Source organism: Lagenorhynchus albirostris, chromosome 5 (genome assembly GCF_949774975.1).
Source record: "Lagenorhynchus albirostris chromosome 5, mLagAlb1.1, whole genome shotgun sequence".
In the NCBI taxonomy this organism is placed as follows: domain Eukaryota; kingdom Metazoa; phylum Chordata; class Mammalia; order Artiodactyla; family Delphinidae; genus Lagenorhynchus; species Lagenorhynchus albirostris.
The window spans coordinates 31,732,911-31,952,684 of NC_083099.1; the positions used below are offsets into that span (position 1 = coordinate 31,732,911).

Sequence of the window (219,774 nt, forward strand, 5' to 3'; positions counted from 1 at the left end):
AACGTAAGGGGAAAAAAGACAACCAGCCATTGGCAGTTTCTGGTGACCAAGGCACGGGCAGTTTCCCTTGAGTGGGGGGATGGAAGCTGGATTGGAATGAATTGGCAAGGAAATGAAGACAATGAATTTGACAATGCATTTGAGAAATTCTTCAGGGATGAAGGATAAGAGACGGCTGGGAAGAATCAAGTTGGGGCATAATCCTCAGCCCGCACCTCTACTATCTACCTGCAGCATTTTGTACTGAGTACAACTCTGGTTCAGGAAGCTGTGGAGGTTTCATGGTTTCTTTACTTTGTGTGAAGATTACAAAGAGGAAGGAAAATAAATGTAAATTGTTTTACATTTTGCATACTTCTTTTTTTTTTTGGCCACACCGTGAGCATTCAGGATTTTAGTTCCCCAACCAGGGATCAAACCCGTGCCCCCTGCAGTGGAAGCATGGAGTCTTAACCACTGGACTCCCAGGGAAGTCCCCTGCATATGTTTTTAATATGTTATCTTTTAACCAGCTATGACAGTAGCAGCAGAAGACATTAGCTAAAAATGTTAAGTCTAAATCAGGGCGTGAGTATTTTTAAAGCAAGAATCATCTCTTAAGGCAGGGGACCGAGAGTGTAGGCAAGTGAGGGGTGTGGAGCCCCATCCTTGGGCAGAGGTCTGACAGTGGAGACGGGGGGTCTGCCTAGCAGCACCCACGTGTGAATGCCCTACTGAGCGGCCAAACCCTTGGAGCAGACTGCCCTGAGATGAGCAGCCTCGGGAATACTCTCCACCTTATAATTTTGTGAGCAGTGCCCTGTTGTCCCCTCACCTTCCCACAAGAGCAAAGCCAGGACTGTCCCTGACACTCCAAGCACCCATGGGGGTTGAGGTGCTCCTTCCGTCACCAACAGATGGAAACTGAGAAGCAGCAGAGATGGCATCTCTTCCCTCCCCACCCCCATTCCCCCTGTTCTCCAGTAGAGACAGGAGAGAGAGGAGGAAACAATAAACATCCATTTGAAAAGCCACCAACCCCATCTTTCTTTTTTTTTTTTTTTTTTTACATCTTTATTGGGGTATAATTGCTTTACAATGGTGTGTTAGTTTCTGCTTTATAACAAAGTGAATCAGTCATACATAAACATATGTTCCCATACAACCCCATCTTTCTTCTCCATGTATTTTGAACTAGTCTTCAAGGGGGAAATTGCTGCTCTGAGAGGTAAGGAAACATATTTTGGGTTTTGAATCCTAAACCCAAGGCACCAAGCATGACGTTCCTTGATATTCGTTGGTTTGAAGGATTCTAGATAACGCTGCTCCTCGTTTCAAGCAAACTGACCTGTAAACATGCCCCCTTCTCAGAGCCCTGCTTGTTCTGCTCCTATGGCTTTTAAAATTTCCTCCTTGGACTTGGGCAAGAACTGCTCAGACAGGCCTAAGTTTCTGCCTTTAGACAAGGAAAAGAGACATTCATTTAATCAGCAACTTTGGCTGCTCTGTGGCCACACTTCACCCAGAGGTGTATCCAGAGCACACACAAATCCACCTCCAAAAGCCTGTAGAATGAGACAGCTTTTACTGAATGCTTTTCCAAAAGGGGCAACGAGGGGGGATCATGCCACCCACCATGGCATGATTCTGGTCCCTCCTCTTGGGAAGAGGGCAAGTCATCTCTTTCACAAAATGCCCTCTACCCAGTCCACTGGCCCCTCGCTCCTCATTTCCCTGCCCCCCACCTCTTTCTCAGCCAGAGAGTCTGGCCTGCTCTCAGCTTCTGTCACTTTCCTCTCCAGCCCTCACCCCAGCAGTCCTGACCGGTCCTGACAAGATATTTCCTGCTCTTGTTATGTTTTCGGTCAAAGAGGTGTGCAGGCCCACTGTCCCCAGTGATGGGACTCCCATTTTAATCACTGAGGTCCTTTGAGTTTGTTTCCTATTGCTGCTGTAGCAACTTGCCGCAGGCTTAGTGGCTTTAAACAACGCAGATTTACTATCTTACTGTTCTCTAGTTCAGAAGTCGAAAATGGGTCTCAGTGGGCTAAAATCAAGGTGTCATCTGGGCTGTGCCCCTTTCTGGAGGCTCTGGAGGGGAATCTGTTTTTTGCCTTTTCCAGCTTCTGGAGGCTGCCACATTCCTTGTTCCGTGGCCCCCTGCCCTCTTCAAAGCCAGCAATCACATTATACCGATCTCTGTTTCATCACCTATCTCCTTATCTGATTCTGCCTCCATCTTCCACATGTATGGGCCTTTTGATTACGCTGGGCCTGCCCAATAACCCAGGGAATTCTCCCTATCTTAAATTCAGCCTATTAGCAACATTAATGCCATCTGCAAACTGAATTCCCCTTTGCCACGTAGCATAACATCGTCACTGTTTCTAGGGATTAGGGCATGGACACTTCGCGGGGGGACATCATTCAGTCTACCAGAGTTCAAAGGCCGAAGTGGCTGGGGGTAGATGGTGGGGAACAGTCCCCTCCTCCTTTAGCCAAAGGCCTAAACTCAACTCAAATGGGCGCTAAGAGGCTGAGCCACTCAGGATAAGCTCAAGCCTTCCTCCAAGTTTAGCCTCATGCAACCCCTCCCCGTTTCAGCTCTGCTCCATCCTTGTCCTTAACCCCCATGTTAGGTGGGCAAGGGTGGGTGGGCAGTGACTTTCAGAAGAAACACAGATGAACAGACACTTTATCCCCAATGCCCCAGAGACATTTGCTTTCTACGGTTTCTTCTATCCTCTCCTGGCACCTCCTTGGCTCACAGCACTGAGCCATCCAGATTTTGGTGGACAGTTTGGCATTTGAATGGCTCTCCCATCCCCAGGTTAACGCCAGAATCACGTCAAGTTCTTCTCATTGACTCAGGGAGGAGGGGAAGCATCGTCACCCTGGGGCTCTGATTTGTAGGTGAGGAAATACAGGATGGTCACTTGTTTTGATTTGGCAGTAACCATCACTCCATATCCCACAATTACATGGTGTGAGACAGTCACCATAGATGGCTGTCATTAATTCCTCATCTCCCTGATGCACATCAAGATGTAGAGTCGAATTCCCCTGCCCAGGCTGGCCATAGTGACTTGCTTGGCAGATAGAATGTGGGGGAAGTGATACGCTGGGCCTTTTGAGGCTAAGTCACAAGGCTTTTGCACGATCCTCTTGGGCATTGATTCTTGGAATCCAGCTATAATTATGTGAGAGCCCAAGTCACACAGAGAGGCCAAATGTAGGCTCTCTGGTTACTAGGACCTGCTGAGCTCCCAGCCAACAGCAGCATCAATTTCTAGCTACATGAGTGAGCCATCCTGACCAACACGCCCAGACAAGCCTTCAGCTGACTCCAGCCCCAGTTGCTATCTGAACATAATAGTGTGCAAGGCCCTAAGTGAGAACCATCCTGTTGAGCCCAGTCAACCCCCAGAACTGTGAGCAATAAAAATATATTATTATTTTAATCCACTAAATTTTCCTCATCTCTGGACCCTGGCACTGAGCCTGCTGCCTGACCCGGAGGAGTGTGTTTGGTCCATGCCTGCTGAATGGTGAAGCTGTTGCCATGGCCTAGGCTGGACGTGATGAAGGTGTAAGCCACTGCGGGGAGCCGAGAAAGAGAGAGGACAGATGTGGAAGAATTTAACAGGGAAAGGCATGGGGCTTGATGAATCTTGCCAGAACAGAGAGTTTTTTATGTTATGATCTTTCGTGATCTAAGTTGACAGCTCTTTGGCACGAGTTGAAAGAACATGAACTAAATACCTCACTTAATAGAAATTTATTGAACGTCTTCCAAAGTTAAGAAATTCCTCAATTGTTTCAAAATCACCAGGACAAAGGATGCCTCGAGCTTGAAGACTTTCAGGCTTCTTGTTCTATGCTTGCCTCTGCTACTGTTAACAGGTTAGAGCACCAAACCGCACGTCAGGGCTTTCACCTGGCAGCCCTTCCGCACCACTGACAACACCTTTCTGTGCCGACCGGCCCCCAGAAGTAGATGTGTGCACTCACTCACTAATGTCCAGACACCAGCTGCTTTCTAGAAACCAGGCTCTGTGGCCATAAGCACAATTTGCTCACGTCATTCTTCAGTGTCAGCTCAGGTTTTGGAATCAGCGCAGACTGAGTCTGAATTCAGTAAAGGGCTCTGCCATTTACTACTGACTTTGGTCAAGTTATACCACCTGTGTAACTCCCAGCTCCTTTACCTGTAAAATGGGGATTGTAATGGGGCTACACAAATGGGTGTATGAGGATTAAATGAGGTTCTGGGTGTAAAGCACTTGGCCTTTAGTATGCACTCAGTATACAGTAGCTCTTAAACTGTTAGGATAAGTAGGTTTTCAGGCCCCTGTGGCCTCTTGAGTCAAAGGATATTAACAGTGTAATGAAAATAATAGCCAGTTATGGCCATTCACAAAATTCAAGTGTGTAAAATAGAAACTTATTAATTTCTCGCACTGGCCTTATTTTCTGATCCTGTGACTCTGTCCTGGCCTTTGAAGGATGAGCTGATCCTGGTACATGCAGTCCTAGCCCATGACTTCACAGCCACATTTGGGATTAGTATTCAGTTGGAGCTCAGCACATCCTCTTTTCTTCCTCTGCACTGCTGCCTGGTCCAACATAAGCTGAGAACTTTGCTCTTCAGCACAGTCACCATGCAAAGGGAGAAATGGATCCCTTTTTTGGTCTCCTAGGCTCTGGGACCCAGGCTGTTGTCAGTTCCTGATGTCCTCTGGTCTATGGTGCTCTCTCAGAGATGACAGTGGGGCAGCTCTGGTCAGTGGCACATCCTGTTCCATCCCATGGAGCCCAGCCTCACCTTTCCCTCACTGCTAAGGATCAGGCCTGTCCCTCTCTTACCTCCTGGCACAGGCCCCCATGGGTAGGTGTCTCTTCCCAACCAAGCCAGCACGTCTCACCCTCCCAACTAACCTGTGACTCACTACAAGCTCCTAGAAGTCTCTAAGCCACTCTAGGACCTGCAAACCCGGGGGGCCCACTCACATCTCTATGCTGTCATCCTACTCGCTTCCCCTTATCAGAAGGTAGAAGACCCATCTGAGCAACTGCAACTTGGACACTAAGCCCACAAGCCTCCCCTTCTCGGAGGTGCCCCTGCACCTCCAGGGCAATGCTCCTCTCCTGCTTTCTCCCCACGTCAGAGTCATGTTAGCGGGAGGACTGTTCTACCTCTTATCACCCTTGTTCTCCCTCTATTGCCCTGTCTCCCGTCTCTGTCCTCCTCCAGCACAAATCTCTTTTTATAAACACATACACACACCACAGACACAGTGGAAACCAGTTCTCCGAGTTTATGCAGACTTTCCAGACTGTTTTGTATCGTGTCCACCGGAGAACAGAACCTCTTTGAAGTGATAAGCTAAGGCGTCTGCCATTCTTGTTGCTAGAGGGCTTCTTGTGGTGGCTGAGGGGAGTGAACCTGCTAGTTGATGTCTCAGCTATTAGTCCGCCACAGATTAAGATTTCATGTTTCATCCTGTCTCGTGAGTTACATGGGTTTTTACTACGTAGTTGGAATGAGATCTAACAGACAGCTCAGTTCACGGGGTGGGAAGAACCCCTTCATCATGCTCCAATCAACCCTTCTTTATCCCATTTCAATCTTTTAATTTCTTATCAAAGTTCTGCATACATATAATTTAAAAAGTCAAGTAATTCTCTAAAACATTAGAAAAACAGTAGTCTTCTGGTCCTCTCTCCTGTCCTCTACTCCCATTCTCACTTTACACCTTTAACTGGTTTTTAAAAATATTTTCCTCCATATTGCTAAAGAGTGAAGTTATATCGCTACCTCTTGACTTTTGGACATTATTTACTGATTTCCAAGCATGGGAGATAAAAGATTTAGCTTTTATGAAGACTCCCACACACGCTAACTTACTATAGTATACTCTAATTGCCTTTCCTTTCTTGAACAATTTTTGTTTTCCTTGGATTTAATAATTGCCCTTTTTCCCCTTTGCTTAGTTTTCTATGTACTTACCTCTAAGTCAATGTCCTTTTCTTGCAGACTTTGCTCCCAGATCCTTCTGTCTCACCCCCTCTTGCCCCCTTGGTTGATAGATGTGTTGGGCATGCTTCGTTCTTGGCTTCCCTGGCAGCGTTCAGCAGACGGGACACACAACTTTTACTGGACTGCACTGCTACTCTGCCGGCTCTCCTCACTCTCTGGTCACTCCTCTCCTGTAGTTTCTCTTCCTCTCCTGTCCCTTGCATTGAAATGCCCAGCGTTCATCTCATCTCTCTTTGCCCCTCTCTCTACATAGGCTTCCCTGACTCATCCCATGCTAATCGCCCTGGCCTCTCCTGCCACCTCTGTATGGATGGCTGTGACTCTTGCTCAGTTTTTCTGCTGAGCTCAGACCTACATTTCCATCTTCTGGTGGGACATTTCTGCCAGGATATTCCACAGGAACCTCAAACTCAGCATGTCCCGAACCAAAATCGCTATTTCAGAACCTAAACGTGTTCAAAGTGCACTTTGTTATCTGTGAAACTTTGGGAAAGTTACTGTATTCTCACCTGGAAAACTGGATGATACTGCATTCCTTAGAGGATCAAATGGTCTCATATATCATGTGTGTTAAGCACTCGTCAGAGTGTCTGACCTCCTGTCCATGCTCAATAAATGGCCATGATCATTAGTAGTAGCAGAAGGAGGAAAGGATGGTGAGGAAGGAGAGCATTAATACTGCTGTTGTCCTCTCTCCATCATAATGGCACCATCATCACTTGTTCCCAGTCCAAACACGTAGGATTCGTCCTTGGCCTCTGCTTCCTCCCCACAACCTAACTCACTCTATCATCAAGCCTATTGACCATATCCCATAAATATCTCTCACATCAGGTCCCCAGTTCCCATCCTCACTGCCCTGCCCTGTTTAGGCCCAATCCTCTCTCACCTACTCTATCAGGAAGGCCCTGCTGCCTGGTTCCCCGACTTCTGATCTTACATTTCACTTCTAGTCTATCCTCTAAATTTCACCAAAATGATCCATCTACATGCTAGTCTGACTGTCCCGTCTCTCCTAGGCATAGTTCAGTAATAATTATAATCGTAGCAGAGAGGGCGGAAAGCTAATATTTAAAATCATAACACACTGCAGCTGTGTCTTCCCCCCAGGCGTGCATTCCTGTTGTGCACAACGATCTTTGTTTGACAAAACACCTGGCTGGAGACAGAAGGTGAACAGTTGAGAAAAGAAAACAGAGAGATAGTTAAACTCCTCTGCAGAGGAAATAAGCCTGAATTGGGGAGTTAAAGGCATCTCGAGTGGGAAGGGAACTGAGGACAGACTTGGGGAGCGGGGGGAGGAGGGGGGGAGATATCTCACCAACTCAGTGGGTGGCTGGAGAGAACTGGGCCTCGGTGGGAGTGACTGTCATGTAAAGATCAGCAGTGTCTCAAGAGTTGGACCATTCTGTGCTGGTCTAGAACCCTTCCCATTCTACTCGCAACCCCACTTCCCTTTACTCCACATCTGTAACAAAGTTTATTACAGTAACACTGCCCCCCACGATCCTGCAAATGGGGGAAAGAGGTTGGTGCTGTCTGGATCTGCTCGGAACAGAGAGCTGAGAGCAGGGGTGGGGGGTGAACTTTGAGCCTGTGGATCCTAGGAACACAAGGGCATTTTTTGGCGGGGGTGCATGAACCTAAGTAGAAGCAAAGGTGGGGTTTCAAATCAATTCTACTTAAATCTCAGAGAGTGCCGCAGCTCTAATTCTGTGGTATCATCACTAGGACGATTTCACAGCTCTGCTTCCTATGGGCCAGGCCATTGACTGGGTGCTTTGCATGCACAGCCTCACGCCCTCCTCTCCTCATCCCTGCTGCAGAATTGCTATTATTGACTCCATTTACAACCAAGGACCTACAACTTGCCTGGGGTCACAGAGCTGGTGGGGGTCAGAGCCCCGATCTACCTCACCATCATTCAGTGCTCTCTCCTTTTTCTTGGATAAACTCTCAGCTCCTTCTGTATGCCCCAATTTTCTAATAGTGGTCAGATAAAAAGGTAGGTTCAATTTCAGGTCTGAATAAAAAATCAAGTCTATCCATCTCATTTTGCAAATTGGAAGAGGTTGTTCCAAGGAAGCATGGTGACCCCGTCGAGGGGGTCCCATGGATTAGGACAAAGTTCCTTTCATTCCAAGCCTCGTGGTCCTTCCACTGCTCCAGTTTCCCAAACACGGTCTGCAGAACTGATGATGCCAATAAGTGTACCATGAGAAAGTGGCGATTTAATATGTCTAGAAATCATTGAGTTAAGTAAAGCTTACCAGGACTTCTCACAATCTTTATTATATTAACGTACATTTAAAAATTTTATTTTTTTATTGAAGTATAGTTGATTTACAATGTTGTGTTAATTTCTGCTGTACAGCAAAGTGACTCAGTTATACATATATATATCTACATACATACATTTATATATATATATATATACAATTTTTTAAATATTCTTTTTCATTATGGTTTATCACAGGATATTGAATATAGTTCCCTGTGCTATACAGTAGGACCTTGTTGTTTATCCATTCTATATGTAATAGTTTGCATCTGCTAACCCCAAACTCCCACTCCATCTCTCCCCCACACCCATTAATGTACATTTGATTCTCCAAAAGCAGGCATTGATATGCAACGTTTCTCAAACTTACTGGATAAAGTTTGGTGGAACTATAAACCACTTACCAAGCCGGTATATCATAGGACAGAGTTTGGGAACTCTGGCTTTCCTTGCAGAAAAGCATTTACTTGGAGGAAATGCAGGCATTGCATAAAGCAGGGGTTTTAGGTAGTGCAAACTGATTACCCATAAAGATAATATTTTCTACAGAAAGAATGAGGAACCCCCAGAATCCTGCAGGGTCTCATATATTTCTTGATATAATTGGATGGAGACAGATGCCAAAGAGAAGGGTTATTCTGAGTAAGGGAAGGAACTTTGCTTTGAGAGAAAGGACAGAATCTAGCAGAAAGAATCTGAGTAGAATGAGGCTGGATCTAAAAATCACATACCTGTCAGGTAAAGACTACTCCTAGGTACTCAAATTGCAAGGATGACATATACCTTTATTTTTCTCAGTCAAACCTGGCCCACTCATAATGGTCAGCAAAAAGTACCAGTCATTTTCAGTGACTCTTTCCCCTTCCCTCAAGTCACATCAGAAGCCTAGGCTTGTCTAGTCCAGAACAGTGGGGAAAGAGGAGCCTCTCCTGCTGTGTAGATTCAGACTTCGGCTTTTTGGACCAGCACTGCCTCTCCAGGCAGGACTCGGAAATGGCCCTCCCAGGGCCTTCCTCACAGAAGGGCTCAGTTACAGGGGCCCCTGTGGCAACCAGGGTCACCACTCAGTGTCCACAGACTTCCAGCCTCCTCACAAACCCTGAGACACTCCCCCTCCCCAGCCCCAGTAAGGTTTACTTGGCAACTGACCCCTCCTTCCCTGGAAGTTCTAACCTAGCCCTCACATCCACTTCCAATTCATCCAATTTAGTTTCTTTCACCAAGCTCCTGAGAACACAGGTCTGGTAACTCTTTGGGGTTCAGGAGAGCCAGGCTGACCTTCAGCATTTAAAGCTACCGTGACCTAAGATCCTGTTGAACAGGGAAGAAAAAGTGCCTTTTCTTTCTTTGGCTGATGAATCCATAGCAGGTACCCCTAACAGCATCATTAAAAGAAGGAGAAGGAGAAGAAATTCTTCAAGAGTGCATTGTGTCACAAATATAATGTTTATTTGTTATGATTATATTTGTAGTAAAATAGAGGAAAAGATTAGAGACAGCTTCAGTAAGTCAATGAAGCCACGGAAGGGAAATGTGGTCCAGAGAAATCTTAGCCCTGGTGGAGCTTCCCTCTGTGTGAGGCTGGGAGAACCATGGAGTGATTCCGACACTTGAGTGAAAATGACACCCTATGACCTCTGTGGCGGCATGGGTGCCTGGAGAGCACCGCGTGGCTGAGCACAGGAGTCAACATGCTGTGAACACATTGCTCGACCTCAACAACAACAAGTAATCAGAGAGCCGTGGGCAGTGAAGAGGACAAAAACAGGAAGACTGGCTGCAGTAGCTAATTTTATGTGCTAACTTGGCTCAGCAGTGGTGCCGGATATTTCGTCAGACTCCAGTCTAGATGCTGCTGTGAAAGTACTTTTTAGATGTGATTAACATTTGACTCCATAGATTTCTATAAAAGCAGATGACCTTCCATCATGTGGATGGACTTCAATCTAATCAGTTGAAGGCCTTAAGACCCAGGCTTCCATGAAGAAGGAATTTGGCCTCCAGAAGGCAACATAGAACTTCTGCCTGAGTTTCTATCCTGCACATTTTGGGCTCAGGATTTCAATATCAACTCTTCCCTGAATTTCCAGCCTGTGGGTCTGCCCTACAAACTTTGGACTTGCCAGCTCCCACGATCACAGGACCAATTCCTTAAAATCAGGCTTTTTTTTTCTCTCTCTCTCTCAATCATAACACACTAGCTTATGCTATTTTGAACTTGATACTATACATTAGAGATTAATAATGAGGGATGAGAATGGAAACAGGTAGCAAACTAGGTGCACATATCTGCTGTCCCTGCCCACATTCCCAAATCTCATAAAGTCATGGAGCAAGAAGAAGAGGAAGAGGAGGAAGAGGAGAAGTAGGGGGAGGAGGAGGGGAGGAGGGGAGGAGGAGGGGAGGAGGAGGGGGGAGGGGAGGAGGAGGGGAGGAGGGGAGGAGGAGGGGAGGAGGGGAGGAGGAGGGGAGGAGGGGAGGAGGAGGGGGGGAGGAGGGGAGGAGGGGAGGAGGAGGGGAGGAGGGGGGAAGGGGGAGGAGTGGGAGAGAGGGGGAGGAGGAGGGGAGGAGGAGGGGAGAAGGGGGGAGGAGGGGAGGAGGGGGGAAGGGGGAGGAGTGGGAGAGAGGGGAGGAGGGGAGGAGGAGGGGAGGAGGGGGCGAAGGGGGAGGAGTGGGAGAGAGGGGAGGAGGGGGAGGGGGAGGGGGAGGGGAGGAGGGGAGGAGGAGGGGAGGGGGAGGAGGGGAGGGGGAGGGGAGGGGGAGGGGCGGGGAGGGGAGGGGGAGGGGAGGGGGAGGGGGGAGAAAGGGGGAGGAGGGGAGGAGGAGGGGAGGAGGGGGCGAAGGGGGAGGAGTGGGAGAGAGGGGAGGAGGGGAGGAGGAGGGGAGGAGGGGGCGAAGGGGGAGGAGTGGGAGAGAGGGGAGGAGGGGGAGGGGGAGGAGGAGGGGGAGGGGAGGAGGAGGGGGAGGAGGAGGGGGGAGAAGGAGGGAGGAGGGGAGGAGGGGGTGAGGAGGGGAGGAGGGGAGGAGGGGAGGAGGAGGGGAGGAGGGGAGGAGGAGGAAGAGAATCCACAGTAGCACCAGAGAATAAGACTAATCATTGAACCACATTGTTTTTTGAGAAGAATTATAAAACAAATTGTTGAGGGAAAGGAGAGCATGTTCACCTAGTTCAAAATTCTAAAAAGTATCAAAGGATGTACAATAAGTTTTCCTCCCATCGCTGCCCCAGGCAATCAATATCAGCGTGTTGTGGTGGATGGTGATGGTGGTGTGTGTGTAACCTCCCATATCTATATTAGGCACGTACAAGCATATAAATTATATTCCATTGCCCCTTTTTTGTACAAATACTAGCATGCTCCACATACTGCTTTGCACCTGGTCTTACTCATACACACACATAAAGAGCCTTCTCATCTTTCTTTATACCCACATAACCATGGGGACCCACCATAGGTTACTGAACCACTGCACTATCCACGAGCACGTTTCCCATTGTTTGCTATTATGAAATAATGCAGGGAATAACTTTGTCCACATATCACTTCCTAAGTATGCAAATATATCCTTAGGATAAAGTACTAGAAGTGAAACTGCTGGTCAGAGAATATCTGCATTTGCAGACTTGATAGACAATTGTCAAAATGCCTTCCTTGGAGACTTGTAATTTTCATTCCCGTCAGCTATGACATGTTATCAAACTGTTAGAGACTGGTCAATCTAACAGGTTAAAATACAGTATCTCAGTGTAGTTTTAACTCGCATTTTTCTTATTTATGACTGAGCTTAAGCATTTTAATATATTTCCAAACTATGTGTATTTTTCTGCGAATTGTCCATTTCTTTACCTGCTTTTGTTGTTGTTGAATTGTAGATACGTGTGTGTGTGTTTACATCAGCTGGCAAAAGTTCTTCATACAGCACAGTTTTTTGACTAGGATAAAAATTGTAAAGATTTTTCCTCAACTTATCTTTTGCTTTTTAATTTTGCTTATGGTAGTTTTGTCATGCAGAAATACTGATTTCTTTTGCACGGATCAGAAAAATTGAGAAACCCCCTGGAAAACAGAAACTGGATGGTATCAAATTAGGAGAAACAAAATCAGAGAAAACCACAGTGAAAAACCAGAAAAGTCCTGCTTTGGAGGTGGGAATGGTTCTTCAACGGATCCAAGCTCAGAGTCAATGGACCTGAGGAATGGCGGGGTGGTCCTTGGGTCAACCATGAGGATATTTAATTTGAAGCAACAGGGCTGGTGGAATCCTCTCTCAGCTCCTCTTGTGCTGAGCAGGGGTTACCAGTGGCATTGTCCCCAGGATAAAGCAGTGCCTGGGCACTGGGGCCGCAGGGGCAGATTGATGTCTAGGCAGCAAGTGACACCCAGGACAGACATGAAGACCTCATAGCAAAAGATATGCATGCAGAGGCCCCCCCCCACCCCGCACTCCGGGCGTGGGGAGAGGCAGGGGCACACTCTCATCCCCAGAACCTGCACCTCAAAGACCAACATGGTTCACAAGCCCGAGGAGGAGAAGGCAGTCAAGAGTCAGGAGGTACCTGAGGAAAACCAGTACTCTAAAAGAGAGTAGCAAACTCAACAACAAGAAAGACTGATGTCTGGGGAAAGAGTGAGCACAAAGAGAAGAGTTTAAATGCATATGAGTAATTGCTCCAGAATGGCTAAGCACATGGGCTCAGGAATCAAACTACCTGAAATCAATTCCTAGATCTACCACTTTCTAGATGTGTGGATGGCATTGGGCAAGGTAATTAATTTATGCCTCGATTTCCTAATCTATAAAATGGGGATTTAAATAATACCAATATCATAGGATTATTGTGAAAATTAAATGAGATAATCCATGTAAAAACACTCGGTTCAGCAGGTAATAATAAGTGCTCAATAAATATTAGATATTCTTTTATTATTATTATTTAGAAAAAAAACCAAGAACCGGCTATGGTAGAAAAGCAACCATTTGCGAATTTGTAAATTAAAATCAGATTCATGGCAATTTTTTTTTTTTTTTCTGCGGTACGTGGGCCTCTCACTGTTGTGGCCTCTCCCGTTGCGGAGCACAGGCTCCGGACGCGCAGGCTCAGCGGCCATGGTTCACAGGCCCAGCTGCTCCACGGCACATGGGATCTTCCCGGACCGGGGCACGAACCCGCGTCCCCTGCATCAGCAGGCGGACTCAACCACTGCGCCACCAGGGAAGCCCAATTTACGGCAATTTTTTAAATGAAAACGATGAACTGAAAAATACAATGGACACAGATAAAAAGGGAATCAGTGACTGACATTCTGGCCAGTGTACCCAAGACGTAAGGGATGGCATATCAAGGGCCCAGTCTTTAACTGGCCTCCCTTCCTTCCCCTTCATGGCGGCAGAGCTTTGGCTGGCATACCTGGAGTGGGGAGTGGGGGTGGAGACTGGTGTTTCTGGGGCTAAGCTTTTAGAAAGCAAGGCCAAGAGTTTGCTTAACTATGGAAGGACTGAACAAATAAGCAGATACAGCAAGGATAATGGAGCCAGGTTTCTTACTGTCATAGAAGGGATTTACAAATAGGGGATAAGGAAGGAACGGTGTGAGAATGGAATCGGAGGTGTTGATGCAAACTCATTGATTTTACAGATCCATGTGTGTATGCATGCATATACACACACAGGCATATACATACATAAATGCATTTATTTCCTTGCTCTGTCTCCTCAGAGGGCCAATTATAGAACCAATTATACCCCAGTAGCAGTAAGCATACCTAGCTCCTCAATCTTGGTTTCTGAATACTATTCTCCACTAAAAGGAACTGGGGCTCCTAAGAAAAATGGGTTGATTCCAGGGTTGGGACAGAAAAGTACAAGAGGAGACAAGAATATTTCATTGTTCCATAAAGTAAGAAAATGTTCAACCAATGCCAAAGACATACCAAAGGACATAGGAACCAACTGAAGTGGCAAAATCTCAAATATCATCAAATATGTCTTGAGACTGAAAAATATATAATGATAGTAATAGACTATAATCCACTGGATAAAACAAGAATTCACAAATCCACACTGATATAAGTAAATTTTAAATATAAATAGGAGAAAAGGAAAAGGTCTCCCTTATGGTTGAATGCCAACTAAATATGGAAGGAATAATAAAGTTAAAAAATCATCAATGGATGATTAAATTAGTGCATAAAAGTTTGATGAAGAACCAGAGATTTAAAGAATCTCAAAGTATCTCCCCCACCACCCCTAATTTTTTATTGATTCCAAAGGGAAAAAGAGTAACTTTACTAAAAGGAAATGTATCAGAAAACATATTAACCAAGTGATCAAAGTTAACATATATATTTACATATTTATTTATATTTATTTCCTATTTGTTCTGTTTCTCTGGAGAACCCTGACTAATATAATTGGTTACAACCCTTAAGAATGGAATATTCAGAGGTCTTCCCTGGTGGCGCAGTGGTTAATACTCCACAGTCCCAATGCAGGGGGCCAGGGTTTGATCCCTGGTCAAGGAGCTAGATCCCACATGCATGCCACAACTAGGAGTTCACATGCCACAACTAAGGAGCCCATGTGCCCCGACTAAGGAGCTGGCGAGCCACATCTAAGGAGCCTGCCTGCCGCAATAAGACCCAGCACAACCAAATAAAGAAACAAATATTTAAAAAAGAATGGAATATTCAATAAACCAACATCCTGTGTCTTCTGATACCGTGCACTGAGAAGAATACATCATTTCAGTGATATTCCTGCCAAAAACATGTAACCTGAATCTAGTCATGAGGAAATGTCAGGCAACACCAATTGAAGAATGTTCTACAAAATACAAGAAATTCAGGCAAAAGAAAGGTTGAGGAATCTTTCAGATTAAGGAGACCAAAAAGACATGACAAGTGAACTCAATGTGTGATTCTGGTTGGATCCTGGATCAGGAAAAAACAGTTATAAAGATTTTGTTGAGACAATTGACAAAATTTAAATATGGACTGTGGATTAGAAAATAGTATTGTATCAATGTTAAGTGTCTATATTTTGAAAATTGTACTATGGTTATGAAAGAGAATGTGTTTGTTGGGAAATGTACAATGAAGTACTCATGATGTCTCCCACCCATTCTCAAACGGTTCAGAAAAAAAAAAGCATTTCAATCTATCCATCTAGGAGTGATAAAGGAAATGGAGCTGAGAATTTCCTGGAATTTTTTTTTAAAGACACCAGATCCAGGAATCTCAATAAATTTCAAGCAAGGTAAATGGAAAGATATACACATTTACATATAACCTACTGGAACACCGCTAAAAAAGATCTCTTAAACAACCGTAAAGAAAAGACAAATAATGTGTCAAACTGGCAGCTAGAATTACAACTGACTTTTCAAAAGCAATAATGGATACCAGAGATAAGTAAGGAAGAGTATGTTAGGAATACAGGAGACCCTTGAGGATGTCCTTAGTTTACCTTGCCCTCTGATTAGGTTCAATGGAAAACTATGACAACCCAAACCAGGCAGGCTTAGTAATGGCCAGACCCTTTAGGAATGAAGTCTTGGGTCACCCTACCACATAAAGAACCATGACCAGCTGAGGTGCTTGCCGAAGGCAAAAGGAATACAAAGAATGAGTAGTAAAAGAAGGTAATTATAAATACCAGCTACAGGGGCTTCCCTTCCCTGGTGGTGCAGTGGTTGAGAGTCCGCCTGCTGATGCAGGGGACACGGGTTGGTGCCCCGGTTCGGGAAGATCCCACATGCCGCGGAGTGGCTAGGCCCGTGGGCCATGGCCGCTGAGCCTGCGCGTCCGGAGCCTGTGCTCTGCAACGGGAGAGGCCACAACAGTGAGAGGCCCGCATACAGCAAAAAAAAAAAAAAAAAGTAAATACCACCTACAGTCATGGGACCAGCTACAGAAATGATGCCTGTAATTATCATGAATTTTGTTACATTCCTTTTTTCCATATGGGAACCATTTGTCCGCAAAGCTTATTTTATTATGAAAAAAACTAATTTTGTGATGAATACATTTGTGTGTATACACACATACATTACACAAATATCTTTGTCTTCTTTCCACTCTTATTTCCTTTTATCATGAAACATAAGATGTATTGACTTTATATCGGTATTATTAATTTCACATCATAGTATTTGAGTTGTAGGATATCAAGAGAAGAATAAACATCACTCAAGTATTTTACCTCCACTTCTGGGGAAGAAATTAGCATGTTTTCAGTTGTACATAGGGGAGTTGTATCATGTCGGCAGAGTTATGATCTCATTATTGTTTTTATTTAGAGATTAAATATAGTTTAAGGAGATGTATATGGGTGCCAAGTTCACAAGGGGTGGACTTGTGATGGTCAATTTTATGTGTCAACTTGACTGGGATAAGGGATACTCAGATAGCTGGCAACATATTATTTCGGATAAGTCTGTGAGGGTGTCTCTGGAGGAGATTAGCATTCGAATCTGTAGACTGAGTAAGGAAGATCACCCTCACCAATGAGAGTGCCATCATCCAGTCCAATGAGAGCTTGTAAAGAACAAAAAGGTGGAGGAAGGGCTAACTCCCTCTCTGCTGCCCTCTGACTTACTCCTGGTTCTCAGGCCTCAGACTGGGATTTAAATTACACCATTGTCCCCACCCCCTTCTCAGGCCTTTGGATTCAGACTGAATTATACTGCAGGCTTTCCTGGGTCTCCAGCTTGCAGATGACAGATCCTGGGACTTCTCAGGCTCCGTAATCATGACAGCCAATTCCCATAATCAATCTCCTCTTATCTCTCCTCTCTCTCTCTCTCTCCCTCCCTCTCTCTCTCTCTATATATATATATATGTATATATATATATATACACCCACATATATTTATATCCCATTGGTTCTGTTTTTCTGGAGAACCCTAATACAGTTACTTACAACAACTAAGAGTGGAATATTCAATAAATACAAAAAATAGCATTTGGGAAAAATGGCTCCCCATATGGAAAAATAAAATTGTGTCATATGCCATATATAAACATAAATTCCAGATGGATGAAGGGGCTAATTGTTTTAAAGGTACAAAAGCATTATAAAAACACAAAAAATATTAATTGTGGAGTTTTTCTTAAGCAAGACACAAAATGCAGAAGCCGTAAAGGAACAGATTGTGAGATTTATCTAAAATGAAAATCCAAAATTTAAATTAAGTAAAGGACATCATAAGCAAAGTTAAATGACAAGGGATACAGTAAAAGAAAATATCTACAAATCAAGAAAAAAGGCGAACCATTCACTAGAAAAACAGGCAAAAGCTGTACATTGAATGGGCAATAAATACCTACAAGAAGTTGCTCAACCTCACTGGTAATGAGGGAAACCCAGATTAAAGAGTTATTTTTTCTTTCACGAGACTGTCAAAAGCAAAATGAAAAAACCCTGATATATTACCTTGTCTCTTTCATTTATGCCACTGGTGGAAGGGTACATTGATAACGTCTTTCGGAGGGCGATTCAGTGGAATCCATCAACATTAAAAGTTAACTCCCTTTAACTCAGCACTTCACTTCTGAGAATCTGCCCTTCTGAATATCTACGTACGTGCACAGAGATGCACATAAAAGGATGTGTGGTTCATCACCAGAACTGTGAAATCTAGCACTGTCCATCCCAACCAAAATGCCTCTGTGTGTCCTGTCATGCAAGCATCCTCAAGACCTCAATTCATTTTGATCAGGGAAAAAACAAATCGTGTCAACAATTACCCATTTCTGTAAAACTGAAAGAAACCACACACATACAGTTGCATGTATGTGATATGTGTAGGTAAATGTCTAGAGAAAGGGCTATAAGAACATACGTGAATCTGGGAGGTGGTGGAGAGAGATGATGACTTGTGTCAAAGAGGATGTTCATATTTTCTTCCAGGACTTTGGTGCTGCTTGACTCATTCACACTGCAAGTGGAGGGAGAAGGTTTACAAAGTAAACTGCTCCATAGTACACAGAGCAGTGTTCCCAACCGCCACTTGCAAAGGAAGGGGGTGTTTTCAGAACTTAGAGCCACCCCTTTCTAGATCCCTCCCCTAGCTGAGTGAGTGCAGTCTGGGTTGGGAGTTGTGCTCAGGGCTCTGTGAACTGGGCATCTATCCTTGTGGACACGAGTGAGCCAGGCTCTGAGTGGGCATAAGACTCCACTCATGAACACCCCAGTCATTTCCCTTAACCAGGATGTCTCACCCCTTCCCCGCTGGACCCCGACGGCCCAGTGCTTCCACCCACCCACCCTGCTGCATCTCAATTCCAAGGCTGGCCTTTTTTTTTTTTTTGCGGTATGCGGGCCTCTCACTGTTGTGGCCTCTCCTGTTGCGGAGCACAGGCTCCGGACGCCCAGGCTCAGCGGCCATGGCTCACGGGCCCACCCACTCCGTGGCATGTGGGATCCTCCCAGACTGGGGCACGAACCCATGTCCCCTGCATCAGCAGGCGGACTCTCAACCACTGCGCCACCAGGGAAGCCCAAGGCTGGCCTTTTTTAGGAGCAGTGAAACAAGTCCTGATGATGTTAGTTTCTGGGCCTAAAATTTGTCTCCTGGAGGAGAGTAAGGTCAACCACAGTGACAAGCAAAACCAAGAGCAGGGGCAGTGGGTGGAGCAGGATGACGACTGTGGCCTTCATTTCCTCCAGGCAAAGAAACCTCAGAAGGCTGAAGTCAGGGCTTCCCAGCATTTTCACACTGAGGCTTATTGGGAAATTTCAAAAGTTGCCACCCACACCCTGACCCAGGAGGGAGAGGGGACTCCTTCTTCAGAGATTGGTTGGGTGTTGTGTGAGACCAAGTACCCTGCAGAGATCGGAGAGACTGGGAACTGGTTCCCCCTCTGGGGAGTTAAAAGTGTTGGGAAGTCAAAATTTTAATCTTCTTCAGAAGTTAACATTTGAGTGTAGATTTGAACAGGTGAAGGATGAAGCCATGTGGATGTCAGAAGGAAGAGCATTCCAGGTACAGGGAACAGCAGTGCAAAGGCCCTGAGGTAGGATCGTGTCTGATGCATTGGAAGTACAGCAAGGAAGCCACTGTGGCTGGAGCTAAGTGAGTAGGGGAAGAGTAGAAGAAGACTAGATTGGACACAAAGGGAGGAAGGTGAAGAATGAGAACTACCTTGACATCTTGTAAGGACTTTGCCTTTTATTCTAGATGAATTAGAGAGCCATTGGCAGCCTAAGAGGCAGGGAGTGACTTGATCCAGCTAAGGTTTAACAGGATGGCTCTGGCTGCTGTGTTGAGAACAGACTAAAGGAATAAGGGGAAAGCAGGGGGTCAGGGAAGCAGCAACTGAGTCCAAAAGAGAGATGGTAGAGCTGAGATTTTCTTGACAGAGTGGCCGGCATCACTTGGAGGGCCTGTGATACTCTTTGGGGGACAGGGACTCCTTAGAACAAGGGATGCAATGTGCATACCACTTCTCTGTGTGCTGCTACCCCTTGAAGTTGTTACTGCTGTTAGTCTGGGGCGGGGCCTAGGAATTAGCAGTTTTGAATGTTCCCAGGTGATACTACTGCTGGTCTGGGAACATTGACAACCACTAGCTTTTTCTTCCTAGCACTGATGAAAATGTGCAATTGATGTTTATCATACCTCCTCAAGGAAGCTCTTTAGTCACCCCTGCATCCCTGGGCCAACCATGATGCCTGGCATTAATGTCTTGAGCTTGGCTCTGGGCCAGGCATGGTGCTACCTGGAATGAAGGTCTTGAGGATCCCTGGTCTGAATGGTTGGAGATAACTGGTGATGAAATTTCCAGGAAGTGGTCATTAGAGGGAAGAGGTTAATTATAATAACAACAACAATGGATGTGACACCCACCCATTCCTGTGTCTGCCTAGGTGTTTTACTGACATCTTCTCCAATTAAATCCTGTAAAAGCCCTGTGAATCTGGCATTATCCCCCTTATTTTATAAATGAGGAAACCAGAGGCTCAGAGAGTTTAAGTAATTTTCCCAAGGTCACACCACTAACAAGTACCAGAGCCCAGCCAGGCCTGACTGCCAGACAGTTCCGTGCTCTGCTGACACCACACTCTCCCTCAAGAAGTCACTGATAAGAGGAGATTGCCTTGAAGACAGGGGCTTCCTTACAAGGGGACTGTGAGTCATTTTAAAAAATGCCGGGAAGATGCCATCCTTTAAAAAAACTCCTACTGTCTGAATTGAGAGCCTGTTCACACAGCACATTACTAGCCCCAAGCCCTTTTTTTTTTTTTTTTTTTTTTTTTGCGGTACGCGGGCCTCTCACTGTTGTGGCCTCTCCCGTTGCGGAGCACAGTCTCCGGACGCGCAGGCTCAGTGGCCATGGCTCACGGGCCCAGCCGCTCCGCGGCATGTGGGATCCTCCCAGACCGGGGCACGAACCCGCGTCCCCTGCATCAGCAGGAGGACTCTCAACCACTGCGCCACCAGGGAAGCCCCCAAGCCCTTCTTGACAGAGCCCTGGTCCCCTAATAAGTAGCAGTGGCTGCCCCAAGAGAAGTATTTTTGCTGACATTTGTGGCTTTATCGTTCTCAGGTGGAGCACTTTTCCTCAGCCCTCACCCTCTTCTCAGCCTCCTCCTGTAGAATGATGGGCACAGTATTCTGTGCTGGGGAGTTGAGGCTTGACAAATCAAGACTGGTTTATCTCTAAACTCAATCCATCCCTCTCAGTAGAGAAGGAGAAATCAAGTTCCAGGACTTCCCGCCTCATCAGCCCGGCTCTTCCGCCACCCACCCCAGAGGATAAAAATAGCAGCCTCCCAGGGCCTCACTGCTCTTGCAGCAACTGTGCACTGAAGCTGGGTCTGGCCCGGGAGCAGCTGTTCCCAGAGGCACAGGCCTGGTGGGAGGCATAGGGTCAGGGCAGGGGCTAGGCTGCCCACAGGGGCTAGGTGACCCAGGCCTGGCCGGGATGCTTGGAAACCTCACGAAGAGAGGCGGCACCTGGAGCAGGTTTGACCGCGACTCATCAATAAATACGTCACAAGGTGCACCAGCTCGCTGGTCGGCCTTTAAAAGAGACGAGGTGTATCCGTGATTCTTAACGTCTTTCAGGGACAAGGACTCCCTGGAACAAATGAGGAGATGTACATATCACTTCTCTGTGTGTGCTCAAGCCCACACACAGCACACACTGAGAGGCAGACACACACTTTTGCACACAACTTCATATGCGGGGGGGAGCTGTCAAAGTCCAGCATGGACCACGGGTTGACAGCCCCAAATTCAGGTTGATTATAGAGACGCAAAACGATTATAAAAAATAAAAATTTGTAATGTGTAGGAGGAATAAGGTTAAAGTTTGCAGTTTGCTCAACAAGATCTTCTTGGAAAGTAAAAGTATACAGTATATACCCATCTAAACAGACACAGAAATGTTAATGTTGACCTCCGTTGGTAGGATAAAAGGTATTTTCTCTTTTTCTCTCCAAATAAAAAGCATGTTTCTCTTTTGCCATCAGAGCGGCCGCATCCAGGCATTTCCCTGAATCTGGAAGCCTACTCGGCTGCAGGCGCTGCCCGGGCCTGCCTGCCTGGACCCTCCATCCCGGGCGGGGGTGTGTGTGGTACAGACAATAGACAAGCAAACATCAGGTTGGTGACAACGTGGGGCGGGGACGGGCTCCTTTACAGGGTGACCGGGGAGCCCCTCGCCTTCAGAGAACCTGGAAACCCAAAGCGCTACTCGCCGGGCTCGGGCCCGCACGGAGGAGGCGGTGCGTGCGTGCGCGCTCTCGAGGCGGCGGCGGCGCGCGCACGCGCGCCACCGCGGCCCGCCTCCCGCAGCGGAAGATGCGGCCGAGGAGGCGGCGGCGGCGGCGGCGCGCTCCGGCGGTCTGAAGCGGCGGCAGGGTGCCACGGGCCGGCGGCGCGATGAGCTGGGCGGCCGCCCCCGGCTCGGGGCTGTGAGGGGCTCGGGGCCGGGGGTGGGCGGCGGCGGCGCGGCGGGCGGCCCACGCTTCTCCTCGGCGGCGGCGGCGGTGGCCATGCGCAGGACGGCGCGGCCGGGGCCGCCGGGCCGGGGCCGCCTCCCGTGGACCCGCGGCCTGAGGGCCCCGCCGCCGCCGCTGCTGCTCCTGCTCGCGCTGCTGCCGCTGCTGCTCGCACCAGGCGCCGCCGCCGCCCCTGCCCCGAGGCCGCCGGCGCTGCCTCCCGCGTCCGCCGGGCCCAGCGTAAGCCTCTACCTGAGCGAGGATGAGGTGCGCCGGCTTATCGGTGAGTGGGGCCGCCTGCGCCGGGGTGGGCAGGTAGGGTCGGGCCCCGGTGCTTCCGGCCGCCGGCGGCCCAGTCCGCGCGACCTGGACCGCGGGCGGGCAGGCCCCAGCGCCCCGGGTCGCCTCTGGGCCCCGGCCTTTGCCTGCCTTGCTGGCCGGGAGGTGTGGTCCCTGCCCGGCCCCCGCCCTGGGCCAGCCTTCCGGCCTACCCCGCACGTCGCGGAAAGACCCGGGGACCCCACGGCCCCCGGCGATCTACCCCATTCCAGCCTGCTTACAGCCTCTTTAGCCTTTCACCTTATTCCCTAGAGGCAGACTCTTCTTCCCTGCCGCTCCAAGTTTCTTTGACCTTTCCTCAACGTGTCACTCTAGGGCCCTGGATTTTGGATACTCGAAATCCATGTTTTATTTAGGTTAAATCTGCTGTGGTTTTGATGCCCCAGTAGAGGCCACACTACGGTGCTCATACTTTCTGGTTATCGTAGTTTTTTGTTTTGTTTTGTTTTTAAATGAGAGACAGAGATTGGTTATAAGGGCACTACATGTTCGTGACAGTCTCCAAATCTTGGGACCGATAAGCGTATTTTACAACAGTGAATGAATCTCCAGGTAGCCGACCTTTTAGCTTTTTCAGTACCTTTTTGGTTCTTGTGTTGGAGTTTGGACTGATTCTGAATTTCTGGGCCACTCTTCTACTTAGAATACCTTGTAAGAAAAGGAGAACTTGGCTTTGGGTCAGTTGGTGGTTCTGTGCTACCTAATTAGCTTTGTCATTGGGGAATTAATTAGAAAAATGTGACTTTGTGGATTCTGGAAATGACCCCTTAGAGGAAGTTCTGATAGAAATGGCCCCAAATGGGAAGTCTTTGGTAGTTGCAGATAGCTATACATTCACTTTCTTTTGTGTATTATGGGCCAGAAAACCACATTTTTTTTTCATTTTTATTTCATCTCAGATTTGTGGTGCGTCTAAGTGTTTGAGGGGGAAAATTATTCTTTTAAGCATCCATTAGCTGTCATTTTATTCAATTTTTTTTGTTATAAGACTTTCTTGAGGTCTGCTGAAGTCCACTCAGTGTTAAAATGGAACTGCTTTTAAGCAGGCTGTTTAGACATTGTTAGATATACGGGTTTGTCCCCTTTAACCAAAGAATGCTGTGTTTTTGTAATGTCCTGCCAGTCTATAATCCTCTTTTTAGTCTGGTGGAATTAGCTGAATTTAATTTAGCTAAGTTAAAACAGCAAATTGGATTAGTACTTGAAACAAGACTAAGGTTTAGGAAAAATAATGAATGCTTATAAATTGACTCATAACATTAATTTTAAAAATATTAATGTATTATGCATGGTTTTGTAAAGGTTTTTTGGTTAAAAGCGTGTATATAATTTGTGACTTTGTTTACATATAAGAAACCAATTGAGGTAGGGGACATGGCACAACCAGAGGCTGACATTGATTGAGGCCTGCCATATACTTCCTCCTACATGTTTTATACACATTATTTCCTCTAATTTTCTTGTGACCCAGTGAGATGGATATCATTATTCCTCTTTTAGAGATGAGGAAAGTGAGACTTTAACTTGCTCAAGGTCACACATTTAATAATCTTTTTTTAAAAATAATCAAACATAGTGTTGACATAGGCCACAACAAGTTTCAAATTTCATTGAATGAAATAAAGATATTTATATAGGAGTTTGATTATGGCATAGTGGAAAAGGAGTCATTGCTAATTAATACTTGAAATGATGTATTTGTTACCTGATTGATGAGCATCCAGTTTGTGCCCAGGAGTGAGCTGTTGGGAAGAGGGGAGGGAGGATTTCCTCACTGATCAACCTTGGTCCACCTCTGGGACAAGGGGAACCTTCAGTAGTATTTTCTCTAATGCAAACAGAGTTGACCTGTTACAGTGGGTCTCTTGACTCTCCATCCTGCCAGATCCAGGTCCTCTCCTTCCTTCCATCTTCCTCATCTATTCTGACTTTATTTTTTAGCTGCCCCTGGCTGGGGAAGAACAATTGGGTGGGGCTGAGATGTATACCAGGCATACTGATTTCTCAGAATGCAGTTTCCCACAGGAACTCTTATGCTTATGGTGTTTAAGACTACTTGAAATACTTTGTACCATGTTTTGTATCATTATGGGTTAAATGCCTTCTGAAAGCTGACTTGGGAAACTAACCATCACTTTATAATATTTGTAAGACAATTAATTTGCAATTCCAAGTATGAAACTTATAAATAAAGTTGGTAGTGACATCTTTATAAATTGAACTGATTGTTCTTGACATGAGAATAAGTTGTTTTAATCCAATTCATATATGCTCATAGTTAAAAAAAGAAATCAAATAGTGCTAAAAGACCTCAAATGAAAAAACAGCAGTCTTCTGCCTTTGGCCTTTTTATCCTCCGGGCCCTACTTTCTAGTGGAAGCTACTATCCCAAGCTAGCTCTTTTTTTTTTTCCCCTGTTTTTTTTACTTTTCATATTTTGAAATCAATGTAGAATAAGCATTTCACTTCCTAGTATCATAACTGAGCAGTTGTCCTCTTCTCTTGCCCAAACCCCCCAATATAGTTACATCATTTTTAGTAAAAGCAGCAGTCTGTATTTAGATTATTGTGTATATATTTATATTGTAAATTTTTATTATACATTATTATATGTATACATGTACATATACGTACACACACACACACACACATATATAAACTCACTTGTGAGTTAAATAGTGACCCATGGTTATGTTTTCTTCTCCTGTATGTTATTGTTTTTCCTGGAGCAAATAAACTATAAACTTTTTGAGTCTTTTCTGTATCTATGGCTACAATCTCTCATACACTCCAAGAAATATGTTAAATGCCTTTTGATATTTTTTTTCCAGGTAACACATCAAATCATCTATCACTTTCACTTGGTTTCCTCTTAGAGACTCCCTGCTTTGGAGCATTCCATCCCCTTCTTCCAATCTGGACAGTGGGATTATTTTTCCTGCACATACTGTACCCTTCTCTCCTGTCTTGGAGCCTCTGTTTCCTGGATCTTCTGTCTTCCTTTTTCTTTGTTTGCTTCATTTTGCTAAAGTATATCCTCAGTAGCTTACTGAGAAGGGTTGCATGGGAGGTAAATAATTTGAAGCCTTATATGTCTGAAGGTGTCTATCCTATCCTCATGCTTTATAGGTGATTTGGCTGAATTTAGAATATTAGACAGAAAAAAAAATATTTTCCCGATTTTTGGTGGCATTTTTACAGATTTCTGGCTTTAAGGGTTTCTGATGAAAAATCCAAAATCATTCTGATTCCTTTTTTTCCTTGTGTGTTTTTTTCTTTTTTTTTTTGTTTGGTTGTTGTTGTTTGTTTGTTTTCTGTTTTTTGAGCTTAGGGTCTTTGTCTTTAAAAAAATTCTGTAATTTTATCAGCTTCAGGTGTGGGTCCTTCCTTCTGTTTGTGGTCCTTCTAGTCTTAGTGAGCCCTTTCAATCTAGAGACTCATATCCTTCAGTTTTCAAAAATGTCTGTTACTTCTGATAATTTCCTACCCATCACTTGTTTTGTTTGTTTCTGAGATATCTATTGGTTTGGTTATTGAATCTTCTGGAATTGATCTTCAGATACTCAACGTATGTTGCCTCTTATTTATATCTCTATGTTTGGAGGTGGGAAGAGGGGGAAATTTTCTTAATTTTGTCTTCCAAGCTCTTTTATTTTTAAAATTTTAATGATGATTTTAAATTTTAGAACTCTTTGTTTTCTGTTTCCATTTCCATTTCATTTTATTCTAATTTTATGGATGTATTATCTTCACTTATCTTTGAGGCATGTGTTTGTTGTTTTTAATTTTTTCTGTATGTTTAACATTTTTAAAATATTTCTTCTTCCTCCAATGTGCCTGTTCATTTCAGAGTTCTTTTTCTGTTCATTTAGATAGTATCTGTTGATCCTTGGCTGTCTGTAATTAAGAGTGAGATGCTGAAAAGTTGATTAGGGGAGGGCAAGCTTGTGGGTGGGTAGGTGGGTGGTCTATTGGCCTCCCTTGGAATGTGGGTGAACATTTCATTGGGAGCCCCCCCGCACACACACATATCAGCACCTTCACAGCTTCTTTGGGACTGATCAGTGTCTGCAGAGAAGACACCTGCAGTCTGCTGCCTCTGGTGTGCTTGGTGGTACACCAGCCTCTGTGGTTCAGTTTTTTCAGAAAAACTTTGGGTCTCTTGCTGGACCTGGGGGCCCAACTGCTTTGAATGCCCCTCATCAGAGGCTCCCCCTTTGACAGGCCAGAGCCTCAAGCCAGCCTTTGGTGGCCCTTGTTGCATCCAGGGCTGAGTCCCTCCAGAGGTTCTGAGAGGCAGTGACCACTCCTTCAACTGCTTTCCATCTTGCAAAAGTTTGTTGAAATATATGTTGCATTGTTTTCTTTCCCTTTCTGTGTTTGTGGTTTAATGTCTTTGTGATTTCATTACTGTCATTTTAGAGGATTCCTAGGAGGATGGGGGTAAAGGCAAGTGGTCATTCTACAGTGTGTAAATGGTTGGGCTTTGACTATTGAAGAGCTGGTGATGTGTAGTTTTTTGGTACTAACAGTATTAGGAAGAGTAGTGGTGGTGGTCACAGAAATGGTTGACACTTGAATTTAGAGTGCTGCTGACGTGTGGCAATCTTGCCTGTGTCAGGTACAAAGGTAATCCCTGTTTTGGGTGTGTATTGTTACTTCCATAACATAGATGAGGAAACAGATGTGCAGGAAGTATGTAACTAGCTCATTCCTTGGTAGTAGGGCATGCAGTCTTGATAGAAGTCCATCGGTATAGAGACTCCAAAAGCCTCAGACGTTTTATGTGGCATCCCTGTGTCCCCAGGCCCTGCTTAGGCTGCAGTGTAGGCATCCATTTCTCCATTTTACTGATGAAGACTGATCTGGGGCCCTTTGGGCAGTGAATAGAGGGCCAGGTCTTGACTCAGTCTGGAATCCATATTGCCTCTTTGTCAGCTCTGGAGGAGCTGTGATTAACCAAAATGCTTAAGGACTAGAATCGGCAAGCCTGCTGCCACATGTGCTCATCTGTGGTCTTGATTATTATCTGCATTCTCTCCTGTTCTCTATCTACTTGATAATTCTAATAGCTGAGTTCCCTGGAAGTCCAGAGCTGGTGAAATCAGTCTGTGGCTGGGGCAGTTCTAGGGGGTGTGGGAATAAGATGCTGATGGGTGGGGGGTATGATATAAACTGGTCATGGCAGCGGTGATGGTGGTGATAGGGAATCTGTAGGAGTCAGGGGGACTTCTGAGAATAGACTCCGCCTCATACCAATTAGAAATTCACTTTGGATAACTTGCCTCTCCGTTAAAATAAATATCCTCTGAAAGAGTTAAGCGTTGTTCACATCTTTTTTAAAATCAGTTCAATACTAGTTGAGATCATTGCTCCCCAAATCAGTCCAGTAAAAATTTTTGAAGCCCAACCAAGTACCATATATTGTGGTAGAAAATGGCAATTCAAAATTACTGAATTCCTTTTCTTGAAGAACTCAAAATTTCGTAGGGGAGACTAACAGTTGTATCTACAACTATAACACTGAGATAAGAGTTATACTGCTGATTGATACAAGTTTTTGTGGGAATGATTACTTTTGACTGTAGAAGGAGGGGGAGTGGAGAGGCTTAGGGGCTTTCAGGAATGTGTTCCAGGAAAGGAGACATTTGAGCCTCATCTTGAAGGATGAACTTGAAAGACAGAAAAGAGGAGCATTTCATGTCAGGCAGAGAAAATAGCACGAACAAATCCATAGCTGTATGGAAGCAAATTTGTGTGAATTCAAGGAGTAGGCTAAGGTGAGAAAATTTGGCAAAACCAGGGAGTGGCAGAATATAAAGCTGGGAGGTAGGTTGCAGTTAGGTTAGGAATTTGAAGTTTATTTTATAGGTAATGAGGAACTGTTGAACTTAGGAAAGGAGAGTATACAGATAGGACTGGGTTCTAGAAAAGACAGCTTCGGCCCCAGTGAAAAGGGTGGCTTGAAGACTGAAAAGCTGGATCTGGGAAATGGGACAGAGTCAGCCTTGTGCTGGTAAGAGGAATCAGCTAGGACAGTTGAGGGGCAGTGGGATGGATTTGTGAGGAATTTTCTGGGAGTTTGGCGAAGACTTAGTGGAGGACACCTCAGGGCTAAAGAAGAGGGAGGAGTCACAGAGGAATCTGAGTTTCACATTTGGGCAGCTGAACTGAAGGACTCTTTTTGGGAAATGGTTGAGGAAAAAGAAAGATGAGATGAGCCACTTGTTCCTCTCCTCCCAGCACCTCTCTTCCTCTTCAACCTCAGGCCCAGTGTTTCGGGGAGGGCAGTGAGGGTGTCCTCTCTGCTGGTGTCTGGCATATCCTGCCACTGCCCAGACTTTGAGGAGGTGGGTGCTGGTGGAGGTGGGTTAGCACCTTGCAGCACACTCTTAATCCTGGGCATTTGGGTAGGTTTGGTGGCATTGATGCAGCATTAATTTGAATCCATGTGTTCTTCACTGGGAGAACAAGACTGAGACATTGTGCAATTGTGGGTTTTGAGGTTTTTTTTTCCTTCTTCGTGCTACACATGTGGGAGAACTCTGTCCAGTTATGGCTAACCTGTCCCCTATGAGTCATATCCTGAGTTGACTAGTCAGTTCTGAAGGTGCTGCCTGGAACACTGTTTGGATTTTAAGGATCATTTTAGAAACAAATGAAACATGTGGGTATTTTTTTGAGCATCACAAATTGAGAAGTTCCACAGCATTACTTGTGGGGTTTTAACACAGTTAAATTGAGAAGTTCCACAGCATTACTTGTGGGGTTTTAACACAGTTATGCCAGTGTTCTGAAAAAACTTGCCAGCTATACATACTAAAACAAAACAAAACAAAAACTTGACATGAAGTAGAGCCATTAGCTACTCTGAAATTATATTATGCTTAAAAGTGTGCTTTTTTGTGTTATTGTACATCAAGTACAATGTTTTCTAATCAAGATATTATTAAACAGCTTTCATTTATGTAGGACCTCTAAAAATGTGGTGTGCCAGAACAAAAGTGTGTATTGCTGAATTAAGTAATAAACACTCATTAATTGATTCTACTTAACTATGCCCAGCAAGTGACAGTGCTGAATGGTAGAATATTTCTGAAAAGTAATTTAATAGGTCCCATTCTTGTTCATAAGACAGATATGTTGTGTCTTGTTCATAAATAATGAACATGTTCTTATATAAATGTCTTGCTCTGTGTCAACTATTTCACATATTTTCTTTTATTTTATCAACCACTGGAAGTAGATGGCATTGGCATTTATCTATAGATAAAGCTGAGGCTCTGGGAAATTACAGAATTTGCTGGAGGTCACAGAGATGTCTAGGGCTATATGACTCTAAAGTGCATGCCTTCTCTACTCTGCTGCCTCTGAAAGTTAACAGTTCAGTCTTTATCTAACTAGATCATCTGAGGGGCTTAAACAAAGTACAGATTCCTATACCTACTCTGAGCAATTTGTTTAGGAGATCTGAGATGGGGCCCAGCCAGTGAGATTTTTGAATGGCATGTTGCATGAATTGTAAGATGTACGGCTTTTTCACATTTGAACATCTCTGAAATTGGAACCATTTCACAATCAATGGTGAATCATCAGTTAATTGACAGCTCTTTTTCTTTCTTAGTGGCATCTTAGTGGCACAAAAAATAATGGTGCATTTTAGATTAAATGAAATATAGTATTTTAACAAGGTGATTTTAAAAAAATAATAAATTTATTTATTTATTTTTGGCCATGTTGGGTCTTTGTTGCTGAACGCGGGCTTTCTCTAGTTGTGGCGAGCGGGGGCTACTCTTCATTATGGTGCGCAGGCTTCTCATTGCGGTGGCTTCTCTTGTTGCAGAGCATGGGCTTTAGGTGCGCAGGCTTCAGTAGTTGTGGCACGTGGGCTCAGTAGTTGTGGCTCACGTGCTGTAGAGAGCAGGCTCAGTAGTTTGGCGCACGGGCTTAGTTGCTTCGTGGCATGTGGGATCTTCCCGGCCCAGGGCTCAAACCCGTGTCCCCTGCATTGGCAGGAGGATTCTTAACCACTGCGCCACTAGGGAAGTCCCAATAAGGTGATACTTTGAAGGAGACAGACATAATTTGCCACCTTTCCTTTTTTTTGGGTACCTGTCACGACTTTCTTTCAGAGTTGTAAAATTCACTGGTGGTAAATTATTTACTTGTGGTAATGGCTGTGTAGTAATGTCCTTGCAGGGTAGGCAAATGATGGCAGTGAGATATTACCATTAGGTTTAAGAGCAATGGCAACTCACTTTTCAGCTAGGAAGTTGCTGGCAAGAGAAATATCAGTGGTTCTCAACCTTATTTTGTGAAAGCCTTAGGACCTTTTGCTAGACAAGGGTGTGGATCCCACACATATTAAGTTTTGCACACTGTGATGGGGGTTCTTAGACTTTGAGGACCTTACAGGGCCCCCTGATGAAAGCTTATGGGTACACCTGAATCCCTCAAAAGCTGGTTCTGGAAGGGGGCATCTATTAACATTCTATATTTCATCCTAGGATTCTTTGACCTCCTACGTGATTTTCTTTCCTTCTAGTTTTATTGAGATTTAATTGACATAAAGCACTGTGTAAGTTTAAGGTGTCCAGCATAATGATTTGACTTACATACATCATGAAATAATTAACCACAGTAGGTTTAGTGAACACCATCATCTCATATAGATAAAATATTAAAGAGAAAAAAAATTTCATTCCTTGTGATGAGAACTCTTAGATTTCCTCTCTTAACAGTGTTCATATATAACATACAGCAGTGTTAATTATCTTTATCATGTACATTATATCCCTAGTACTTATTTATCTTATAACTGAAAGTTTGTACTCTTTGATTACCTTCATCCAACTCCCCCTGCCGCCTGAATTAAAAAAAAAATTTTGCATACATTAAGGTTTATTCTGTTGTAGTTATATGGGTTTTGACAAATGCATCCAGTATAGTATCATATAGAATAATTTTGCAGCCCTAATAAGTCCCCTGTGAAGGGGGGCATTTATATTTATTAATACCTTTCCTTATATTTTAAATGTTTGCTTTTAAAAATGTATTTATTATGTAAAATTTCAAACATTCAAAAGTAGACAGAATAGTATAATGAACCTCTGTGTATCCATCATCCTGCTTCAACAATTATCAGCTCATGGCCAGTTCTGTTTGGTCTATACTTCTCCACTCCCCAATCTGCTCCCTTGTCCTACTCCCCCTCATCTTCTGCTTGGATTATTTTGAAGCAAACTCAGACATAAAATTTTGTAAAAAATTTTTTGATATGTATCTCTAAAAGATAGGAATTCTTTAAAATTTTGAAATAACTATTATCACACCTAAGAAATTAATAGTAATTCATAAATACCAAATATCTAGGCTTAGATCTTCCTGATTTCTAAATGAATGTTTATGTAGAGACTCTTGCCTGCCACCTGTTTCTTCCCTTGTCCCTGCTCCCCACCGTACCACCGTTTAGTTCCTTTGGTGCCAAGCTTTTTTCACCCTAGGGTCTGCATTCGATGGTTGCTCTGCCTTATGTACTTTTCCTAGATCTTTACATGGCTAGAGCCTTCTAGATCTTAGCTTAATGTTACTTCCTCAGAGAGCCTTGCCTTCCTAGGGTTGACCCTCAGTGCCACTCTGTTCTGTCACCCTGTTTTCTTTTCCTTTTTTTTTTTTAATTAATTAATTTGTGGCTACATTGGTCTTCGTTGTTGCATGCGGCCTTTCTCTAGTTGCGGTGAGCAGGGGCTACTCTTCGTTGCGGTGCGCAGGCTTATCATTGAGGTGGCTTCTCTTGTTTCAGAGCACGGGCTCTAGGCACACGGGCTTCAGTAGTTGTGGCACACAGGCTCAGTAGTTATGGCTCGCGGGCTCTAGAGTGCAGGCTCAGTAGTCGCGGTGCATGGGCTTAGTTGCTCCGCGGCATGTGAGATCTTCCCGGACCAGGCCTTGAACCCATGTCCCCTGCATTGGCAGGCGGATTCTTAACCACTGTGCCACCAGGGAAGCCCCCATCCTGTTTTCTTTTAAGTACCTGATACTTTTGTTGTTTCCATCTCGCTCTGTAGGAAGGCTAATTCTGTTTGAGTAGAGACCTTTTATATTGTTCCACTCTGTATGCCCAGCACCTAAATCAGTACCTGGCATATAGTAGGATATTCAGTAAAAGTTCAGTGAATGAATAAATGAATGAATCATATTTTCTTTTTGTTTTTTTGGATTCACTATCTTGTGCCTTACTGGGGTCATCATTCTCTTGATCATTTCCCATTGCCCGCTAAGTTATTATCCAAAAGGGGATTGGCCTGAACTTATGAATGTAAGTTTAAATAAATTAGTTTTAATAGCTTATTTCCTTTGAAGTTGCCTGATTTTCCCAAGTCTCTGTCCCCTGAACCCCCCCTTTGGGTAAGGTGCCCCCCATCTTGGCTTCCATAGCTCTATACCATGTACAAACACATCTGTATCACTGTACCCATCATGTTCTATAGTTTCCCTACTGATTAAGGCTACCTCATGGCTTGGCACATAGCTGTCTCTCAGCAGACTGCTGGTCCACACTACAGTTGAAGGATGTAAAATATTCAAGAGAGATTCCGGAAAAATAATTAAAAACCAGAAAACAATTTCTAATCTTTCCTTCTGAAATGCTAACCTGCTGTTAATCCTAGCCAGTGTATTTTTTCATCTCGTACATTGTAGTTTTCATCTCTAGAAATTTGATTTGGGTCTTTTTATATCTTCCATGTCTCTACTTAACTTTTTGTGGGGTACAGTTACAATAGTTGTTTTAATGTCTGCTGATTCTAACATCTGCCAGTTCTGGGTTGGTTTCAGTTGATCTGTCATCTGTCTGTCTATCTACTTATTTTGCTTTTTTACATGCCTGGTAGTTTTTGACTAGATGGCAGACATTATGAATTTTACCCTGTTGGGTGCTGGATATTTTTGTATTCCTGTAATTATTCTTACATTTTGTTCTGGGACCAGTTAAGTTACTTGGAAGCAGTTTGATCTTTTCAGGTCTTGCTTTTAAGACTTGTTAGATAAGACAGGAGCAGTGCTCAGTGTAGGTCCAATTATTCCCCACTACTGAGTCAAGACCCTTCCGTGTACTTTCTCCATTGACCTGTGACTCATGAGGTTTTCCAGTCTGGCTGGTGGGAATAGGTGATATTCCAAAATGTATGAAGTGCTATGCACTGTTAACCTTTTATTTTTTCTCTGCCCTTGTGTAACTTCCTTATGCATGGTCAGTACTCAGCTGAAGGCTCGAGGGGCAACCCTCTGCAGATCTTGGAAATTCTCTCTCTGTGTAGCTCTCTGTTCTCTGGTACTTTGTCCTACATACTCTAGCTGTCTTTGTCTTTCTGAACTCTCATATATTTTGTCTGTTTTTTGATAATTTCAGACGAGAGGGTTAATCTTGTCCTGTTACTCTATCTTGTCCATAAGTGGAAATGACCAAGGATTATCTTTTTGATTGTTTGCATCTTTTCTAAAGTTGTTTAACTCCTTAGATTATTTGTTAAAGGAGAGAATTTAGTCTAATTTCAAGAAAAAGCACTAAGGTTGTATACCTACGCATACGTGCACATGTGCACAAATGTGGGTTTATACTAGCTAACATGGTGTGAGAAAATATTGGATTTGGAATCTGCATATTTGAGTTTTAAGTCCATCTCCTCCTTCTGTTATATGTGGGTAGGCAAGTAATTAATGTTTCTGAGTGTTGGTTTCCTCATATATGAGATGTATAGCAGGATGTCTGTTATCATATTGCCATAATGTATATGAAAATGCTACATAATCCTCAAAATAATTTATTTTAGTTATTGGTGGGGGATTTGTATGTTTTTGGATAAAAACTCAAATCATAGAATGTTAGAAAGAGAGGTCACTTAGACATCACCTGGTTGATTGCCTTGGGTAGCAACATTTATCACTCGCTGAGCAATTACTTATTGAATGTACAATAGGCCTTATTTTAGGGGCTTGACATGTTTTGGTGAATAAAGCAGATATAGATCCCTGGTCTCATGGCACTAACTTCTTGCGGAGAGCTAAGTGACTTGCCTTAGAAAAGAATTCAGGTAGCTTTGGAACTTGACTCCAAGTTAGCACTTGGAGTTGCTGGGAGGGAGAAACGATGTTTGTGAGTTCTCCATTGTGCTTTGAGCCCCTGGCCATAATAGCCAACTCTAAGTTACTAATGGCCTCTACGGCTGACTGAGAGTGTGTGCTCCTATTAGGAGTTGGCTATGAAAGAAATTGAATGGTGGTTATGTCAAACTGTGAGTAAATTACTCCATGTCTACTCTAGAGCTGTACTTGCAATGTATGCATGAGCTTGGTGAGATCATTTTCTTCTTTAAATAGTGCAGGAACCAATAATAAATTAGTTTCCAGAGTATCATTTTACCAGATACTAGAACATTCTCACGCTATGGCAGGGCATGCTTCATATTTTATGTTATAGTGCTAGAGATTATGGGTTACGTTTTTGTTACTATTCTTACATAGGAATTGGGGAGCACCTTTAACATCTCTGCAGTTGTGGTACAAATCACATCTTTGGGGGAGTTCTTTTATGGATTTTTTTTTTTAAGATGACAGCTATATTAATTGGATGTGAAATCTTGTTCCCTGATCCTGTGTTTTAGTGTCAGCCCTCTATAATTTCTTATCCATCTGCTGTAGTATTTTCAGATGGGGAAGGTGACGGTATTATTTGAGTCATCCATTTGAAATGAAAAGTGACAACACTCGTGAAGAGAAAAAAAAGTGACCACACTCTCCCTTTGATTCCACACAACTTCTCTCAAAGGTCATATCATCACAGGTACTAGAGAGGCAAACCTGAGCACAGCATTTGTGATGGAGAGCTTTGGGTTTCCATTTTCAGGGATCACTGAATTACAGTCAAAGTTATGTACTGAAATGGAAGACACGGGAGGGGAGATGCTTGGTGCTGGAATAGTTGTATCCTGGAGCCTGATCTGTTAAAGCAGTGGCAACTAATAGCCATTCCAGTGGATTGTTTTAAGTGAGCTGTTGATTTTGATCACACATCATGTACTCTTCCTAAAGTGGCAGAGTGAGGAAAGGTGCTCAGTGATTGCAGATGCTGGCTTTTCTTTGAGAGGATCAGGAGGTTCCCTTTCTTGGTGCTGACCCCCTAGCCACTTCTTAGGGACCAAAGGATGGACCGCTTGCCTTTCCTTTGAGGAGGCCAGTTTTAGGCATGGGATGAGGAGGCAGCCTGTAGGAAGGGGGTGGAGGGAAGGGGCATGTTTACTTTGTCTTCCATTGTTGATGTCTTCTTTCTCTTAAAAGCTCACTTTAATTCTTTTTATACTCTCTGTGTGTACATGTGTACTCTCAGCCCACTTCTATCCAGACATTTATGGTTGCAGGAGAAATGTAGGAGGAAAATCTGAATGGGCAGAGATCACATGAAACATCTCATTTAATCTACAAGAATATCGTTTAAACAGCTATGGGGATTGAAGATTTATGTGCTTTTTCATTTTTAATTATGAAGATAGGATGCCCCTTTCCTATAGTCTAACATTTGTAAATTCCCTTCTTATGATGTAGTTAAATATTAGGTCTCAGCTAATTTTCTAGGTATAATTCGACTATAGCTAGGTTTATGAGATTTTGATGGACAAATTGTTACTTTATTGTATTTATTTCAGTTTGTTAGTTTCCATAAACCAGGAAAATTTGAAGTAAGAGCTCTGTATTTATTTAATTTCAGCATTGATTAAAATACAGAGTATTTACTGGTTTCATACGTAGTAAGTGATTTTGGCTTTTTTCCTCTGGCTTGTATACCACACTGTCCTCAGAACCTAGAAGATTATTTTGACTAAGTAAATTTTTAACTTAAGCTTTGACTAGCATTTGGAAACCATTGATGATATCATAGAATAATAGAGTTTTGGCTGACATTTGGAAACCATGGATGATATCATAGAATAATAGAATTTTGGGGCTGAGGAGGGACTTTAACTTTATCTGGTTTAACTCCCTTGTTTTATAGTTGAGAAAATTGATGCCTGGAGAAGGTGGTTAAATAATTGATTGCCAAAGGTCACTCAGCTGCTCATTAGCAAAAACTCTGCTATAGTTCTGTTTCTACATCACTTGTTTTTCTACCTTAACTGATTCCTGATGTTTTCTTTAAAACATCATTTCCCTTAAAATTTATCTTTGATGTAGTTGATTTTTATCTACAGCCAGCCATTCATGCATCTAACATTTGAGTACCTACAAATAACCTAAGACCCCAGCCTTGCTTGTGAGGTGCAAGGTAGTGGGGAAGACAGACGTGTGAACAGCTCCTGGAATGTATTTTGTTTTGTGCTGTAAGGTGGCTCTTTTTTAAAGGGAGGTGGTTTGGTCATTGACACTAATTGACCATTGTTGTGGCCTTAGGAATCCAATAGTTAACTTTTAAAATCGTTTAGAATAATTTTTAAACTATTGTGTTATTTGAACTTGAGCTACACAGGCCAGGTCATATAGAACACAGGCCTTGAATTAGGCTTGAGCTTTTTTAAATATTGTTTAGAGGAAAATGAATATTCCTTGATGGCTGTTGAGAGTTTTGCAGAAATAACTTTGGATTTTCAGCTTGGAATTTGAGTTGTTTAAAAATAACTTATGAATAAATGTCATATTTTCTAACAATAGAGTAACATTCCTACTTTGCTGGAATTGGCAGTGAGAAATTTAAGTCTGATTATTATAGGCGAAGAACTGAAATGTTTTTCATCTTAGGTTCGAAGAGAAAACCTCTATACATTCTAATAACAAAAGGCTACCTCTTTAATCCAGGGCTGTTCGCCCTTGTTCCTGCCTGCTTTCCCGCAGAGCCCCTTTCTACCTTCCACCCACTCTAGTTCCCCAGCTCTGTCCTCTGTTCTGCTGGGCCTTTCAGTTTTATCTTGTAGAGCTCCAGTTTTGTTTTGAGGTCTCCTCTGACTCTTTCATACTGCTGCTTTATCTCTTCAGCTTAACTGAAACCTGCTTTCTTCTTGTGAGTGATATTTTCCTCATAATACTTTCTAGTCACTGGAAGTCAGTTTTAGTACACTCCCTCTCCATTCATTGGGCAGGGGTCAGCTTTTTTTCTTTTCTTCTTTAAAAATAATAACTTATTGGGTGAAATTCACATGACATAAAATTAACCATTGTAAAGTGAACAAATTATTCAGTGACATTGAGTACATATACCATGTTGTGCGACCACCAACCCTGTCTAGTTCCAAAATATTTCCATTGCTCCAGAGTAAAACTCCTCACCCGTTAAGCAGTTTTTTCTCACCTCCCTCTTCCCCCAGCCTCTGGCAACCACCAATTTGTTTTCTATTTCTGTGGATTTATCTATCCTGGATATTTTATATAAATGGACTAATACAATATGAGACCTTTTCTATCGGCTTCTTTTATTTAGCATAATGTTTTGGGGGTTCATTCACATTGTAGCATGTATCAATACTTCACTCCTTTTTGTGACTGAATAGTATTCCATTTCTATGTATATACCACAGTTTGTTTCTTCATTCATCTGTTGATGGACATTTGGGCTGTTTTCACATCTTTACTATTGTGAATAATGCTTCTATGAACATGTGTGTTAAGTACTTGAGTACCTGTTTTCAGTTTTGGATATATACCTAGGAGTGGAATTGTGGGTCATGTGGTAATTCCATGTTTAACTTTTTGAGGAACCACCAAACTTTTTTATAGTGGCTGAGCCGTTTTGCAGTCCCACCAGCAATGTACAGAAGTTCCAATTTTTCCATGTCCTTGCTAACCCTTGCTGTTTTCTGCTTGTTTGTTTGTTTTTTAATTAATGCTATCCTAGTAAGTATAAAGTTTTACCTCATTGTGGTTTTGATTTGTATTTCCCTTATGACTGCTGGTGTTCATGTGTTTGTTGGCTATTTGTGTGTCTTCTTTGGAGAAATGTCTTTTCAAGTCCCTTGCCCATTTTTAAATTGTCTTTCTGTTGTTGAGTTGTAAGAGTTCTTTATATATTGTGGATACTAGACCCTTATCAAATACATAACTTGCAATATTTTCCTCCATTTTCTAGGTTGTCTTCACCTTGATAATGACTTTCAATATGCAGGGTTTTTTAAAATTTTTTAACATCTTTATTGGAGTATAATTGCTTTACAATGGTGTGTTAGTTTCTGCTTTAAAACAAAGTGAATCATCTATACATATACATATATCACCATCTCTCTTCCCTCTTGCGTCTCCCTCCCTCCCACCCTCCCTATCCCACCCCTCTAGGTGGTCAAAAAGCACCAAGCTGATCTCCCTGTGCTATGTGGCTGCTTCCCAGTAGCTATCTGTTTTACATTTGGTAGTGTATATATGTCCATGCCACGCTCTCACTTTGTCCCAGCTTACCCTTCCCCCTCCCCATGTCCTCAAGTCCATTCTCTAGTAGGTCTGCGTCTTTATTCCTGTCCAGCCCCTAGGTTCTTCATAACCATTTTCTTTTTTGTTTTTTAGATTCCATATATGTGTGTTAGCATGTGGTATTTGTTTTTCTCTTTCTGACTTACTTCACTCTGTATGACAGACTCTAGGTCCATCCACCTCACTACAAATAACTCAATTTCGTTTCTTTTTATGGCTGAGTAATATTCCATTGTATATATGTGCCACATGTTCTTTATCCATTCATCTGTCGATGGATACTGAGGTTGCTTCCATGTCCTGGCTATTGTAAATAGAGCTGCAATGAACATTGTTGTACATGACTCTTTGAATTATGGTTTTCTCAGGGTATATGCCGAGTAGTGGGATTGCTGGGGCATATGGTAGTTCTATTTTTAGTTTTTTAAGGAACCTCCATACTGTTCTCTATAGTGGCTATATCAATTTACATTCCCACCAACAGTGTAAGAGGGTTCCCTTTTCTCCATACCCTCTTCAGCATTTATTGTTTGTAGATTTTTTGATGATGGCCATTCTGACTGGTGTGAGGTGATACCTCATTGTAGATTTGCATTTCTCTAATGATTTATGATGTTGAGCATCCTTTCATGTGTTTGTTGGCGATCTGTATATCTTCTGTGGAGAAATGTCTGTTTAGTTCTTCTGCCCATTTTTGGATTGGGTTGTTTGTTTTTTTGATATTGAGCTGCATGAGCTGCTTGTAAATTTTGGAGATTAAGCCCTTGTCAGTTGCTTTGTTTGCAAATATTTTCTCCCATTCTGAAGGTTGTCTTTTCGTCTTGTTTATGTTTTCCTTTGTTGTGCAAAAGCTTTTAAGTTTCATTAGGTCCCATTTGTTTACTTTTGTTTTCATTTCCATTTCTCTAGGAGGTGGGTCAAAAAGGATCTTGCTGTGATTTATGTCACAGAGTGTTCTTCCTATGCTTTCCTTTAAGAGTTTTACAGTGTCTGGTCTTACATTTAGGTCTTTAATCCATTTTGAGTTTATTTTTGTGTATGGTGTTAGGGAGTGTTCTAATTTTATGAAGTCCAGTTTATCTAGTTTTCTTCTGTTGCTCTTGCTTTTAGTCACATATCTAAGGATCCATTGCTAAATCCAAGGTCATGAAAATTTATCCCTGTTTTCTTCTAAGAGTTTTATAGTTTTAGGTCTTATATTTGTGTTGTTGATATATTTTGAATTAGTTTTTGTATATGGTGTGAGGTAGGGGTCTAATTTTCATTCTTTTTGCATGTGGATATCCAGTTGTCCCAGCACTATTTGTTGAAGAGGCTGTTCTTTCCCTATTAAGTGGTCTTGGCGCTCTTGTCAGAAATCAGTCGGCTAGGGACTTGCCTGGTGGTCCAGTGGTTAAGGCTCCATGCTCCCAATGCAGGGGTTCAATCCCTGGTCAGGGAGCTAGATCCTTCATGCCGCAACTAGAGTCCACATGCCGCAACTAAAAAAAAAAAAAAAAAAGATCCCACACGGCTCAACTAAAGATGCCGCAACTGAAGATCCTGTGTGCCACAACTGAAACCCAGCGCAGCCAAATAAATAATTATTTTTAAAAAATCAGTTGGCTAGGAATATATAGGCTTATTTGTGCACTCTCAGTTCTATTTCATCAATTTAGCTGTCTATCACTATGCCAGTACCACACTGTTTTGGTTTCTGTGGCTTTGTGGTAAGTTTTGAAATTGGAAAGTGTGACTCAACTATGTTCTGTTTCAAGACTGTTGAGGCTGTTGGAGGCCACTTGCAATTCCATATTAATTTGAGAATCTGCCTTTCCATTTCTGCAAAAAAAGGGGTTAGAATTTTGATAGGGATTGCACTGATATATCCATTTGGGTAGTATTTTGACCTTAACATTAGTAATAGTGAGTCTTCCAATCCATGAAGATGGGATGTCTTTCCATTTATTTAGGTCTTCCTTAATTTTAGCAATGTTTTGTAGTTTTCAGCGGATAAACCTTTTATCTCCTTGTTTAAAGTTATCGTTAGGTATTTTATTCTTTTGCGTGCTATTATAAATGGAGTTGTTTTCTTAATTTCCTTTTTGGATTGTTTATTAAGGGACCAGCTTTTATCATGCATTATATCCTTTCTTTCTTACTTTGATTTTTGATTGTTTTGCCCCAGGACACTGACTCAGCATCCTCGTCTGTTGAGGTTTATTGATACTTGTATGACCTTTGACCCATTAGAGTTGTTGCAGCCACTCAGTTGCAAGATGATCCTCAGTGACTATACCCTGACTTGCTTTCATTATTTCCCTCCCTTTATCCCAAAGGATATTAAAATCTACTGTGATTTTTTTTTTTTTTCCTCAGCTGTTACTCCTTTGACCATGCTGGTGTCCTGGTTCTCAGGTCTCTTTTCTAAATAAGGCACTCATTGAAATGGACACTTTGGACTTGGTCCTGTTCTCAGCCCTTGGAACTTCCTTGTTCTGATCAGGACACCCCAACCTACTTTCTCAGTCACTCCCCTCTACCAGGCTCTGTTTCCTGGTCTCTTAAAGAGTTACCCTTTTCCTGTCTTGTGCCCAGCTGGCTCAATATAGCATTGCTGAATAAACTGTTTCCCTCATTGCCTCTCTAACCATTCCTCGCTGCCCGCTTCTCTGTGGAGGCTACCACACCACTCCCAGACAATGATAAGCCTTGCTGTCTACTACCCCTGCTTTGAGATTGCATTTAATTGTTATTGTCATATTTGAAACACTAATAATTAGAAGCAATTAGAAAGAAGTAGATTATCTAGATTCTGTCTTCATTGTCTTTCACTTTTACTTAAAAATTGTTTTGAGCGTCATGGGGAAGGAAAGAAAAAAGATTACATTCAGAAATAAATGTATGATAGTCTCTACAGATTTCATCTTTTTCTAAAAATCAATTTGTTTAAAATTCTTTTTATTTTATTAATTTTATTTCCTGATTATCAGAGTAAAAACATACTGATGGGCCATTTGGAAAGTGTACAGGACCATAAAGAAGAAGAAAAGTATATGTTATTTAACCGTGCATTGGCAGTCTTTGGTAAATATCTTTCCAGTATTTTTTTCCATGTTCTCATTTTTCTTTATGTAGTTGAAATCTTAGAACATGGGTAACTCTTTGATATAGATGGTACTTCACAATCTATTATGTTATGTTTTCCCTCACTCTCTGTCTTCTTACCTGTGGTCAGATTGTGACCTATACATTTTCTACTTTATGAAATTGACTGTGCTTTTCATTATAGCTGATCACTTTTTCTAAATCTCTTATTGATGCTTTGAAAGAATTGAATTTCCTTTAGAGTATGGTCTTGGTGTGTCTGCATGTCCACTCATCCGTATTAATTATGGATGGAGATACACGTATCAACATGCTAAGATCAGACTGATAGTTTTGTACCATGATTATACTTACATTGGGTTCTCTTCATATTTCTATTATTTTGGGAAGATTTTACTTACATTGGGTTCTCTTTGCATTTCTAATATTTGGGGAATTTTTTGGACTCCTTACATTTCATTTAGAGTTATATTCATGATGATTATACTTGAATTATTATGTATTATGTAAACCTCAGTGTAAAATGATTACCTCACGTTAGAAATAAAAGTGTTATTAACCTTTCAGTATGTTTTGGAGTAGCTTTTTTGGGGAAGGATATATAATTGGTGTATTTTTTGAGAATCTGTTGTCTTCACATATGATGAGAATTTGTCTGGGAATGTAATTCTTGGCCCGCTTCTGATTTCCCTGAAACCTATAGCTTTACTGCCTTCTCTGTCGTCTTCAGGATTTCCCATGTTATCCTTATTCAGACAGTGAGCATGCGTAGTCCAGGGATTTTCTTCTCCTTTCAGCCCCATTGTCACTGTTTCATGGTGAAGTTCTTTCCGAGCTTTGAACTTTTCACTATGAGCTTTTCAGTTCGTAGTACTTTGCCAGATTTTACCTTTTGGTTGGGTATTTTAAGGGAAAGTTGAAGGAAGATGTTTTAGTCATTAGTAAATTATTATTACTAGTGTTAATCTTGATATATCAAAGATATTATCTTTACCAATGTGATTTTTTAAAACTGAAATTTGTTGTTTGAGGGCTTTCTCTCTAGCTTTTACTGGCCTTCATGGATTACTCTAGGCAGTAATTGGGTTTTTGCTCAGTGCATTGCTGTAGCTGTATGCATATTTCTTTAAACATGTTTTTGAAAACTAATTTTTATTTTTCCCAGTTTAACTTAACTTTCATAGGAAATTTAAGAAAAGAATAAAAGCATAACCCATAAGCCACCATTTATAATCAATCACTTCATATTTTTTGGTATTTCCTTTCTTTTTTGAGAAATGGAACACACACATTGTACGTATACATGTACAGGGTTTTTTTAAATGCAGGTCCTCTTTTTTTTTAACCTTTTTATAAATTGAAGTATAGTTAATTTACAATGTTGTGTTGGTTTCAGGTGTATAGCAAAGTGATTCAGTTATATATATAACTGAATATATATTCTGAATGTATATGTATTCTTTTTCAGATTCTTTTTCCATTATAGGTTATTACAAGATACTGAATGTAGTTTGCTATGCTATACAATAGGTCCTTGTTGTTTATTTATCTTATATATAGTAGTGTGTATATGTTAATCCCAAATTCTTAATTTATCTCCACCCCCATCCCCTTTGGTAACCATAAGTTTGTTTTCTATGTCTGAGTCTATTTGTTTTGTAAATAAGTTCATTTGTATCACATATGAGTGATATCATATAATATTTGTCTTTGTCTGGCTTACTTCACTTAATATGATAATCTCTGGGTCCATCCATGTTGCTGCAAATGGCATTATTTCATTCTTTTTTATGGCTGGGTAATATTCCATTGTATATATATACCACATCTTCTTTATCCATTCATCTGTTGATGAACATTTAGGTTGCTTCCATGTCTTGGCTGTTGTAAATAGTGCTGCTGTAAACACTGAGGGTTGCATATACATTTAATTCACCAGACAAATATTTATTGAACACCTGTTTTATGCAAGGGAACTATTATAGATGCCAGACATTATTAAAATTTTGCTGTATATAGTTTGTATCTTGCCTGTTCTTATTTAATGTAACATTCTAAGCAAAACTCAATTCATTAAAATTTATTTGTAACAGTCCTGTTCATGACTTCATAGTCGTTTTCAGTGTTTTTTTAGCCATTAAAACCTGTCTTCAAAGGGGAAGCTCAATATGTCACATGGATGAACAGGAGAGATTTGACTGAAGGGGTGTAATGGCTTAGAGTACCACCTCTCTCCTTCTCCAAAGAAAGAGAAGTTGTTGAAAACTATTGTTCTCTGTTATGGATATATTATAGTTTATTGATTACTGCTCTGTTGCTGGTAGTTTATATTGTTACTTTTCTTCAATTTAAACTTTTATTTTGATTAATATCTTTATACATAAACATTTGGATCTATATTTGGTTTCCTTAGGATGAATTTTTCAAATTGGACTTAGTGGGTCAGAGTATAAATATTTATAAAATACTGATATATGTTCACAAATTGCTTGCTTGCCGCACACTGCCTAACATTCAGTATTGTATTTAAAGAACATAAGCATTTCTGTTACAACATCAAATACATTAAAAAAAAAAAACCTTTAAGGTTTCCAAGTCACTGAAAATAACAGGACTTATGGGAAGAATAAGGTTAAGGGCAAACCATTCAAGACCTCTGCAGTTTTCAAACCAATTACTAACAAAAGCATAATTGGTACCTTATGAGATAACTTGGACAGCCTGGTCAAACTACTTAGGGTGGCTGAGGCTGCTTCAGAGGAGAATTAAAGATGTTAAAACATAATAGGGTGGAAATCGCTGGCTTGCATGTTTTTGAGATAGTGCAGATGAGAGCAGCTTTCTAAGCCATTGGGGCTGCCATAGAGTTGGACACAAGAGAAAGTGCATCTTCCTAGGTCCAGGAACCATGCAGAGACTGGTGGTGCTCCTCTGAGGAGAGAGCCCTGCGTGCAGGTGCTTATTTTTAGTTTTCTTAAAATAGGGCTGAGAGGGCTCCTGCCTGGTGGTAGCTAAGTTGAGTAAGGGTCTTTTCCTTTTCCACTGAAAGTTATAATTCTTTACCTGCTATTCCAGTCCCCCTTGCCTGGGAAAATTCAAATGTAAACTGACACAATTTCTGTGTTGTACTGGTATTGTTATTTTGTTTACTAACCACTTATAAGCTAATTGGTGTTCAGGAACCTGTCTTATGACAGAACAGACTGTATTTGCTAATTTGATAGGTCAAAATTTGAACCTAATTTGAACCATTAAATTTGAACCATTAAAATGGCTTCTTTGAAGAAATTCAAACCCTTCCAAACTAGGAATAACTACCCGAGTTAATAAAGAATAGCTATTTCAGGGCTTTCGTGGTGGCGCAGTGGTGAGAGGCCCGCGTACCGCAAGAGAAAAAAAAAAAAGAATGGCTATTTCAAAATAAATTGCTTTCAAAATCTAAAACAGCAACTCTGTTTAACAGTTGTATTACTGTTTCAATACCTCAATCTAGGGTAGTGAATTTAAAATTTTCAGTTTATTTTGGTGGTCATTAAGATATGGATCACAGGGCTCCAAACTTTCAACAGCTTATGTATATTACTTTATTTGTTGAGCATAGAAGTCATGGTTTTGTAGTGACTCATTTGTGGGAATGACTTCATTCAGGATTATGCAGCATTCAGTTATAGCACCAGAGAAGACAAGGAGTAGGGGTGTCAAGTCAAGTTCAAGATTGGCTGTTTTCAGGATAGGGTATGCATGTCTTGATATAGGCTGTGGGAGAAAGTTGAGGGTACTGGTAAGAAAGTAATTGCAGTAATTGGCGTTGAGGCCAGTAAGAAGAAAATAAGGAAATAACTGCTATAATCAAATGGGAGAAACAAGAGGATTATGGACATTGGCGATATTATGAGCCCACAGAACAGCTGTTGTAACAATAAAGGGAAGGAGCTGAGGAGCTACTAACTATTGAGATAATTACAGTGTAAGATTTTGGAGGTAGAGCAATTTATATATTGTCACTGTCCATAGAAATGTGTTGCTTTGGTATGGATGAAGGTTGTTGGTTGTTGATCTTCAAGGATCATTGAAGGTTGGGTTGAGAGTGGGTTGGTCTCAGGTACCTTGGGAGTCTGCCATAATAAGTCACAGGATAAGGGTGTGTAGAAATTTCATAAACTGGTTCCAGGATCCTCAGTGAATGAGGTAGCTAAGATACTGGGAAGGAGTTTTATGTGGAGTTGAATTTACAGAACTCCTAGATGTTCTTGACACTTTGAACTGTGTCTGGAAAATTTAAATATTTACACATCGTTGTTAGTACCAGTAACAACCTTATAACTGTTATTTATTAGGAACAATTCATTTCCCTGTGAATGATGCTTGAAATTTAAATTTGGAAGTTGTTGATCACTTAAGATTAATTCTTTTTTTCTGAAACTTTTTATGTTGGTGATAGTAACATTCTGTGGTATGCAAGCTTTTTAAGACTGGAAAAGAGAGGTAAAAACTTGTTGACTCTTTAAAAAAAATTTAGGTAAACTTTACATACAATGAAACGTGCAGATACAGTTGGTCGAGTTTTGAAAAATGCATACACCTATGTAACCACCGCCCCCATTAGATGCAGAACATTTCCATCACCCCAGGAGGTTCCCTTTGTAATCAGTTCACCAATCTCCCTCCCAACCCCCTCCCAAGCAACCACACTAATCTGATTTCTGTCACCACAGATTAATTTTGCCTGCTCTAGAACGTTATATAAATGGAATCATATAGGATGTACTCTGTGTACAGCTTCTTTGACTCATATTGTCTGTGAGATTCATCCCTTTTGTTACAGAGTCTCAACAGTTTATTTTCATTGCTGAGTAGTATTCCATTGTATGAATATACTCAATTGGTTTTTCATTCATCTGCTGATGGACATTTGTGTTGTTTCCAGTTTTGGCTATTCTGAATAAAAGTGTTATCAATGTTCACATACGAGTTTTTTTGTGGAATCATATGTTTTTATTTCTTTTGGATAATTACCTAGGAGTGGAATTACTGGGTCTGAGTAGGCATATGCTTAACTTTATAAGAAACTGCCCGTTTTCCAAAGTAGTTGAACATTTTTACCTTCCCAGCAATGTATGAGAGTTGCAGTTGCTCCACATCCTTGCCAACATTTAGTCATTCTTGTGAGTGGAAATGGTATCTCATTGTGGTTTTAGTTTGTATTTCGCTGATAACTAATAATGTTTAGCACCTTTTCATATGCTCATTGTCTATTTACATATCTTTTCTTACAAAATGTATGTTCACATCTTTTGCCTATTTTATTTAATTGGGTTGTCTTTTTAGTTTTGGTTCATAAGAGATCTTTATTCTAGAAACAAGTCCTTTTAGGTGTATGAGTTGTGAATATTTTCTCCCAGTTTGTGACTTGAATTTCATTTTCTTAATATCTTTTAAGGAGCAGAAGTTTTAAATTTTAATAATGACCAATTCATCAATTTTTTCTCTTTGGGTTCGTGGTTTATGTGGCCAGTCCAAGAAATCTTTGCTTAACCCAGGTTGTGAAAACAATCATTTTCTTCTAGAAGCTTTATAGTTTTAGCCTTTACATTTAGGTCTGTAATCAATTTCAGATCAGGTTTTGTAATATGTGATATGTAAGATAGGGCTCAAGATTTTTCCCCCCATACCTTTATCCATTTGGTTTAGCATCACTTTAATTGAATTGCCATTGTGCCTTTGTTGAAATTCCATTGACCCTTGTGCGTTTAGTTTTGGATTCTGTTTTGTTCCATTGATATATCTATCCTTATACCAATACCACACTGTCTTGATTACTCTAGTTCTTCATCCTGTTGTGAAATAGGAAGATAACTGGAATCCTTACATTACCTATGAGGTAGTGTGAGTCTTCCAACGTTGTCTTTTTCTTTTTTCTTCAAGATTATTTTGGCATTTAAATTTCATTTTAGAGTTAATTTGTTTCTTCAGAAAATCTGTTAGGATTTTGATTAGGATTACTTTAAAGCTATAGATCAATTTAAGAAACTTGACATCTTAACAGTGTTGAGGCTTATCTAAGAGAATGGTATCTCTCCACTTACTTAGGTCATCTCTAATTTTTCTGTCATGTTCTGTAGTTTCAAGATAAGAGGTCTTATCTTTAGTTAGAATTATTTCTAGATACTGTTTTCTTTTATGTTATGGTATTGATTTTTAAATTTTATTTTCCAGTTATTGCTAGTATATAGAGATACAAGTAATTTTTTGAATATTGGCCTTGTATTCTGAGGCTTTGCTAAATTCATGAATTGGTTTTAGTAGTATTTTATTAATAATAGATTTCATAGTGTTTTCTCTGCACATGTAATCCTATCATCTGTGAATAATGAGCTATAGTTCATCCTCTCTAACTTTTATAATTTTTGTCTTATAAATTGGCTATGACCTCCAGCGCAAGGTTGAATAGAAGTGTTGGAAGTGGACATCCTTGTCTTGTTTCTGATCTTAGAAATAAGAATTTAAATTCACCATTGAGTATGATGTTAGCTATAGTGTTTTTGTAGATACTCTTTACCAGACTGAGAAGATTTACTTCTCTTCCTAGTTTGCCCAGTTTTTTTTTAATCATTATTAGGCTTTGAATTTTACCAAATGCATTTTCTGCATCTGTTGAGATGATCTGGGTTTTTGCCTTTTATTCATTAATGTGTTTAATTATATTGATTTTTAAAGGTTTACCTTTTATAAACACTTGGTCATGATGTATTAACCTTTTTCTATATTGCTGGACTCAGTTTGCTAATGTTTGATAGAGAATGTGTCTGTGTTCACGAGGGAAGTCAGTCTAATTTTCTTAACGATGTTTTAGTCAGGTTTTAATATCAGTGTAACATAAAATGAGTTAGGAAGTTCTTTGACTGTTTTCTGAAAGAGTTTGTGCAAGATTGGTAGTATATCTTCCTTAAATGTTTTGGTAGAATTCATCTGGACCTGGAGCTTTGAGGGAAGATTTTTAATTTCTTCTTGTCAGTTTTGGTAAATTCAAGGATTTTTTTTATCTTATCTAAATTACTGAAATTGTCATTAGGTTGTTCATAATATTCTTTTTTTAACATGTATAGGACTTGTAGTAACGTTGCCTCTTCCTAAATATTGTTAGTCTGTGTCTCCTTTTTTTCTTATTTATTTATCTATTTATTTATTTATTTATTTATGGCTGCGTCAGGTCTCAGTTGTGGCATGCGGGATCCTTTGTTGCGGTGCGCAGCCTCTTCGTTGCGGTGTGCCAGCTTCTCTCTAGTTGTGGCTCATGGGCTCCAGAGCACGTGGGCTCTGCAGTTGGGGAACACGGGCTCTGTAGTTGTTGGGCGCGGGCTTAGTTACCGTGCAGTGTGTGGGATCTTAGTTCCCCAGCCAGGGATCAAACCCGAGTCTCCTGCATTGGAAGTCCGCGTCGTACTCTTAACCACTGGACCACCAGGGAAGTCCCTACTAATCTTTTCAAGTAATCATCTTTTGACTTTATCCTTATGGTTAATTTCTATATTGTGGTATTTGATCAGAGAAGGTAGCCTGCATTATTTCAAGTTAGAATCCATTTTGTAAAATGTGTAATGGGGGCTTCCCTGGTGGCGCAGTGGTTGAGAGTCCGCCTGCCGATGCAAGGGACTCGGGTTCGTGCCCTGGTCCGGGAGGATCCCACATGCCGCGGAGCGGCTGGGCCCGTGAGCCATGGCGGCTGGGCCTGCGCGTCCGGAGCCTGTGCTCCGCAACGGGAGAGGCCACAACAGTGAGAGGCCCGCATACCGCAAAAAAAAAAAAAAAAAGTGTAATGGGTCTAATTCATGATTAACCTCCCTTGTTTCATGTCCCATAATTACATTGTTCAAATTATATGTCCACACTAAATTTTTATCTGTTTTGATCTTTTGTTTTCTGAAGGATGTTAGTTTCCAACTATGATTGTGGATTTATTTCTTATTGATTTTTTTTTTGGCTTTCTATATTTGAAGCTCGTTTGTTAGTTGTACTACTGTATCTTATGTTTTTATGAATATGAACTTTTTCTTACTAATAAATTCATATTAATTAATGAATTTATTAATATAAAGTCTTTCTACCTTAAGTTCTAATTTGTCTCATGTCAGTATTGCCATATTTACTTCTTTGTTTTTCTCCCCCTTTTAACCTGGCATATATTTTAAAATTTTGTTCTAGGTATTGTATATCTCTTATGAACAGCATCAATCTAGACTAGAGTAAAAAAAATTTTTAAAAACAAGCAAAATTTAAGCTATTTACAGTTATTGTGTTTGCTGATGGCCTTCTTTGTACCTAGCTTTCTTGTTGCATTTCCCTCCTACCTCTCTCCCACCTTCTTACTTTCTTTCCCCTACCCTCCTTTCTCCAGCCCCACCAGTCCTCCCTCCCCAATTGTTTGCTAGCACTTCCTGTTCTGCTGGCAGGGAGAGCCTTTTGCAGAAGACCTCTAACTTTCTCTCATTGCATTTGGTTTCCTCTATAGGATCAATAAAGCAGCGCTGCTCAACCAGTGCAGCAACTTTCCCCTATGTAAGCCTCAAATCTCATTTCTGAATTAATGATTGTATTAGATTCAGTTCAGAAATGAGAAAACTAATTTTACAGGAGAAATGCCTATAGCAGAGTTATTCATTTCTCTATCTGTATCTCAGGAGGTGTGAGAGCCTCACCTTGACCTCTTTGTATACCACAAGGTGTTTTAGACTCATGGTATAAGGCTCAGTAAGTATGAAATTTGCATTTCAGTTGGCCTCCCCTGTACCTTTTTCCCTCCTGTGTGTGGAATATGTGTCATGCATTACTAGAGGGACACCTGGTCACAACTTTTAATAACAGTAAATCAATTGAGAGAACTTACTCCCTGCTTTCATTCTTAAAGTTCTTTTGGGTTATCATAGAGAAAACCTCTGATTCTTTACCTCTCTCAAACACTTGCTATTATCCCCTTCCTCCCTTTTTGTAAACAATGAGCTGGGCTCAGGCTCACTGCCTTGGTGTAGGCCACAGTATTTAGCATTTAGTAATGTTTTGTTTTCCTTTTAATTGATTTATTATTTCTTTTTTTTGGTTACCTTGTATTTTTTCACAATAATTACTGGTTTTCCACTCAAGATGGTGATTAAATTTTGCCTTTAAAATTTTTATTTTAAGAAGGGGTATCACAAAATTGAGAAATGTGATGTGTGTTTGAGGTTGGATGTGACCTTGGGCAAGAAAGTGATATGGCAATGAGTGAGATTTGAAATCTCCAACATTTCTCAGGCATCTCGATTATTTCTCTTTTTATCTGCAGTTCTAACTTGTCTAACAAGTGTTTACTGAGCATCTGCTTTGTGCAGAGGACTGTCCCAAGAATACGAGAAGTATGGTGTTCTCCACCTTGTAGTTCAGATTGGGAAGAGGACGTGTGTCTGTGTGGCAGTGGTGTGAGTGTACCTTGGTAACATGCCGTCCAAGCAGCCAGTGCGTCGTACTGACAGAAGCCGAGGTCATCTCTGGCTGGGGTCTTGAGGCCTTGGTTCACATTAATATTTTCACCCAGGTGCCCATCTCTCTTCCTAAATCCTCATCAGTTTTGTGGGGTTAAGGGGCTTTTGTTTGTAGGCATTTCTCTGAGAAGGTCTGTTTCCAAAAGGAAGTGTATCACATTGGTGGTTCTCGGAAGACAGCGTGGCTCCCAGAGTTGTGGCTCCAGCACCCCTGTGCTTAGCTGGAGGACCACTTAATTGTCCTGAGTCTCAGTTTCTTAATCCTTGTTGGCGATGATGAAATCCTGTGTTCTTCCTACTTTGTAAGGCAGCACATGTGGGATATGTTTGTGATGTGCATTTGTACATCAGTGTTATTTTTATAATAATCAGTATTTGAAATACTGATGGTTAATGCTTTTGAGGGTATTATGGGCGTTTAATTTTTTTCCCTATTTTTTTTCTAGGTCTTGATGCAGAACTTTATTATGTGAGAAATGATCTTATTAGTCACTACGCCCTATCCTTTAACCTGTTAGTACCCAGCGAGACAAATTTCCTGCACTTCACTTGGCATGCAAAGTCCAAGGTAAGAGAGCGGTCAACCAAAGATGCCAAGACAGGACCACCCAGGCCCAGAGGCTGAGGCAAGGACTGTATCTGAGGAATGGGCTGCCAACCACACAAGGGGGTCAGTGGGTGGTGGGCTGTAGCAGTACTGGATCTTTTCAGATTTCTATTTTAAATCTTGAGCCTAGTCCTCTAGACTTTCTCAAATCCTTGAAAATGAAGGTAGTCATCATTTATGTGACTAGCTTATGGCAGAACACTTACATCTTTTCAAGCTTTTCAAATAGGGATGTAGCTCTAGCTTGAAGAGGGGACAGCTGGACCTGTTAATGACTATGCTGTTACTGTTATGATGAAGTGATATGAGTGAGGGCTGGGGGAATTTGTAAGTTAGGTGTTTCAGACATGTTTGAGGTATTGGATATAGTTCTCCCATTTATGGAGAAGTGGTAAAAGTCAGGTACAGCAGACGTAAGCACCTGTGTGTAACTATGACGAACCTCTTGCCTGGTTTGCTTGTTGCTGAATTCTTCACATTTCTTCTGACTGTCTGGGCTTCTCTAACATGATAAGTTTTCTCTTAGGTCAGAGAGTGAGAGGCTGAATGTAGAGCCCACCTCCCCCGATCAACTTCAGTTTCTTTTGGCACCATTATATATAAGCTTCTGAGTAGGGTTTTATTTGGGAAATAAAAATAGTTTTTGCTACTAAATAAGAATACCTACTGTACAGTTTATTTTAAAATTATTATAAAGTGGTATTTGTCCTTATATTTGTTGCAGGTCATTTAAGTTTGATCACTTTAATATAGATCTTTTTTTGTCTACTTAGAAAACAATAATAGTTATTGGGAAAATTCAAATATTATAGAATTGTTTTAAGAACTGTTAAGACTTTGTACCTCTGTACCAAGAAGTAATCATTGTTTATAATTTGGTATACTTCAAAGCTCATTTCTTTTTCCTTTTTAAACAAAAAGGGGATTTTCTAACACATGTGTTGTACAGTGTTTCCCCCCTACCTAATACTATGTCTTGGCATCTTTCCATTTCTCTACTTTCAGATTTAACACAGTCTCTTTAATGGCTTTATAATATGATATCATATGGATGTACGATGTATTGTTATTTGTTAAGTGCCTCATTGATGCATGGATTTTTTTTTTTTTTTTTTTTTTTTTTTTTTTTTTTTTGCGGTACGCGGGCCTCTCACTGTTGTGGCCTCTCCCGTTGCGGAGCACAGGCTCCGGACGCACAGGCTCAGCGGCCATGGCTCACGGGCCCAGCTGCTCCGCAGCATGTGGGATCTTCCCGGACCGGGGCACAAACCCATGTCCCCTGCATCGGCAGGCAGACTCTCAACCACTGCGCCACCAGGGAAGCCCGATGCATGGATTTTTAATAGCATTTTACTGTTTCAAACAATGTTTCCTTTCACTATTACAAATAGTTTCTTCACTTCATTTGGCAGGCAAAATCCATGGTAAAAACAATTGGTAGTTCATCTTTTGTTGCTGTTTCTAACTTTATTATTGATGAATATAGAAACAAAAAATATGTATGCGTGTGAATGTTTATGAGTATGTATGTATACATTAAGAACATCTTAATTTGTTAAGAAATTTTTGTGTACTTTTGGCATTATTTCTGAGTAGTACGTTGTGACCAGGAAGTGAAATGACTGGGTCAGAGACTGTGCATGATTAAAATTTTGATTTATATCGCCAAATTCGTTCTCCCTTCCCTCTCTTAAGATGGTACCAATAAGCCAACATTCCTTACAAAGTGAATAAGAGTGCTTCTTTCAGTTCACCATTTAATGCTAAATATTTAAGTATATTTGTTTGCCAGTCAGATAAGTAAAAATGATTATATAAATATGCATATATCCACATTATTATATATACTCACATGTACATTAGAGAAACGTACACACATACACGCATTAAAACGTAGCTGCAGGAATGCTGTGATTAAAGTTGAATTAGCTTGGATCCTGGGTAAAGCATATGTGCCTTGCTGTCTAGAGCACCTCAACTGTCCAACATTATTGCCTTGGGGTATCCAAATAGGGGGGTGTTCTTTTAGGAGTGGATAGATCTCTTTAGGGCGAAATCTGCAAAAACAGAGAGAGAAATTTCATGTGAACTAAGAACATATGGTAGATGGTAACTTGGATATACTGAAGTGCCAGCGTAAATCATATAGGTAATTCAGAAAAGGTTCACCTGAGACATTTTAATCTAAGGTCTGTTAGTTTGAATGGGTAGACACCTGGACTCTTCAATGAAACAGCTATCACATTTTTCAGTATTCTTATATAACATTGTGTGACATTATTATTTGGGGCGGGTAACTTTTAATTTTGATATAATTTCAAACATAGAGAAAATTATAAGAACAGTACAAAGAATTCTCAAAGAGTATCCTTTACCCAGGTTCACTAATTGTTACTGGTTTGCTCCATTTACTTACTTTATCATTCATTCGCTCATTCTCCCCACACTCATGCACACATACTTTTTTCCATTGAACTGTGTGCAAGTGAATTGCATGCATTGTGTCCCTTTACTCCTAAATATATCAGTGTATATTTTCTAAGAACAGGGTTAGGAACATAATATTAAAACAATACTATTATCTAATCTACAGAACTCATATTTCATCAGTTATCCCAATCATGTTCTTTATAGCCCTTTTTTCACCTTTCTTTGTGTTTCTTGACTTTGACATTTAGGAACATACAGGCCAGTGGACTGTCCCTCATTTTGAGTTGTCTGAGGTTTCCTTATGGTTAGATTCCGGAATGTCTCCTTGGTAGTAGCACTACAGCATTGCTGTCCTCCACAGTGCACACGATGTCAATTTGTCCCCTTACTGTTGATGTTAACTGTGATCACACAGTTCACCAGGTTTCTCCACTGTAAAGTTCTCTCCTTTATAATGAACAGGTAATCGTGGGGAAATAATTTGAAATTATATATTAAAATCCCATAACGCAACACCCTTTCAACCACTAATTTTTGCACCTGTGTTTAGAACTAGGTTTCACTTTTAGCCAGTGTGATTGTTTCCTCTCACTGGAAGAGGTGATCTGCACTGGGTAGCCATTTGGTGGTATGCTGTAGAAGGAATTTAAACATTGTGGAGTGGCAGTCTTAAAATTTAAGTTCCTTTGCAACTCTGAGATCCATCGTTTCTGTGAATCTTTCAGGCAGAGAAGCTTTTTATATTCTTCAAAAAATTGATGGTTAGTCCTTTGTTACTTTTCCTATCTTTAATGTTGATGAATACGAAAACAAAAAATACATATATTTTAAAATAGTGAAAAATCTAATGAAATAGTAGAGATTCTATTCTGAGTAAGCTGCTGACTTTGAATAGGATGTGATTGTTTCTGGGCCCACTTGGGGAAAAAAATGCTGATATACCATGGGAATATTTTCTGGGCAACTGTATGAGTAGTGACTTACGAATAAAAAGGCAGTGTGGGATGTGGCAGTTAGAATTGAACAGAATTAAACATTCTATTTTCATTCATTTTTAAAAATATACACTAATTTTTTTTTTTTTTTTTCATTTGGAGTGGGTTTCAGGGGTCTGACTGCTGATAGTGGGTGCCTGAGGAGTTTTAGGAGCCTGTCACAAGGAGGAAATTGGAGTGGAGGAGAGCAGATAGAAGAAGGGGCTCAGATGAATATATATATTTGAACGGGAAGCAGTGTTGGCGTGGGTACGTTTTGGATTAGCAGGAGCCTTGGTATAGCTCTTTTGTACTTTCATGTTCTTCATATTATCTTGTAGAGCATCATTTCTAAACTACTTCTGTGGCGGGTATTAAATACCATCATTAATGCACATTTGGACTGCTCTTGCTGGTATGATAGTCCTCGTAAGGCAGAAGCTCCCTGACTTGTTGGAGGCCATCACATTTATTTACATGTCGAGGCCAGAAGCCTAGAAGGGATCCTAGACTCCTCCTTCACCTTCCCAGTCCAGATTATTCTCGCTCATAATTACACCTTAAATTCGTTTCCTATCTCTCTCGAGACTAATGCCTCATCCTTAGTTTGGGCTTTCATTGTTTCTTAACTAGATACAGAAATAGTCTTCTAACTGGTCTTGCCTCTGGACTGACCTCTTGCTGTACCCCCCGCAAAGCTGTCCTAGGGCTCTCGGTTGCCATCAGAATAAAGTTCTATTTCTTAGGGAGCCTTCATGATCTCATCCCTGCCTTTTCTTTTTCTGCCTGCCCTCCTGCTAATTGTTTACTGCCATTTTTTTGGGGGGGGGGTCTGGCAATTTCTGGAATGCCCTGTACCCTGTCACATTGCTGCTGTTTGCTCTGCTAGAAATGCCCTTTCCTCATTCTTTACCTCATTAACTCTTTTTATCTCAAAACTTACACTTGGTGTCACCTCTATTTCATCTATGTCAGGTGCCCTTTTCTGTACCCACAGTGACCTTCTCTTTCCTCCCTCATAGCCCTTATCATACTCTAAGAATATTTTAGTAGTTGATTTTCTTGTCTGTCTCCTTCCAAGGTGCTGAGCATGTTAAGGGTAGGCACCTCTTTTGTCGTTTTCTGAGTCCCTTGTGCCTGGTGTAGCACCTGGTAGTTAGTTACAGGTATTCCTTAACTGACTATGGAAGAGATGCACAGGTAGAAGCCACAGGGCACAGCTCAACAAATGGGGAACTTCTGAACAGTTAGAGCTTTTCAAAGTTAGAATGTGCTGCTTTAGGAGTGGTGGATTCCTGTATCTAGAAATGTGAAAACATAGGTTGGGTACACTTGACAAGCTAGTTGACAAACTAGTTGCACACCTGGGATTTTCCAGATATTTCACTCTGAATAAAGTTATAAATTTGGAAAAATGAATGGAATTCATAGTTTGAATATATAGCTGAACTTATCTCACAGTTCATCTGTAGCAGGTGTAAGAATTTAGAGGAAAGTGCTAATCATGTTATATCTTAAAATGTTTTATAGTAAAAAACTAAGGAACGTGTGTACGTTAAATCTAATTTCAGGTTCGGCTTCCGTTGCAGCTCCTAATTCCAGTTTTAGGTCATAATCTCTTCGGTGATTTTAGCACAGTTGTTTAATTGAAGTTTGTCTATTTTAAAAGTTAATCTTTTTTTTTGTTTTTGTTTTTGCCGTACGCGGGCCTCTCACTGTTGTGGCCTCTCCCGTTGTGGAGCACAGGCTCCGGATGTGCAGTCTCAGCGGCCATGGCTCATGGGCGCAGCCGCTCGCGGCATGTGGGATCTTCCTGGACCGGGGCACTAACCCGTGTCCCCTGCATCGGCAGGCGGACTCAACCACTGCGCCACCAGGGAAGCCCTAAAAGTTAATCTTTTGAGTATTTCATTTATGCATATGGTACAAAATGCAAAAGGCATAGGGGTATACAGTGAAAAATAAATCCCCTACACCTTCCTAGTACCATCCCCAAGCAATCTAGCCACCTAGTTCCCCTTCCATTGTCAACCACTGTTACCTGATTCTAGTCTCCCCTTCTAAAGATAGTCTGTGCATAGATAAGCATCTGGGTGTGTGTGTGTGTGTATTTTTTTGAAATGGGAAAATCATGCAAGGGGCTAGGAGAGACATGTTGGAGAGTTCTTCACCTGATCATGTTGGCTCTGGGATGCAATCAGGAACTTTCAGAAGGAGGGCCATGGCTCCCAGGCTCCAGCACTTTGTAGTTCTTGCTTTTTAAGAATTGCCAGAAGATGAGGTATTTGCTTCCAGAGATCTCCAGGCTTCTTGGTATTTCACTTCACATTGTAGATATTTTAACATTAGTTTTAACACATCAGAGCTTTTGATAATAGTGTTCTCCAGTGTATACGTGATTCTGTTTTATCTTGCCAAACAGGTTGTGGTCTTCTCAGAAGCTGGAGCTGTGTCTTATTCATGACATTGTGTCACACTGCCTTAGTGAGTGGTTGGTAAATGTGATGGGTTAATTGCATTTCCAGATGGGATGAGAACTCTGGTGTTGCTTGTCTTTCACAAGGCCACACACTCAAAAAGAAAAAAAAAAAAGACTACTGGTGGCTTTAAGAAATAATTAGTTTCTTCTGTATTCCAGAACATTCTCCAATATCCAGAAAAAAACATGCAACTGCATCTGTTAAGTGTCAGTAGATATTTTAGATAGCTGAAAGGCAAAAATATACCAAAATGTAGCAGAATACAATCCCCACTCACTCCCATCCCATAGCTGATATCTGGTTTCAGGAATTCATCATTGTCAGGAGGGTCTGCAGGGAACTTGTCCAGAGTTCTACAGCAGCCCTGGGGCTCAGCCTGCTGTATCGCCTGCAGAGTGGGGTTTCTATGAGAAATGCAGCACTTCTGGTAATTTCAGAGGAATTAAAAGCCTATTTGGCTGTAGGCAAGTGTATTCACTTTAAATCTGTACTGTGTTCCAAAAGGAAGTGGCTTTACTCAGCAGCTGCCTCTTTGCAATTGCCATTTGTTTCCAAGTAAGGGAAGATTACCAAAAATGTTTATTTCTTAGCTTATTCAAATATTTATATTTTCTCTAGTTTCTTTTCTGAAGTATTTTGGCTCATTCTTTTTTCTGATAAACAACTGCTGTTCAGATTTCCTTTGTTCCAGTAGATTATAAATGTTAGCTTTAGAGCAGATCTGTTTCTTCAAAGGATCATTGGCAAGTGAGATTCGCTATAGAGCGATACATGCCAAAATAGGAAAAAACTGGCCTTTAATAATGGGCAGTTTCTAACCCCAGAAACTGCAATTTAAAATTTTATATTCTGAAGGTTCCAGAGGGAGAAGAGAACTGCTTTGGAATGCCTTCCACGTTTAGGCAGAGAGCATCAAAAAGGGAGGAAGCAAAGGACAGGCATGGTGCTTTCACACTTCTTAGTGTTCCAGGCTGCTCTTGGCCAAAGGTTTGGGCTTTTCAGAAATCTTACTCAGCCCGTTCACCACCTCTCTCCATGCCCTGACTCTACCCAGCTCCACTCACAAGCTTACTTCTCTCCCTCCTGCCCTTCTCCGCCCCCAACCCCTGGCTGCACTGAGACTCTCCAGAGCTAGTCTTGTTCCCGCCCTTAGCACTGCAGATAAGGCCTTTGACCCTGTTTGCCGCTGGCTTTATCTGCTGCCCCAGGGGTTCTGGTCCCTGACTAGCTGTGCCTCTGCTTGCAATAACTGAGACCTAGAATAAAGGAGACAGCAAGTGTGGGGAAGCATAATAAGTTTGGTTTTGAATCTGCCACATTTGAGAGCTGTAAGATTATTAGGTAGATATGTCTAGTAGGTAATTGGGCATATGGGAGAAAATGAAGATATAGGAGAGTGAGAGAGATGAGTTGATGATACAAAATCCCATCAGTGGTGAAGTGGGCTAGAACTAGTATACTAGGAGAGAAGGGTTTATCATTTGGAGAGGAGAACAGATCTCTCCTTGGGACTGGTGCGCAAAGGTTGAGTGTTCTAAACAGATCTGCCTGGAGCTGAAAAGAAAGGCAGAAAGGGGGTTCCTGTGTGCCAGCCGCAGGGGACAAGAGCATTGTCCGAGAGAAGGGAAGTGGGGAGGGCAGCAGGTGGTGAAGCTGTGGATCCTGTGAGATTTGGAGTGAGAAGACTAGGGAGAGAGGGGTGAGTGGGGAAGGGATTGCTGAGCAGAATTAATGGCCTACCCTGAAGCTGGGGATCATCTTTGTGTCATAGCAACTTTCTCTTCCAGGTGTGATTTCCCCCAGCAGTGCTGGGCAGCAGAAGTAGAGTGAGAGGTGGTCAGAGTCCTGATGGCAATACGACTGTGTCGGTAACTAGTCTTCTTTGGGGCACAGTCTGTGGGAAAGTGAAACCAGGTCACTAGCTAGGCTGGAGAGGATGGAAATAGCTTTACTGGCTATTGCATCCCAACTATGAGCATAGCCCTTGGCTTACAAATGTGCTTCATAAATGTTGGTTGAATCAGAGTGTTGTAGACAAAGAACCGGTTTTATAGGAATCAGATGTTATGATGGGATCTTTGATAGAGTGGGATTTTTGCATTTGTTTTGGTTATGGGGCAATTCTTCAGTACATAGGAATACTGAATGTTAATATTGAAGCCATCAGGAAGATGGCAGGAGACAGAGTGAGCCAAGCGCCCAGGCCTCTGCAGAGTCCCTGTGTGTCACTGATGATGTTGACGTGAGAAATATCCGTTATGAGTAGAAGTTGGGAGCTTCAGAGTATAGGGGGTTTTGCATGAGGAAGGGGTGTGTAGGACCTAATGATTCTGAAAGAATGCTGACCCTACTGTCTAGGCCCTGAGGGTTGAGGGTTAGGAAAGCCAGTCTGGGGGAGAAGGTGGGGAAGACACTTGTGAAGAGGCTGAGAGTATGGGAGGCTGTTTAGAATAGTGGCGTTCCCAAGATGGGGGACAAAACAGAAGGGCAGCAGTATTGTTCTTGGCAGGGCATAGGAAAGCTTGTGTTAGAATCTCTGGGGTCAGTAGGCTGGTGCTTACGGGGAAGTGCAGCAGGGCCTAGGGTAGCTACTCTGGAATGATTGCTGATGCCACTGGGGTCTGCGTTTATTAAAGGGGGCCTGTGCCAGACTGACAGGTGTGTCATCTTAATTATTTTATTTGATCTTCATAACATGGTTATACTAGCCTCATTTTATAAAAACTGAAACTCGGAAAAGTTAGTAATTTACCTAATGGTCACACAGTCTCATGGTTCTAATCCAGTTCTTGCTGACTGTGCTTAATTTTTTTTTCATGCACTTGCCCTTCATGTATTGCCCTGTTTAGAGGTAGCATGGGTATAGGGATATAGTCAATGCATTCTCTTAATGTTAGTCAATGAGTGTTGCTGGGAAAGCCTGCCCATTCTGGGCCCAGACTTTCTGGGCTGCAGCTCTCTCTCACCCCCTAGTGGCAGTGATGGTATTTTGGCCTGCTAAGATGAGAGGGAACACTTCTAGCCAAGGTGCCACTAAGTCACTGATGTGCAGCAGCAAGAACATTCCCTTTGTTGTGAACGTGGCACTTACCGAATACAGCCTTCAACAATTGTTTGTATACCTATCTTAACTGTAAAGCAATACTTTAATATTTGCATACTCCCTACAGCGTTCTGGGACTTTCAAGTAGCGTGTGAAAAGAGAAACCCAGAGGGGGAGTTACAGTCATTGGATTGAGCCCTTCTTATCCATGGTTTAAACACCTCCTGACCCAGTTAATACTCAGGTGTCCATCCTTTCTTTTATAATCTGGAAGATTACTCTTTCCCTGTTTCCTCTTTGTTAAGTCTTTTTTTGTTGGCTTTTTTCATTAGCATATAAACATATTTGAGTATCTTCCATTGAAAAAAGAAGAAAGAAGGGCTTTGAAATCTACCCCACCACCCATCCCCAGCCCTGCTCCCCACCATTACCTGATTACATTCTTCCTAGTTAAGTTTCTTGAAGCACGGTTTCTTGGACCTCTTTTCTACTACTGTTTTCCTAACCCACTGCCCTTTGGCTTCTGCCAGTCCCAGCCTCCACCAAAAAGCCCTTGTGACCACTGAATGGGAGAGGGGTACCATTCTTATTGAGTCCCCAAGGGCAGGACAAAGAGTAGTGTGAAATATAAGGCCTCACTGAAGGTCTTGAAGGTGGCAGCCATTCTGAATTTCACCTGTTGCTTTGCACTTTGAACTCTTTCTTTCATGAACATCTCTCTAGCAACAGGATATATTTATTGATTGATGCTGATTGGTTCTATTGAGCCACCTGTGTAGGCCAGGTATTGATAGAGAATATCGGTGTTCCCAGGACATCTTCCTAGTCACCCCTCTTCCTTTCCTGATTCTGAATCACTTGACAAATAGATCCAGAGGTTAGATGGGCATCCAAACATAAACTTTCTCAGTGGTGAAAGCTGGACTAGAGAATGTGGCTTAGATATTCTATGAGAAATTTGTACCTTGGAATCTGCTTGTGAGGTGAGTGGGTCTGTAGAATAGACCTTCGTCCCAGTCACATGCAGGCCCTCAGAGCTTGGCTTTTTATCAAATAGAGAAGACATTGGTGACTAGTCATGGTCTGTAAATTATACATCTCAGCCCCTTGGCTCTTCATATCTATCTGCCTCTCCAGGGCTTCTCTGTCAGTGGCTGTAGTCCTCAGCAGAATTTCTGAATCCTAGATGGCAGATTGTACAGGAGAGTGGGGGTACTGTTCTGAGCATGAAATAGAGGGTGGCTTACTGGATTGAATTTTTATCCAATTGAAAATTCCTAGGAACAAATGCACAAACATAACAAGACAGAAACCGAGTCATAAATACAGAGAACAAGCAGATGGTTACCAGAGGAGTTAGGGTAGAGGGGGACGAAAGAGATAGATGAGGGAGATTAAGAGGTGCAGACTTCCAGTTGCAAAATAAAAGAGTCAAGGATATGAAATTTACAGTGTGGGCAGTATAGTCAATAACTAAACAATATCTTTGTGGTGATGTATTGTAACTAGACTTATTTTGGTGATCATTTTGAAATGTATAGAAAAATCACTGTTGCATAAATGGAACTAATATAGCGTTGTAGGTCACTTATACTTCAAAAACAAACAAACATACAAAGAAACACATAGAAAAAGAGATCAGATTTGTGGTTACCAGAGGAGGTGGGCAGGGGGAATTGGATGAAGGCAATGAAAAGGTACTACAAACTTCCAGTTATAAGATAAATAAGTGCTAGGGATATAATGTACAACCTTATAAATAGAATTAACAATGCTGTATGTTATATATGAACATTGTTAAGAGAGTAAATTCTAAGAGTTCTTATCACAAGGAAAAATTTTTTTCTATTTCTTTAATTTTGTATCTATATGAGATGATAGATGTTCCCTAAACTTATGGTGATAAGCATTTCATTATGTATGTAAGTCAAATCATTATGCTGTAACCGTTTTAAACTTATATAGTGATATATGTCAATTATATCTCAATAAAACTGGAAGAAAAAAATAAACACACCCCCAAGACAGTAATCTAATGGGTCATGTAAGAGGCAATGCAGTCTGGTGGGGAAAAGTCTTAGAATCAGACGCAGCTGAGCTGGATTCCCACTCTAGCTACTTTGCATATATTCAACTTCCCTGGCTTGGTTTCTTCCAACTGTTTAAAACAAAAGGAACATTCCTAGCACTGTTTCTGACAATTTGGACTTTTTAAAAAATAGCTAGATTATTTGTTCTTATGAAAGGCTCATGCATTCATTAGTTAATGACCTAAATCAGTGAGGTCAAGCTGTTGGTGCCTTTTCTGTTATGATGGATCCAGTTTGTTTATTTCTCCATTTTACAGGTTGAATATAAGCTGGGATTCCAAGTAGACAATTTTGTGGCTATGGACATGCCCCAGGTCAACATTTCTGCTCAGGGGGAAGTTCCACGCACTTTATCAGGTGAGTCTCAGTGACAGAGTTTAACATACTGTTTTTAACTGTGTCCCATGTACTCTCAAAGAACAGTTAAACTACTGATAATGTAGTATTCTACGCACACACGTAGGTATCAGACGCATAAGTACTTTGAAAAGTAATTTTTTTAAATAGGGGTTATTTGGACTGTTTAAACCATTTCCTCTTTTCCAACCCTTCCAGAACTGTCTGCACTCAGCTCTTCTCTATCTCCTTATATGCATTGTTGGCCCCCAGCTGGGTCCCTTTGTCTGGTCTTGTTTCTCTTCCGTTAGTTCCCACACTGCAGCCCTGATAACTGCCGAACACTCACTTCCGACCATGTGATATCAAGCCCCTCAGTGCCCCCACCCCAGTCAGCTGAGTACATTGCACACTCCCCAGCCAGTGTGCTGTGTTTACATCTGCCCCTGCCTGCCTGTCTAAACCTTACTGCTGCATTTGCTCCAGTGTTCCAGCAGTGCCATGCTACATGTAGTTCTCAGAGCCATGCCTTTGCACAAGCTGGTCTCTGTATTTGGAACCATTTTTTCATCTTTCCTGCTTGTGAATTTCTATTCATACTAAATATTCTGCAAGACTCAAAATCTGTACTCTCCTTTTCCTGCCTCCTCTCCCTCCATTTGTTAACTCTTCTGTATTTAACTGTTTTGAACTGATCACATTATCTTGTAATTCTTTCTTTCTCCCTCTAGCCTGTGCCACCCTGAGGGCAGGAGCTGTCTTTTTCAGCTATCTACCCTGGGTGCCTAGCATAACATCTGGAACAGGATAAGCACTCAGGACATGTCTGAGTAAATCATTTAAGTGTCATATTTACACCAATTTAACTACTTTTGAGCCAGCCTTTTGAGAAAGGCTTCTGAAGATGTGCGATTTAAAGAAAACGAAAAATTTTTAAACTTGACAGTATAAGCCCCAGTGTTATGGAACTTTTTTGACAGTCTTACTCACTGTTATTAGTGACATTCATTAATCCAAGCTTTAAGAAAACATGGGAAGGCTGGCTAATTTTTATAGGCAAGTAAAGAAATTTAAAAATGCCCATATTGTTCATATGCTGATGTAGATGGTAGAATGATGTATTCTAAATTTGTAGAAAAAGAGTCTTAAACTGAAAGATTGAAAAAAAAAAAAGTGCACCAAAGTCTGTTATCCCTTTGCTTACATTAATTGATTAAAAGCCAGTTTCTGTTTAGAAAGGTTTTTTTTTTCTTTTTAATTCATAGTTGAGAATTTATCAGTTTCATTTACAGGTTTATTTTTAATCTCTTCATTAAGAATAATACATAATTGCATTTTGGTGGTGAATTGTCTTTCCTTTTTTATCAAGTAATTTTTGTTATTACTGTTGATTGTGACTGATGAGGTAGTAGGGTTTGCCTTATGATTCTGTAGCTTTATTATAATAAGAGAACTTATGAGACAAATTGATATATTAAAAATCATGAGCAAATTTGAAAATAATTCTCTTCCTTTATGTCTTGGTTTGTTCTTTAATGCTAACTTTTATATCTGTAATGAATGAAGTACTTAATGTCCAAAGCTGTGTAGTCTAAAGATAAGTTCTCTGAAAGTTTCTGCTTAGTATGTTATGTAAATGTATTATTTGCAGTTTTATTGAAAAAAAAATAAATTCTAAATTATTCAATGGGCATTAATGTTGATTTTTAGAAAATTAAAATATTTTTTCTTTTTTAAACAGTGTTTCGGGTCGAGCTTTCCTGTACTGGCAAAGTAGATTCTGAGGTTATGATACTAATGCAGCTCAACTTGACAGTAAATTCTTCAAAAAACTTTACAGTCTTAAATTTTAAACGAAGGAAAATGTGCTACAAAAGTAAGGAATTTATTTACCAAAGTATGTGTTTTATATAGATGTGAGAAGGTCAAAAATAGATTTTGTCATCTTTTTACAGATTTGTGATCAAATCTTGATTATAGTTGCAAGTGAGAAAACAGAGCACTGACTGATGAAATTCCAAAATAATCACCTAGATAGCTTGTAGCCAGGAATCTCATTCAGGCCCCACTTACTTCCTGCTTTCTCAAAATTTTGATCAGAATTGCTAAGGACGTTTTCCTTTAGGAATGTGAAATAGCACTAGTGGCTGAAGAGGTAAAGAAATCAGGTAATTTTGATAGGGACCCCTGAGTAATGGGGTGTTAACTATGTTTCCTTTATGAATTACCATTATGTAGAAGAATTGCCCTGGGGCCAGAAAGACCTGCATTAAAATTACAGCTCTGCTCTTGACAGGATAATTGGAACAGGTTTCTTAACCTAAGTCTCAGTTTTTTTCATCTGTAAAATGGCATAATAACCTGTTTCAAGAGATTGGTTGGTTGGTTGATTTTAGATTAATTGAAGCTAATCACCTGAAACTTAGAATACCATATGTGGGTACTTAATACATGTTGGTAGTTTTTGGTTTTGAATAATCTGTTGCTCAAGAAATTACAGTGGATATGAAAGAGCTTCAGCATGCTAGGTCATAGATCAAAGAATTTTAGAATTCTCCTTAAAGGTTATCTAGTCCAACCCACTCACTTTAAGTTCCAGAGAGATTAAAGTGACCTGAATTTACAAAGTCACATTGGTAGAGCTGGTTAGTATCTAAGATAGGGGAAAAAAAAAGCTAAAGAAAACCCCTCTAAACTTGCTGAGTGCTTACTGTGTTCCAAGTGCTTTACACACATTAAACCCATTTAATGCTTATAGCAGCCCTAGGCAGTAGGTTCTCTCATTATCTCCATTTTCTGAGGAGCAAGCTGAGGCTCAGAGAATCCAACCAACTTGCCAAGGCCGGACAGCTAAGTTGTGGAGCTGGGTTGCAAACCCGTGCTCTTGCTTCTTTGGCTTCTTTGGCAAACTGTCTCTTAACACATTTTCTAGTCAAAGTTAGTGCTGAGTGTTATGAGAACGCCTGAGGCCAGCACATGAGTTATAATGGCTAATGTCCAGATAACATGCCAGTAAAAAAGCTGTACTGCATTAGAATGGGCATTTTTTAAGCTCTAATTTAATCTTTTAATTAGAGTAAATATAAAGCAAACAGTTACTCTCCATGTATATTTTTCCCAGTTTTATTGAGATATAATTAACATACATCACTGTATAAGTTTAAGGTGTACAGCATAATGGTTTGATTTACATACATTGTGAAATGATTATCACAGTAAATTTACTTAGCATCCATCATTTCATATGGATACAATAGAAAGAGAGAGCAAAAAAATAAAAAAATTTTTTCCTTGTGATGAGACCTCTTAGGATTTACTTTCTTAACAACTCTCACATATATCATACAGTTAACATATTGTGTTAAATAACATATAAAGTACACCGTGCTGTACGTTATATCCCTAGTGTTTATCTTATAACTGGAAGTTTGTACCTTTTGACTACCTCCTCCAGTTCCTCCTCCCTCCTGCCTCTGATAATAACAAATCTGATCTCTTTTCTTACGATTAAAAAAAAAATTGATTCTTTAGATTCTATATACATATAAGTGAGATCATAGAATATCTCATAGTCTTTCTCTGTCTGACTTATTTCACTTAGTATAAGACCCTCAAAGTCTATCCATGTTGTTGCAAATGGCAGGATTTCCTTATTTTTTATGGCTAAATGGTGTTCCATTATGTGTGTGGTGTGTGTGTGCGTGTGTGTGTGTGTGTGTGTGTGCATGCACATGTATTTTCAGCACTTCTTTATGCAGAACGGACATTTTTAGTCTATGGCCACACCACCCTGAATGCGTGATCTCGTCAGAATGGACATTTTTAAAATGAAAAGTTAGTCCCATGTTAGCTTTGGTGTTTTGATACATTTGTCAGTTCTTACATATCCAGTTATACCTTCATGTAATTTTAAAGCCAAAGAAGACTTCAGAGACACTAGTTCAACCTAGTCGTTATATAATATGAGGAGACTGGGACCTGGAGTGGTCACCTCAGCGTGCATAGGCAGTCAGTGAGGAATGCAGAATAGGTGGTTCCTGGCCCCTAGGGAGGTGGCGCTGCCTGTACCACGGCGCTTCACCTGTTAGTGCTTAAAGACAGAATGTTGGTCAAGTGTGATGGGGTCTGTGGAGCCCACTAAGGTTAATGATTAGCCGATATTCAGAATAATCCCATACCTTCTCCATTTTCTTTAATATGTACATGAAAATTAACAGTTGATGTAATTTTCTATTCTGTTTTAGACTTAACGTTAATATAGTACCACCCTTTTTATTTGGTGGTCATACTTCTGGCCACCCTAATCATCCAGTTTACATTCATGACTCTTTAATATGTGATCCTAATATATTTATATGATTTTCCAGCTTACTACATTTTGAAAACTGTCTGCCACAGAAAACATACATGTACTGTATATGTTAATGGGTGTTACTGGGAAGAAAATGTTCCTTTATGAGGGTGTAAATTATTGGATCAGACAGGTTTTGTTACTCTCAAACTCCTCAGAGCCTTTGCACTCTGCTAATGTGCACTGTGAACCTACACAGAGGTTATAGTATGTAGCTTTCCCCAGACTTCTTGACCACAAAAACCCTTTTTCATTGAGCATCTATCTGTAATACCCATTGGCTAATATAGGCATAGACTATTGATTGATGAATATAGTGATGATTATCAGAATAGTAATGTAGCATTTATTATATATATATTTTTTAACATCTTTATTGGAGTATAATTGCTTTACAATGTTGTGTTAGTTTCTGATGTATAACAAGCTGAATCAGCTGTATGTATACATATATCCCCATATCCCCTCCCTCTTGCATCTCCCTCCCACCCTCCCTATCCCACCTCTCTAGGTGGTCACAAAGCACTGATCTGGTCTCCCTGCGCTATGCAGCTTCTTCCTACTAGCTATCTGTATGTTTATTATCTTGCAACAAATACCTTGTTACTTAGTTCAGGGACTTCTGTTAGAACATAAAGCTATGTGAGAAAAAATTCAGAAAATATAATTTGGTATTTAAGGATTTTCATGGAAAAGAAAGAATTTCTAAAGCATCTTTTATCTCCTTTTTAATTCAGAACTTGAAGAAGTAAAAACTTCATCCTTGGACAAAAACACTAGCAGAACTATTTGTAAGTGTTACTGTATTATCTTTTTCCATCATTAGGGGTGAAAAATGATGGATTGCAAATGAACATGGTTTTGTGTAGCTTGGATGTTTTGTGGTTTCCAGTTTGTCAAAAGATTAAATGACGCCATGCTGCTTATTTCAGTGATGTTTTGTAGATTGGTATGTTCAGATGAAACTATTAGAATATTGAAAATTTTGTAAAGCAAAATTCATACATATTTCATGTGATCTAAAAAACTTTTATAAGCAAGAATTTATATCATCATTTCAAATGGTCATAATTAAAGTATGAACGTGAAATATGTGTAAGATCTTCATCTGTTTAACAGAAGGATAGAAAATCTAATTCATGGCCTGGGTAACCCTCAGCTAGTTTCATCCAGGTGAAAATACAGGCTTAAATATCCACATTGTTTAAACCTACAGAGCAGAAACTTGAAGGAGATTTTTATTTTTTGATAATGGTTGTGTAAGGTAGTATAACTTAGACTTCTTTTTCCTTTTCTGACATAAATACATTATTAACTCTTACTCTTCCTGAATTTAATAGCAGTATCTTAAAATGTTACTAGATTTCTTTTTATGGAAGTAAACTAAAACAAAATCGGGGGAGGGAATTTCAAGTATGCAGAAGTCAAGAGAATGTTTTGATGAACCCCCATGTGACCATCACCCTGCTTCAGTAATGATCAACATTTGCCAGTCCTGTACCGTTGATTCCTTCCTCCTTTTTCAGTTGGGTGCGTGGGTGGGGAAGGATAGAGTAGTACTTTAAAGCACATCCTAGGCATCATATCATTTCACCCCATAAATGTTTCAGGGTAGGTAACTTTTAAAAGGCCATCAAAAAAGCCACAATCACCCAACACCTATTTACTTGTATTTGATTTATCACATGTAACAAAATTAACTCCTTAATATCTTCTGATAGCTAGTCCATGTTCAAATTAACCTGATTGTCTCAAAATTGTCTTTGTATAGTTTCTTCCCTGAATCAGGATCCAAATGAAGCCTACACACACTGTATTTGGTTGACATGTATTTTATATTAATCAGAAACCACCCCCTTCCCTTCAATGTCATTTATTTGTTGAAGAAATTGAGTCATTTGTCTCATAGAATTTTCCACATCTGCATTTTTGTGGTCATTTGTCTCATAGAATTTTCCACATCTGCATTTTGTCATTTAACATGTTTTTCTCTCTTCTAAACTGGTAGTTAGATTTTGTACTTCGTTAGGTTGAGAACCAACTCTTTTGGCTAGAATAATTCATAGATGGTAGTATGTGCTTCCTATTTTATCTTTTTTATCGCCTCAAGAGACACAAAGCATCTGGTTGTCTCAAAGTAGACCATTTTTGAAGGTAAAATAATATGAGATTTGTCTGCCTTTTAGAAATATTTCATTTGGATTTGTCTTTGAGAAGAAAATAAAACTTTTTTAAAATATTGCTGCTCTCCAACTTTACTTGTAAAATTCTGGTGATTTTATCTGTTTCTTTTATCTAGTAGGGTTATTATTTCTGACAAGCAGAATACAGTATTGCGTATCCTTGGTCTCTGTCTGCCTCTTCATTGCTCCCTCTCTCCTCCGCTCCCTTTCTGTGTATTCATCCATCTAACGTTTACTGAGAGGCTATGATGTGCCAGGTGGTATGATTGAGGCAGAGGATTAAACTGAACAAAGCAGACTCTGTAAGCCCCCATGGGTTTCTAATGTAGCAGAGGAAATGGAGTTGCAGTACCAGTGACAACAGTATCTTGTGGCAGGCTGTGACGAGGCCAGCACAAGGGGCTTTGGAAATCCTGAGGAGAGGGGCAAGCAACCTCCTCTGTGAATGAGGGTGAGCTTCCTGAGGAGGGTGGCATCTCGTCTGAGACCTGAAGGGTGACTAGGTGGTGGCAGGTGAAATGTCAAAGTGAGGGAATGGGAACCGTGCATACACAAGCCTTGGAATTTGGAGGTAGTCAGGCGGGGCGCATTTGGGGACCTGCCCAGCAGAGCGGTACCCTCTCCTCTGCCTTGGAGTGTGCTGAGATGGATACTGCCAACATCAGCCTTTGGGACCTTCCTTTCCCACCCCTTCAAGGTTGAACGGCCTGTGGCATTCTTAAGGAAAGTCATACCTTCATTCAGGCTGCTGTCAAGTCTAGCTGCCCTAGAAGCCATTCGGTCTCTCTGCATTGATCTGTTCTGGTTTATTATTTGTTGATTCAAAGTTTAACTTTTAGAAAGCAATCTTATTTTTAAGTTTTTGAAAGCTATGACTTTTATCTTTTGTCCTGACCTATCCCCGTAACTCCACATTTGTATTTCTGTCAATTTGACATCTCCATGTAGATGTGTACTAGGTACTCTTGGACAAAACAAAACTCTTGATTCTCTGTTTCCCCAACCTGCTTCTTTTTTCTGCTTGTAAAGGTACCTTATCCACCTCATTCTTTAAGCCAAAGCTTTGCTTCCTCTTTTTCTTTCTACCCCAGTTCAGTCCATTAGCAAACTCTGTTGACTCTGCTTCCCAATCCATGAACTTCTCACCTTCACCATAACACTCTTGTCCAAGCCACTGCTCTCTCTTTCTTGGACTGCTGTAGTAACCTGATTTGTTCCTGCTTCTGCTTTTGCTCCTCCCCACAGTATTCTTTATACAGCATGCAGAGTCATCTTTGTTTCTTTTATTTTCAAGTATGATCATGTGTATCATTCCTTTGGTTGAAGCCTTGCAGTGACTTCCTATATCATTTAGGATAAAATCCAAATTCTTCACTAGAATTCTGATGTGAGTACTCATCAAAACTTACATGAATCTCCAGTTACACCAGTTCTGTTTCTATTTCTCTGTCTTCCATTCTGCTTGCTCTTATCATGCAGATCTTTGTTTCTGTGTCTCTTTCTCAGTTGTTTCTGTGTGTATGTATATACATGTGTCTCTGTGTCTTTGAATTATTTCCCCTATTGCTGAGGATTTCTTTCTTTTTGCATAGTATTAAGGTGACTGTTATTTTATTTCATGAGTATAGTCTTGTTTTCCTGCTTTTATCTTTAAAAACAGATAAGCAAAATAATTTCTGTTACTCTCAAAAGTGAAAAAGATGAAAGGTTTGTTTGTTTGTTTTACCTGTGGGTCGCTCTACTGTATATCCCTCCCCTTGTGAGTTAGTGGTCATCGGCAATAAAGATGTCTGATCTCTCCATACCAGGTGTCACTGTTGAGGAAGGGTCTGTAGAGCTTGCTGTCCAGTATGGTAATTACTAGCCACGTGTGGCTGTTTAACATTAAATTAATTGAAATGAAATAAAATTAAAACTTCAGTTCCTCCATTGTACTAGCTACATTTCAAGTGCTTAATAGCCACAGGTGGCCAGTGGCTGCTGTATTGGAATGCACCCCATAGAGCATTCCCCTATTGGACAGCACTGCTATAGATGTTTTATTATATGTATACCACTTGTAAATTTTACTCATTAACCAAAAGTTCTATTTAAAATCCCTCTTTTACTACAACAAAAACACTTTTTAAATTGTGTGAATTTACATCAACATGCTACTGGTAACTGATCTTATCAAAGAATGGACACATGAAATGAAAATCTTTTACAAAGAACAGGGTACTCATTGTGTATATTAGGTCACAAAGCAATTGATGATATTTGTTTAAAAAGCTTAATGTGCTGTTCATTTTTATTTCAGATGATCCTGTACATGCAGCTCCAACCACTTCTACACGTGTATTTTATATCAGCGTAGGGGTTTGCTGTGCAGTAATATTTCTTGTAGCAATAATATTAGCTGTTTTGCACCTTCATAGTATGAAAAGGATTGAACTGGATGACAGGTATCGTATATATTTTGGGAAAGGAAAAAAATAAAAGCAGTTGTTTGCATTTACATGGGAGCCCACACACACCCATGCCCACTGGTGCACAGTGGTGCAGGGGAAGAAGGATGGGAGGCTTTCCCTAGCCAAGAGAAAAAATACTTGAAAAAATACTGTCTTTGTGTTTCTCTAATTTTATTTTTAAAAATCTGTGAAGTCAGAAATTAGTTTATTAGTTGGTGGAGAAGTAGTAGAGATCAATTTTTTCCCTATCCCCTTTGACATGAAGGGGATGTCTTAGTACCTTTTTGAAATAGCCCTGTTTCTTCCTCCTAGTTTGTCCCTCCATCACTATCCATCCTTCTATCCATCCATCCATCCATCCATCCATCCAATTTATTAACATTTATTGAGAACCTGCTATGATTTAAATCATTAGTTCTCAACCTGGTCACACATTAGAGTCATGGGTAAGCTTTTAAAATACATCAGAACTTAGGTACCCCCTTCCAGAAATTCTGATGTCATTGGTCTAGGGTGGTGTTTGAGCGTCAGTATTTTTCTTAGAGCTTTCTGGATGAGTCTAATATGTAGGCTTTGAGATACGCTGGATTAGATGTTATGCTAAGTGCTAGGAATAAAAAAAAGTAATGATATACTTCATGGCTTCAAGTATTTAATCTTTGACATTAACCCATATTATAAAAGTTTGTAAATTTGATGATTGTGGTATGTGTATTATAGTGTGGGAATAAAACAAGTGCCCGTCCCAGCCTGGGTGAGTCAAGATGACCAGGAGGATGTTATAGCCAGGATAGGGTGAGAGGTAAAGATGGAATCATAGGTTTATTTTCCTAGTGCACAGTTCTCGTTTCCCTCCTCAGTGATTCCCAGTTGCTGACTGAAGACATTCTCAGCTTCGTGACTTGGCTTTCAAGGCACCCTCCTTTACGGTCTGGAGATGAGCCTGCCTTGTCTCTCATCCTTAACTTCACGCTCCAGTTAAATGATTATTTTTTCCTCACTTTTGCCCTACACTTTGCCCTCCAGGACTTTTGTTCATGCTTTCTTTGCCCACAGGGCTCCCTGCATTTTCCACTGGTTCAAACCATTCTTAACATTTCAACTCCATTGCCGTCTCTTCTATGAACTCTTTTTTAAGCCTCCCAACCATCAATTTCTCCCTCCTCTCTTTGTCTCTCTCTCCTTCCCTCTCTGTTTCTCTGTCTCTCTCTCTTTTTGGTAGCAATTATTTTACTTTTTCCTTCTAAAATCAGTTTTTGTGTACTTGTCTCTCCTGCTGGAATGTAAGCTTTTCCCAGTTAGGGAGCAGTGCATCTTACTGCTGACTTCCCAGTCCCACATGGTGCCATTCATACAGCGGGTAAGCATATGTGTGGCAGAAACAAAAGCACAAGGGGATGGGGATCCTGGTTGGATTAATTCCTGCCCCTAACTACTCTCTGTCCCCTCTGTTACCCTTTCTTTATCTGAGTAGAGAAAGAAGAGGGAGGAGGTCAGAGTGAGAAGGGAAATTCACGGGTGGGGTGTTTCAGAGTATGTTTTGTATATATGGTTGTGTTACTTACAATCAGGTTTTGTAGAGAAAGTACTGAGGGGGGAGTGAAGTAACAGGAACATTTTGATGGGACTCAGAGAGGATATGGCAGAGTTAGAGGTCACTGGAAGGCATGGCATTTAGTGGTCTGTCTTGATAAACACATTCTCCTTGAATGCTTGCTTGTGGGCGGGGGGGGGGGGGCTCTGAACCCACAGAGATCAGAGTTGTGCAAGAACTTCAGAATCCATGGGGCTTATACCTTTGCTGCTGAAATAATTTGTTACCACCCATGAATTGGTGTTCCAGTTCTCTAGTTTTCAGGCAGATGTTCCCAGACATTGCCTGAATAGAAGCAGCTTTCATCATCACTTGTTTTCAGAGTACAGCCTAGTGGTTAAGAGCATGGACTGGAGCCAGCACGTCTCTGAATTCTGTCTGTGCTACAGGCCCAGATAGAGGAAGTTTTGTAGCTGCTTTATGTCTCAGTTTTCCTCATCTCTAAAGCAGAGATGATCATGGCACATACTTTGTAGGCATGTTGGGAAGTTTTAGTGAAATAAAAGTGTAAACTCTTAGAACAAGCCTGGCATATAGTAATTGCCATTATTATGATTTTTCTTTTCAGAAAGTTGCAGTGTGTTGGTAGTGATGGACTAATTTCTTCTTCATCTCTTTCCTATTCTACTAGCTGTTATTTATTACATGCCAGGCAAGCTAATGGTGGTGACTAGAAAGTTCCCATCCAGTGATCTAATAGCATTTAAGAGACACTGCTTCTTCCCTCTGTGCTGGGGCCACTGCGTTAACAATGGCTACCATTTCATTGAGTGCTATTTACCAGTACTGTACCAAGCACTTTACATGTATTATCTTATTTGACTCTCACAGCCACTTATGGGTATGGTACTGTCCTTGTTTTAAAGATAAAGAAACAGGCTTGAAGAGATTAAATAACTTTTTCAGGGTTGCACTTCTAGGACCAGGGCCGAGCAACAGAAGGGACTCATTATTGTTGTAATAGCTGTATTGTAATAACTCAGTACTGTAATTGTATAAATCACTTGTTATATGCCAGGCACTGTTCCATGTGCTTTTACATCCATTAATCCTCTTAATCCTCACAGCAGCCCTGTGAGGTTTGATGGGACCCATGGCTCCATGGAATTGCTTGCACAGGGATGGTACAGAGTTCTTCCATTCCTGACACTCAGGAGCCAGAGTCCTCTTATACACAGAGCTTATTTAGAGGCAGAGAATAAAACTGCCTGAGGTGTGCTCATGCCAGGGGCAGTTGGAGCCCAAGTGTGTGACTTTCCCTCTCCTGACACTATAAGCTCATCTTCTCAGTCTCTGTGTTGTGCCAGATGAGTGTATTCTGGAGATGCAGAGCTTTTGTAAAGTCCTTCCACAGAGGGATTGATCTGTACCCTGTCTATACTGTAGTCTTTCCCTGTTAGCTTGCAACTATAGGAGAGTTCACTCCTTTGTGGGATACATGAACTTGTTATTTGGCAATATCTTCATTTTCCATTATCTGCATTGCCCCATCACCCTTGCCATTACTGGTGACAGGGTCCCTTTTATTTCCCCCTATTCATTTCTGTATTCCCCTTATTCAGTGTCTAACAGGTATCACTGAATGAATGTTGCATGAAGAATTTGTTGAATGAGGAATGAGTAGAGAGAGACAGGAAACCATTCTGTTAGAGCAATAATTCTTTCCCTCTTTCAGTATATATCAATAGCTCATGTCAGCAGCAACTCTTCTGTGTGGTTTATAGCTTTCTATTCCAAGGAAGGGTGTTTTTCTCTGTTTATGGATTGATTGATTCAGTAAGTGTTAATTGCGCTCTCACTAAGAGTTGGGCCCACTTGAGGCCTCTTGTGCCAGGCCCTGGCTTAAGTGCTGGGAAGGGAGGAGTGAACAAATAGGTACTTTTCCTGCCCTCGTGGAGTTTACAGTCTGCTTGGGCAAGATAGATATTAAACCAAAAATCCCTGCTAGAATGTAGGCTTCATGAGGGTAGGGATCTTTGTTTCTTATGTTCACTGCTGTATCCCCAGCACCTGGCACAGTATCTAGCATCTAGTATACACTTAGTAGATAGTTTTTGAATGAATAATTACATAAATGAATTACACAGAAAAATAGAGAAATATAAATCATAATAAGCGCTCTGAAGGAAAATGATGATCTTTGCCCTAAGTTCTAACTTCAACGCTAAAGCAAGGTTAATGTCTTCATAACTAAGCTTACTTGCTTATGAAAGTCAAATGAGATAATTTATTTAGACTGGTGTTAAACTATTAAGTGCTAGCAAGTGTACATTTTTATTTCATTTTTTACCTCATGTGATGTAGCTATGTAGATATTGAATTTAATAGGTATCAGGGGTCGATCCCCAACTGCTCCGTGCTTCTCTCATAACAGTAAGTCTGGGCTTTCAAAGGTGTGTTCTGATCGCTTAATATTAGTGCTGTGCTTATTGTAGGGACCACTAAATATGGATGAGCGCATAACATCTTTGTATGCCCAGGCTTTTCAGGAATTCTGAGGTGGTACAAGAGTGCCACCTACTGTTGAGCTGCTGAAGAGAAACACAATAGTAAATAATTTGGGGTCTGTGCATATTTATTCACCCTGTACATTGGTTGCAGGTAATATTTGAATTATACTTTCACATACATTATACAACTTGAGCCTCACAAAAATCCTGGGAGGTAGGTTTTCTTAGTCCCATTTTATGGGTAAGTAAATTGTATTCTATTACTTCCCCCCTCTTTGGGGATGATGATGCTTCTCTCCTCTCCCCATTATTGAATCCTGGACTTTTAACAGATTTGATTTCCGACGTGGTCTTTGAGTAGTATGTACTCAGAACTCCAAAAACAGGTGCCTGGTGGTTCCAGGAATTAAGGATGTATAATATTGGTAATAATATGCATAATTAGTAATAATAACTTGTAAGTGTATGTTTGAGGGCAGGGCATTGCCCTAAAAGGATTATATTTTTCATGTAATCCTTTTAGCAACCTTTTCAGGAGGTAGTATTATGGTTATTTTGTCCACGAGGAATTTGAGGCTCCAGAAGCATTTTGCCTAAGGTCATACAGCTAGTTAATAAATGGTGGTGCTGGCAGTTTTGATTTCAAGGTTATGCTCTACATCTCTTCACTGTACTGTCCCATACCCACTATATGTGTAGACCTATATAGATCAATTTTTGAGTAGCCGCTTTTTATCATTATGTGTTTTTTTAATCATTAGGTTATGAAAATACAGAACTATTTTGTGGGGTGTGGTGATTTAAACAATTTTCATATTTAGGAAATTTGGGAGCCTCTTATGGGACTCTGCCGATTCTATAGCTAAGGGAGGCATGGAAAGTAGACCTTCCTCCTGAGGGGATGACATCCTGCCTGTGATTTCACTCTTCATGCTGAATTTCTATGCTTCACTTCTCCACTGCTGCAAAAATACAAGGGCTGAGGCGGTGAAATTGGAATGTGTGCAAGGGTGACCCTGGGATAAGGTCGTCGTCCACTGACAAGACAAAAGAACATTATCTGTAGTAATCTTGAGTATGGGGTTCACATTTATTTGAACCTACCATTTTCTGGGTCTCCTCATTACTTAAAGAATATGGCATAATAGAATGCTTCACGTGCTAGAGATTTCTAATAAGTTCTGTAAATTCTAAAAAGGTGGGATTGGGGAAGTAGAAGCAGCAAAATGTATATGATTAAACAGATTTGAACCAGGTAGGAAGTCCCTTCCCAAGCTTTGAGCACGTTGGCACGTTTGATTTGCTTTCATACTCCATCATCTGTAGGCCATTTGATTTTGGACCATCATTAAAAGAGGCCTGTCTTTATGCTCCTTTTCTTAAAAGCAATCTAATTGAGCGGCATGAGCTCTTTTCCTAAGAGATGGTTCCCTAGCATAACATTTTGTGAGGTTCAGGACTGCTATCTATGGTGTCTGAGGAATACCACGTTTGTGAATGACTATGATATGATGAACTTGCCTGGTGGTTGTGGAGATAGAAAGGAAGGAAAAAATAGAGCTCTACGTTATGAGGCAGATTAAAATTTCAATATGGAACATTTGTGATAGAGATCCATGCATTATTGTGATCTCCGTTAGGGTTTTAAGCTGGTTATAATGGCTACATGCATTTTGTATGTATGGAAAAAGGAAATTTCTCATTGAAGCTGACTTGCCAAGTATTTCTCTCTTAAAAATTGTTTGCAGCATCAGTGCCAGCAGTAGTTCCCAAGGGCTGTCTCAGCCATCTACCCAGACGACTCAGTATCTGAGAGCCGACACACCCAACAATGCAACTCCTATCACCAGTAAGAGTTAATTTAATTCTAAAGATGGTTTACTAAAATTGTCTATGTTCTGTCTTTCCTTGGTCCTGTGTGGTTAGTTACGTGTGCCATGCTGTGTACATAGTATCTAACATGTACAGAATTAGGCTTTAACTTTTGCTTTCTAGAGCATTGAATGAAACATTCCAAAATTGGAGTATTAAAATTTTAGGTTTAACGGCTAGAATTAGTTTTGGGGAGGTTTCTATAGATTATATTAAGAGGGCTGCTGAACCATCTCTATACAAATTCAGAAGGAGGATTTTCAGGTAGTTAGATAGAATAAGCCACTGATCTCTATGAAGGCAGAGACTTGGATTTTAATGAATTATTTGATGGTCTCATGGGCTGTGGTTAGGACGTTACATTGTCTTCTGATCATGATGGGAAACTAGTTGCCATTAGAGTTGAGAATGGGGTCTGATTTCCTTTTTTTGAACAGGATTTTGATGAAAGTTTTTATACTGTAACATGTAGATGTTTGGGGGAAAATAATCATTCTTAGAGTATAATTTAGACATAATGAGGACTCAGTCACCATACAAATAAGAAACTACACAATCATCAGGATAGGCAGTGGACTACAAGTCAGGGCTCAACTCACTGGTGCCATTGATTAATGAGGTTCTTGTAGGCAATTAACTATTATCTCCCCTGGGCTGACATTTACTCTCTAGCAAACTAAAATTAAGGAGTATCTGTTCTTCACCCAGTGCCCTCTTGTGGTCTTTCAGTACTGTTTCTCATTAAGAAGTACCAGGATTCTTTGGAGAAACGGATGATTCCAGGACTGGGTCGGGAATGTGTAAGATAAACCTGGGACATTTGCTGAGCCAAAAATCCAGGAAGCTACTAAAGACAAGAGCTCCCCAAAATGGGACCATTGAGCATCAGAAAGAATAATGACTGCAGTGGATTGGTGAAGTGATGTAAATGTGAAATGTAAAAATGTGTAAAAATCCACAAGTTCGTAATGATACTTTTTAGAAAAATCAGTCATTATGGGAGTTAACTAAGGCACCAAGTTAACTAAGACATTATTATGCCTTACTCTGACAACTGGCTACCTGAACTATTTCACAGTAACCAGATAGTGCTGGTTTATGAAGGAAAATGTTTTTTTACAGAAAAATCCCAGCTAATAAATGTGGAAGGAATGGTAGAATTAGAAAATCATACTTGCATCCCCTAATAAAATATTTGATTCAGGAAAAGTTTGTTAGTGTTTTAAACTATACAAACAAAGGGAAGTAGGGAACTTTACCATTTGAGGGATCAGAGTTTCACTGCCTGAATCCACTACTGAAACTTAGCATCATTAAAAGTAGGACAGCTAGTATTTTGTGCTCCCAGATGGAGTATTCTTGTCTCCCCTCCCCCTCCAAGAGTTAACCTGGATCTAATCAAGGCTGTGAAACTGACTTGCAGTTTACAAGAAATACAGGGATAGGGAAACAAGTTAGATGACACTAGAAGAGGCAGATGCTGGACATTCTCCAGGATAATTGACGCAGTTTCTTTAATAAGATGTGGCAAGAAAAACGAAAGGGAAGGAGGGGGCACTCTAGCTTAAAAGAAATCTAAGAGAAATCATAACAGCAGTTAACATCTCCACCAAGGAAAGAAAGACATAAGTTCCTCAGGAAATATAATGATAGATGTGAGAGTAGTCCAAGCTATTTATAAGAAACACATCATTGCTTTTAATGTCTAGCTGTCAAGATTTGCTCATTAGAGTCAATTCTTGATGGTGCATATAACCTTAAAGAGGTAGGTAGTAATTTATTATATATGCTAAAAGCAAAATGCACTTTAAAAAGTCAGTGGAAATACATTTATTTGTTGACAAATTTTTTTATTTACCACCAATAAGAAGTTTATTTGTTTTGTAGACATTACCTTAAGGAGATAGATACTTCATTTCTTACGTATGATAAAAACAAATAGTGCTTTTAAGAAAACCCAATGGAAATATATTTGTCTATAAATAAAAGAAGAAAGGAGTGGAAAAATTACTTGAAGACAAAATAGCCAAGAGTTTTCCAAAATAACAAAACACAACAGTCCACAGATGCAAGAAACTCAGAGAACTCCAGGAAGGATTAAACACTCATAAATGCATTCATAAATGCTCACATATGCACACACACCTAGACATATCATGGTCAAAGTGCTGATCAGTGGAATCAGGTTTTGTCAGCCTAATCCATCCATTATAAAGGTTTCCAAAGCCTTTCATGTAGTTCTTCTAGCAGCCACTGATGACCGTTGTCCAAGTCCACCCATTCTTTACGGATTTTTCTTCCCCAAAATACTATTCCAATGGGGATACCGTTCCAATTTCTGCTTGCTAACACTAACTTTTATTCTGACTTTTTTTTTGTGCAATGAGAATTTTAATTGATGGCCAGAAATTTTGTTTTGCCGTCATCATATTAAGAATGAATGGGAATTAGGGAACTGAAAAACAAATATGAATCTCACAGTGGTATGACTAGGCTGTATGGATGCCAGAATGATTAAATCAATTATATGTTTTTTTAGAAAAGATATTTTTACAAACATGTCTTCATTTGAAAAGGTTTTTTTTTGTTAGGAGACTGTATTAGAAAATCTTTGGAGAGAAAAGCAGTCCATATGAGGGATTACATTAAATTCCATGAATCAAAGCTTGTTTCATTTGGCTGAAAAGCAGTTGAAGTGGTGGCAATATAATATTATTTTAGTGTTTCTTGTTTTAATTCTGCATTTTAAGATTTTGGGATAGGTGGGAAAGTGTTTCTTTAAAATTTAGTATGACCTTCATAAGTAATTCTCCCTGTTCGTGTGTGTGCCTTTTTCCATTTATGATTCTTACATTCATTCATTCCTGTGACTTGAGTCCTGAGGTTCTAACTGAACTAGTTGATCCTGATGCCATAATAAGGGTATTTATATTTCTTGGTTTGGCTTTGTTGGCTCCTCAGGTTATCCTACCTTGCGGATAGAGAAGAATGACCTGAGAAGTGTCACTCTTTTGGAGGCCAAAGCTAAGGTGAAGGATATCGCAATATCCAGGGAGAGGATAACTCTAAAAGATGTACTCCAAGAAGGTATCTATTATCTCAAAATCAGGTTTTCAAGGAAGAAATGTTAGTAGTATAAAAATTTTTTTGTTTCAGAATTTAAGAATTTCATTTCATTTTGAGTTTAAGGCTAGAAAGCAGTGCACAATTTGTTTCCTCTATAACACTGATTTTTATTTTCCCTTTCTTTAGATTTTCAATTTGCCTTAATATGGACAGCTTTGGTGCAATTGTTGATTTTCAAGTATATTAAGGCATGATTATTAGTGTTTGTCACCTTTAAAGTATATTTTCTGTTTAGTTCTTGTCTGAAGGTGATCACTACCTAGCAGGACTCTTTGAAGCATTCTAAGTAATTCTCTCTGTGATGGAAAGTGTATGGGTTCTAGCAGAAGGCACATGCATGGGGATTGGAGTTATGCCCAACTTCCAATCCCAGTCCCACAATTTATTACCTATGTGACCTTGGGGAAATCATTTCCTGTTTTCCATGTCCAGTTTCCTCTTCTCTAAATTTGGACTCCGTTGTCTACTCTTAGACAGTTATGAAGATTAGATGAACTGATGTTCATTAAATGAACTAACACATGATAGGTGTTTGAGAGATAGGACCCTGCCCTTCCCCCTCTTGCTGGTCCTTGCTTTCTTTTTTGAGTTTCAAGGTATTGATTGGGGAGAATGCTGAAAGAAGAAGACAGAAATTAATAATAAAATACTTTATTGAGCTCTTCAAGTTGTTAAATAGAGAATTACTTTTTCCCCCCTTCCATAACTCAGTTTGGAATGTTTTGGATGCATGTGAGTCATTCTGAATTCATCTGTTTGGTTGAGATACTTGTAGGTCAGTCACAGCCAAGGGAGGGGCTTGAACTGTCTCCAGTGGCAAATAGTAATTAATGGAAGCAGATTTTTTTGGTGTTTTTGAATGTATGAGGAGAGTCCATTTTTCTCCTTTGTCGTTGCTCTGAGGCTAAGCCTAGAAACTCATAAATATCTCTACGGATACCCCATTACTGAGCTCCAGTGCTCCTGTCTATATCATTGGTTTATTTAGGATATTTCAGAATGAATTCTCATATATAGTTTAAATTTGGTATTTCAAAAGGCAAGTTAAGATATTTTGTAGTTAAAAAGAGCCTTTAACAGTCATTAAAAAACAAAGATTTGAGTCTTTTTATGCTAGGGCTGGAGTAATGTTGATCACATTTTCCCTTGTTATGTTTAAGTTGTATTGTGCCAGAAAGTTTTGTACTTATAGTTTTATGAACGTTATCATATGATCTCAATAATTATTATTTTTCCTTTTAGGTACTTTTGGGCGTATTTTCCATGGGATTTTAGTAGATGAAAAAGATCCAAATAAGGAAAAACAAGCATTTGTAAAAACAGTTAAAGGTAGGATTTTATTTCCCATTCCGTTTCCATACTGCTTTTCTGTCTAAGGTGGCTTATGTCAGCAAAATTGTTTCAGATTTTCAGTGTGTGCCAGACCTTAATCATTAATCAGTCCATGTTAATTTAGCTCATACAATCTAAACTTTTAGGAGATTTATGTTGTTTTCATTAAGGTATAGAACATAGAAGCTAATAAATTAAGACATTATATATTTATTAGATATTACTCAGGCTTCTAAATAAACTGCATCCACTTGACTTCATTTTTGCTATATCTAATATTATGTTTTTCCTAGGTTAAAATTCTTTGGTTTTTCCTTCTTAAAAAACATTGATAGTAGTTTTCCCTCCATCTCAGCACCCCTCCACCCCCAATACTGAGGACTTATAAAGAAAAAAAATGACCCCCAGACCCACTGAACCTTATGTGAATAGGTGCTATTTGCCTTTCTCTCACTCCCTCTCCTCCCTTTTTTTTGCTGTGTGTGTGTGTGTGTGTGTGTGTGTGTGTGTGTGTGTGTGTGTGTGTGTGTGTGTGTTATTTCTTGGTAGAGTTTTGCAGGTATAGCTGTAGTTGGAATTGCTGCCCCACGAGGTGTTTACATTTAAAATATTGATAGTTGTTGCCAGATTGTTTTCTAAAAGGTAGTGATAGTTTATATTTTCATGAACAGAATACCTATTTTCACATATTCTCCTTTTGGAGAAATGTGATGCTTAATTTTTCACTTACTGATTTCACTTACTGATTTATATAAAATTTTCAGTTAGAGATTCCCTATCAACATACACTAGAATGTTTTTATATGGCTTATTGCCTAATACTGGTAAATTAGCAAGTCCTTTTATAATATTAGAATTTTAATGATTTATAACTGATTTGTATATTTAAGCTTTGTAAAAGCTTCAATAATTCTTAGGTAAGTCTATTTGCTCATTTTAAGAGAGAAAATGTAATTTAAAGAGTGCTTAATGTCTGACAGTGTCTGATGTAAGTTGAAATAACTAGTTATTAATTTTGGAAAAACAAATTTAGCATTCCAAATGCAGAAATTGAGGGCAAAATTAAATTCAGTTTTATGAGTAGGAGGTGACAATTTTGTGAAGCTCACAAAGTTAATTTATAAGAACTTATGTTTCTAAATTTAGTTAAAGGAATTCTTAGGAAGCATGAAAGGTTTGTGTTTATTGTTTCTAAAAAGTTGGGTTGTACTAATCTAACAAAAAAACTTTGGAATTTGATTTCTTTTAATTTAGCAAAATTGCTTGTTTAAGGATGCTATAAACACACACTTTCTTCTTTCTAAACAGATGGTTTAACTTACTGTTAAGTAAGTTAACAGTTAATAAAATGAATTTATTCATTCACTTCTCCTAACCCCAAAACACTTCTAAAGATTGAATTTTAGGTTTGGTCCCACTAGGTTTTCTGACTAGTTTTGAAGGATACTTTACATAGTACTCTTGGTAGATGTAAAATTTGAGCCCTAAGTTTAATAATGTCTGCCTTTTGTTACAGTTTCTCCATTTTTTATAGGAAACATTCCCCCTTAATTCTAATATTTCTTCTGGGGTTTGTAAATAGTCTATGGATAATTTAGAACTGGGATATTATTAATTTGTTCTGAAGGAATGTTGAATTAACAAAAGAGGTTTCTGTATAGAATTGGGTTGATTTAGGATTGGAAATGGGGGGAAAGGAAATAATAGTGATAAGAAAACACAATGCAGATACTGGGACTGTTTCACAAGATAAGATTTCTCTTTCCATGTACCTTTGAATTGTAGTCACTTGCTTGTTTCTCTGTCTTACCACTGTAATTATAATGTTCTCTCTGAGCTAGACGGAAACAAGAGAAAGCATAGTGAGTCCTTAGCCAAGATGTGGTCATGATTTGCGTGGGAAACACAGAGGAAGTGTACTGACCACGGTATTTGCTTTAAAATTGTTAGATAACTCCACATGATTGAGTGTCTTTGAGATTTATTCTTTTGGAATGTTATTTTTTAATTGAAGCTACGTAGAGTTGACAAAGTTCTTTCACAAATATGTATGCTTTGTTACATGCTATACAATTAGAAGTACAGCTAAAAATGCAAAAATAATTTTTTAAAAGATCAGTTACTATACCTTTATTTTTTAACTTATTTATTTTTATATTTATTTTATTTATTTATTTGGTTGCACCAGGTCTTAGTTGCAGCAGGTGGGCTCCTTAGTTGCGGCTCACCTGCTCCTTAGTTGCAGCTTGCCAACTCCTCAGTTGCGGCATGCGAACTCTAAGTTACAGCATGTGAACTCTTAGTTGTGGCATGCATGTGGGATCTAGTTCCCTGATGGGAATCGAACCCGGGCCCCCTGCATTGGGAGCGTGGAGTCTTAACCACTGCACCACTAGGGAAGTCCCTACCTTTGCCTTTAGGCATAAGCAAGAAATTGGAGTTTGGCTTCTTAAAAGTTATCATTTTTCACAGAGACTTAACGGATATCCCAATATAAATTTCCAGAGATTGAAATTAGGAATCTGAATTTCACACAGTGAATATTGTGAAATTGAATTCCATGAAATAAATTAATTAATTTGAGGTTATTTGTATTAAGTTCTTGTTTTCTTTTATAGCTTCTAATTTTTTACAAATTAGAAATAAGTAGGGTTTTGTAAAAATCATTTTGTTCTTGTAACTTTTAGAATGTAAATTATTGTATAGTATTCTTTTCAAATGTATACATCTTAAAGATAGACCTTTCAGTATTTAAAATTATAAGACTAGGACCAGACTGGGTAAGGTATCCAGGAAAATGATTTTTTCTTACTAAATGTATAAAATTATTTTTTCTCCAAAGTTTCCTTAGCTCATTATCCAGCTCAAGTGTCCCTGGCTTAATAGAACATGCTTATCAAAGTTAAAAACTTAAAAAATTATGCAAAAAATGACACATCCTGAAATTACCTTTCATTTTACTTGGATCTCTGTACCAGTTGACAAGAAGGTAAACTCTTACCAAATGGGTACAGACCTCCAACTATTACTAGTTTTCAGTTCTAAAAAGATCCTTCCAGGGCTTCCCTGGTGGCGCAGGGGTTGAGAGTCCGCCTGCCGATGCAGGGGACGCGGGTTCGTGCCCCGGTCCGGGAAGATCCCACGTGCCGTGGAGCAGCTGGGCCCGTGAGCCATGGCCACTGAGCCTGTGCGTCCAGAGCCTGTGCTCTGCAACGGGAGAGGCCACAGCAGTGAGAGGCCTGCGTACCGCAAAAAAAAAAAAAAAAAAAAAAAAAGATCCTTCCAGTCCCCAAATAGTTCTGGCCATAATTTTATTAACACTTATTTAGATTACAGAAAGAGTAAAAAGGCATATTCTGCCATTTACTAAATGTTCCTAAATTTTAAGCAGTTTTTAAACAACTAGAGTTTATTTCAGCAGACATTGAGGTAAAGTGCTTTTTCAAAGAAGTAGCAAGTATTCCAAGTCCTTGGCTTTTTGTCTACCCATTTTGTATTCCTACAAAAGTTTTAACTAAGTGAAGCGGTCTGAAAAGGGAACACTAATATCACGTAATGAGAGAGGGAGTGATTCCACGGGTTGGTCTTGGAAGTAAATGAAATTTACTATTTCTCAGCTTTGACAGCTCCACTTTTAAGGATTGAGTGTATAATCATGGTGCCTGAGTTTAGAGGTCTGGATTTTACTGTTGGTTTAGCATTTTACTAGGTAGGGCTGGGAGGTGGATCTTGGCTTTGCCTATCTTTCTATCTTCTTCTCCCTCGTACTGCATTGATCAGAAGATCTATAAATTATTATTACTATTTTTTAAATTGTTGGCATACAAATCTATTATTGGCTTCTTTGAAAGTATTTTTAAGGGTATACTGTTAATTTTGTTTTTGATATTTAAAAACCATTTAAAAAAATTAAAACTCATTTTCAATTTTATAATGAAAATATACTATTCACTTAATGGAAATGTTCTTTTCAGACAGGGGAGAAAATCTTCTATACTTATTAAAATAATGGTCTGTATAAGAGAAGGCATCCTTGTAGATTTGTGCAAATATTTAATGGCTTCAAATTCTTTTGAAGGTGCAGACTAAAGATATTGGTAAATTGCATTATCATGTTTTATTTCAAAAACATTGAACTAAAAGCCAATTTTAGTTCTGTTTGTTACCTGGACCAAAAACCATGAGTTCAGAAGCTAAAAATAAAATGGAATAATCATGCTAATTTGGGCTATTATATGAAAATTAAATCTTTTTCTACCAATATAATAGTAGTTCTTTTTGTTTGTTTAACCACATAGAGGTAAGAAGAAGAAAACAATAAAATGCACCACAATCTCCAGTCAGAACTCCTGTGGTCATTTTTTTCTAATTCTATGTTTGTAAGGTTAGAAAATTTAAACAGGACAGAAAGGTGCAAAATGTAAATTCTCGCATCTCTAAAAGTAACCACCGTAAACAATTTCCTATGATTCACTCTGTGAGTAAGAAGAAAAACGCAGCCAAATATATCTAATTTTCCAAATAAATTTGATTTTGAAATATAACTGATCGCACAAACACAGTTTTTCATCTTGCTTTTAAAATTTAATATGTCTTGCAGATTTTCCTCTGTCAGTACATGTAAATCTGACTTTTTTTTCTTAAGGTAGCTGCATATTATTCTTACGTGCTAATTTAACTAGTTCTCTGTGATGGGCACTTTGGTCTTTGGTTGTTTTGAGTTTTTTTGTTGTTATAATTGAACAGTATTCTTGTTATGTTATATATAGACGAGCTTTTATGAGTAGACTCTTAGCAGTGGGATTGATGATGGTAAAAGGTATTAAAAATTTTGTTAGATGTTGTTTCCCCCACCTACCCAAGATACTGTGGATGAGCCTGTTTCCTCACACTCTTGCCCAAACTGACAGGTAGCTGACTTTTTTGTCTCTTCCAATCTGATGAGGAAAATGGCATCTCCTCGTTTAATTTGCATTTCTTTACTGAGGAATGAAGCAGAAAGTCGTTTTTTTAATTTTGCTGGTCATTTGTGTTGTTTTTTTAGTAAACTATATGTTTATATCCTTTGCCTCTTTTTCAGATTTTTTCTTATCGTATGAGTTCTTTAAAGAAGGGGGGAAAAGACGAAATCAGCCCTTTATATGCCTTATGTGTTACAGATATTTTTCCAGTCTGTTATTACTTTGTCTGCTTTGTTTCTGGAACCTTACTTAGTTTCTGATTTTTACGTAGTCAAACTTATCCTTAATGGCATCTGTAAATGTTGACCTTGTCAATGAGACTCTACCTACTACAATAGAATTTTAGGCTAGACCTATTTAGATTTGCCTGTAACTTTTGATGAAATTTACCATACAGTTAGAGATAGTTACTTACTAATACCAGAAAATATTGATGTCATATGTATAATATTATCATACTGTATATGACAGTGTCTTTTTCTTTATGTAGATCAAGCTTCTGAAATTCAGGTGACAATGATGCTCACTGAAAGTTGTAAGCTACGAGGTCTTCATCACAGGTGAGAGGAGAAGCCACCCAGCATTGTGTTAAGCATGGTAGCATTGTATGCTACATTTTTAAGAATGTTGTAATGTGCTGTTAATAGAAAGCATTTCTGGAATAGCTTAATCTGTTTTTTTCCTGAATATAAAAGTGAAATGCATGCTCATTGCACAAAATTTTAAAACACAGTAAAATATAAAGAAGAGTATGTAAGCCCACATCTGGATAATTATAGCTGAGCTTTCAGGAAAGAGTTTATATTTATGTGCATCTTTCCCTTTAAAAAGTAGGATAATGATATACATATGCTAAAAAATATTTGTTATGAACTGTTGAACATGTAGAGTACCAAAGAAAAGAATAATAAACACCAGTAAGCCCACCTCCTGAATACATTGGTGGTTAACATTTGCCATTTTTGCTGTGCATGTTTATGTATCTATCATCTATTTAGTTAGATATAGATAGATATTTGCAAGTGTGGAAATATTTTAAACTAAATTGGATATCTTAGCACTTTCAATGCATTTCCAGCATGCATTTTCCAAAAAGTTGAGGACATTTTTCTATATAATCACAATACCATTATCTTTAACAAGGTTAACACACTTCTTGATATATGGCAAAACAATGTATCTAACTTTTCATGTAAGTAACTATAAATTCACATCCACATTTAAAAAGACTACATAATAGTTCATTGAATGGATGCACCACGTTTTATTTAACCAGTCTCATCATTAGTTTGCAGTATGATTTTTAAAAAATACTTACAGTTCTGTATATGAAGAACTTTTTTTAAAAGCTTTATATCAGTCCTTTTCACAGAGCTATAATAAGAGATTCTATCTTCTGAGCCAAAAGGGGCATAATTATAGTATCACAATGTGCAGTATCAATATTTGGGCAAGGTTTTTGTTGTTGTTGTTTTAAAGCACTATACAGAGTCAGCTTAATTTGTGTGCCTACTGAAAATTTGATCACATATGTTTAAAAAATGGAATGGTGACCATCATGGTTGGAAGATATTTATGGACTTCTGGAAAACAAAGAAAGTGATGTGTGCAAAAGGCATTATGCATTGTAATTTCTGTGTACTTTGAGCAGGTACTTGAGTTCTGCCAAAAAATAAGATGACTGTGCAGAGTTTTATTTTTGAATTTTATTTATACTTTGGTTCATAGTCAAAAGAATTTGAGAACCTAAAAAGAAGGCAGCTATAGTAAGATCAATAAAATGGTAATGAAAATGAACTTGAGTTTTTTGGCATTGTGATGGTGGAAAAGAAGACAAATAAGCCAACATTAAGGAGACAATTATTTTTACTGTGATTGAACATAAAACAACTCTTAGCTTCTGGGCAAGCAAGGCTGAAGGAAACAAAGTTTGATACATCTCAGTATTAGAAGGGAAGGAAATGTACATGTTTCTTGGGGAGAAAACTTTTTCTGGTTTCACATTCTGGGACAGATGTCATTAACTTTATCATATACTTGGGACATCGATTAAGATAATGAACAGATATACTTTTTAGTTTCATTGAAAATAAAAAAGCCAGAGACCTTTGAAAAAAATTGACCACACAGTAATGAGGGACTAAAGATGTCCTTTTGAAGGGTTAAAGTCATGTGATTTAAGAATGTTACCTTCCATTGGCCTGATTCACTGATTCATTCCAAGAATAGAAGTCATTTGCAGAGGAATGGATAGATAACTGACCCTTTAGACTATATTTTCTAAAAAAAAAAAACACACACACATTTTGTTTCCTCTGAGTAACAAAGCAAGAACTGGGTAATGATCAATTGGGAATGTCCTTTTTGACAATGTTCGGAGTACTTGATTTATTATGCTGACCCTAGCAGGAAGAACCAGAGTGTTTAATACTAGTATGTAATGTTAACCTAGTACTTACGTACTTAGCTAGTATTCTTATCTTGATGAAAGGTCTGTACCACATCAGCACAGAAGTGGGTGGCAGGGATATAGACAAAGCCAGGATTTTCTCAAGAAGCAGTTTTATATCCACAGTAGCCCAAAGGTGCTTTGGCTGAAAAATGTTCAGAGCAAGTATTTGCAGCATTTTCTCAGGCAGCTTTAAGCTATAGGATTTTCCAGCATCAACTAGGATGAATTAGTAGCCCCAGGATACACTTAGGTGGTGGAATGGGATGACTTATACTGAATTAGGGTTATTTGTTACTGTACGTTCAGTGATTAGGGAATGTCTTCTAAAGGCAAGTTATGGTTTGATCCTGGTTAATTGTTCTTCCTCATCATAAAGTGATACCAGGACTCCTGGTTTTTAATGAGCAAAACACATTGTCAATGTGTAGAAAGTATATGGTTCTTTCTACTCACTGTAGCAATTTATTTCATTTTTAAGGGGACTAGGGCCTATAACACATTTCTTTTGACCCCTGATGTCTAGACTGTTCATGGCTCTGTGTATGCATACGTTCTCATTCATTAAGTGCCCATTTTGCACTTGGAACACTGCTAGGCATGAGGGTTAAAAATGAAATAATGGGCTTACCTGGTGGCGCAGTGGTTGGGAGTCCGCCTGCCGATGCAGGGGACACAGGTTTGTGCCCCGGTCTGGGAAGATCCCACATGCCACGGAGCGGCTCGTCCCGTGACCCATGGCCATTGAGCCTGAGCGTCCGGAGCCTGTGCTCCGCAACGGGAGAGGCCACAACAGTGAGAGGCGCGCGTACCACAAAAAAAATTAAAAAAGAAATAATGATCTTCAGTGATCATATTATAGAATTTATCAAGCAAACTCAATACACTCAGCAAGAAATGACACCTAGTTTCTGATTTTACCTTTTTTAAAAGACTAGTTTTGGTATGTAATTCATCATGTTTACTTCCTGTTTTAACATTCCGTGATTAAGAGTTTTAAAGTGTTGAAATATTTTAAAGCATCTTGAAATTCTTTCTTTTCATTCCTTTTTCCACTGGAATTTTTGAGAATAATTTTTATTATAAGTTAAAATAGCTGTATAAATAAAAGATAGCTGTTGATCTATTTAAATTCCATCAGACATGCTTTATAAAAAGTACTCAAGCTATTTCTGCTTGTAGTTTGACTCTCCATTGGCCCAAGGGTGCCTGATGATGGGCACTTTGCTGAATGCCTCATGGCTCTCACTCTGCAGGCACGCTCGGCAAGACTGAGAACTGGACCAGTTCTTGCCTCAAGTCCCTGCAGAACCTGCCTTTCCTCTATAGCACCTGCTTCTGCCTCATCCGCTCTTCTTATGGATCCCATATCTTCCTCTTTATCTTCCTTTCCTTTATAAACTGGGCAGAATGAAGAGCAGCCATTTATTCTTTGAAATATTTTCATGCAGCTTGTTACTTCTCCCGGAGGGCTTTTAATCCTCTGGTGATAGAATAAGTGATTTGATCTCATCCAGCAAACTTCCTGTGTTTGGGTCAGATTCCCTTAACTTTGCTCAGTGAATTTCAGTCATGAGTAAAGGTGCAGAGAAATAATTTTGGGAGGGTTAAAGAGATTGGGCAGCTCTTCATATTACTCCTGAAATCATGGTAGGCAGTTAAACCTGAGTGCACACCTGCTGTAGTCATTTTTTCCCACTTTTATTGAGAAATAATTGACATACCTCAGTGTATAAGTTTAAAACATACAGCATGATGATTTGATTTACATATATTGTGAAATGATTACCATAGTAGGTTCAGCTAACATCCATGTTCTCATATAGATACAATAAAAGGGAAAGAAAGAAGAAAGAAAATTTTCTCCTTGTGATGAGAGCTCTTAGGATTTACTCTCTTACCCACTGTCCTGTATATCACACAGCAGTGTTAGCTATAGTCATCAGGTTGTTCAGTACATCCCTAGTACTTATTTATAATTGGAAGTTTGTACCTTTGACTGCCTTCCTCCAGTTCCCCCTCCCTCCATCCTCCTGCTGTAGTCATTTTAGTATGTGTGGGTCTCGGTGTGAAAAGAGGCTCTGTCTTGCTGCCCTGGGAGGGAATGTCCAGTGATCCAGTGGAAAACACAAGGTTTTTAGAATCAGATGAAGATTTGAATTTTTTCCACTATGTGCTGGCTGTTTGTCCTTGGCAAATTACCTCACCCCTTACCACCTTCATGGATTCCCTCGCCTGTAAAGTGGGACTAATCATCACTGCCACTCTTGGGCTGTAAGGCAAGCAGAAGCCTTACAGAGAAGTTGCCGCATACAGGTTTACTGATCTCTGAGTCCTCATTTTCCCGGCTCCTCAGGGTCAGTGCTTTCCCTGTTAGTAACTCCTGCACAGCAGGAGGGGGGCCCCACAGCTTTCACTTCTGCACTGTTAGGCCAGAATCGTTTGACTGTGGTTTTAAAAGAGATACATACTCAATTGAGACAATTTAGGAAATACAGAAAAGCAAGGTAGAAATGATCTAAAGTCTCGCAACTCAAAAACAACAACTCTTGGCATACTTCTGTGCAGAGCTGTATTTGCCCCCATACTTGTAATTATCCTGCAAGCATATGTGAATTTTGTATCTTGCTTTCCTATAAGTAAGCTTTTACTCATATTCTTGTAACATCCCTTTGTGACTATTTAATTGTTATATACTATCCTATTATTTGGCTGTACTTCCTTACTTTTGGACAGTCTTGTTGTTTGCAGCTTTTACTATTAATACTGCATTAACTATCCTTGTTCATATAGCTTTCATATGTTTAATAATATTTCCTTATTAATATCCTTAGAGGCAGAATTTTCCAAGTTAAGGAGGAGGAATGTTTTTCAGCTTGTTGTTTGGTGTTACTTACCAAATATTTATTAAATGCTTATTTCTGTGGCACAGAAGACAAAGCATTGGGTGTAAAAAAGGAGTTCACTTTAGTTTTTGCCATCTAGGAATTTTCAGCTTAGTGGGGGAAATGAGGTAATTATGTAAAAAGTTACATAGCCTTGGGAAAAATTAACAGTTATTTCCAGGTACCAATGGAAGAGGTGTCATTAGGCAATAGGATGAAAGTATGTGTGCCATGGAGATTTTAAAAGGAACAAGATTTTTTTTTTACTGCATGCTTGGCCTTATTTGTATATCACCGCAACATTGTATGGCTGGTGGGATCCCCATGTTAGAGGTATGGAAACTAAGGCCAAGAGAGATGGTCACACAGACAGTAAATGGTAAATTTAGGATTTAGAAATCCCATGTGACCTGCTAAGAACTTCTTGGCTTTTTGTGACAGTTTCAAGCTCTTGATTATCATATTCTTTTCTGCAGACTTGCGTTGGGGCCCCTTTTTTTTTTTTTCTTTTTTAAGCGTGATAATGAACCAAATGGGCTGTTATCATATGCTCATGGTCAACTCATTTTTTAGGTCCCTTTGATTACCCTTTAGAGTAGAGATTTAGTGTGGCTAGAGTGTGTCTTAAGAGAATCTAGTCCACAGGAAACAACTTCTGAGTTTATAATTTTTCCCTATCAAGAAAGTGGGTATGTGGAAAACATTAAAGTCCAGTCTAAAAGAGCATTTATAATTTTACATTTTTAATGGTTATATGTTTTTAAGTAAGTTTGAGATTTTCTTGTTTTGTTTTAGGTTATCTTTATTTTATTACTTTTTGTTAAAAATAACCCCCTGAAGTTTCAGATTTCACTTGTGTTTCTCCTGATTTTTTATTATTTTATAGAAATCTTCTTCCTATTACCCATGTCTGTATAGAAGAAGGAGAAAAGCCCATGGTGATATTGCCTTACATGAATTGGGGGAATCTTAAATTGTTTTTACGGCAGTGCAAATTAGTAGAGGCCAATAATCCACAGGTGAGAAATATTTGCCCACATACCAATTATTTACCAGTAGCTTCTAATATCTTTGAAGGTAGATGTTAACATTCCTGTATAAAAACTGTTTAGAAGTCTGTAAAAAGAAACTCAAGGTTGAACCAGGAGATATTGCTAACCTATTGATTTAGAGAGAGATGGTTTGTGATTCCTGTCTTGAGGCTTACACTCTGCTGATGCTGAAGGTTTTCCATGTATAACCACTGTGTATTATTCATAATCACCTCAAACCCTCTGTGACACCATCTCAGTCATTTTCCTCATAACTCTTTGAAGGTACTTGTACCAGATCTCCCTTCTAGGAATGGATATAGACCTTACAGAGCCATTTGGTCCATGTTGTACAAAAAAAAAAAAAAAAAAAAAAAAAGCTGGTGGTAGCTGGAGGTGTAGATTGTCGGTGATAATTTGGTAGCCAGGGTTTCCAGCAAGTGGTTGGCAGCCATAGCCCACCAGCATCACCTGGAGAAGAATTTCATTCCTCAACCTACAGTCCTGGCACATTAGCTCTAGAGGAGCACATCAGAGAGAGCTGTAAACTAGCATTAGTTTGAAAATGGTCTCCGGGGGATAACCTCCTAATAAAAGCTTAATATTGTAAAAGAAAAGAACAAGTTATTGAATAATAAACATTTGAAATATTACCCTTAGAATTCAGCATTCATTGAACAGATGTTTATTTAGCTGCTACTGTATATGCTGGATGTTGGGGAGATACACCTAACAGATGAGAGTGAAGTAAATGGTAAATTACAGTACAGAATGATAAGGACTGTAGTAGGTATAAGTATAGGAAGCTATGGGAACATGTTCTTGGTCAAGAAGTAGCTTTTTAAAACTTAGTGTGTAGGTGTATTTTGGGATGGAGTAAGATTGTGGAATAAAATAACTACCATCAAAGTTTTTGTGCTAACTGCAGACATTGTCATTTTCTGTTACCACAGGCAATTTCTCAACAAGACCTGGTCCACATGGCTATTCAGATTGCCTGTGGAATGAGCTATCTGGCCAGAAGGGAAGTCATCCACAAAGACCTGGCTGCTAGGAACTGTGTGTAGGTGCCATGAGCTTGTCACTGTCATTTGATATTTAGTGTTCCCTGAATTTGGGTTCTCTCCAGGAGTCACAGTGGGAACTGTGTTGTATTTATGAGTGATTGTGGTCCATATTTTTTCAGTATTCAATTGTATTTGATGTTCATATCTACTTTTCAGCATTGATGACACACTTCAAGTTAAGATCACAGACAATGCCCTCTCCAGAGACTTGTTCCCTATGGACTATCATTGTCTGGGAGACAACGAAAACAGGCCGGTTCGGTGGATGGCTCTTGAAAGTCTGGTTAATAACGAATTCTCCAGTGCTAGTGATGTGGTAAGTACTGGGACCCCCAGATATCAGCAGAATGGAGGAGGCTCCAAATGCTTTTAAAACGTTTTTCAATTTTTTTAATCTGATAACTGTTCCCCGAAGTTTTTTATTCAGAAAGCAAGTATAGTTAGCTTTCTAACTGTCAGCTAGTTTGTGGAGATAAGCTGTGACCCAAACCATGGCCCATCACTGTGTGTAATGAGATAGGTAGACACTATCCCAGTTTTAAAGGTGATGATATTGAAGTTAGGTTTTTTTTTTTTTTTTTTTCTGCAGTACACGGGCCTCTCACTGTTGTGGCCTCTCCCGTTGCGGAGCACAGGCTCCGGATGCGCAGGCTCAGCAACCATGGGTCACGGGCCCAGCCGCTCCGCGGCATGTGGGATCTTCCCGGACCGGGGCACGAACCCGTGTCCCCTGCATAGGCAGGCGGACTCTCAACCACTGCGCTGCCAGGGAAGCCCTGAATTAGGTTTTTTAAGTCTCAGAATGACCAGGTGGCTGTCAGATAGTAAAGATTTATTGTTTTCTTTTTTTCAAATGACCTCTTCCAAGTTTTATGGCCTGTGTAACTTACAGTTCCCCAGATGTCACTCTCTTCCTTTTTGTCAGTTTCTGGGTGGTTCTGTCTATTCAAGCAGATCATATAGTGGGATCCTTTCAACTTAGTGATGTATAGTTTCAGAAGCCACAGTTACTCGTGTGTATTTTGTAGGCATTTTAATTGTTTTTAATTTCTGCCACTTTTTAGTTTGATTTGGAAAATTAATTTATTTCCCTATCTCTTGCTTAATGCACTTTATTATTATAGCTGAATATTTAGAGATTAGGTAAAACTTCTGCTTATAAGGTCCCCTTGTATCACTCAATATCTGTTAGTGTTACATGTAAAATTTTATAGAGTAATTTGCTTCAAAGTTTCAGCTATAAAAATTGGGCTTACCATATCATTATATCTTGTGTCTCAGTGATATATTTTATTTATAATATAGGGTTTCCCTTTTACTAACTTTGTGTGGGTTAAGGACTACTCTTTTAATACCAATTTCCCTCAGTGTATTAGTGTCCTGTGGCTGCTGTAACAGATTGCAGCAACCTTGGTGGTAAAACAGCAGAGGCTCATTCTCTCACAGTTGAATTCTGGAAGCCACATGTTTGAAGTCAGGGTGTAGGCAGGGCCGTGCTCCCTCCAGAGACCTTAAGGGAGAAACCATCCTTGCCTCTCCCAGCTTCTGGTGGCTCTTGGCACTCCTTGGCTTGTGGCTGCATCTCTCTGCTCCATGTTCATACCACCTTATCCTCCATGTGTCTGTCTCTCGAAACTCCCTCTACCTCTCTCTTACAGTGATACATATGATTGCATTTAGGATTTATCTCATAATCCAGGATATGTTTCTACTCTCAAGGTCCTTAACTTAATCACATCTTTTGTCATATAAGGTAATATCTATAGGTTTCGGGGATTAGAATGTAGACATATCTTTGGGGCCACCATTCAATCCACTATACTCAGTAATTGAAATTACCTAAGATTTCCTTATTGAAAAACTAATCTTCCAATTTAAAATCCTTGAAATGATTTGTTAAGGGAGGAACCCTCTCTTGTTATTATAGTCTTTTTTTTTTTTTTTTTTGCGGTACGCGGGCCTCTCACTGTTGTGGGCTCTCCCGTTGTGGAGCAACAGGCTCCGGACGTGCAGGGTTAGTGGCCATGGCCCACGGGCGCAGCCGCTCTGCGGCATGTGGGATCCTCCCGGACTGGGGCACGAACCCGTGTCCCCTGCATTGGCAGGCGGACTCTCAACCACTGCGCCACCAGGGAAGCCCTATAGTCTTTTAATTTAATTTTTTTTTTCTTTTTCAGGAGCTAGGTTAGCTATTTGATATATTGTGCCTTTCTGCATACCACGTGTTTTGATGAAATGTGCTCACTTGATGTGAATGAGCAAGTTACATATATAGTTTTTAACCTTTTTTCATGTAAGTGAAGGTCTTTCATTATGCATATCTTCAAAATACTTTGTTTTAACTTAATTTAAAATCAACTACTCTCTGAAAAGAAAAAAGAAAAGCTTATCTGACACTTGTGAGATGGGCAGAATAGATATGAGTGATGATGCGAAGGATGTTTTCTGCTTCATGGAGCAGCTGCAAAAGTTAATAGTGGATGGAAACTTGTTGCCACAGTCTTTCCCAGCCAGAGTCATGGGGCCTTTTGGAGAATGGGTGGAGGTGGGAGGAATAAATCCTGATTCTTAGACACAGAGCCCTGAGGGTTCAGCTTGTATAGCAGTGGGAAACTAGGCCTAGTCTGTTCTTTCAGAGCTGTGATAATAAAATAAAATTTCTCTAACATTAATGTCAAGAAGTTAAAATTCCAAGTAAAGCAATACAAATATGCCAAGCAACTTACATAGTTCTCATAGTTATTTAAAGAGAACCTGGACTTCTTTTTGGGGGAAGGAGGGGTTGCTTTTTTTGTTTTTGATGTTTATTTTTCTCAAATGATGTTTAAAAAAAAGGAAAACAGAGCTTGATTTAGGCTAGCAAACAGCTGCTGTATTGAATGACAGTAAGGACCAGTTATACTCAGATGCTTGTTTTTCAGGTTGCCAAATCTTTATTCAGAAGTTCTGAATTGTAGGTGGGATTCTTTACCAGTTTCTACATTAAGCAAAGCCATTTTCATGGGGAAAAAAATTGAGTTTAACTTTGGTTTTAGAACATAGTTCAAAAACATAATATCAGTTGAATTAGAGCTACATGGTTTTCAAATCCACCCCTTTAGTAGAAAAGCCTGCATCTGAACATTTTTGAATGCAGAAAAGTAGAAGAAATTTTCCTCACATCTTCTTTGAAAATATCATTCCATATTTGATTTAAAAGATTAATTCACTCATCTCTTTGGGATGTTAATATTCTTTTTAATGGTTGATTTTAAAATTTTATGGTTTTATTACTCATTGAAATATAGCATAGTTGCCTTAACAGAAATGAGGTGGCAGTTGTGGTGAACCCAAAACTAGTCTAATGGGCAGGAAATAGAAGATGTTTCTTAGATGGCAGTCTATAATACAAAGATGCCATGTAAATTCAAGGAGATTGGGAATTGTTTGATTATTCTCTTAGAAAAAGGAATATTGATAAGTAATATTTCAGAGGGGTATGCAAGATGGCCAGTAGTACTGTTAGCTTGCACAGTGGAAGCCCCCAAAATATGCATGCTTAACCTAATGTATTTGCTTATTTCTATATAAGTATTCCATTGTATATTTAAGCAGTAATAGGAAATTTTTTTTAGGAATTATTTTTTATAACACTTATGATCACATATTTCACAGGAACTCCAGAGTGAAAATTAGATGATACACTTCAACTAATGAGACTATAGTTAATAATACATTTCTAAGCAATGTGATCTGCATCTCTTCAGCTGGGTACACTGTGCTGTATTAGCTGGTAAATTCCATATAGAGGATATATGGCTTGGTTAAGCAAATATTTCAAAATCATACTTAGAATTAGTTATTCTTACAATTACGATATTTTACAAATTTTGCAACAGTTCACATATTTTGTGTAAGAACTTGCCTTAACAGGAGAATTACTTTAAAATCATCACCACTTTTAGCATGTCTCGGCATAAACTTACTTGAAGTGTCTGTGTGACCCAAGTTCTTCTGAGCTGTACTTAGAATGTGATGGTGAGAATACCCACATTGATTTACGTTTAACATGGTCAACTCCTAAAATGTTCAGATTTTTCTTCTTTAGATTCTTATAAATTCATTTCCTTTAAAATGTATTTTTCCCCTAAATATCTTTTGCCTTGGATAATTGAGATTGAAAGGAATGGGAATACTGTTCTGTTTCCTATGACTGTGATGGGGCTATTTAGTGTAAAAATCCTGCCTTTCTGTTTTGTGGGATTGAGTATTTTTTGAATTCTTGTGTTGAAGCACACGTTAAATTGCTTTTTAACATTTGTATTGAATTGTGTATACATAATCGTTATGCTGTGCTTCTACTTTTCCTTTATGGATTAAATTGGGGTTTTAAAAAGTTACATTTAATATTGTACTTTCGGGCTGTAAAACTTCATTCAGAGTCAAATGCAAAATAAGTAATGTAACCCCATTCCCCCCAGAATATCTACACATGTAAAATACATATTTTAGCTATTAATGTAGCATCTAACAAATGATATTACTGCCTTGGAGGGAAATTTTCTCTGCCCTTAAAAGACCCTTAACATTTTTGCATTCCTTTATAGTTAAAAATTCTCCCTGATTTATTTGGAAATACATTAATGTTTTCTGTCTTAAAAATAATACATTGCATTTCTGGGTTGTGTTTTAACAGTTTTTACTGGAAGGATTCAATATTTTACTATGTCAAGATTGTTATAATGTTAATATCAGCTTTTAACTGTTGAACTTAGGAAATATGCACAACCAGATTTGACTAGTTATAAATCTCTAATATTATTCTAAGATATGACATCATCATAGCCATTATTAAGAATTTCTGGATATTGTTTTTACTCTGCTTTCATCAGATGTGGTACTGCCATAGATCTTTTTTGGTGACTTTCTTTTCCTTTACTTGAAAATAGATTTCTTGATTTATGTCTTCTTTGAACTATTTAGCTAGTTATAGTAGCTAACATAATTCTGTAAGAGGCTACCTTCTATTAAGAGACTGAATGCAATCAGGAATACACAATTAAGAGTTTTTTCTTGGTGGTTTTCTTGCCTTTATGGTATTACATTGTGTTTACAAAGCATTTTCTTGGGACAGAAACAAGTCAAGGAAATGATTTCCATGTTAGTCTTATCAGTGTGGTTTATGGCAATGAGGAGATCCTTTAAGGTATTCAAACAGTTTTTAGGGTGCATGGCATATGAAAGTGTGTTCCTTGACATTTCTTTTGTGAACATTAGAGATTATCTCCAGAAGGAGAGAAATCCGTAGTTATGCAGATACTCTGTTTGCTGCAGAGTGCTTCTTATTGCTCCTCTTTGCCCAGTGCCATGGAAAGTCACTGCCACAACCCTGAAAAGACTTGTGCAGGAGAAACTGACATTCATAATATGCCCATGAAGAGTGGTCTTCTGAACTACTGTGGTATCAGAGAGAGCTATAGTTTTCAGAGAATGCTTATTACTTTTAAAAGAATAGAAAACTTTCTATTTTATTCCATTTCTTCATTATTAATTTTAGAATAATACTTAGAGTCCCATTATTTAATTTGTTTCCATTATGGTTGCACATTTTACACATCAACAATCTTAGACTTACTATTTAAATATTCATGTTAAGATGAATTGATTAAAAGACATTAGAAAAAAGCTGGAGAGGTGAAAAAATCATTCAGACATTACTTTAGGAAATAAAGATTTAAAGTTTAATTTTATTAACATTAAGAAAATATTGTTTAGTTTTATGAAATAGTCCTAATATTTCCTGGGAATGCGGAATAAATGGATTTACTTTAGGAACAGTTAATATATTTTCAGAGTGAACAGTTCCTGTCTTGTGATCAAGTAGTTGCACTCAATTTATTTTCTGTATTTGGCTCTCCTTGAGAATAGATATTTTCCTTAAGAGATCTTGTGAACATACCCTTCCTTTCCTTTCCTGCCTTGTCCTTATCATTCTATTTAATATCCCCTTCAAATAGCCCCAGTGTTCTGATAGAGCAATGTCTAAGCATCTGATACAGTGGAGGAAAGTACCATATATAGCAGATATGTGTGATGGCTTGGTAGGCATCCAGTATTAGATCCTAGGACAGATTTGGTCTCTTTTCAGTCACGTAGGACACTCTGTGCCTAAAGTTTGCAGATTTTTGAAGTTGAGTTAGCAGGCATGTACTAAATTTGATACCTGATGCAGTCAAAATGCACTTTCTATATAGTCATTGTACACTTGGGTACATTTGTTTAGCTGGAATAGAAAAGTATTAGCCACAGTGATAAGTATAAAGGATTATTAAGATTTTTAGGTGATAGTTTACACTGAAGAATTGTTAAAAAGAACCCTTTAAAGGTCACTTGTGTGAATTTATTAATTGGATCCTGGCCCCTGGCCCTTGACTCCACTCAGTGTGCCAGGGGCTTGGCCCACCACTGTGCATCCAGTAAAGCTTTTTTAAAGTAGCATAATTCTATAGATACATTTTTCCACTGTTATTGGAAAGGCCTGGAAAATACGTGTCTGAAAAATGAAAATTCGTAGAATAGTATAGCTTCAAAAATTGGATATTCAGAAAGGGGTATATACTAATAAAGCTTGTACCTCGAGTACGGCATAGTGTTAGTTTTGGAAACTTGTGAAAATTGTTTAGTTAATGAAAGTCGATTAAACTCAAGCTTCCACTGCTTGGAATGTTACTCTATGATATTTTGATCTTCAGAGTGAACTCTTAATTAAAGGAATTGGTAAAGAGAAATCCAAACTCCTTCGCCTTGGTTTTCAGAACTTCTGTTCCTTATCTTCATGTTTCAGTTTTATATTTTCTACTGTACGTTTCTTTATATTCTGCATTTAAGCCAATCCGAAATTCCTGCTGAGTCCAAACTCGCCAGGTGCTTCTGTGCCATTTAATTTGATCATCTTTGGATCCCAGAGAATTGTATCTACTTAATGACACCCATAAAGAATTCTTTATCTACCTAATAATGGCACCTATCACACGCTGCCTTATATTTTCTGGCACAAGTCATTTTTCCCAGAACAGGCAGTGGGGAACTCTGACTTAATTATTTTCCTTTAGAAGGTTTTCCATATTTACAGAATTAAAGTTGTGTGTGTGTGTGTGTGTGTGCACATAGCAGTGTTAATCTTATCCTTAGAGAGCTGTGTACGTGACTGTGTAAAAGAATCTTGGAGGGCCTCACACTGTCCTCTTCTACCCTCTGTTTCCATGTTGAATCCTCATTTTTCTCCTTGTCTCACTCCTACAGACTTCAATTCAGAGATCCCATGTGTTCTTTTGACTACAGTTGTTATTTATGAGTAAATGATTTATTAATTGACATTTGTGGCCTAAGGTCTCCCTCTTAAGTATTAGATATATTGCATAGATGCCTACTCTGCTTTTGTGCCCAGGGCCCATGTTTCTGAAAACATAAGTGCAATCTTTGCACTGTAAAGATGCAACACAATTGAGGACAACAGGTAGACTGTCTGGTTTGAGGGGAAAACATGATTGATTTGCTATGGGGCATGTTAAGTTCAGGATACTGATGGGTGGAATGTAGGTCTGGAATTCTGGACAGACATAGAAGCAGGATATTAGAAATTGTACATCAGCTTCGTAAAAGCGTGTGATAGAATAAACAAGAGAGTTTGTTGAGCTCAGAGGTGGCGAATATAAAGAGAGAAGAAAGCCAAGAGAAAATGTAGGGAATATTTACTTTAGTTAGTGAGAAAGGAAAGATGAACAATGAATCAAACAGAAAGGTAAGAAGAGAATCCAGAGAATGCTGTGTCTTAGAAACCAAGGAAGGAAATAGTTTCAAGGAGAGTCTAGTCTCTAAACATATCTGCAGTAGTCAGAAAGGATGAGGAAATCTTTGAGGGCTTTTGAACAGGCAGGTTTAGTAAATCATTAAAGATGGATATGGTTGTTAAGGGCTCTGTGGGAGGTGAGAAAGTGGAGACAATAAATAGATTACACTTTGAAGAAGTTTAGCTATGAAAAGGAGTGGAAGGATTGTAGCTTGATGGGTTGGCAGGATCAAGAGAGGTTTTATTGTGTTAATGTTGTGTTTTATTTTACTGGGTTTGTTTGGTGTGGCTTTTAGGCAGGGAAGCAATGGGGAGAAAGAGATGGACTTGTGATTATTGGAGGGGAGGTCCAAGAGATGATAGGTGAACGGGCTCAGAAGCCCATGTAAAGGTATAGTTTGGCATAGGAGGAGGTATACCTCTTGTCTGAGATGGGAATAAAGCAAGAGATGGGAGAGAGAAGGTACAGAAAATTCTTGAAGAAGGATCTCTCATTCACCTATGGGACAACTTCAGTTGCTGAATATAGTTGTAATCGGGGTCCACAAAAGCATGCATTGAGATGCGGGGCAGTGGGGGACTAAAAGAATAATGAAGAAATAACTGAAATGTTTCCAAATTTGATTAAAACTATAAATCCACAGATCTAAGAGCTCAACAAACCCCAAACAAAATAAGCACGAAGAAACTAATGCGTTACACATTATAATCAAATTGCGCAAAACTAGCGATAAAGAGAAAATCTTAAAAGCAGCCATAAAAAAAAGAATGTTAATATACAGAGGAACCAGGAAAATTTCTCACTGGAAGCCATGCAAGGGAGAAGACGGTGAAGCAACATCTTTAAACATCTTGAACATCTACTGTAAGAAAAAACTTATGTAGAATTTTATATCCAGATAAAAAATATCTTTCAAAAACTGAAGGGGAAATAAAGACTTTTCCAGAAATAGAAAAGCTGAAAGAATTCATAACTAGCAGATGCTCACTATAAGAAATGTTAAAGGAAGTCCTTTAGGAACCAGCCAGATGGAAATACGGGTCTGACGAAGGAACAGAGAATACCAGAAATGGTAACTGCATGGGTAAATGTATACAGGTTTTTTTTCTCATTACTTAAATCGTTTAAAAAGATAATTGAACATATTTTTATGTGCCTTGTGTAGTAATTGGTAAAATAGACAGCAAATCAGTAAGGATATAGATTTCAATGACAGTACCAACCAACTTGATCTAGTTAACAGTTATAGAACACACCATTCAACAACAGCAGAATGCATATCTGCAGGTTCACATGGAATATTTACTAAGGTAGACCACATTCTGGATCATGATCAAGTCAGTAAATTTAAAAGGATTTAATTCACACAAAGTAGGGTTTTGTGAACACAGTGGAATTAAATTAGAAATCAAAAATAGGAATCTAGGACTTCCCTGCTGGCATAGTGGTTAAGAATCTGCCTGCCAATGCAGGGGACACAGGTTCAATCCCTGGTCCGGGAAGATCACACATGCCACGGAGCAACTAAGCCCGTGTGCCACAACTACTGAGCCTGTGCTCTAGAGCCCATGAGCCACAACTACTGAAGCCCGTGCTCTGCAACAAGAGAAGCCACCACAGCGAGAAGTCTGCGCACCGCAATGAAGAGTAGCCCCCACTCACCACAACTAGAGAAAGCCCGCGAGCAGCAGCAAAGACCCAATGCACTCAAAAATAAAAATAAATTAAAACAACAACAACAAAAAGGAATCTAGAAAATCCTCAAATATTTAGAAACTAAATAATACACATTCAAGTAACCCATGTGTCAAGGAAGTAATCAAAAGGGAAATTATAAAGTACTTAGAATTGAATGAAAGTAAAGACACATTTCAAAATTTGGGGGATGCTGCTCAAGGGCGACATGTATACTATTAAACATCAATATTAGAAAAGAAGAAAAGTCTCAAATTAGTGACCTTAGTTTTCACCTTAACAAACTAGAAGAAGAGCAGTTTAACTCCCAAGTAAGTAGGTGAAAGGAAATAATAAAGATTAGATGGAAGTCCGTGAAATATGAAACAGAAAAACAGTGGAGAAAAATCAAGTGAAACCAGTGCTTAACTCTGAGAATATCATTAATGATGAATCTTTTGCCAGACTAATCAGGAAAAAAAGAAGTTGCAAATTAACGATATAATGAATGAGAGAGGTGATATCATTAAAGATTCTCACAGGTATTAATAGTAAGAGAATATTATGAACTTTTTCCCAATAAATTTAGACACAGGTGAAATGGACAAATTCTTTGGAAGATAAGAATTTTCAAAGCTCACTCAAGGAGTAGATAATCTGAATAGCCATATAAAAATTGAATTTTTGGTTTTTTTTGGCCTTGCTGCGTGGCTTGTGGGATCTTAGTTCCCCAACCAGGGATTAAAGCCAGGCACTCAGCAGTGAGAGTGTGGAGTCCTAACCACTGGACTGCCAGGTAATTCCCCCAAAATTTAATATTTAGTTAAAAACCTGCCCCAAAAGAAAATTTTAGGTCTAGATTAAACTCTAGGGCACTGCCGAATGCCTTCAAACATTTAAGGAAGAAATAATAAAAATTCTATACAGTTTCAGAAAGTTGAGGAGAGAATACTTTCTAACTCATTCTGTGAAGTCAACATTACCTTGAAACTGATCTACAGATCATTATCACTCATGATCACAGATGCAAAAATTAAACAGAAGTTTAGAACCCATGAATATATTTAAAAATAATATTATGACCACATAGGCTTTATCCCAAGAATACAAGCTTTTTCAGTCATTTGAAAAGTCAAGCAGTGCAGTTTACTGTATTACATATTAAAAAATAAAAACCATATGGTCATCTCAGTAGATGCAGAAAAAGTATTAGAAAAAAATCCAAAATTCATTTCTAGTAAAAATTCCTAGCAGTCTGATAAAGGGCATCTACAAAAACAAAAACAAAACCCTATAGCTGTTATCATACTTAATGCTAAAAGGCTGAATTCTTTTTACCTAATAACAGTAATAACAAGGGCACCCACTCTCATCAGTATTGTTCTCAAGGTTCTAGCCAGTGCACTAAGGCAAGAAAAGGAAATAAAAGGTAAGAAAATATTGCATAGGAAAAAGTAACTCTTTATTTGTGGGCAACTTGATCGTCTATGAAGAAAATCCAATGTGATATACAAAATAGCTACTAGAACTAATAAATGAGTTTAGAAAGATTACAGGATATAAGATCAATGTACAAAAGTAAGTTGTATTTCTACATACTAATAAAAATCAGAAATTAAAAGTTTTTTAAAAACATAAAAGCATCATAAAATATGAAATTCTTAGGAATAAATATGACAAAAATTGTGAAAGACCTATATGATGAAAACACTGTGAAACACTGTTGAGAGAAATTGAAGTCCTACATAAGTGGAGTGGTGTACCTTGTTTGTTGGCCAGAAAACTCAATATTGAGATGTTAGTTCTCTCCAAGTTGACCTATAGATTCAACACATTTCCGAAGAAAATCTTTGCAGGCTTTTAATTTTAATTTTTATTTTTTTGTAGAAGTTGACAGATTGATAAAATTGATATGGAAAGGCAAAGAACCATAGCCAAAACAGCTTTGAAAAAAGAAAGTTATGGGTCTGATTTCAAATTACAGTAATCAAGATAGTTGTGGTATTGGGATTAAGGTAGATAGGTAGATCAGTGGAACAGAATAGAGTATGTAAAATTTGACCCACATATATATGGACAACTAATTTGCAACAAAAGTGCAAAGGCAAGTCAATGGAGAAAGGATTCTCTTTTAAACAAATGGTCCTGGAGCAACTGGATATCCAGCTACAAAACAAATGAACTTCAATTTATACCTTGCTCCATGTACAAAAATTAACTCAAAATAAGTCACAGACCTAAGTGCATGACCTAAAACTATAAAACTTCTGGAAGACAATAATAGAAGAAAATCTTTGGAGCTTTGCCATAAGCAAAGATTTCTTAGACAAGACACCAACTCAAGATCTGTAAAAGAACAAATTAGACTTTATCAAAATTTGAAGCTTGTACTTTTTGAAATAGTGTTAAGAGAATGAGAAGACAAGTCACACTCAGAGGATATATTTGCAAGTCATATATCTGGTAAAGGACATATTTGCAGAATATGTGAAGAACTCTAAAAATTCAGTACAGGTATTCCCCACTTTTCAAAAGTTTGCTTTATGCCACTTCGCTTTTACGAAAGACGTATGTTAGTACCTGTTTTCACAAACCAAGAGAAATCGAAAGAAGATTTTTGGTTTTACAAAAAAAAAGGTGAAAAGCAAAAACAGCATTCAAGTGTTTGTTTTGTAGCAGCCATTATAGAGGCATCTTGCACCCCAGGCAGTGAGAGTGGCCCCACCAAGCTCCTTCCCCAGACACTACACTCAGCATCTCAGTATCAAGCCACCATGGCTTTGAACTGTGCTTGTGAGCATCTGTGATTTATCTCGATTTATATTGTGCATGTGTTAGTAAGATGTGTTCTAAAGTAATTGCTGCCTCACTTTATGGCATTTCTGTTTACAAAAGGTTTCATAGGAATGCTCTACTTTCAGATAGCAGGGTAAATAAAAAAGCTGTAATAAAAAAGCAACCCAATATAAAAATGGGCAAAATATTTCAACAGACACTTCACCAGTGAAGATATATAAATGGAAAATAAGCACATGAAAATATGATTAACATCATTAATCATTAGGAAAACGCAAACTAAAACCACAACAAAATACCATTCCCCACCCATTACTAAAATTGAAGACTGAAGTCTTTGCAAGGATATGGAAGAACGGTAGCTCTCTTATATCGCTGATGGTAATGTAATATGGTACATACACTTCGGAAAACAGTTTTGCAGTTTCTTTCTTTCTTTTTTTTTTTTAAGTATGAGATATTTTATCCTTAATAAATTTTTTTAAATTTATTTATTTTTGGCTGCATTGGGTCTTAGTTGTGGCACGCAGGATCTTCATTGTGGCCCATGGGCCTCTCTCTAGTTGTGGCACGAGGGCTCTTCACTGCAGCACGTGGGCTCTGAAGTTGTGGTGTGTGGGCTGTCTAGTTGAGGCCTGTGGGCTCAGCAGTTGGGGCATGTGGGCTTATTTCCCCCATGGCCTGTGTTCCCTGACCAGGAATCGAACCTGCATCCCCTGCATTGGAAAGCAGATTCCTAACCACTGGACCACCAGGGACAATTCCCAGTGTGGCAGTTTCTTAAAACGTTAAACATGTACATACCATATCCAGTCATTTTGCTCCTAGGTAAATGAAAGCATATGTCCTTACCAATACTTGGGCATAGATGTTCATAGCAGCCTTATTTTTAGTAGCTAAACCTGGAAATAATTCAATGTCCATCAACAGGTAAGTGGGTAAACTGCTGTATTCATACAATGAACTACTGTTCAGCAGTGAAAAGGGATGAACTGTCAATATATCATGGATGAATCTCAGAATCGTTATTCTGAGTGAAAGAAGCTAAACAAAATGTACAGTTTTAATAATTCCATTTATGTGAAATTCTAGAAAATGCAAACTAATGTTAGTGGCAGAGAGCAGATTAATGGTTATTTGGAGATAGTGGGGACTGGGAGGAAGGGATTAGAGCTGTAAGAATCTTTGGGAAGTGATGGATATGTGATATGTTCATTATCTTGATTGTGGCAGTTGTTTCAGAGGTGTGTACATATGTGAGAATATATCAAATCGAACAGTTTATTGTATGTTGGCCATACTACAATAAAAATACATAAAAACTGTCTTCTGTCTTTGCTGTCTGACCACCACTGCTAACACATCTAAGACTAGTTCCTAAGTTTGCAGGATCTTAGGACCCAGCTAGGACTCTTAAAAATATTGAGTTCCAGGCCTCAGAATTACTAGGATGGGGCTAAGGAATCTGTAATTTTAACAAACACTCCAGGTGATTTTTCTTACTACTCAAGCTTGGAAAGCACTTGTCCCACATTAAGTTAATTCCACTTTGGTCATCTGAACCTATTTCCATATATGAGAAAGGGATGTTAGGTTTCCAGTGTTAACAGAAAGGCCTAGCCATAAAACACTTGATTATGCTTTTGCTATGGTCAGATGAGATCATTTAGAATTGAACAAAATTTTTTTTCATCATATGTAATATATTGAGGTCAGCCTGAAGTAACAGAATGGAAATCTCTGAATAGTCCCAACATTAGTGAATATTACATCAAAGAGTAAAAAAGAATTATTATATACTTTTTTTTCTCTTTCCCTTTTTTTATTTCTTTTTTTTAACATCTTTATTGAGGTATAATTGCTTTACAATAGTGTGTTAGTTTCTGCTTTATAACAAAGTGAATCAGTTATACATATACATATGTTCCCATATGTCTTCCCTCTTGCGTCTCCCTCCCTCCCACCCTCCCTATCCCACCCCTCCAGGCTGTCACAAAGCACCGAGCCAATATCCCTGTGCCATGCGGCTGCTTCCCACTAGCTATCTACCTTACTACGTTTGTTAGTGTGTATATGTCCATGACTCTCTCTCGCCCTGTCACAGCTCACCCTTCCCCCTCCCCATAACCTCAAGTCCGTTCTCCAGTAGGTCTGCGTCTTTATTCCTGTCTTACCCCTAGGTTCTTCATGACATTTTTTTCCCTTAAATTCCATATATATGTGTTAGCATACGGTATTTGTCTTTTTCTTTCTGACTTACTTCACTCTGTATGACAGACTCTAGGTCTATCCACCTCATTACAAATAGCTCAATTTCGTTTCTTTTTATGGCTGAGTAATATTCCATTGTATATATGTACCACATCTTCTTTATCCATTCATCCAATGATGGGCACTTAGGTTGTTTCCATCTCCGGGCTATTGTAAATAGAGCTGCAATGAACATTTTGGTACGTGACTCTTTTTGAATTTTGGTTTTCTCAGGGTATATGCCCAGTAGTGGGATTGCTGGGTCATATGGTAGTTCTATTTGTAGTTTTTTAAGGAACCTCCATACTGTTCTCCATAGTGGCTGAACCAATTCACATTCCCACCAGCAGTGCAAGAGTGTTCCCTTTTCTCCACACCCTCTCCAACATTTATTGTTTCTAGATTTTTTGATCATGGACATTCTGACAGGTATGAGATGATATCTCATTGTAGTTTTGATTTGCATTTCTCTAATGATTAATGATGTTGAACATTCTTTCATGTGTTTGTTGGCAGTCTGTATATCTTCTTTGGAGAAATGTCTATTTAGGTCTTCTGCCCATTTTTGGATTGGGTTGTTTGTTTTTTTGTTATTGAGCTGCATGAGCTGCTTGTAAATTTTGGAGATTTAATCCTTTGTCGGTTGCTTCATTTGCAAATATTTTCTCCCATTCTGAGGGTTGTCTTTTGGTCTTGTTTATGGTACCTTTGCTGTGCAAAAGCTTTGAAGTTTCATTAGGTCCCATTTGTTTATTTTTGTTTTTATTTCCATTACTCTGGGGGTGGGTCAGAAAGGATCTTTCTGTGATTTATGTCATAGAGTGTTCTGCCTATGTTTTCCTCTAAGAGTTTGATAGTTTCTGGCCTTACATTTAGGTCTTTAATCCATTTTGAGCTTATTTTTGTGTATGGTGTTAGGGAGTAATCTAATCTCATACTTTTACATGTACCTGTTCAGTTTTCCCAGCACCACTTATTGAAGAGGCTGTCCTTTCTCCACTGTACATTCCTGCCACCTTTATCAAAGATAAGGTGTCCATATGTGCGTGGGTTTATCTCTGGGCTTTCTATCCTGTTCCATTGATCTATCTTTCTGTTTTTGTGTCAGTACCATACTGTCTTGATTACTGTAGCTTTGTAGTATAGTCTGAAGTCAGGGAGCCTGATTCCTCCAGCTCCTTTTTTCATTCTCAAGATTGCTTTGGCTATTCGGGGTCTTTTGTGTTTCCATACAAATTGCGAAATTTTTTGTTCTAGTTCTGTGAAAAATGCCAGTGGTAGTTTGATAGGGATTGCATTGAATCTATAGATTGCTTTGGGTAGTAGAGTCATTTTCACAATGTTGATTCTTCCTATCCAAGAACATGGTATATCTCTCCATCTATTTGTATCATCTTTAATTTTTTTCATCAGTGTCTTATAATTTTCTGCATACAGGTCTTTTGTCTCCTTAGGTAGGTTTATTCCTAGATATTTTATTCTTTTGGTTGCAGTGGTAAATGGGAGTGTTTTCTTGATTTCACTTTCAGATTTTTCATCATTAGTATATAGGAATGCCAGAGATTTCTGTGCATTAATTTTGTATACTGCTACTTTACCAAATTCATTGATTAGCTCTAGTAGTTTTCTGGTAGCATCTTTAGGATTCTCTATGTATAGTATCATGTCATCTGCAAACAGTGACAGCTTTACTTCTTCTTTTCCGATTTGGATTCCTTTTATTTCCTTTTCTTCTCTGATTGCTGTGGCTAAAACTTCCAAAACTATGTTGAATAAGAGTGGTGAGAGTGGGCAACCTTGTCTTGTTCCTGATCTTAGTGGAAATGCTTTCAGTTTTTCACCATTGAGGATGATGTTTGCTGTGGGCTTGTCCTATATGGCCTTTATTATGTTGAGGAAAGTTCCCTCTATGCCTACTTTCTGCAGGGTTTTTATCATAAATGGGTGTTGAATTTTGTCAAAAGCTTTCTCTGCATCTATTGAGATGATCATATGGTTTTTCTCCTTCAATTTGTTAATATGGTTTATCACATTGATAGATTTGCGTATATTGAAGAATCCTTGCATTCCTGGAGTAAACCCCACTTGGTCATGGTGTATGATCCTTTTAATGTGCTGCTGGATTCTGTTTGCTAGTATTTTGTTGAGGATTTTTGCTTCTATGTTCATCAGTGATATTGGCCTGTAGTTTTCTTTCTTTGTGCCATCCTTGTCTGGTTTTGGTATCAAGGTGATGGTGGCCTCGTAGAAGGAATTTGGGAATGTCCTCCCTCTGCTATATTTTGGAAGAGTTTGAGAAGGATAGGTGTTAGCTCTTCTCTAAATGTTTGATAGAATTCGCCTGTGAAGCCATCTGGTCCTGGGCTTTTGTTTGTTGGAAGATTTTTAATCACAGTTTCAATTTCAGTGCTTGTGATTGGTCTGTTCATATTTTCTATTTCTTCCTGCTTCAGTCTTGGCAGGTTGTGCATTTCTAAGAATTTGTCCATTTCTTCCAGATTGTCCATTTTATTGGCATAGAGTTGCTTGTAGTAATCTCTCATGATCTTTTTTATTTCTGCAGTGTCAGTTGTTACTTCTCCTTTTTCATTTCTAATTCTATTGATTTGAGTCTTCTCTCTTTTTTTCTTGATGAGTCTGGCTAGTGGTTTATCTATTTTGTTTATCTTCTCAAAGAACCAGCTTTTAGTTTTATTGATCTTTGCTATTGTTTCCTTCATTTCTTTTTCATTTATTTCTGATCTGATTTTTATGATTTCTTTCCTTCTGCTAACTTTGGGGTTTTTTGTTGTTCTTTCTCTAATTGCTTGAGGTGCAAGGTTAGGTTGTTTATTCGAGATGTTTCCTGCTTCTTAAGGTGGGCTTGTATTGCTATAAACTTCCCCCTTATAACTGCTTTTGCTGCATCCCATAGGTTTTGGGTCATTGTGTCTCCATTGTCATTTGTTTCTAGGTATTTTTTGATTTCCTCTTTGATTTCTTCAGTGATCACTTCATTATTAAGTAGTGTTGTTTAGCCTCCATGTATTTGTATTTTTTACAGATCTTTTCCTGTAATTGATATCTAGTCTCATGGTGTTGTGGTCAGAAAAGATACTTGATACAATTTCAATTTTCTTAAATTTACCAAGGCTTGATTTGTGACCCAAGATATGATCTATCCTGGAGAATGTTCCATGAGCACTTGAGAAAAATGTGTATTCTGTTGTTTTTGGATGGAGTGTCCTATAAATATCAATTAAGTCCATCTTTTTTAATGTATCATTTAAAGCTTGAGTTTCCTTATTTATTTTCATTTTGGATGATCTGTCCATGGGTGAAAGTGGGGTGTTTAAGTCCCCTACTATGAATGTGTTACTGTCGATTTCCCCTTTTATGGCTGTTAGTATTTGCCTTATGTATTGAGGTGCTCCTAGGTTGGGTGCATAAATATTTACAGTTGTTATATCTTCTTCTTGGATCGATCCCTTGATCATTATGTAGTGTCCTTCTTTGTCTCTTTTAATAGTCCTTATTTTAAAGTCTATTTTGTCTGATACGAGAATTGCTACTCCAGCTTTCTTTTGGTTTCCATTTGCATGGAATATCTTTTTCCATCCCCTTACTTTCAGTCTGTATATGTCTCTAGGTCTGAAGTGGGTCTCTTGTAGACAGCATATATGAGGGTCTTGTTTTTGTATCCATTCAGCCAATCTGTGTCTTTTGGTGGGAGCATTTAGTCCATTTGCATTTAAGGTAATTATCGATATGTATGTTCCTATTCCCATTTTCTAAATTGTTTTGGGTTCGTTATTATAGTTCTTTTCCTTCTCTCGTGTTTCTTGTCTAGAGAAGTTCCTTTAGCATTTGTTGTAAAGCTGGTTTGGTGGTGCTGAACTCTCTCAGCTTTTGCTTGTCTGTAAAGGTTTTAACTTCTCCATCAAATCTGAATGAGATCCTTGCTGGGTACAGTAGTCTTGGCTGCAGGTTTTTCTCCTTCATGACTTTCACTATGTCCTGTCACTCCCTTCTGGATTGTAGGGTTTCTGCTGAGAGATCAGCTGTTAACCTTATGGGGATTCACTTGTGTGTTATTCATTGTTTTTCCCTTGCTGCTTTTAATATGCTTTCTTTGTATTTAATTTTTGACAGTTTGATTAATATGTGTCTTGGTGTATTTCTCCTTGTATTTCTCCTGTATGGGACTCTCTGTGCTTCCTGGACTTGATTAACTATTTCCTTTCCCATATTAGGGAAGTTTTCAACTATAATCTCTTCAAATATTTTCTCAGTCCCTTTCTTTTTCTCTTCTTCTTCTGGAACCCCTATAATTCGAATGTTGGTGCGTTTAATGTTGTCCCAGAGGTCTCTGAGACTGTCCTCAGTTCTTTTCATTCTTTTTTCTTTATTCTGCTCTGCAGTAGTTATTTCCACTATTTTATCTTCCAGGTCACTTATCCGTTCTTCTGCCTCAGTTATTGTGCTATTGATCCCATCTAGAGTACTTTTAATTTCATTTATTGTGTTGTTCATTGTTGCTTGTTTCATCTTTATTTCTTCTAGGTCCTTGTTAACTGTTTCTTGCATTTTGTCCATTCTATTTCCAAGATTTCGGATCATCCTTACTATCATTATTCTGAATTCTTTTTCAGGTAGACTGCCTATTTCCTCTTCATTTGTTAGGTCTGGTACATTTTTATCTTGCTCCTTTATCTGCTGTGTGTTTTTCTGTCTTCTCATTTTGCTTATCTTACTGTGTTTGGGGTCTCCTTTTTGCAGGCTGCAGGTTCGTAGTTCCCGCTGTTTTTGATGTCTGTCTCCAGTGGCTAAGGTTGGTTCAGTGTGTTGTGTAGGCTTCCTGCTGTAGGGGACTAGTGCCTGTGTTGTGGTGGATGAGGCTGGATCGTGTCTCTGTAGTGGGCAGGTTCACGTCTGGTGGTGTGTTTTGGGGTGTCTGTGGCCTTATTATGATTTTAGGCAGCCTCTCTGCTAATGGGTGGGGTTGTGTTCCTCTTTTGCTAGTTGTTTGGCATAGGGTGTCCAGCACTGTGGCTTGCTGGTCGTTGAGTGAAGCTGGGTGCTGGTGTTAAGATGGAGGTCTCTGGGAGATTTTCGCCGTTTGATATTATGTGGAGCTGGGAGGTCTCTTGTTGACCAGTGTCCTGAAGTTGGCTCTCCTACCTCAGAGGCAGAGCCCTGACTCCTGGCTGGAGCACCAAGAGACTTTCATCCACATGGCTTTCTGTAGCTTGGACTTTTCCTGGGCTAAATCCAAGGTACTAGCAGGGCTATGTTCCTTTCTGGAGATTCTAGGGGAGAGACCTTTTAGGGTTGGTGGAGTTCTCACCTCACATCACTCTGATCTATATACTTTTTAAAAAATAAATAAATTTTTCATTCATTTATTTTTGGCTGCGTTGAGTCTTTCATTGCCGTGCACGGGCTTTCTGTAGTTGTGGCGAGTGGGGGGCTACTCTTGGTTGTGGTGTGCGGGCTTCTCATTGTGGTGGCTTCTCTTGCTGCAGAGCAGGGTGGCTCTAGGTGCACAGGCTCAGTAGTTGTGGCATGCAGGCTCTAGAGCACAGGCTCAGTAATTGTACACAGGCTTAGCTGCTCCGCAGCATGTGGGATCTTCCCAGACCAGGGATCGAACCCGTGTCCCCTGCATTGGCAGGTGGGTTCTTAACCACTGCACCACCAGGGTAGTCCCGAGTATTATATACTTTTTGACAAGTCACATCTGTATATGTTGTTAGTGAAGAAAAAATTTTGTATCCTATATATTAAGAAGCTGTAAAATAACACAAGCTGGGAGAAGAGAAATAAGATGAATAGAAGAACACTGTTATTCTCTACATGTTCTTTAAATGGATGTAGCAAGAGCCTTTTATAAAAGTTTTATAAAACTCTGGAAAAAATAGGCTGACCTTCTCATTGCCCCCTTTCCAAAGATGTCAAACAAGAGGAAATTATAGAATAAGTCTGTCTAAATTTTAAATGGTTCAGTTATCAGAAGACTTTAGAGAGCAAGTTTTCCACAAATTATCCTTGTGCTGTTTGGTCTTGATTTTTTTTAGAGGGTTGGTGAGCCAACATGTAATTAATCACTTTTTTTGGTTGTTGGCTTGTAAGGAAATGAAACTGGAACTTTCCCTTTGGGTTTATTGTTCTTTTTTTGGTGTTTCTTAGTGCTGCAATATGTAACATAAGGAACTTAGATGGGTGCTTAGTGGTAATGTGGATACAACAATGTGAAAGAAGTATTTTTTTTAAGTCATCTTATATATTTTGTACTGTTATGGTCCCTGTGTACACTCCAGGTCTCAGATACCACCAGCATTACTATGAAAGTCTTACAGTCAGAAGTTGTTAGAACATCCCTTGTCAGTGGATGGGGTTACTCATCAAGTGGCAGTATCCACTTCTTACCAGTTCTTATTGTTTCTTCCTCCAAAATCTAGTTTGGATTGATTATTCCTTCCCCAAAGCTGCTACCGCAATCAGTGAATAAGAACAGACCCATCTTATCTTGTAAATAAGGGGTAGGAACACCCTTCCAACTAGCTTCACTTCTTTGGGCTCTGTTCCATCTGTGTAGTGAACTACCTTCCCTGTGGCAATTGGACACTATTTTATTTATTTATTTTTTAAAATTTTTAATTTAATTAATTAATTTTTTTGGTGCTTTATAAATAAATAAAGATTTTATTTATTCTTCGTTGCTGCACGCGGGCTTTCTCTAGTTGCGGCCAGCGGGGCTACTCTTTATTGAGGTGCGCAGCCTCCTCATTGCAGTGTCTGCTCTTGTTGCGGAGAATGGGCTCTAGGCAGGCGGGCTTCAGTAGTTGTGGCTCGCAGGCTCTAGAGCGCAGGCTCAGTAGTTGTGGCGCACAGGCTTAGTTGCTCTGCGTCATGTGGGATCTTCCTGGACCAGGGCTCGAACCCGTGTCCCCTGCATTGGCAGGCGGATTCTTAACCTCTGCACCACCAGGGAAGCCCTGAACACTATTTTAAAAATTAAGCATTACAATGACTAATTACTGTCATTATTAAAAGTTCATATAAAGTTTAAAGACAAACACCTGTATGTCAGCAGGCACCTTCCTTTAACTTTTATTAATTTGAAATCGTTTTTCCATTTTTAAGCAGAACAGAAGATTCCCCTTAAACCAATAGGTTTAGGGAAATTCCTGTAGACTCTGTCTCTATGAAGATTTTAAAAATATACATCCGTCTGAGCCCTGTCTCTTCCCTCCTCCCAAAGCACAGACCTCAAGGATGGCCGTTGTTCTACCTTAATGGTAACAATTAATAAAAGAGATATTAAGTTCCAAAAAGCTAAACGCTTTGGTTTTGGTATTTAGGATAATGCTGGCCTAAAAATGAGTCGAGAAGTGTTCCATCCTCCCCTGTTTTCTGAAAGAGTTTGTGTAGGATTGTACTGTGGTTTGAATTGTGTTCCCCCAAAAGATAGGTTGAAGTTCTAACCCCTATACCTCAGAATGTGACCTTTGGAAACAGGGTCATTAGAGATATAATGTTAAGATGAAGTCATAATTAAGGTAGACCGTAATCCAGTATGACTGATATCATTATAAGAAGAGACACTGGCATGCAAGGGGAGAATGTTGTGTGAAAACAGAGGCAGAGATTGAAGTACTACAGCTGCAAACCAAGGAACACCAAGGATTGCTGGCAAAGCACCAGAAGGTAGGATTAGGCAAGGAAGGATTCTCCCCTGTGGGTTTCAGAGTGAGTGTAGCCCTGCCAACACCCTGATTTTGGACTTCTAGCCTCCAGAGCTGTGAGGCAAATTCTGTTGTTCAAACAGTCACCTAGTTTGTGGTACTTTGTTATGGCAGCCCTAGGAAACTAACATTGTATTAGGAAACTAATATTGTATTTTTTTCTTTCAAGTTTGATAGAATTCATCCAGTGAAATTGGATGCAGAGTTTTCTTTGTGGGAAGATTTTAAATTTTGAATTCAATTTCTCTAAGAAATATTGGGCTGTATAGATTTTCTGTTTGTTCTTGTATCTATTTTGGTAACATATATATCAAGGAATTTGTTCATTTCATCTAAGTTATTGAATTTATTGGCATAAAGTTGAGTTGCTTATAATATTTTTTGATGTCTGTAGGATCTGTAATTATGTTTCCTCTTTTCTTCCTCGTGTTGGTTATTTGTGTCTTTTTATTTTCTTTCATCAGTCTGGCTTAGGGTTTCTCAACTGGGGGCAGTTTTGCACCCTCCCTCCTGGGGGTGTGGGGCATTTGGCAATATCTGGAGACATTTTCAATTATTACAACTTGGGGCATCCAGTGGGTGGAGGCCAGGGATGCTGCTGAACTAAATATCCTGCCATGCACAAGACAGCCTCTCACAACAGAGACTCATCAAGTCCACAGTGTCACTAGTGCTGAAGTTGGGAAACCTGTTCTAGGGCTTACAGTGTACACCTTCTACTTGCGAATATTATGCCACTTCATGTTTAATATAAGCAGCTGCCAATACAGTATTTCCACTCATCCCCTTCCATCCTTTATGCTATTATGGGCATACATTTTACTTCCATTTATATTATAAACCCCACAGTGCATGGGATTTTGCTTTAAACAGTCTATTAAGGAAAATTTTTTTTTAATTAATTAATTTATATTTTATTTTTGGCTGTGTTGGGTCTTTGTTTCTGTGTGAGGGCTTTCTCCAGTTGCGGTGAGCGGGGGCCACTCTTCATCGCGGTGCGCGGGCCTCTCACTATCGTGGCCTCTCTTGTTGCGGAGCACAGGCTCCGGACGCGCAGGCTCAGTACTTGTGGCTCACGGGCCTAGTTGTTCCGCGGCATGTGGGATCTTCCCAGACCAGGGCTCGAACCCGCGTCCCCTGCATTGGCAGGCAGATTCTCAACCACTGTGCCACCAGGGAAGCCCTAAGGAAATTTTTAAATGAGGAAAAAATACCTAGTTGTTGTTCATATATTTTTAGCACTCTTCATTTTTTGTATAGATCCAAATTCCCATTGGTGTTTTTTCTTTCCACATGAAGAACTGCTCTAACGTGTCTTGAAGTGTATGTCTGCCAGTGACATAGTCTCTCAGCTTTTGTTTGAAAAACTGTATTTTGTCTTCATTTTTCAAGTACGTTTTGGCTTAGTATAGAATTCTCTATTGACAGTTTTAAAAAATATTCTAAGATATCATTCCACTGTTTCCTTATTTGCCTAGATTATAATAAGAAATAAAACTATTGTTCACAAATATAAGGCTTTAAAAAATATGTATACTTTAGAATAGTATTTCATTATTATTGAACAAAATAACTTAAAATTTGATGCACTGTGCTTAGATTTTATAAACAGACCTGTTGTGTTTTTTTCCTCTTTTTCCCTTTCCTTTTTCCCCCCTTCACTTATAAAAAGTGTTTTTTGGGGCAGGTTATTTCTCTGTTTCCTCATCTGTAAAATTGGGCTACCAGTGATTCTCATAGGTTCGTTGTGAAAGTTAAAAGAGAAAAAGAAAGAAAAATGAAAACAAAATGTCTACAACTTGAAGGTATTCATAAACATGATAGCATGGTACACAGGTATCTTCCTCCTCATCCACCTTCAGCTCTCCTGACCTCAAGGCCCACGCGTGGCAGATCAGTGGGAGCCCCCAGTCTGAGTCTTGTCCTGCCTCATGGCAGCAGCTTTGTGGAGTCATATTCCTGCCGTCCACACACTGTCCAGAAGCCACAGGCAAACTGAGGAGCCCTGGCTGGACCATGACTGAGCACTGTTGCCACTGCTTATGATTTCTGCTCCTACCAATAGTTTACATGTTGATTTTAAATAAATCTCATATTTTACCCAAGCAAGGTTGGAAGATATTCTTCCAGTATACTTTCTTCTGTTAATTTAAATTATCTGAACATAGTAAAAATCCATGACATTATATTTTACATGATTTGCATTTTCCACTTTTCAGCTCTGCTGACTAGCTATGGTATTTAACACATTTACATATTAGGAAAATTTTAGACATAATTAACAGTTTTGGGTGGTGGGGCTTGTAATCAACAGTAAAAATAATTCTTTCCCATGGCTCTAATTACCTTAGAATATACAATAATGATATTCACATTAAAGAATGCTTTCATTAAAATGTTCCTTTCTGTCCAACAAGAGAATCTAACTGGGTATGGTAGACTTCTTTTTATAAATAACATTTTGCTTTCATTAAGAGTTAATAGATCTGCTGGGACTTCCCTGGTGGTCCAGTGGTTAGGACTCCACGCTTCCAATGCAGGGGGTGCAGGTTCGATCCCTGGTCAGGGAACTAAGATCCCACATGCCACGCCTAAGATCCCACATGCCACACACACAAAAAAAGTTGATCAATCTGCTATTTTTGGTCCCTACCTGGCCACAGGCAGCAGCACTCTGACAGCTGTTTTAAATATCCCCTCCTGGCCACAGGCAGCAGCACTCTGACAGCTGTTTTAAATATCCCCTCACGGTGTTGCCGTTCTTCTTCTCAGTGGGCCTTTGGAGTGACGCTGTGGGAGCTCATGACTCTGGGCCAAACACCCTATGTGGACATCGACCCGTTTGAGATGGCCGCGTACCTGAAAGACGGTTACCGAATAGCCCAGCCGATCAACTGTCCTGATGAACTGTAAGTTTTTTCTGAGCTTGAAGACATGGATTTCACTCCATTTACGACGTTTGGATAAAAGAAAAAGAACAGGTGTCCATACTCGTACAGAGACTTCCCTTTTGAGAATAATGCCTCCTTGGACTTGAATTATACTCCTGTAGAGAAACTACAAAGTCAGCCAGACTCATTCATTCTTTTTAAAGCATTTGACATTAGGACTTTTTGCATCTCATATTTGTAGTGATTAATCTAATCCAAGAGACTTATGTACATAGTGAGAAAACACTGAACACTGTCAGTTTTCCTGTGTAGAGTGAGGACCTGCACAGGAGCCTTAAGCCTTTCTTAAGGATGAGCCTTAAGGACATCCTTAGTTATAAAGAGCCTTTCTCATTGCTGTTGTGCCTTGCCAGCTGGTGTGAACTGATATACGTATAAGGAAGATGTTCTGGTCTGGTGAGTGGGATAGTTCCTGTTTCCTGCTTTTATCACATAGCTAGTCTTCCCATATAATGGGATCGGAGTGGGCAGGAGGCTGTTCAGGGGTGATTGAGTCTCAGTTCCAGTATCCCCTGAAGGTTTTTTTTTTTTTTTTTTTGCGGTATGCGGGCCTCTCACTGTTGTGGCCTCTCCCGTTGTGGAGCACAGGCTCCGGACGCGCAGGCTCAGCGGCCATGGCTCACGGGCCCAGCCGCTCCGCGGCATGTGGGATCTTCCCGGACCGGGGCACAAACCCGTGTCCCCTGCATTGGCAGGCGGACTCTCAACCACTGCGCCACCAGGGAAGCCCCCCTGAAGGTTTTTATACTGTGGCAAGGTGGCAGCTTTTGCACAGATTTTACTGTAGATCCAGGATTCTTACAGTTTAGTTAAAGGTTCCTCTTCTTCCAAGTTCTTTCTTTCAGAACTCAAATACAGTTGACCCTTGAACAATGTGGGTCCACTTACGTGTGGATTTTTTTCAGTGATAAATACTACAGTACTACATGGTTCATGGTTGGTTGAATATGCGGATGAGGGGGAACTGGGGATACGGAGGGCTAAACTATAAGTTATGCACAGATTTTTATGCAGAGAGTCGGCACCCCTCACCCCTGTGTTGCTTAAGAGTCAACTGTACAGGATAACACAGGTTATTATTTTGACTATGTTTTAGGTAGTTATATACAATCTCTATTTGCTGATATATTTTGACATGTTGCAGAATTGAAATCCACAGATATCATCCAGATAATTCATTTTAGCTCTGCCAACAGATAGTAATATTGATTGATTTTTTTAATATATCGTCCTCTCCACGCCCACATTTAGATAGACAACATAACTGGTATCATATTGACCAAAAGGTTAGGAGTACTATATCATCACTAGCCAAATTTTCTGGTCTTGTCACTCTGCAGATTTGCTGTGATGGCTTGTTGCTGGGCCTTAGATCCGGAGGAGAGGCCCAAGTTCCAGCAGCTGGTCCAGTGTCTCACAGAGTTCCATGCAGCCCTGGGGGCCTACGTCTGACTCCTCTCACAGTCCCCCAGCGTCAGGAGGAAGGAGCCTGCCAGGGCTCACTTGCAGCCGGTCACGGATGCCGCATACGCCACGCAACGCCGCAGAAGCACATTTGTCTTCCAGAGCACCGTGCCTTAGGAATGCTTTAGAATCGGAACTATCTAAGGCAGACTTAATGATGTCAAATATTTTCTAGATATCACTTTCATTAGGTTGAACTGAAAATGTTTTTGTAAATTTTTTGGCCAAAAATTTTTTTAAACATAGTTAACTTTGGACTAGGGGTACATTCTTACAAAATAAATAAACAGTTTTTAAAATTGTTTAAACACAGGTATTTGGAATAGCTACCTTAGTGCAACTGCTTTTTATTTTTTTTACTTCATCAAGGTAATGTAGGTGATTCACCTTTAAAGTTTTTTGTTTGTTTGTTTTAATATTTATCCATAGTCTTGGGAATGGTTTGTCTTCAAGATGCAGTACTTTTTCTTAGGAAAAGAAAAACAGAAAAAGATGTCGGTTTGCCTTGTACAGGAAAAGGCAATATTGGAGGAGGAACACTGAAAGAAAAGCTAGAGGGGAAAAAAAGAGAAAAATACTTATTAGAAACTGCCCTTCCGTGGAGAATTGTTCTTTATTTTTTTAATGAAAAGGAGTTCTCCTTTCTTATTTTGGGGGAAGTAGGAGCTGAGTTCATTGAAACATCTTAATTTTGGCAGAACCTAGCATTTCTGTGAGCCAGAAGTGGGTTTGGGACAGGTCAGTAGTGAACAGTGGCGATCTTATTTATTTTTACTCTCTGGAAAAGGAGATAACACAATTCCAGAAAGTGAAATCTTGTTTCTAAGGTTAGGAATTCCTTTTATTGCACCTAGAATAGTGCCATGCACAGAATGGGTGCTTGAGTTGTTTTGAGTAAAAAAATGTAAACAGGTAGATTTTGTACCTATCTTCAAGGCTGGCTTAAGTATAAAATGGTTTTTTAAAAACACCTGAGAAATTAAAGGATTTGTTTTATATTATGACAGTATTGAAAATATTGTTCATAATGAATGATTGGTTGTGTCTGGTAAGTCTTTGAACACACAACAGCTAGATAGCCCTGTTTCATTTCATGGGTGTCTCACTCAGACTCCCAAGCCCTAACACGAGTGCAGCTGACTCTGCTCAGCCTCCAGGTTCTAATAAAAAGTTGAGATTATTATTACAAGGAAGTATTACAGCACTGAAACTTTTCTCCAGAGCCGTTAAATTCAGGGTATGTATATATTTATACTTGGCTAGAGTTGGCCTAAGGCAGAGTTGAATGGACCTCTTAAATAGCTAGGCATGCATGTGCCTGCCTCTGCTCCCATTCTCACAGGTACATAGGAGAGAATGCATAGCAGTTGGAGGCTTTTGCTGTTCTTAAAGGAGCTTTATGAATCAGCAGCACATCTGGGAAAATAGCTCACATGATACGTGCTCTGTCACAAGCAGGCCAAGAGCATGATCTTTCTGTATGCCATTTATTAACTGGTTCTTTGGTTTTATGGTTTTTGGTTTTTTGGTTTGGTTCTTTGGTTTTATGAAATACTCAGCCCCCTAAGGGGCCAGCTTTTTCAAAGCTCTTTGAACTTTGTAAGTTAGAGAAGTTTTGGTTGACAACCTGCAATCTTAGAAGGCATTCAGTCAACAAATATTTATTTATAGCGTTTATTATGTATTATTATGCACATGAAGTGAGTGGTTCCGCTCTAGCATCCCTTCCAACATTCAGTGCATTTTTTTAATATGTTCAGGTTAGTGCATTTTTTATATATCACAGTTCTGTGCACAAGATCGGTTCAAAGAAAAAAGTGCTGTCATTGACTTCTGTCCCAAATTACCATGTAGTAAGAGGTGCTCTCAGTTTGCTTGGATGTGTGGTGCCTTTAACCATATCTCTGTTTGTAAGCTGTTTTATTTTATGTATGTATATTTGTTTTAGAGGTGGTTTAAGACTTTAAATAGATTTTTCTTGCAGAACTACTTGGAGTCACTGACTTCAGTGAAAAGAGCAGTTACAAGATTTCCATGGCTGGGCTTTTTCCAGTGGTTTGTGAATATTACTGAATAGATTTTGTAGAAAATGTAATTTTTATAGTAAAGAAGCAAATTAGCAAAGCACTGATGTGGTATAAGCTGGCCCTAGTGACCAAGAGCTCTATTATATTCTCTCCTTTCTCGTAACACCCCCATTGTAAGAAAATTTTATTTATAGAAGTAAGGAGGATTGGGTTATTCATTCATTATGTATTTATTGAGTGCCAACTGTATATCTGGCCTTCAAGGTATGCAGGGAACAAGACATGATGTTCCTCCCTTTCTAGGTCTCACATTCTGGTTAGAAGAAGCAGATAATAAACATAAGTAAGATTTTGATAAGTGCTATAAAAGTACAGAGTGGTATCAGAGAATAACTTTACATGTCTTTAGTCAGGCTTCTCTGAGCAGGTGGCATTTGAGCTGAGATCTGAGTAACAAAAAGCCACCTATGAGAAAATCCAGGCAGAAGGGACATAATTGCAGAAGCATTAAAGCAGGAATGAGCTGGCCTCCAGTGTCAGCCCTTCCTGTTCATCCTCCAGCTGCTGCCACTGGAAGAAGAGAACAGAGGCCAATGTGGCTAGAATGTAGTTAGGGAAGAGGTCTGGGAGATGTAGGAACAGACATTGGAGCATGGTTGGGGGTGGTTGTAAGCCATGGGACACATTTATATTCTAAGTACAGTGGGATTTCATTCAAGGAGTTTTAAAAATTTTTTTAATTTAATTTTATTTTTTAACATCTTTATTGGAGTATAATTGCTTTACAATGGTGTATTAGTTTCTTAGTTACAATGGTTAGTTTCTTAGTTACAATGGTGTGTTAGAATCAGTTATAAATATACATATATCCCCATATCTCCTCCCTCTTGTGTCTCCCTCCCACCCTCCCTATCCCACCCCTCTAGGTGGACACAAAGCACCGAGCTGATCTCCTTGTGCTATGCGGCTGTCAAGGAGTTTTTAAATAAGGGAGTGACGTGATCTGATTTGCAGTTTACAGATTATGCCAACATCTTTGTGAAGATTAGACTGTAGGGAGGCAAGGGTGGAGGCAATGAGACTATAAGAAACTGTTGCATAGTTTAGGAGAGCAAAGATAGTGGTTTTGGACTAATTAGAGTAGTGCAGGAGATTGGGAGGGGCAGATTGGACCTGGATCCATTGGATGTTGGAGGGTGGGGTGGAGAAGGAAAGAGAGTGATCAGGAATAACTAGTTGGTTTGGAGCTTGAACATATAGTCTGGCTGTATGGCCAAACTGTATAGTGAGACGGAAAAAAAAAAACTAGGAGGAACAGGATTTTGCTTTAGCAGGGGGAATTAGTAATTTGTTGTAAGCCATGTTTGAGATGCCAATTGGTCATCTAAGTGGAGATTTTGAGTAGATAGATGAGAACCTGCAGCTCAGGGAGGAGGTCTCATTGAACAAATAAATGTAGGAGTGTAACATACAGACCATATTTAAAGCCATGATATTGGATGAACTTGCTTCGGGAGCCAGTGTAGATGGAGAGGAGGTCTTGGGATGGGGTCCTGGTAACTCCAACTTTTAATGATCTAGTGAAGGAAGAATAAATAACAGAAAAAGAGAAGAAACCACTACAGTTGGAAAAAGCAACAACAAAAAAACAGGAAAAAAGGAAAGAAAGCATTTCAAAGTGGAAGGAGAAGCCTGTATGGGATTTGGCATTATGCAATTATTGACAGAAGCAGTAGGGATTGGAGCAAGTGGAAGTGTAAATACTAGGTGGGACAGTAGAGACCTTACTTGAAAGTTTTGCTGTGAAGGGAAATGGAACAGAACTAGAGGAGATCAAAGAAGTATTGGGGTGGGGGGTTGTGGGGGCAGGCACGGGACATGTTTGTTTTCCAGGAAATGTTTCACTGGTGATGGGAATGAGCGAGCAGAGGGAGAAAAATCCCTTTGGGTGTGGAATACTCTTCGTTCTTGTCATTTGATCTGCAAGCATGAAAGCCTCTCCTCTCTAGCCACCAGCCTCTCGTTTTGGTAAAGGTTATGTTTTTTTTGTTTGTTTTTTTTTTTAATAGGAGACTGCTACAGCTCTACGATAGGGAATTGTTACTGCTATAGTACAGACTGCAAGAGACTGAGTGATTTATTTATTTATTTTTTTTTAAATTTATTTATTTAGGGCGGTGTTGGGTCTTCGTTTCTGTGCGAGGGCTTTCTCTAGTTGCGGCGAGCGGGGGCCCCTCTTCATCGCGGTGCGCGGGCCTCTCACTATCGCGGCCTCTCTTGTTGCAGAGCACAGGCTCCAGACGCGCAGGCTCAGTAGTTGTGGCACACGGGCCTAGTTGCTCCGCGGCATGTGGGATCTTCCCAGACCAGGGCTCGAACCCGTGTCCCCTCCATTGGCAGGCAGATTCTCAACCACTGCGCCACCAGGGAAGCCCAAGGTTATGTTTTTATTGGGGGAAAATGCGAGGGTGAAGGGAGGTGGTACACAGAACTTTAAACGTTTCCATTATATGAAAACCTGCCTTTGTTGAGGTTGCTTCCTTAGGACCTGAGACCTGCCATGGTCTTGCTTACCATCATCATCTTTTGGCCTCTTGCCCTGAAACTGCTGGACTGGCCTTGGTCTGTATCCCACCCAACCAGCCTCTGCCAGAGTAATGCTTCCTAAAACTGAGCTGTCCCTGCTCAGAACCGTTCAGCCCCTTACCAGAGCCTGCAGAGTGGAGTTCAGAGCACCTAGGTGTACACAGCCTCCACTCATCTCTGCTGTGTCCCCTCCTGCTTCACCAGCTTACCACTTTCCTGCCTGAGCGTGGTGCTATTTCATGTGTCCTTTCCTATGCCTGTGCCACACTCTACTCCAGACTGCCCAGTGCCCAAGAGACTCCCCTGACACCTCACCCCGCTCCTCCAGGCTCTGCCATAGTTGCTTTTCAGCCTTGTTCCCTGGGTTTACATTCTGACAAAGCTAAGATGGGGGCTTATTTTTACCACTTGGCTGTTCATATTTCTTGAGGATAGGAACTTGTGCTTCACTCAGGTTGAATCTCCACTGCCTACTTAGTGCTTGACATATTTTAGGGCTGAATATTTAGTGAATTGGTAAGTAAAAACACCTAAATTTGCACATGAGAGCAGTTAGGCTTTAAAAAAAATGGTAACTCTGTAAAACATCTCATTTAAAGTACTGTGTTCTATTATAATGTGGTATTTATATTCAAATTTAAAGGGTTTAAGTTTTATGTAATATAAACCAATAAAGCATGAAATAAAAGGAGACAGATTGGTAGGGAAGACCATATCCCACCCCATTGCTGGCTTAAGCAACCCCCAGCCCCACCCCCAGCCACCCTTTCATTGATACTTCATTTTCCCTTCTTTTTCTTTGGTCGCAGAAACAATTAGCCTGATTGCAAATTCTGTTTCATACTTCTATAAGGTCAACTTTATTTGGAGTTGTACATGAAATAATCATCTCAAATGAAGTAATTCATTGACTTGAGTGGAAGATTCTTTTCCAGGTGTTACTCTCCCATGCCCTGCACCCCCACCCATACGATAAAAAGGAGGTGATATAATTTATGGGGCTAGAAAAGAAAAACATAAACAGTTGCTTGTTAATAATTTTTGTTTCTACGTTCATTTTTGCCCTTAATAGTTCAGAATAACATTGAACTTAATCCTCTGGGACACATGAACATCATGCATAAGTGTACTGAGAACATACATTTTATATATAAGTAAACTGAAACTCTGGGCCTTTGTTTTCTCTCTCAGAGTGCTGTTCTTTAAAGATTAAGGCTGACCAGGCCTAAAGGGTTTAATGGGAGATGTCTTCTAACCCTTCAGAGAACAGATGTTAGAAACGTATTTAAAAAAAAAATGGGGAATCGGTTATAGTTTAAAGGATTCCTCTTTGAGCAAATAATAATATGCCATTGGCGGAGAAGCGACCGCAGCTCCGGGCAGAGGAGGCAGGAACCCGAAGGTGAGCAGGGGCCGGGCGGCACCATGGCCGGGATCACCACCACCAAGGTGGTGAAGCGCAAGACCCCGCTTCTGCAGCAAGCAGGCCAGGGACACGGGGGAGAGGGCCGAGCACCCCCTGCGGAAGTGTAGGAGAAAGGCGGCCCGGGAACAGGCTGAGGCGGCCTCCTTGAACCATAGGGTCCAGCTGGTTGAAGAGCTGGACTGCGCTCAAGAGCGCCTGGCCGCTGCCCTGAAATTGCTGGAGGAAGCCGAGAAAGCTGCTGATGACAGCGAGAGAGACATGAAGGTTACTGAAAACCGAGGCTTAAAAGAGGAAATAAAAATGAAGCTCCAGGAAATCCAGCTCAAAGAAGCTAAGCACATTGCAGAAGAGTATGAAGAGGTGGCTCTTAGGTTGGTGATTATTGAGGGAGACTTGGAAGGCACAGAGGAGCGAGCTGAGCTGGCAGAGTCCGGTTGCTGAGAGACGGATGAGCAGGTCAGACTGATGGACCAGAAGCTGAAGTGTCTGAGTGCTGCTGAAGAAAAGTACTCTCAAAAAGAAGACATATGAGGAAGAGAGAAAGATTCTTACTGATAAACTCAAGGAGGCAGAGACCCATGCTGAGTGTGCTGAGAGATCGGTAGCCAAGCTGGAAAAGACGGTGATTTGGAAGATGAACTGATATGCACCAAAGAGGAGCACCTCTGTACACAAAGGATGCTGGACCAGACTCTGCTTGACCTGGATGAGTTGTAGAGCGCCCTAGTCCCGCCCTGCGCTGCCCCTCCCTCTGACCCCGACCGCTGAGGCCAGCCTGCCTGAAGCTGACCTTTAAGCTGAGGGCTGAGCTTTAACTGGAAGGCTGCTTTCTCCTTTTGCCACGTCTCCCACCCCCACCCCTGTGTCCTTTTCGCCAAACTGTCTCTGCCTCTCCCCAGAGATTCCATTTGGGCTAGAGGCTGAGCACCTTTGGGAACAACGTTTAAGGGAACGGAGCACAATGCTAAGTGTCTTCAAAAGCATGCTGTGATGTATGCATTTTGTAATTATCTTTTTTGTTGTTGGTGTAGCAGCCATTTGTAAAACATTCCAGATACTTCCATAGTTCTGAAGCAGCAGTCTAATCCCTTTCTCACTTTTGGAAGGTAACTTTTCAGCTTAATACATATCGCCCTCTCCATAGAGGAGGGAAAAAGGTATGGGCCTGCCTTCCTGAGAGCCAAACAGCCCAGAGAAGGACTCCATTTTGGGAAGCCTCATTGCTCTGCAAAAAGTCCCCGCCAAACCAGAAAGGTGATTCCAGAAGGAGTTAGCCAAAACAAAACAAAACCAAAAAAAACCACTGTTCAGATTTTCAGCTTTACAGTATTTTGGGGCAACTTTTTTTTTTTTCCCATCAGAAGTAACCAAACGAAATTAAGATGGTGAGACCTCTGAGACGAAATCCTTGTCCCAGCTCTACCCCTTTCCTCACCACCCACAGAATGGATCATGTGCCCCTTATTTTGAGGTGACCACTTATTTGCTCTCCCGCCTCCTTGAAAGAAAGAAAAGAAAATTATGTTTTACCACTGATTTAGCCGTATGAAACTCATCACCCTTTTCTGGGTCTGAAGCTGCTGTCTCTAAAAGTGCCATCTCATTGTACATTGTGTCAGTGCTGGAGAAATCTTGAATAGCTTATGTACAAGTGTTTTTAAATTTTATGTTATTTTGAAACTTTGCTTCTTTGGGGTTGGGGCACACTCATCACCCCATCTGGCTATGAGAGCTCTCTACAGTCTGGGCTGGCAGTGTGCTGGTCTTTTAAAGTTTCTTTCCCTACCCGATCCCCCCTTTTTGGTGAGGTTTCGGTGAGGTCAGTTAGGTGTGCATCCTTCAGCAAAATTGGCTTAAAATGTACTCTCCTTTGGTGTCGTCTCTTTGGGGGCCGACTGGGAGAAAGAAAAACCAATAGTGTAACTGTTTTGATACTGAATATTGATAAATGTCTTTTTGAAATAAAGAACCAGGCCCTCCAATAATAATAATAATAATAATATGCATTTGCTCCTATTTGGTTCATCAGTGTTTTAAAACTAAAGCATTTTTTAGCGATTTGTTTTTAGAGAGGGGTAAGCACTCCCTTGGGGGTATACAAAAATTGGGAAAAACATGTATAGTTTGAAAATAAAATAACTATTTACCCTTTAAACAAAAAAAATGACGCTGACTCCATGGTGTCTGAATGTTACATTTGGAATCAACTTTTTGTGTCTTTCTGAGTCTACTTTTTTTTTCCTTTTCCTTCTTGGCTCCAGGAATCAGCCCAGGCTGATGTTAGATAGGCGTGCATCATTAGGGATAGCCTTTGGCTGCAAGTGATAGAAATATCACTATAATCACTTAATGAAATACAGGTTTATTTCTCTCGCATAACAATTCCAGAGAGAGACAAACCAGGGCTCGTGCTGTGATCCCAGGATATCATCCATCACCCGCTACTTCCATTTTTGCTGCCCTGTCATCTTTAACATGTTTTTGTTCTAAGGGGACCCCCAGGGCCTAGATTTCTAGTAGGCAAGAAGATGAGAAAAAGATGAAAGGCAAAAGACACGAGTTACTTGAGTCTGTTTTGAGGAGACAACTTTCTCATAGTATACTTCCACCAACACCTTACTGGACAGAACTGTAGCACATGGGTACCCCAAGCAGTCCAGCATCTTGGGAAATCGATTTTGTTGGATTTTTTTAAACAGCTTTATTGAGATTTGATTCATGTGTCACCCATTTAAAGTGTACAGCTCTGATTTTCAGTGTATTCATAGAGTTGTGCAATCATCACCACGATTGGATTCATTTTTACCAACACAAAAAGAAAGCAACCCCATGCCCATTAGCAGTCACTCCTAATTCCATCCCCACCCCTGCCCTCGGCAACCACAAATCCATTTTCTGTCTCTCTAGATTTGCCTATCCTAGACCTTTCATGTAAATGGTATCATACAATATGTGACTTTTTATGTCTAGCTGCTTTCGCTTAGCGTAACATTTTAGAGGTTCATTCATATTGTAGCATGTATCAGGGTTTCATTCCTTTTTATTGCCAAATTTTCCGTTGTAATGGATATATATATATATATATATATATATATATATATATATATATACTATTCATTCATCAGTTTGTGCACATTTGAGGAAACTTTTTAGTTGAGCACATTCTTACCTTGAACAAAATTTGGCTTCCATTGGTAGGAAAATAGGGATGGCTGTTGGTGGGCAACTAGCAATGTCTGCCCCTGTGCAGAAATGGGGTAAGGGACTGGTATCTGGCCTCCTTTAGCAGTATATCACTACTTCAGAGTATTGTCAGTATGAGAGGAAGTGCAGTGGTTATGAAGTCTTTGCCAATGTAGAGAGTGCCCAGTCAGCTAGTTTTCAGGTTGGTAAGTACTGCCATTATTTGAGGAGAAATCCTGGTAGGGATTACTAGGTAACATTTTAGCCTCTATGTCCAGAAAACCCTACTATTCCATCCTGATCGCTGGTACTTTGGCCTCGGCCCTACTATTTTCCATGAGTCCATAGTTCTGCCACCACTTTATAGATTTGGCCTTGCAGGGATATTTTTGTTCTCCTCGGTGTTTGGCCTGCGGTATCTCCCACCAGGTGCCTTTCCTCTAGCTTCATGGTCTGACTACCTAGGGCCTTTGGAAGTAAGCTAGAGATTAGCTATCTGTCTCCATAAAAATTCTTATTAAAAGATCTTAAACATTTGTTTATTTAATATCACATGAATCTATTGGACTATATTTTATATGCCTTTTTAAAGACTATTTGCATTCATGTAAGGTTTGTTAATTTTGAATTGGAACTATTTGGTGATAGCATTACTTACTATATATCTAAAGAACACCTTAGATGTTGTCTCCATAACTCAGAGAACAGGACATTCTGGACACTCTGGTAGACTTGAGGAGGAATTGGTCATAGGCCCTGGCCCCAGAAAAGTACTAGAGTTCATATTCTGAATGAAGTTCCTCTAACTCTGACTCGCTCAGGCCAGAATGAGTTTGACTTGACCGTAATCTCTTCGTCAGGAAGTGCAATGTCCTGATAAACCTGTGTTTTAAGTTTTGTGTTGGGATCTCTAGGCAGCGTCCCTCTGGCCTTTGCTCTTTTTTTCCCCTTAGAAAGACCCACACGTGACCTGACTGAAAGGAGGGCAGCTTTATTTGACCTGACAGGCATTCTTGGTCAGCTAAGCAGACTCTTGTCTCGTGGAAAGTACTCCCTAGGGTCCTTCTTGCCTGTTCTGGGAAGGCAGGAAGAGGAAGAGACAGGAGACTGCAGCCAGGTGCTACGCGCTTTGTGAAAATCTGGGACTGGCTCTGCCCTGAGGGCCTGCCCCCATCTCCACTGTCCTTGCTGGTCACCTTGGCCGTCTTCCTACTCTTCAACATCCTGTTGCCAGCCTCACCATCTGGCTCATGTGTCAAATGTCCCTCTGAAAGGAACCTCCTTCCCTTTCCATGGGATACAATATTTCACGTGCATTAAACAATAAGATTTAAAAGTAGATATAAAGATTGCTTTTTTCCCCATAACCATCTTAGCATAGCATCGCATTTTAAAGCTGAAAGAAGGGTAACCTAACTTTTGTTTTAGGAAACTGAATTCAGTATCACTTCCCAGACACAGGATGAAAAATAGGCTTTTTCTCATGATGATTTTTAGGGAGGTGGGTGGTTTTTTCCAGGAAGGGGAATTAATTTATTGGAGTAGTCACTAATGCTCCAAAAGTGGGCACTTTAATATATATCTGTCTAATCAGTGAATGGGTTTTTGTTTTGTTTTTTAGATCTGTGGGCAGTTTGGTATTAGAACATAGTGTTCAAGGCAGAGAGTAGCAAGAGAGAACATGCCGGGGGTAAACGGCAGATGTGTCACGAAGGGCCTAACATACTGAGAGGTTTAGACTATGTTCTGTAGGTGACGGAGATTCAGTGGAAGGCCTCCATCAGGTAGTGATGTGGTCACATTTGTTTCAGTGATGTTAGTGGCAGGTGCCCATTGCTGACTATGTGTCAGGCATTGTGCTAGTTGCTTTTCATGCATTATCTCATTTAGTCCTCACAATCCTGTTAAGTAGTATTGTCACCTCCATTTTGCAGTTGAGGAAAGGAAAGCTGAGGTGGGTTGCACAGGTAGTATGTAGTGGAGCTGTGAATTTAATCCAAGGAGTCTAATCAGAGCACAGAGAAAAGGACACCAACCATTGAGTTAAGGGGAGAGGACCACAGTGGTGTGTAGAACATGGTGGGAGACCCTGCTTGGTGGTCTCCACATTTGTTGTGCCATAAGACAGGATTGTTGAGAGTGAGAGGTTGGATGGGGGCCTGATAAACATGAGAGTTGGAAGCTTTGACTAGGGGAAATTTGCAAGGGAGCTGATTAGGATCAAGTGCAAGTGGACCTCAGCTGAGGCCTGGAGACGGGACTGCCCTGATGGGTTATGGCATTTTTCTCCACACATTTGACAGTAGTAGAATCTGCTGTAACAAGGAGTGGGTTAAATATGATAAATGTTTATTTCTCTCTCATGTTACAGTGCAAAGGGAGGAGGGTGGAGTGCCTCATTTTTCAGGACCGCTCAGGGTCCTCGGGCCCTTCCATCTTGTTCCACCATCCACAGACTGTGGCTGCATGGCCAGAGCTGGGCTCTACATATCAGTGTTCCAGCTCCTGAAAGGCAGTAGGAGCAGAAGTGGAAAGCAAATAATTTCCTCTTAGGTAAGAGAGAGGGAAGTTGTACACATCACTTCTGCTCACATTCCATTGGTGGGAACTTAGGCACCCACCCGGCTGCAAAGAAGTCTGGGAAATGGGTCTAGCTGGGCAGCCATGTCACCAACTAAAACTCTAGTGTTGTGGAAGAAGAGGAGAATAGATCTGGGGCCCAGCTAGGAGCCCGCCACAGGAGAGAAGTCTGACTGGGGGGTTGATGGAGGATTGTGGGTTTTCTGGACAGGTGTGAGGACAGCAGTGCAAGAGATTTTAGGGTGTTGGTAAGATGTAGTTCAGATGGTCAGCTGTGAGCTCCAGCTGGGCAAGGTAGTTAGACCAGAATATTGAAGGCCTGGAGCCTTGTGTCTAAGAGGTTGCAGCATAGATGTGAGATGAAAGGGGTCAGTAGTTTGTAAGTAGAGTGTGATATGGCTTTGGGTCTAGAGGTGGCCTAGTCCTGGGAGATGGTGGAGCCGTGGGTTTGGGAGGGCGACACGGTGAGACGGAGGTGTCCAGAGGTGAGGTCTTCCTGGAGCGTATTCAACGTTCCCTGCAGGGGCCAGACTTGCCACCGTAGCACACAGTTCCCTCCACCATCTGGCCCTGCTGTCCCCCTCACACACACCTTCTTCCCCTCCCTTGCTCTCTACTCAGTCACGAAGCCAGAGGTTCTTAGACACACATCCCTTTTGTGCCTTCACACGTAATCTCCCTTCCTGTAAATGCTGCACCATACCCCCACTTCCCATCCATCCAGGTAACCCCTCACCTGCAGAAACCACCATGCATGTCGTCTCTCCCGAGAGACTGTCCTTTTAAAATTTAATTTTTAAACTCTTTTTGCAGCTTTATTGAGGTGTAATTGACAAAAGTTGTATATATTTAAGGTGTACAACGTGATGGTTTCATATAAATATGCATTTTGAAATGATCACTACAGTTAAGCTAATTAGCATTCATCACCTCACATAGTTACCTTTTTTTTCCCCACTATCCCCCCTCCCCCTCCCTTCTGGCAACCACCTGTTTGTTCTCTGTAGTCTGTTTCTGTTTTGTTTGTTCTTTTGTTTTTTAGATTCCACATATAAGTGAAATTATACAGCATTTATCTTTGTCTGAATTATTTCACTTAATATAATCTATATTGTTGCAAATGGCAAGATTTCATTCTTTTTTATGGCTGAGTAATATTCATGTGTTTGTGTGTGTGTGTGTGTGTGTGTGTGTGTGTGTGTGTGTGTATACACCACATCTTCTTTATCTGTCCATCTATGGATGGACATTTCAATTGTTTCCATATTGTGGCTATTGTGAATAATGCTGCAGTGAACATAGGGATGCGTATATGTTTTCAGATTAGTGTTTTCCTTTTCTTTGGAAAAATACCAGAAGTGGAATTGCTGGTTTGGATGGTAGTTCTATTTTTAATTTTTTTGAGGAAACTTCATACTCTTTTACATAGTGACTGCTACACCAATTTACATTCCCACCAATAGTGCATGACAGTTTCCCTTTTCTCCACATCCTTGCCAAAACTTATTTGTGGTCTTTATAATAGCCATTCTGACAGGTGTGAGGTGATATCTCATTGTGGTTTTGATTTACATTTCCCTGATGATTAGTGATGTTGAGCATCTTTTCATGTGTACGTTGGCCATCTATATGCCTTTGGAAAATGTCAACTCTATTCAGGTCCTCTGCCCATTTTGTAATTGGGTCATTTTTTTTTAATGTTGACTTGTATGAGTTATTTATATATTTGGGATATTAACCCCTTATCATATATATGGTTTGCAAATATCCTTTCCCGTTCATAGGCTGCCTTTTTGTTTTGTTAATAGTTTCCTTTGCTGTGCAAACGCTTTTTAGTTTGATGTAGTCCCATTTGTTTATTTGTGCTTTTGTTTCCCTTGTCCAAGAGGCCGTCCTTGATCCCTAGCCTTATAAAGCCTCCTCTTGGCTTCTCTCTGGGTACCAGCTAGCGTCTTCCTCTGCTTATTTATAGTTTGTAACTGAAGCTTACATACGGCCAGTTTGGCCTTCCTAATCCTCTATGTACACACTACGTATCTGCAACTAACCGGCCGTTTCTTTGCTTGTATTCATATCAAATTTCTGAGACAGGCCATCTCACTGGCCCAGCTCATCTCATCCTTTCATACCAGAGCATAGCTAACCTGTGTATTACCTACTATCAGCGGATCAGTCATGTGCAGGAAAGCAGAATGAGCAGATCTAGAGCTTGCCCAGCTGCTTCCCATGCTGCATTCAGTGCTGTGGCTGTGACGTGTGGGCACGAGGCACCCCATCATGGCTTTATCTTCCTGCCAGGCCTTGGGTATAGGAGGGGTTTTTAGGGAGCTACAATTTGGCTGTTTGTCCTCACCACTCAGGAATAAATTTATGTTGTACCAAAGGGATTCGATCAGCTGGTTGACTATTTGGTCGTTGGTCTGTTTATTCAACTAGAACACTGAGAAGCTCTGCCAGGCCCTGGGAATGGAGCAGGCTAGGAAGCCACCCTGTTCTCACAGTCTAGTGGGGGTAGAAGGGGAGGACAGAAGAGGGGGCTTAGGGTGTATAACCAGCCACTTATGGTACAGTGAGTATGGGAGAAAAGGCTCTGAAACTGTGGGCACCCCCAGGGTTCCAGCCCCAGAGAGCCTTCCTCGAGGGCCTGGTAAAAACCTGCGAAGCCTAAACACTTGGAGAGGGCATCTCGAGAGACATGGGGTGGCCCCTGGAGGGGCAGTGGCCCCCGTTCTAAGGGGGAGCGGCTCGAGCCACTGTCTGTGGGATCAGAATGCTGCTAGGGTTTGTGTGTGGATTACGTGCACAAGCGCGGCCCTTGTTCATCTGAGTGGCCATCACTTCTGTCCTGGAGTTTGGTTTTCTAATTGGTGTGAGGAGAGCCTGTGTCTGTGAACTTCTGCTCCCCACCGCCCCGGCCCCCCCAAACCCAATGGCTCAGACCACTTTGGTCCCCGGGTATGACTGCAGCTTTGCACACACCCTGAGGCTGGGCCTCAACCTGACGGTAAGGAAATCGTTTGTGGCATCAGCTGGAAGCCATCTGGCTGCCCTTCTCCCCTGCTCCCCCCATTTTTATTAAAACTTTTCTTTGCAAATCCAGTTCTTTCTATCCAAGAATTTGTTTGTTGGAAAACACATACTCCATTTCCCAGAGATAAAAACCAAAACTGTCCATCTTGTGGAAAGCTGCATCACATTGGGTCAAGGGGGACTTCTCAGGATGGTGAGAGCAGTCTGGCCTGGCCTCCTGGCCCACACTACCGTGGTTGCACCCAGGGCAGGAGCTGGGGAGAAGTTGGGGGGTCGGGCCTGAGGTGGTCCCACGAGGCTGGACCTCCCCCAGGAGCTTCAGGTTTGACCCTGAACCTTTCGGGGAAGTCCCTGCAGATGCTGGGCAGGAGAAGCGGCCCCTCTCACGCTCCCATCCGGAGGCCCTGCCCACCCTCTGCCCCGTCTCAGGAAAACAGACACCTGCTGTCTTTGCGGAGATTTCCCAGGCTTGGAGAAAACCCTCTGGGCCATCACACGCTCACTGAGTACATGGCTTACTGGGAAGTCTGCTGTTCAGGTGACAGCGTTCAGTGTCCCTTGGTCTGAGAGACCAGCCTTAGTTCCCCTCTTTCTCTCAGCCCCTTGCTCAATCCCCTACTTCTAAAACGCATCCCTGCACCTCCACTTCTCTTCACCGCGTCACCAGCACTCTGGTCCAGGCCTCCATCGCTCCTGCCCGGACACCTCAAGCCCTTCCTAACCAAGCTACCCTCCAGCCTCCCTGACTCCAGGCCACTCTCCTCACAGCTGCCTGAGCCATCCTGTGACGGGGGACCCTCCTGACCAAAGGCCCGTCTGAACCATCACAGTGGATGAGTGTGGCACAGCTGCACAGATTCTCCAGAACAGCTGCAGACCTCAGAAGCCTGGGCAGGAATTCCAGAAGGAATTGCACAGGAAGTATCACCTCCCTCCCCTGGAAGCTGCGGGTGAAGGGAGGAAACCACAGGAAACAGAGCAAGGCCAGGGTGGTGATACTAGACAGAGGACTTCTTGGGCTGGGGAGTGTTCCCAGAAAAGAAGCCACCACTGTCTGGGTGGTCACCTGGAGGCCTCGAGGTCCCTGGGGCTCAGGAAGAAGGAAGGCTGGCCCCAGCATGACCTCGGGCTCCTTTGCTAAGCTGCAGGCCAGGCCAGGGGCCCTCTCAGAAGCCCAGCTGTTCTTTGTCGCGAGTCACTTTGTGCTGTGGTCTGTCCAGCTGGTATTCCACAGACTGTCGTCACTGTCCTGTCCCTCACTCTGGCCCTTCCTGTCCCCCTCGTCCTCACCTTAGCCCTCTCCCCCATGCTGGTCCCTCCCTCCCCTACCCCCTCTCTGACTCGGCCCCAGTCAGTGGCTCCTCTTTCTTTCTTGAAAAAGTCCATCTCGTGTTCCTGGGACACCCCTCCCCTCTCTCAAAAGACCCTTCTCATCTCTCCCTCTTGCCAACACTAATGTCCCCTCCCACCCTGGATCCCCTCCCAGGGTGGTCTTCATTCCCTGTGATTTTCCTGTCTCTGGTGGTCCCTCCTCGATCCAGGACTTCCCTCCACTCTCCATTCAGTATCCCCTGCCATCGCACTGCCTGGAAGAGGAGGGCTCAAGCACCCCTGGGGCATCTCTTGGCTTCCTCGGGTGTCAGCACCCTGACCTGGGACTAGTGTCCTTACTCTCTGGGATGCCTTCCTCTGCAGGTCCCAAGACTCCCAAGGCGACCAGATTCAGTGTCCTCAGTCCTCCTCCTCCTGGCCCTACCAACCACATCCCCCTGCTTGAGACCCTCTCTTCCCTCAGTGCTTCTCTCCTGGGTTTTTTCTTCCTCTTACCTTCTACACAGACTTCTTTCTCCCCCATCTCCCCAAATGTGAGGGCTTCCTGAGGCTCCTACCCCAGTCTTCGTTCTCCATCATGTCCCTAAGGTGTTCCATCTATGCTCAGATTCCTGCTCTGTGCCCAGCACCTCCACACCTGGGGCTCTGGTCCAGGCCTTTTTGAATATCTCTTCCTGGACATCCCCACCTGGATGTTACACAGCTACCTCAAACCCAACACAGACAACACAAAACTCATCCTCTCCATTTTCAGTCCTCCATCAGGGCCTCCCCAGGGAGCTACCTTCACTCCTTCTGCTGTGGTTCTTACTGAGTCATCCAGGAGCAGAATTTTGGGTCTCTCTAACAAGCTCTCTCCAGCCCCCCATCCTCCTGAGAGTCTTGCCTGTAGGCCAACCTCTCCTACGCCCTCTGCTCCCTCCCCCAGTGTTTGGCAATAACAACTTGTTTGGGTCTCCTGTTCCCATTTTCTTCCCAGTGCTACCCTGGTTACCAGAGTTACCTTCTTTTTCCTTTTTTGAAAATCACTCAAGCATTCTGAAAAACTGGTATGAGAAATGTTTTCCTTCAACAAGTATGGATGCATAGCTTCACGTGCACATCAAAGACGTGTATTTTGGAGTCTGTTAACATTGTAAGCTCCCTAAGCAATGAAGGACCAGTCCACCCTCTCCTCTGCAACTTCTTCCAGCACTTAGGACTTATGAAATATTATGATTTCTTGGAGCAAAGAGTAATTTTACTGACCAAATAAAGGTAATCATCCCACTTCCCACTGAGAAATATACACATATGGAATTCATTATTCCAAGAGTTCCTACTGGCAGAAAAAAAATCTAAATGTATTCAAAAACCCTGGAGAAAGGTATGCCAGAGACAAGGTTGTTTTCTAAAACACACACTCCTGAAAAAAAAGAGAAGGATGGACTTAATCCTTAATGCTGATCTACAGGGTGAGATGTCCGTGTGTAGGAAGTTTTTACATGAGACCAACTGATGGGGTGCCTTTCCCACAGCATAGCATAGTGCTGGCTCATATGTTTATGCATTCACTCAACCTGTATTTAAGCATGTACATGATCCAGCTAGAGTTCCTGGAGTTGCTTTTCTAGTAGTGATAACAACTTCAGCCCAACAACCCTGACCTCTGGACCCAGACCTGAGACCACAAGGCGCCTACTGGGGTTGGGCTGCTGCCTGTGGCCGTGAGCCACTAAGGAAATGACCCATGACCTAGACATCATCGACTCCCTGCTCTAATTCGCCAGCACAAACATCACTTAGAATGTCATTCTGAAGAGCTGACACTGTTGGCTGACCTACCATGGAAGGGAGGCATCAGGAACTGCCATGGTGACTTCATGACAAATGTCTTCCCTCACTCCTTCTTGCCCCAAGAATTAGGTTCCTTGATTTATTTTCAAAAAATTTTATGCAGCAAAGTTAGAAAGTGCACAGTACCTTTGTTACAAATATACTTTCTCATCTAAGCACAGAATACCAGGAAGCAGCCTTGAAATTATTTTCCAAGATCTAAGGAAAATATATTTTTGTGCAAGTGTACTTGCTACATTAAGCATTTGATTAACTTCCTGTTGTCTGGGAGGAAATGCCAAGTGTGTATATAGGAGTAGAGTATAGTGTGGGGTTAATTAATCTTTAACAGTAAGAGGGAGAAACAAATATTTTGAAGTCTAATGTTGCCTCTTCCTACCTTCCATGTCTCTTAACCTCTCTTTAATATTTTTCTTCATTTTAACTTTCTGTACTGCATTCTGGGTAGCTTTTTGTAACCTAGCTTCTGATTCACCAATTCTTTATTTTTTTTTTCCAGTTGTGGTTCTTCTGCTCTTTAATGGAATTTGGGTTTTAAAGTTCAGTGTCTGTATTTTTCATTTCTAAAAGCTCTCTTTTATTCTTGTAAAAATATATCTCCTTTTACCTAAGTAGTTGCTTATGTTTTTCATTGCACCTTTTGTTTCTTTAATTATTTGCGATACGCGGGCCTCTCACTGTTGTGGCCTCTCCCGTTGAGGAGCACAGACTCCGGATGCACAGGCTCAGCGGCCATGGCTCATGGGCCCAGCCACTCCGAGGCATGTGGGATCTTCCTGGACCGGGGCACGAACCCGTGTCCCCTGCATCGGCAGGCGGACTCTCAACCACTGCGCCACCAGGGAAGCCCCACATTCCTTTTTAATAATCTGGATCTATTAATTCCATTTCTTGAAGTTCTTAGAAATTTGAAGCTGTTCATGCTTTTGCTGACTTTCATTTGCAGTGGAATCTTTTCGCATGTGGTCCATAAATTTGGATTGTGACTGCATGTTCTGCCTGGCCTTATTTGTCAAAATCTCATGGGAGAGTAAGACATGAATAAGAAATAATACAGGGCGGGGGGGCAGGTGGTGGCGCAGGAAGGATGACAAAAATTGTAATTATTTCCAGATTATTTCATTATGTACCTAGAAAATGCAGGAGACTCAACTGACAATTAAAACTAATAAAGCTATCAGACAAACTATTGGAACTAATAAAAAAGCAAAAGCAACAAAAAACAAAGGAAAGAGGCCTAGTAAAGAATAACTTACTAAAACCATTAGCATTCCAAGAAGCCAACAATACCCAATAAGGTTACCTGATTTTTTTAAAGGATTTTATAAAAAATAACTTTAAAAACAGCTATATAATATGCTTAGGAATAAACAGGTCAAAAAATGTGCAAGACTTATAAAAACCTATCAAACATTACTGAAGTTATTGAACTTTTTAAAAAGGAACCCTGAATTAATGGAGATGTCAAACATGTTCCTGGATATAGAGATGCGAAATTATAAACATGTCAGTTCTTCCCCAATTAGCTAATAGGTTCAATACAGGTATAAATGAGCACTTTTTGAATGAACGTGGGAGGAATTCCAGTGGGACAGAATGGCTAGAGGGGGCTAGAGTTGGGAATTTCCCTTCTGCCAGGTGGAAGGCTAGAGCTGACTAGAGTGGGGTATTTCAAGAGAAAAATTACAAGGTATACTAAAAGGCAAAAAACAATTTGAAAAGACAGCAAACATCAGAACTGGACGTGGGAGGGATATTCGAATTATCAGACGACAAATTTAAAACAACTGTGATTAATGTGCTAAGGGCACTAATGGATAGAGTAGTCAGCATGCAGAGACAGATGAGCAGGGGCTTCCCTGGTGGTGCAGTGGTTGAGAGTCCGCCTGCCGATGCAGGCGACACAGGTTCATGCCCCGGTCTGGGAGGATCCCACATGCCGTGGAGCAGCTGGGCCCGTGAGCCATGGCCACTGAGCCTGCGCGTCCGGAGACTGTGCTCCGCAACGGGAGAGGCCACAGCAGTGAGAGGCCCGCGTACCGCAAAAAACAAAAAACAAGAAAAACAAAAAACAGATGAGCAGTGTAAGCAGAGGAAGAAATGCTAGAGATCAGAAGCATGACAGAAATGAAGAATTCCTTTGATGAGCTTATTAGTAGACAGGAACAACTGAGGAAAGAATCTGAGCTAGAAGATATCTCAATACAAACCTCCAAAACTGAAAAGCAAATAGAACAAAGACTAAAAGACAAAACAAACAATCAAAAAAGAGCAGAATATTCAAGGTCTGTGAGACAACACAAAATGTGTAGCATACATGTAATGGGAGTACCAGAAGGAGAAGAAAGAAAGGAACATAGATATGCTTGAGACAGTAATTACTGGAAAATTTTCTAAGTTAGTGTCAGACAAGCCACAGATCTAGGAAGGAGCTCAGAGAACATCAAGCAGGATGAATGCCAAAAAAGAAAGAAGGAAATAAAGGAAGGAAGGGAGGGAGGAAGGAAGGAGGGAGGGAAGGAAGAGAGGAAGGGAGGGAGGGAGGAAGGGAAGGAAAGCAGGAAGGAAGGAGGGAAGAAAGACTAGGCATATCATTTTCAATCTACAGCAAATCAAAAATAAAAGAATTCTGAAAGAAGCCAGAGGGAAAAAACACCTTACCTACAGAGGAACAAAGGTAAGAATTAACATCTGACTTCACCTGACAAAACATGCAAACAAGAAGACTGTGGAGTGAAATTAAGATGTAGGGAGAAAAAATACTCACCAACCTAGAATTCTTTACCCTGCAAAATTTCCTTCATAAGTGAAAGCGAAATAAAGACTTTCTCTGACAAACAAAAATTGAGGGAATTTGTTGCCAGTAGACTTTTTTTTTTTAACAGGAAATGTTAAAGGAAGTTCTCTAGAGGGAAGGAAAATAATATAAGTTGGGAACTTGGATCTATACAAAGGAAGAATGTTGAAAAAGTAGTAAGTGAATGTAAAATAAAATGAACTTAGCAGGCTTATTCTAAAATTTATCTGGAAGAAAAAATGTTCAAGAATAGATAAGAATATTTTGAAAAACATAGACAATGATGATGATTGGTAGTAGTGATGATGGTTGGGGGGGGTGTAGATTATTAAGGATTTGAAAAATGTATCACTGGAACAGAATAGAGAGGCCAGAATTGGGCACATTTACATGTGAATATGGGGGAATGATTTTTATTTTTATGAATTTTTTTTTTTAAATTTTTGGCTGTGTTGGGTCTTCGTTGTTATACGTGGGCTTTCTCTAGTTGCGGCTAGCGGGGGCTACTCTTCGTTGTGGTGCACAGGCTTCTCATTGCGATGGCTTCTCTTGTTGAGGAGCATGGGCTCTAGGTGTGAAGGCTTCAGTAGTTGTGGCACATGGGCTCAGTAGTTATGGCTCATGCGCTCTAGAGCGCAGCCTCAGTAGTTGTGGCACACAGACTTAGTTGCTCCGTGGCACGTGGGATCTTCCTGGGCCACGGCTTGAACCTGTGTACCCTGCACTGGCAGGTGGATTCTTAACCACTGCACCACTAGGGAAGTCCCTGGGGGAATGATTTAAACCATATTTTCTTAAGATAAGGAAACTATTCAAATGCTGGTTTTGAAAAATTATCTATTTGGAGAAAAATTAAATTAGAAAGTCATCTTACAACCTTCTCAAAAATTAATATTAAACAACCTTATGCTACAAATTTAAATGTGTTAAAAATACAATAGAAAAAAATTAATTTTCAGACTATATAAAACAATAAATAAAAGATAAACAACCTGATATGAAAAAACTAGACAAAGGATATGAATGTAAAATTTACAGAGGCGAACATAAATATGTTCAACAAACACAAGAAAGAGGTCACCTCCTCTGAAGTCAGGGAGATGCAGTGCAATGCAGCAAGAGGATCTTTTCTTTTTTTTTTTTTTTTTTGCGGTACCCGGGCCTCTCACTGTTGTGGCCTCTCCCGTTGCGGAGCACAGGCTCCGGACGCGCAGGCCCAGCGGCCATGGCTCACGCTCCGCAGCACGTGGGATCTTCCCGGACCGGGGCATGAACCCGCGTCCCCTGCATCGGCAGGCGGACTCTCAACCACTGTGCCACCAGGGAAGCCCGGATCTTTTCTTTTTAGTAACATGTATCAAGAATTAAACTCACTTTTAATATCAAGTGTTGATGGTGAAGGAATTTGGTACCTTCACATACTGTTGGTAGACCTGAAACTTAGTAGGGCATTATTTATAACTAGCAAAAATAGACACAAACTTATCAACAAGAGGCAGGTGAAGTATGGATACTGCCTAGTAATTAAAGTAAATCTGGAGGAACTGACCTGGGAGAACATCTTGTTTGTTAAATGCAAAAAACGAAGTTGCAAAACACTATGTACAGTAAGATGAACTTTATGAAAAAAATAAACTACAAGCAGGACTCTATAAAGGTGTAGAGAGAAGTCTGGAAGGGTACATGCCAAGCACCCAAGGAGTGAGAAGGGAGTAACAGTTACTGAGTGTTTGCTTTGTGGCATGAGATTCTTTACATGATTCTTTACAGATTCTTTACATGTACTAGCTCTAAACTTCCCAGCAATTCTGAGGGTATAAAACCCTGGAGACTCTTAAATCTAAAGATTTGTATCTTTCTGTAGTTCAAGGACATTTTCTGAAATTATGTATTTGATTGTGTACTCCCCAGAAGTCTGTTTTCCCTTTCTATAACTCTTCCTGCATTGATTCTCTAGATCTTTTAATTTTTCTCTCATGTTTCTCACCTCTTCGTCTTTTTGTTCTATGTTTTAGGTCTCAGTGGTTATCAAACTTGAGGTGCACCCCAATCTCCTGGAAGGCTTGTGAAAATACAGATTGCTGGGCCCCACCCCCAGTTTCTGATTTAGTAAGTCTGGACTGGAACCCAGAAACTTTCATGTTAAAAAGTTCCCTGGTGATACTGATGTTGGTGGCTGGTTATCACATTTTGAGAACTACTGTTCTCAGGTATTTCTTTCACTTTGCATTTTTTTAGTTTGACAATTACATTTTTAATTTTCATGGACATTTTTATTGTTTTCAATTTTTGGATGATTTTTTTCCTTTGTCTATGGAAGAAAAACCTCCTAAAACCTCACTGAGGATACTAAGTAGATTTTTTTAAATGTTATTTCCTATTCCCCACACTATCCCCGTTTCTCCTGGGTTCATAGCTCTGTTTGTTTATCTTGGTTCTTTTTTATGGGTCGTTGGTTTTACTCAAAGGTCTGGGGATCCTTGGCTATCCATTTATATCTGTGAATGAAGGATTTGTGTTTTAATATAGGTGGCTCTTACTGGTCTTCTCTACCAGCATAGGATCTAGTTTTTCAACAGCCCTCTCCTCCAAGTTGGAGCCTTGAGCATGTTGACTGGCAAGATTCCATTTAGAGGTCATGACCAGGACTACTTCTCTCCCAGCCCCCCCCAAAATGGGGAAGTCTTTTCTTGGGATGGCAGCACTGGCACGAGGAAGCCCAGGCTTCCCCCCAAATCCTGTTTCTTTTATAGGGCACCCTCTGGTTAGGCCTGGGTGGGTGCCATCTTGGCCTACTGTTGTGCTGACTCAAGACAGAGGCAAGCATAGGGTGGATGTTCTCTCGGACACAATTCTTTCCAGGTGGGCCTAAGACTCGCCATGATTTCTCCTCCCCACTGTCTCCTGCCCTCTGTGCCTGTACCTTCTGACAACAGAGTCTTCCCAGGCCCCCGTGAGCAGTGGTTCTTACTTTCTAGGCATCTACCTCTGTGGCTGCTTCCTCTGCTCTGCCCATCAGGATGGTCCCATCTGATTTTCTTCAAACTCTTTTGGTGGCCCCCTCTCCCGTTCTTAGTGCTGTACTTTTTATTTCCTTTTGCCATTTTTTAAACTAGTGTAAGCAATGTTAAAATGGGACTCTTCAGTTTGTCTGAGTCACCGATGTGATAGACAATCAGATTCCACCAAGTCTGAGACAGACCACCACATGCAGAAATAGCTAGTGGGAAGCAGCCGCATAGCACAGGGAGATCAGCTCGGTGCTTTGTGACCGCCTGGAGGGGTGGGATAGGGAGGGTGGGAGGGAGGGAGACGCAAGCGGGAAGAGATATGGGAATATATGTATGTATATGACTGATTCATTTTGTTGTGAAGCTGAAGCTGACATACCATTGTGAAGCAATTATACTCCAATAAAGATGTTAAAAAAAAAAAAAAAAAAAGAAAATGTCCAAGGAATGTTCCATTTCAAGAATACAAGGGAAGAGCAAGGAAAAAGAAATTGAGAGAAGTTCTTTGGAGACAGTCTTATTCTGAATCCCCCCCCACCACCTGCCTATAGGCCACCCACAGAAGGGCTGGGCCACAGTGAACAAGAGGGAGAGCAGGGAGCAGGGAGAGAGAAGCTGACCAGCCTCCTAACCCTGCTCCCTCCTCTTTCCTCCAGCTGCTCTGTAGGAGATTGGGAAGAGCTGGCCTCACTCCCTTTGCCCCCTACACTCTCACAAGAAGCCTGTGAGTCTGGGTAGCTGCTCTGTCTCTGGTCCTCACTCTCCTTTTTCTCCTACCCTGCCTTTTCCCTCTTCCTGCTTTCATTCCTCACATGCCTCTCCCCTCTCTCATTTATTGCCAATAATACCAACCTCACATTGCTAAGTTCTTATCGCCACTTATCAAGGACTATTACACTCCTCCCTTCTGCTCTCTTTCTGTTTATTCAACAAACACCACTGCAGACTGTGGTGGTGGATCTTAGAGGACAATAAGAACACACAAGCACAAACAGTGCTATCAATCTCCAAGAGAGGGCAATGTGAGGGAGGGGCCCCAAATTCAGCCGAAGGTGTCAGGAAGGCTTCCCAGGAGCCAAGTCTTGAGGAAGAGTAGAGCTGGTCAGGAGAAGCGGATTTGGGAGGAGTCTTCCTGGTCAGAAAGAGCATCGTATGCAGAGTTCTAGAGACACACCAGAGGGTCACACATTCAGAAAGTGACATGCTCTGCCACTTGATTGCCCTTATTGTACACCTCAACCCTGAGAGGTAAGCAGTGCAGTGTAAAATACCTCTATTTTACAGATCAGGAAACTGAGGCTCAGAGAATCCATTCCACAAGCACTTCCAGACCAGCAATGTTTGCCAGGCAGTGCAGGAGAGGCTGACAGTGAAGAGAGAAGGATTTGATTGTTGCACTGGACTAGTCATATTAACTATAGGATTCTTGAGACTGGAAGATTTTTATTATTCAAGAGTGATCAGAAAGCCATGGAACCTGCTGGAAATTTTACTAGGGGCAGGAATAAATGTATTTTCTGCTTATACTCCCTGTAGTCCCACTTGTTCAAAGTACCCATGTTTCTACATGCTGTCCATTTTTTTTCCCATTAAAGCCCCCAGTGTATGAATCATAGTTATTTTAAATTCCTAGTCTGATAATTCCAAAATCTCTGCCATATTTGAGTCTGGCTCTGATACTTTGTCTCTTCAGATTGGATGTTTTGATGTTTGTTTGTTGTTGTTTTTTGCCTTTTAGCATGCCTTGGAATTTTTTGTTGAAAGCTGGACGTGATATATTGAGTAAAATGAACGAATAGGGCATTAGTGTGAGGTTTTATATTTATCCGTCTAGGAATTAGGATGTGTTTACTACTTGCTGTAGCTGTGGTGTTGGAGGCTAAAATTTCTTTTAGTGTTCTTGTTTTTGTCTGCCCTGTTGTCATTAAGTTTCCTGAGAGACTCCTTCTTAAATAGGACCTGAGGTTTGCAACCTTTTAGCTATAAGTAATCCCCTGTTGTTGTACAGGAGTTCTGTAGACGTGGAGGTGAGGTGTGGGGAAGGGGACGCACTCTATGGTACTATGATTGGATCTCAGTCTTTTAGTAGGCCTGTGTCCCTGAGTATCATAAGTGCTTCTCAGCTCCCTCACCCCTTAAGTGAGACAGGAAGGCTATAGGGGACTGGAGTTGAATATTTTCCTTTCCTCAGATTGGTTAGTCTTGGGCAAAACTCAAGTCAGTCAGGCTATGGTAAAATAGTTTCTCTTGAGGGCAGGCAATGTTAAGGAGAACAGAGAGCTCTGGGCATATTCTAAATTGGTTACTCTCTCCCTCCTCTGCCAGAAGCAAAAGGGGAACCTTCTCCAATCTTCACATGAGACGCAGAGGGGCTCCTGGAAGTAAAAAGGTGTTGGGAATCCCCACGACTGTCCCCTCCAGAGTTTTTTGCTCTCAAGCTTGTCTATGCTGAGCTTCCAGCAATTTGTCAATTATAGTTTGTGTTCCTATCAGTACTGGCTCCAGCTGCAAGCTTCTGGTCCTGGGATTCTCCTGGTAAGATATGGTTCTGTGTATTCATCTGTTTCTCTAGTTTTCAGGGAAACAGGTTGCCCTATGATGTCAGTTCTCTGTGGATCTAAAAAAAGTTGTTGATTTCCAGTTCGTTTAGCTTTTTTCTTGTGCGAGAATGAGGGTGATGACTTCTAAACTCTCTACATAATATTCCAAAGTGCAAATAACCCAAATGTCCATCATATGATGACTGGATAGACAAAATGTGGTATATCCATACAACAAAATATTATTCAGCTATAAAAAGGAATGCAATACTGATATATGCTACAACAAGTATGAACCATGAAAACATTGTGCTAAGTGACAGAAGCCAGTCACAGAAGACCACATGTTATATGATTTCATTTATATGAAATGTCCAGAATAGGTAAATATGTAGAGACTATAAATGTTAGGGTTTATTTCGGACTCTCAAGTCTATTCCATTGTTCAATATGCCTATCCTTATGCCAACACCACACTGTCTTGATTACTGTAGCTTTGTAGTAAGTTTTGGAATCAGAAAGTTTAAGTCCTCCCACTTTGTTCTTCTTTTTTGAGATTGTTTTGGATATTCTGGGTCCCTTATATTTCCACATGAATTTTAGGACCAGCTTGTCATTTCTGAAAAAAAAAGAAAGAAAAAAGCCCAACTAGGATTTTGATTAGGATTGCATTGAATCTGTAGGTCAATTTAGGGAGTATTGCCATCTGAACAATAAGTCTTCCAATCCATGAACATGGGATGACTTTCCAAAGCTTCTTTAATTTCTTTCAACAATGTTTTGTAGTTTTCTGTGTACAAGTCTTGCACTTATTTTGTCAAATTTATTCTTAAGTATCTTTATTCCTAAGTATTTATTCTTTCTGATGGTATTGTATATTGAATTGTTTTCTTAATTTCATTTTCAGATTGTTTATTGCAAGTATATAGAAATACAGTTGATTCTTGTATGTTGACATTGTATCCAGTAACCTTGCTGAAGGACTATAATTGATTTTTTATATTGAATTTGTACCCAGCAAATGCACTAAACTCTCTTATTAATTCTAATACTTTATATTGTTGTGCAACCATCACAACAACACAATACAAAATGTATTGATGGACCTCACAGTCTTTAATCTGTTATGTGGCAAACTAATTGATTGATTGATTTTCTAATAATATACCAGTCTTGTATTACTTGAATGATGCAACTTGATGATGATGTAGCATTCTTTTTGTATCTTTCTGTACAATATCTGATATAATAGCATTTTTTAAAATGATTTTTAAAATCTATGTTCATGAGTGATAATAGTTTCTAATTTTCTGGTCTTATATTTTCTTTGTCAGATTATGGGATCAGGGTTTTGATGCCAACCCCCAAAAGGAAAAATGGATTGGGGATATTCCTTCTTTTCTATTCCCTGGGAGAGTTCACGTATGGTTGCAATTATTTATTTCTTGATTAATTGTGGACACTGTTGAAGTGACTTGGATCTGGAATTCTCTTTGTGACCAGATCTTTGACTACTGATTCAATTTCTTTGGAAGCCTATGAATATTTAGTTTTCTATCATCCTTGAGTTATATTTTCCCTAGCAACTTCCCTATAAATTTCAAATGTATACATAATATTTACAAAATTATTTTGTTATACTTTTAATGTCCATAGTGTTGGTAGTTATTTCACTTTTTTAATTCATGATATTGGATACTGTGCCTTCTTCTTTTAATGATGGGTCTTATCAGAGTTCAATTTTCAAAATCTTTTCAAATAATAAACTTCTAACTTTGCTGATCCTCTCTATTGCATCTCTATTTCATAAATTCCTTTATTCCTCTGCATTTATTTGGATTTGTTTTGCACTTTCTCTACATTCAAATATTTATTTTAAGTGTTTTTTCTTTTCTAATATATGCATTACAGCCACTACCTTTTCTTCTAAATATTGCTTCAGCTGTATCACATGAGTTTTTTAAAAATATGTTTTTGGCTGTGTTGGTTTTTCATTGCTGTGTGTGGGCTTTCTCTAGTTGCAGCGAGCGGGAGCTACTCTTCATTGTGGTGTGTGGGCTTCTCATTGCAGTGACTTCTCTTGTGGAGCATGGGCTGTAGATGTGTGGGCTTCAGTAGCTGTGGCTCGTGGGCTCTAGAGTGCAGACTCAGTAGTTGTGGCACATGGGCTTAGTTGATCTGCGGCATGTGGGATCTTCCTGGACCAGGGATCGAACTGGTGTCCCCTGCATTGGCAGGCAGATTCCCAACCACTGTGCCACTAGGGAAGTCCCTGGATCACATGAGTTTTGTTATTTACCATTTTCATTATTATTCAGTTCACAATACCTTCTGATTTCCATTACGATTCCTTAACCCACTGGTTATTTAAGAGTGTATTCACTAATATCAAAATATACAAAAATTTTCTAGTTATCTTTTTTGTTGTTGCCAATTTCTAGAGTAATGGCATAGTGGTCACAGAACATGCTCTATGTGTTTTCATTCTTTTCAAATTTGTTTTATAGCTTTATGGTAAATTTTTCTAAATGTTCCACATGTGCTTGCAATGGACATGTATCCATAAGTTGTCCGGTACAACAATGTATCCGTAGGTCAAGTTTCTTAACAGCATTGCTCAAATGAGCTCAAAAATATTGCTGATTTTAGTATACTTTTTCTATCAGTTACAGGTAGAGATATGTTAAATTGGCTAAGCCAGCTTTCTTTTAGTTAATATTTACATGATATATTTCCTTCCTCCTTTTTACTTTAAACCTTCCTGCTTCTTTATAACATATAGCTTATAAATAACATCACTTTTGTTTTGATTTTATGTAGTTAGATAATTAATTACTAGTATATTTCAACTTAATTCAAATCCATGTACTTACTGTTTGTCTCATAGGTCTCATACTTTTCTCTCCTTTCTTTTCTTATTTTTGAGTAGGTATATATTTTAATAATTTCATTTCCCCTCAATTAGCTTCTAAGTATACTAAGTATACACTCTATTTTCATTCTTTTAGTATTTACTCAGAAAATTATAACATTCATCTCTGATTTACCAAAGATCAGTATTAGTCAATACCTTTACTTACCTCTTTGGCAAAAATGACCTTAGAACACTTTAATTTCGTGTAATATTTTCCCATTGTTATCAAATGCAGTCTGTTCCATTACAATGTTTCTTTAATGATTAGCTCACACATGATTGATAAATAATGATGTCAGCATAACTCAGAAACTCTGCTAGTTTGCATGTGATTTTCTCCAGCATGTTAGTGTTTTGAAGCCATGAGAGGCAAGCTTTCTTATAATTAAAGACAAAGCCTTAGTGTGATGTGAAGACCTTAAAAAAAAAAGCTAAAAATTCTGCAGAAGTGCCTAACTGTAGTGCAAGCAGAGGCTGTTTTAGTGGCTTTAAGAACATCTAACATACTTGGTAACTTTAACCATCTGGGTAGCTGAGAGTGCAAATGAAGAAGCTGCAAAGAAACTACTTCTGTGTAGAAGTAAGCTTTAATTGATGAAGTCTACTCCTGAATTGTAATTTTTTTTTGCAACTTGTTTTTGTTGTTTAACATATGAAAATTTGACTGTTTTTAGTATATAGTTCTATGAGTTTTGAAACAGGTATAGATTTTTATAACCACTACCATAATCAGAACACTTTTTTTTTTTTTCCCAGCACTTTCAAACTGTTGTTCCACTTCCTTCTGGCCTCTTTGGTTTCTGATAAGAAATCCATAGTCATTTGACTCTTTGTTCTTCTAGAAGAAACGATTCATCATTGTTTTTTTTATTCTTCCTGCTTTCAAGATTTTTTCCCTTCTCTTTATTTTTTCAGCAGTTTAATTATGAAGGGTCTAGCATGAATTTCTCTGGGTTTATTATCTTTGGGGTTAATTTAACTTCTTGACTCTATAAGCTTATATTTTTCACCAAATTTGGGAAGTTTTTTAGCCTTTTTTCTTCATGTATTTTTTTTTCTACACTACACTTTTTCTCTTCTCCTTCTGCAACCGTGTTGACAAAAAAGTTTGACAGTTTCATATTGTCCCACAGGCTTCTCAGGCCCTGTCCATTTTCCCCCCCCAATCTTTTTCTCTCTGTTGTTTAGATTGGATAATTTCTTCTGATCTATCTTCAGATTCACAACTTTTTCCTCTGTCATCTCCATTCTATTACTAAAAGTCCATCCAATGAGGTTTTTGTTTCAGTTATTGTATTAGTTTTAAAATTTCCACGTGGTTCTTCTTTATAGCTTCTATTTCTTTGTTAAGACTTTCTTTCTATTCATTTTAACAGTTTCATCCTTATTTTATAATAGCTGCTTTAAAGTCTTTATCAGATAATCTCAATATTTATGTCATGTTGATGTTTGCATCTGTTGATTGTCTTTTCCCATGAGAGTTGAGGTTTTCCTAGTTTTTTGTATGCCAGGTAATTTTGGATTGCATCCTGGCCATTGTGATTATTATGTTATGGGATACTGGGTCTTGTTTAAATTCTATATAAAATGTTGAAATTTTGTTTCTAGAGGCAATCAACTCACTTCAGTTCTGGCTGCAAACTCCAATCAGCCTTCTGTCATTTGTGGTTTTAAATAAGTTCCATTTTCAAGCCTTTGCAGTGCTATTCGGATCTGTCCTGCATGTATGCCACCTAGTGGTCAGTCTGGGTCCTGGAAAGCAGTCTATCTCTTAGTTTAGTTCTCAAACCTTTGGTATGCTGTATAGAATTAGATCTATGCATGCACAATTCAGAGGTGAGACCAGGATTTCATAAACAAGTTCATGGGTTTGTTCTCCCAAGCTCCCTCTTCTCTGCAAACTTCCGCATACTTTTTATTTCCCTGTGGCTCCCTATTGTGGTCCTCTGGCTAGAAAACTAAAGCTGGAGCTCTAGTTTTCCCACTTCCCACAACTGCAGCCATGTCTTGGGCCAAGTGGCAGAACGATAGAGGAAAAAAAAGAGCAATGCGGGTTTGCCTCACTCTCTTGGGGTGCTCTTTTGACTACAGATAACTCTGACAAAAGCGTAAGGGTCCCTCCCTTAAAGTTTTAGGCCCATCTGTATATCCTTTCCTGGAAATTGTCAATTTATAGCCTTTGCCCTTTTTCTAGGCAGGTGGCTTGTCTCTTCTGTCTCTTCTTTTCACTGTAGTTCACTATAATATTCTGGATATTATTTATTAGCTGATATGTTTTGTGTAAACATTTTCCTCCAGTCTATCACTAATTTTTTCTCCTTTGTTTTTATATAATCAAATTCATTTGTTTTTTTCCATTTGCAATTAAAAAAATATGTCTTAAGAACTCTTTCTTATCTGCTAATTATAATAAACATATTAGCCTAAATTTTCTCCTAGTAATTTTACAGATGAGTTCATATTTGTGAAGGGATAAGGCAACTTTGTTTCCACTTCCACATTATATAGTTCATTGTTCCCAAATCGTTGATTGAATATTCTATACTTTCAAACACTCTTTTGCAATGCAACTTTCAATATATTTAATTCCTATGCATCCATAGTTTTCATTCTGTATTCTCTATTCTGTTTAATTATCTACTTGTTTATACCTGAATCAACACCATACAGTTATAATTATTATAGCTTTTCAGTATGCTTTGTTATATTAAAGGCCATATTCCTCACTTATCACTTTTTTCTTGTCTTTTCAAATCATCTTCTATATTCTTGAAATTCTCTCTTTCAGATGAATTTTGGAATCTCTCATAAAATCCCTTTAAATGTTTCTATTGTAATTTCAGTTAATAATTACATCTTAGTGAATTGACATGTTAACAGTCATCCCATCCACTATCACAGTATATTTTCCAACTATAATCTATTATTTGTATGTCTTCCAAAATTTTGTAATTTGCTTCATATATGTCTTTCACAATTCAAAGTTATTATTATTACACATTAGAAAAGTAGAAATAGAAGTTTTATAGACTTTTGAAAAAATGAATGGGAATTTTTCAATTATAGTTTTAAAATGTTTTTTGCTGGTAAAAGAAAGTTACTTGCTATACTCTCTTACTTGTTCTGGCAATTTATCAATTGGTATGTTATAAAATTTTCTATGTATTTGAGTATATTACCAAGAGTTAGACAATTTTGTCTGTTTATATTTTTTCTGGGTTTATATGTTATTTGTTTTTTCTCCCTTGGAAAAAGCCTTTAGGACAATCTTCAATATTTGCAGTTGCCTTGTTATTTTACATTAATGAAAATACTTCCAGTGTTTCATCACTTACTCTGATGTCTTCTGTAGCTTTCTGAGAGATACTTTAAAAGAATGCTTTTATAGCATCAATTAAGAAGGTCATTTTCCCTTTCTTCTTAATCTGTTAATATAGTAATTTTATTTTTAAATTATCTAATGTTGAACCAACTATACGTTTCTGAGGTAACTCTATTTGGTTATAACATATTGTTCTTTTGATATGATCCAGATTTGATTTTCTTATAATTATAAAAGTTAAATGTAACTTTATAAGTGCAGCTACTCTACTCTCTACTCTCATTTCATTGTACTACACTTGCCACTTTTTGGTTTCAGAGTTATATTGAGAAATTGTCTACAAGTTTTTAGGCTCATAGCTATTGTCATCTGTTCTTTGAAAGTCTGATAGATTTCCTGTGCACAGTATATGATCCTAGTGCTTTATGTAGAGGGAAATCATTGAAGGATAAACAATTTTTATTATTTATGTTTTAAAATTAAGTTATAATTTATATGCAACAAAATGCACAAGTCTTAAGTGTTTATTTTAATGAATATTGACAATTATATATGTTGTGTAATCCTCACTCAAATATTTTCCAAGAAACTCATCCATAAATTCAGGTTTCCCCCAGAAATAAACCCATGCATCTATCTATGGTCAATTAATCTATGACAAAGAAGGCAAGAGTATACAATAGAGAAAAGACAGTCTCTTCAATAAGTGGTGCTGGGAAAACTGGACAGCTACATGTAAAAGAATGAAATTAGAACACTCCCTAACACCGTACAGAAAAATAAACTCAAAATGGATTAAAGACCTAAATGGAAGACCAGATACTATATACCTCCTAGAAGAAAACATAGGCAGAACATTTTTTGACATAAATCGTGACAGTATCTTTTGGATCCATCTTCTAGAGTAATGAAAATAAAAACAAAATTAAACAAATGGGGCCTAATTAAACTTAAAAGCTTTTGCACAGCAAAGGAAACCATAAACAAAATGAAAAGATAACATACAGAATGGGAGAAAATATTTGCAAACGGTGAGACCGATGAGGAATTAAACTCCAAAGTGTACAAACAACTCATACAGCTCAATATTAAAAAAAAAATCTAATAAAAAATGGGCAGAAGATCTAAATAGACATTTCTCCAAAGAAGACATATAGATGGCCAAGAGACACATGAAAATATGCTCAATATCGCTAATTATTAGAGAAATGCAAATCAAAACTACAGTGGCCACACTGGTCAGAATGGCCCTCATCAAAAGGTCTACAAATAATAAATACTGGAGAGGATGTAGAGAAAAAGGAACCCTCCTATACTGTTGGTGGCAATGCAAATCGGTACAGCCACTATGGAGAACAGTATGGAGGTTCCTTAAAAAACTAAAATAGAGCTACCATATGATCCTGCAATCCCACACCTGGGCGTTTATCTGGAGAAAACCGCAATTCTAAAATATACATGCACCCAATGTTCATAGCAGCACTATTTACAATAGCCAAGACATGGAAGCAACGTAAATGTCTATCGACAGAGGAATGAATAAAGAAGATGTGGTATACAGTGGAATATTACTCAGCTATAAAAAAGAATGAAATAATGCCATTGCAGCAACACGTACCGCAAAAAAAAAAAAAAAAAAAAAAGACACACTTAATGTAAAATTTGCCCTCTTAACTAATATATATATATATTTTTGCAGTACGCGGGCCTCTCACTGCTGTGGCCTCTCCCGCTGCGGAGCACAGGCTCCGGACGCGCAGGCTCAGCGGCCATGGCTCACGGGCCCAGCCGCTCCACGGCATGTGGGATCCTCCCGGGCCGGGGCACGAACCCATGTCCCCTGCATCGGCAGGAGGACTCTCAACCACTTGCGCCACCAGAGAAGCCCCCTCTTAGCCATTTTTAAGTGTACATTTCAGTACTATTAAGTATATTAACATATTGTGAAATAGATCTCCAGAATTTTATCATCTTGCAAATCTGAAACTCTATACCCATTAAACAACTCCTCTTTCCCTCTCTCTTCAGCCTCTAGTAACCACCACTCTACTTCTTGTTTCTATGAATTTGACTAATTTAGATACCTCATATAAGTGGAATCATACAGTATTTGTCATTTTGTGATGACTTATTTCACTTAGCATAATGTCCTCAAGATTCATCCATGTTGTACATGTTGACAGGACTTTCTCCCTTTTTAAGGCTGAATAACATTGTATGTATGCATGCACCACACTTTGTTTTCCCATTCATCCATCAATGGACATGTGGATTGCTTCCACTTCTTGACTATTGTGAACAGTGCTTCTATAAACATGGGTGTGAAAAAATCTCTTCAACACCCTGGTTTCAATTATTTTGGATATATACCCAGAAGAGGGATTGCTAGATCGTATGGCAGTTCTATTTTTAATATTTTGAAGAAACTTCATACTGTTTTCCATATGTTATACCACTTTACAAATCCACTAATGGTGCACAAGAGTGCCAATTTCTATGCATCCTTGCTAATACTTGTTATTTTCTACTTCTTTCTTTTTGTTTTTAGTAATTGTCATCCTAGTGGCTCTGAGGTGGTATTTCACTGTGGTGTTGCTTTGCATTTTTATGATGATTAGTGATGTTGAGCATCTTTTCATATGCTTTTTGGCCATGATATATCATCTTTGGAGAAATGTCTATTCAAATTCTTTGCCCGTTTTTATTTTTTTTAAATTTTATTTATTTATTATTATTATTGTTTTTTTGCGGTACACAGGCCTCTCACTGCTGTGGCCTCTCCCGTTGTGGAGCACAGGCTCCGGATGTGCAGGCTCAGCGGCCATGGCTCATGGGCCCAGCCGCTCCGCAGCATGTGGGATCTTCCCAGACTGGGGCATGAACCCATGTCCCCTGGATCGGCAGGCGGACTCTCAACCACTGCGCCACCAGGGACGCCCTCTTTGCCCGTTTTTAATTGGGTCATTATATTTTTTTCTTGTTGAGTTGTAGGACTTCTTTTTATATTCTGAACACTAGACCCTCATCACATATATAACTTGCAAATGTTTTCTTCCATTCTTTATGTTCTCTTTTTACTCTGTTGATGATGTCCTTTGATGCACCAAAGTTTTAAACCTTGAGGTAATCCCATATGTCTATTTTTGCTTTTGTTGCCTATGCTTTTGGTGTCATAGCTAAGAAAACATTCAGCCCAATATCATAAAGATTTTCCCTAATGTTTTCTTCTGAGACTTTTATAGTTTTAAGTCTTACACTTAGGTCTTTCATCCACTTTGAGTAAATTTTTGTATATGGTGTAAAGTGAGGGTTCAATTTCATTCTTTTGCATGGGGATATTCAGTTTTCCTACTACTATCTGTTGAAAAGACTATAATTTCCTTACTCACTGGTCTTGACATTCTTGTTGAAGATCACTTGACCATATATGTGCGTATTTATTTCTGGGATCTCTATTCTATTCATTGATTTATGTGTTGGTTTTTTTGCCAGTATCACACTGTTTTGATTACTGTACCTTTGTTATATGTTTTGAAATCAGGAAATATGAGACCTCCAAATTTGTTTCTCTTTTTCAAAATTGTTTGGCTATTCAGGGTCTCTTGGAGTACCATATGAATTTTAGGATGTATTTTTCTAAGTCTACAAAGAATGTCACTGAGATTTTGATAGTGATCACGTTGAATCTGTAGATCACTTTAAGTAGTACAAACCCATGAACAAGGGATGCCTTTCCATTTATTTGTATCTTCTTTAATTTTTTTCACAATGTTTTGTATTTTACAGTGTACAAATCTTTCATCTCTCTGGTTAGGTTTATTACTAGATATGATTCTTTTTGATGCCATTGTAAATGGATTTGTTTTCTTAATTTTCTTTTTTTATTGAAGTATAGTTGATTTACAGTACTATATTATTTTCAGGTGTATAGCATAGTGATTCAGTATTTTTATAGATTAAACTCCATTTAATGGTTTTATATAATATTGGCTATATTCCCTGTGTTGTACAATATATCCTTGTAGCTTATTTATTTTATACATAGTAGTTTATACCTCATATTTCCTTTCCTCTATCTTGTCTCTCCCCACTTTCCTCTCCCACTGGGAACCATTAATTTGTTCGCTGTATCTGTAAATCTATTTCTGTTTCAGTGTATTTATTTATTTGTTTATTTTTTATATTACATATATAAGTTAAATTGTATGGTATTTGTCTTTCTCCACCTGACATTTCACTAAGCATAATAGCCTCCATGTTGCAAAAAGCAAAACTTTCTTTATTATGGCTGAGTAGTATTCTGATAAATACATATATATATACGGAATACATATATATGTATATATTGGAATATTTATATCTTCTTCTGTATCCATTCATCTGTTGATGGACACTTAGGTTTCTTCCTTATCTTGGCTATGGTAAATAAGCTGCTATAAACATTGGGGTGCATGTGTCTCTTTGAATTAGTGTTTTCATTTTCTTCGGATATATATCCCTGAGTGGAATTGATTGGTCATATGGTAGTTCTATTTTTAATTTTTTTTTTCTATTTTTCATTTTTTGAGGAATCTGCATATTGTTTTCCATAGCAGCTACACCATTAACCTTCCCACCAACAGTGTACTAGGGTTCCTTTGCCTCCACATCCTTGCCAACATTTGTTATCTGTGGTCTTTTTGATTACAGCCATCAAATAAACAGGTGTGAGGTGATATCACATTGTGGTTTTGATTTTCATTTCTATGGTGATTAGCCATGTTGAGCATCTTTTCATGTGCCTGTTGACCATCTGTCTGTCTTCTCTGGAAAAATGTCTATTCAGGTCTTCTGCCCAATTTTTTATTGGGTTTTTTGGTGTTTTTTTGATATTGAGTTATACGAGCTGTTCATATATTTTGGATTAACCCCTATCAGACATATCATTTTCAAATATTTTCTCCCCTTCAGTAGATTGCCTTTTCATTTTGTTGATGGTTTCCTTTGCTGTACAAAAGCTTTTAAGTTTAACTAGAATCCATTTGTTCATTTTTTCTTTTGTTTCCTTTGCCTGAGGAGACAGATCCAAAAATATATTGCTACAATCTATGTCAAAGAGTGTTCTGCCTATGTTTTCTTCTAGGATTTTTATGGTTTCTGGTCTTACATTTAGATCTTTAATCCATTTTGAGTTTATTTTTATATGTGTTATGAGAAAATTTTCTAATTTCATTCTTTTACATTTAGCTGTCCAGTTTTCCCAGCACCACTTATTGAAGAGACTGTCTTTTCTCTATTGTATATTCTTTCCTCCTTTGTCATAGATTAATTGACCATTAAGTGCTTGGATTTATTTATGGGCTCTCTATTCTGTTCCATTGTTTTATAGCTTTGTGTCTGAAGTCAAAAAGTGTGATGGCGGGAGGTGGGGCTGGAGATGGAGGGGCTAAAGCCAGAGCCAGATATGAATCAGTGTCTAGTTCTCCTATTCTCAGTGTCTGTCACTGCCCTGTTGGGTCAGTGTCAGATCCCAAGATGCTGGAGGAGGAGCCCTGAGAGTCAGGTCTGAGCTGGTTTTATTACATATAGTTACACCCTCTCCCTCTTCTCAGCAATGGCAGCTTTTTGATTACTTATTCAATCTCCTTACTCATTATTAGTCTGCTCATATTTTCTGCTTCTTCATGATTCAGACTTGGTATGTTGTGTGTTTCAAGAAATAAATCCATTTCTTCCAATTTATGTATACAATTGTTCATGGTATTCTTTTTTATATAAAAAATGAACTGTTTTTATTTCTGTGGCACCATTTGTAATATCTCCTCTTTCATTTCTGATTTTAGTTATTTGAGTATTCTCTTTTATTATTAATCTAGCTAAGATTTTGTCAATTTTATCAATCTTTCAAAAATTTATCTCAATTTTATTGATTTTTTTTCTATTGTTTTTCTATTCTCTATTTCATTTTTCTCTTCTCTCATCTTTATATTTCCTTGCTTCTGCTAGTTTTGGGTTTAGTTTTTTACCCCTAGTTTCTGTAGGTGTAAATTTAAAATGTTAAATTGAGATCTTCTTTTTTAATGTACACATTTACAGCTATAAAATTCCCTCTTAGCACTGCTTTCATTGTATCCCATAAGTGCTGGTATATTGTATTTTAATTTTCATTTATCTCTAATTTCTCTTGTGATTTATTCTTTGGTGCATTGGTAGTTTAAGGGTGTGCTGTTTAATTTTCACATATTCATGAATTTTTCTGTTTCTCATGTGCTTTTGATTTCCAATTTCATTCCATTTGTAATCAGAAAAGATACTTTGTATAATTTCAATCTTGAATTTGTTAAGACTTGTTTTATGGCCTGACACATGGTCTGTCATAGAAAATGTTCCAAGTGCACTTGAGAAGAATGTATATTCTGTTGTTATTAGGTGGAGTGCTCTATTAGGTCCAATTGCTATATTGTTCAAGTTCAGGTTCTCTATTTTCTTACTGATCTTCTCTCTGTTTGTTCTATTCATTATTGAAAATAGGGGTGTTGAAGTCTTCAGCTATTATTGTGTTGCTGTCTATTTCTCCCTTCAACTCTGCAGTTTGTTTCATATATTTAGGAGCTCTGAGGTTGGGTGCATAAATATTTATAATTGTTATATCTTCTTGGTGAATTATCTCTTATAACAGTTTTTGATTTAAAGTATATTTTTATTTTTGATATTAGTACTCCTTCTCTCTTTTGGTTACCATTTGTAGAGTATCTTTCCATCCTTTCACCTTCAGTCTATAATGTGTCCTGAGATCTAAAGTAAGTCACTTAGAGACACCCTTTTGTTGATTTTGTTTTTAAAATCCATTCAGCCAATCTATGTTTTTTGGTTGAGTTTATCTATTTACATTTAAAATAACTAATGAGAGGGAAGGACTTACTGTTACCATTTTGTTAACTGTTTTCTGTGTGTCTTGTAGCTTTTTTGTCCCTCCTTTCCTTTCTTCCTTTCTTCCTTTGTATTTCTTTATTTTTCTCTTGTAGTAATATACTTTGGTTCCTTTCTCATTTCCCTTTGTGTATGTTCTATGGATGTTTTCTTTGTGGATGCCATTGCAATTGCATAAAGCCTCCTAAAAATATAACATTCTATTTTAAACTGATAACAATTTTACTTCAGTTGCATACAAAAATCTCTACTCCATTACAGCTCCCCACTTCCTCTATTTTATATTATTCATGTCTCAAATTACATTGTATTCCCAGAACATAGGTTTTTGGTTTAAAAAATGCTTTTTGTCACATGTGTATATAAGTTCCCTGCATCAAGATTACTATATTTATTCATGTATTTACTATTACTGGAGATCTTTTTTTTTACATTTTTCTTTCTTTTTTACTTTAAAAAGAATCGAGATATTGTTGATGTACAGTATTATATAAGTTACAGATGTACAGCATAGTGATTCATAATTTTTTAAGTTTATACTCCATTTATAGTTATTATAAAATATTGACTATATCCCCTGTGTTATATAATGTATCCTTGTAGCTTATTTATTTTATGCATAATAGTTTGTACCTCTTAGTCCCCCTCCTCTATCTTACCCCTCCCCTTTCCCTCTCCCTACTGATAAGCACTAGTTTGTTCTCTCTATATGTGAGTCTGATTCTTTTTTGTTATATTCACTAGTTTGTTGTATTTTTTAGATTCCACATATAAGTGATATTATACATATTTGTCTTTCTCTGTCTGACTTATTTCACTTAGCATAATGCCCACCAAGTCCATCCATGTTGTTGCAAATGGCAAATTTTCATTCTTTTTATGACTGAGTAGTATTCTATTGTATATATACATACCATATCTTCTTTATCCATTCGTCTGTTGATGGACACTTAAGGTTGTTTCCATATCTTGGCAATTGTGAATAATGCTGCTATGAACATTGGTTTCCCTTTTCTCCACAACCTTGCCAACATTTGTTGTCTGTGGTCTTTTTGATGATAGCTATCAAGTAGACAGGTGTGAGCTGATATCACATTGTAGTTTTGATTTTCATTTCTCTGATGATTAACGATGTTAAGCAACTTTCCATGTACCTGTTAATCATCTCTCGTTCTTTGGTCTTCTGCCCATTTTTTAATCTGGTTGTTTGGATTCTTTTGATATTGAGTTGTATGAGCTGTTTATATGTTTTGGATATTAACCACTTATTGGTCATATCATTAGCAAATATTTTCTCCTATTCTTTAGGTTGTCTTTTCATTTTGCTGATGGTTTCCTTTGCTGTGCAAAGGCAAGATTATTATATTTAAAAATGGCTTCATGTTGCTAACATTCTTTTGTTTCAGTTTGAAGAAGTCTCTTTAGCATTTCTTCTAGAGCAGTTCTAGTGGTAATAAGCTCTCTCAGCTTCTGTTCATCTGGGAAAGTCTTAATTTCTCCTTCATTTTTTGAAGGACAGTTTGGCCAGATATAGTATCCTTGGCCAACAGTTTTTTCTTTCAGCAATTTGAATATATCATCCCACTTCATTTTGACCTGCAAAGTTTCTGTTGAGAAATTCACTGAAAATCTTATGGAGGCTCCCTTGTTTGTGATTCTCTTTTGCTGAATCTAAGATTCTCTCTCTGTCTTTGACATTAGACAGTTTGATTATAATGTCGCATTGTGGTTCTCTTTGGAGTTTTTTGTGTTTCTTGAATCTGTGTGTCTATTTCTTTCCTTAGAGTTGGGAAATTTTTAGTTATTATTTCTTCAAGTAAATTCTCTGCCCCTTTCACTTTGTCTTTTCCCTCTGGGATTCATACAATGTGTATGTTGGTCCACTTGATACTGTCCCATAAGTTCCTTAGCTCTCTTCATTTTTCTTCATTCAGTTTTTTCCTTTTGTTTCTCCTCTGGCTTGAAGATTTTAAATGACCTTTCTTCAGGCTGATTTTTTTTCTGCCTGTTGTTGAACCCCTCATTAGTTTTCAGTTCAGTTAATGTATTTTTCAGTTCAAGAATTTCTGTGTTTTTTTTTTAATACTTTCTTTCTCTTTGTTGATATTCTCATTTTGTTCTTGGTGGGTTCATGGTAGATGAGCGGATGTAAAGGTAAGCACTTGGACAGTGTTGTGAAGTCATTTACTTTTTCTTCTAGGCACACAGGAAGACTACATTTCCCAGTGTCCCCTGCCTCTGGATGGGGCCATGTGATTAGTTCTGATCAATGGAATTCAACTTCTTGGTCCCGCTCCTACGATATACCATGAGGATCTTGGCTGCTCTCGTTATCTATAAGGCAGCTATCTGAATACAGAGGACCCAGAAGAAGGCTGCAAGATGATGGAGGATCCATAAGATGGAAGGGACAGCCAACCAGGAACATTCACTTTGTTTGTGTGAGGGAGGAAAAAGTCTTTGTATTAATCCACTGAGATTTAGGTTTGTTATAGTTGTTAGTCCATTCTGACTGATACAGAAATTGGTAAAGAAAGTGGAGTCTTGCTGAAATTAAATCCTACAGTATGTGACATTAGCATAGCAGTGGTGGTAAGCAGTGAGGAAGCTATGCCGGGGTCTGGAGAAATAGAGATCCATGTTGTTAGAGAAAAAATATTTGGTAAAATCATCATTTTTTGAAATGTGGGAGGAAGATCCCATGCCTAATGAGTCATCAGTACCAAGGAAAAAGATGGGAAGTAGAGTATTAACATGTGTGGATATTATTGGCCTTGATGGCAGGGTATTGTAAAGACGATGTGCATTCAGGAAAGACTCAGCCAGTGTAAATGTTGAAATGAAAGGAAATTGGGAGATTCCAGAAATTTGGCACCTTGAAAGAAGGGAAAGGCAAGTATTTTGAAGGCCCAAATAGTAAGAGATAGTAGTTTTAAAGCTTTGAGCAATAAAGGCTCAGTAAAACTTATCAGCTGAATAAAGCCCTCAGGGAAAATTTTAAACTTTGGTCTTTTCTGTTCAAGCTGGATAGGCTCAAGGTAGCTGCCTTTACATTGAAAGAGAGGCAAAGGAGAGGGGTGGGGAAGCACTTCAGGATTTGAGAACTATGACCAGGAAAAAACCTTAGTTATGATTAATAAATGGAACTGAAAGCAAGTAGATTAGCAACCCAGTGTTTGAAGGAATTAAATTTTGTAAGCTACAACAGCCTGGACAAAAACTGGCTCTAACTGTTTAATACTTAAAACAATCATCAGAATGGCAGTGGCAGCACAGTGGGAGGTGAGCCTGGACCCCACATTCCTCCATGTACAGAACATCCTGGGGTCATCTCTCATCTGTCAGCAGCCAAGGTATTTGCAGCAAGTTTCAATGAAACAAGCACAATGGACTAAACATGTTCACTATCAAAAGGTGAACATTTACAACTTCCAATTTTGACCAAGATGGATTAATGGACCAGATTTATTTCCACCCAAAATAACTAAAAATCTGGACAAATATATGAAACAGTATTTTTAAGACATTACATATTAGGCAATGAAGAACAATGATTCTTGAAAAATGGGAAGAAAATGAGGTGAACCCTGTGACGGTCCCAGCTTAATTCTTAGAAAGAAAACCAGGGAGAGCTTAGTGGTCTCCTTATGTTGAAAAGTTGGATTTGGAAGGCCCAGATGGCTTGAGTTTGCAGGGCAAATCATCAGAGAGGAAGAGTTGCACAGAGAGAGAAGTCTAGAAATCTGTAGAAGGTTCCTGCAGTATTCACCTGAGTACTGGCCAGTGTGTGAATATGAGAAAATTTCACAAGGCCTAAGAAAGTATTGCCCAAAAAAGATCAGAGGAAAAATCCCTGTAGCTCACACAGGGACAGACATATGTCTGTTTTCAACATCCAGAGGAAAATTATGTAATTCACAAGTTATCAGATGAGTTTGCCTCACTAGTGGGGAAAATTTAGCCCCTCTACTAAGGTAAACACTACTCTGGCCCTATCTGAAAAAGCTTAAAAACAATATCTGAAAGAATTAAACTGGCTCTAAGTAACTTAATCATGTCCCATAACAAGAGTCAAGCATATTTATAGGAATACAGAAACAAATAGCACAAAACAAGGTAAAATTTTAAATGTCTGACATACATTCAAAGATTGCCAGACATCCAATGAAGCAGAAATGTATGATCCATAATGAAGAGAAAAATCAATCATTAGAAACTGACCCAGAAAGAATATAGATGATAGATTCTACAGATGGTAGATTCTATAGAAGTTATCATCATTATAGTAGGTTGGGACCTTAACACAGTTATTAGAACTATAATCCATATGTTCAGAAAGATAGATGAAAGACTGAACTGTTAAGTAGAGACATAGAAAATATAAAGAATACTCAAATTGAACTTATAGACAAGTAAACTATAATGTCTGAGATTTTTAAAAAATACACTGGATGCTACAAATGGTAGATTAGATATTGTGGAAGAGAAGATTAGTGAATTTGAAGACAGAGCAATAGAAACTACCCAAAATGAAACACAAAAAGGAAAAATACTACAAATAAACAAACAAAACATCAGTGGGCTGTAGGACAACTTCAAGCATCCTAAAGTCCCTGAAGGAGAGGAGGTGAAAAATTTTTTTCCAGCTTTGAGGTATTGCTGACACATAACATTGTGTAAGTTTAAGGTGTATAATGTGTTGATTTGACACACCTACATATTGCAAAATGATTACCACCATATCATTAGGTAACACCTTTATCACATTACATAATTACCATTTCTTCTTTGTGGTGAGAACATTTAAGATTTACTCTCTTAGCAACTTTCAAATGCACAGTATTATTGTAAAAATACAGTATTGTTAACAATAATCACCATGCTGTACATTAAATCCCCAGAACTTATTCATCTTATAACTGAAAGTTTGTACTCACTGACCAATATCTCCCCATTTCCCCTACCCCCCTAGTCCCTGGTAACTGCCATTCTACTTTTTTTTCTGTGAGTTTAGCTTCTTTAGATTCTGCATATGAGTGAGCTCACACAGTATTTGTCTTTCTCCATCTGACTTATTTCACTTAGCATAATGCCCCAAGGTCCATCCATGTTGTTGCAAATGGCAGAATTTCCTTCTTTCTCATAGCTGAATAATATTCCAGTGTGTGTGTGTGTGCTCTGTATTCTTCTTTATCCATTCACTTAGGTTGTTTCCACATCTTGCCTATTGTGAATAGTGCTGCAATGAATGTGGGACTGCAGATATCTCTTCAAGATTGTGTTTTCATCTCCTTTGGTTATATACCTGGAAGTAGGATGGCTGGATCACGTGGTAGTTCTATCAAAAGAAATTTTTTGAAGAACTAATGGACACATTTGTAAAAACTATAAATCCAGATACTTAAGAAACTCAGTGAATCCCATGCACAAGGAATAATAAAATTATACCAAGGTACAAGATATAATCAAATTGCTCAAAACAAGAGAAAATCTTAAAAGTAGCTATAGGAAAAGACCATAGATTTTTTGTTGGAATAAACGTAAATCAGAAATAGCCTATCAAACTTTTAAAGTACTGAAATATAAGAATTGTCACCCCAGAATTTTTTACCTAGTAAAAATACCTTTCAAAAATGGTGAAATAAAGACCTCTTTAGGTATAAAGATCAAAAAGGAACTCATCACCAACAGATCTGCACTACAAGGAATACCAAAAGAAGTCCTGGGCTTCCCTGGTGGCGCAGTGGTTAAGAATCCGCCTGCCATTGCAGGGGACACTGGTTCGAGCCCTGGTCTGGGAAGATCCCACATGCCGTGGAGCAACTAAGCCCGTGTGCCACAGCTACTGAGCCTGCGCTCTGGAGCCTGCGTGCCACAACTACTGAAGTCCGTGCACCTGGAGCCCATGCTCTGCAACAAGAGTAACCACAACAATGAGAAGCCTGCGTGCCGCAACGAAGAGCAGCTCCTGCTCGCTGCAACTAGAGGAAGCCCAAGCACAGCAACGAAGACCCAATGCAGCCAAAAAAAAAAAAAGTCCTACAAGCAGAATGAAAATGATACCAGTTATAAATCTGGATCTACACAAAAGAATGAAGAGTACCAGAAATAATAACCATGTGGGTAAATATAAAGACTGTTTTTGTTTTAATCTCTTTAAAAGATAATTGTTTAAAGCAAAAATAAAAACAATGTAATGTGGCATTTAAAACACATAGAGAAGAGCTTCCCTGGTGGCGCAGTGGTTGAGAATCTGCCTGCTAATGCAGGGGACATGGGTTCAAGCCCTGGTCTGAGAGGATCCCACGTGCCGCAGAGCAACTAGGCCCGTGGGCCACAACTACTGAGCCTGCGCATCTGGAGCCTGTGCTCCGCAACAAGAGAGGCTGCGATAGTGAGAGGCCCACGCACCATGATGAAGAGTGGCCCCCGCTTGCCACAAGTGGAGAAAGCCCTCACACAGAAACGAAGACCCAACACAGCAAAAATAAATACATTAATTAATAAACTCCTAACCCCAACATCTAAAGAAAAACACATAGAGGGCTTCCCTGGTGGCGCAGTGGTTGAGAGTCCGCCTGCCGATGCAGGGGACATGGGTTCGTGCCCCGGTCCGGGAAGATCCCACGTGCCACGGAGCGCTAGGCCCGTGAGCCATGGCCACTGAGCCTGCACGTCCGGAGCCTGTGCTCCGCAACGGGAGAGGCCACAACAGTGAGAGGCCCGTGTACCGCAAAAAAAAAAAAAAAAAAAAAAAAACCACATAGAGAAATAAAATGTATGACAGCAATAGCACAAAGACCTAAAGGGGGAAAATGTAAATATATTATTGTAAGGTCTTTTCTGTACATGGAATGGTATAACATCACTTGAAAGTAGACGATGACAAATTTTATATGTATACTGTAAACTCTAAAGTAACAACTAAAACAGCATGGAGTTATTGCTTATAAGCCAATAAAGGAGAAGGACATGAAAAAAATTCTAAGTTGATCCAAAAGAAGGCCAAAGAAAGGGAAAAGAGAACAAAGGACAGATGCAATTTGGCACTGTTTGTTAGAGAGCAGATACAGGTGGCAAGGGAACAGGTGGGAGGGTAAGATGTAAGTGGCTGGGTCTCTAGGTGACTGGGTGGGAGGGAGGGAAGTGGATGGGTGGTGAGTTGAAGGTAGTTGAACAGATACTTCAGCCCCAGGTCTCAGATTCTTCCAGAGCTTTGGGCCATGGTTCTTGGTCTTTCATACCCTGCCTGACTATTGATTTCTTCCCTCCAGCTGTGCTTCTTTTACAAGGAAGATCCATGAAGAGCTGTGCCATGAATGATGGATAAAATTTAGGCATATAGAAAGGGAAGGAGATGGTGTTTCAGGAAGCGATAAAGTATAAGCAAAGATATAGAGCCAAAAAAAAAAAAAAGGATTGTTCAGAGACAGTTAGAATACCAATTAGGATTGAATGAAGGTTAAGGATCAAGAATTTGTGAAAGCAAAAAAGTTGCACAATTGTACAATTACTGCAGTGACTGCTATTATTGTTGATTTATTGAGCACATGCTATATTCTAGGCACTATGCCAGAGGTGTTGCATATTTTATAGCTACCGTCTGAATTTGACATTATTATCCATATACTATAGGTAGGTAGATGGGCAAAGCGGGGTCGATTAACGTGGCTATGGACACATAGTGGGTGAAGGTCTCAGATGGAATTCAAACCCAGGCCTGGGCTGCCCCCAGGCAGCCCTCTTTCCTGCCTCATGGAAACGACCTTCTTCCTGGGTGGACCCTGCAGTGGCTTGAGAGATCTTACTGTCTTTAGAGGCCCCCTGCCTGGGGATGCTATTTTTTCCAGGACTTGAGATCCTTTAGAAGGTAAGCCCAGAAGAGTGCGGTTTACCTGGGGTGGTTCTCCAGGATGCTGGGCCTCAGACACTTAGGCAGCAGAGAGTGGGTACCTCAAATGGGGCACTGCTTCTCTCTCCAACCTGTGATCACTCTCTCTGAGCAAGGGTCTCCCTTCTCCTAGGGACTCTGGAGATTGGAGGGAAAGCTTTCTGCACTGGCTTCGATTCCCAGGTCTCACCATGTGTGTTACCCTGCACTAATCCCTTCATCATTCTGAGCCTCAGTTTTCTTATTTGTAAAAGCGGGATCAGCTCCCAGCCCTTGGATAAGTGGGTGCAGCAAACACTTCATCAAGCTGGATTGGCCCTAGGGGACGCCAGTAAGAGGCTGCAGAGGGTGTCTGGCATCTTACAGGGAATGGCCCTGGTTGCACTGAACTCAAGGCTCCAAGATGCCATGGGAGGGGTGGTGGGGAACAGCATTTAACCTCAGCACTTGGTTCAGTTCCCTGCTCTGCCACCTTTTGGTCTTTGTACCAGCTCTGAACATTTCTGAGACTCGGTTTCCCTATCTCTGAAAGGCAGATGGCCATGGGGCCCACCTCCTGTGGGTGTTAGGAGGACTCCACGAGTAAGTGTCTGCCTGGGTTGGGGACACAAGTGTTCTGCAGTTGGTGTTGGTCCACTAACACAAAGACCCTAATGCTGGGCAAGCGGTGGGCTCCCGGCATGCAGGACAAGGAACTCCTCGCCTTGCTCCTGTCAGCCTAGGGTTTGGCTGAGCAATGTCAGGGTTGGTGACTAAACAGAGAGAAGCATGAGGGTGAGTGTCTTTTTCTTTTGTGCTCACTAGAAAGCAGCTCAAGGCGCCAAGGGTAAGGTTTCCATAACCCTGGGAATGCTCTGGGGGTCTTGGAGGGAGCCCTGAAATCCACAGTGTCTGCTGGGTCTGGGCCCCTCCTACAGCCCTGATCAGCTCAGCACTGCCCACCCTGCCCTCTTTGACTACTACCTCTGGATCAGGGCTCCTAGATGCCTCTGGATTTACCACTAAGAATCTTGCTATTAAGACTTTTGTGGGGCTTCCCTGGTGGCGCAGTGGTTGAGAGTCCGCCTGCCGATGCAGGGGACACGGGTTCATGCCCCAGTCCAGGAAGATCCCACATGCCGCGGAGAGGATAGGCCCGTGAGCCATGGCCGCTAGGCCTGCGCATCCGGAGCCTGTGCTCCTCAACGGGAGAGGCCACATCAGTGAGAGGCCCACGTCCCGCCAAAAAAAAAACCAAAACAAGACTTTTGTGCAACCTCCGGAAGCCTCTGCTTCCCATCTGACAGATGGGGAGTTGGTCTATCAATGTTCTGTAGATTTCAGTCATTTGCATGTTATCTGTGTTTTTTGCTATATTTGCATAGAATCATCTGTTATTTGCTCAACACTCTTCTTTAAAAACCTATTAAAGACCTATTAAAATGAAAACTTAAGTGCAATGATTTGAAAAGGAAACTCCATGTATACTTAATTATGAGTGGAAAAATTGACATAAATAGAAAGTGTCCATAGGGACTTCCCTGGTGGCGCAGTGGTTAAGAATCCGCCTGCCAATGCAGGGGACACGGGTTCAAGCCCTGGTCCGGGAAGGTCCCACGTGCCGCAGAGCAACAAAGCCCATGGGCCACAACTACTGAAGCCCACACACCTAGAGCCTGTGCTCCGCAACAAGAGAAGCCACTGTAGTGAGAAGCCCGCGCACTGCAAGGAAGAGTAGCCCCCGCTCGCTGCCACTAGAGAAAGCCTGCACACAGCAACGAAGACCCAATGCATCCAAAAATAAATTAACTAGTTAATTTTAAAAAAAAGAAAGTGTCCATAAAAATCAAAAGATAAGTTTTAGGATAACAGGTGTATCCTATTCTACCTACAGCGATTCCACATACCACACTTGGAAAATGCAGGGCAGCTCCTGTGTTTCCTCCCAGCTCGATGCTTCCATGACCTCTACCTCCTCCTGCTATTTGGGTGCAGACCTAGATGGGGAGCACGCCCCATTGTTATTCATCGTCCCACTGTTATCTCTGTGGACAAAAAAATCATCCTTGTGGTTTCGCAGAGCAAGGGACAGAAGTCTGGGGCTCCTGTGTCCAGAGAGGCCTCTGATGTTGGGACAAACAATATACCCAAAGAAGAAGTCCCGTGTGTTATCCAATCCCATCTGAAGGATTGCAGACATTCCGGGAGAAGCATAGCAGCGGAGAGTACCTCAGGAGCTTATCTGCCGACCTCCTCGAGGACCACCAGACACTCTAGGCAGGCATCCTCCCTCCCTGTCTGTGGAGCAGCCACAGAAAGACAACACCTTCTCACCCAGGGCTGAGAGCTGCCCGAGAATGTCAGGAAGAGCAGAGCAGGGAGGCAGAAGCCAGGGACACATATGCGCTCATTAGGTCACGTCCAGAGCAGAAAGGGGGCCAGCAGATCTCTGTGGGACATCTTTGTTGTTAGTATAATAACATCTAATATCGATTGAGGCCAGGGGTGTGCTCAGGCCTTGAGCACATGGAATGATCTCACCAGGACCTCATCCCTGCAGTCAGCCCTATCAGCATTCCCTTTCGTGGAGACATTGGTCTAGGAAGGGCAGAGAGCTGGTGGGTGGCCAAGGGACCCCAAGCCAGGGCTGGTAGCAGCCACACTGCTACCTTGTTTTCCTGAGCGCCCTGTCTCTGGGGGAATCTCTCTCTCTCCCCAGTATCATCTCCTGCTGCTCCTTCCTTCTCCAGCCCCTCTTCATTTATTAAAAAAATTATTGACAATTTATTATATTCCAAGCACTGGGCTTTTCACCAGCCACAAAGAACTTCCCCCCACCCTATACCCACTGTCTCTAGTTCTCCTCCTATTCTCTCTTAATTTTTTAAAATCAACTTTATAGGACATTTTTAATTTTTATTTTTATTAAAAAATTTTTAACACCTTTATTGGAGTATAATTGCTTTACAATGGTGTGTTAGTTTCTGCTGTATAACAAAGTGAATCAGCTATACTTATACATATATCCCCATATCTCCTCCCTCTTGCGTCTCCCTCCCACCCTCCCTATCCCACCCTTCTAGGTGGTCACAAAGTAACGAGCTGATCTCCCTGTGCTATGCGGCTGCTTCCCGCTAGCTATCTATTTTACGTTTGGTAGTGTATATATGTCCATGCCACTCTCTCACTTCATCCCAGCTTACCCTTCCCCCTCCCTAGGGCATTTTTTAGATACTATAAATTTGCATACAATAAGATGTACCCGTTTTAGTGTACCCTCGGATGGATTTTTAATAAATGTGTCCACCTGAGTAGCCACAATCCAAATCAACATACAGAACATGTGCATCGCCCCTAGGAAGTTCCTTCAGGTCGTTTCAGCCAATCCCAGCCCACCCCAGCCCCAGGCAACTGCTGATCTACTTTCTGTCACTATAAATTAGTTTCACCTTTTCTAGGATTCCATACAAATGAAATCTTACAGTATGTATTCTTCTGTGTCTGGCTTCCTTTGCTCAGCATAATGTTTTAGGGATTTGGTTCATTTTTACGGCTGGGTAATATTCCATGGTGTGCCTATACTACCTTGTGTTTACCCGTTCATCTACTGAGGGATACCTGAGTTCTTTCCAGTTTAGGGCCTATTGTGAATAAGGCTGTTATAAATTTATATTTGTGTACAAGTCTTTTCATGAACATAAGTTTTCATTTCTCTCAAAACCTAGGAGTGGAATTGCTAAGTCACATGGCAAGTATGTGTTTACTTTATAAGAAACTGCAAAACAGTTGTTCCCTTTTACACTCCCACAATGTCTGAACAATGTATGGAAGTTCTAGTTGTTTCACATTGTTGCCAACGTCTGGTATTATCAGTTTTTAAATTTAAACCATTCTATTGAATCACTGGATGTGCAATGATTTGTCATTGTGGTTTTAATCCATATTTCCCTGATTACTAATGCTCTGAGAATTCTTTCATGTGGTTTATTGGTCACTCATACATTTTCTTTTATAAAGTATGTTTAAATCTTTTACCCATTAAAAAAAATTGAGTTGTTTGTCATCTAATTATTGAGTTGAGACTTCTTTATATATTCTAGATACAAATCTCTTGTATAATATTTGTATTGTGAATATTTTCTCCTGGTTTGTGGCTTGTGTTTTCATTTTCTCAACAGTATCTTTTGAAGAATGGAAGTTTTTAATTTTGATAAAATCTAAGTGATCGCTTCTTTTAAGCTTTATGTGTCTTGTCTAAGAAATCTTTGCCTGTCCCAAGTTCACAAAGATTTACTCCTATATTTTCTTCTAGAAATTGTATAGTTTTGACTTTTAGATTCAAGTAAATGCTCCACTTCAAATTGATTTTTGTGTATGACGTGAGGTAAGAATTGGGGTTCCTTTTTTTTTCCTTTACAGATATTCAGTGGTTCCTGCATCATTTGTTGAAAAGATGATACCCTTTTTCCTACTGAATTACCTTGGCATCTTTGTTGACTATCAATTGCCCATATATGTTTATGTTTATTTCTGGGCTCTCTAATCTGTTCCATGGATCTTATACCTATATAACACTTTACTGATTACTGTAGCTTTCCAGTATATCTGAAAATCTAGTATAAGTTCTTCAAATTTGTTTTTCTCTTTCAAGATTATTTTGGCTATTTTTTTATCCTTAACATTTCCATATTAATTTTAGCATCAGTTTTTCTATTTCTATGAGAAAAGCCCACTGGAATTTTAATTGAGATAGTATTGAATTTATAACTCACACTGGGGTAGAATTGACATCTTAACAATGTAGAGTCTCCCAAACCATGAACATGGTATATCTCTTTGTTTCTTTAGGTTTTCTTTGGTTTCTCTTGATAATATTTTGTAATTTTTAGTGAGCAGAACTTGTACATACTGTGTTAAATTGGTCTCTAAGTATTTCATGTTTTTGATGCCATTGTAATTGGTATTTAAAAATTTCATTTCCAATTATTCATTGCTGGTAAATAGAAATAAAATAGATTTTTTTATATTGACCTTGTATTCTGCACTCTTTCTAAATTCTTTTATTGCTTCTAGTAATTTTTGGGGTAGATTCCTTAGGCTTTTCAACATATAAGAGCATGTTGTCTGCAAATAAAGACAGTATTACTTCTTCCTTTCTAAATTTTATTCATTTACTTCTTTTTCTTACATCATCACCCAGGCAAGTACCTCTAATATTATGTTGATTAGAAGTGGTAAGACAAACATCTTAGGATAATTCTTGGTTTCTTTCTTGAGTTCCCACATCATGTCATTATTAGATCATATTGATTCTTTCTTTGAAATGCAAGCTGGTTAAAAGTGTGGACTCTAAAGCCAGAAAGCCTGGGTTCAAATCTTGACTTTACCAGTTACTGGCTGTATACTTGGGCAGTTACCTAACATCTTTGACTCAATATTTTGATTTATAAAGAGTGTGATTATAATTATACCAACTTCATAGTGGGTTTTTGTTGTTGTTGTTGTTTTGTGAGGATTAAGCCTTGGCTCACGGGAAGTGCACACTGAATGTCAGTATCAAATAGCTCCCTAGGAGGTCTCACACTTCCAGCCCTGTCCCCCTTCAGTCTATTCTCATCACAGCAGCCAGATGGATCCTGTGAACAGATAAGTTAGAGCTTATCTCTTTCTAGTTCAAAACCTTGCGGTGGTTTTCATTTCACTCAGAGTAAAAGTCAAAGACCTCCCAATAGCCTGCTAGTCCAGGCTGAGGAGGCTCTATGAAATCCTGCACCTCACAGCTCAGACACCCCCTTCTGCGGGGAGTAGACTACAGGAAGCTGTGTGAGTTGTTGGGGGGCAGGTGAGTGTAGCTGCCCTCTCCCATTGTGAGGTTGCCCTGCCCTCCAGGAAGTGTGTTCTTGCCCAACCCAAGCTCCTGTTCCCTCCCTGAGATAACAGGGCCTCACCACTGCACACAGGTCAGTCTTGAAGGGGCACTGGGCACAAGGCCCATTCTAAAAGGCTACACTAGCAAGCTGGGGAGGCTGGGGAGACCCCAGCGAGGTTGGCCTGCCCAGCAGCCAAGTTGGCTGATTTCTTGATGAGCTGTGTGTCAAGTCTAGGTGGTCCTGAGGTCAGAGTGGTTCAGCTGCAGCCTCCTTGGCTTTGGAGGGGGCAGGGTGTCTGCTTGTGCCATCTGGAGACCAGGGTCCAGCCTGGTGTTTGAATGTTCTTACTCCATGTTTGGGGCCTCATAGGCTGTACTGGAAGGAGCCTTGTGCTGGGTGCCAGGGGTACAGTGATGAACGAGACACAGGCCTGCCTCACAGGGCTTGCCATCCAGTGGGGAGGCAGACATGCAAATAGTCAATGGAGCAAACATTGGAGTAACAGGAACTTGGACGAGGGTAGACTTGGGGTGTAGCAGGCAATCAGGGAAGGTTTCCCGGGAAGGTCACAGTCCCATTTCTCAGGCATAAAAGTTAAACCAATCTTCATTGATTTCTTTAGGGATGGGACTCAGAGGATTTTCTTTCCAGCAGTTTTGGTAAGCTGAGCACGGTCACCCACTTCTTACCACACCTGCACAAATGTCACCTGGTCATCCTGTGTGAGTCAGCATCCTTGGCTGGAAGCCTAGCCCAGAGTTGTGCTTCTCTCAACCCCAGCACAAGGGAAGGAGGGGGTTCTGTAATCCCACAGAATTTTGGATTTACCTTCATGCCCTCTGACATTCCTGAGCAAAGGGCAAGTGACATTTGTGGTGTCTTTCTTCCAGCCTCCAGGCATCCGAGTATTGCAGAAGCCAGGGCTGTGACTCAGTGGGTTCTGGAACTGCCCCCAAACTTCAGCTCACTCCAGCAGACTTCCTACTCAGCCTCCAGGGTGGCCTTGGGCAGGGCGTTCTCATGACGAACTAAACTCTGGGGCTGGACTCTACCTCCTTCAAAGCCTGCCCAGCAGGAACCAGCACTCTTGTTGGCCAGTCACAGGGAGACAGACAGACTACTGACACCCCTCCCCAAAGATGGTTCCCCTTTGCAGCAGGTCACACGTTAAGGCCCACGTTGATGCTACGACAGTTCCTTGTATCAAGCCCTTCCTGGGTGCCAGTTGGGGTCTCTTCGTTAAATGCTTCACCTTAAATCTGAGTCAGTCAGAATTTCCGCCCTCATTTTAGGAAAAAGAGGCTCAGAGAGGTTACTTTTCCAAGGTCGCAGGATCTGATTTGAAACCCAGCTGACCATAAGCCCATGTTCTTACCCCTGCAGTCTCTCTCCCTTTCTCTGACGCCGTCAGGAGCTGCAGACCCAGCAGCACCCCTGTGACACACACCGTATCGCTCAAGGTTGTTTTCTGGATGGTGGGCACTCGGCCGGGTGCCAGGCCAAGCAGTCTGTGTTTTCTCTTGCGAATAAGGGCTAGTTAGCAGGACACTGATGCATGGTCCAGGAGAGGTGACGGCAGAGTTTAAGTCAGTTCGCTGAGATGCTCTGTGGCTGGAGGGTCACCCTCCCATCCCCACCTTCACATGTCAGGAGATGGGCCAGGAGCTCACTGTCCTGGCTGCACGTTGTAATCCCCTGATCTGGGCCCACCCTAGAGACTCTGGGGTGGTCTGGAGTGGGATAGAAATATTACTCTTTTTAGAAATCTCCCCCGCCCCAGGTGACCCTGATTTGCAGCCCCCGGTGAGGACCTCTGGTTAGGACGGTGCAAATTCCTGCTGCTCTTCACCCTCAAGCTCAGGCTCACTGACCCCACAGGAGGTTCTGAACTGGAATCCAGTGGTGGTGCGGGGCCTGAGCCGACGCTGGACACACACTCAGGCTGGCTGGGCCATCTGGAGAGCCCGGCTCTTCACACATCTGGGCAGAGGCTGTGCATTTCCCGGGAAAGCGGATCCCAGTCCCTGACTAGCCTCTCCCTCAAGGACTGAGTAACTTGAGTGCTTTGAAATTCTTTCCCTGGAAGTCTGACTTTGCAGTCCTCTGGGCTTGGCTGAGTGCCATTCCCTTCTGCAGTCACAGAGCCAAGGTCCAAAGGAGTAGGACGCTTCCTGGAGGGCCCCCAGGGCCACAGACATCATCCATTCTTCTCTTCCTCTTTTCAGCTCTGTCCCTCACTCCTCTGTGGTAAGTTTGGCTCTGCCGCTGAGTCGGGGAGACACAGCGACGCGCCCTCACAGATGACAGACAGCTGAGTGGCCGTGACTGAGTGTGTGCAGGACGCAGTGGGGCAGGTGAGCGCTGGCAGGGCCACTGTAAGACAAGTCTGTGCACATTTGCCAGTCAGATCAAATGTTCCTGCTTGTGGCCTACCTGTCCTCCAGTCTGACTCCAGGCCTATGTCCCCCTCTGCCCTAGAGAACCCAGAAGTGGGTGGTCAGAGCTATGGCGGGGATTCTCAGTGCCTCTTAGTAGATACATCAGGGTAGCTGGACTCACAGGGATTCTGCTCTGGGGACTTGATGCTCCTTGGACCACAGCCTCCCTGCCCGTGCCACCGCCCCGGGGTGGGAGTGGGGATACTGAGGGGTGTCAGGGACATCAGAGCCCCTCCAGACAGAGCTCTGCCAACCTTCTCACTCCCAGCCCCTCATCTGGAGGGACTTCCTGTCTGATGGTTCCTCCTCTCTGCAGGGGCACACTGGCCAGCTTCTGGCCTCAGGCCAGAGCCCTGGGGAGTCCCTTCGTTTCTTCTCGCCTGGCCTGATCTCACTGTACTTCCAGCCAAACTTTCTCAACAAGATTTGAGTGCCTGGAGAGGGTCTATGGCCCTATTATCAAGAAGGTGTGGAAACACTGAAACTCTGACAGGTGGCTTCCAGCAAGCCATGGAGCATTAGGGCCAGCCCTGAGGAGTCCTGAGCTCTGATGAGGGTCCCCCAGGTTCTGAACCCTGATGAGGGCCCCCAGCCCTGAGCTCTGATAGTGGTCCCTCAGGCACAAGCTCTGTGATATCTTCTGAATAGGGAACCTTCTCTTGGAGGACTCTGTCTCAGGCACTGCAGCACAGCCAGGGGCTCTCACTAAATCCATTTTCGGAATGAATGACTCAGTAACTGACTGCCTTCCTTCCCCCTGGCTGTCCCTCCTTCTCATTAGCCCACGGTCCCCCCACCCCCACCCCGAATGAGTGCCTGCTATCTGCTGATCATCTTTGGACTCACCTTCTCCTTCTTTGAGCATTGCAGATGTGCCCTCTTGGGGGGCATCTAAGCCATCCTTTTCCTTCTACCGTGTGCTGTCCTGTGCTGATCCTCCACTCTGTCCCCTCTCATTCCATGTGCACCTCCTCTCATCATGGGCAGCAGCCTGCTAATGACTGCGACGGCTCAGGGGGTCCCCGCCTGGCCAGCTTCTCCAGGAGGCCAGCACATTGCAGGAGCTGATGTGGGTTTGCTGCTGGGCCTGGGAATGATACACAGGAGGCCGCCTCCCTGGAGAGGCAGTGAAGGAAGGCCTATCTGGAGACCCAGAGGTGGAAAAGTGAGGATGGAGGGGATGGCCCATGGGGAGGAGGGGGTCAAAGATCATGGCCCTTCCCTGAAGTCTGGGAGGACTGGGTCCCCCTCCCTGTGGGCAGATTTATGGCAGGGCCAGTCACCTACCCCTTCCCATATATGTCACATATGGTGGCAGGCTCCGACATAAGAGCTAGAGAGAGATGGGCAAAGAAAGAGAGAGAAGAGGGGAGGGTCAACCTGAGCAAACTGTACCCAGGAGGGCCAAATAGCAGGCTTATGGTGCAGAGTGGGGAGACCTAGTGGATTCGGGGATGGTGTGGGAGGCTGGGGCAGAGGAAGCCAGGACAGCATCTGAGCCAGCACACTCCCGCTTACCCCCAGTCCAGTAGGTTCCAATCTTTTCAAGTATATCAGTCCCCTTTTAGTATCCAAAACTCTAATGTCTTTCACATGATTGATAGTATTTTTACCTTCTCTTTATGCTAATAATTTCTAGAAAGAAAAGTAAAAGCAGGCTGTCTACTTAGGTGTGGGAGTGGGACAAAATATTCCCAAATGTTGTTTAGGATGGAATGCCCACAATTTTTAGAAAATCAGCTTTGCTTCAATAGATTAATTTCTTCTTCTCAGATTTGATGTACTGTTCTAATTCCATCAAACACATAACTTTTGTGTATTTGGATTTTAGTTACATTATTTAAGAAGAAATAGTACCATTTTGCTTAAAAATACTTTTTTACTATGGAAATTTTCAATCACAAAAGTAAAGAAAATATTAAAACAAATCCCCATGTGCCCATGACCTGCTTTAATAATTAACATATGATGGGTCTTGTTTCATCTCCAAACCCCACTCCCACTTCTTCCCCGGCCTCTGGGCCACTGGATTATTTTAAAGTAAATTCCAGACATATCATTTCATCTGTGTGTATTTCAGTTTCTGAGAAGTAAGGACTCCCTCAAAAACATAACCACATACTATTGTGACACAATAAGTTAACAATTATTCCTTAATATCATTAAATATTCCATCATGTTTAAATTCCTCAGTTGTCTCATTAATGTCTTTTTAGAGATGGTTTGTTTAAATCAGGATTCAAACAGTTCGCAAAGTGATTGCATTTAGTTGACATCTCTTAAGTCTCCTGTAATATCTAGCAGTTCTGCCTCTCTCTTTTTGTTTTTTCCTGGTCTTTTATTTATTGAAGAAACCAAGGCATCTGTACTATATAGAGTTTCCCATATTCTGGACTTTGTTGATTGCACCCTCTTGGTGTCATTCATAGGTTTCTCTGTTCCCTCTCTTTCCTGTGAATGGTAGTTAGGTCTGGAGGTTTAATCAGATTCATAGGTGATTTTCTATAAGAACACTTCATAGATGGTGTGATTTTGTTCTCATTTTATTGCAGCAAAAGTCACATAAACGCCTGTTGTCTTTGTTTGTGTGAGGGTTGCCCTGCAGAGTTTTTCATCAACATTCTAGCTAGTGGTTTTAAAGGACTGTCATTAATGAACATTGCTTAGATTCATTATTACATTCGGGTGTGCAAAATGGTGATTTTCAAATTCTATCCACCCCTTTTGAATTTATTAGCTAAGATCCTTCTATAAAGAACTTTCCTACGTCAACTATTTAGTTACCCTGAAGTATAGTTTGTGCCGGTTTTGCAATAAATGATTGCTTTTTACTAATTTTCAGCTGGTGTCCTTATAACTTCTAAAGGTGACCAGTGATTTGGATGAGTGTCTGTCTGGGATCTTTACTTACAAAGAGCCATCAAGTTAGCTGCCAGTCTCATGGATGTCAGCTGAAAACACGCAACTCCTGGGTCAGAAACAAAGGTCTTTTATTCACGTCACAGCAAGCAACATGGTTTCATGTAAGTGTCAGTCCCCTTGTCTTCCAGGTCCCATGGGGTGAGACAGAGCAGCCCAGGTGGATGCCATACATGCAGTGCGGTTGCATTGCAATGAGACACACTTAGCTTAGAGGATGAGGAGTCACATTTGTCCTGGAGGGAGATATTGCTCATCCCCCAAGGTTGTTCTCTGCTAACATAACCCTGATAAATGGTCTGGGCAACGAGTGGCCAGGGGCTTGCATCCCTTGCCTACCCATAAAAGACATGCAAGGGTGCTCCGGGCCCATGATCTGAGTCAGTATTTTTGTGTTTGTGTTATTATGTATGGACTCAGTTATTTTAAGCATAGTTGATGTAAAATTTCATTGCAGTCATTATTCATTTTGATGCTCAAATTGTTCCATGTTTATCTGCTCAAATTTTTTCATGTCTATCTAAGACTTCACTCCTGTGATCTTCTGACATGACCCTAATAGTCTTGGGTAGCATCCTTTCTTTCTAGTTTAACAAGGTATTACAGGCTCACCTTGTAAATTTCCTGCTTCAGCCTCTGGACATTTCTCCCAGAAGCCTTTTATTGGGAGATGGTATTTAGAGACCATAATCTGGGTGTTAGGAGTGCTCATTTCTACTGGATGAGTCATTAATTCCAGGTCTTTTCAGAAGGCAGAGCTAGGAAATAGGTATTTGTTGTCTAACATAAAAATAAATTATGAGTCATAAAAATAAATTATGAGTCAATATTAATATTTCAGATTAAACTTTAAGATTATAGAATTTGACTTAACATTTAAAATTTTGTATTTGTATCTCCTTTCTCTTATGCTGAAAATTTTGATTCTTATTAACACTAACAAAATTATTTATTTTATCCTAATATACAATAGTTTCAAAATAATATTACTAATATTATCACCACAGTATGATTACTGAACTAAGCAACTAAGCAATTTAAGATTCCTATTTAAGATTAAGATTTAATATTCAGCCAAATTACTGTATTTTAATGTCACTTTAATAATTCTCTGTATGGTTAAGCCACCAACTTGATAGCCACTTAGGTTCATTTGATTTAATTTTCTTTAATTATTCTGTAAAACATGTACATGATTCCAAAGTCAAAGCTATAAAGTTAGGTAAATTCAGAGAAATTCAGCTTCCAGTCTCTTCCCCTAAATCCTTTACACTCCCTCTCCATGCAGGATACCATTTTTATCTCCTCTTCAACTGTTGTTGTTTTGTCTTAAAATATAGACAAATATGAATATGTATATACATATATTTCCCCAGCCCTTATATAAAAATGTAATATACTGTACACATGATTCTACACCTTGCCTTTTTTTCATAGAACAATACATGTCCTATTATACCAAAAATGTATACAGAAATTCTCCTCATTCCTTTTCATAGCTGCATGGAACTCCATTGTATTGACATGCTGTGGTTTATTAAATCAGTCCCTGATTGCAGGAATTGTGGATTTCCAGACTTTTGCTGTTATAAACAGTGATTCAGTCTTACAATATGTCATTTTGTATTTTTTGCTAGTGTATCTTTGGGATAGATTCCTAGAAGTAGGGTTGATGAGTAAAGGGGTAAACACTCATGTGATTTTGCTAGGTATTACCAAATTCCCCTTTTTAGAGTTTGTGCTATTTTCCATTCCCATCACGGCATACATTTTAAAGAGTGTGTGACACTTTATTTAATATTTACAATATATCAAAAATTATATATATTTAGAGCAATTTAGACTTATACTAAAATACTGTAGAGTTAAATTTTGAGACAGTACAAAGTGTTTCAGAAATCTTTTAGGGTTTCCCGAGGAAAGTTTTAAAAGACAAGTGGTGTAAGAAACTGTAGAATGAGTGTTTGGTTTATATGCATGTTGTTCCCAGGTGAAGGGTGAGGCTTTGATGTCAGGTAGACCTGTGTCCCCGTTCCTGCCTCTCCACCTATTGTCAGGTGACTTTGGATGAGCCATTTAACCTCTCTAGGATTCCTGGGGAAAGTATTTATGGAAAGTGTGAGATGAGGTAATACATGAAAAGCTCTTGGGACAGAGTCTGGAGCAGGTGGACCACCATGAGGGAGAAATTATTGGGAGTTGACTTATTCTTGCCAAGACCACACTGTCCCTCCCTGTCCTTGTGGATCAGAGTGGAGAAAGCAGCTATGATGGGACTGAGTGATAGGGAACTAGGTTAAGCAACTTGTCCTGGTTTGCCCCGGACTTTTCTAGTTTTTGTTCTGAAAGTCCCATGCCCTGGGAACCTCCTCAGTCCCACATAAACTGGGGCAGTTGGTCACCCTCTTGGGGAAACAGGCCTGGGTTGAGGACCCCAGGGACCTCTGCCAGAGGTTGAAGACAGGCAGAATACATGGCAGAACAAAACAAGCTCTTCTCACAGAAGGGACCAGAAGAAATGTTTTGAAGTTAAAATGGAGCCTTCGTCTTGAACGGCTGATGCCAAGGGAAGTTGGGGGTGCTTGGTTCCTTTCTCCAAGTCTGTGACCAGGAATAATTTTTCATAAGGCCTTTGGCTTTTTGGTGTCGACCATAACTGAAAAGCCCCTTGGCCATCACAGAATGGTTGATATCTTATTGATAACAATAGTTAGGTGTATAGTTAGCCTATTAACTATTCCAAAATACAGATATTCATGTAATAAAAAGCAATCCCAGGAAAATGAATTTAATCATCCCTATTCATGGGAGGAAGTCATTGTTTAATACTGACCAAGCGAATGAGAACACTGGTGTTTGACAGCCTCAGCTTCAGGACTCATGGCAGGGGTTTTCAGGCCAGACTTGGATCACTCAGCTCCAATTATTTCAATATTTTCATGAAAGAGAAATGTCCTTCCATAGACTGCAGGGCACCGCAAGATTGCCAAGAAGTAAGCCGCTCAGCCAGAAGGTTCGGGACTGTGCTGGGATCCACCGACCCACCTCTGACATTCTCGGGCGGCTGACTCTCTCAACCCACTTCTGACATGCTCCCCGGGAGCATCGCGGGTGATCAGCTCTTCAGTTCCTGCCAAGAAACAGGCCCAGGGTGTGGCATGCCAGCCACTGGAGGTTTAGCCCTGATGGGCTTATAATGTGAGTCACACAACCGAATCCCATTAATTGCCTCTGAAATTGTAACTTCATGTTCAGAATAGCTTAGCAGTTCTTCAAGACCCAATTCGTTTCTCTCACAGGGCACTCTGTCAGTGGGGATGCAACCGTCTCCTGTGGCTGGTCACTGAATCTGTGCTTCCTTTGATCTGACTGTCCACCACCACGTTCCACCCTGGAGTTTCAAGTGTGCTGTGCTCCATCACCCCCGTGGGGGATGTTCTGCCAGTTGAGGTGGCCTGGCACCCTGCAGCACCCAGTGGAGTGAGTGAAGCTTCCCCACTGTGGCCAGCCCTGGCAGGTTTATCCCAGGCGTGGGCAGGATGTCCACTCCCAGCCCCAGGCCCTTCCCATTATTGCTCTGATGCAGCTGAGCGGGGGCACCAGACCGAGGACTGGCCAATGGGAATTCCTCTCCTGGGACCACGATTCTCCAACAGAGCCATTCGAGGGCTGAGCAAACGTCTGGACCTGAGCCTCCTCGGGCTGCCACGGTGGGAGCAGCTCAGATGCCACCTGGCTCTCCAGGCCCCCTGCCTGAGGGCTTCCACGTGCCTTCCAGCCTGGGCGCTCTGTGTACGAGTTGGCCAGAGTCCATGGTGTACCAGGGCCCACAGCACTTGGCCGGCACCCAGTGGTGAGGAAGACCTGTGGGCCACCATGCTTGGAGACTTGCTTGTGAGATAGTCTGACTCCTCAGATCCAGGGCATTTTTTTAAATGTTATGAATTAGTTTCTTATTTTGATTAAGTAATGCATAAACCTGATACAAAATTCAAAATGTGTTATAAAACCCAGTGAAAACGAAATCTCTCTCCTTCCCACTCCAGCCCCCCACCCCCATGCTGCCAGGATCTTTGTTTCCCCCGCAGAGCTAACCCACACATCCATGATTACGGCGACTTTTAACATCACAAGTGGAATCCACCTACTCACACGCTGTTCCGCACCCTGATTTTTCCCACTGATGACACCTTAGATTCTCAACGTTTCTGATGGGAGGAAGGAGTTGGGTGCTTTTGTTGGAAGGAATAAGGGCCACTTGAAGGGATTTGTTTCGGGGTGGGAGGTTGGCCTCCAGGAGGCTGCAGGAGGGGAGCTGGGTGCAGCCTGTGAGTTGCCCTGTGGATCTTCTAGTGCCACTGCCTGTTTTCTGTTGGGAGAAATCCTTTTAGAGACTTGACAAGGGCCGCTGAGTAAGCTGTCATCCAAGTATGTCTTCTCCATGTATGTGTGTGTGGAAGTGCCTTGTGTACGTGCATAAGCATGTGTGTGTGTGTATGTGATGCTGGCTGCACACATATCTCTGACACCCACTGCCTTGTGCAGGGTGTGATAGGGTGGGGAGAATCGGGCCTGGTTCGTCTTCTTGCACTGAGCACAGGGCCTGGCACACAGCAGGTGCTGGAGAAACATTTGATCACCTCTTCCTGACCCCTCACCCCCACCCCCAGCATGAATCCCACACATCAGCCATGAATCCCACACATTAGCCAATCTAGAGGATTGTTTTCCAGCTTCTCTGCCCCTGCTCAGGAAACAGTTTTGTTATTTCTTATTGTATTTTGTTTCTTCTACCTGGAATATTCTCCCAAGTTCATGATCGCCTGTGGAAGTTGAGAGTGTGCTCTCTGGCCCTCCTTCTCTGGAATGATTTCCCTGGCCGGCCGGACCAGCCAAAGGCCACCAAAGGCATTCCTCTGTCTCTCACAGAACTGTGCTGAACCCTAACGCTTACACAGAGTAGCCCTCCCTGACCCTGCTCCCCAACCTAACACCCACACCAGTGATGTAATATTATATGTGTGGAAGGAACAGCTCTTCACCCAGGCCTGCGGGCTCCCAGTGGCACCTGGAGCCAGAGGTCTGTGACAACCTGGGGCCTCATCTGTGCACCCGCGGTCTTTCCATGGGGAGCCACTGTTTCTGCGACTGGGAACCCTTGGCAGGTAACTTCCCTTTCTTGCTATCTCCTGGCTAATCTTCTCTAAACTCCTGAGAAAGAGGGAGCTGGAGATGGATGAGGGCTTGGCCCACAAGTCCCCACCATGCAGAAGGACAGAGCTTTCTCCTCCTGACTTGCCTGGTTGCTGGCCCACCTGGGGATTAGCAGTCCCCGGCTCCGTCAGCTATGGGCAGAGTAGAGGAATCACGGCTGTCTGGGGCTGCCCTTGGCATTCACTCATTTAATCACCATTTATTCAACAAGAGTTATTCGAGCTTCTGCCATGGGCGGCTGGGCAGTGGGGATGGAGCCGTGAATACCACCACTTCCTGCTCCTGAGGAGCTGATGCTCTAGGGAGGGAGACCAATGATGAACAAGTAAGTGATGAGCAGACAGCAGCTAAGGTGTCAGCAGTGCTATGAAGCAAATAGTAGAGGAGACCAGGGTGTGCAGTAGGGTGGACACTGGCAGTTGTCCAGATGGTCAGGGATGAGGGGATACCTGAGCAGGGACTCGAAGGAAGTGAGGGAGGCTCTGTGGGAACAGAGGGAACAGCTGGGCTGTGCAGGGGCTGTTCAGGGGAGAACGAGGGCCCAGTGTGCTTGGGAGGGTTGAGCGAGGGGACCAAGGTGAGTGTGCTGGGGGTGGGGTGGGAGCAGATTGTACAGGCCACAGAAAGGACTTTGGATTTGGCTCCATGTGAGCTGGGAAGGGTCCTCTGGACTCTGGAACATTCTAGAAGAGTGACAACTTCGGACTTACATTTAAAAATGATGCTTCTCCAGCTGGTAGGCTGTAGAGGGGCAAAGGTAGAAGCAGGGAGACCAGGGAGGAGGCCACAGCAACGACCCAGGTAGGAGAAGATAGTGCTTGGGCCGGGGTGGTCGCTGTGGAGGTGATGGGAGGTGGTCCAGCTCTGGACAGATGCTGAAGGAAGGGCCAGCAGGAGTTGTGGTGGGGATAGAGGCACCAGTTTTTGCCTTGAGCCCCTGGAAGGTAGAGATGGGGAAGGTACTGAGGTGTCCAGGACAGACCTAGGATACCCCCTCAACCTCGCCATCTGACTCATCACTGAATGGGCTTCCGTTTCTTCTCAAGGCCCGTAACTTGTGGTGGTTAGACACACAGGCATGAGAAAGACAAAGCCTTGCTCCCCTTCGGGCCCACCGTTCAGGGCAGCTGCTCTGCAAGCCTCCCTGTACGTAGGGTGCCTGCAGGACCACTGTTTTCACTTCAACAGCCTAACCAAGCCTGGCCAGTCTTTGCAGGAAAACCATCTGTAGCAAGTAAACCCACTTGTCACATTTAGACCAAAATTCTCAAATTTGATGCAGGAAGATAGTTTTTAGTAAATAGTTTTGGTAAAATAATGACTTTTTTTTTTTTTTGCGGTACGCGGGCCTCTCACGTTGCGGAGCACAGGCTCCGGACGCACAGGCTCAGCGGCCATGGCTCACGGGTCCAGCCGCTCCGCGGCATGTGGGATCTTCCCAGACCGGGGCACGAACCCGTGTCCCATGCATCGGCAGGTGGACTCTCAACCACTGCGCCACCAGGGAAGCCCAATGACTTTTGTTATAAACAAACCACCCAGCCAGCCTGGCCTCAACTGCAAGACGCGAGGAATTCTGACTCCATCCCGCCATTGTTATGGGAAATGGCCATGCTGTGTCCTTTGAAACAATAGAGTCCGAGGAAATGTAAACAACGCCCTTTTCCCTTGGTGTCCTGGTGGAACACCCACTCCCCTCCCACAAGGTCTCTGAAAGTTGAATAGCTTCTCCAAGGAGGCTCTTCCACAAAGACAGAGGTCATGACTGAGCCTGGAGCACCCCCATCCTCCCAGCAGACTCTGGCTTTCGGTGAGGAAGTGGGGGGGTGCTTTGTGGGTCTCTGCGTCTGTAAGTTTGGGGACGGAAAGATCCTCAAGTGTCTGCGTCTCTGGACACTGCCGCTTGAGGCTTTGTTCTGGCCATGCAGCAGTGCCTCCCAAGAGGCTGCTCCCCACATGGTAGGGGTGCTTCCTGCTCCTCCATGAAGAAACCATGTCAGGGCCGGGCTGTGAAGCAAGACAGGGACCCAGCAGTTGGGAGGCAAACAGGGGTTCCCCCAGTGGCCAGTTCTGACCTGCAGGCTGCAGGACTCTGCAGGAATAATGGTGGTGGTGGCTAACGCCGATGTATGCCTGGCACCGTTCTAAGCGCTTCGCGTGGATTATACCGTCTGATCCTCACAACTGCCAAATGAAGTAGATGACACTGTTGTGCTGTCTTACAGTCGGGGAAACCTAAGCTCGGCAAGATGAGGCAGTGTGCTCGGGGTCACACAAGCTGGGTGTGGTGGGGCCAGGGTGGGAGCCCTCGCGGCCCAACTTGAGAGTCCGCATGGTGACAGAGGCCCGTGGTCAGGGCAGGGGGTCCAGCGCACAGTGGGTGGGGCTTCAGCCATCCTGTCACCATAGCACAGGGCCTTGCAAACACTCACAGGCCTGCTCTGGGGGGTTCAAGGATGACTAAGGCGAAGTCCCTGACCATGAGCTAAGCCCACCACCCTACCACTGCCTCGACCCAGTCATGTTCTCTAGTGTTCCCTGCGTGGGCAAGAGTATAGAAGTGACTTCTGCTGGGACGCTAACAGTACTGGGCTGAGACACCTACCTTTGGGGGCTTGGACTTACAAAGCCCTTCCCTACAATGGAGGATCGTGACCTTTGGTGGGGTGAACTTTGAGCCCTCACAGGGCCTGGCACGTTGCAGGTGCCTGGGGAGGCGCCAGTGAGCAAAGAGCATGGATCGTTGAGGGAGGGGCTGCTGCACCGTCAGCCTGGCACCTGGCCGCCCGGGTGAGGCTCCCAGCGGTGCAGGTGGACGCTGTCGATGACTCCCGGGGAACCTGCCCTGTGCTGGAAGGGACGGCACTTGGGAAACGTCCCTTAGCCTTGGAGGCTGTGGATGATGAACGTGTCTCTGAGCACCAGCCCAAGCACCCCCATCCCCCAGTGAGGCTCCTGGGGGGGGGCGGTGGGCATGGGAAGCTGGGAGGAGCCTTCAAAGGTGAATGGGAAGACTGGGGGCCACTCCGGGCGGTGTCCAGACAGACACTCCCGACCACAGGACTTGGGGAAGGGAGGTGAGCCTGTGACGTCCAGAGGCGGGAGAGTCAGGCTGTCGGGTGTGCGATGAGCAGAAACCAGCCCAGCTGGACACGGGCTTTCGTAGCTACAGATTTTTCTATTTAAAGAATCTTACCTGGAACCCCATGGAAACAGTGTTTTATTAAGCAAAACTTTATCTGATGCCTTCCTATCTGTAGTGTTTACTTATTAAGCCAACTGATGAGAACAGTAAGGCCATTTTGATGAAAAGAGCCACCTGAAATCCAGGGTTACAGAAATCAATCAGAGTCTCATGCCAACCTGGGCATCCAACACCTCCCCCTATATCAGAATTCTTCAGCCTGTTCTTTGCTGTGGGGCTGTCCTGTACCCTGTAGGATGTTTGCCAGCATCCCTAGCCTCTACCCGTTGGATGTGAAAACCAAACAAGTCTCCAGATCTTGGCAGGTGTCCTTTGGGGAGTAATATCGCCCCAGGTGAGAACCACTGCCATCTACTTTGATTGAGCAAGATCAAAAAATCCTGTTTCACAGTGAGAAGTATTTGCAATTGTTAAAAGTGTCATTGTTTTCTTTGTTTTGCTCATTTGCTTTTATCAGCTCTCTTGTGGCTCCTAGGACCACCTTTAATTAAATCTTGCTGCTCCTAGGACCACCTTTAATTAAATAAGAGTTTTGTTCTGAGATCTACACAAAAAACACATTCCTGCAGCAGCCCAAGTTAATGCGTTGGTAGTTTTCAATGTACTAAAATTTGTATGTAACACATTTGTGTGGGTGTGTTGTTTTCATTACAATTTTGAGGAATAGGAAAATTTTCATATTAAAAACATTCAGACCAAATGTTGGCGGATCCCCCAAGCCTTTTGGAGGAAGGTTCAAAGACGCTGGTTTCACGTTGGGAAGCAGCCACAGAGAGAGGCCAGGACATGATGATGGTGCAGGTCGGGCGGGAGGGCAGGGTCACTGGGGCCTGTCTGCTGCCCTGAGACCCCAAGGCTTCATCAGACAAAGACTGCAGGATTGGGGGCGGGCGTGCAGAGGACTGGATCCAGTCAGGAGAAATCCAGAATTGAGGGAAGAGAAATAAGACTGATTCAGGGGGTGAGCAGAGGAAAGAAAGGCCTCTCACTCCATGCAATTCTAAGAAAGAGCCCTCAGTTCTTGGTGACACAGGGCCAGGAGGTTAAACACAGAATAATCATAATGAAAACAATCTGTTTGTACCATTTGATGCTTCCAGAAATTCCCGGGAGCGAGTCCAAGGCGGAGAATCCCAGCAGAAGAGCTGCTGATTGGAAGTGAGAGGGGGGGTTGGGAGGGAAGGATGGAGGAGAGTGTCTTTCCCAGGTCCCAAGGGTCTAGGACCCGGCCACTCTGGGGATGACAGGGTGGGGGGCACCCCTGCAGGCAGCAGAAACAACAGCTGTCTTTAACGTTCAGGAAAAAATAGTCCTTCCCTGGAATCGGTTTGTTCTCCCTCCTGCAAAATCGGGAGCCACTTTCGGGGCTCACTCCTGGAAAATCTGCCTTGGATATGGGGGACCACTGACCACAGGCCAGGACTCGCCACACAGCAAAACACGGCAAACCTGACCAGGGGCCTGCCAGGAGAGTTCGGAGCTCAGTTCATCTGGGCTCCCAGGGCTCTGTATTTCAGAATCAAGGACTCTGAGAGTTTTCAGACCTTGCCTGTCCCCTCATTCTGTGGGTCCCGCTGTGCCCTCAGGCAAAAGAAAACCCCAGCTTAGCAGCTTCTCTGCTCCAGCGTCCTCCGCTAGGGTGACCCAAGCCTGATAAGAGCCTCACCTCACACTTGGAAAGCACCGTACAGCTTCCTGTGACCTCAAACCCTTTCTCTGGCATTGGCAGAGCAACTGTGGGTTCCATTTCACAGATAAGGCCACTGAGGCTTGCGGAGGGCGAGGGTGGGCTTCCTCGGAGGTTGGTGTTCTCCCCACACCCAGGCCCTGCCTTGCAGCCCCTTGCCCCATCCAGCCTCTGGTGACTTCCCTCCCAGCACAGGCCATACCTCCGTTCCTATGCGAAGGGAGTGGTTTCCAAAACCAACTGTGAAGTTTCCTGAAAGGCGCTCCAGGGCTGCCAGCTTCAAGGGCTCCGGCAGGGCCCTGCCCAGGAAGCACTGAGCCAGTACTGGTCTGTGGCGTCTGCGGCGTGCTGTGCTGACCCTGGCCTCAGGGGCCTTCCTCTCCTCACTAGAGGAGGATGCTGGGGACGGTGAAGCAGGCCCTGGGGAGCCAAGGCTCTTCTGGGAACCATCCTAGTGGAAATACCCCTCCTGCCTGGCCCTGCCCCATGCTGGGCTGTGCCCACCCTTGGCTTCAGCAGGGCTCTGGCACTGGGAAGAATGGGCCTTAGCTCCTGGGCGTTGCAGGAGGCAGAGGTCAGCACATTCCAGGGTTTGGCCTTTCCGCCTCAGTCAGAAAACTCAGCAGATGGAAGGCCCAGCCCTCCTGGGCTGCATGGAGCCGGCAATGGACAGGGTGTGGAGACTGGCACCCCCCTCTCTGCTGGGCAAAGCTCTTGGAGCTGCTTGGCCTCTGCTGAGCAGGAACTGACCTGGGAGCCTCCCTCTCCAAGGGTGCCATGAGGCCCCCGGCCCCTGCCCACTCCCAGTGCCTGGGCCCCAGCCACCGAGCCACCTGAGGGAAGGGTGTGTGTGTCTTCTGGTGGATAAGACACAGTGCTTCTGGTCCCGTCTCCCATCGGGACATCCCCTGTCACCCTGCCTGGTGTCCCCCCTTGAGGCACAGAGGCCTTCTCTGTCCCTCACAGCCCGGCCCCCTCCCTCCTCCATCTTCCCCTGGCGACTTCTACTCATCCTTCAGCCCCAGCTCTCCCCTCCCTTCCCCGGAACACCTTTGTGGGCCCTGGGATGGCTGGTCCCTCTGTCCCATGCCCTAACCTTTTCCTTCAGAGCATGCTTCATGGTCAAAGTTAATGATCTGAGGTTGACCCACTGACTTCCCCTCTCCAGGCACAGGATGGCTAGGACATCTGTCCTAGGACAGAAATTTCTGTCCTAGGACAGAAATGCAGGTTGCTATTAACTGCCTCTTGTGTGCCAGGCCAGACACTGTGGGAGCTGCCCAACTGTGTTTATCGGGTAAGTTGAATGTTCTAGCAGGATTGGGGTTTCCAGAAGGTACTGCCATGAGGCCCTGCACACACCTGGGGTGTGAGAAGTTATGCATGGCCCAGAGAAGGTCCTTGAGGACAGGGCGGGGTTGGGGAGTGTGGGCTCACAATGAAAGGCTAGGATGGAGTGTCAATGTGTGAGGCTGGGCAGGGAGATCGGGTGGCTAGTCCAAACAGGACAAAATGTCTTGCAATAGGTTTGCAGAGAGAGCAGAGCCCTGGAAATGGGGCAGTGCTCAGCTGCGGATGGCCAAAGGCAGGTCTGCTCAAACTTTCATGCCACCAAGGGTCGCCAAGGTGGCAGTGGATTCAGAGACAGCGGGTTCAGATCTGGTCCCATCTTCTTTCTGGAGCCCCACTTTCCTCATCTGTGAAGTAGGGACCTAACTGATGGGGTTATTGGGAGGTCAGCTGAGGGAATGTTAGCGAAAGGTGAGTCAAATGTCATCTTGCTTTTTCCTTTTCTGCAAAAATTCCGGCCAGAGGTGAGGCCCACGGGAAGCGGTTGTCGTCGTCTGGGTACACGCCCTCCAGTAAAGGGTCACAGATCCCGCTCTTGTGACTCACGCTCTGTGAAGAAATGGTTCCTGCAAACACTGCAGAGGTGAAGAGAGTTTTCCTTGCCCTCCTAGCCCAGTTGTTCCACAAACATGTTCCAAGCTCTTCCCAGGGACCAGGCCCTGTGCGGGCACCGGGCAAACTGAACGACACTCTGCCCTTGGAGGGCCCCCTTTCCAGGGCTCGGGGAGGCCTGACCCCTGGAGGGAAGCAGACCTTTTCTACAGAGCCGGCCCTGACCAACCACTTAGTGGGAGGCCAGGGCCCAGCCATCGCCTACACTAGCTCCTTGGAGGTCTGGCAGTCCCTGGCTTCCAGTCCTCTGCCAGTCTCCAGCCCAGACTCTAGAACTCAGGGCTCCTGTGGCTGACCACCCCTGACCCTTCTCCACACGGGGATGACTGGACAGCCCGCCTCGTGCCCAAAGCTGAGCTTGGGTAGCTCCCCCTCCTCACCTCAAAGGACGGTGGCCCCAGCCTTCCAGTCCTCAGGCCGCAGTCCTGGTGGCACCGCTGTCTTTCTCTCCCAGGCCACACCCAGCCTGCCCACCAGCCCTGTCAGCACTCCCTTAAAATAGATGCAAAAACTCAAAGGGACAGAAAGCAGACCTGAGGTTGCCTGGAGTGTCGGTGAGGGAGACGGGACAAAGGGTCATGAGGAAACTTCTGGAGGCGATGGGAATGTTAAGGATCTTGATTGTGGAGCTGGGTTGATGGGGGTGTATGTGTGTCAGAACTCATCCAAATGTGCACTTCATGTGAAGTTTAATGGATGCCACTTATACCTTAATAAAGCTGTTTGTTGTTTATTTAAAAAAACAAACAAAAAAACAGATGTTTCCAGTGACCTCTGTGAGACCCTGGACAATTCCCTTACCCTCTGTTAGCCTCAGCTTCCCCAGCTGTAAGATGGGAACCTAAGAGACCTTCCAGCTGGATCTCCATGACCCCCCATCCACACAGCTCCTTAGAGGCGGCGCCTATCTTGAGGGGAGGGCGTTAGGCTGTGTAGCCCAGGTTTGTCCCAGCATTTTCCTGATCCCAGCTTGGCTCACCAGCCCTTCCTGCAGAAATGGATCCGACCAAGTAATTGGCTGGGGATAGGTGGATGCCAGGAAATAGGGCCAAGTCATGTAGGAAAATAAGGAAGTGAGTAACTCCACAACTCCACAACTGTCTGGGCTCCCTCAGGCCCAGAAAACCTCCAGAAAGCTGGAGAGAAGCACGGAGATCTTTGTCAACCCATTTGACAGATGGGGAAACTGAGGCCCAGAAGGAAGTTGTCTCTCAAGTACACTGAGCTAGAACCTGGCAGAGTTGATGCAGAAATGCAGGTTGCTATTAACTAGACTTACTGTGGTGACCATTTGCAACATAATACAAATATTATGTTGTATACCTGAAACTAATGTAATGTTATGTGTCAATTATATCTCAAGTTTTAAGAAAAGAAAAGAAATGCAGGTTACTAGACTCCTAATCCAGTGCTCGCCCACAGCTCCCTCCCCTGAGGGTCAGAAGACATGAAGCTCATCCCTGGGTCCCTGGGCCTCTCTAAGCTGGTTCCCCCATGACAACGGGCTCTGCCTTTGGGGCCTCGCAAAGGGCTGCATCCATCTGTGAGCCACACGTATGGAGGGTTCCCATTTGGGGCAGGGGGACGAGGGCTCAGAGCCCCACAATCTGAGGCAGGTTTCAGGCCCTGGAGTTAGAGGGGCCTGGACAGAGCCAGCTGGGACTGAGCATCTGTTACCTGCTAAGCGCCCCACATCTATCCATCCACAGGTGATTCTCCCACTGCCCTGGGAGGCTGGCATCGTTAACCCCGTTTTACCCCATTTTCTAAAGGAGAAAACTGATTTTCTGAGTGTTGAAGCAGCTTTCTCTGGCCTCAGAGCTGCTCACTGGAGACACCAGGACTGCAATGCAGTCAGCTGCGTTCCACAGACTTTCCAAAAAGAAGGCGGAAGAGGAGATGGGGAGAGGGAGAAACAGCAGCAACAGCAGCAGAATCTGGCACTTTCGGCATCAGTACCACCTTGTCCAAGCCACTGTGTGGATTATCTCAGAAGCCTCTTAACTGGTGTCTCTGCTTCCTCTCTGTTCCCTCGCCGTCTGTCCTCAACACAGCAGCAGGGATCCCACTAGCTCTGCAGAGGTCCCACTTCTGAGAGCCAAGCCCAGGTCCTGGCACTGGCTGTGAGCCCAACCCAGCTGGCCCTGTTCTGCTCTGATTTCCCCTCCTGCACCCTCCTCCCTGCCCACCTGGACACAGAGCCGCCTTGCTGTCCCTACAACGCACCAGGCACCCTCCTGGCTCAGGGCCTTTGCGCTTGTTCTCTCTGCCTGGAGACTTCGTTTCCAGGCATCCTCACGGTCTAACTACTTTCCCTCCAGTCTGTGCTTCAGACGCTTTCCCTGCACACCCCGTTCAATACTGCAACCTGGCCTTACACAGCCCAGCATTCCTGATCACCCCCACCCTGCTGCCTTTCTTTCTTCCACAGCATTTACCACTTTCCAACATATAACACATTTACTTATTTATTATGCTTATTGTTTGTCTCCCTCTGGAAAACTCTAACTCCATAAGGCCAGTGGTCAGTGTCTCCTCTGTAAACGGATGAACACCAAGCAGCTAGAACAGCACCTTGAACGGTGCCTGGCATAGAGCAGGCCCCTAATGAACACTGGCTGAATAACTGACTTTGCTGAGGTCACTACCCTAGAAAGACATGGGCTTGTGAATCGACCTGATCTGGATTCAGTGCCCCCCTCCAGCGCTGACTAGCTGTTCAGTGTTACCTCCTTAAGTCTTCATTTTCTCATCTGTGAAGTATGATTTATACTTTGATATAATGCACATGAGGGGCCTCGCAGAGTGCCTGGCCCACGGCGGCCACATGAGAGCCAACTGCAGGGAGAAGTGACTTTATTTAGCAAATAAATGTTACGAGGTGAAGCTCTGGGACATTAAATAGGACGAGCAGACTGGGTGCCTGCGAACTTGACTCAGGTGTGAAGCTCTTCTCAGAGAAAATACTTTCTTCCTTCCTTGGAGGGAAATGTGCTGGTCCCTGGAGCAGTGAGTTTGAAGGAACAGTGCCGAGAAGTTGAGGGGCCCAGACTCAGCCCAGAAAGTTCACTTCCTGGCAGGGGGCTCAGGGCCACCGACTTCACCTCTCAGGACCTCTGTTTGCTCATCTGTGAAATGAGACAAAGTTGCCTTCTCTGTTGACTCCAGGGGGATTATAGGGATTGAAGGAGAAAACACATGTGAAATACCTTGTGGGCAATGTAGGACTGCCCTGTGGGTGGGGTGCCCAGCTGCCATCTGGGTTAAGAAGCTTGCTGCTTTGGCAGGTGTCATGGGCTGGAGTGCATCCTCCCAAATTCACATGTTGAAGCCCTGCCCACACAATGGGACCACACTTGGAAGTAAGGTCTGTAAAGAGATAATTAAATTAAAAGAGGTCCTTAAGGTCATTCTAATCCTATGTGGCTGGTGCCTTATAAGAGGAGGAATTTTGGACATGGACACACACGGAGGGAAGGCGATGTGAAGACGCAGGGAGAAGACGGCCATCTACCAGTCAAGGAGAGAAGCCTCAGAGGGAACAACCCTGCTGACACCTTGACCTTGGATTTCCAGCCTCCAGAACTGTGAGACAATAAGATTCTGTTGCATAAGCCCCCTAGCCTGCTGGACTGCAGAACTGTAGTTACAGCAGCCCTAGGAAGCTGAGAGAGTAGGTCTGGATGAGATCACGGAATGTTAGGAAGTCCAGGAACTGAGCGCTCGCCTCCTCTCCTGCTCAGAAACCGCTCCCCAGACACACATACTGACCCTAACATCAGTCCCCCGGGGTCCTGCGTTCACGCCCTGCCTCCCTCGGTCCTGGAGCTGTCCATTTGTGTCCCTCAGTGAAATACCCAGTAATTCAAGAGGAGTCCACTTGGCACCGTGGGGGCCGTCTCTGCACAAAGACCCTCAGGAATGCACCTTGCTGAGGTTCCACGAGGAGCAGATGTCTGGGAGGGTCCTGGTCACATTGACTGGGATGGAAAGTGCAGCCTCTGCTCACCTTTTTCCGAGGAGAGGAGTCTTCTCTTTGGAAAGGGCTGGCGCACACCCAGGGCCCCGTGCCCACCTGCCTCGTCCCTCACGTGCTCCGAGGCCCTGTCTGGGGTGCTGGGCTCTCAGGGTTGGGATATCTGCTCGTGTGGAGGAATTGCCTCTGGGCAGTGGTAGTGCAGATCCCTCCCGTGAGAGTGTGGGGTTCTGGGGGGCTGCCCGAGGATGGCCCTCACTCCTCTCAGGGATCACTTCCGCTGGGGCAGCTCATCTCCAGACCCTCCTCTCCTGCACCAGATTTGTTTAGTTGTGGCCTATGGTGGGTCCACTTGCCCCCCCAGAACCTCCCACCCTGTCCCCCTTTCAGTTCACACACCCCTTTAAACTGCTTCTGTCAGTAATGCAGGCTAAAAAGATCAAGGCACTGAGACCCACATATCAACGTTATGAACGTGGACCCTCTTGGAAGAGTTTCCAAGTCAGGTGCTGGGCTAGGAGTCCTGTGAAACCATGGTGGAATGTATCTTATTTCTTCTGCAGAGTAAGGGGGAAAAAAACAAGGTTTTTCTTGGCAAAACAAGGACACCCACACACACCCCTTTAAAAAATCGAGGTGTAACTGTGTGCCTTAGTCTACTGTCGTGTAATTGTCACACTGCAACACGTGGTCTGAGGCCATCTCCTCATCTGACTGGCTCCTGACCTAGGAAAACAGGAGACTGCAGGCCAGGCCAACATTCCCCACACCCAGGCTGCCCACACCCAGGCCCGTGGGGAGAGAAGTCCGAATTCCAGCCCCACGGCCTTGCGCCCGACTGCCACCTGGGCTGAAGGAGACTCCAAAGGTCAGTCCCCCTTGGTCAGCACGGGGCACAGCCTCCAAGGAGCCGGCTGTCCTGTAAAAGCCTTGCCTCCGAGGTAGCGGCTGGCACGCAGGGTTTCGGATCCACAGGCAATTCTGTGTGACATTGGACGGGATCCAGAAATCAGACTGTAGATTTGGGTGTGAATCCTCCCTCCCACTCAGTTATTTCCAGTGAAGGGTACGGGGCTTTTGCTTCTTCCTTCAAGCTCCTCCGCAAATATGGATGTTTTCTAACAGAAGCTGGACCACACGCTGACGTTGAGGTCTGTGGCCTGTAATCTAACTGCGCAAAGGACCAAATTGAAATGGGCTTTTCCTGACAGTTCCAAGGATGGAGCAGCAGCCTGTGTTTGAGGGTGTTACAGGGCTGAGGGACCGGAGGCCCCACCTCTGTTCTCTGTCAGCGGGGGGAGCTCCTGGGAAGGCAGATGACCGAGGAGCTGGCCGGGGGCCCCTCACGTGTAGGCGTGCCCAGAGGCCCCTCCGTGCGGGCGGCCCTCTGCAGCCTGGGCTGGAAGGTCCTGGGGGAAGGAAGCCGCCTCTCCCAGGGGGCCTGCCTGCATTTGCAGCGGATACTACGACGCCGCCTAAGCTCGTTGAACCCACTGCCAGGGAATTTCCTCCTCGTTGTGGCCTCTATATTAACATGAAGGCAAATAACCCATCAGGAATATTTAAAAAGACGTTTAGGGAGTTTCCTGGTTACCACCACACGTTAGCTCTCCGTACCCTCCGCTTCGGCTGTCTGATGCCGTTGGAATGCAGAAGGATGTCCCAGGAATCATAAAATCCTGACTAATTTTTGTAGATGTTCAATTATGCTTACTAGATGAATCTTACGAAGTCAGGAAAACAAGAAATATGTTCAGGAAAGATTTCCAGTCATAGCATTTGAAACCACACCAGACAATCTGTGGTCGGTGGAGCCTCTGCCCCATCCCCAGGGGCTCCGAGAGTGACTGGCTGTCCTGACCACAGCTGAGGGCCCTGCCCCAAGGCAGCTGCTCGCTGTGGGAAAGGACGGAGCTGGAGCGTGGGCCCAGTCTGGCCAGTGCTTTGCTGGCTTTGCTTTCAGGTTGTTTCCCACCAGCTGGAATCTGCCTGACACTGAGGGTCCCCTCTCAGGGAGTTTTTAAATCGGGACACACAGAGTGAGAAGCAGAGAGACAGACAGACAGACACGCAGAGGTGTGGGGAAGTCATCATGAGAGAAAGGCAGATCCACCAGGGCAAGAGTCACAGACGCCAGCTTCTGGGAGCGGCAGGATGAGGGGGTCTCCTGGGCACATGGATGGGTCCCTGACAGTGTGGGCTTGCCTCCCAGCCCTGCACTTACTAGCTGTAGGACTGCAGGCAAGTCACAGATCTTCTCAGCCTCACCATCCTCCTCAAATGGCCAGTGATGGGAATTATTCCATAAGACTGCTGTGAGCATCATGTGATAACGCACGTTGGGTGTCTGGGGGTCGTGCCGGCACCCAGGCGGGGCAGACGCTCAACAAATGCTCACTGTTCTTAGAGTTAAACCCAAACCCACGTCCTGACTTCAGGACAACTGCCGAGGTCCTGCCTGTGTATCTCTCTCTGTCCTTCCTGTCTTCCTTTCCAAAAAACAGCCATCACTCCAACCAACTGGGGTGTCTGTGTTTCTGGCAGTTTGGAAGAGTCTCTCTAACGTGGAAATAAACAGAACCATATCGACTTGCCCAAGAGCCCAGTGGGCCAGGATGCAAGTTCCTCCAGCGCTTCATGTTAAATGTGTGGGGAAAAGCAGCTGGTAGGTGGTGGCTTGGTCTTTGAAGGGCTGGGTCTCAAGTGCCCTTTGGGTCAGTGCAAACAGAACGAAATGCATTTATGGGGCCCTGCCCTGTTGGTCGAGCTCAGGAAGGAGGTGGAGACCATGCCAGGACGGCAGTGGAGGGAGAGAGCTGGTGTCCCTGCTTCATCCAGCAGAGGAACGGCAGCCCCAAGGGCTTGATGGTCATCGGCAGAGTCCGTGCCCCTGTCTGTGTGTGTGTGCACTGGGTGTGAGCACACATAAGAAGGGTGGCTGTGCCAGAGTACAGGGTGTCCTGTGTCCATGCACGTGAGCGTGCTCACGCCAGGATGGGTGCGTGCAAGCTTGTGTCTGGGGACAGCTGCAGGGGTGGCTGAGGTTGGGTCGTGCACACAGGTGTGAGTGCGGCCCCGTGCACAGGCGGCCGTGCGTGTCCAGGCGTGTGTGTGACTCTGTGTGTGGCCGGCGCGTGGAGAGATGACCCTTTGTCTTCAGCGGCTCAGATGGCCCCGGCGCAGGATGGGGGTGTGGGGTGCAGCAAGCAGGTCACCTGGCTGACAAGGCTGTGATGAGAGCCTCTACGGGGCCTGCTGTGTCCCAGGAACCAGAGCCGTACAGGAACTGCTGATGGGAGACAGGAATGAGTAGGTCCCAAAGGTTTCTCTGGGTTTTCATTTCAAGGGACACAGAGTGACCTTTACCTGTGCGACTTGGGCTGCTGCTGCTTTGCCCTTCCCCCAGGGAGGGGAGGCTGGTTTCACTTTTCTTTCTGTTGTTTTCACTTTCAGACTCCCTTGAAACACCGAGAAAGGTGGGGACGCTCTGGCTGTGGGTGCCCGGCTCCGGTGCCAAGGCAGGCCATGCTGCGTGGAGGCCGCGGGCTCAGAACCTGCTTGGTCCATGCCAATAGCTGTGCTGGGCCAACACGGCCCACCCGATGAGAGAGGCTGTGACTTCCCAGAGCACATGGAATGGGCCTCTTTGTGCTGCTGAGAAAACAGCTCCCAAGAGGAGGCATGGTTTGTCCAAAGTAACACAGACATGGTGCCGGAGCTGGGACCCGACCCAGCTGTCAGGCCTGGCATTGGTGGGAGACACCTCGCCAATGGGCCAACAGCAGGCAAAGGCAGGATCTAACCCCCTGACCCATGTGCTAACAGTCTAAATCAGACAGCGTGGCTCCCTACACCTCTGTTTCCCCAGGCCACGCAGGGTGCCTCCCTCTGTGTGGCCACTTTGTCATGGACCTCACTGTCCCCTCCTGCCCGGTCAGGAGCCAGGCAGGCCCTGCCCACTCCCACTCGGGCCACACTCACCCGACAGGCCGTGGGGTCCCCCCAAGACTTCTCCCAGGGTAATAAACTTGGGCTTCTCAGCTCTAGTCTCCAACCCTTCACACAGGTCCCCCCTACTCCTAGAAGGGTCCCTTCTGTGTGGCAGGGCAGGCCATGAGCAGACCCAGATTTCTCTCTGGGTTAGCAACCCTCAGCTTCCCATGCCCCCTCCCACTTGGGCTATGCCTGACTTGCCCTGGCGCATTGCCCTCCCAGGGCCTGGGGCTCTGATGGCCAGTCATCTGGGCTCTGCATTCTCCAGAGTGCCCCCAACAATGACAACACCACAAACACACATAGCCCCCAGGCCTCCGTGTGCCCCCACAGATACTGTGCATCCTTAGGCAACACCGCTTCCCCCAGAACACCGCTTGCCTTCAGGTCGGCTGCGCCTCTCCTGGTCCCTGTGAAATTGTTCAGCTCTGCCCGAGGCTTGCTCTCCTGGATCCCTCTCCCATTGCTTCCGAGGTGTCTGTCTGTGCTGCAAGTCTGTTAACAAGCTGTGTCCTGGTGGATCCTCGACATTTCTCAGGCTGGAATAGGTATGTTCTGCATTTCAAATAAGATAATGGTAGTCTTTTCCCAATTCACAGAAAAAGTTCATAGAGAGAACTCTCTTTTAAGTCCTCCTCCCATTAAACTTTTGACATCTGTGACCTCAGAAAAAGAAACAGTGACATGTTTGATATAAAGCATCTAGATTCAGTTTCACCCACAGTCTTCACGTTAGATTTGGCTATTGTTTATTTTTACCCCACTGACCTGTGTCTGAGATGAAATGCAGGATGAGGACCCTCGCTTGTGGAATGGATTCAATGGCCCCATTCTCTAGGAGGTCACTCAAGAGTGGCTTTGCTGTCACCTGACCAGGACACACCCCAGACCTGAGCGTCTGGGGAGGCCTGGTCAGGTGGATGCTTGTCAACAGCACCCTGACTTGGTCCGGAAAGGCCGTCAGGCACCCAGTGTAGCTAGTTGCTAGATTTCGTGAGTAAAAATAAAGGGCACCAAGTTCAATGTGAATTTCCAGGAAACAACAAATAATATTTTAGTATAAGCTTGTCCCATGCAGTATTTGGGACATACTTATACTAAAAAAAAAATTGTTGTTTGTTGGAAATTCAAATTGAACTGGGCATCCGGCATTTTATCTGGGGACCCTAACTTGGCACCTACATCCACTGGCGTGTGCCATCCAGTGTCAGAGGCTCTGCAAGCAGCTTGTAGCTGGCAGTAAAGAACTGAGGTTTGTCAATGATCTACATGTGTGGGCCGGCCCAGGCCGCTCCTGGCATAATGCCCCTCTCTTGGGTTCTAGAAATTGCATATAGCCTCTAGACAATCTTACTGATACCCAGACCCTCATCCCCCCAGAGGTCACTCCAGCGCATCAGTTTTTGCAGTGGTCACCAGCTGCATAGTGCTCTGAGTTTATGCTTTCACCATGTCTCTTGCTTTTCTTCCTCTTCTTGGTGCATTGCTATAGGCTGAATGCTTGTGTCCCCCAAATCCATATGTTGAAACCTAACCCCCAAGGTGATGATATTTGGAGGTAGGGCCTTTAGGAGGCGATGCGGTCATGAGGGTGGAGCCCTCAAGAATGGGATTAATGCCCTTATAAAAAGGATCACAGAGAGCTCCCTTGCCCCTTCCACCTGTGAGGACACAGCGAGAAGATGCTGTCCATGAACCAGGAATCTGCTGATCTTGGACTTCCAGACTCCAGAAGTATGAGAAGTAAATATCTGTTGCTTATAAGCCACCCAGGCTATGGTGTTTTGTTATAGCAGCTCGAACACATTTTTAGAAAGGAAAAAGGCAGCATGACAAGAGCCCTCAGCTCAACATTGCACTCAGGCACGAAAGACACTGTGACTGATTCCCACGTGAGCTCAGAGCTGGATGTTATCCAGGTTAATGATACCACTGTATGCATCTGTAAATTAAATAGTAAATAAGGTTTCTCTATTCTTCATCTTCAATAATACATCTTCTTAATAATACTTGTGGATTGGAGATATGCAAATGGAATCAACATTTATTGAAAAATATCCAGTATTTGAAAACTTAGCTAAGCTCATTAATTTTTCCTGTAAAGTATCACACTTTAGGCTGATGTGTTTACTCATATGCTTGTGAAACACTTTGGGATGATTGCTCTAAAAGACGACATCTGAAACACACTCTGCCCCGCATCACAGCACAGGGTTCTAGGGAGGTGCCCATGCCCCAGTCAGCCCTGGGAGGGGTCAAGGACTGGGTTTCTGCCCGCTCCCCAGCTTCAAGGGGGTGGTAGCCACATTTCCCTCGACATCAGTCTGGGCTGAAATTGCTGGCAAGTTGACTCTTATTTCTTCTCGTCGTGGTTCCCCTGAAGATGCCAGGTCACGAACTGCATCAGATGTTGACAGAAGGAATGGGAGAGACAGGAGCTGCATTGCTTTTTGTTTGTGGAGGCAAAGGGCCAGGATGGGAGGGAGGCAGACCCCGGCCTCGGCTGACTGATGAACGGACTTCCTGCTCCCTCTTCTCCAGGGGCTCTGCTCCAACAAGTCAGGCATCCAAGTCCAGAGAGGGAAACCTGGGGCTCTGACTTCGGGCCACATGGCCCAGCTGGGCAGCGCTGCCCAACCCCATCCAGCATGCGCCCTGCCTGCCTGGCTGGCCTCGGGGGACAACAGTCATCTGCTGGAGCGGCACACGGGGAGTCTTCTGAGGCTGGGGGCCTGGGGCAACACTGCCCAAAGAAAGGACCACTTTCGGTAGGGGGTACTTGACATGAGTTTAGCTACACAAACTTTAGCATTTTTGTAAATGGTTATGAATTTTTTTCTAATTCGTTCAAAACTAGAAAAATATGACACTAAATTCACCAATAACCATTTATGATACCATGACACGCTGTAGAGTGATTTCTTTAACCTCTGCCACCTGGTCACATTGCATGGCCGTTTTTTTTGTTGTTTTTTTTTTTGCGGTACGCGGGCCTCTCACTGTTGTGGCCTCTCCCGCTGCGGAGCACAGGCTCCGGACGCACAGGCTCAGCGGCCATGGTTCATGGGCCCAGCTGCTCCACGGCATGTGGGATCTTCCCGGACTGGGGCACGAACCCATGTCCCCTGCATCAGCAGGCGGACTCTTAACCACTGCGCCACCAGGGAAGCCCTGCATGGCCGTTTTGATGAAGATGGCTATGTCTGCCCAGTAAGACTGTGACTTCCTTACAGGGGAGGGCTATGCTTGCATTGGTGAGGTTCTGGCATTGACAGCCTGATCAAGAAGAGAAACTGGGCATGAAAAGAAGCAGAGCTGGGTGCAATCTTCCCAACTCTTGGCTCCAAAAAACAAGTTTATTTTACAAGTTGGCAACAAAATCAATTCTTTAAAAACATCTTTCATTTGCCTTTCATTGACCCCTGGCTCACATCCCTGGCTCTTCTTTGTTCTTTAGTCCTCTTTTGAGGCCCCAGATCTCCTGAGGCCTGGGAACGAGGGACATCATGTCACGAGGAATCTACAAGGGGAGGGACACCAGCACAGTCACCAGGCGACACCTGCCCTTGCAGATTCCTGGAGCTTTAGATCTCCAGAGAAGGGGAGGCAGCCCTTACATCCCACTGGGGGGTCATCAGAAGGTGACCCGGGGCTCCCTCTGGGGTGGGGCCCATGGAGGGAGGGCTGGGTTGGCTGAGTGCAGAGGGAGCCCGTGGCTAGGGATTTTCATGTGTGCGTTGGTTGCATATGACTGTTCCATGTTTCCTGGCAGGATGAAAGAGGATTTGTTTTCTGCTCCATCTGAGAACTTTAAAAAGGGAAGGATTAAAAGAAACAGGAAATGCAAGAGATTTCTGTCCATTAATTTTGTATCCTGCTACTCTTACCAGATTCACTGATTAGCTCTAGTAGTTTTCTGGTAGCATCTTTAGGATTCTCTATGCATAGTATCATGTCATCTGCAAACAGTGACAGCTTTACTTCTTCTTTTCCGATTTAGATTCCTTTTATTTCTTTTTCTTCTCTGATTGCTGTGGCTAAAACTTCCAAAACTATGTTGAATAATAGTGGTGAGAGTGGACAACCTTGTCTTGTTCCTGATCTTAGAGGAAATGGTTTCAGTTTTTCTCCAATGAGAATGATGTTGGCTGTGGGTTTGTCATATATGACCTTTATTATGTTGAGGTAAGTTCCCTCTATGTCTTCTTCCTGGAGGGTTTTATAATAAATGGGTGTTGAATTTTTTTGAAAGCTTTTTCTGCATCTATTGAAATGATCAAAATTAATGCACAGAAATCTCTTACATTCCTCTACACTAGTGATGAAAAATCTGAAAGAGAAATTAAGGAGTCACTCCCATTTACCACTGCAACAAAAAGAATAAAATACCTAGGAGTAAACCCACCTAAGGAGACAAAAGACCTGTATGTAGAAAACTATAAGACACTGATGAAAGAAATTAAAGATGATACCAACAGATGGAGAGATATACCATGTTCTTGGATTGGAAGAATCAACATTATGAAAATGACTATACAACCCAAAGCAATCTACAGATTCAATGCAATCCCTATCAAACTACCAATGGCATTTTTCACAGAACTAGAACAAAAAATTTCACAATTTGTATGGAAACACAAAAGACCCCGAATAACAAAAGCAATCTTGAGAAAGAAAAACGGAGCTGGAGGAATCAGGCTCCTGGACTTCAGACTATACTACAAAGCTACAGTAATCAAGACAGTATGGCACTGGCACAAAAACAGAAATATAAATCAATGGAACAGGATAGAAAGTCCAGAGAAACCCACACACAGTCACCTTAATTTTGATAAAGGAGGCAAGAATATACAATGAAGAAAAGACAGCCTCTTCAATAAGTGGTGCTGGGAAAACTGGACAGCTACATGTAAAAGAATGAAATTAGAACACTCCCTAACACCATACACAAAAATAAACTCAAAATGGATTAAAGACCTAAATGTAAGGCCAGACACTATAAAACTCTTAGAGGAAAACATAGACAGAACACTCTATGACACAAAACACAGCAAGATCCTTTCTGACTCACCTCCTAGAGAAATGGAAATAAAAACAAAAATAAACAACTGGGACCTAATGAAATTTAAAAGCTTTTGCACAGCAAAGGAAAACATTAACAAGACGAAAAGACAACCCTCAGAATGGGAGGAAATATTTGCAAATGAAGCAACTGACAAAGGATTAATCTCCAAAATTTACAAACAGCTCATGCAGCTCAATATCAAAAAAACCCAATCCAAAAATGGGCAGAAGACCTAAATAGACATTTCTCCAAAGAAGATATACAGATTGCCAACAAACACATGAAAGGATGCTCAACATCACTAATCATTAGAGAAATGCAAATCAAAACTACAATGAGGTATTACCTGACACCAGTCAAAATGGCCTTCATCAAAATATCTACAAACAATAAATGCTGGAGAGGGTGTGGAGAAAAGGGAACCCTCTTGCACTGTTGGTGGGAAAGTAAATTGATACAGTCACTATGGAGAACAGTATAGATGTTCCTTAAAAAACTAAAAATAGAACTACCATATGACCCAGCAATCCCACTACTGGGCATATACCCTGAGAAAACCATAATTCAAAAAGAGTCATATATCACAATGTTCATTGCAGCTCTATTTACAATAGCCAGGATATGGAAGCAACCTAAGTGTCCATAGACAGATGACTGAATAAATAAGATGTGGCACATATATACAATGGAATATTACTCAGCCATAAAAAGAAACGAAACTGAGTTATTTGTAGTGAGGTGGATGGACCTAGAGTCTATCATACAGAGTGAAGTAAGTCAGAAAGAGAAAAAGAAATACCGTATGCTAACACATATATATGGAATTAAAAAAAAAAAGGTTCTGAAGAACCTAGGGGCAGGAACCTGAATAAAGACGCAGATGTAGGGAATGGACTTGAGGACACAGGGAGAGGGAAGGGTAAGCTGGGAAGAAGTGAGAGAGTGGCATGGACATATATACACTACCAAATGTAAAATGGATAGCCAGTGGGAAGCAGCCGCATAGCTAGTGGGAGATTAGCTCAGAGCTTTGTGACCACCTAGAGGGGTGGGATAGGGAGAGTGGGAGGGAGACGCAAGAGGAGGAGATATGGGGATATATGTATATGTATAACTGATTCACTTTGTTATAAAGCAGAAACTAACACACGATTGTAAAGTAATTACACTCCAATAAAGATGTTAAAAAAAAAAAAGAAACAGGAATAACTCAGTTTAGATAAGAGTAGCCAGGATCACTTCAGATCTCTTGGAATGGACAGATTATACTGGAGTGAACGCATTCATTCACTCAACAAATATTTATCGAGCATCTCTTGAGTGCCAGGCAAGGATCCAGGCACTGCTCCACGGGCTGTATTAAAGTGTGGCTGTTTTGAATGATTGAGTCAGATCTGGGTCGCGGTAAGGAAATGAGTACCATGTTATTACAGTGTTTACCAAAGAAAGTGTCACTCTTAGCCTTCATGCAAAGAAACTCAACCCCTGCCTCAGCGGCTTCGTGCATTCATGAGCACAAGCATGCCAGCCCTCCTTCCTGTGCAGACACCATCAGCCCGCCAGTCCACGCCGGCTGTGGGAAACAGGGCAGACCCTTGGCAGGGGCTCACAGTGAAGGCTGCTGGGGCAGAGAGGAAGGAGCCAGGCAGCTGTGAGGCTCAGCCCCTGGGGAGCAAGCTCCTACAGCAGGAATAAGTTCACTCTTTCCTCTTCAGGGGGGCATCTGCCCTGCGTGGAAGGTCCTCTGACCCTCAGCCCAGAAGCGAGTGCTGGGGAGGGAGCTCACAGCCTTAGAGGAAACTGAGTAATAATTCTGAATGTAATTATTAGATACCTTTTTTCAGGTCTTTGAGGAAGCATAGCTTTGTATGCCTTTAAACCACAAAGAATGTGGCATAGATAAAATGCAGCCGTAAGAAAGGAAGGTGTGAGTCTAACCCCGGGGCAGGCAGAGCACTCTCGGATGGCCATCACTGCTCTCTACCTCCACCTTTAGCACCAGTAATGACCATTAATACCTATTTCCTGCTCTCCAGCCACAGCAACGAGGACCAACAATAAGTTGGAAACTGAGCCAAGAGAGGAGTCAGTCCAACCCAAGGTCAAGGGCCTCACTGTTGTAAGCAGAGCCCACATGGAGCCAGAACCTTCTCCCAGTCTGGGTGGCAGGGCCCCACTTTGCAACGAGCCTGCTTTATTCACTGAGGCGCTCAGGACAAGGCACTTTCCTCCAAAGTGGTGCTTCTCAAAGCGTGGTCATGGACCAGCCGCAGCAGCAGCACCCAGGAACTTGTCAGAAATGCAAATTCTTGGCCTCTCCCATGGGTGTTTGAGGGCTACATACCATGAGGGTGCTGGGAGAGAACCTGAGGGGCAGCCGGAGTCGGGGCAGGGGAAGCAGGAGGGGGCGGTGTGCAGACTAAGCCGGAAGAAAGCCTCCACAAGCACGTGTTTGCGGCTGCGGAGAGCCTGCCAGGAGAAGAACCCAGACGTCCAGGGAATAAGTTAACAAGGTCCCTGGTGATCCTGTCACGAGCAGTCCATTGTGATGGAGAAATCCCCAGGCCAGTTTGCAGTGGGTTGAGCCATCCGTGGTAGGTGAGAAAAACAGAGACAATCTCAGGAAGCTTGACCGTAAAAGAGGACAAAGAAAGAGGACAGAGGCAAGTGGAAGCCAAGGGGTGAATGGTTCCTCTGTTACTCATGTGGGGAAACATGGAAAGAGAAGCAAGTCTGCTGAAGGAAGAGGTTCACAAATGAGAGAAAGTTGAAGCTGCAGTGGGGAGGGAGGAAATCTGATGGAGCAAATTACTGCCCAAGAAAGCAGAAGGGGATGGACCCAGGGCACAGCCTGAGGGTTGGTCACTCTTGGTCAAGAAGAGGGACAGCCCTTGCTGGAAATTCTCTGGTTTCTAGGCTGGAAGGAAGTGAAAGTAGGTGGGGACAGATAAATGGGAGAACTGAAGGCATTAAAGCACCATGTGACTCGACTCTGTGAAATGCGAGGCTGCGTGCAGAGTGATGAGCCGGAGTAGAATGTGGGTGTTCCGGGGGTGGAGCAGCTCCCAGGGGAGCGAGGCACCCCGCGTGTGGCTGCAGGTGACCCCTTTGCTGGGAGAGAAAGGCCTCCGAAGTGGAGGAGGTCAAGGACTGAGGGTGTGGGGTGTGGGGTGGGGGCTGGGGGTCAGTCCACGTGGATATCCATGCTGCCCGGGGGCAGTGATGTGGAGGCCGAGAGGAAAAGCTCTGAGTCAGAGTCACGGCCTTGGAAAATGAGGAGAGGGGCCTGGGGAAGGTTGGGAGACAGAAATGAGGAGGGGCTGAGGGGGCCTGGGCTGGAACTCCAAGCCTTGCAAGAGGCAGGGCTCACAGAGAGGAGGCTTGGAAGTGGCCTCTGGGGCCCAGGGGAAAGCCTCCAGCCAGCCCCGCAACCACTGCCTGGGCCTGGGTGTTGGAGGGTGTGCAGCTCTGCCCAGGAGGGCACAGGGAGGTGGGCCCTGAGGGCAGCCAGTTCCTCGAGATGCAGGTGGAGGGAGCAGAGAGGCAGAGGCTGAGGAGGTGGGAGATGGGGACCACAGACCCAGGGTTCAAGGTGGGCTGGGCTGGAAGGGGCGGGACGGTGGGAGCAGTTGGGTCTGGTAGGAAGCATGGAGGGTCTAGGGGTGGAGGAGGCAGAGGATCTGGCTTCAAAGACCTTGAGTTCAGGGCCATGTCCCGGGCCAGGGTAGGAGCCTAGCTGCTGGACTGGGTGAACACAAGCTGAAACACGGGGGCCCAGAGGCGGGCAGGGCCAGCCAATGCTCTGTAGGCTCCGAGCCTAAATCCCACTCCCTGAGTTAGGCCGGACACCTCCCCATGGGGCTGTGGCTGGCGATGTTCTCGTGTTGCCTTTGATGCCCTTTTCTCTCACTCTGCCTGGATAAAGCCCATCCCAGGGCAGCTCCCACCTTCTCCACAAGCCTTCCCTGATCATCCCAATGTACAGTTTCATGTATATAAACATATAAACAAGATTATATGCCAATCAAAGATTTATCACGTATGTTTTATAGGGATGTCACTATATCAGTATACCATGTATATTATAAATGCTTAAAAACAGAAATGAAAAATTATTAGACAGAAAACAGCTATAATAGAAGTTGTGGTGTATTCAGACCGCTGCCCAGAGGATGATCCTGTATCCCCACCAGGCTGTACACGCTCTCCTTTGGGACAGCTGGGCTGCATTATGAGCTGCTGGGGTATGCAGTTGTCTCAGATTTCCTCCGAGTCTCCTTTGTGAATAAAAATTGTGTCATGGGCATAGTGGATGCTCAGCAAATATTTGTGAAAGGGACAAATAAACAAGTGACCCAGGAAGGTTTTAGAATAGAGGCCACGTCACAGCACGGCCAGTGGTGTGGACTTTGGAATCAAATGGGTTGCAGTTCAAGTTCCAGCTCTGCCCCTCACCAGCCCTAGGGCTGAGGGCAAAGGTTTAGGCTCCCTGAACTTCGGTTTACCCCCCCAGTGAAAGGGGGGCAATGCCCGGAGCTCCCCACAGGCTGCTGTGGGCTGGAGTGCACCATGAGGGGGGCCCCTGCCTAGCAGGGGTGTGACGTGAGCCCTCCGAGTAGCCAAGCTCTCATAGGAGGGAACGGGATGCATGTGAATTTCGGCCGCGTTCACTGACTGGAACTTGAGCACCAGGGGAGAGTGGTTACGGCAGGGCTGGACCAGGAGTAGCTTCCCCGACGCCCTTCCAGACAAGGGATCGGTTTGGTTTCAATTCTGAAAATGGTACTTATGGAAAATTGCTGTGTGACCAGGTGATTCCTTCTTTCTTTTGTTTTTTATAAAGCTTATACTTGATTCATTGTAAAGTAAATTTATCATAGAAATGAGAAAGATGTAGAAAAAATGAGTTAAAAAGCATTTCCACCATGGAAAGATCATCTTTATTAACATTTTGCTGTATTTTCTTTTAGTCTTAAAAAATTTTATGCACAAGTTTTTTGAAAAACATAATTGCAAGTATTATATGTGTGTGTGTGTGTGTGTGTGTAATCTATAAGTTTGTCCTTTTTTTTTTTTTTTTTTTTTGCGGTACGCGGGCCTCTCACTGTTGTGGCCTCTCTCGTTGCGGAGCACAGGCTCCAGACGCGCAGGCTCAGCGGCCATGGCTCACGGGCCCAGCCGCTCCGCAGCATGTGGGATCTTCCCGGACTGGGGCACGAACCCGTGTCCCATGCATCAGCAGGCGGACTCCCAACCACTGTGCCACCAGGGAAGCCCCCAGTTTGTCCTATTTTTAATTTGACATCATGACACAGCGTTTTCCTTATTATTGCAGATTCTTCGTGAGCATGATTTTAGTGACCGTGTACACCCACGGAGCTGTTTCTCCACATGTTTTCGGAGCCTCTGCAGCTCGGCCGTCTCACCAGGTGCTGGGCAGTCCGGCTTCCACACTTGTGTCTTCAACCTCCAGGGCCCGACTCCAGCATGGCATTAGGGGTCCTTGACACCTGAGGACGAGATCTGTGTTCAGAAGATCTAGGTACCAGGCCACGCTCACCTCTTGCCTTCGTTCTCGTTCTTTGAAAGAAGGGTAGTAGCAACCAGACCTGCCTCGCAAGGCAGTTCCCAGGTTAAGTGAGATCCTAGCTCTGAGGCTGCTCTGTGAATTGCCTGGTGTTGTCCAAACCTTGGTTTATTGGATTCATTAGCACTTTTTACGTGCCAGCAACAGGAAATCCAGCACCACACAGCTTAAATTGGCTCACAGAATCACAGCGTCCAGATGCTGAGGTCCAGCGGGACCCAGGGCCTGAAGGACACAGTCACAGGCCTCAGTGACCTCTGTACCACATTCCTGCTCCTTCAATGGTCGCATCCTGGGACAGATTCTCCCAGAATGCCCCAGACCCCTCCCTGAGGGAGGCACCCCCCCTGCTGGCAGCCCCAGGAGAGAACATGCTGTCCTGACAGCTCCAGTAGAGGGCCAGGCCCCATGCCCTCTGCCCCAGTAGGGTCCACCCACCTAACCTCATAACCTGAGAGTGGGGAGGGGGTACCCCAAAGGAAGGTCGGGTGCTTCCACCAGAAGTGGGACAGATCTGGGGAGGGGCCAGCCGGAGATGCCCACTTCTCTGGCCATCATTCCTACTACTGTGGCTAGAGGGAGGCTCTCAGAGCAGGAGTCCCCACCACACCCCAGTGTGAGGGAGCTGTGGACTCCCCAGCCTTGGGTTCAAATCCTGCCCGGTCACCCGCCCCCACCTCCTCCCCAGCTGGCTGCGCACGGAAGCAGTCAACATTCTCTTCCCGAATTCCCAGCAATGGGGCCACACCCCCAGGCGATCGCTCCTGGTGACCCATGAACAGGGAGGAGGCCTGACTCCCAGTGACCTCATCAGGTGACTCAGCGTACGGGGAACAGGGCCCAGGGGCCAGGGTGTGTTAGGGACCCCAGCGCAGGGGAAGGACCCCACGGAGCTTTGGAGGCCCCAAAGTGTACCGCTGAGAACGCAGAGCTGATGCTTCCTGGCAGAGCGTGGGCAGGCAGAGGGCAGAGCAGCAGAACGGGGTAACTGTCAGAGGAAGCATTGGTGCCGTCAGGTCAGGCCCGGGAGCTGGGAAGGCCAAGCTCTGTCCAGTTGGGAAGTGAGGTCTGTGTGATAAGCGTGTCCCCACGAGCTGCTCCCGCGCGAGTGACAGTCGGGCTCCTGCTCTGTCCCCCGGGTGACATCCTGCTGTCTGCGCACATGTTTACACTCCGTCCCTGCCCCAAAGGTTCACAATCCACCTGATATGGGGTCAGTCCAAACAGCGCCGGAGGGTGTGTGCACAGCCAGGCAGGGCCCACTCCCTCTCCTCGAAGGAGACAGAAGCAGGCCCCAGAATACCCTTGGGAGCTGTGGAGGGTGGGAGGGAAGGAAACAGGGAGCTGGAGGCCTTTCCGGTGAGGAGGCCACAGACCTGGATAAACACAGGAGGAGGAGATATGGGTGAAGAAGCAAGACTGACGAAAAAGCAAATTCCTTCCAGAAGCGAGGCGGGACCAGTGGGAGTGCGAGGCCAGACCTCGACCCACAGCCCGACAGACAGGGAGCAGAGTAGGATCCAGGTGCCCCAGAGGGACGTCGTCCAGGCCAAGTGGGAACTTTAGGAAACGGAAAAGGTGCGCAGCGCGTGTCCTCGTTGGGGCTTCCGTGGGGTGACCCTGCTGTGGACAGGTGTGAAGATTCAAGGAGAGGGCAGGGTGAGGAAAGGATGGGCACCTCTGAGCAGGAAACACGTGTGTGTGTGTGTGTGTGTGTGTGTGTGTGCGCGCGCGCACCCTCACACTGCAGCCACGACAGAGCCCAGGCCTTGGGCTCCCAGGCGAGGGTGTGGAATTCCAGGGCTGGGACTGAGACGCTTGGCCTCTCCCAGTGCACACAGAGGGGACACCACGGGGAGGAGAGACCACGGGGCCTGGAAGGAGGCCTAATCCTGCAGTTCCCCTGCTGGACCCCCAACTCCATCCCCAACATTAGGGGAGGATGGGGCTCCAGTTAAGCTTCCTTAGGGATGGGCAGGCTTGGGCCCCTCATGCCTTCAACCACCTCTGGCCTGGGGTGACAGGTGACAGCCCCCACCCAGGCTCAGCTTCCACGGAGGGGGCTGGACTAAGTGTCTCCCAGGCTCCATTGAGCAGAAGCCTCTGGGGAGATGTTTCTGGAGAAAGGAAGCCTCCGAAGGGGAAAGCAGGGAACAACTGAGGAGGGATCAGTGCCTAGGAGGGAGCACTGCTGGCTTAGGAGAAAACAACAAGGGTAACAATATGGGGACCACCACGGAGCTGCTCACTCCCCACGCAGCTCGGAGAAAGCGAGCGCTGCACAGACAGGTTGAGCAACTTGTCTTAGGTGATACAGCCAGTAAGCTGACAGAGCTGGGAGAACAAGAGGTCCCTCTTTGGACCATGGAGCCCAATGCCTTGACTATACAGGTGAGGAGTCAGCTCTCTCCGGGAAGGTGCCCACACAAGGTGCCTACAGTTCCTTCTCCAGAACTGGGGATGGGGGACAGAGTGTCGGATCAAGGCAGCCACACCACCTGGCATCTGGGGATCAGCCCTGAGTTGGCTCTCTGAGTTCCAGGGCTTTGTCTGGGCTACTGGAGACAAGAAAGACCCCAGGAGGTTCCCAGGGCCTGGGTGGACTTTACAGTAGCAAGTCAGGCCATTCCCCCGGGGTGCTGGCTTTCCTCTACAGGGGCCAGGAGGGATGTCACTGGTGAGGAGACAAGACCTAAGGGGTAGAAATGCAGCAGGAGGAATGATTTTGAATATCACAGAGGAAAATATCTAGAGGTGTTTGAATTACACTGCTGGCCAGCAGTCCAAAGGCAAAGAGCTTTCTGCAAAAAGTTATCCATCAAGTCCCTGTGTGTAAAAGACAAAAGTTAGAGACACCCCCAACATTCAACAACAGCGGAGGGCTTAAATAACTCCTGGTTGCCCACTCAGCCATTCAAAGAGATGGTGACAAGCCCCTCTCAACGTGGAAAAATGCTTATTATAAAAAGTAAGAGCTAAATGCTATACTGTGATCTTTCTAAGTAGAAACATGCTTATTGGAAAGAAACGGGAAAAATAGAAACCTGAGTAAAGTTTTAACAGTGGTGTGGGATGATGGGTGGAGTAGAGTTCAAACACAGTTAAATTAGTTTTGAAAGACTCTAATATAAAGATTAACAAACAGTTCAAAAACAAGCGTCATGGCAAAGAGACAAAGTATTGGTTTTCTGGTTACTTGGTAACATCCAAACAACAGGATCCACGGGCCCCAGGCCCTCAGGGGCCAAGGGCACTCTAGATGCTCGTGACAGTGTGTGGCATGACCCCCAGCAGGATCAGGACGGTGAAGTCCGAGCCCTGCAGCGAGGCTGGCTGGTGATCATGCAGGAGGACGGGCTATGATAACACCGCTTGGGGACAACCTGAACCCGGGTTGATGGAGCACAGAGGATGGGGCCTGGCTGGGCTCCTCGCTCACAGGGAGGGGTGCAGGGCCAGCCCTGTTGTGGTCTCTCTTTTTCCTGCGCCTGCTGCATCTCCTGCCATAGCAGTGAGCGACCTGCCCTGGGTGAGACCTAGAGCTGGAACAGGACACCAAGGCCTTGGGAAGCCCTTCCCGGAAGAAAGCAAACATCCCATCTGTGTGCCCCACCTTGAGCGAGCACTGGTGTACCCCAGGTAACATGCGACGCAGCTGGGGTCCCAGGAGCGGGACCCCTGCCCCTTCCTCTCTTTGCTGCATTTTCTCATGGGGAGTGGGGAGCTAGGTCAACCCGGGAGGGGCCCAGTGGCCGAGAGAATGGCGTGCAGCAGGTGCTGCAGGAGGGAAGGTGCCAGGTAGAGGGGAGAGGGGTGGAGGGCCCTCAGAGCTGGATCTAGAAGGGTCCCGGAGGCCCTGGGCTGTGCTCAGACCCCCACTCGGGGAGAGCACTCTGGGCTGGGTGTGTTGCTGGCAGCGGAGGTTCTGAGGGGGCAGGGATGGGTGAGGCCCAAGGTGGCTTTGGACCCCTGAAGGTCCATCTGGTGGGGGACTACACTTGTCCTGCCTGAACGCTGCGAGCGGAGGCCCCCAGGAGCTGGGACTCTATACCGAGAGGCCGGGGTTTGAATCCCGGCTCTGCTACCTCCTAGCTGTGTGGCCTTGAGCAAGTTATTTTAACCTCTCAGTGCCTCAGTTTCTCCAAATATAAAATGGCACTAATAAAAGTAATCCCTCTTATGGGGCTGTTGTGAGGATTAAATGAATCAGCCTTGTGCCAGCACGGGGCAAGGACTGTCAACACTGCATGTTTGTCCAATAAAAATATAAACTAGTGGCCAGGGCGGCTCACAGGGGACCGGGCCTCCCCACCAGTGTCACTGACAACGTGGTGGAGCACTTGGCTGCAGGGGTGCCCTCCACCTTGGTGATGGGGTGGTCGTTGGGCCCCCCTCACCACAACCCCCCCAACTTGGCACACAAGGAGCTAGGTGGGCAGAGTTAATGCAAGATCGTAGTTGCGTCCAAATTGTCAACAGACCCCCATTAGTGGCTGCAGGAGTGTTGGGTGTGGCTCGGGGACTGATAAACATACCGAGGGGCCCCTGGCCAGCCTCCAATGACGACAAGGCTGATGAGGGAGGCCTCCAGGGGGCAGAAGGGAGGGGCCCGGAATGCAGGCAGTAGGGGGTTGACAGAGACAGCAAGGGCTTGGAGGCCTCAGGAGCAATGAGGCCTTTCCCAGTCACTGGGTCTTTTTGGACTTCATTTCAGCTCAGTTCCATTAAATAAACATTTTAAAGCAACGGGATGTGCTCGGCCAAATGGGGGATGCAAAGAGAATGAACACAGAACTGTTGTCTCAAGGAGCTCACAGCTGATTTGCAGCAAGAGAACACCATCAATTCCACCAACCACCAGGCACCGGCAGCTCCCACACCAGCACCAGGAACTCTCGGCACCACCTCACACACTTATAACAGCCCCAGGATGGGCACAGAGAAGCTGAGAGGTTAAGCAGGCCAACTAAGGTAACGCAGCTTGTGAAGGGTAGTGGCATCTATGTCTGACTTTGGGGTCTGTGCCCTCAGCAACACATGTATTGTCTCCACTGGAACCTGTGAAAATAAAGGCAGGAACACATGGTATGTGTTGGGGAAGAGCCCCAAGCCTCAGTTTACTCATCTGTGAAATGGGCATAATGACCTCTAGTTTCCTGAGTGACAGGGGATACTGTATGTGACAGGTTCTATTGTTTTTATGGGGGCCCAGAATAGGCAGTAACAGGAGCTGCCCTTGAAGGGTAGAAGCCCAGCGCTATGAGGCAGGCAGCAGGGCAGGAGGAACAGCATGAACAAAAGCCTGGAGGCGGGACATGAAACTGCTCCAGTTTCAAGAGGAGAGAAAGCAGGAGGTTTCAGGGCTGAGATGAGAAGCTGCTCAGCTCCTTTATCTTTCTTCTTCCCTCTGCACTCCTGGGGCAAGTTCTGCCGGCCTCCGTTGGCACTTTCTCCCTTCCAGCTCCTCCTCAGCCCACGTAGTCTGGCTTCTGCTCACATCACTCACCGGAAATACTTGCCAAGGTCCTCGGTGCCAGCCTATAGCCAGCCCGATGGCCATCCTTGGGTCTTATCTTCCCTCCTCACCGTCCTAGGCATGCTCCTGACCTCCTCCTCCTCGAAACACTACCCCGGGGCTATATCAACATGTGGACATGCACTCTCGGGTTTACTTCCCTCCATGCTGGACTCTTCCCCTCTGTCTCCTTTGCTGGCTCCATCCCCTGCGTGACCTGGATGTTGCTGTGGCTGGTCCTGGACCTGTTTCTCCAACACATTCTCACCAGGAGACTCATCCTTTCTTGAGGCTTACCCACTGCCTCCATGCGGATGTCCAGGCCACAATCTCTAGCTCAGCGTCCGCCCTGAGCACTGGACCCCTGTACCAGTCTGCCTGCTGGACGCCTTGCCTGCATGTGCTCCAGGCCATCTGAACTCAAAAGGAACCTAGGAGGACGCATCGCATTCCCCCAGTTGCTGCTGCCCCTTCTCGTCCCCTCTGCCAGTAGTTGGTGTCACTGATGCAGGCTGCCCAAGTCAGACCCTGGGAGTCATCCCCGCAGAGCTCCTGAGATGCCTTCTAGACTGCCCCACTGCACTCTGACCCCGCTGCCAGAAAGGCCCATGTAAAATGCCAACAGCCCACGTCACCCCCTGTTCAGAAGCCTTTAAAGGCTGTCCATTATGTTGGGAATAAGACCTACACTTCACTGCATGCCGCTCGTGTCCCAACCTCTTCATCGCACACCTTCCCACGGTCCCCAGGTCTCATGCTCCAGCCAGAGTCAAATCATGGAGCAGATTTACCTTCCTTCACCTTAATCCTCCCAATCCTGGCAGTCCCTAGGGCTCAGTTTGAAAGTCACTTCCTCCAGGAAACCTCCCTGCTGCCCCAGGACGAGTTAGGACCCCTCTTCTGTGTTCCCATAGCAGATGTGCACAACAGCTCTTTTCCTAGGTCACACTGATGCTTCCTCTCCTCACTCCCCACCCTGAGTTCATAGAGTTCACAAGGAACTGTCTTTGTGCTTTGTTTTTCTAGTGCTAAAAAGTATTTGCTGAAATCAAAGGATCTGGGAAGAGTCTTAGAAACAGACCCTCGGGGTGTTCTTTGAGGGAAATGGGTTACCCTATGTGTAGACACTGAAAGGAAGCAGCTAGAGTATTAACTACAATTCTTAGCCACCTTCTAATGGGTGACCATGTGACCCAGTTTGGGCCAACAAGCCTTAAGGAAAGGTAGCTGAGCGTGCACAGGAGAAATTTGCTTCCCTGATGTGCTCACGGCCCCTTCCTGTTTTCTGTCTTCCACTTCCTCCCTGGAATTAGGAGAGGAGGCTGGCGGTGGAACAGCCATCTTGTGATGATGAGCCAGCCATAAGGACGGGAGTCACACACTAAGGAATCTTGAAGGGACCTAGGTCATGACCCCTAGACTACCTACTAGTGGCTTCTTATTATGAAAGACAAATAAATCTCATTGAGGCCCCAACTTCAGCTGGGTCTCCATTACATTTAGCTGCACTCCCCCATAGAAAAGGCAGATGATGGCAGATAACCATCTGTGGGCATTTCTGAATAGACCTTTTCTTTAAAGATGATGCTAGTCCTGACAGTGGGCAGAGGCAAGATGAATGGATCCGGACAAGGTGAGGGCTAGAGAGGCCGACCCTGCCTAGGATTCTGTCAGAGGACCATGGCAAGGACTCACTCAAGGTTTGAGGAAGAGGCTCCAGTCATGGTGGCCCTAATGTGACCATGACCTTGGCCTGGGCCTTCTCTGGTCTCTGCTTGGTTTCACTTGTGAGATGGGGCTGCTGGGATAGATAGCTTTTCAAAGGGCATAGTGCTGCAAGTCTGGGCTTTGGAGTCAGGAAAGCAGGGTGCAGGTTCCAGCTGTATCGCTTACTGGGGGTATGACTTCCAGTCACTCTTTTTGGTTGACCTCATCATCATCCGTAAAATCCAGATTGTGACAGTGCTGATAACCGTTGGGCTAATGCTGGGGTTCTGTGGCATCGTGCCTGGGGGTGCCAGCAGAATGCCTGGCGCAGTCCATCATGGCTGCTACAGCCCAGCGCCCAGCACACATTGAGTGCTCTGTGGGGAAGGCCGTTCTTGTGTTGCAAGTTCTCTGAGACGGCTTACTGGTGACCAGAGTTTCATGCCTACTCTGGATCTAGGGCTGCTGCAGGGCTCTGGAAAGCCTCGCTGATGCCCCTCGATCTGTGGGTGAGTAAAGTGGCCCAAGGCCACCCACTGTCCAGCGGCTTTTCCTCCAGCACTGTGTGTTGTTGTGTCCAGGGTCCTGGGCCACAGGTAGAAAGGAGAAGCCCCTGGACATCGGACAGCCCAGACCAGGCCCAGAAAGGCATCAGGCCTTGGGTAGAAGTAAGAAACCTACATGGTCCATCTGTCCTGTGGCCCCTGTCTTAGCCAAATCTTCCTGGGAGTTGAGGGGCATCTTTTCCTAGGAATAGCTAGGAGGAGGATGTGAGGGTGGGGTCTTGAAGAGGTTGGTTCTGCAGATAACTACAGGAATTAGGGAGTTAGAAAAATACCCCCAGAACTGGATTCCTTACTGCAGCTGCTTTGGGCAGACCCTTCTTACCCTTCTTGTGAAAGTGTCACCTTCTTTCTCTTTTCTGCACTACCTCTCCTGGTGGAAAAGATCTTGGGGAAAAAAAAGTAAGCGTTTGTTCTATTCCAGCCCTGAAAAGGAGATCAGTGGGTGCATCCCATTTGTCCACGACCTCCCCCGCCTCCCCTCAACACTCCAGGCCAGGCGCAGCCATGCTGACACTGGACAGCACCTCCAGTTTACCTTGGCTCCCGTCCAGAGAGTCCAGGCCCAGCCCGGGGCGGCCCCCACCTCTCCACCTTTGTTACCAGGCCCCTCTACAGCGCAAAGAGCAGTTTAAATATAAATCAGTCCTGGACGCAAACAGAGCCTCGGCAAG

At 42.2% G+C, this 219,774-nt stretch overlaps 1 protein-coding gene and 1 pseudogene across 2 annotated transcripts; both read left to right on the forward strand.

Annotated features, from left to right (window-relative positions):
- Positions 1-22,304: 22,304 nt before the first annotated feature.
- RYK (receptor like tyrosine kinase) lies at positions 22,305-123,037 on the forward strand. Of its 2 annotated transcripts, none has more exons than XM_060149814.1 (15): positions 22,305-22,533; positions 52,081-52,202; positions 63,516-63,615; positions 65,336-65,470; positions 68,683-68,736; positions 72,428-72,572; positions 78,371-78,471; positions 81,447-81,581; positions 82,863-82,949; positions 88,404-88,473; positions 94,134-94,266; positions 95,232-95,341; positions 95,502-95,661; positions 120,394-120,530; positions 121,913-123,037. In XM_060149814.1, the coding sequence occupies exons 1-15, from the start codon at positions 22,305-22,307 to the stop codon at positions 122,022-122,024; spliced, it is 1,830 nt and encodes a 609-aa protein (XP_060005797.1). In that variant the 3' UTR covers positions 122,025-123,037. The 2 variants fall into 2 exon arrangements, with proteins under 2 accessions (XP_060005797.1, XP_060005798.1); XM_060149815.1 differs by having other exon boundaries at positions 81,456-81,581.
- A 536-nt stretch (positions 123,038-123,573) lies between these two features.
- LOC132520931 (tropomyosin alpha-3 chain-like) lies at positions 123,574-129,762 on the forward strand (annotated as a pseudogene).
- The last annotated feature ends 90,012 nt before the right edge of the window (positions 129,763-219,774 follow it).

Excerpts from the sequence above, each read along its gene's own strand:
- RYK (XM_060149814.1), top strand. The coding sequence starts at position 22,305 with ATGCGCAGGACGGCGCGGCCGGGGCCGCCGGGCCGGGGCCGCCTCCCG. Across the intron at positions 65,471-68,682 it reads AAGGAAAATGTGCTACAAAA|AACTTGAAGAAGTAAAAACT; the intron begins GTAAGGAATTTA and ends TTTTTAATTCAG. Across the intron at positions 94,267-95,231 it reads TAGAGGCCAATAATCCACAG|GCAATTTCTCAACAAGACCT; the intron begins GTGAGAAATATT and ends CTGTTACCACAG.